General features: G+C 46.4%; 1 pseudogene; it reads right to left on the reverse strand.

Annotated features, from left to right (window-relative positions):
* Window positions 1-115217: 115217 nt before the first annotated feature.
* On the reverse strand, window positions 115218-116224 carry LOC122901970 (annotated as a pseudogene).
* Window positions 116225-288358: the final 172134 nt, after the last annotated feature.

Here is a 288358-nt window from a genome sequence, read left to right on the forward strand (position 1 = left end):
AAGTCACAGGTCTAAGGCCAGATCTCAGAGACATTCCCTGCCCAGATGTTGAGATGACTCTCTTCACAGATGGGAGTAGCTACATGGTCAATGGAAAGAGGTATGTGGGGCTGTGGTGGTTTCTCCTGAGCAGGAACTCTGGACAGCAGCCCTGTCACAAGGAACTTCGGCACAAAAAGCAGAACTAATTGCACTCACTCTGGTACTCAGATGGCCAAAGGTAAAACCACCAACATTTATATAGACAGCAGGTATGCCTTTGCTACTTTCCATATACATGGGACTATTTATAAAGAAAGGGGCCTATTAGCAGCAGAAGGAAAATGAATTAAAAACAGAGGAGAAATATTGGCTCTCCTTCAGGTTATTTGGGACCCAAAAGAGCTGGCTATTATGCATTGCCTGGGACACCAAAAGAGGACTGATCTGATTTCAAAAGGAAATCACATAGCAGAGCAAGCCACAAAGCAATCAGCCCAAGAAACAGTACAAGAGCTGGTTACACTCCTGGCTCTACCCCTACCAGAAAAACTGGACTATTCAGAGGAAGATTTAAAGTATTTACAAAAATGGGCTAAATTAGATGACGAAGGGAACTGGGCTAAGATTAAAAGAGGAAATTTAATTCTTCAAAGACTAGGTAAGAAGTTAGTAGACCAGATACGTCAGGGTACTTATTTGGAGATACGCAAACTCAAGGACCTTAAAGGCAAGCAAATTCAGGTTTCTAAATTAGGGCATATGGTTCAGGATGTAGTTGATAGATGTGCTCAATGCCAGGAAGTTGAGGTGGGAGGAACTAGAATTGGAAAAGGAAACAGAGAAAGAGATAAGGAACCAGGAATTTATTGGGAAATTGATTTTACAGAAATGAAATCTCTAAAATATGGGCACATGTATATGTTAGTTTTCATAGTTACCTTTTCAGGCTGGGTAAAGGCTTTTTTCCACCAATCGTGAGATGGCAGGAGTGGTAGGCAAAAAAAAAAAAAAAAAAAAAAAAAAAAAAATCTACTAGAAGAAAAAATTCCAAAGTTTGGACTGCCTCTCGCGATTGGGTCAGACAATGGCCCTGCATTTGTGAGCTCAGTCTTACAGACATTGGCCAAGGCCTTGGGCACCAATTGGAAACTACATTGTGCCTATCGGCCCCAGAGTTCCAGGCAAGTAGAGAGAATAAACCGGACTCTTAAAGAGACCTTGACAAAACTGGCGGTGGATGGATGGATCTCCTTCCTTCGCCCTCCTCACCACATTATGTACACCCTATTTAAACAAGGTGACCCCATTTGAAATAATGTTTGGGAGACCCACACACCCCCACTCTGTCCTCGGCTACAAGAGGTTGCCCCAGCAGAAATTACTGATCAGTCTGTACTCCAGTCACTGCAGGCCCTACAGTCTGTCTTAAAAAAAGCCCATGCAGGGATCCGGACTGTCCACACTGGGATGGAGACGGATGTAGAACCACATCCTTACCAACCCAAGGACTAGGATTGCATACGTCACTATCAAGTGGGGAACTTGGAGCCCCGCTGGAAGGGACCATATAATGTCATCCTGACCATCCCCACAGCAATTAAAGTAGAAGGCACCAGGGCCTGGATTCACGAGGGTCACATCAAATGAGCCAATGATGAAGACACCCCCCCCGAGGTGGAAGCCTCAGCCAATGGACCCCACTGAGCATGGACTAAAGCTAAGAATCAAAAGACTATGAGTTTATTGTTGCTCTTATTGTTACCTGTTTATGTAAAGTATATGTAGGAAATTAGATGAAGCAGTAAATGGCTAACTCATCAGCCGACTGTGAACTAGTGTCCTATGTAAAAGAGAAATCTAGAGAGATAAAAATGTTAGACTTGCATGCTCAATATAACCCCTTACAACCAGAGTACAGAGAACTGGCAGAAAAGTCAAGGATTTGACTAATCTCCAAAGAAAAGGGGGGAATGTAAGGGCCTGGTTGGCCAAAGGGAGTCATTTTGTGTTTATGTAGTGAACTTAGATCGAGGCCCAATCTACGTAAACTTAGATTTACCCCACCCCTCCCAGAGGAGCTTACTTGTAAAGCCTTGATACAAGGGCGGTTCAGGCCAGGTGAGGACATCCAATCATTGGGGCACACATATATCTACTAGGGTAAATTGAAATTCAATCGGGCACCCTTGTGTTAACTAGCATTTTTTTTCCTGTGTGTGGCAGATTTAGCATGACTGTGCAGTGTTCTCTGAGTACTGCAATCTCATTGGCTACCTGTGTGTAGCCCAGCTAAACTACTTCTATAAAAGTTAGTCTGTGAGGCTGGAGGGGTCACCTCTTTGCAAGAGATGGCCCTGATCCGTCACTTTCATTCTCGATGCTTGGTGCAAAATAAACCTTTGATTGACCTTCACTTTGTATCAGTCCCACTTTTTGATTATGGATCCTAAAACCCTGATTGGCAGAGATTCCAGGAAAGGACTTGGGACAGATGCCTGAATAACAAAGATGGGAAGAGATGATGGACTTGAGCCATGACCAGTCTCACATGCTGGATATGGGCTCCACTCTCTTGTTGGAGGCTCAGGCTCTGTCAGACATAGCACTAGTGGCCACAGCAGCCTATAATTTGGGGTTCCCTCCAGGGAGGAGCAGATTGATCCTCATGATGGGCTGCTGGGCAGACTAACCAGGCAATTCTTCTTTCTTTGGGGAAGGAAGAATGCTGTGTTGTGGCTCCAGAATTCCCAGTCAAGAGGTTTGGGGAACAGTAGGTGAGAATGCAATTGTAAACACAAGCTATGGTTAAATTCAGTGCCAGGCGGAAGGCAGTTCCAATGTGCTGCTTATTATTTGAGATATCCAGCACGTGAGTAGGGGCGGATGTCAGGTGTTTGCTCACATTGGAATTTGTGTCTATGTTGACCGACAAATGGAGTGATGGTGTCTAGAGGCTATGGAGGATTTCCCACGCTGAGGCTTGTGAAATGTTCCAAACAGCAAGGTTTCCTTATACTGGACAGGTGAAGTTTGGTGTGTTTGCTCCAGGATTCCCCAAGTGTAAAGTTTGGGTAGCAAAACTCTTCCTCGTGGATTCCTGGAAAGTATATCTCCATTGACCATTGCCACTGAAGAACATGGCAGGCTCATTCTGGTGGCTCTGGGGCGAAGTACCAAGGCCTTGAATTGACATGGAATGACTTGCACATGGGTCACAATGCTGGTTTGTTAACAGGGATATCTTAGAATGTGCTGGTGGCAAAGGGGCCTTGCAGGATTCTCCTATCCTAAGCTTTTGACACAGGTCCAAGAACACGGTTTCCTTCTGGGGACAGGAGTTGTTCTGTTGTGTGGCACAGGGGCCACATGTTGTATCATAAGTTGGTATTCCAGAGCAGGCCTCTGAGGACAGATGCCTGAAAAAACTAATGGAGGGTTCCAAAGAGGTCCTAGGGGTGTGTCAGGTTCAATATTCTAACCCAGGACCATTGACTTGGGTGTCTGCATGGATGTACGGATCAGGGTGTTTAAGACTACAAATTTCCATTTAAAGTGGCCTACAATATTGGGGTGGGCTCAGGGGCCTTGCATGTTTCTCCTAATCTGGAAGGTTTGGGCAAATGTGATGGGCAAAGTTTCCTGGAGGATGGCAGGCACAGCCCTTTGGTATGGCTCCAAAGACCAGATCCTGGGGGCATGTGAGCCATGGTTTGGGTGAGAAGTCTGCAAAGACAAACTTGTGTTAGGGTTAGTGGCGAGGCGATCATAGGTCCAATGAGTAGACCTAGAGGGCAGCTAGTCATAAACTGTATACAGGGTGACTCAAAGGCGGTAGCACAGGTTTTTATGTCTGGATTTTGTGTCCCCAATGGCCTCGGAATGCAGATGTTGTCTCATGGGTACATGGGGGATATTTCCTCTCTATGCACCCAATAGTTTGGTGGCATTTTCGGTGAAGGGAAGAGTGCTGTTTTCTATCTTAGGGGTGACCCAAAACAGGGATTACCAAGACGTGCTCTGGGTCTGGGTGCCTGGAATATACCACCAAGGGTTAAGATATGGGACAAGGGGCGTTTCATACCTACAATGCGGTATCCAGGTGGTGCAACTGAGAGGGCTTGCTTGAAAGCATGCTCAGGCAAGGGTCACAATGACTGTTTGTGCCCAGGTCGGCTCCCATGAGTGACCGTGGTCTCATGGCCCATGCAGCTGGTTCCATTCTGAGGGTCGGACACACATCCCAACAGCCAGGTTTCCTGCCACCGGGAAGGAGGAGTACTCCTGTGCTTCATGTTCCCCCATAGGCAGCGATTTGAGCTACGGTCTCTGGAGAGATGCCTGAATATTCAAGTTGAGTAGATGTGATGGCTTCAGGCCACGGCAGGTCCCACCTTCAGGATATGGGCCCACTGTCTGCATGGCTGCCTGCAGGTCATGGCTCAGGCAGTATCAGACAGAGCCTCAGTGCCCATGGCGGCCTATGATATTAGGGTGCCATCAAGGGCCATCCAGGTGGACCTCATGTGGGTTTTCTGGGCAGACTCAGAATGCTGTGACAGGCAGAATGCTGTGTTGTGGCTCTAGAATTCCCTATCCAGAGGGCTTGGGGACCAGGAGGGTGAGGAAGGAATTGTAAACATAAGCTATGGTTAAATTCAGTGCCAAGAGGAAGGCAGTTCCAGTGTGCAGCAGCTGATTCGAGCTATCCTGCACCTGAGTAAGGGCGGATGTCAGGTGTTTACTCATACTGTAGTTTGTGTCTCTGATGACCGTCAAATGGAGAGGTGGCACAAGAGGCCATGGAGGATTTCCCAGGCTGTGACTTGTGAGTGGCTCCAAACAGCAAGGTTTCCTTCTACTAACAGGGTGAGTCTGGTTTGTTTGCTGCAATGGCCCCCATATGTAAAGATTGAATAGAAGATCTCTCCCTTATGGATGCCTGGAAAGCACAACTCCATGGTCCATTTCAGCTGAGTAACATGACAGGTTTGATCTGGTGGCTCTGGGGATAATTTCCAAGCAGCCTGAGTTGACATGGAGTTTCATGCTGTTGGATCACAATGCTGGCTGGTATCCATGGAGAAGTTAGAATGTTGGTTGGTCAGAGGGCTATGCCAGATTCTCCTACACTGAGTCTTGGACACAGCTACCAAGAGCAAGGAATGCTTCTGGGGACAGGAGGGCTTCTGTAGTGTGGCACAGGGACCACATGCTGGAATATATGTTGGTATTGGAGAAAAGTTCCCGGTGGAACTTTTTTGCGCCTAAGAATCTCAACTTGGGTATCGATGAAGTCATAGAGGCATGTTGGGTTCAATCTTCTGACTCAGGGCCTTTGAGTTGGATGCCTGCCTGGAGGCAGGTGCTCATTGTGTGTCAGAATGCGCATTAGGGCCAGGGCATTCTTCAAAATTGAGCTTGGCTCAGAGGCTTTGTACTTTGCTCCTAAGCTTCAGGGTTTGCGCAACTGTGAAGGGCAGAGTTTCCTTGGGGAAGGTAGGCTCATTCGTCACTTGTGGCAACAGAGGCCCCATCCTGGAGGGCATGTGAGCCAGGGCTTTGGGGACAGAAATCTGCAAACGCAAACGAGGGTGAGGGTGAGGGCCGAGGTGATCACACTCCCGATCTGCAGGTCCTGTGGGCAGCTCACAGAGTACTGAAATTAAGGTGTCATGCAGGCCATAGGGCAGGCTTTTCTGTCTGTGTTGTGTGTCTAGGACGGTTGCAAAATATAGGGGAGGCTTCATGGGGCCATGGGAGATTCTTCGTCTCTGGGGTTTCTGCCCAGATCCCAAGAGTTTGGTGTCTCGGGGTGGGGGGAGGGAAAACTGCTGTTTACCATCTCAGGGGACCTCCAAAAGACGGATTCCAGAGAAAAGTTCTGGGTCTTCGTGACTGGAAAACATGAACCCGTATGAGGATTTGGCCCTAGGGACCTGGCAGGCCCAATCTGAGGGCTTCTTGTCCAGCTACCGAGGGGGATTTTTTGAAAGCAGGCTCATGCTGAGGGTCACAATGCCTGTTTGTGCCCAGGGTGGCTCAAATGAGTGACCGTAGTCTCATGGGCCATGCAGCTTGTTCCCCCACTGATGGTTGGACACCCATCCCAACAGCCAGACTTCCTACCATCGGGAAAGAGGAGTACTCCTGTTCTTCAAGTTCCCCCATAGGCGGGGATTTGAGCTACAGTCTGGGGACAGATGCCTGAATATCCAGGATGAGTAGATGTGACGGCTTTGGACCATGGCAAGTCCCACCTGCAGGATGTGGGGGCCACAGCCCATGTGGCTGACTGGAGGTCGTGGCTCAGGCAGTGTCAGACAGAGCCTCAGTGCCCATGGCAGTCTAGGCTATTAGGGTGCTGTCAAGGGACATGGAGGTGGATCCTCATGTGGGGTTTCTGGGAAGTCTCACCAGGCACTTCTTTCTGTGGAGCAGGCATAATGCTGCATTGTGGCTCAAGAATTCCTTATCAAATGGGCGTGGGCAAAAGGAAGGCAAGGATGGAATTGTAACCACAAGCTACGGTTAAGTGCACTGACAGGCGGAAGGCAGTTCCAGTGTGCAGGGGCTGATTCAAGATATCCAGCACCTGAGTAAGGGCGGATGTCAGATGTTTGCTCACACTGGAGTTTGTGTCTCTGGTGACCGCCAAATGGAGTGGGGGGGGGCGTCACGAGGCCATGAGGATTTCCCACACTGGGGCTTGTGAGATGCTCCAAACAGCAAGGTTTCCTTCTACTGGACAGGGGAGTCTGGTTTTTTTGTTTGCTCCAGCTCCCCCATATGGAAAGTTTGGGTAGCAGAGCTCTCCTGGATGCCTAGAAAGCACAACTCCATTCATCATTGCAGCTAAGGAACATGGCAGGATTGATCTCGTGGCTCTGGGGAGAAGTTCCAAGAGGCCTGAATTTACATGGAGTTTCATGCTGTTGATTCACAATGCTGGTTTTTATCCAGGGAGATGTTAGAATGTTGGGTCATTTCTACCCATTCTTGATGTTCAGGCATCTGTTCCCAGACCTTTGTTGGAATCCCTGCCAGTGGGGGAACCTGAAGCCCTCTCAGTTGCACCACCAGGATCCTGCATTACATGACTGTTAAGCCCCTAAGCCCAAAATCTAACCACTGATGGGATTTTCAAGGCGCCCATACCCGGTGCCCATCTCTGGAATTTCTCTTTTGGGACACCCCTTATATGGAAAACAGCACTCTTCTCTTCCCTGAAAAAAGCCACCTTGGTATTGGGAGCTGCCAGTATCCTTAGGACAAATCTCCCATGGACCCATGAGACCACACCTGCATTCCGAGGCCATCATGGACACACAATGCAGATAGAAAAGCCTGTGCTTCGGCCTTCGAGTCACCCTAATTACACGTCCTGACCAGCTGCTCTCCAGGTCTGTGCATTGGGCCTGCGATCACCTCGCCACTAACCCTAACCCGAGTTTATGTTTGCAGATTTCTCTTCCAAAACCATGGCTCAAATGCCCTGCAGGATGGGGTCTATAGAGGCACACAACCGGACTGTGCCTGCACTCGCCAAGGAAAATTTGCCCGTCACAGTTTCCCAAACCCTCCATTTTAGGAGAAATATGCAAGGCCCCTGAGCCCACCACAATATTGGTGGCCACTCTGGACGTAAATGTGTCTTCTGAAACACCCTAATCACCTACATCTGATAGACAATCAAGTCAATGGTCCTGAGTCAGAAGATTGGACCTGACATGCCCCTAGGACTTCATTGGAATGCTAGATTAGGTTTTCAGTCACCAATCCTCAGAGACCTGCTCTGGAATACCAACTTATGATACAACATGTGGTCCCTGAGCCACAGAACAAAACATCACCTGTCCCCAGAAGGAAACCGTGCTCTTCAAACGGTGTCAAACCCTCCGGGTGGGAGAATCCTGCATGGCCCCTTAGCCAGCAGTTCATTCTAAGATTTCCTTGGTAACAAATCAGCATTGGGACCCATCTGAAAGAGATTCCATGTTAATTCATCACCTTGGTGCTTCGCACCAGAGCCACCAGAATGAAACTTCCATATTCCTCAGCTGCAATGGACAATGGAGGTGGCTTTCAAGGCAGCCATGCGGGAGAGCTCTGCTGCCCAAACTTTCCACATGGAGGACACTGGAGCAAACAAACCAGATTCCCCAATTCCAGTAGAAGGAAACCTTGCTGTTTGTAGCATCTCCGAAGCCCCAGCATTCGACATCCTCCATGGCCTTAAGAAACCACCCCTCCATTAGTCGGTCATCACAGATACAAACTCCAATGTGAGCAAACATCTGACATCCGCCTTTCTCATGTGCTAGATATCTCAAATCAGTCACTGCACACTGAAACTGCCTTCTGCTTGGCACTAAATTTAACCATAGCTTGTGTTTACAATTCCATCCTCACCATCCTGGTTCCCATGGCCTCATGATGGGTAATTCTCGAGCCACGTCAAAACATTCTGCCTCCTCATAGAAAGGTGAAGTGCCTGGTGAGTCTGCCCAGAAAGCCCACATGAGGATCAATCTGGTCGGACCTCGAGGGAACCCCGATTAATAGAACGTCCTGTCCACTTATGCTGTGTGTGACAGAGTCTGAGCCCCGACCTCGGGTCGCCACTCAGATACTGGGGCCCATATTCAGCATGTGAGACCCCCATGGCTCATGTCCGTCATCTCTACACATCTCTGTTATTCAGGCATCTGTCCCCAGACATTGCTGGAATCCTTGCCAATGGTGGAACCTGAAGCAAAATAGAGAACTCCTATTTCCTCATGGAAGGAAACCTGTCTATTGGTTTGGGTGTCCAACCTTCAGAGTGGGAGCCAGGTGCATAACTGATGATTCCACGACCTCTTCTGAGGGATGCTTTGGGCACAAACAGGCATTGTGTCCCTCAGCCTGTGCATGCTCTCAAACAGCCCTTTCATTTTCACCACCAGGACCCCGCATTGCAGTCCCGATATGCCCCTAAGCCCAAATCCTAACAGTTGGTGGGATTCTCCATAAGCCCAGATACAGAGCCCATCTCTGGAATCCCTGTTTTGGGGCACCCCTAATATGGAAAACAGCACGTCCCTTCCCGAAAAAAGCCATCAAACTATTGGGAGCCACCAGGATCCTTAGACGGGAAAAATCTCCCATGGATCCATGAGACCACACCTGCATTCCGAGCCCATTTTGGAAACATAATCCAGATAGAAAAGCATGTACTACTGCCTTCCCGTCACCCTAATTATAGTTCCTGATGAGCTTCCCTCCTGGTCTATGCATTGGGCCTGCGATCACCTCACCACTAAACTTAACCCCAGTTTGTGTTTCAGACTTCTCTCCCAAAACCATGGTTCAAATATGCTCCAGGATGTGGTCTATGGATCTGCACAACAGGACTGTGCCTGCCAGGCCCAAGGAAACTGTGCCCGTCAAAGTTGCCCAAACCCTCTCAGATTAGGAGAAAACTGCAAGGCCCCTGAGACCACCACAATTTTGGATGCCCTTCGGGATGCAAATGCACGGTCTGAAACACCCTGACCACTGACATCCAGGCAGAAACCCAAGTCAATGATCTGAGTCAGAAGATTGAACCATACATGCCCCTAGGGCCACAATGGAATCCTAGATTAGGTTTTAAGGCATCTGTCCTCAGAGTCCTGTTCTGGAATACCAACTTAGGATACAACATGTGGTCTCTGAACCTCACAACAGAACATCTCCTGTCCCCAGAAGGAAATCGTGCTCTTCAACCTCTGTCAAACCCTCAACGTGGGAGAATCCTGGATGGCCCTTTAGCCACCAGCATATTCTAAGATCTCCCCAGTAACAAACCAGCATTATAGACTATCTGTAAGAGATTCCATGTCAAATCAAGCCTTGGTACTTCTCGGCAGAGCCACCATAAGGGACCTGCCATGTTCCTCAGCTGCAATGGTCAATGGAGGTGTGCTTTCCAGGCATCCATGAGGAGAACTCTACTACCCAAATTTTCCACATGGGTGACACTGGAGCAAACAAACCAGACTCCCCGTGTCCAGTAGAAGGAAACCTTGCTGTTTGGAGCATCTCACAAGCCTTAGCGTGGGAAAACCTCCAAGGCCTCTTGATGCCACCCCTCCTGTTGTCAGTCATCTTAGACACAAACTTCAGTGTGAACACACATCTGAAACCTGCCCATACTCAGGTGCTGGACATCTCCAATAAGCCAGTGCACATTTGAACTGCCTTCCGCTTGGCACTGAATTTAACCGTAGCTTTGTTTTATAATCCCATCCTCATCCTACTGGTCCCCAAGCCCACTTGATGGGGAATTATCGAGCCACAGTGCAGCATTCTGCCTTACCGATAGAAAGAAGAATGCCTGGTGAGACTGCCCAGAAAGCGCACATGAGGATCATTCTGCTCAGCCCTCAAGGGAACCCCGATTTATAGGCTGCCCTGGCCACTAGTGCTGTGTCTGACAGAACCCAAGCCCCAAACTCATGTTATCCACCCAGAGAGCGGGACCCATATACAGCATATGAGACTGGCTATGGTGCCAGTCTGTCATCTTTACCCACCCTTGTTATTTAGGTATCTGTCCCCAGAACTTTGCTGGAATCCCTGCCAATGGGGGAATGTGAAACACAATAGAGAACCCCTATTTCCCCATGGCAGGAAACCTGGCTGTTGGGATGGGTGTCCAACCCGCAGAGTGGGAACCAACTACATGGCCAGTGAGATGATGCCCATTGCTGATTGCTGCCCTGGGTACAAAGAGGCATCTGACCCTAAGCCTGAGCCTGCTTTCAAACAAGCCCTCTCTGTTGCACCAACAGGAACCCACACTGCAGGCCTGGTACTCCCATATGTCCAAATCATAACTCTTGGTGGGAGTTTCCAGGTGCCCAGATCCAGAGCCCGTCTCTGGAATCCCTGTTTTGGGGCACCCCTATGATGGAAAACAGCAACTTTCCCTTCCCCCAAAAAAGCCACTAAACTATTGGGAGTCGCCAGGATCCTTACAGAGGAGAAATCTCCCATGAACCCATGAGACCACAACTGCATTCCGAAGTCATCTAGGACACACATTCCAGATATAAAAGCCTGTGCTACGGCCTTGGAGTCAACCTAATTATAGTTCCTGATGAGGTGCCCTCCATGTCTACGCCTTAGGCCTGCGATCACCTCGCCACTAACCCTAACCCGAATTTGTGTTTGCAGACTTCTCTTCCAAAACCATAGCTCACATGTCCTCCAGGATGGTGTCTCTGGAATCACACCACAGATTGTGCCTGCAATCCGCAAGGAAACTCTGTCCGTCACAGTTGCCCAAAACCTCTAGATCTAGAGAAACCTGCCAGGTCCCTGCGCCTACCTCAATAGTGGAGGCCGCTCTGGATACAAATGTGCAGTCTCACTCATCCTGATCACCTTCATCAGGCAGACACCCACGTCAGTGGTCCTGAGTCAGACGATTGAGACTGACAGACTCCTAGGACCTCATTGGAACCCTAGATTAGGTTTTCAGACATCTGTACTCAGAGGCCAGTTCTGGAATACCAAATTATGACAACATGTGGTCCCTGAGCCACACAACAGAACATCTCCTGCCCCCGGAAGGAAACTGTTCTCTTCTTCCTGTGTCAAACCCTCAGCATAGTTAAATCCTTCATGGCCCCTTAGTCACCAGCACATTGTAAGATCTCTCTTGTAACAAATTAGAATTGAGACCCCTCAGCAAGAGATTCTCTGTGAAGTAAAGGCCTTGGTACTTCGCCCCATAGCCACCAGAATTAACCTGCCATGTTCCTCAGCTGCAAATGTCATTGGATATGTGCTTTCCACGCATCTTTGCGGGAGTGCTCTGCTACTGAAACTTTTCACATGGGGGACACTGGAGCACACAAACTAGACTCCACCTGTCCCATAGAAGGAAACCTTTCTGTTTGGAGCATCTCACAAGCCCCAGTGAGGGAAAACCTCCATGGTCTATTGACTCCACACCTCCATTTGTTAGTCATCATAGACACAAACTCCAGTGTGAGCAAAAGTCTGACATTGCCCTTTCTCGGGTGCTGCATATCTCGAATCACCCACTGCACATTGGAACTGCCTTCTGCTTAGCACGAATTGAACCATATCTTGTGTTTACAATTCCATCCTCACCCTCCTGGTACCCAAGCCCTCTTGATAGGGAATTCTCCAGTCACATTGCAGCATTCTGCCATCCGCATAGAAAGAAGAAGTGCCTGGTGAGTCTGCCCTGAAACCGTACTTGAGGATGAATCTGCTTGGCCTCGAGGGAACCCTGATTTATTGGCTGCTTTGGCCACTAGTACTTTGTCTGACAGAGCCTGTGCCCATACTTAGTGCCCTCAACTCAGAGAGTAGGACCATATCCAGCATGTGAGACCTGTCATGCCTCAAGTCCATCATCTCTACCCATCCTTGATATTCAGGCATCTCTCCCCAGCCCTTGCCTAAAATCCCTGCCAATGGGGGTGTTAGGATCCGTAATCAAAGAAGCAGGACTTGTACAAGGCGAAGGTCAAGCAAAGGTTTATTTTTGTGCCAAGCATCGAGAATCAAACTGACTGATCAGGACTGTCTCTTGCAAAGAGGCGACCCCTCCCAGCCTCACAGACTAACTTTTATAGAGGTAGTTTAGCCAGCTATACACAGGTGGCCAATGTGATTGCAATACACAAAGAACACTGAACAGTCATGCTAATCTGCCACACATAGGAAAAAAAAGTTAGGTAACACATGGGTGCCCAGTTGAATTTCAATTTACCCTAGTAGATATATGCATGCCCACTAATTGGATGTCTTCCCGTGGCCTGACCTGCCCTTGTATCTAGGCTTTGCAAGTAAGTTCCTCTGGGAAGGGCAGGGTCAATCTAAGATTACTGCATAGGGTCAATCTAAGTTCACTACATAAACACAACATGACTCCCTCTGGCCAACCAGACCCTTACAGGGGAACCTTAAGCACAATAGATAACTCCTTCTTCCAGATGGCAGGAACCTGTCTGTTAAGATTGGTGTCCAACACTCATAGTGAGAGCCAGCTGCATGGCCAATGAGACTACACCCCCTCCTGAGGGCAGCCCTGGGAACAAACTGGCATTGTGACCCTCAGCCTGAGCATTCTTACAAACAAACCCCCTCATTGGCACCACCAGGATCCCGCATTGCAAGCCTGGTACGCCCCTAGGCACGAATCCTAACCCTTAGTGGGATTTTCCAGACACCCAGACCCAGAGTCCATATCTGGATTCCCTGTTTTGGGGCACTCCTAAGATGGAAAACAGCACTCTTCCCTTCCCTGAAAAAGTTACCAAACTATAGGGAACTGCCAGATCCTTAGAGAGGAAAAAATCTCCCATGGACGCATGAGAACACACCTGCATTCCGAGGCAATCCTAGACACCCAATCCAGATATAAAAGTCTGAGTTACCACCTTCCAGTCACCATAATTACAGTTCCTGACGAGCTGCCCTCCATGTTAAAAAATTGGGTCTGTGATCCCCTCGCCACTAACCCTAACATGATTTGGGTTTGAAGAATTCTTTCCCAAAACCATGGCTCACATGTCCTTCAGGATGGGGTCTCTGGAGCCACACCACAGGACTGTGCCTGCCATCCCCAAGGAAAGTGTACCTGTCACAGTTGCCCAAACCCTCTAGGTTAGGATAAATCTGTAGGATCCCTGAGTCCACCGCAATATTGGATGCAACGCTGGACACAAATGTGGAGCCTGAAACATCCTGATCACCTACATCCAGGGAGAAACCCACATCAATGGTCCTGAGTCAGAAGATTGAACCTGACATGCCCCTAGGACCTCATTGGAATCCTAGATCAGGTTTTCAGGTATCTGATCTCAGAGGCCTGTTCTGGAAAACCAACTTATGAGATGAACCACACAACAGAACATCTCCTGTCCCTAGAGGGAAGCCGTGCACTTCGACCTGTGTCAAACACTCAGGATAGAAGAATTGTGCATGGCACGTTAGCCACCAGCACATTCTAAGATCTCCCTGGTAATGAATTAGCATGGAGACCCATCTGCAAGAAATTCCATATCAACTCAAGGCCTTGATACTTCTCCCCATAACCCCCAGAGCGAACCTGCCATGTTCCACAGCTGCAATGGTCATTGGAGGTGTGCTTTCCATGCATCCTTGTGGAAGTGCTCTTGTACCCACACTTTCCGCATGGGGGACACTGGAGAAAACAAACCAGACTCCACCTGTCTGGTAGAATGAAACCTTGCTGTTTGGAGCATCTCCCAAGCTCTAACGAGGGAATTCCTCCATGGCCTCTTGACGCCACCTCTCCATTTATTGGTCATTTTAGAAACAAACTCCATTGTGAGTAAAATTCTGAATCACCCTTATTCAGGTGATGGATATCTCGAATAAGCCACTGCAAATTGGAACTTCCTTCTGCATGGCACTGAATTTAACCATAGCTTGGGTTTACAATTCCATCCTCACACTCCGGGACCCAAAACTCTCTTGGTAGGGAATTCTCAAGCTACATCACAGCAATATGCCTTCCCTATGAAAGAAGAAGAGCTTGGTGATTCTACCCAGAAACCCCAAATGATGATCAATCTGCTAGGCCCTCAAGCGATTTATAGGCGGCCTCGATTTATAGGCTGCCCTAGCCACTAGTCTGTGTCTGACGGACCCTGTGCCCCAACCCCGTGTCAGTCACCCAGAGAGTGGGCCCCATTTCGAGCATGTGAGACCGGCCATGGTCCAAGTCCATCATCTTTACCCATCCATGGTATTCAGGCACCTGTCCCCAGACCTTTACTGGAATCCCTGCCAATGGGGGAACCTGAAGCACAAAAGAGTACTCCTCCTTCCCCACGGCAGGAAATCTGACTGTTGGGATGGGTGTCCAAACGTCAAAGTGGGAGCCAGCTGCATAGCCAATGAGACCACACTCACTCCTAAGGGTTGCCCTGGGTACAAACAGGCATTGTCACCCTGAGCCTGAGCATGCTTTCAACAAGCCCTCTCAGTTGCACCACCAGGAGCTCTCATTACAGGCCTGCTATGGCTCAGGTCCCAAATCATAACACTTGGTGGGATTTTCCAAACACCAGACCCGTTGCCAGTCTATGGAATCCCTGTTTTGGGACACCTTTTAGATGAAAAATATCACTCTTCCCTTCCTCGAAAAAGTTACCAAACCATTGGGAGCCACCAGTTCCCTCTTGTGGAAAAATCTCCCAAGGACCCATGAGACCAGACTTACATTCCGAGGCCATCCTGGACACACAATGCAGAAAGAAGAGACTGTGCTACTGCCTTCGAGGAACCTGGATTACAGTTCCTGACCAGCTGCCCACCAGGTCTACGCATTGGGCCTACAATCTCCTTGCCACTAACCGTAACCTGAGTTTGTGTTTGCAGACTTCTCTCCCATGACCATGGATCATATGATCTCCAGGATGGGGTCTCTGGACCCCATCACAGGTCTATGCCTGCCATCCCCATGGAAACTGTGCCTATCACAGTTGCTCAAACCCTCTGGAATAGGTTGAAACATGCAAGGCCCCTGAGTCCACCCCAATATCGGAGATTGCTGTGGACAAATACGCACATTCTAAAACACCCTGGTCAACTACATCCAGGCAGATACCCATGTCAATGGTACTGAGTTAGAAGATTAAACCTGACATGCCCCTAGGACCTCATTGGAACCCTAGATTAAGTTTTCAGGCTTCTTTCCTCAGAGGTCTATTCTGGAATACAAACTTATGATACAACATGAGGTCCCTGAGCCACACAACAGAACATCTCCTGTCCCTAGAAGGAAACCGTGTTCTGCGACGTGTCAAACCCTCTTGGTAAGAGAATCCTGCATGACACATTAGGCACCAGCATATTCTAAGATCTCCCTGGTAAAAAACCAGCATTGTGAGCCATCTGCAAGAGATCCCATGTCAAATCCAGGCCTTGGTACTTCGCCCCAGAGCCACCAGAACGAACCTGCCTTGTTTCTCCACAGCAATGGTCAATGGAGGTGTGCTTTCCAGGCATCCATCTGGGAGTGTTCTGCTACACAAATTTTACAAATGGGGGACCCTTGAGAATACAAACCAGACTCCCCCTGTCCGGTAGAAAGAAACCTTGCTGTTTGGAGCATCTCACAAGCCCCAGCATGGGAAATCCTCCATGGCCTCTTGACATCACCCCTGCATTTGTCAGTCATCATAGACGCAAAGTCCAGTGTGAGCAAACATCTGACATCCGCCCTTACTCAGGTGCTGGATATCTCAAATCACCCACTGCACCCTTGAACTGCCTTCTGCTTGGCAGGGTATTTAACCATTGCTTGTGTTTAAAATTCCATCCTCATCCTACAGGTCTCCAAGTCCTCTTGATATGGATTTCTGGAGCCTCAAAGCAGCATTCTGCCTTCCCTGTAGAAAGAACAAGTGCCTGGTGAGACTACCCAGAAACCGCATGTGAGGATCAGTCTGCTCGGCCCTTGATGGATGCCCGATTTATAGGCCGCACTGGCCAGTACTGATGTATCTGACAGGGCCTGAGCCCAGACCTAGTGTCAGCCACCCAGAGAGTGGGGCCCATATCCAGGATGTGAGACCATCCACAGTCCATGTTCATCATCTCTACCCATCCTTGGTATTCAGGGATCTGTCCCCAGACCTTTGCTGGAATCCCTGCCAATTGGGGTACAAGAAGCACAATAGAGAACTCCTCCTTCCAGATGTCAGGAAACCTGGTTGTTAGAATTGCTGTCCAACCCTCAGTGTGGGAGCCAGCTTCGTGACCATTGAGACCACCGAGAGTCATGAGGGCTGCCCTGGGCACAAACAGGCATTGTGACCTCTCAGCGTGAGCATGCTTTAAAACTAACCCTCTCAGTTGCATCACCACAATTCCACATTACAGGCCTGCTATTCCCCTAGGCCCAAACACTAACCCTTGGTGGGATTTTCCAGGCTCCCAGACCCAGAGCTCATCTCTGGAATCCCTGCTTTGTGGCAACCCTAAGATGGAAAACAGCACCCTTCCTTTCCCCGAAAAAGCCACCACACTATTGGGAGCCGCCATGATCCCTCAAGAGGAAAAATCTCCCATGGACGCATAAGACTGCACCTGCATTCTGAGGCCACCCGGGACACACAATCCAGAGAAAAAAGCCTGTACATCCACCTTTGTGTCACCCGGATAACAGTTCCCGATGAGCTGCCTCCAGGTCTACGCATTGGGACTGTGATCTCCTTGCCACTAACCCTAACCCGAGTTTGTGTTTGCAGACTTCTCTCCCAAAACCATGGCTCACATGCCTTCCAGGATGGGCTCTCTGGAGCCACATCACAGGTCTGTGCCTGCCATCCCCAAGGAAACTGTGGCTGTCACAGTTGCCCAAACCCTCCAGATTAGGTTGAAACCTGCAAGGCCCCTGAGCCCACCCCAATATTGGGTGCTGCTCTGCACACAAATGTGCAGTCTGAAACACCCTGATCACTTACATCCAGGCAGACACCCACGCCAATAGTCCTGAGTCAGAAGATTGAAACTGATACGCCCCTAGGACCTAATTGGAACCCTAGATTAGGTTTTCAGGCATATGTTCTCAGAGGCCTATTCTGGAATACCAACTTATGATACAACATGAGGTCCCTGAGCTACACAACAGAACATCTCCTGTCCCCAGAAGGAAACCGTGCTCTTCAACCTGTGTCAAACCCTATTTGAAGGAGAATCCTGCATGGCACATTAGAAACCAGGATATTCTAAGATCTCCCTGGTAACAATCCAGCATTGTGAGCCATCTGCAAGAGATTCCATGTCAAGTCAAGACCTTGGTTCTCATGCCAGAGCCACCAGAACGAACCTGACTTGTTCCTCAGGTGCAATGGTCAATGAAGGTGTGCGTTCCAGGCATCCATCCGGGAGTGCTCTGCTACACAAATTTTACAAATAGGGAACCCTGAAGTAAACAAATTAGACTCCCCCTATCCGGTAGCAGGAAACCTTGCTGTTTGGAGCATCTCACAAGCCCCAGTGTGGAAAATGCTCCATGGTTTCTTGACGACACCCCTCCATTTGGAGGTCATCAGAGACATAAACTCCAGCGTGAGCAAACATCCGACATCCGTCCTTACTCAAGTGATGGATATCTCAAATAAGCTGCTGTACATTGGACCTGATTTCCACTTGGCACTAAATTGAACCGTAGCTTCTGTTTACAATTGCAACCTCACCCTACTGGTCCCCAAGACCACTTGATGAGTAATTCTGGAGCCACAATGGAGCATTCTGAATTACACTTAGAAGAATGAAGTTCCTGGTGAGTCTGCCCGGAAATCCCACATGAGGATAAATCTGCTTGGCCCTTGAGGGATACACGATTTATAGGCTGCCATGGCTACTAGTGCTGTGTCAGTCAGAGCCTGAGTCCCGAACTAGTGTCAGTCACCTAGAGAGCGGGCCCCGTATTGAGCATATGAGACCAGCCATGGCCCATGTCCGTCCTCTCTACCCATCCTTGTTATTCAGCCACCTGTCCCAAGACCTTTGCTGGAATCGCTGTGAATGGGGGAACCTAAAGCCCAATAGAGAACTCCTCCATCCCCATTGCTGGAAACATGGCTGTTGGAATGTGTGTACAACCCTCAAAGTGGGAGCCAGCTGAATGGCCAATGAGACCACGCCCACTTTTGATGGCAGTCATTGACCCAAACAAGCAATGTGACCCTTAGACTGAGCAGGTTTTCAAACAAGCCCTCTCAGTTGAACCACCAGGATCACGCATTGCAGGTCTGATATGCCCCTAGGCCCAAATCCTAACCCTTGGTGGGATTTTCCAGGTGCCCAAACCCAGAGCCCATATCTGGAATCCCTGTTTTGGGGCACCCCTAAGATGGAAAAACAGCATGCTTCCCTTCCCTGAAACAGCCACCAAACTATGGGGATCCGCCAGGATCCTTAGAGAAGAAAAATCCCCAAGGACACAGGAGACCACACCTGCATTCCGAGGCAATCCAGGACACACAATCCAGATAGAAAAGCCTGTGCTACCACCTTCCAGTCACCCTAATTACAGTTCCTGAGGAGCTTCCCTCTAAGTCTACACATTGGGCCGGCAATCACCATGCCACTAACCCTAACCGGATTTTGTGTTTGCAGACATCTCTCCCAAAACCATGGCTCATATGCCCTCAAGGATGGGGTATCTGGATCCACATCACAGAACTGTGCCTTCCATCCTCAAGAAAACTGTGGCTGTCACAGAATTGCCCAAACCTTCCAGATTAGGAGAAACCTGTAAGACCCCTGAGCCCACCCCAATATTGGCATCTTCTCTGTATGCAAATGCACAGTCTGAAACTCCTTGATCATCTACTTCCAGGCATACAGCCAATTCAATGATCCTAAGACAGAAGATTGAACCTGACATGCCCTTGGAACTCATTGGAACACTTGATTAGGTTTTCAGGCATCTGTCCTCAGGGCCCTGTTCTGGAATACCAACTTATAATACAACATATGGTCCCTGAGCCATACAACAGAACATCTCCTGTCACCAGAAGGAAACCATAATCTTCGACCTGTGTCAAACCCTTAGGGTAGGAGAGTCTTGCACAGTACCTTAGCCACCAGCACATTCTTAGATCTCCCTCGTAACAAACCAGCATTGTGGCCCATCTGCAGGAGATTCCATGTCAACTCCAGGCCTTGGTCCTTCGCCCCTGCCATGTTCCTCAGCTGCAATGGTCAATGGAAGTGTGCTTTCCTGGCATCCATGTGGGAGAGCTCTGCTACCCATACTTTTCACAAGGGGGACCCTGGAGCAAACAAACCAGACTCCACCTGTCCAGTAGAGGGAAACCTTGCTGTTTGTAGCATCTCACAAGCCTCAGCTAGGGAAATCCTCCATGGTCTCTTTACTCCACCCCTCCATTTGTGGGTCATCAAAATAGAAACTCTACTTTGAGCAAACATCTGACATCTGCCCTTACTCAGGTGCTGGATATCTCGGAAAAGATACTTCACATTTGAACTGCATTCCACTTGGCACTGAATTGAACCATAGCTTGTGTTTACAATTCCATCCTCACCCTCCTGTTCCCCAAGGTCTCTTGATATTGAATTCTGGAGCTGCAACGCAACATTCTACCTTCCCTATACAAAGAAGAAGTGCCAGCTGAGTCTGCCAAGAGTACCTACATGAGGATCAATCTTCTCGGCCCTGGAGGGAACCCCGATTTATAGGTTGCTCTGGCCACTAGTGTTGTGTCTGACAGAGCCAGAGCCCCGAACTAGTGTCAGCCACCCAGAGAGCGGGCCCCTTATCCAGCATGTGAGATCAGCCATGGCCCATATCTGTCCTCTCTGCCCATCCATGGTATTTTGGCACTTTTCCCCAGACTTTGCTGGAATCCTTCCAGTGGGGGAACCTGAAGCACAATAGAGTACTACTCGTCCCCATGGAAGAAAACCTGACTGTTGGGATGGGTGTCTCACCCTCAAAGTGGGAGCCAGGTGCATGGCAAATGTGAGAACACCCTCTATTGAGGGCTGCCCTGGGCACAAACAGGCATTGTGACCCTCAGCCCGAGCTTGCTTTCAAACAAGCCCTCTCAGTTGCACCACCAGGGTCCTGCATTGCAGGCCTGGTATTCCCCTAGGCCGAAATCCTCACCCTTGCTGGGATTTTTCAGGCACCGAGACCTAGAGACCATCTCTGGAATCCCTGTTTTGGGGCAGCCCTAAGATGGAAAACAGCACTCTTCCCTTCCCTGTAAAAGCCACCAAACTATAGGGAGGTGCTAGGATCCTTAGAGAGGAAAAAATCACCCATGGACCCATGAGACAACATCTGTATTCCGAGGCCATCCAGGACACAGAATCCAGATATAAAAGCCTGGGCTACTGCCTCGAATCACCCTAAATACAGTTCCTGACGAGCTGCACTCCAAGTCTATGCACTGGACCTGTGATCACATCGCCACTAACTCTAACCAAAGTTTGTGTTTGTAGACTTCTCTCTCAAACCATGGATAACATACCATCCAGGATGGTGTCTCTTGGAGCCACACCAAAGGACTCTGCCTGCCCTACCCAAGGATGCTTTGCCCAACACAGTTGCCCAAACCCTCCAGATTAGGAAAAACCTGTAAGGCCCTGAGCCCACCCAAAATTGGAGGCCGCTCTGGACACAAATGCACAGTCTGAAACACCCTGAGTCCCTACATCCAGGCAGACACCCAAGTCAATGGTCCTGAGTCTGAAGATTGAAACACACACGCCCCTAGTACTCATTGGAACCCCAATTAGTTTTTCAGGCATCTGCTCTCAGAGGCCTGTTCTGGAATACCAACTTATGATACAACATTAGGTCCCTAAGCTACACAGCAGAAAAACTCCTGTCCCCAGAAGGAAAACGTACTCTTGGACCTGTGTCAAACCCTCAGGTTAGGAGACTCCTGAATGGCACTTTAGGCACCATCACATTCTAAGATCTCCCTGGTAACAAACCAGCATTATGACCCTTGTGAAAGACATTCCATGTCAACTCAAGGCCTTGGTACTTCGCCACAGAGACACTAGACTGAAACTGCCATGTTCCCCAGCTGCAATGGTCACTGGAGTTGTGCTATCCACACATCCTTGCAGAAGTACTCTACTATCCAAACTTTCCACAAGGGGGACCGTGGAGCAATCAAATCAGACTCCACCTGTCCAGTAGAGGTAAACCTTGCTGTTTGGAGCATCTCACAAGCCTCAGCGTGGGAAATTCTCCAGGGCCTCTTGATGCCACCTCTCCATTTGTTGGCCATCATAGACACAAACTCCAGTGTGAGCAAACATCTGTCATCTGCCCTTACTCACGTGCTTTATATCTCAAATAAGATGCTGCACACTGGAACTGTCTTCCGCCTGGCAATGAATTTAACCGTGGCTTGGGATTACAAGTCCATTCTCACCCTACTCTTCCCCATGCCCTATTGATAGGGAATTCTGGAGCCACAACACAGCATTCTGCCTTCCCCAAAGAAAGAAGTGCCTGAGAGACTACCAGGAAATCCCACATGAGAATCTGTCTTCTCAGCCCTCAAGGGAACCCCGATTTATAGCTTCACTGGCCACTAGTGATGTGTCTGACAGAGCCTAAGCCCCAACCTCGTGTCAGGCACCCAGAGAGCCTGTCCCATATCCAGCATGTGAGAACGGTCATGGACAACATCCGTCCTCTCTACCCATCCTTGGTATTCATGCATCTGTACCCAGACCTTTGCTGGAATCACTGTCAATGGGGGGAACTTTAAGCACAATAGAGAACTCCTCCTTCCCCATGGCAGGAAAGGTGGCTGTTGGGATGGGTGTCCAACCCTCAAAGTGGGAGCCAGCTACATGGGCAATGAAACCACACCCACACCTGAGGGCCGACCTTGGCAAAAACAGGCATTGTGACCCTCAGCCTGAGCATGCTTTCAAAGAAGCCCTCTCAGTTGCTCCAACAGGGTACCACATTGCAGGTCTGGGATGCCCGTAGCCCAAATCCTAACCCTTGTTGGTATTTTCAGGCACCCAGACCCAGAGCCCGTCTCTGAAATTCCTGTTTTGGGGCACTCCTAAAATGGAAAAGAGCACTCTTCCCTTCCCGAAAAAGCCACCAAACGATGGAGAGACACCAGGATCATTAGGAGGAAAAGTTTCCATGGACCCATGAGATGAAACCTGCATTCTGAGGCCATCCTGGACACACAGTCCAGATTGAAAAGTCTGTGCTACAGCCTTCCAGACACCTTAAATACAGTTTCTGATGAGCTGTCCTCCAGGTCTATGAATTACACCTGCAATTACCTTGCCACTAACTCTAACTTGAGTTTGTGTTTGCAGACTTCTCTCCCAAAACCATGGCTCACATGCCTTCCAGGAGGGGCTCTCTGGAGCCACACCACAGGTCTGTGCCTGTCATCCACAAAGAAACTGTGCCCGTCACAGTTGCCCAAAACTTCCAGATTAGGACAAACCTAAAAGGCCCCTGAGTCCACCCTCATATTGGGGGATGCTCTGGACACAAATGCACTGTCTGAAACAACTTGATCACCTCCATCCAGGCAGTCAGCCATATCAATGCTCCTGAAGCAGAAGTTTGAACCTGACATGCTCCTAGGACTTCACTGGAACCCTATATAACGTTTTCAGGCATCTGTCCTCAGGGGTCTGTTCTGGAATACCAACTTATGACACAATATGTGGTCCGTGAGCCACACAACAGAACATCTCTTGTCCCCAGAAGGAAACCGTGCTCTTCGACTTGTGCCAACCCCTCAAGGTAGGAGAATCCTGCCAGGCACCTTAGTCACCAGCATATTCTATGGCCTCCCTGATAACAAACCAACATTGTGGCCCATCTGCAGGAGATTCCATGTGAACTAAAGCCTTGGCACTTCGCCCCAGAGCCACCAGAACAAACCTGCCATGTTCCTCAGCTGCAATGGTCAATGGAGGTGTGCTTTCCAGGCATCCAGGCAGGAATGCTTTGTTACCCAAACTTTCCACAAGGGAATCCTGAAGCAAACAAACCTGACTTCACCTGCCCTGTAGAAGGAAACCTTGCTATTACAAACATCTCACAAGCTTCGGTGTGGGAAATCCTCCATGGCCTCTTGATGCCACCACTCCATTTCTCAGTCATCATAGATGCAATGTCCGTGTGAGCAAACATCTGACATCCGCCCTTACTCACATTCTGGATATCTTGAATACGATGCTGCCATCAGGCCTGCCTTCTGCATGGCACTGAATTGAACCCTAGCTTGTGCTTAAAATTTCATCCCCGCCCTACTGGTCCTCAAACCCTCTTGAAAGGGAATTCTGGATCCACAATGCAGCATTCTGCTTTCCCCATAGAAAGAAGAGGTGCCTGGTGAGTCTGCCCGGAAAACCCCTTTGAGGATATCAGCCTGTGGGGCCCTCAAGGGAACCCCGATTTATAAGCTGTCCTGGCCACTAATACTGTATCTGACTGAGCCTGAGCCCCGACCTAGTGTCAGCCACCCAGAAAGCGGGCACCATATCTAGCATGTGGGACCAGCCATGGCCCAAGTCTGTCATCTCTACCCATCCTTGGTGTTCAGGCACTTCTCCCCGGTCCTTTGCTGGAATACCGGCCAATGTGGGAACCTAAAGCAGAATAGAAAACTCCTCCTTCCCCATGGCAGGAAACCTGGCTGTTGGGATGGGTGTCCAACCCTCAGAGTGGGAGCCATCTTCATGGCCAGTGAGACCACACACACTCATGATGGCCGCCCTGGGTAAAAACAGGTATTGTGACCCTCAGCATGAGCATGCTTTCAAACAAGCCCGCTCAGTGACAGCATCAGGACCCCGCATGGCAGGCCTGGGATGCCCCTAGGCCCAAATTCTAACCCTTGTTGGGATTTTCCAGGTGCCCAGACCCAGAGCCTGTCTCTGAAATCCCTGTTTTGGGGCAATGCTAAGATGGAAAACAGCACACTTCCCTTCCCTGAAAAACAAAAAACACCAAACTATGGGAAGCCTCCAGGATTCTTAGAGAGGAAAAGTCTCCCATGGACCCATGAGACAACACCTGCATTCCGAGGACATCCTGGACACACATCCAGAGAGAAAAGTCTGTGCAACCGCCTTCCAGTCACTCTAAATGCAGTTCCTGATAAGCTGCCCTCCAAGTCTACTCATTGGGCCTGCAAACACCTCGCCATTAATCCTATCCCGAGTTAGTTTTTTCAGACTTCTCTCCCAAAACCATGGCTCACATGCCCTCCAGGATGGTGTCTCTGGAGCAACACCACAGGACTGGGCCAGCCATCCCCAAGGAAACTGTTCCCATCATAGTTGCACAATCGCTCCAGATTAGGAGAAATCTGTAAGGTCCCTGAGCCCATTCCAATATTGCAGGCCATTCTGGAGACAAATGTGCAGTCTGAACTACCCTGTTAACCTACATGCAGGCATAAACCCAAGTCAATGGTGATGAGTCAGATGATTAAACCTGACAGGGCTCAGACATCTTTGGAACCCTAGATTAGGTTAACAGGCATCTGTCCCTAGGAGCCTATTCTGGAATACCAACTTATGACACAACATATGGTCCCTAAGCCCCACAACATAACATCTCCTGTCCCCAGATGGAAGCCATGCTCTTGGACCTGTGTCAAACCCTCAGGGTTATGAATCCTCACAGCCCCTTAGCCACCGGGACATTCTAGATCTCCCTGGTAACATACCAGCATTGTGACCCATCTTCATGAGACTCCATGTCAACTCATGGACTTGGTACTTTGCCCCAGAGCCAGCAGAACGAACCTGCCATGTTCCTCAGCTGCAATGGTCAATGGAGGTGTGCTTTCCAGACATCCATGAGGTAGTTCTCTCCTACCCAAAGATTCCACATGGGGGACACAGGAGCAAACAAACTGGCTGCTATGTCCGGTAGAAGAAAACCTTGCTGTTTGGAGCATCTCACAACCTCAGCGTGGGAAATCCTCCATGGCATCTTGACGCCACCCCTCCTTTTGTGGGTCATCATAGACTCAAACTCCAGGATGAGCAAACATCTGACGTCTGCCCTTACGCAGGTGCTGGATATTCAAATCAGACGCTACACACTGGAAATGCCTTTCACTTGACACTAAATTTATCCGTAGCTTGGATTTACAATTCCATCGTAACCTATGGGGCCACAAGCCCTCTTTATTGGGAATTCTGGAAACACAATACAGCATTCTGACTTCCCCATAGAAAGAAGAAGTGCCTGGTGAGTCTGCCCAGAAACTCCCCATGAAGATCAATCTACTCAGCCGTCGAGGGAACACCAATTTATACTTTGCCCTAGCCACTAGTGCTGAGTCTGACAAAGCCTGAGCCCCGACCTCGTGTCAGCCACCCAGAGGGCGGGGCCCATATCCAGCATGTGAGACTGGCCATGGACCAGGGCCGTCATCTCTACCAATTCTTGGTATTCAGGCATCTGTCCCCAGACCTTTCCTGGGATCCCTACCAATGGGGGAACCTGAAGCACAATAGATAACTCCTCCTTCCCCATGGCAGAATTCCTCGAAGTGGGATGGGTGTACAACCCTCAGAGTGGGAGCCAGCTGCATGGGCTATGAGAACACGCCCCCTCTAGAGGGTCACCCGGGGCACAAGAAGGCATTGTGACCCTCAAATTGAGCATGCTTTCAAACAAACGCTCTCAGTTTCACCTCCAGGACCCACATTACAGGCCTGGTATGCCCCTAGGCCCAAATCTTAATGCTTGTTGGGATTTTCCAGGTGCCCAGTCGCAGAGCCCGTCTCTGGAATCCCTGTTTTGAGACATGCATAAGATGGAAAACAGCACTCTTCCCTTTCCTTCCCTGAGAAAGGCACCAAACTATTGGCAGCCACCAGGATAATTAGAGGAAAAATATCCCATGGACCCATGAGACCACAGCTGCATTCCAAAGCCATCCTTAACACACAATCCAGAGAGAAAAGCCTGTGCTATAGCCTTCCAGTCATCTGATTTACATTTCCAGACAAGCTGCCCTCCAGTTCTATGCATTGGGCCTGCGATCACCTCACCACTAACCCTAACCCGAGTTTGTGTTTGAAGACTTCTCTCCCAAAACCATGTCACACATGCCCTCCAGGTTGTGATATCTAGAGCACATCAGAGGAAAGTGTCTGCCATCCCCAAGGAAACTGTGTCCATCACAGTTGACCAAACCCTCCAGATAGGAGAAATCTGCAAGTTCCCTGTGCCCAGCCCAATATTGGAGGCCGCTCTGAACACAAATGCGCAGTCTGAAATACCCTGATCACCTTCATCCAGGCAGACAACGAGTCAATGGTCCTGCGTCAGAAGATTGAAACTGACATGCCCCTAGAAACTCATTGGAATCCTAGATTAGGTTTTCAGGCATCTGGCCTCAGAGGCCTGTTCTGGAATACCAATATGATACAACATATGGTCCCTGAGCCCCACAATAGATCATCTCCTGTCCCCAGATGAAATCCATGCTCATGGACCTGTGTCAAACCCTCAGGGTAGATGAATCCTGCATGGTCCCTTAGCCACCAGCACATTCTAAGATCTCCCTGGTAACAAACCAGCATTGTTACCTATGTTCATGAGATTCCATGTCAAATTAAGTCCTTGGCACTTCGCCCCAGAGCCACCAGAATGAATCTGTCATGTTCCTAAGCTGTAATGGTCAGTGGAGGTGTGTTTTCCAGGCATCCATGTGGGAGTGCTCTTCTACCCAAGCTTTCCACATGCTGGACCCTGGAGCAAACAAACTAGACTGCCCTGTCCAGTAGAAGGAATCCTTCTGTTTAGAGCATCTCACAAGCCCCAGCGTGGGATATCCTTTATGGCCTCTTGACACCACCCCTCCATTTGTCGGTCATCATAGATACAAACTCCAGCATGATCAAACATCTGACACATGAGGATCAATCTGTTTCACCCTCGAGGGTACCCCGATTTGTAGGATGCCCTGGCTACTACTGCTGTGTCAGACAGAGCCTGTGCCCCATCCTCGTTTCAGCCACCCATGTGGGAGAGCAGGACCCATATGCAGCATGTGAGACAGGCCATGGCCCAAGTCCATCCTCTATATCCATCCTTGGTATTCTGGCATCCTGCCCCCAGACCTTTGCTGGAAACCCTGCCAATGGGGGAACCTGAAACAAAATAGAGAACTGCTCCTTCCTCATCGCAGGAAACCTGGCTGTTGGGATGGGTGTCCAACCCTCAGAGTGGGAGACAGCTGCATCACCAATGAAACCACACCCACTCCTGAGGGCCACCCTGGGCACAAACAGGCATTGTGACTCTCAGCCTGAGCATGCTTTCAAACATCCCCTCTAAGTTGCACCACCAGGATCCCGCATTGCAGAAATGGGATGCCTCTAGGCCCAAATCCTAATCCTTGGTGGGATTTTCCAAGTGCTCAGAACCAGAGCCTGTCTCGAATCCCTGTCTTGGGGCATGCTTAAGATAGAAAACAGTACTCTTCCCTTCCCCGACAAAGGCACCCAACTATTGGTAGCCGCCAAGATCCTTAGAGAGGAAAAGTCTTCCATGGACCCATGAGACCACACCTGCATTCCAAGCCCATCCTGAACACACAATCCAAATATAAAAGCCTGTGCTTCCACCTTTGTGTCCCCCTAATTACAGTTCCTGAGGAGCTGCCATCCAGGTCTAGGCATTCAGCCTGTGATCCCCTCGCCACTAACCCTAACCCAAGTTTGTGTTTACAGATTTCTCTCCCAAAACCATGGCTCACATGCCCTACAGGATGAGGTCTCTGGTGCTCAACACAGGACTGGGCCTGCCATTCCCAAGAAAATGTTGCCCGTCACCGTTGCCCAAACCCTCCAGATTAGGAGAAACCTGCAAATCCCCTGATTACACCCCAATATTGGAGGCCACATTGAACACAAATGCTCAGTCTGACACACCCTGATCACCTCCATCCAGTTAGACAACCAAGTCAATGGTCCTGAGTTAGAAGATTGAATCTGACATGCCCATAGGACCTCATTGGAACCCTAGATTTGGTTTTCAGACATCTGTCCTCAGAGGGCTGTTCTGGAATACTAACATGATACAACATGTGTTCCATGAGCCACACAACAGAACATCTCCTGGCCCTATAAGGAAACCGTGATCTTCGACTTGTGCCAAACTCTCAGGGTAGGATAATTCTGCATGGCACCTTAGCCACCAGCACATTCTAATATCTCCCTGGTAACACCAGCACTGCGACCCATGTGCAAGAGATTCCAAGTCAATTAAAGACCTTGTTACAACGCCCAAGAGCCACCAGAATGAATCTGCCATGGTCCTCAGCTGTAATGGTCAAAGGAGGTGTTCTTTCCAGGCATCCATGCCGGAGAGCACTGCTACCCAAACTTTCCACATGGGGGACCCAGGACCAAACCAATCAGAATCCACCTGTCCAGAGATAGGAATCCTTGCTATTTGGAGCATATCATAAGTCTCATAGTTGGAAATCCTCCATGGCCTCTCGATGTCACCTCTCCATTCGTCAGTCATCATAGACACACATTTCTGTGTAAGTAAACGTCTGACATATTTTCTTACTCAGGACTGCATATCTCAAATAAGACGCTCCACATTGGAATGGCTTCTGCTTGGCACTGAATTTAACCGTAGCCTGTGATTACAATTCCATCCTCACCTGACTGGTTCCCATGTCCTCTTGATAGGGAATTCTGTAGCCACAACGCAGCATTCTGCCTTCCTCATAGAAAGAAGAAGTGCCTGTTGAGCCTGCCTGAAACCCGCACGAGGATCAATCTGTTCGGCCTTTGAGGGAACCCTGATTTATAGGCTGCCCGGGCCACTAGTGCTGTGTCTGACAGAGCTTAATCCCGACCTAGTGCCAGCCACACAAGAGGGGGTCCCATATCCAGCATGTGAGACTGACCATGGCCCAAGTCCATCATCTCTATGCAACCTTGGCATTCTGGCACCTATCCCCAGACCTTTGCTGGAATCCTTGCCAATGGGGAACCTGAAGAACAATAGAGAATTCCTTCTTCCTCATGGCAGGAAACTGTCCTGTTGGGATGGTTGTCCAACCCTCAAAGGTGGAGCCAGTTACAAGACCAATGAGACCACGCCCACTCCTGAGGTCCACCCTGCACACAGGCGTTGTGACCCTCGGCCTGAGCATGCTTTCAAACAAACCCTCTCAGATGAACCACCATGATCCCGCATTGCAGGCCTCGTACGCCCCTAGGCCCAAATCGTAATCCTTGGTGGGATGTCCCAGATGCCCAGAACCAGAGCCTGTCTCTGGAATCCCTGTTTTGGGGTACCCCTAAGATGGAAAAGAGTACTCTTCCCTTCCCCGAGAAAGCCACCAAACTAGGGAAAGATGCCAGGATCCATAGAGAGGAAAAGTCTCCATGGACCCATGAGACCACACGTGCATTCCAAGGCCATCCTGGACACAAAAATCCAGAAGGAAATGCCTGTGCTACGGCCTTCCAGTCACCCTAATTAAAGTTCCTGAAAAGCTGTCCTCCAGGTCTATGCTTTGGGCCTGCGATCAGATCGCCATGAATTTGCTAACCCGAATTTGTGTTTCCAGACTTCTCTCCAAAAACCATGGCTCACATGCCCACCAGAATGGGATCTCTGGAGCCACACCACGGAACTCTGGCTGCCATCCCCAAGGACACTATGCATATCAGATTTGCCCAAACTTTCCAGATTAGGAGAAACCTGTAAGGCACCTGAGCCCACCCCAATATTGCCAGCCACTCTGGATGCAAATGCGTAGTCTGAAACACCCTGATCACCTACATCCAGGGAGACAGCCAAGTCAATGTTCGTGAGTTAGAAGATTGAACCTGAAATGCCCCTAGGCCCTCAATGAAACCCCATTAGGTTTTCAGGCATCTGTCCTCAGGGGCCTGTTCTGGAATACCAATTTATGACATATCATGTGGTCTCTGAGCCACACAACAGAATATCTCCCGTCCCCAGAAGGATACCGTGCTCTTCGACCTGTTCCAAACCCTCAGGATAGGAGAATCCTGCATGGAACCTTAACAGCCAGCACATTCTCAGATCGCCTTGGTAATAAAGCAACATTGTGGCCCATCTGCAAGAGATTTCATGTCAACTCAAGGCCTTGGTTCTTCACCCCAGAGACACCAGAATGAACCTGTCATGTTCCTCAGCTGCAATGGTCAATGGAGGTGTGTTTTCAAGGAATCCATGCTGGGGAGCTTTGCTTCACAAACTTTCCACATGGGGGAAAGTAGAGCAAACAAATCAGACTTCACCTGCCCAGTAGAAGGAAACCTTACTGTTTGGAGCAGCTCAAGGGCCTCAGCATGTGAACTCCATGGCCTCTTGACGCCACACCTCCATTGGTTGGTCATCATAGACACAAACTCTAGTGTGAGCAAACATCTGACATCCACCCTTATTTCGGTGCTGGATATCTCAAAAAAAAAAAAAAAAAAAAAAAAAAAAAAAAAAACGCTGCACATTAGAACTGCCTTCTGCTTGGCACTGAATTGAACCATAGCTTGTGATTACAATTCCATACTCACCCGAGTGGTCCCCAAGCCCTCTTGATAGGAAAGTCTGGAGCCACAACACAGCATTCTGCCTTCCTCATCGAATGAAGTAGTGCCTACTGAGTCTTCCCAGAAGCCCCACACGAGGATTAATCTGCTCGGACCTTGAGTTAACCACGATTTATAGGCTGCCATGGCCATTAGTGCTGTGTCTGACAGAGCCTGAGCCCTGACCGCATTTCAGACACCAGAGAGCGGAACCCATATCTAGCATTTGGGATGGTCATGGCTCAAGTACGTCATCTATACCCATCCTTGGTATTCAGGCAACTGTCTCCAGGGACAAGATGGTGGGGAAGTAGGAAGAGGTGCCTTTTCAAATTGTACCCCAATGTGAGCTGATTACCTTCCGAAGAACTCCAATCACCCATGAAATCAGCCTGAGATCAGAATATGCATGTATGGATCTCTACAGGGGTAGAAGACGCCAGTGGGCAGGTAAAGCAGAGTGGGAATGGCGACTGATATTGGAAGATAAACAAAAGGAGGCGAACAGTTGGAAAGTAATACCCCAATATGAGTGAGAGTGCCCTGCTTCTGGGGACCAACATTAACTTGGAGACTGGTTGAAAGCACTCCAAAAAAGCAAAGGATCTCGGGGGGAAATTGAGGGAATCGGATGGCTAGGGACAATGGCTTAAATCCCCGGTCCCAAGACAGCCTCCCTTGGTGCTGAGGGAGAGAGAGTGTGGCAGAAAAACCAGCTCTTGGTCCCTAAGCTTCCAGCACGCCCGAGAACGCGTGGGGTCCATTTCCTGTGAGGGGATGGGAGCCATGCCTGGCGGCAGAACACAAGAACCCTGCTATAGAGCCTGAGATACTCCCCTGAGAGTAAAGGCCCAGCCTGTGCCCTTTGATACGTGTCATTGTTTCAGGGCCTGCACCAAACTCTCCCCCCAGAGAGGTGCGCAAGGCCCAGCCTGGTGCTCTTGCACCTGCGCCCCATTCTCAGAGCTTGAGACTCAGCGCGAACCTCATCCTCTCCTGAAATTGGTGCGTGCAAACCGGGTGCTTTTAGTCCCAGAAAGACCAGGCACTCCCAACCTGGTCCAGCAGGAAAATCTCAGTGTGCAATCGCTGCTTAGAACCTCTATGGCGGTCTGGAGCTGCCCAGACAGCTGCCACTGCCTTGGATTTAGGTACAAGCAAAGATCCTGCATCCCCAGGGACTGCGACATGGAACCTGCTCTGCCAGTGGCCAAGGGAGAACTTATTTAGGCTGTGCAGCCAGACTGAGGCTTCTCTCTGAGAGGGAGATTAGGGTGCAGTTTGTTTTCCTCTAAAACTACAAAAACCATCAAAAGCGGTCAAAGTGAGAAGAAAAAATAGTGAACAAACATAAAAACCGCCAGAGAACAAAAGCCTGAAAAAAAAAAAAAAACAGTTTCCTCAGAGCCCACCCACTTGAGGGGGGCAGGAGGACTTAAGTCAGGGAACATCATTGACTGAAAACCCACGTGGCAGGCCCCTCCCCCAGAAAAAAAACCAAGAAAGAAAAAAAAAAAGAGGAAAAAAAAGGACTACAAGAGAACAACCACTACTTCATAGGAAAACTTTTATTTTTCATTCATTCCCAATATTCTGGTTCATTTTTTTAGATATAGGTAATTTTTTTAAACTAATAACCATCACAGCGAGCTGTCCAGTACATAAATTCCATAATAACCATCTAACCTGAACTTTTTGATACATACACCTATGTTTTTCTTTTCCATTTCTATTTTTTTAATTCCTTCCTTTTTTAAATTTTAGTTTAGTTTAGTCTAGTTTATTCCTTTTTTATTTTTATCTTCTAATATTCATATAGAGTTAAAGTTCAAAGTAATCCCCTTTCCCCAATCAATACTACCCCTATAGATAAACTAATTTTAATCCCCCTATATCTTAGGAAATTTGAGTCCTTTAACAAAGATATCAAGATACATCCAGGAAGAATCAAAACAACCTTCCTCGCACACACTGAGAATTTATAACCACTCTCCCATTCTCTTCTTCCACAAGTGTTTCTGTGTTTTTGTGTTTGTCCTGATAGTATATAAATCTTACACTTGGGGTCGAAGCCTGGAATTATCTCAGCATGTCTAGAGTCAGGTGTGATTAAAAAAATGTTGTTTTTGATGAAGTCCCAAAAGTTTATTTTCGCTTTTGTTTCCTTTGCCTTTGGAGACATATCTTGCTATGGTTGATATCGAAGAGATCATTGCCTATGTTCTCCTCTAGGATTCTGATGGATTACTGTCTCATGTTGACATCTATTATCCATTCTGAGTTTATCTTTGTGTATGGTGTAAGAGAATAGTCGAGTTTCATTCTTCTACATATAGCTGTCCAGTTTTCCCAGCACCATTTATTGAAGAGACTGTCTTTTTTCCACTGTATATTTTTTCCTGTTTTGTAGAAGAGATGGGGGAAATTTGAAGGGGAGGTGAACCATGAGAGACTATAGAATCTGAAAAACAATCTGAGGGGTTTGAAGTGGCGTGGGTGTGGGAGGTTGGGGTACCAGGTGGTGGGTATTATAGAGGGCATGAAGCACTGGGTGTGGTGAAAAATAATGAATACTGTTATGCTGAAAATAAATAATAATAAAAATATTTTTTAAAATGTTGTGACTGTGGTTCTTAGGCTTCTGGATCGATGACTTGGGAATATGCAGGAAGATGAGCTATTTCACCACTTCTGCAAGGTGAGAGATATTTCTATCCCCAAAGAACTCTTTTCTCTTATAAAATACAGCCATACCAACTGAAACTTCTCTTCCAGCCTCATTTGGAATAGTAGATCATATTTAAATTGCAGATATCTTGGAAGCACTAAAGGGTTAATAATACTTTAGAGGAAATATCCTTCACATTACATTTTTCAGTATCATTAAATAAAAGCCATCCACTTCAAGGACAGTTAAAGACCAGATTCTGTGGATCCTAAAAGTTAAGAATCCTTTGTATTGGTGGTGTTAGGCAATGCTGAACTTTCCTGAACTTCTGCAAGAATGAAAAAAAAATAGTGTTTAAGAAAAACTAGTCAACAAGGTGTTTGGGTATGGTTTAATCCTTAAAAAAGAATAGAGAAGCACAGTCTCAAACCCAGGATTTGGGGGGTATTATGTATTATCTGTTTTTTCACAGACCTACCATGTGATCATGCATAATTCGTCTTGTGTTTCTGTTTTATCACTTCTAAACGAGGGTGTTAAAAAAAGGGCAGGAACAGACCCATATACACAGACAACAAATTGCTGATTGTCAAAAGGAAGAGAAAATGATGGGGAGTGGGAGGTCCAATCTTCCACGTATAGAATGAATAAGTCAGGGGATGAAAGGTCTAGCATAAAGAAAATAGTCAACAGTATTGTAATACATTATATGGTGACAGGTCATGACTCCACTCGTGGTGAACGGAGAACAATGGAGAGCTGTTAAATCAATATTTTGTACACCTGAAACTAATGTAACATTGTGTGCCAACTACGTTGATTAAAAAAATAATCTTGTCATTTCTGTGAAAATACTGTGAAAATTGAAAGTTACTGTGAAATTTAAATTCTGTTAAATTAAATAAAGAGAGAAAATTCTGTGAAAACTAAAACACTTTTCACAAGAAAAAATAGACATTTAAAAATAAAATAAGGTTGTTATGCTAGTTTTTTTCAGGCTTGTATATACACATTTATTATTTTATTGAGATAGAAATGACTGACATAACATTTGACTAGTGTCATATGTACAACATACTGTGAAGTGATCATCATAATAAAACAAGTTAACATACATTACCACATATAGTTACACATTTTTCTTGTGATAAGAACTCTTAAAGTCTATCCTCTTAGCAACTTTCAAATATGCAATAAATTCTTAACTATAGTTACAATAATTATTAACTATAGTCACTGTGTTCTCCACAACAAGATATTACCTCACATTTAATAGAATATCTGTTATTTTTTAAAGACCACAAATAACAAGTGTTGGCAAGGATATGGAGATATGTTAGACTAATTTGAGATTCCTTCTAGTCCAGATTAAAAATGAAAGCAATCAAGCATCCCAATCATAAAACCATGAGCACTTAAAGTTAGAAGATACATCAGCAATGACTTCTTTCCTGTCCAGTTCAGGAATTCTTCTTTAGCATCATTAGTTCAGTAATCTATAGATGAAAACTAGCTCTGAGAAGAAGGTCTTCATCTTATAAAGCAGATTTTTCTAAGATATAGGTGGAAGAACTCCATGGTTGACTGTTGGAGCTCTAGGGTTCTTGCATTCTGTGTTTGAATCCCAGCTCACTAGGTGAATGACCTTGGGAAGTTTAACCTCCAGAAGCCTCAATGTCATCAATTGTTTAAAAGATAATGTTATTACTATGATTGGTGTAACCATTATTGACAAAGACTCTCTGACCAGACTTGAGTTAAGCTCCTTTGAGCCCTCTTCTCAACTATGTCTCTGTGACCATCTCTGATAAGCTCCAATTTAGCAAGAATTCTGCTAAGTCAATTTATCAAGAATCACCACCCTTGATGGATGTCTACTTGACAGAGAGCACTTGGTAGCTTATCAGATTCCACATACCCACCCTTTATATCTAATCCCTCTTTCTGACTTCTATAAGAATCCTATTACATAAGTTTAGTAAGAATACCCTGTTCTTGTTGTGCCCTTTTGGTAATTCACCATCCACTGGCCCCCTCACTCTGCTTTTTGTCTATAAATATCCCCAACAGTCTTTGTTATATTTGGAGTTGAACCTAATCTCTCTCCCTTCCTTTATACCCCCTTTGTACTTTTGACAGAAGACTTCCTTAACATATTTGACAAATATCAGTATAATTTTTCTTTAACATTTATTATTAGAAAGTTCTCTTGGGGCATCTGGGAAGCTCAGTGGGTTAAAGCCTTTGCCTTTGGCCTACGTCATGATCCCAGGGACATGGGATTGATCCCCGCATCAGGCTCTCTGCTCAGTGGGGAGCCTGCTTCCTCCTCTCTCTCTGCCTGCCTCCCTGCCTACTTGGTATCTCTGTCTGTCAAGTAAATAAATAAAAATCTTTAAAAAAATTAAAAGCCTCTGCTTTTGGCTCAGTTTATGATCGTAGGGTCCTGTGATCAAGCCCTGCATCAGGATCTCTGCTAAGAAGGGAGCCTGCTTCCTCCTCTCTCTCTGCCTGCCTCTCTCCCTACTTGTGATCTCTATCTGTCAAATAAATAAACAAAATCTTAATCAAAAAAGAAAGAAAAAAAACTTCTCTTTCATGTTGAGCTGAGAACCTATTATCGCCTCCTCCACAGTCATCCAAGCACATTCCTTTTGGAAACATAAATAACATTTCTATTCCTTCTTTCATGGGAAACCTTCAGATACACGAATAAAGAGACCACATATATCTAATCTTCTCTATTTCAGGTGAAATATGTCCATTCTCTTAAGAGTTACAATGATTACCATTTTGTCCCTTTTTATGAACTTATTTGAATATGACATTACAGCAGTCATTATACTTCAAATGTGTGCATGCAATCTGAGGACACATGACATCATTATCTTTCTTGGTCTAAGCCCTACAATTCTATAAAGTTGATATGAGATGTAGTTTATAGATGCACTAAATGTTGGCAGCTACATCACACCTTGGCACACAAATATTGGTATGAATCTGGATTTTCTCTAACCTTGAATCTTAGCAGTTGATATAAAAAAAAGAAAAGTACATGATTTAAAATTAGGATGGAATTATTCAGGATAGATTACCCAAAAAAGATATTTCTAGTTATGTAATGAAACAGTGATGGACGAGTGTATTGAGCCTTGAAAAAGATAATGGACTCTGATGATGAATCATGAATGTTTTCTAATGATAGGGCGGAATACAGAAAGGCATGGAGAAGGGAATTAAAGTAATATGTCAGCTCAAAGCTGAATTTTCATTACTTGATGCTTTTTTTCTTTTTCCCCACACGCCATTTGCTAATTCCTATCTCCAAGCCTTGAACATCTTTCTTCAATACTGGCAGATTTGTCTTAAAAGCACCTTATACCCTGATTATGCCAGGTTTGATACTGTATTTTTTAGGCATGTATTATTATTTTTTTGAAACAGAAAAGCAATTTAATAGAGAAAGTTTTGAAAGTATAGAAATTTGATCTCCATTATATATATATAGTGATTCATATATATATATATATATATATATATATCACTGAATTAAATACATAGACGTATATTTATGTCACTGAGTATATTTATGTGATATATATATATATATATATATATATATATATATAATTTATCCTTCTTCCCTATAGATTCCACTTAAAAACAATAAACACTGAAATTTATTTGTCTTGGTCCCCCCTTAAGCTACAGATTCTTTGAAACTGTAAACTGAATTTATTCGAGGTTGTTAAGCCCATGATCAAAGATAAAGTAATTTGAAGATGAGATCATAAAGTCTTTTGAAGATTAGATCCATTAAGTATCAACTCTTACCAGGCAAAATTTCATTATCCAGCCAGTATTGTATAAGACATATTGTATAGAAATAATACATATGGGTGAAAAGGGGAGTTCTCTACCCCATAGCACAATTACCAGATACATGGGAAAATATTTTTGCCTGAAAACACTAGTCACAAACTAAGCATACTTGATGCCATTTAGACTTCTAAAAAGCACTCGGAAATAAACTTAGGCTGTACCCTTATAGAGAAATTTTGCCAAAAGAGACAGTCTCATTAGCCTTTGTACATCTCAGCAGCATGGAGCAGCACCAAAAATGAAAACGGGATTTAACTATAGCAAAAAACATTGCCACATAGGGTAGACAGAACAAAAGTAACCAGGAGAACAGGTGATAGAGATGATAAAGCTCAGTATCTTGGCAACATTTTCTGTTGTGTTATGTTTACAAAGTAGGTAATAAAGTGCTCTATTTCTAATTTCTTTTTTTAATTTTTAATTTTTATTAACATATAAAGTATTATTGGCCCCAGGGGTGCAGGTCTGTGAATCACCAGGTTTACGCACTTCACAGCAATCACCATAGCACACATATTCCCCAATGTCCATAACCACCCTCTCCATACACCCCTACCCCTGATCCCCTCAGTTTGTTTTGTGATATTGATTTTCTTATGGTTTGGCTCCCTCAACATTCCATCTTGTTTCATTTTTTCCTTCCCTACCCCCCATGACCCTCACTTTGCTTGTCAACTTCCTGTTATCTTATGATAAGATCATATGATAATTATCTTTCTCTGATGGACTTATTTCACTCAGAATAATACCCTCTAGTTCCATTCACATCATTGCAAATGGCAAGATATCATTTCCTTTTTTTAATTTATTTATTTGACAGACAGATCACAAGTGGGCAGAGAGGCAGGCAGAGACAGAGAGAGGGGGAAGCAGGCTCCCCGCTGAGCAGAGAGGCCAATGCAGGGCTCAATCCCAGAACCCTGGGATCATGACCTGAGCTGAAGGCAGAGGCTTTAACCCACTGAGCCACCCAGATGCCCTAAAATATCATTTCTTTTGATGACTGCATAATATTCATATATATATATATGAATGTGGTGTATATATATATGATACATATATATGATATATATGATACATATATATGATATATATATCATTTCTTTTGATGACTGCAGAATAGTCCTATATATAGGAATATTATATAAATATATATAAGACATATATAATAAATGTTACATACATATGATACATATATATCTTTTGATGACTGCATAATGGTCCTATATATATAGAATATATTCTATATATATGATACATATATATGATTATATATATGATATATATATCATTTATTTTGATGACTGCATAATAGTCCTATATATAGGACTTATATATTATATATTATATAAATTATATAATATAATATAAAATATTATATATTATAAAATATATAATATATTATATATTTATGTATTATATATAATATATATAATCATATATATCATATATATCATATATCATATATGATATATATTATATATCATATATGTATATATCATATAGCTATATATGATATATATACCGTATCATAACATATCATATATATGTATATCATATATATCACATCTCCTTTATCCATTCATCTGTTGATGGACATCTAGGTTCTCTCCATAGTTTGGCTACTGTGGACATTGCTGCTATAAACATTCAGGTGCACATGCCCCTTTGGATCACTATATTTGTGTTTTTAGAGTGAATACCCAGTAGTGTGATTGCTGGGTCATAGGGTAGTTTTATTTTCAACATTTTGAGGAACCTCCATGCTGTTTTCCAGAGTGGTTGCACCAGCTTGCATTCCCACCAACCGTTTAGGAGGGCTCCCCTTTCTCCACATCCTCACCAGCACCTGTCGTTTCCTGACTTGTTAACTTCAGCCATTATGACTGGCGTGAGGTGGTATCTCATTGTGGTTTTGATTTGTATTTCCCTGATGCCAAGGGATGTGGAGTGCTTTTTCATGTGTCTGTTGGCCATCTGGATGTCTTTTTTGCAGAAATGTCTCTTCATGTCCTCTGCCTATTTCTTGATTGGATTATTTGTTCTTTGGGACTTGAAATTGATATGTTCTTTATAGATTTTAGATACTAGTCTTTCATATGATATGTCATTTGCAAATATCTTCTCCCATTCTGTCAGTTGTCTTTTGGTTTTGTTGACTGTTTCCTTTGCCGTGCAAAAGCTTTTGATCTCGATGAAGTCCCAATAGTTAATTTTTGCCCTTGCTTCCCTTGCTTTTGGTGATGTTTCCAGTAAGATGTTGCTGCACCTGAGGTCAAAGATCTTGCTTCCTTTGTTCTTCTCAAGGATTTTGATGGCTTACTTTCTCATACTATTTCTAATTTTTTCAGCCACTTACTGAATAATAGCAACATTGTAACTTTAGAAACTGTATGTCATTTTGACCTTGTCAGTATATCCTAACTGAAGTAATACATGTTTTATTTTTTTCTTCTTTAGTTATGCTGCTTTGTGAAGAAATCCTTAAAGAGATAATTACTGGATTAGCTCAGCTATGCTGCCAGGCCAACAAATCACTATATTGTTTATTTTTTTGGGGGAAATATTTCTTAAAATTTCTATTTGAGAAAGACTGGAGACAATATTATGTCAGCCTCCTCTTGTCACTTGTTCATATGTTTGAAAAAACACTCTGGGATATAATTTTATTAGTCTAGGCATATCCGTGAAATTATTTTTACAAACTGATTGGTAAAGGCTTAAGTAAAGGCTTAAGTAAACAGGGTTAACTAAAGGATAAACAGATCCTTTATGAAGTCCCACAGATACAAAATGCCATTTCCGTGCAGTGTACTATACTGGATGCTAGCTCTGTATGTAGGGATATATATGAAAAAGTCCTAGCCCTTATGTAGTTCATAGTTCAATAGTAATTAATAGTTACCATTGTTATGGTGTAACAGTTATAGTAGTTATAAGTCCCTTATACCTTTCATGATTTATATCTTTCAAAGATCTTTTAAGCTTAAAATGAAGTGAACAGATTGTTTAGTTATGCATTATTCATAACAAGCTGGTCCCTTAGACATTGTTCAGAAGGAGTGCTAACAATTGTTAAATTCATACATCTCTGCTCCTCCTATTCCTTCAAGGTTAAGAACTGTGGATGCTCAAAGCATCTCAAAGGCAATACAAAAAACCTCTGAGAAGCATGCCTCCCTCCTTATTCCCCAAGTGCAACTGGCAGGTTGAGTCAGACCAACTAAATCCTTTCTGAAATTTATGGAAATCAGACCAAGAGTTTCACATGAGGCTATGTACAGTATGTAGCGCCCCAAACTTCACCCCTTTCTCCTCTTCCTCCCCCTTCTGCTCTTTCTTCTCCTTCTCTTCTTCCTCCTCCTCCTCCTCCTACTACTACTATTCCTCCTTCTCCTTCTTTTTATTTTTGGTATAAAAGCATAAGCACCCTTTCTTTTTTAAACATAAACTTTGCAACCAGTGCCGGGTTGAACTGAAAGACCCTGAGATCAAGAATCACATGTTCTACTGACTGAACCAGCATGGGTAGCCCTAAATTTCTGGATATAGATTCTTACTCCCCTATGATCACCATCCAGCATATCATAATCAAATGATTATGATTTTTACCTCTTTTTCTATGTAATTTCTTTTCTCATCAGTTCTCTTCACTATTTCACTATGACTAGCAGACTAAATACTTTTGAAATCTGTGAGGGAATGACTGAGTGAATGAATTAATGAATTAATGAGTGAATGAATAATGCTTTACCCTTCTGCCATCCCCTGCAGAGCATTTCCCAACTGTGTTTGCTGTCAGTGCTATTCACTTCCAATCGTGTCCCAACCTGTGACTGTAGTTAACTCATCCCCTCAACCCCCAACCTGTAGAGGAGTGTCTCTAGAAGCTGTCTTTTGTCTGTTGTCTCCTCATATTTCTCATGCTTGGTGCTTTCTGTGATGTTGTGTTCTGTGGAACACTCCGTATCACAGTGACTTCTAGAATCTGCCTAGAAATGTGTCTAAACCTTTCGTTTAAATTCTTCAATTTTGTTTTACTATTTCAGTGTTGTCTTCCCATCCCTCCTTCTGAGTCTTTAGATTTTGAAATTCTACCCCCACTAAAGTCTACAGAAGTCTTTGAGAACTTTGTGTCTATCACCCTGTCTAATTCTAACTGTCACTTTAGAATGCACACATAAGAAAATAGATTCCAGTGGGATGGTCAATGGCTCGGCCCTGCAGCTGAGATGGTTGAACCTGATTTCAGAGGGGTCTGTTTCTGCCAAAGCGGATGCTTTTCCACACTGCTGTGCATCACTACCTGGCCCAGTTTTGGCCACCTTCTGCCTTCGCGTGTTTGAAAGACAAAAACACTGACTGATGAAGTGCCTTGACATAGAACACTCTCTCGTAAGAAGTACGAACAACCCGTTAAGTTTCCTTGCCCTTGTTGTGCCATGAGGACTTTCAAATGACTCTTTAATGAAGGAGCTGCATGCAATAGTGGGAACTGTCTTGTGTACACATGTATTGGCACTTGGCAATGCTTAAGTATACATGTCTTGCTTCCCAATATTGTTCAAATTCCCTCTGGTTATTTCCATCTTCTGTTCTCTTTTTGTCACTGCACTAATGCCATTTTGTGTCTTCTTCCTCTCCAAAGCAAGTCAAGCATTGCCAGTAGCTTGGCCTGCACTTTGACGTTTTCAATATCATCTCCTTCTGTCTCATTTGATGGCACTGTTACTCTTGCCAAAGCTTTCCTAGAGAAGCCTTTATAGATTGTAAATATTCTCATGTTTGTTTTGTCCACTACTGTAAAAATGAGTTATTGGCGGAAGGCACCCAGGCTTATTAACTAACCTCCGATAGCATCTCTTTTTCACATCATTTCCATTTGTCTTCTCTCTGATTTGTTATTTATTTTCTGTTGAGGGGGTCTACAGAGCACACACGAAAATAAAGGACTGTGTGGGTAAGCTTGCCTCCTGCTCCTTGTCACATTAATTTATTTCTTCCCCCAACCATTGAGCATTAGATTGTGGGTCAGTTTGATAGATATCATCATCACTTATTTTTGCAGCTTATCTGCCAAACATTATTTTGGGTCCAGATTTACAGAAAAAAAATCATTGTAGTTCAACAGCAAAGCCATATTTTTGAATAAATTAATAATTTTCCCACCTCTCTATTTTGTCCTGTTTCAGATATCCTCTGTAATTCACAATCAGCCATTTTTGGATGGCTGACACATCATTTGCCCAGTGCATCATGCCTTCTGCTAAGCTTTCCAACCATTGCAGCAACATATCTATGTAAATCTTCTGAGCAGTACTCAGTTATGCTCCTGGTTTCTGGGTTCTAATTCCTTTCTTCTCTCCTTTGTAATTATTATTGGTAGTTTTCCTTGTGCTGACCTTTTGCCCTTTTGGTCATATACCTTTAATCCAAAAGCTTTTCAGAATCCCTTTTGTTTAAAGAACTGAAAGACTCAGTGGAAAACCATCAAATGTCAAGCCCAAGAGAAATATCACATTCTACCTTAATCACTCTGTGTGAATTTTTAGTTGATATGTTTGCCATAAAATAATTTTTAGCTTCTCTTGGGGAAGGGATGTGTTATGGTGAGTGCTGTGAAGTGGCTAAACTAGGCGATTCACACACTCGTACACCTGGGGCTAATAATACATTATATGTTAATAAAAATAAAAGATTAAAACATAAATTTTAACTTCTTGATTAACTTATTGGCATTGGCACCCATAATTTCTGTTTTTTGTAACGTATCATTTTCTTTTTTAAAGAATTTTTTTTGTACTCTTACTGTTTATTTTTAATATGTGAAAAATCAATCCAAATTTCCTTTTCTTTGTACATTCCATGTTTCCTATGTGACATTTTGTTTTTGTCTGAACTCTTCTTTATACTTTCTACCTTGATGGTATAGAAAGATTTTCTCACCTGTACTCATATTTTGGCTATGTTATCCTTAATTTTTTTCTCTCCTTTGCTGTTCTGTTCTTACATTCTCCATCAAAATTTTCTGCAGTCTTATAGAATATTGACTTGCTTCTTGAAAGACTTGCCTCTACTCATCCCCTTTTAAAACCATTCTTCATATCACTTTAACTTTTTCACTCACTCTCTGACATTTTAAAAGGGCCATCCACCATTCACTCTCTTAATCCAACCTCCTAGGAAGTTCTTCCTGTTCCCACAACCCATCCTCTGCTTACCATTATATGTTAATTTTTTTTTTTTTGCTCTAAAACTATTCTACAAAAACCTTTATAGACATTATTCAAAGGAAATATAGTATGCTATGGATTATCAAAGAATAAAAAAGGATGGAAGTAGAGAGGCAGGTTTCCCATGAATTCTCCCTGGATTTGTTCTGCCTGCAAGGTTGTTGCCCTTTCAGGTACTCAGGCACTGTTTACTGTAAGTGGGTCATTGGAAGGTTGGTCGGACGCTACCTTTCTGGACAGACCTGTAAGAGAAGAGGGGGTCTGCTGCTCTAGCGTCTGGACTTGGTTATCTTAAATCTCTGTGCTCATCGTCATTATCCTCCCCTTCAGTTTCAGTGAACTTTATGTCATTCCTCAATCCTTATTCTCCATCACCTCAGGACCTTTACACTGTTTCCTCTCCCTGAAACATTTTGACCTCTCATCACAGCATCCATCATCACACTTGATGCATCAGGCTTCAGTTTAGATGGGTCTTTCCTGTTCTCATTCCTTGGGTTAGAGAGTTCTCATATGTGTTCTCATTAAGACCTTAAATACAACACACTGTAGCTTTTGTCATGTTTTATTATAACTATTCGGTTCCTTGTGCCAGTCTTTAAGTTTTCTGAGAACACATGCTCATCTCAGAGGCGTCTTCCACATGATGCCTAGAGGTACAATATTGTTACCTATGACTTTCACTGGTTTAGTCTTAAGAGAGTGACCACCTCAGACCCTCATTTACTCACCTATACATCAGTGGTGTTATTATACAGGTCTCATTTTTTTGTATATTTTATTTATTTTTTGATTAGTTTAATTTTTTCAGCATAACAGTGTTCATTGTTTTTTGCACCACACCCAGTGCTCCATGCAAACTGTGCCCTCTATAATACCCACCACCTGGTTCCCCCAACCTCCCATGCCCCACATATTCAAAACCCTCAGATTGTTTTTTAGAGTACATAGTCACTCGTGGTTCACCTCCCCTTCCAATTTTCCTTAACTCCCTTCTCCTCTCCATCTCCCCCTGTCCTCCATGCTATTTTTATGCTCCACAAATAAGTGAAACCATGTGATAATTGACTATCTCTGCTTGACTTATTTCACTCAGCATAATCTCTTTCAGTCCCATCCATGTTGCTTTAAAAGTTGGGTATTCGTCCTTTCTGATGGAGGCATAATACCCCATAGTGATATGGACCACATCTTCTTTATTTTGTGTTTCTGATAATCATATGCTTAGAAAAATTCCCAGCCTTATAGTGAGTAATCTCTAAAGTTGGCTATAAAACTTACTATAAAAGAAATTCCTCATATATATATATATATATATATAATCATATTATAGTTTATTGTATATGCTATGTATTATTGTATAATTGTATATTATTATTATTAGTCACAAACATATTCCCAGGATATGTAGGACAATATTAGCCATAGAATAGTGCTAAATCAATGCTTGTTGAATAAAAGAACTAATGAATGTATCCAAATTTGAATTTTCCACAGTCCACTTTTAAAAATAAGACTTATTTATTTATTTATTTATTTTATAAAGAAAGAGAGAGAGTGGGAAGTGCACATGAACATGGGAAGGGCAGAGGGAGAAGGAGATAAACTCAAGCAAATTCCATGCTTAGTGTGGAGATGGCATTTGGCTCATCTCACAATCCTGAGATTATGACCTAAGACAAAATCTAAAGCCAGGTGCTTGTCCAGTTGAGCCTCCAAGGTGTCCCTTCCACAATTCACTTGTGCAATGCAATGAATATTGCATTGAATGCAATGAATATTGCATTCTTCGGCTTGATCTCCAATCAAATGTTACAGGGTGGTATAAGGAAGGTCTAAGCCATAGGTCGTTTAATGAAGTGTATTTTTTTAAAGATTTTATTTACTTATTTGATAGAAAGATCACAAGTAGACAGAGAGGCAGGCAAAAGAAGAGGGAGAAGCAGACTCCCCACTGAGCAGAGAGCCCAATGTGGGGCTCGATCCCAGGACCCTAAGATCATGATCTGAGCTGAAGGCAGGGACTTAAACCACTGAGCCACCCAGGTGCCGAGAAAGTGTACTTTCTTTTTTTTTTTAAAGATTTTATTTATTTATTTGACAGAGACAGATCACAAGTAGGCAGAGAGGCAGGCAGAGAGAGAGGAGGAAGCAGGCTCCCTGCTGAGCAGAGAGCCCGATGCGGGACTCGATCCCAGGACCCTGAGATCATGACCTGAGCTGAAGGCAGCGGCTTAACCCACTGAGCCACCCAGGCGCCCGTACTTTCTTTTGTAATGTTAACATTTTGATGTTTTCCATATACTACTAATAAATGATAATAGGTATAAAAATTGTAGTAAGAAATAACATTTATTTAGTACTACCTGTCTGCCAAGTTTTGTTCTAAGAATTTTACGTACATAAACCTACTTAGTTTTCACAAAAGCCCATAAGTACTATATGTATTTCCACTTCATAAATGAAGAATCTGAGTAACAGATCCTAACAATTGCTTGTTATTAAACATTTATTGAATAAAAATATAAAAAATAAGCAACATATTATAGTCAATATAATCAGATAAAGGTTATTAATTTTAAATATAGTAGGTAATACAAGCTCCAAGGATGGAAAGAGAGTCATGATATGTGATATTCTGAACTGTGGCCTCTGACGCTGTCTAAATACTTTACACTTATTGTATAATGTAGGTCTCAAATTATTTGCATAGTTCTTATTATTGGCTTGGTATTATAGAAAAGGAAGACAAGGTTCAGATGGAACAAATATGTGACTCAAGTTCACGGACCTACAAACTGAAAACTGAAATTCAAGAGATCAGTAACAAACATGAAAAAAATCAACCTTACTAGTTAAGAAATGCACACTAGGTTCTTTCCATAGTTTGGCTATTGTGGACATTGCTGCTATAAACATTCGGGTGCACGTGCCCCTTTGGATCACTACGTTTGTATCTTTAGGGTAAATACCCAGTAGTGCAATTGCTGGGTCATAGGGCAGTTCTATTTTCAACATTTTGAGGAATCTCCATGCTGTTTTCCAGAGTGGTTGCACCAGCTTGCATTCCCACCAACAGTGTAGGAGGGTTCCCCTTTCTCCGCATCCTCGCCAGCATCTGTCATTTCCTGACTTGTTGCTTTTGGGTAAATTGGAAGGGGAGATGAACCATGAGAGACTATGGACTCTGAAAAACAGTCTGAGGGGTTTGAAGTGGCGGGGGGGTGGGAGGTTGGGGTACCAGGTGGTGGGTATTATAGAGGGCACAGCTTGCATGGAGCACTGGGTGTGGTGAAAAAATAATGAATACTGTTTTTCTGAAAATAAATAAATTGGAAAAAAAAGAAAAAAAAAGAAATGCACACTAGGAAAAAAGAAATACCATTTTTGTTATCAAATGAAGCAAAGTTTTAAAAATAATGTTGAGTGAAATCAGTCAAGCAGAGAGAGTCAATTATCATATGGTTTCACTTATTTGTGGAGCATAACAAATAGCATGGAGGACATGGGGAGTTAGAGAGGAGAAGGGAGTTGGGGTAAATTGGAAAGGGAGGTGAATCATGAGAGACTATTTACCCTGAAAACAATCTGAGTGATTTGAAGGGGCGGGGGTGGGAGGTTGGGGTAACAGGTTTGGGTATTATAGAGGGCATGGATTGCATGAAGCACTGGGTGTGGTGAAAAAATAATGAATACTGTTATGCCAAAAATAAATAAAAAATAAATTAAGAAAAATAAAATAAATAAATAAAAACAATGTTGACAAATGATAATAAAATGGCTATAGAACACACATAGCCAATAATTGTTTTAAGTGTCACCAACTGTATGATGAATATTTTGGGAATATATATATATATATACACACACACACACACACACATATATATACATTTTTTAAACCTTTTTACCCCATTTCTTCTCCCACTGACTTTGGGTCCCTTCTGACTTGGTTAGCATGCTTTTTATGGGGTGTTTGTCAACCTTTTAGTATTTTATTCTCTCATTCATATATTCTTATCTAGATAAAATGATAAGGCTGAAAAACTCACCAAAAAAAAAAAAAAACAAGAAAAATTAAGAACAAGAAGTACTGGAGGGACAAGATGGCGGGGTACTAGGAAGAGGCGTCTTTTCAGCTGGTACCCCAAAGTGAGCTGATTACCTACCAAAGAACTCCAATCACCCATGAAATCAGCCTGAGAACAGAATTATACACGTCTGGATCTCTACAGGGGCAGAAGACGCCAGTGAGCAGGTAAAGCGGAATGGGAATGGCGGACTGATATCAGAAGATAAACAAAAGGGGGAGGGAGCCACCAGAGGCGACCGGTGGGAAAGTAATACTCCAATACGAGCGAGAGTGCCCTGCGTCTGGGGACCAGCATTAACTTGGAGACTGGTTGAAAGCACTCCAAAAGAGCAAAGGATTGTGGGGGGAAATTGTGGGAATCAGGGCGGCTAGGGACAGGGGCTTAAGTCCCCGGTCCCAGACGGCCTCCCCAGCGCGGAGGCAGAGAGAGTGTGGCGGTGAAACCAGCTCCTGGTCCCTAAGCCGCCAGCGCGCCCCAGAGCGCGTGGGTTCCGGATCCTGTGAGGGGATGGGAGCTGCGCCGGTCTGCAGAACGCGCGCTAGCCCTACCACAAAGCTTGAGATGCGCGCGCACATCCATCGAGCTCTCCTGGGTTACTAAGGCCTGGGGGCGCTTCTTGACCTGCGCCATTGTTTCAAAGTCTAAGCCGCGTGCGCGCGAAACTCTTCCCCGGACAGAGGCGCGCAAAAGTCTTCCCTGGACAGAGGCGCGCAAAAGCCCAGCCTGCGGCTTACGGACCAGCGCCCCATTCTCAGTGCCCCAGACGCGCGCCCGACCCACATCCGCCTCTGAAAAGAGGTGTGCGCAAGCCGGGCACTCCCAGCCCGGGCCGGGGGCAAAATCTCAGTGTGCGATCACTGCTTGGAACCTCTCTGGCGGTCAGGAGCTCCCAGACAGCCGCCACTGCCTTGGCTTTGGGGACGAGCAAAAGATCCTGCGCCCCCAGGGTCTGCAACTTGGAACCTGCACTGCCAGAGTCCAAGGGGGAATTTATTCAGCTTCTGCACCCAGACTGAGGCTTCTCTCTGAGACGGAGATCAGGAAGTGTTCCAGGGTACACCTTGACTGCACCAGAGTTGATAAATCCAGCTACATCTGTTCAGTCTTCTCCCACCAAAATGACTAGGAGGAGGAATGCCCAACAGAAGAAATATACAGAGGATGGACCTTCTGAAACAGAGCTAACGGCTATCAACATAGACAATATGTCGGAAAGAGAATTCAGGCTAACAATTATCCAGGCAATAGCTAGATTGGAGAAAGCCATGGATGACCAAACAGAATTGATTAGGGCCGAACTGAAAGCGACCAGACAGGATGTTCACAATGTTAGGGCGGAGCTTAAAGCTACCAGGGAGGAGGTCCAACATGTTCTCAATGAGTTCCAATATAATCTAAACTCTCTCAAAGCTAGGGTAACTGAGACAGAAGATAGAATTAGTGATCTGGAAGACAAACAGATAGAGAGAAAGGATCAGGAGGAAGCCTGGAACAAACAGCTTAGATCCCAAGAAAGCAGAATCAGGGAAATAAATGATGCCATGAAGCGTTCCAATGTCAGAATTATTGGAATTCCTGAAGGGGAGGAGAAACAAAGAAATCTAGAAGATATAGTGGAACAAGTCCTTCATGAAAATTTTCCGAATCTCGCGAATGAAACCAGCACTCATGTACTAGAGGCTGAACGGTCTCCACCCAAGATTATAAACTCCAAAAAAACATCACGACATCTGATAGTCAAATTGAGGAATTATAATTGTAGGTAAAATCTCTTGAAAGCCGCCAGGGCAAAGAGGCTCCTTACTTAGAGAGGGAAGCCCATCAGAATAACGTCAGACCTGTCCACAGAGACCTGGCAAGCCAGAAGAGGCTGGCAAGATATATTCAGGGCACTAAATGAGAAGAACATGCAGCCAAGAATACTTTATCCAGAAAGACCGACATTCAAAATGGATGGAGAGATAAAGAGTATCCAAGACCGGCAAGGCTTAAAAGACTGCAACCACCAAGCCGATACTGCAGGAAATATTAAGGGGGGTTCTATAAAAGAGGAAAAATCCCAAGAATAGCATTGAACAGAAATATAGAGACAGTCTACAGAAAGAAAGACTGCAAAGGTAACTCGATGTCAATAAAAACGTATCTATCAATAATCACTCTCAATGTGAATGGCCTAAATGCACCCATAAAATGTCACAGGGTTGCAGATTGGATAAAACGACAGGACCCATCCATATGCTGTCTACAAGAGACCCATTTTGAACCTAAAGATACACGCAGACTGAAAGTGAAGGGGTGGAGAAGCATCTTTCATGCCAATGGGACTCAAAAGAAGGCTGGGGTAGCGATTCTCATATCAGATAATTTAGAATTCAAACTAAAGACTGTAGTCAGAGATACAGAAGGACACTACATAATCCTTAAAGGGACTATCCACCAAGATGATCTAACAATTGTAAATATCTATGCTCCCAATATGGGAGCAGCCAATTACTTAAGAAAACTGTTAATCAAGATAAAGAGTCATATTGATATGAATACACTAATCGTAGGAGATCTTAACACGCCTCTTTCAGAATTAGACAGATCATCGAAGCAGACAATCAATAAAGAAACAAGAGCATTGAATGACACATTGGACCAGATGGACCTCATAGATATATTCAGAACATTCCACCCTAAAACAGCAGAATACTCATTCTTCTCAAGTGCATATGGAACCTTCTCCAGAATAGACCACATATTGGGTCACAATTCAGGACTCAACCGATACCAAAAGACTGAGATTATTCCCTGCATATTCTCAGATCACAATGCTTTGAAACTGGAGCTCAATCACAAGGAAAAGTTCCGAAGGAACTCAAACACCTGGAAGCTAAAACCACCTTGCTTAAGAATGCTTGGATCAACCAGGAGATCAAAGAAGAACTGAAACAATTCATGGACACCAATGAGAATGAAGACACTTTGGTCCAAAACCTATGGGATACAGCAAAGGCGGTCCTAAGGGGAAAATATATAGCCATCCAAGCCTTGCTCAAAAAAATTGAAAAATCCAGAACACACCAGCTGTCTCTACACCTTAAAGAACTGGAGGATCAAAAACAAATCAAACCAACTCCACACATAAGAAGGGAAATCATCAAGATTAGAGCTGAGATCAATGAAGGAGAAACCAGAGATACAGTAGAACGTATCAATGAAACTAGAAGCTGTTTTTTTGAAAGAATCAATAAGATCAATAAGCCACTGGCTACACTAATCCGAAAGAAAAGAGAGAAATCCCAAATTCATAAAATTATGAATGAAAAGGGAGAGATCACAACTAACGCCAAGGAAGTAGAAACAATCATCAGAAGTTATTATGAACAGTTATATGCCAATAAGCTTAGCAACCTAGATGAAATGGATGCATTCCTGGAGAAATATAAACTACCAAAATTGAACCAGGAAGAAATCGACAACCTGAATAGACCGATATCTAATAACGAGATTGAATCAGTGATCAAAAACCTCCCAAAAAACAAGAGCCCAGGACCTGATGGATTCCCTGGGGAATTATACCAAACCTTCAAAGAAGAAATAACACCTATTATCCTGAAGCTGTTTCAAAAAATTGAAGCAGAAGGAAAACTTCCAGACTCTTTCTACGAAGCCAGCATTACCCTGATCCCCAAACCACGCAAGGACCCTACCAAAAAGGAGAATTTCAGACCAATATCACTGATGAATATGGATGCTAAGATTCTCAACAAGATCCTAGCCAACAGGATCCAACAGCACATTAAAAAGAGAGAGGAGTAGGGAATTTGGGTAAATTGGAAGGGGAGGTGAGCCATGAGAGACTATGGACTCTGAAAAACAGTCTGAGGGGTTTGAAGTGGCGGGGGGTGGGAGGTTGGGGGTACCAGGTGGTGGGAATTATAGAGGGCACGGCTTGCATGGAGCACTGGGTGTGGTGAAAAAAATAATGAATACTGTTTTTCTGAAAATAAATAAATTGAAAAAAAAAAAAAGATTATCCACCATGATCAGGTGGGATTCATCCCTGGGCTACAAGGATGGTTCAACATTCGCAAATCAATCAATGTGATACAACAAATTCATATGAGAAGAGAGAAGAACCACATGGTCCTCTCAATTGATGTAGAAAAAGCATTTGACAAAATCCAACATCCGTTCCTGATTAAAACGCTTCAAAGTATAGGGATAGAGGGAACATTCCTGAACCTCATCAAATCTATCTATGAAAGACCCACAGCAAATATCATCCTCAATGGGAAAAAGCTTGCAGCCTTCCCACTGAGATCAGGAACAAGACAAGGATGCCCACTTTCATCACTCTTTTTCAACATAGTATTAGAAGTCCTAGCAACAGCAATCAGACAACAGACAGAAATAAAAGGTATCCAAATTGGTAATGAAGAAGTCAAACTCTCTCTCTTCGCAGTTGACATGATTCTTTATATGGAAAACCCAAAAGACTCCACCCCCAAACTACTAGAACTCATACAGCAATTCCGCAACGTGGCAGGATACAAAGTCAATTTGCAGAAATCAGTGGCTTTCTTATACAATAACAATGAAAATACAGAAAGGGAAATTAGAGAATCGATTCCATTTACTATAGCACCAAGAACCATAAGATACCTGGGAATAAACCTAACTAAAGAGGTAAAGGATCTGTACTTGAGGAACTATCGAACACTCATGAAAGAAATTGAAGAAGACACAAGAAGATGGAAGACCATTCCATGCTCTTGGATCGGAAGAATAAACATTGTTAAAATGTCTATACTGTCTAGAGCAATCTATAATTTTAATGCCATTCTGATCAAAATTCCACCGGCATTCTTCAAAGAGCTGGAGCAAATAATCCTAAAATTTGTGTGGAATCAGAAGAGAACCCGAATCGATAAGGAAATGTTGAAAAACAAAAATAAAGCTGGCAGCATCACCTTACCTGATTTCAAGCTTTATTACAAAGCTGTGATCACCAAGACAGCATGGTACTGGCATAAAAACAGACACATAGACCAGTGCAACAGAGTAGAGAGCCCTGATATGGACCCTCAACTCTATGGTCAATTAATCTTTGACAAAACAGGAAAAAATATACAGTGGAAAAAAGACAGTCTCTTCAATAAATGGTGCTGGGAAAACTGGACAGCTATATGTAGAAGAATGAAACTCGACCATTCTCCTACACCGTACACAAAGATCAACTCAAAATGGATAAAAGACCTCAACGTGAGACAAAAATCCATCAGAATCTTAGAGGAGAACATAGGCAGTAATCTCTTTGATATCAGCCACAGCAACTTCTTTCATGATACGTCTCCAAAGGCAAAGGAAACAAAAGCGAAAATAAACTTCTGGGACTTCATCAAAATCAAAAGCTTCTGCACAGCAAAGGAAACAGTCAAAAAAACAAAGAGGCAACCCACGGAATGGGAGAAGATATTTGCAAATGACAGTACAGACAAAAGGTTGATATCCAGGATCTATAATGTACTCCTCAAACTCAACCCACACGAAACAGACAAACACATCAAAAAATGGGCAGAAGATATGAACAGACACTTCTCCAATCAAGACATACAAATGGCTATCAGACACATGAAAAAATGCTCATCATCATTAGCCCTCAGGGATATTCAAATTAAAACCACATTGAGATATCACCTTACAGCAGTTAGAATGGCCAAAGTTAACAAAACAGGAAACAACATGTGTTGGAGAGGATGTGGAGAAAGGGGAACCCTCTTCCACTGTTGGTGGGAATGCAAGTTGGTACAGCCTCTTTGGAGAACAGTGTGGAGATTCCTCAAGAAATTAAATATAGAGCTTCCCTACGACCCTGTAATTGCACTCCTGGGTATTTACCCCAAAGATACAGATGTCGTGAAAAGAAGGGCCATCTGTACCCCACTGTTTATAGCAGCAATGGCCACAGTCGCCAAACTATGGAAAGAACCAAGATGCCCTTCAACGGAAGAATGGATAAGGAAGATATGGTCCATATACACTATGGAGTATTATGCCTCCATCAGAAAGATGAATACCCAACTTTTGTAGCAACATGGACGGGACTGGAAGAGATTATGCTGAGTGAAATAAGTCAAGCAGAGAGAGTCAATTATCATATGGTTTCACTTATTTGTGGAGCATAACCAATAGCATGGAGGACAAGGGGCGTTAGAGAGGAGTAGGGAATTTGGGTAAATTGGAAGGGGAGGTGAACCATGAGAGACTATGGACTCTGAAAAACAGTCTGAGGGGTTTGAAGTGGCGGGGGGGTGGGAGGTTGGGGTACCAGGTGGTGGTTATTATAGAGGGCACGGCTTGCATGGAGCACTGGGTGTGGTGAAAGAATAATGAATACTGTTTTTCTGAAAATAAATAAATTGGAAATAAGAAGAACAAGAAGTACTGAAGGCTATGGACCTAATCAATATAGACATTGGTAATATGTCAGATTACAGTTCACAATGACGATTCTCAAGGTGCTAGCTGGGCTCAAAAAAGGCATAAGAGATATTAGGGAAACCTTTTCTGGAGAAATAAGAGAACTAAAATCTAACGAAGCTGAAATTAAAAAAAAAAGCTATTAATTAGGTTCAAAAAATGGAGCCTCTTACTGCTATTATAAATGAGGCAGAAGAGACAATTAGTGGTATAGAAGAACAAATGATGGAGAATAAAGAAGCTGAGCAAAAGATAAACAAACAAGTGCTGTACTATGAGGGAGAATTAGAGAGATAAGTGATACCATAAGAGAAATAAAATTAGAATGATTTTGATTCCAGAAGAAGGAGAGACAGGGGGACAGAAAGTATATTGGAGAGAATTATAATAGAGTATTTTCTTAATATGGCAAAAGGAACAAGCATCAAATCCCAGAAGCACAGAGAACCCCTCTCAAAGTCAATAAAAATAGGACCACACCCTGTCATCTAGTAGTAGAAATTCAAGTCTTAGTGACAAAGAGAAAAATCCTGAAAGCAGCTTGGGACAAGAAGTATGTAGCATACAATGAAATAAATATTATTTTGGCAGCAGACGTACCCACAGAGCATGGCAGGCCAGAAAGAACTGGTATGGTTTATTCAGAGCACTAAATGAGCAAAACATGCAGCTAAGAATACTATATCCAGCCATGCTATCATTGAAAATAGAAGGAGAGACTAAAGCTTCCAGGACAAACAAAAACTAAAAGAATGTATAAACACTAAACGATCCTTACCAAAAATATTGAAATGGGTCCTGGAATCAAAGAGAGAGCCTAGAAGTAGTAGACCAGAAAAGAACAGAGACAATAACAGTAACAGTCACCTTACAGGCAATACGATGGCACTAAATACATATCTTTCAATATTATGCTGAATGTACCCTTTCAATAATTACCCTGAATGTAAAAGGTCTAAACGCCCAATCAAAAGACACAGGATATCAAAGGATGCAAAAACAAAACCCATCAATATGTGTTCTACAAGAAACTCATTTTAGCACCATAAACACCTCCATATTTAAAGTGAGGGAGTATAAAACAACTTACCATGCTAATAGACATCAGAAGAAAGCTGTGGAGGCAATCTGTATATCAGATCATTTAGCTTTTAAGACAAAGACTATAAGAAGAGATGAAGAAGGACACTATATCATACTCAACAGGTCTGTCCAACAAGAATATCTAACAATTTTAAATATCTATACCATGGGAGCTGCAAACTATATAAATCAATTAACAACACAACCAAAGTAACACATCAACAGTAATACTATAATAGTAGGGGACTTTAACACTACCCCCACAGAAATGGACAGGTCATCCAAGCAAAAGTTCAGTAAAGAAATAAAAGCCTTAAATGACACACTGGACTATATGGACATCAAAGATATATTTAGAAGATTCCATCCCAAAGTAACAGAATACACATTCTTCTCTATCTCACATGGAACATTCTCCAGAATAGATCACATCCTAGGTCACAAACCAAGTCTCAATCAATACCAAAGGTTTGGGGTCATTCCCCGTATATTTTAAGACGATAATGCTTGGAAGGTAGAACTCAATAACAAGAGGAAAGTTGGAAAGAACCCAAACACATGCAGGCGAAAGAGCATCCTATTTAAGGAAGAATGGCTCAACCAGGCAATTAAAGAATTGAAAGAAATCATGGAAACAAATGATAATGAAAACAAGATCTTAGCAAACAGGATCCAACAGCACATTTGAAAGATTATCCACAATGACCAGGTGGAATTCATCCCTGGGTTACAAAGAAGGTTCAACATTCGCAAATCAATCAATGTGATAGAACAAATTAATATGAAAAGAGAGAAGAACCAAATGGTCCGCACAATTGATGCAGAAAAAGCATTTGACAAAATCCAGCATCTGTTCCTGATTAAAATGCTTCAAAGCATAAGGATAGCGGGATCATTCCTGAAATTCATCAAATCTATCTATGAAAACCCACAGCAAATATCATCCTCAATGGGAAAAAGCTTGCAGCCTTCCCGTTGAGATCAGGAGCATGACAAGGATGCCCACTCTCACCACTCTTGTTCAACATAGTATTAGAAGTCCTAGCAACAGCAATCAGACATCAAAGAGAAATAAAAGGTATCGAAATTGGCAATGAAGAAGCCAACTCTCTCTCTTCAAAAATGACATGATTCTTTATATTGAAAACCCAAAATACTCCACCCCCAAACTACTAGAATTCATAAAGCAATTCAGCAACGTGGCAGGATACAAAGTCAATGTGCAGAAATCAGTGGCTTTCTTATACATGAACAATGAAAATACAGAAAGGGAAATTAGAGGATCAATTCCATTTACTATAGCACCAAGAACCATAAGATACCTGGGAATAAACCAAACCAAATAGGTAAAGGATCTGTACTTGAGGAACTACAGAACACTCATGAAAGAAATTGAAGAAGACACAAAGAGATGGAAGACCATTCCATGCTCTTGGATCAGAAGAATAAACATTGTTGAAATGTCTATACTGCCTAGAGTAATCTATACTTTTAATGCCATTCTGATCAAAATTCCATCCGTATTCTTCAAAGAGCTGGGACAACTAATCCAAAAATTTGTATGGAATCAGAAGAGAACCCGAATCACTAAGGAAATGTTGAAAAACAAAAATAAAGCTGGGGGCATCACGTTACCTGATTTCAAGCTTTATTACATAGGTATGATTACCAAGACAGCATGGTACTGGCATAAAAACAGACACATAGACCAGTGGAAAATAGTAGAGAGCCCAGATATGGACCCTCATCTCTATGGGCAAATAATCTTCAACAAAACAGGAAAAAATATACAGTGGAAAAAAGACAGTCTCTTCAATAAATGGTGCTGGGAAAACTGGGCAGCTATATGTAGAAGAATGAAACTCGACCATTCTCTTACACCATACATAAAGATATACTTAAAATGGATAAAAGACCTCAATGTGAGACAGGAATCCATCAGAATCCTAGAGGAGATTCAGCCTTCGATATCAGCCACAGCAAATTCTTTCAAGATATGTCTCCAAAGGCAAAGGAAACAAAAGCAAAAATAAACTTTTGGGACTTCATCAAAATCAAAAGCTTCTGCACAGCAAAGGAAACAGTCAACAAAACAAAGAGGCAACCCACGAAATGGGAGAAGATATTTGCAAATGACAGTACAGACAAAAGGTTGATATCCAGGATCTATAATAAACTCGTCAAACTCAGCACACACAAAACAGATAATCTTATCAAAAAATGGGCAGAAGATATGAACAGACACTTCTCCAATCAAGACATACAAATGGCTATCAGACACATGAAAAAATGTTCATCATCACTAGCCTTCAGGGAGCTTCAAATTAAAACCACATTGAGATATCACCTTACAGCAGTTAGAATGGCCAAAATTAACAATACAGTAAACAACATGTATTGGAGGGGATGTGGAGAAAGGGGAACCCTCTTACACACTCTTGGTGGGAATGCAAGTTGGTGGAGACTCTTTGGAGAACAGCGTGGAGATTCCTCAAGAAATTAAAAATAGAACTTCCCTATGACCATGCAATTGCACTTCTGGGTATTTACCACAAAGATACAGATGTTGTGAAAAGAAGGGCCATCTGTATCCCAATGTTTATACCAGCAAAGTCCACCATCGCCAAACTGTTGAAAGAACCAAGATGCCCTTCAACAGAAGAATGGATAAGGAACTATGGAGTGTTATGCATCCCTCCATCAGCAAGGATGAATACCCAACTTTTGTAGAAACATGGACGGGACTGGAAGAGATTATGCTGAGTGAAGTAAGTCAAGCAGAGAGAGTCAATTATCATATGGTTTCACTTATTTATGTAGCACAAGAAATAGCTTGGAGGACATGGGGAGTTAGGGAGAAGGTAGTGGGGGAAATTGGAAGGGGAGGTGAACCATGATATACTATGGACTCTGGAAAACAATCCGAGGGGTTTGAAGTGGCAGGGGGGTGGGAGGTTGGGGTACCAGGTGGTGGGTATTATGGAGGGCATGGATTGCATGGATCACTGGGTGTGGTGAAAAATAATGAATACTGTTATGTTGAAAATAAATATAGGTCCAAGATGGTGGGGGAGTAGGAGGAAGCGCCTTTTCAGCCGGTACCCCAAAGTGAGCTGATTACCTACCAAAGAACTCCATTCACCCATGAAATGAGCCTGAGATCAGAATTATAAACGTCTGGATATCTACAGGGGCAGAAGATGCCAGTGGGCAGGTTAAGCAGAGTGGGAATGGCGGACTGATATTGGAAGAAAAACAAAAGTGGGAGGGATCCACCAGAGGCAACCGGTTGGAAAGTAATACCCCAATACCAGCGAGAGTGCCCTGCATCTGGGGACCAGCATTAACTTGAAGACTGGTTGAAAGCACTCCAAAAGAGCAAAGGATTGCAGGGGGAAATTATGGGAATCAGGGTGGCTAGGGACAGGGGCTTAAGTCCCCGGTCCCAGGACAGCCTCCCCTGCGGTGAGGCAGAGACAGTGCAGCGGAGAATCCAGTTCTTGGTCCCTAAGCCACCAGCACACCCGAGAATGCGTGGGTTCTAGCTCCTGTGAGGGGATGGGAGCCACGCCAGTTGGCAGAACACGCGAGCCCTACCACAAAGCTTGAGATAGGTGCACATGTCCCTCATGCTCCCCTGAGTTACAAAGGCCCAACCAGCACTATTTGACCCACGCCATTGTTTCAAAGCCTAAACCACGCGCCCCAAACTCTCCCCTGACAGAGGTGTGCAAAAGCCCAGCCTGGTGCTTACGGACTTGCCCCTCATTCTCAGTGCCTGAGACGTATGCAGGACTCATAGCTGCCTATGAAAGAGGTGCCCTCATGCCGGGCACTCCCAGCCCTGACCAGTGGCAAAATCTCAGTGTGCGATCACTGCTTGGAACCTCTCTGGCGGTCGGGAGCTCCCAGATAGCTGCCACTGCCTTGGCTTTGGGTACAAGCAAAAGATCCTGTGCCCCCAGGGTCTGCAACTTGGAACCTGCTCTGCCAGCGGCCAAGGGGGAACTTATTTAGGCTCTGTACCCAGACTGAGGCTTCTCTCTGAGAGGGAGATCAGGATGCGGTTTGTTTTCCTCTAAAACTACAAAAACAATCAAAGGCAGGCAAGGTGAGAGAAAAAAGAAGTGAACAAGCATAAAAACCGCCAGAGAACAAAAGCTTGAAAAAAAACCAGTCCAGATTGGGACTTCTGGAAGCACAAGGAAGCACACTGCCTGCCCGCCAGATGAGAAAAGTGCCCTATGGGGCTGCCCAAAAACCCCAATGAGGATCAACATGCACGGTCCTCAACCAAACCCCAATTTCATAGACTTCCCTGTGCACTAATGCTCTGTCTGACACAACCTGAGTCTAGACCTCCCATCAGACCCCGAGACAGCTGGCTGCATATCCAGCACATCGGACCCGCCATGGCCTTAGGCCATCATCTCTTCCCAAATTGGGTTTTCAGGCCTCTGAAACTAGAACTTATCTCAAATGTCAGCACCTGGGGGAATCAAATGAGAACTCCCTTTTCTTGTTGGGATGGTTTCAAACCTTCAGAGTAGGATACATCTGCATGGCCTATGAGACCACGCCCATTCTTGAGGGCCACTTTTGGCACAAACGTGTGTTGTGACCCTCAGTGTGAGCCCCATTTTCAAACAAGCTCCCTCAGTGGCTATACCAAGAGACCTCATATCAGGCTTGCCATACCCTTAGGGCCCAATCTTAACCAAAGTTCAGGTTTACCAGTCGCCCATCCCCAGGGCTCTGCTCTGGTATCCCTCTTCTGGAGACACAACTGAGAGAAAACTGGACTCATCCCTTCCCACAATATGATCCCATGCTCCTGGGAGCCGGCCCAAACCCCCAGAGAGGGAGAATTGTCCATGGCTCATGAAGCCACCCCTACATTCCACAGCCATCCTTGACACAAAATCCAGAGACAGAAGCCGCAGCTACTATCTCACACTCACCATTATTTAATATCCAACGGAGCTCCTCTACCGTTCTGTAGATCAGGCCTACCATACCCTTGGCCCCACACTTAAGGCGAGCTTGTGTTTTCAGACTTTTGTGTCCACAGCCCTGGCTCACACACCTTCCAGGCAGAGGCCAATGGAGCCACACTGCAGGACTGTGCCTGCCCTCTTGTAGGAAACTGTCCACTCCATGGGCCACAACCCTACAGATGAGGAGAAACCTACATGGCCCCCGAGGCCATTCCAATAGTGTAGTCCACCCTGGACAAAAAGGCACATTCTGACACCACCTGAGCAGCTACCTCCTCTCATACATGCAGACAGATGTCCCCAGAGACAGAGGATTGAACCGGACATGTGCCGAGGCCCTATCTGAACCCAACTTTGGTTTCCAGGCATCACTCCTCAGAGGCCTGATTTTGAATACCAGCATATGGGGGTTTCCTGAGGCACAAAACATAACACCTCTTGTCTCCACATCGAAATCATGCTATTTGGAGCTCTCTCAAGCCCTCGGGGTAGGAGAATTTTGCAGGGAACCTGAGCCACCGCCTCATTACAAGGTCTCCATGGACACAATCCCACATTAAGACCCATACTCATGTGAGTCCTTTTCAACTCAGTCTCCTGGGTAGCTCATTCCAGAGCCAAAATTTTGAACCTGCTTTGTGCCTAGGAGCCAATGGGCATGTGAAGTGGGGTTTCCAGACATCCATCTTTAGAGACCTGCTCTTGAATCTTTCTGTCTGGGGCATCCTTGAGCCATCCAACAGGACTCGCCTGTCCCACAGAAGGAAACCATGCAGTTTGGAGCAGCTCCCAACCCCAGAGTGGGAAAGTCTCCATGACCTCATGAGACCCCCCTTCAGGAAGCAGCCATTTGGACACAAACTCCAGGCTGAGCTAACGTCTGATACTCACCTTACTTCAGATGAAGGAGATTATCTCAATTCATCCTCTGCAGAGTGGGCCTGCTGTGTCCTCGGTCCAAAATCTAACCCAGGTTTGTGTTTTCAGACTTCAGTCCTCACACTCCTGGCCCACAAGCACTACATATTGGGAACTCTGGAGCTACAACAGAGCACTCTGCCTGCCCACTCAAAGGAAAAAAGTGACCTATGGGCTGCCCAGAAACCCCGGATGAGGATCAAACTGCACAGCCCTCTACTGCACCCCCATTTCATAGACTGAGCTGTGCACTAATGCTCTGTCTGACAGAGACTGAGCTGAGAACTCTCATCAGACACCCAGACAGCTGGCACCACATCCATCACATCAGACCCGCCCTATCCTTAGGCCATCATCTCTTCCCAACATGAAGTTTTAATCCTCTGAACCTAGACATTTCTCAAATCCCTGTACTGAGGGGAATCTGATGCACAAAGCAGAACTTCTCCTTCCCCATGGCAGGAAACTTTGCAGTTGGGTTGTCAAACCTTCAAAGTAGGAGAAACATGCATGGCCCATGAGGCCACACCCATGCTTGAGGGCAGCCTTGGGCACATACATGCATCGTGACCCTCAGTTTGAGCCCCGTTTTCAAATAAGTCCTCTCAGAAGAGTCCACATATTGGGCTTGTCATGCCCATAGGCCTCAATGCTAACCAAAGTTCAAGTTTCCCAGTCGCCCTTACCCAGGTCTCTGCTCTGGAATCCCTCTTATGCAGGCACACCTGAGCCAGAAAACTGGACTCCTCCCTTCCCACAATATGATCCAATGCTCCTGGGAGCCAGGCCAAATCCCCAGAGAGGGAGAATCGTCCATGGCCCATGAGGTCACCCCTACATTCCACAGCAATCCTTGACACAAAATCCAGAGACAAAAGACTTAGTGGGGCATAATGGCCTATTTAATCAAAGGGAGCCATTTTGTGGTTGATGCAGTCAAGTTAGATTGACCCTATACAGTAAACTTAGATTGACCCTGCCCTTCCCAGAGGATCTTACTTACAAAGCCTAGATACAAGGGTGGGTCAGGCCACGTAATACATCCAATCAGAGGGGCGTGCATATATCTACTAGGGTAAATTGAAGTTTAATTGGCTGCCCATTTGTAACCTAGCGTATTTTTGTGTGTGTGGCAGACCTAGCATGACTGTGCAGTTTTCTCTGTGTATTGCAAACTCATTGGCCACCTGTGTATAGCCCGGCTTCACTACCTCTATAAAATTAAGTCTATGAGACTGGGAGGGGTTGCCTCTTTACAAGAGATGGCCCTGACGGGTCAGTTTGATTATGGATGCTTGGTGCACAATAAAGCTTTGCTTGACCTTCACTTTGTATCTGTCTCGCTCCTTTGATTATGGACCCTAACACTGGAGGCTCGCCCACGATCAAACGATGAGAATGGATCCAGCATCAGAATTTCTGAGAAAAGCCTCCAGAGGTAAGATCACGGGATCCTGTCTGTCTGGTTGCAGAGATCCAGGATATGCCCACTGGGGAGAAGGTGGACACAGCCATGATCCACAGGGCTGGAGTGGATGAGGGAATGCCCCACCCCTCTTTTGGGACCTGCCAGGGGGTTCGAGTCTCCCTATCAGGAAAGGGGACCTGCCAGGGGATTCAAGTCCCCCTGGGCGTTCAGGGGATTTCCAGGGGGTTCAAGTCCCCCTGGGTGGTCAGGAGGCTGAGAAAACTCACACTAGCAGATGGTTGCAGGAGACCGAGAAAATCTCCACCAGCCACTGGGTCTGGTTGTCTTTGTCTTGTCTTTTGTTGCCTGTTGTGATGTCAATCCCTAGGGGACCAAAAAAATTTCCACAGGCAATCATCTCTAGGGGGCTGAGAAAACCCCCCACCAGTGGCCGGCTCTGCGTGAGGGCTGCTGGGTCTGCTGTTCTTTTGTCCTGTTTATTTGTTGTTGTTTTTGTTCTTTTTTGTTTTGTTGTTGTTGTTGTTGTTGCTGTTATTGTCTGTTGTGTTGTTTGTTGTGTTTGAAGAAATGGGGCAAGCAGAGAGTAAGGGGACTCTGACTTTCGTCTCTCTGCTCCTCATAATAGATGTGGGGTTTCTCCCTCACTCATTTTGTTTGTTAAAGGCTATGACTGGGGGCGCCTGGGTGGCTCAGTTGGTTAAGCAACCGCCTTTGGCTCAGGTCACGGTCCCGGAGTCCCAGGATGAGTGCCGCATCAGGCTCCCAGCTTTATGGGGAGTCTGCTTCTCCCTCTGACCTTCCCACCTCCCATGATCTCTCTCACTGTCTCTCTCTCAAATAAAAAAAAAGGCTATGATTGGTGCCAACTGGGGTTAGTCTAACTTGAGACAGAGATTTTAAGGAATATTCCCAAGCAGCTGCCAAAACGCCCTTTGTCTCAGGGTATTCCTTGCTTTCTCTTCCTGACGTGGACTGCCTAGCCCATTCCTCTTGCTGGTAGGAGAGCATAGTGTCTGAAGTGGAGATGGTTATTTGTCTGTCTCAAGGTTTTAATGGGTAATTGTTAAAGTGGCTTTCAAAGTATTTGGTAACCTGAAACTGAAGGGTTGCTTGACTGACAAATGGAATGAAATTTCTTGGACATCTAGGTGTTAAGCAAATGGGATAAAATTCTAAACCATTGGTACCTGGAACTGGGTTTATGCTTTAATCTGCTGGTGAACATGTTTTGTGCTTAACTGATTCATAAAATTTCCTTTGAGGAATTCTCTTGTAAAATGAATTCGACTTAAAGGAAATTCATATTGAAAGACTTTCAGGACAAAAACACATCATTGATATGTTGAAATCCTGAAACTGAAATGGGCAAGAATTTCCAGAAGTAAAAGCTGCATTTGGACTAAACCAGAATTAGTAACATAGGACTAGGTGAACTGAAAGATTGTAATGTTATATCTCTTGATGTTTTGTCTTATTTTAAACATTAATTGTTCTGTAATGTTTGCTCTTCCAGACTAGAGAAACTTTTTCTTAAGTTATCTGTAACTGACAGAGATGGAAAAGTAGTCATTTGTAAACTAATCAAGGTGTTCAACTCTTTCTCTCTATCTGAACCCTCTAAAACCAAAAGGTCTCAGCAAGTATTCCTTCTTCCATGCAATCAGTCATTTGAGTAAGTGCAATAAGAATCTGTTCTCCTTGTAACAGGACACCATTGAAAACACTGGTTATTTTACCAAGTCTTTGACTGTAAAGTCATAACTGAAAAGACTCAGATATGACTAGACAACTTTAAGGAACTAAGTTTGACTTTATAAAACCTGGAACCATAAATTCCCTTAAAACTGTTGGCATGATACCTTCCTTACAGAGTTGTCAGCAGCCTCACCAGGTGAGTAAAGGATGTTATTTCCTGGCAGGTGCAGGAACCTCCAGATACTTTGGGGACCTTAAGAGGAATTTGCCCAAGTCGACAGATATTGCAGGCATGAATGATGGCAAGTACATAGCTTGGCTTTTGGCCTGGAGAGGCTACTCTAAGTAACCTAACCTAGAGCTTCCTTATGAGAAGTTCCAGCAAAGCTGATTCTAAAACATGTATATGATCACTCACTGTTCTTGCTGAGCTTATGTACATAATTAGGCCAAGTTTGTTAAAACTGGACTTGTTTTTAAAATAAATTAGTTCTGATTTGGCTATCTCTGGAAACAAGGGTTATTTTAGAGAGAAAAATTGTGTTTTAATAACACACCTTTATGGATATTAAATTTTAGATTTGATGGTCTTTATTTTTTTTAAAGATTTTATTTGTTTATTTGACAGAGAGAGATCACAAGTAGGCAGAGAGGCAGCCAGAGAGAGAGGAAGGGAAGCAGGCTCCATGCTGAGCAGAGAGCCTGATGTGGGACTTGATCCCAGGACCCTGAGATCATGACCTGAGCCGAAGGCAGCGGCTTAACCCACTGAGCCACCCAGGCGCCCCAGATTTGATGGTCTTTAAAAGTTTGTTTACCTAAGCTCGACAACTTGAGGTAAACTTCAGGGAAATTTTACAGTATCTTATTTAGATAATCTTGCTTTGCCAGTCAGTCAGCCCCAGATATAGGAAACTTCAATAAATTGAAGAATTTGAAGGGAAGAATCTGACTGAGTAAGTGGGAATAGCAGAAAAGGTGTTTAACAACAGGGATGCACAGGAAAAAAAAAGATTTTGCATTACATGAGGCATGTAGGGGGTAGTAAAAGGAAGGGAAAGCCTAAGCACAGAGAATTCAGGTGGGAAGACTTAGATTCCGATAAGGGCACTTACTGTAAAAAATAAAAAAGGACATTGGGCCAGGGAATGCCCCGACAGAGGATGGCCATGCTGGCCTCCAGAGACAGAAGGGCCCATGGTTCGGAGCCCCTCCCTAAAACTCGGGTAAAAATTGATGTGGAGGGATATCAATTGAAACCTATAGGAAAACTACCTGGAGAGGAAGTCTGGCTATGTGGGGCAAATGGCATAGAAAAACATAAATGGACAACTGTGCATATGTTTGTGGCAGAAATAGGTGACTACATTCTTTACGAGCCAGTCTCAGAACCAGAGGAAACAAGAGAAGGGAGCCCTATCCAAACCCTAAAGTTCGAGTTTCCCGAAGTCTTGGCAGAAGGGAAGGCCCCTGGCATGGCCAAGGGACAGCCTCCAGTGGTGGTACAACTAAAAGTGATGGCTATAGATGTTTGCGTCCGGCAGCACTCCCTCTCTCGGGAAGCAAAGGAAAGGATCAGAAAGCACGTTAACCACCTCTGAGGATACTCGTATTTCCTTGCAAATCTCCATGGGATGCACCTTTGCTGCCTGTGAAAAAGGCAGAGACTGGGGAGTACTGACCCATTCAGGACTTGCAGGAAGTTAATAAATGGGCTGGAGATACCCACCCAATGGGGCCTAAACCCTATACTCTCTTCTGCCTCCTGGGACACAGAACTGTGCATACCACCTTAGATACCATGGATGCATTTTTCTGCATATCTTTAGGAAGGGAGTCTCAGCCCCTTTTTGCTTTTGAGTGGTCCAACCCACAGGAAAGATTCCAAGGCTAGCTTACCTGGACAAGACATCCCCAAGGGTTTAAGAATTCACCCACTATCTTTAACAAGGCTATACACGATTATTTGCATGAGTACATAACCTCCAACCCAGGATTCACTCTGTCACAGTATGTTCATGACTTGCTAATAGCCGCTGACGACTATCAGTCATCTTTGTTGGGATGAGAGTTCTCTTACAGACTCTGCAGGGAAAAAAAGGGTATCAGGTGTCAGCAAAGAAGGCACAGCTCTGCCAGAGCCATGCTATCTAGGCTTTGATCTCCACTAGGGAGTTTCTTGGGACAGTGGGCTAATATAGGCTGTGGATACCACAGTTTACAGAGATTGCCCGACCTCTCTATGAAGTGGCAAAAGGGGGGCTCACTATAATAAAGTGGACAGTTGAGGCAGAAGGAGCATTTCGGGAATTACAAACTGCCTTACTGAGTGCCCCAGCATTGGTCATCCCAGATGTTACCAAGTCTTTCCACTTGTATGTGGAAGTAAAAGCTGGAGTGGTCAAAGGAGTTTTGCCTCAAACTCTGGGTCCTTGGCAAAGGCCAGTAGACTATCTTAGCAAGAACCTAGATCCAGTAGTGACTGGGTTCCCTCTGTGACTCTGCATAATTGCTGCCACATCTTTCCTAGTCAAGGATGCACGTAAATTGAATTTGGGTCAAAATGTCATCGTTACCATCACCCACACTATTGAGGGCCTTCTCCAGACTACACCAGACTGGTGGATGATGAACGCCTGAGTGACAGGGTATCAGGCCCTCTTCCTCAACAAACCAAGAGTGACCTTCTGGCCTGTGGTGGTACTAAATCCAACCATGCTGCTGCCAGAGGAGCAACTGCCCACTCACATGACTGTGGGAAGGTCCTAACCCAAGTCACAGGAGTAAGGCAGACCTCACAGACATTCCCCTTCCAGGTGTGGTGATGACTCTGTTCACAGATGGGAGTAGCTACATGGTCGGTGGAAGGGGGTATGCAGGGACTGCAGTAGTTTCCCCTGAGCAAGAACTCTGTATAGCAGCCCTGCCACAAGGAACATCGATGCAAAAAAAGGAGCTGATTGCACTCACCAAGGTACTCCAGATGGCCAAAGGTAAAACCCCCAACATCTATACAGACAGCAGGTACAATTTTGCTACTCTCCATATATATGGGCTATTTATAAAGAAAGGGATCTATCAACAGCAGAAGGAAAAGAAATTAAAAGCAGAGGAGAAATATTGACTCTCCTTCAGGCTATTTGGGACCCAGAAGAGGTGGCTGTTATGCATTGCCCTGGACACCAAAAGGGGACTGATCTGATTTCAAAAGGAAACAAATTGACAGATCAAGCCACAAAGCAAGCATCCTGAAAAACAGTGCAAGAGCTTGTTATATTCCTGCCTTCAGTCCTACCAGAAAAAACAAAACAAAACAAAACAAAAAAAAAAAAAAAAAACGGACTATTCAGAGGAAGATTTAAAGTGTTTACAAAAATGGACTAAATTAGACCATGAGGGGGATTGGGCTAAGACTAAAACAGGAACGTTAATTCTTCCTCAGAGATTAGGTAAGAAGTTAGTAGACCAGATACATCAGGGTATTCATTTGGGGACACAAAAACTCAAGGAACTTATAGGCAAGCAGTTCCAAGTTTTAAATTAGGGCACATAGTTCAGTATATAGTTAATAGATGTACTCTATGACAGGCAGTTAATGTGGGAGGAACTAGAATGGGAAGAGGGAAAAGAGAAAGAGGTAAGGAACCAGGAATTTATTGGGAAATAGAATTTACAGAAATGAAACCCGGAAAATATGGGCACAAGTATATGTTAGTTTTTGTAGATACCTTTTCAGGCTGGGTAGAGGCTTTTTCCACCATATATGATATGGTAGGAGTGGAAGCCAAAATGCTGTTAGAAGAGATAATTCCAAGGTTTGGGCTGCCTCTCCCGATTGGGTCAGAAAACGGCCCTGCATTTGTGAGTTCAGTTTCACAGGCATTGGCCAAGGCCATGGACACTAATTGGAAACTACCTTGTACCTAACAGCCCCAGAGTTCTGGACAAGTATAGAGAATGAACTGGACTCTTAAAGAGCCCTTGAAAAAGCTAATTCTGGAGACTGGTGGTGGATGGGTGGATCTCCTTCCTTTCTCTCTCCTCAGGGCATGATGTACACCCGACATAAACAAGGTGACCTCATTTGAAATAATGTTCAGGACACCACCTCCTCCTTGCTCTGCCCTTGCCTACAAGAGGTTGCCCTGGCAGAAATGACTGATCAGTCTGTAGTCCAGTTACTGCAGGCATTATAGACTGTCTTAAAAAGAACCCACACAGGGATCTGAACTCCCCACACTGAGACAGAGATGGAGGTAGAACCACATCCTTACCAACCCGGGGTCTTGGTTTGGATACATCACCACCAAGTGGGAAACATGCAGCCTCGCTGGAAGGGACCATTTACTGTCATCCTGACCACCCCCATGGCAATAAAAGTAGAAAGCATCAGGACCTGCATTCACGCGGGTCACATCAAATGAGCCGAGGATGAGGACAAGGAAGTCCCCCAGAGATGGAAGCCACAGCCAATGGACCCTGCTGACCGTGGACTAAAGCTAAGACTCAAAAGACTATGAGTTCGTTGTTGCTCCTATTGTTACCTGTTTATGTAAAGTATAAGTGGGAAATTAGATGAACGGAATTAGGAAAAATGGAATAGGTTATACAAAGTCGTAAATGGCTAACTCATCAGCCGACTGTGCATTAATTTCATTTGTATAAAAGAATATTAGAGCGATAAAACGTTAGTCTTACATGCTCAATATAACATAGAACTGGCTGAAAAGTCAAGGATTTGACTAATCTTCAAAGAAAAGGGGAGAATGTAAGGACCTACTTAATCAGAGGGAGCTGTTTTGTTGTTTATGCAGTAAACTTAGATTGACCCTGCCCCTCCCCGAGGAACTTACTTGCAAAGCCGAGATACAAAGACAGGTCAGGCCAGGTGAAGATATCCAATCAATGGGGTGTGCATATATCTACTAGGGTAAATTGAAATTCAGTTGGGTGACCATGTGTAACCTAGCAGATTTTGTGTGTGTGGCAGACCTAGCATGACTGTGCAATTTTAAGTATTGAAAGCTCATTGCCCACCTGTGTATAGCCCGGCTAAACTACTTCTATAAAAGTAAGTCTGTGAGGCTTGGAGGGGTCATCTCTTTGAAAGAGACAGCCCTGACCAGTCAGTTTGGTTCTCGATGCTCGGGGAGAAATAAAGCTTTGTTGACCTTTGCTTTGTATCAGTCTCGCTCCTTTGATTATGGACCCTAACAGTGACCACCTCACACTCACCCTTATTTGATATCTAAAGGAGCTTTCCTCCTGGTCTGTAGATCAGGCCTACCATACCCTTGGTCCCAAACATATGGCGATTTTTTGTTTTCAGACTTCTGTCCCAAAGACCTGGCCCACAAACCCTCTGGGCTGGGGCCTCTGTGGACACACCACTGGACTGTACCCGCACACTCAAAGGAAAATGTGTCCATTCCATTGGCCACAAACCTACAGATGAGGAGAAACCTACATGGCCCCCGAGGCCATCCCAATAGTGTAGTCTGCCCTGGACAAAAGACACATTCTGACACAACCTGAGCAACTACCTCCACTCAGACATGCAGACAGATATCCCCAGACACAGAAGATTGAACTGGACATGCTGTGAGGCCCTAATCTGAACCCATCTTTGGTTTCCAGGCTTCGTTCCTCAGAGGACTGATTTTGAGTACCAGCATATGGGGGTTTCCTGAGGCACAAAACAGAACAACTCTCATCTCCACATGGGAAGCTTGCTCTTTGGATCTGTGTTAAACCCTCCAAGTAGAGGAATCCTGCAGGGCCCCTGAGCCACTGACACATTCCAAGTTCTCCACGGACACAAACCCACATGATGACCCACCCTCAGGAGAGTCCATTTCAACTCAGCCCCCTGGGTAGCTTGCCCCAGAGCCAGCAGATCAAATCGGCCTTGTCCCTAGGAGCCAATGGGAATGTGAGGTAGGGTTTCCAGGCATCCGTCCTTAGAGTCCTGCTCTCAAATCTTTCCTTGTGAGGCATCCTTGAGCCATCCACCAGGACTCGCCTGACCAGGAGAAGGAAACCTTGCATTTTGGAGCAGCTCACAATCCCCAGAGTGGGAAAGTCTCCATGGTCTCATGAGGCTCCACTTTCATGAAGGGGCCATCATGGACACAAACTCCAGCCTGAGCCAATGTCTGATACTCGCCCTTACTTCAGATGCAGGAGATCTCGACTCAGACTCTGCAGAGTGGGTCTGCTGCACCCTAGGTCCAAATCCTAACCCTAGCTAGTGTTTTCAGACTTATGTCCTCACACTCCTGGCCAACGAGCCCTTCACATTGGGAATTCTGGAGCCACAATGCAGCACTCTGCCTGCCCACCAGAAGGAAAAATGTGCTCTATGGGGTTGCCCAGAAAACCCAAATAATGTTCAAAATTCACAGCCCTCAACTACTCCCCAATGTCATAGGCTGCCTTGTGCACTAATGTTCTGTCTGACAAAACCGGATCCCAGACCTCCCATGAGACTCCAATACAGCTCGACACACATCCAGAACAATAGATTGATCATGGCCTTAGGCCGTTATCTTCCCAACCACGGTTTACAAGTACGAAGTGAACTGAGTTGACATGGAGTCTTATGCTGATGGATCACAATGTGGTTTGTGTTCAGGGAGACCTTAGAATGTGGTGGTGCCCAGGTCCCCTGCAGGATTCTCCTACTTTGAGGGTTGGCACAGCTCCCAAGTGCAAGGCTTCCTTCTGGGGACAGGGTGTGTTCTGTCATGTGGCTCAGGGACCACGTGTTGGACCAAATGTTGGTATTCCATTACAGGCCTCAAGGGACATATGTCTGAAAACCTACACTAGGGCTCGATGAGGTCCTAGGGACATGTCAGGTTCAAACTTCTGTCTCTAGGGACATTGACCTGGGTGTCAGCCTGGAGGTTGGTGCTCAGGGTGTGTCTGGATTTTTGTCCAGAGTGGCCTACAAAATTGGGGTGGGCCCAGGGGCCTTGCAGGTTTCTCCTAATCATGAGGGCTTGGGCAGCTGTGATAAGCAGAGTTTCCTTTAGGAGGGCAGGCCCAGTTCTGTGGTGTGGCTGTGAAGGCCCCATTCTGGAAGGCATGTGAGCCAGGGCTTTGGGGACAGGAGTGTGCAAACACAAATTCAGTTTAGGGTTACGACAGGCCCTGAGGGGAGCTCCTCGGGAACTAAATTAGGGCGAGTGGGAAGTGGTAGCTCAGGCTTTTTTTTTCTGAAGGGTGTGCCTAGGACTACCGCAGATTGGAGGGGCGGCCTCATGGGGCCATGGAACATTCTCCCTTTATGGGGATTCTGCTCCACTCTCAATGGTTTGGTGTCATTCTGGGAGAAGGGAAGAGTCCTGTTTTCTGCCTCAGGGTTCCCTGGAAACAGGGATCCAGAGAAAGGCTCTAGGTCCGGGCACCTGGGACACCCCACTGAGGGTTAGAATGTGGGTTGAGGGGTATGGCACCATGGCCCAGTATGCGGGCTCCTGGTCCAGGTACCAGGAGGCTTGTTTGAAAACAGACTCAGACTGAGGGTCACAAGTCGTGTTTCTGCCAGGGAATCCCTCATGAGTAGGCGTGGTCTCATGGGCCATGCAGGTGGCTCTCACTCTGAGGGTTGGACAACCATCCCAACAGCAGGGTTTCCGGCCATGGGGAAGGAGTAGTACTCTTCTTTGTGCCTATGGGTTCCCCCATAGGCAAGGATTTGAGCTAAGGTCTGGGGACAGATGCCCAAATACCCAGGCTGGGTAGAGATGATGGCCTTGGGCCTGGCAGGTCCCATCTGCTGGATATGCGTCCAGGTATCTGAGTGGCTGAGAGGAGGTCGGGGCTCAGGCTGTGTCAGAGGGAACATTAGATCACAACACAGACTAGGATATTGGGGTGCCCTCCTGGGCCGTGAAGTTTGATCCTCACATTGGGCTTCTGAGCAGACCCAGGGAGCACATCTCTCTTGTGCGAAGGCAGAATGCTGCCTTGTGGTTCCCAAATTCCCGATATGGAGGGCTTTGGGGCCCAGAGTGTAAGGACTGAAATCTGAAAACACAAGCTAGGGTTAGATTCAGGGCCATGGGCACGACTGTTCCAAATCCCAGTGCTGATTCAAGATCTCCAGCACCTGAGTAAGGGCGAGTGTCAAACGTCCGCTCCTGCTGGAGTTTCTGTCCATGATGCCCGACTCATGGACGTGTGGCCTAGGAGGCCATAGAGGTTTTCTTACGCAGGTGCTTGAGAGCTGCTCCAAACAGCAAGGTTTCCATGTGCAGGACAGGGGGGTTCTCTTTGATGGCTCCATGTTAACCCATATGGAAATATTGGATAGCAGAGCTCTACGAATTGATGCTGGAAAGCTCACCTCAGGTTCCCTTTGCAGTTGAGGAACATGGCAGGTTTGATCTGGTGTGTCTGGGGAGAAGTTCCAAGGGGGCTGAGTTGATATGAATCTCATGCTGATGGGTCACAATGCTGGTATGTGTCCAGGGAGACCTTGGAATGTGGCCATGGCTCAGGGGCCATGCAGGGTTCTCCTACTCTGAGGGTTAGACACAGCTCCCAAGAGCAAGGTTTCCTCTTGGGTACTGGAGTTGTGTTATTTTGCGGCTCAGGGACCACACATTGGATCATCTGTTCTTATTCAAGAACAGGCCTCTGGGGAAAGATGCTTGAAAACCTACTCTAGGGTTCCGATTAGGTTCTAGGCCATGCCTGGTTCAATCTTCTGTCTCTACGGACATTGACCTGCATGTCTGTCTGGAGGTAGGTGCTCAGGGTGTGTCTGGGTTTTTCTCTGGAGTGGTCTTCGAAATTGAGGTGGACTCAGGGGCCTTGTAGGTTTCTCCTAATCAGGAGCATTTGGGCAGTTGTGATGTGCAGAATTTCCTTCCGGAGGACAGGCACCGTCCTGTGGTGTGGCTCTGGAGGCCCCATCTTAGAGCACATGTGGGCCAGGACTTTGGGGACAGAAGTCTGCCAACACAAAGTCGGGTTATGGTTAGGGCCGAGGTGATGGTAGGCCAGATATGCAGCCTCTAGTGGAGCTCCTCGGGATCTGAAATTAGGGCGGGTGGGAGGTGGTAGCTCAGGCTTTGTCTCGGGATGGTGTGTTTAGGATGGTCATGGAATGGAGGGGTGGCCCAGTGGGGCCATGGGAGATTCTCCCTCTCTGGGGATTTTCCCCGGCTTCCAATGTTTGCTGTCATCCTCGGGGGAGAGAAGAGTCCTGTTTTCTGTCTCAAGGGTCCCCCAAAACAGGGTTAGGATTTGGGACTAGGGGCATGGCACCAGGGCCCAGTTTGCATGCTCACGGTCCAGCTCAAGATGGGGCTTGTTTGAAAACGGGCTCAGGCTGAGGGTTAAAATATGTATTTGTGCCCTGGGCAGTCCTCATGAGTGGGCATGGTTTCATGGGCCTTGCAGCTGACTCCCACTCTGAGGTTTGGACACCCATACCAATAGCAAGGTTTCTGGCCATGGGGAAGGAGGAATACTCTTTTGTGCATTAGGTTCCCCCACAGGCAGGGATTTGAACTAAGGCCTGGGGACAGATGCCCGAATACCCAGGTTGGGTAGAGATGAGGGCCATGGGCCAGAGCAGGTCCCATCTGCTGGATATTCATCAAGCTATCTAAGAGGCTAACAGGGGGTCGTGGCTCAGGCTGTGTCATACAGAGCATTAGTGCACAGGGCGGCCTAGGATCTTTGGGTGCCCTAGCGGGCCGTGCAAGTTGATCCTCACATGGGGTTTCTGGACAGACCCATAGGGCACTTCTCTCTGGTGTTCAGGCAGAATGCTGCCTTGTGGATCTCTGCTTCCCGATCTGGAGGGCTTTGGGCCAGGAGTGTGAGGACGGAAGTCAGAAAACACAATCTATGGTTAGGTTTCAGGCCGAGGTTATGGCAGGCCCACTCTGCAGAGACGGAATGGAGAACTCTTGCATCTGAAGTAAGGGCTAGTATCAGACTTTGGCTCAGGCTGGAGTTTTTGTTTTTGTCCATGCTGGACCATTAATGAAGGGGGAGCCTCATGAGGCCATAGAGGTTTTCCAAAGCTTGGACTTATGAGCTGTTCCAAACTGCAGGATTTTCTTCTGCACAACAGGTGTGTCCTGTTCGTTGGCTCAAGGATGCCCCACACGGAAAGATCCGAGGGGAGAGCTCTAAGGACACATGCCTGGAAACCCCAGGTTGCATTCCCATGGGCACCTAGGGACAAGGCAGGTTCGATCTCTTTGCTATGGGGCAAGTTTCCCAGAGGCCTGATTTGAAATGGATTGTCATGAGGATGGGTCATAATGTGGGTTTGTGTCCATGGAGATCAGGAAATATGGCGGTTACTCAGGGACCCTGAAATATTCTCCAACCTAGATGGTTTTACACAGCTCCAAATAGCAAGGTTCCCATGTGAAGAGGAGAGGTGTTTTGTTTTGTGCCTCAGGAAACCCCCATATGCTAGTATTCAAAACAAGGCCTCTAAGGGTACATGCCTGGAAACCTAAGCTAGGGTTCATAATAAGGTTGGGGTATGTCTGGTTCAATCTTCTGTCTCTCAGGACAACTGTCTGCATGCCTGAGTGGAGTTAGTTGCCCAGGTAGTGTCAGAATGGGCCTTTTTGTCCAGGGCTAACTCTGCTAATGGGATTGCCTCAGAGGCCTTGGAGGTTCCTTTTAATCTGTAGGGTTGTGGCCAGTGAAATGGGAACAGTTTCTTTCCAGAAGGCAGGCACAGTCCAGCGGTGTGGCTCCAGAGGTCCCAGCCTGGATGGTGTGTGGCCCAGAGTTGTGGGGACAGATGTCTGAAAACACAAACTTCGCTTAGGTTTTGGCCAGAGGGTAGGGAAGGCCCCATCTACAGACTGTGAGGGGAGTTCCCCTGGATATGAAATAAGGGGGGAGTGTTAGGCGGAAGCTCAGGCTTTTGTCTCTGGATTTTGTATCAAGGATGGCCGTGGAATGTACGGGTGGCCTCATGGGCCATGGACGATTCTCCTTCTCAGGGGATTTGGACTGGTTCCCAAGAGATTGGGGACATTCTGTGGGAAGGGTGTATTCCTGTTTTTGGTCTCAGGTGTCCCTCAAAAAAGAGGGATTCCGGAGCAGAGTCCAGAGTATGGGTGACTGGAAAACCCAAGCTTTGGTTAAGATTGGGGCCTAGGGGCAGGGCAAGCACAATATTCCATAGGTCCAGCCACTGAGAGGCCTTATTTGAAAACAGGGCTCAAGCTGATGATTACAATGTGTGTTTATGCCCAAGGCGGCCCTCAACATGGGCATGGCCTCATGGGCCACGCAGGTTTATCCTACTCTGAGCTTTTGATTTTGATATCCATCAGCCTCCTAACAGCAAGGTTTCTTGCCATGGGGAACAAGGAGTTCTGTTTGGTGCATCATTTTCCCCCTGGAGCAGGTATTTGAGATAAGGTCTAGATTGAGATGTCTGAAAACCCACGTTGAGTAAAGATGATGGCCTTGGGCCATGGTGGGTCTAATCTTCTGGAAATGAGACCAGCTGCCTGAGTTTCTGACAAGAGGTCTGGGCTCAAGCTATGTCAGACAGAGCATTAGTGCCCAGGGAAGCCAATGAAATTGGGGTGCAATCAAGGCCGTGCAGGTTGATCTTCATATGGGGTTTCTGGGCAAACTTAAAGGCACATTTTTTCTTCTGGTCTGCAGACAGAGTGCTGCATTGTGGCTGCAGAATGCTCAGTCTGCAGGGCTTCTGTGCCAGGAGTGTGAGGACGGAAGTCTGAAATCACAACCTAGTGTTAGGTTTCGGACCGAGGGCTCAGAAGGCCCACTCTTCAGAGGCTGAATTGAGATCTCCAGTTTCTGAAGTAAGAGTAAGATTCATATGTTACCTCAGGCTGGAGTTTGGGTCCATGATGGCCCATTAATGAGACTCTCGTGAGGCCATGGAGGATTTCCCAAACTGGGGGGTGTGAGTTGCTCGAAAGCACAAGGTTTGATTCTGTAGGACAGGCAAGTCCCATTGGGTGGCTCATATGGAAATATTAGAGAGCAGGGCTCTATATATGGATGCCTGGAAAACTCACCTTGCATTACCATGGGCTCCTAGGGACAACACATGTTAGATCTGCTGGCTCTTGGGTGAGATACCCAGGGGGTTGCGTTGAAATGGACTGCTATGAGGATGGGTCATATTGTGGGGTTGTTTAAATGGAGACCTTGGTGTCATGGCTGGCACAACAAATCGACCAGTAAACGTGAGGGTAGGAGGATGGTGAAAAGAAATTAAAAGACAAAGAGATGGGGGCAGGAGGGACACTGAGGATGATGTCCAACAGTGTCAATTTTATTCCACATCTTACAAGCATTTATAAGGCAGACCACAATAGAAAGATTAATACATCAGTGTTTAGTCAGATGACCGCAAGTTTCTATAACAAGTTTACATTAACTACAAGCAAACCTCGTGATGCCAGGTAGTTTCGGCTAATGCCATTAGCAAGACAATCAACCAGGGAGTGGGTTATGGGAGGTACAGGAAAAACAAGGACAAACTAAGAATTCATGACCTTGACCACATTGTTCCCTTCTGTAGGGAGAGCGGATGGGAAGTCATGTAGGCGAACGCACGACACATAGCACAGACCCTTTATCAGTGCTACTCAACCTTTCCTGTCCATAACCCTTTATTAAGGTATTTGGACTTAAAGGGAGACACAAGTCAGGGCCTGGTTTGGCCCTCAGCTCCAACCATGCCATGGCCTCCAACACCTTGGAAGGTGGTGGTGGCTCAGGGTCGTGAAAGATTCTCCTACCTGGAGGATTGTATACAGCTCCAAATAGCAAGGTTCCAATGTGGAGACGAGAGGTGTTCTGTTTTGTTCCTCAGAAACCCCCATATGCTGGTATTTGAAACCAGCCCTCTGAGGTAAGATGCCTGGAAACCTAAGCGAGGATACAGATGAGGGCCTAGGGTTATGTTCGGATCAATCTTCTCTTTCTGAGGACATCTGTCTGCATGTCTGAGTGGAGGTAGTTGCTCAGGTTGTGTCAGAAAGCGTCCTTTGTTCCAGGGCGGACAACGCTATTAGGAGGGCCTGGGGGAACCTTGTTTCTCCTAATCTGCAGGGTTGTGTCAAATGGAATTGGGAGAGTTTCCTTCGAGAGGGCAGGCACAGTCCTGCGGTGTGGCTCCAGAGGCCCCAGTCTGGAGGGTGTGTGGGCTAAGGCTGTGGGGACAGAAGCCTGACAACACAAACTCAGCTTAGGTTTTGGGCTGAGGGTATGGCAGGCCTTATGGACAGACCATTTGGGAAGCTCCACTGGATAAAAAATCAGGGCGACTGTGAGGAAGTAGCTCAGGCTTTGTCTCTAGATTTTGTGTTAAGGAGGGTCGTGGAATGTAGGGGTGGCCTCATGGGCCATCGATAATTCCCCTTCTCTGGGGATTTGGCCTGGCTCCCAAAGTTTTGGGGTCATTCTGTGGTTAGGGAGGAGTGTTGTTTTCTGTCTCAGATGTCCCTCAAAAAGAGGGCTTCCAGAGAAGAGCCCCGGATACAGGCAATTCGAAAACCTGACCTTTGGTTAGGATTGAGGCCTACGGGCATGGCAAGGCCCTATTCCGTGGGTCCCACCACTGAGAGAACTTATATTAAAATGGGGCTCACACTGAGGGTCACAATGCCTGTTTGTGCCCAAGCAGCCCTCAAGCATGGGCGTAGCCTCATGGGCCACACAGGATTTTCCTACCTTGAGCTTTTGACTTTGACACCCATCAGCATCCCAACAGCAAAGTTTCTTGCCATGGGGAAGAAGGAGGTCTGTTTGTTGCATCAGGTTCCCCAAGGTGCAATTATTTGAGATAAGGTCTTGGTTCAGATGCCTGAAAACCCAGGCTTGGAAGAGATGACAGCTTTGAGTGATGGCGGGTCCGATCTGATGGATATGTGGCCAGCTGTCTGGGTGTCTGATGGGAGATCTGGGCTCAGGCTGTGTCAGGCAGAGCATTAGTGCATGGGGCAGCCTATAAATTTGGGGTGTGGTCGAGACCATGCAGGTTGATCTTCATTTGGGGATTCTGGGATGTCCCATAGGGCACTTTTTTCTTCTGGTACTCAGGCAGAGTGCTGTGTTGTGGCACCAGATTTCCTAATGTGGAGGTCTTGTGGGCCTGGAGTGTGAGGATGGAAGTATGAAAAGACAAGCTAGGGTTAGGTTTCTGGCTGAGGGCTCAGAAGGCCCACTATTCTGAGGCTGAATTGCGATCTCCAGAATCTGATGTAAGGGCAAGATTCAGATGATGGCTAAGCCTGGATTTTGTGCCCATGATGGGCCTTTAATAAATGGGTGGCCTCATAAAGCCATGGAGGTTTTCCAACTCTATGGGTTGTGAGCTGCTCCAAAGCACAAGGTTTGCTTCTGTGGGACAGTCGAGTCCTTTTGGATAGCTCAAGGATGCCCCATATGGAGAGATTCAAGAGCAGGGCTCTAAGGATGAATGTCTGGAAACCCCACCTCACATTCCCATGGGCTCCTAGGGACAAGGCAGGTTCAATCTGCTGGACCTGGGGCGAGCAACCCTGGGGTCTGCGTTGAAATGGACTGTCATGAGGTTGGGTCATAACATGGGTTTTTGTAAATGGAGACCTTGGAATGCGTTGGTGGCTCAGGGGCCTGAAAGATTCTCCTACCTAGAGGATTGTACAAAGCTCAAATAGCAAGGTTCCCATGTGAAGACAAGAGGTGTTCTGTTTGGTGCCTCAGAAACCCCCATATGCTGGTATTCAAAACCAGGCCTCTGAGGTGAAATGCCTGTAAACCAAAGCTAGGGTTCAGAAGAGGTCCTAGGGCATGTCTGGTTCAATCTTCTGTGTCTGGGGACATCTGTCTGCATGTCTGAGTGTAGGTAGTTGCTCAGGTTGTGTCAGAAAGCATGTTTTGGTCCAGGGCAGACTATGCTATTGGGAGTGCCTGGGGGCCTTGTAGGTTCCTCCTAATCTCTAACATTGTGTCAAATGGAATTGGGACAGTTTACTTTGAGAGCACAGGCACAGTCATGCGGTGTGGCTCCAGAGGTCCCAGACTGGAGGTTGTGTGGGCCAGGGATATGGGGACAGAAGTCTAACAGCACAAACTCGGCTTACGTTTCAGGCCAAGTGTATGGCAGCCCCGATCTACAGACCGTGAGGGGGGCTCCTCTGTATATGAAATAAGGGCGACTATGAGGTGAGAGCTCAGGCTTTTGTCTCTGGATTTTGTGTCAAGCATAGCCTTGGAATGTACGGGTTCTTTCATGGGCCATGGATGATTCTCCCTCTCTAGGGATTTGGCCTGTCTCCCTATAGCTTGGGGTCATTTTGTGGGAAGGGATGATTCCTGTTTTCTGTCTCAGGTGTCCCTCAAAATGAGGGATTCCAGAGTAGACCACGGCGTTTGGGTGACTGGAAAACCCAAGCTTAGTTTAGAATTGGGGTCTAGGGGCATGGGAAGCACAATATGCCATGGGTTCAGCCACTGAGAGGACTTATTCGAAAACGATTCTCACACTGAGGGTCACAATGCGTGTTTGTACCCAAGGCAGCCCTCAAGCATGGGCATGGCCTCATGGGCCACACAAGTTTATCCTACTCTGAGCTTTTGACTTTGACACCCATCAGCATCCCAACAGCAAGAATTCTTGCCATGGGGAAGGAGGAGTTCTGTTTGTTGCATCAGGTTCCTTCACGTGCAAGGATTTGAGATAAGGTCTTGGTTCAGAGGCCTGAAATCCCAGGTTGTGAAGAGATGACGACCTAAGGCCATGGGAGAGTCCGATCTGCTGGGCCAGCTGTCTGGGTGTCTGAAGGGAGGTCTGGGCTCAGGCTGTATCAGACAGAGCATTAGTGCACAGGGTGACCTATGAAATAGGGGTGCAGTCGAGGCCATGCAGGTTGATACTCACTTGGTGTTTCTGGGAAGCCCCATAGGGAACTTTTTTCTTCTGGTGCACAGACAGAGTGCTGCGTTGTGGCTGCAGAATGCCCAATCTGGAGGGCTTGTGGGCCAGGAGTGTAAGGACGGAGGTCTGAAAACACAACCTGGGCTGATGGCTCAGAAGGCCCACTCTGCATAGACTGAATTGAGATCTCCAGCATCTGAAAAAAGGGTAAGATTGAGATGTTGGCTCAGGCTGGAGTTTGTGTCCATGATGTCCCCTTTATGAATGGGTGGCTTCATGATGCCATGGAGGCTTTCCCACTCTGAGGATTGTGAGCTGCTCCAAAGCACAAGGTTTGCTTCTGTGGGACAGGCGAGTCCTGTTGATGGCTAAAGGATTCCCCATAAGGAAAGATTTGAGAGCAGGGCTCTAAGGATGGATGCCTGGCTACCCCACCTTGCATTCCCATGGACTTCTGTGGACAAGGCAGGTTCGATCTGCTGGTTCTGGGCTGAGCTACCCAGGGGGCTGCCTTGAAATGGACTGTCATGTGGCTGGGTCATAACGTGGGTTTGTGTAAATGGAGAACTTGGATTGTGGTGGTGGCTCAGGGGCCCTGAAAGATTCTCCTACACAGAGGTTTTCCCGTAGCTCCCAATAACAAGTGTCCCATGCAGAGATGAGAGGTGTTCTGTTTGCTGCTCAGGAAACTCCCATATTCTGGTATTCAAAAGCAGGCCTCTAAGTAGAGATGCCTGGAAACCTAAGCTAGGGTTCAGATGAGGGCCTAGGGGTATGTCCATTTCAAACTTCTGTCTCTGGGGACATCTGTCTGTGTGTCTGAGTGGAGGCAGTTTCTCAGTTTGTGTCAGAAATGCCTTTTTGTCCAGGGTGGACTACACAATTGTGATGGCCTCAGAGGCCTTGTATGTTTCTCCTAATCTGTAGGGCTGCGGCAAATGGAGTCGACATAGTATCCTTCTAGAGGGCAAGCACAGTCCTGCAGTGTGGCACCAGAGGCCCCATCCTGGAGGGTGTGTGGGTCAGGGATGTGGGGACAGGAATCTGAAAATACAAACTTGGCTTAGGTCTCGGGCCGAGGGCAATGCAGGCTTGATCTACAGACCGTTAGGGGAGCCTCTCGGGCGGTAGTTCAGGCTAATTTCTCTGGATATTGTGTCAAGGATGGCCATGGAATGTAGGGGTGGCCTCATGAGCCATGGATGATTCTCCATCTCTGGGGATTTGGCCCGGCTCCCAGTCATCTGAGGTCATTTTGTGGGAAGGGAGGAGTATTGTTCTCTGTCTCGAAGGTCCCTCCAAAAGAAGGATTCCAGAGGAGATCCCCAGTTATGGATGACCAGAAAACCCCACCTTTGTCTAGGATTGGGGAGAGCCTGATATGCAGGGTCTTGGTCCATCTACTGAAAGACCTCATCTGAAACCGGGGCTCAGGCTGAAGGCCCCAGTGCGTGTTTGTGCTCAATGTAGCCCTCAAAAATGGGTGTATCCTCATGGGCCATGCAGGTTTATCCTTCTCTGAGGGTTTGCCTTGGATCCCCATCCAAACAGCAAGGTTTCTTGCCATGGGGAAGGAGGAGTTCTGTTCTGTGAATCAGGTTCCCCCATATGCAGGGATTTGAGAGAAGGTATAGAGATAGAGGCCTGAAAACCCAGGTTGGGAAGAGATGATTGCAGAAGGCCATGGCGGGTCTGATCTGCTTCATATGCGGCCAGCTGCCTGGGTGTCTGATGCGATGTCTGGGGTCAGGATGTGTCCGATAGAGCATTAGTACACAGGGCCGCCTAGGAAATTGGGGTGCGGTCGGAGGCCATGCAGTTTGATCCTCATTTAGGATTTCTGGGCAGCCCCTTAGGGCATTTTTTCCTTCTGGTGCTCAGGCAGAGTGCTGCATTGTGGCTCCAGAATTCCCAATGTGAAGCACTTCTGGGCCAGTAGTGTGAAGATGGAAGTCTGAAAACACAATCTAGGTTCATGTCTGGGGCAAGGGCAGAACAGGCCCACTCTGCAGAGGCTGAATTGAGATCTCCAGCATCTGAAGTAAAGGTGAATATCAGACCTTGGATCAGGCTGGAGTTTGCAACCATGATGGCTCCTTAATGGAAGGGTGTCCTTATGAGACCATGGAGTTTTTCCCACTCTGGCACTTGTAAGCTGCTCCAAACTACAAGGTTTCCTTCTGTGGGACAGGCAAGTCTTGTTGGATGGCTCAAGGCTGCCCCATACAGAAAGATTTGAGAGCAGGGCTCTAAGGATGGGTGCCTGGAAACTCCACTCCACATTCCCTTTGGCTCCTTGGGACAAGGGAGATTTGATCTCCTTGCTCTGGGGTGAGCTACCCAGGAGGCTGAGTTGAAATGGACTCTCATGCTGATGGGTCATAATGCAGTTTTGTGTCCATGGAGACCCAGGAATATGGCGGTGACTCAGGGATCCTGCAGGATTCTCCTACCCGGAGGGTTTTCCACAGCTCCCAATAGTAAGTTTACCATGTGAAGATGATATGTGTTCTGGTTTTGGCCTCAGGAAATCCCCACAGGCTGATATTCAGAACCAAGCCTCTGAGGAGAGATGCCAGGAAACCTAAGCTAGGGTTCAGATTAGGCCCTGGGGTATGTCCAGTTCAATCTTCTATCCATGGGGCCATTTGTCTGCATGTCTGATTGGAAGTAACTGCTAAAGTTGTGTCAGAAATGCCTTTTTGTCCTGGGTTGACTACACAATTTGTATGGCCTCGTGTCCTTGTAGGTTTCTCCCAATTTGTAAGCTTGTGGCCAATGGAATGGGCCGAGTTTCCTTGGAGAGGGCGGGCACCATCCTGCACTGTGGCTCCAGGGGCCCCACCCTCTAGGGTGTGTGGGCCAGGGCTGTGGGGACAGAAATCTTAAAGTACAAACTTGGCTTAGGTCTTGGGCCGAGACCTACAGGCCCAATCTACAGACCTTGAGGTGACGTCTTCAGAATATGAAATGATGGCAAGTGTGAGACTGTAGCTCAGGCTTTTGTCTCTGAATTTTGTGTCAGGGATGGGTGAGGAATGTAGAGGTGGCCTCATGGGCCATGGATGATTCACCCTCTCTGGGAGTTTGGCCTGGCTCCCAATCATCCGGGGTCATTGTGTGAGAAGAGAGGAGTCCTGTTTTCTGTCTCAGAGGTCCCTCCAAAAGATGGATTCCAGAGCAGAGGACCAGGTAAGGGCAACAGGAAAACCCCATATGTGCTTAGGATTTGGGCTTAGGGGCATGGCAAGCCCTATATGTGGGATTTTTGTCCAGCTACTGAATGGCCTCATTTGAAACGGGGCTCAGGCTGAGGGTAGGAATGCATGTTTGTGCCCATATTGGCCCTAAAGAATGGGCATGGCTTCATGGGCCATATAGTTTTCTCTAACTCAGGGTTTGACTTTGACCCCCATTCCAACAGCAAGGTGTTTTTTGTTTTTTTTGTTTTTTTTTTTGTTTGTTTTGTTTTGTTTTGCCATGGCAAGGAGTTCTGTTTTGTGCATCAGTTTCCCCCATATGCCAGGATTTGAAAGAAGGTCTAAGGAAAGAGGCCTGAAAACCCAGGTTAGGAAGATATAATGGTGGAGGGCCATGGTGGGTCCAATCTGCTGCATATGTGGCCAGCTGTCCAGTGTCTGATGGGACATCTGGGCTTGGGTTGTGTCAGACAGAGCATTTGTGCACAGGGTGGCCTAGGAAATTGGGGTATGGTCGAGGGCCATGTGGGTGGATCCTCATTTGGGGTTTCTGGGCAGCCCCAAAGGACACTCTTCTCTTCTGGTGCACAGGCAGAGTGCTGTGTGGTGGCTCCAGAATCCAATGTGACAGTATCTCACAGTAAGGATAGACCTGTGAGGGGGTTGGTGGTGAGCCCAGGCCTGGTTTTTTGGGCATGACAGCAGGGCATGTGAAGTGGGCAGGACTGCGTAGCCAGCGGAACAGCAGTGTCTGGACCTGGGGCAGCAGCCCATCAGCAGTGAATTGGTGGTAAAGGACACAAGAACAGAGAAGTGGAGGGGGTAAGTGTTCTTGGGGACACTTCGAGGAGGGCATGCAACCCAGCCAGGTAGCAGCAGAGGGCAGCACAACAGGGCATCAGCAAGAGGGCAGGTAGCGGGAAGTAGTTTCATTGAGTCACAGTCACAGTGGAAGTGCAGTGAGGTGGCTTTAGCATTGGTGGGGCACAGTGGGTCAGCAGCAGAGTGGGGGGGTGAAGCAGGACGGTATTGGAGTGGGTGTTAATTGTGGGGGATTTACAGGACCAGCAGGGCGGTGGCCTCATGGTAGTGGGTCATGGCAGCGGTAGCAGGGCAACCAAGGAAGGGGTGTTGGCCTTGGAAACCTTGGCAGCAGCTCCAGGTCAGTGAGTGGTGAGGTGGGGATAGGGCGCAGGGGCAGGGTGGCAAGAAGGGGCAACGTGTGGAGTAGCTATAGGAAGGCTGCAGTGGCACTGGGCAGATGTGCAGCAGGATAGCAGGTCCCTGGGTTGTGGTAGATTTGGGAGGCAGGGTGTGGCAGCAGGAATCAAGGGCCACTCAGTGAGGCAATGGGGCAGTCATGGCATGGGGTGGTAGGTGGGGCCATGGTGCTGCCCAGGCAGGAGGAGGTGGCAACCAGGTGATGACCCTATGGTCGGGGGGCGGGACCTATGGAGGAGGGAGCAGGGGTTACCAGAGACAGGTGAGGGGACAACCAAGTGGTACTGGCACAGGGAGCAGTGGGGTAGCCATGAGACAGCCAAGTGGGGCAGCTGTGCAGCGACTGTGGGGGGTGGTGAGAGAAATCTAGACAGCAGCAACCCAGAGTGGGGGTGGGACCAGCAGGGAGGCAATGGCTCAGCAACAGCAGAGGCAGGGCAGGTGTGGTGGGCGGGCCCACAGTGCACGTCACGGGGGCATGGCAACAACAGTTAGGAGGAAATGGAGGGCGGGCCCACAGTGCACATCAAGGGGGCAGGGCAGTGAAGCACAGCAGACACTGAGGGCACAGGCCAGCCCCCAAATGGCGACAGCTGAGGTAAGGGGGACAGTGTGAGGGGCACAGCAGGGTAGCAGGTTGTAGCTATGTGGTGGAATACGATAGGATAATTAGGATAATAGGATAATTAGGGTGGAACTAGCACAGTAATATGCCTGGCAGCAGAGAGGCAATGGAGCAGGGAGAAGGGGAAGCCCTTAGGCCATTGTGGCCTGTGGGGGAAGGCGGGACCAGCAGGGTGTCAGCGGGGCATCAATGTTATGGTGTGGTAGGCAGGGCTACATGGACCCAAGGAGTTGGCTGCCAGGTAATCATACTCATATAGGGGGCCTGGACGGGGGGGCGGAGCGTGAAGGGAATAATGGTCACCAGAGGCGGGGGAGGAGGCAACCAGGCAGTAGTGGCACAGGGAGAGGTGGCAGGCCGTGGGGTTGGAACCGTGTGACATCCGAGTGGGACAGCCATGTGGCACCTGTGGGGGACGGGAGGAATCTAGGCAGCAGCAGAGGGGGTGAGGGAGTAGAGCAGCTGCAGGCAGCTGTGCAGCAGCAGTTAGGAGGGTGTGGTGGGCGGGCCCATTGTTCACGTCAAGGGGGCGGAGCAGCAACAATTATGTGTGTAACACAATAGATATCAGAGTGATATCTGCTAAGAAGAGGCCAAATATTTGTGGAGGAAGTAGGAGAAGAAAATGTAGATAGCTCTCTGATCAGGGTTGATACTGTACTTGTGGGAGAAAACAAATTGTCATAGGGATATTTAAGTTTTTTTTTTTTTTTAATTGTGGGATGTGTGATATAAACAATTGCATTCATCTCCTCAGTAAAATCCACAGTAAGTTTTGAATAGCTCACCATAAATAAGAGTGTATGTTTCCAGAGTATAAATGAGAGAATATGGTGAATTATGTATCAGCACAGAGACAACCACGGAATGCTGATGTGAGAGGAAAAAAGACCAGTGATGTGTTTTTACCTTGAGCAAAAGTCAAGAGGGACAAGTGCTGGAGCTCTCTGTACAAAGCACCAAAGTGCATACAATGCAACAAACTGCCATTTTTGCTTTCTGTTTCTCCATTTCAAATTACATATAGCCTAATCTTTCATAACAAACATGTGTTGATAGCTAGGAAACATTTTGGTTTCATTAAAAGAGCTATGCTCATATGGTGGCTTATTTAGAGTTTCATCCGTACTGATTGGTGTGTCTCATATGCCAGTTGTCATGTGTTTCTTGACTTTTAAAATTTTACTTGCTCCAAACACCCATCAGCCTGACCGGGGTTTCCTTGCAACTGCACAAGTTCAAGATGCTCCTTACAAAGCCCTCTGTCCTTCCTTTCTCTTGGCCCACACGTCACCCTGCATCACAGCATAAAGATGTCTCCTCCTCCCCCCACTCCCTAGTAATACATCCTTTAGAGAGAGTGGCCCCACCAATCTCGTCCTGTCTGTCATCTGCACCCAGAGGCCCTAAGTGATACTGTTATTAACAAATAGCTTCCAAGTCTGAGCATTTGACACACATCTTGCCCACATTATGAAACGTCAATCAGTAATTCAATCCCGCCTGATATTCAGCCAGAAAATACTGCTTAGTAGGAAGCAAGTGAGTAGCATCTTGATGGTGAACAAAAATAGCCAAGATCTCAGAGCATTTATTTGCCATGGTAGTTCTTGCTTTTGTTTCTCTTTGCTCCCCTGCTCCCAGCATGGCATCTCAAATAGAATCTCACTGAATCTCCAGAAACCTTAGTATTGGGTGCCTTGAAGAACAATAGCCTGTACCTATGGGTGGCCTTCTTGGGTTTTCCTTTAAAAATTTGAGTAAAGCTCATAAGCAAATATATTAATATATATCCTATATATACCACTCTAATTTGGTCAATATCTGCCAAATATGTTATGATATAACAGAAAAAAAATGTAGTCTTATTTTTGATGTCCTAGCACCAAATGTCAGTCTCAAATAATATTTATTTAAGATAATTTAATTAATAGAAATTATTAATTTAATTAATAGAAAATGCTGGAGGAAAGAGGTAAAAATGTTAATAAGAGCTGTTCTTGGGTGGTACATTGAGCTATAGGTTTTTTTAAAAATAAATTGCACAAATGTTATGTATTTGGCATAGATATTAGTCAGAGACCCATCCAGAGAAAAAGAGAACGCACCAATTATTTAAACAGATACATTTGCTGGATGGAATTGTTAACCACATATTTGAGTATTGGGGTATCAAAAAGAAAGCACAAAGACATTATGGTATAGGAACACTTCAAAGCATTTGATACCCTCAGAGGTTAAGGAACAAAAGAAAGAGATTATAATTTTTAAACCATGGATGCTTGCAGAGAAGCTGATGACTGGCCTATGTGGCTAGAGCTGAGCGTGGCATAGAAAGAGCTGTGCACTTAGTGTAAGACCTTCTGCGGCTCAGAAGGATCACAGTGCTTCCATCTTGACCTCAGATCATGCAGTCCTTGCTGGTGTAACTGAAGGGAGTTCAGAAATGGGCAGAAGCCACCCGGTACCACTCCTCTCACCAAGATATATCCCTCTGGGGCTCACTTTGTGCTACCGCAAGGATGGAGTTGGAAACTCATGGGGAATGTGGTTGTCTGTTGTCTGAGATGACCCACAAACCCCAAAAAGAGAAGTATGGGTTGAAGCTTAGGACAACAACATAATACTTGGCAGAGAATATATCACTTCAAAGGAAAAAAAAAAAAAAAGCACCCACCATGTTTAATAAAGTAAACAGACCATTTAGTGCCTAGATGGGAGTCTATAGACAGTAGAAGATCATTGATGGAAGTCCAGGTTTACTTGGCCATTAACAGTCTAATAGGAACTAGCAAAATGTGATATAAAATCTCCTCACACTATGACAAATTCATAAAAATATAAACAACAACAACAGCTCAATAGAATTTCACAAGAGTAGGAACTCTTGGGAAATTATTGTGAGATATAAAGATTGAGGACTTGGCTTCCAGAAGTTGAGAAAGAGAGTTGATTCAGAAACTGATTTTACATTTTCAGAACTCAGATATTTTCTGTTTAAAGCAGAAGCAGTTTGGTCTTTTGGTGACTGTATTCCTGATTTGACCCATTTTTCAGTAAATGAGTACACACACGGAGAAAGTGATGATCCCTCGATTTTCACAGTGGTATCCATCAGGTTCCAGTAAACAACTGGATTCCCTGGAATCATTCTAATGACTAGAATTTACTTAACTGGAGAAAGCATGGGTCTGACAACCCAGAGATGAGCTACTGCTGGAAGCCACTGCATCCCCTGGGGACAAAAAAGGAGATAATCTGAAGACGAAGCTGTGCCTCTTGGAATTCTACAGTGTGGAGGAACATTGCAATTTCTCTCACTCCAGAGCTACAACCAGGAGTAAGAAGGAGAAATCCTGAAGCTTCCTGTAGGCTAGGCATATTCTGCCAGTGTGCAGGTCGGCTAACCTTCACCTCTGGATAGCTATAACAGTACTCTTGGTTATGCAGAACAAGGCTATAGCCTTTGTGTGTGAAGGTCAAGGCAAGCATGAATAGAGATCAATTTATAACAAGGATGATCAGCAAAAGAACTCCAAATGGTTTTCCAGTCCACCATTATAATTCAACTTGTGAATGCTTAGCTCTCTTTTTTTAAATAATTAATTAATTTTTAATGACTAGATTCCTGTATACAGGTTATGACTAGTTTACAGGATCAGAACTAGTTTGGATGATTGGGAGGTTTTATGTTCTGCCAACTGCCAGGATCCATCCAGATTTTACATATTTTTTAAAAAATGAAATATCTTATAATATTTCCTATAATAATAATTATCTATTCATTTTTATTGAACTCCCTGTGCCTATCAAAAACTTTACACATTTCCTGTGAAGAAAAACCACCACCTACCATAATGGGGACACCTAATACAGGATCTTTGGTGAATCTTCCTATGGAAAGTGGTTTAAATGTCAAACAGTGAACAAGACAAATTATGGCAAATAAAAGCAAAAGTAATAGAAACAAAATGCTAATACAAATCTTTTCCTTGTATTTTCCACAGAATATTATTTAGAAATGTGTTTGAGAGACGGTTAATACAGCTAGACTGTATCAGAATGAAGTCTTTATTTTTTTAATTTATTTATTTTCAGGAAAACAGTATTCATTATTTTTCACCACACCCAGTGCTCCATGCAATCCGTGCCCTCGATAATACCCACCACCTGGTACCCCGACCTCCCACCACCCGCACCTTCAAAACCCTCAGATTGTTTTTCAGAGTCCATAGTCTCTCATGGTTCACCTACCTTTCCAATTTCCCCCAACTCCCTTCTCCTCTCTAACTCCCCATGTCCTCCATGCTATTTGTTATGCTCCACAAATACGTGAAACCATATGATAATTGACTCTCTCTGCTTGACTGCTTTCACTCAGCACAATCTCTTCCACTCCCATACATGTTGCTACAAAAGTTGGGTATTCATCCTTTCCGATGGAGGCATAATACTCCATAGTGTATATGGACCACATCTTCCTTATCCATTCCTCCGTTGAAGGGCATTTTGATTCTTTCCATAGCTTGGCAACCGTGGACATTGCTACTATAAACACTGGGGTACAGATGGCCCTTCTTTTCACAACATCTGTATCTTTGGGTTAAATACCCAGGAGTGCAATGGCAGGGTCATAGGGAAGTTCTATTTTTAATTTCTTGAGAAATCTCCACACTGATTGCCAAAGAGGCTGCACCAACTTGCATTCCCACCAACAGTGTAAGACAATTCCCCTTTCTCCACATCCTCTCCAACACATGTTGTTTCCTGTTTTGTTAATTTTGGCCATTCTAACTGGTGTACCTGAACTTTTTGATACATAAACCTATGTTTTTCTTTTGCATTTTCATTTTTTAAATTCCTCTTTTTTAATTTTAGTTTAGTTTAGTCTAGTTTATTCATTTTTATTTTTATCCTCTAATATTTATATAAAGTTAAACTTCAAAGTAATCCCCTTTCCCCAATCAATACTACCCCTACAGGTAAACCAATTTTAATTCCCTTTATCTTAGGAAAGTTGAGTCCTATAACAAGGATATCAAGATTCATCCAGGAAGAATCTAAACAACCTTCCTCGCACACACTGAGAATTTATAACCACTCTCCATTTTCTTTATCCACCAGTGTTTTTGTTTGTCCTGATAGCATATAAATCTTGCACTTGGGGTTCTTTTTGACGAGGTTCTTCCTTTATTTGCATATATATATATATATATTTTCTCTTGTCCTATACTTGTATCAGTCTTTTTTGTCTGTTTTTGTTTGTCTACTCCATAAATCTTAACTTGGGGCCCATTTGGGCTGAACCTTCTCTTTCATCTTACCTTTCTTTCCTGTCTCTCTCTCTCTTTTTCTTATCTTTTTTTTTCTTTTCTTTTGTCTCTAGTTTGGGTGGAGAATCCTGATTGCTCAGAAGTGTTGCAGGGTGCACCTTGACTGCAACACATTTGATATATCCAGCTACATCTGTTCAGTCATCTCCCACCAAAATGACTAGGAGGAGGATTGCCCAACAGATGAAAAATAGAGAGGATGGACCTTCTGCAACAGAGCTAACGGCTATCAACATAGACAATATATCGGAAAGAGAATTCAGGCTAACAACTATCCAGGCAATAGCTTGGTTGGAGAAAGCCATGGATGACCAAATGGAATTGATAAGGGCTGAACTGAAAGTGACCAGACAAGATGTTCACAATGTTACGGTGGAGCTGAAAGCTACCAGGGAGGAGGTTCACAATGCTCTCAGTGAGTTCCAATCTAATCTAAACTCTCTCAAAGCTAGGGTAACTGAGACAGAAGATAGAATTCGTGATCTGGAGGACAAACAGATAGAGAGAAAGGATCAGGAGGAAGGTTGGAACAAACATCTTAGAAACCACGAAAACAGAATCAGGGAAATAGATGATACCACGAGTTATTCCAACGTCAGAATTATTTGAATCCCTGAAGGGCAGGAGAAAAAAAAAAGCCTAAAAGATATAGTGGAACAAGTCCTTCATGAAAATTTTCCGAATCTCGCGAATGAAACCAGCGTTCATGTACTAGAGGCTAAAGGGTCTCCACCCAAGATTATACATTCCAAAAGAAACATCATGACACCTGATAGTCAAATTGAGGAATTATAATTGTAAGTATAATCTCTTGAAAGCTGCCAGGGCAAAGAGGTTCCTTACTTACACAGGGAAGCCCATCAGAATAACGTCAGACCTGTCCACAGAGACCTGGCAAGCCAGAAGAGGCTGGCAAGATATATTCAGGGCACTAAATGAGAAGAATATGCAGCCAAGAATACTTTATCCAGCAAGACTGACATTCAAAATGGATGGAGAGATAGAGTTTCCAAGACCGGCAAGATTTAAAAGACTATGCAACCACCAAGCCGACACTATGGGAAATATTAAGGGGGCGTTCTATAAAAGAGGAAAAATCCTAAGAATAGCTTTGAACAGAAATATAGAGACAGTCTACAGAAAGAAAGACTTCAAAGTTAGCTCAATGTCAATAAAAACGTATCTATCAATAATCACTCTCAATTGAATGGCCTAAATGCGCCCCTAAAAGGGCACAGGGTTGCAGATTGAATAAAACGACAGGATCCATCCATATGTTGTCTACAAGAGAACCATTTTGAACCTAAAGATACACCAAGACTGAAAGTGAAGGCATGGAGAAGCATCTTTCATGTCAGTGGACCTCAAAAGAAGGCTGTGGTAGTTATTCTCATATCAGATAAATTAGATTTTAAACTAAAGACTGTAGTCAGAGATACAGAAAAACATGACATAATCCTTAAAGGGACTATCCACCAAGATGATCTAACAATTGTAAATATCTTTGCCCCCAATTTTGGAGAAGCCAATTACATAAGAAAACTGTTAATCAAGATAAAGAGTCATATTGATATGAATACACTAATCGTAGGAGATCTTAACACACCTCTCTCAGAATTAGACAGATCTTCGAAGCAGAAAATCAATAAAGTAACAAGAGCATTGAATGACACATTGGACCAGATTGACCTCATAGACATATACAGAACATTCCACCTTAAAACAACAGAATACACATTCTTCTCAAGTGCACATGGAATCTTCTCCAGAATAGACCACATACTAGGTCAAAATCAGGACTCAAGCGATACCAAAAGACTGAGATTATTCCCTGCATATTCTCAGATCCCAATGCTTTGAAACTGGAGCTCAATCACAAGGAAAAGTTCTGAAGGGTCTCAAAAACCTGGAAACTAAAGGCTACCTTGCTTAAGAAAGCTTCGATCAACCAGGAAACCAAAGAAGAACTGAAACAATTCATGGAAACCAATGAGAATGAAGATACTTCTGTCCAAAACCTATGGGATACAGCAAAGGCAGTCCTAATGGGAAAATACATAGCCATCCAAGCCTCCCTCAAAAAAATTGAAAAATCCAGAACATAGTAGCTGTCTCTACACCTTAAGGAACTGGAGAATCAACAACAAATCAAACCAAATCCAAACACAATAAGGGAAATCATCAAGATTAGAGCTGATATCAATGAGGTAGAAACCAGAGATACAGTAGAACATATCAATGAAACTAGAAGCTGGTTTTTTGAAAGAATCAATAAGATCGATAAACCATTGGCCACACTAATCCAAAAGAAAAGAGAGAAAGCCCAAATTCATAAAATTATGAATGAAAAGGGAGAGATCACAACTAACACCAAGGAAGTAGAAACAATCATCAGAAGTTATTACTAACAGTTATATGCCAATAAGCAAAGCAACCTAGATGAAATGAATGCATTCCTGGAAAACTATAAACTCCCAAAATTGAACCAGGAAGAAATTGACAACCTGAATAGACCGGTATCTAATAACGAGATTGAAGCAATGATCAAAAACCTCCCATAAAACAAGAGCCCAAGACCTTATGGATTCCCTGGAGAATTCTACCAAACTTTCACAGAAGAAATAACACCTATTATCCTGAAGCTGTTTCAAAAAATTGAAGCAGAATGAGAACTTCCAGACTCTTTCTATGAAGCCAGCATTACCCTGATGCCCAAACCAGGCAAAGACCCTACCAAAAAGAAGTTCAGACCAATATCACTGATGAATATGGATGCTAAGATTCTCAACAAGATCCTAGCTAACAGTATCTAACAGCACATTAAAAGATTATCCACCATGATCAGGTGCGATTCATCCCTGGACTACAAGGATGGTTTGGAATGAAGTCTTTTTAAGATAATTTTTTATTTATCAGCTGCAATTGTGACATACCTTAGTGCTGTTTATTTAAATATTCCCAAATTTTTGTATTCTAGGAACAAGTGAAAATGGCAATCCCCTTGTTCTTTACTTTGGCCAATAAAATGTGTATGGCAGTTTCATGTTCATTTCTAGGGGCACTTGAAGACTCTCCACCCACTGCCAGAGGTAGGAGCAATTCTGCAAAGACTGGCCACTGTACAGGCTCAGGTCCTTAATGAGAAGAAAGCAGGAAATCATAGCGTATATAATGTGAGTTTATTTTACTGCAGGGTGATTTTGCTTGTTTTGTTTGGTAGAGCAAGTATTCAAAACAAAATCAGCTCATGCTTGCAAAGCCTGGCATCAGTGAAGGATGTGGTAGTGATGATATGATCAATTTCTTCATGATGGTGGCTTCATGGCTTGAGAAAATGGCTCCCAACTGTGAACCTTCCCTTTGTTACATATTTTACATTAAAAACAAAAACAAAAACAAAACAAAACACCTGAGGCCTGAGAGACTCTTGGTAATGGAGGTTATTTGTGCATTGTCTGTATGTTGGTGAGGTGATTGGGGGAACACTAACCTCTGCACTGACGCCATCATGCAACACATTGGTTGGTGGGAAACAGTCGATTCCCAGATTTATACAATGACTAAGCTTCACACAGCTCACACATCTGAGCTGTGGGGCCGATTAAAAATAATTAAAAGCAGACATATGCAAAACACTGATTACTGAGCTATTCATAGCCTCAGGAACATTCTCTATGGCTAACCAAGGCTTGGTTAAAAAAAAAAAAAAAGGCAATGGCCACAGTCGCCAAACTATGGAAAGAACCAAGATGCCCTTCAACGGATGAATGGATAAGGAAGATGTGGTCCATATACACTATGGAGTATTATGCCTCCATCAGAAAGGACGAATATCCAACTTTTGTAGCAACATGGACGGGACTGGAAGAGATTATGCTGAGTGAAATCAGTCAAGCAGAGAGAGTCAATTATCATATGGTTTCACTCATTTGTGGAGCATAACCAATAGCATGGAGGACAAGGGGCGTTAGAGAGTAGTAGGGAATTTGGGTAAATTGGAAGGGGAGGTGAACCATGAGAGACTATGGACTCTGAAAAACAGTCTGAGGGGTTTGAAGTGGCGGGGGGGTGGGAGGTCGGGGTACCAGGTGGTGGGTATTATAGAGGGCACAGCTTGCATGGAGCACTGGATGTGGTGAAAAAATAATGAATACTGTTTTTCTGAAAATAAATAATTTGGGAAAAAAAAAAGAGTATTTTCCATTTTGTTTTAAAAGAAGCTGGCTTCTTTTAAGCAGTGAAACTGCTTTTTATGAAGCCAGAATTACCAGAATTACTAGTTTGGATCCCCAAACCAGTAAACCATGCATACAAAACACAAATATTATAATGGGGAGAACTCATTCCAAAATTTTTCTTAGAGATTTCAGAAGCAGAATTATTTCTCCAGAAAATAGACTTTGGCAAGATCACAGAAGGCATTGCACAGTAGGCCCACAAAGTTTTATGCCAGCATTCATCCTGCAAACGTTGCAGAGAACGTTGCATTATTATGGACGGCTCTGCCAATTTCTGAAACTACAAATGTGAGTGAGACATTTTATCCAGTCTAGTGGGATTTAGAAACAACACATCAGTGGAAACAGAGTAGTACTCTAGTGGAAGCATTTAAATTGTTGGTCCAAAGCCAATTTATAAGGTTTAGGGTTAATTTTTGATGCTTGGCTTTTAATAAATGACCAAGAATTACTGAAAATATCCTAAATTCCTGCTCATTTAAAAACTCCAATCTTTAATGTCTGGGTAAAATGTGTGATAATTGGTTTACAGTAACTTCAAAGCCATCTGAGACCTAGATCTCCATCCCGCTTCCCTCCCTGAATGGTGGTAGTGCTGCTGATGGACCAAATGGGATATGAAAAAATAGAATACAGCCTGATCTTACTGTGGAGAATAAACAACTTCCAGTAGTTTTAACTGGATGCTAAATACACAAAGCTAATTATTTTCCTGAACTGGTGTCCTTCAGAGATTAAATTGTAGTCTATTTCCTGCCCACTCACTGTTGTGTCAAGAATTCTCCAAGCAATGCAATCTAAGAACAGCAACCTGGTAGAGAGTACTCCTGCCATACTGGTCCTTGAATATCTTTTGGGGGGGACTTGAATTATGTTGCTAATTATTTCAAGTGTCCACTTCCCTTTGCTGGCGTCAGCCTGCAGAATGTATGGTTCTTTCCTCTAACATCTCAGTGGGTGTTTTTGAGAGAAGGAAACACTCATTTGTGGAAGACAGAGATGAAATGTATATACTATGAGAAGGGACAGTTATCCAGCCTTTATCATAACCAGGAGCTGCCTGAGCTGGGCTTCCCTCTGTTCCGGTTTATTTCCTGGAGGTGCTGACAGAGATGAGACCCCAACTAGACTCATTAAAGTTAGTCTTTTGGTCTCTGTATTAGATTGCTTCTCCAAATATAATGGCTAGCAAGAGATCAGACAGTTCTTTGAAAGTTTAGAAGAAAGCAAACTACCCAGACTTCCACCTCAGAGAGAGGCCTCAGTCTATTCCCCTCTGGGTGGCGCAGAGCACACAGACTCCCCCTCTGCCAACTTCCACTGGCATATTACAGTCCCAGCCACAGTCTTAGGGGTCATAGGAGCTCCAACTTGTCTCTGCACCACAGTGCTACTGAAACTGTAAGCAATATTCGTCTAGGGAAACTGCTTTTTATGAAGCCAGAATTACCAGAATTACTAGTTTGGATCCCCAAACCAGTAAAAGACCCCAACAAAGAGAATTTCTGGCCAATACCCCGATGGGTATAGATGCTGAGATTCTCAACAGGATCACAATAGGATCCGACAGTACATTGAGAGGAGTAAGCACCACGAACAGGTGGGATTTATCCCTGGGATACAGGGGTGGTTCGACATTTGGAAATCAATCATTATGATAGAACAAATCAATAAGAGAAGAGAGGAAAACAAGCTGGACCTCTCAATTGATGCAGAAATAGCATTTGACAAAATCCAGGATCCGTTTCTAATTAAAACCATTCAGAGTATAGGGATAGAGGGAACATTCCTAAACTTCATCAAATCTATGTATGAAAAACCCAAAACAAATCTCATTTTCAGTGGGGAAAAGTTGACAGCCTTCCCTTTGAGATCAGGAACATGAAAGGACGCCCACTCTCACAACTACTGTTCAACATAGTGTTAAATGTCCTAGCAACAGCAATCAGAAAACAAAAAGAAATAAAATGTATTCAAATTGGCAAAGAATAAGTCAAACTCTCTCTTTTGGCAAATGACATGATACTTTATATGGAAAACTGAGACTATTAGAACTCATACAGCAAATCAGCAATGTGCAGGATACAAAACCAATGTACAGGGGTGCCTGGGTGGCTCAGTGGGTTAAAACCTCTGCCTTCAGCTCAGGTCATCATCCCAGGGGCCTGGGATCGAGCCCCACAATTGTGATGAGGATCCCATGAAATTATGTCAGTGAAAATGCTTGAAAACATAATGAGGATGAAAACATAGTGGAAAACATAATGAGAGTGAATTTATTCACATACTTAAATTAATGTACATCTTATCCTAAAAGTAACACAGAGCCAGCCCCAAGGTTTCAGTTCTACCACTAACAGAGAGCAAAGCATAAATTTAATATAGCCACTGGGCTATGTATGCTGTTAAGTTTTGATTTTTCTGGTAACGAGAGAAAAATAAAATCGAGTGTTAAGTTCCCAGTGAACATTATGGTAAGGGGTAAGGAAGAGTTTCTTGTTTATGATGTATTTCACTTGACATTTATTTCTCTAAGAGTATATCCCAAGGTAATCTCATACTACAAAGCTAGTGAGGGCATTTCTGTTCATGCAATTCTACAGTGAACATCTAGTGCTGGTTGTTGGAAGCTTTTTTTTTTTTTCTTCTTTTAGTTTTTGAGAAAAGCTTGTTAATATGTATGCACACTATACATGAAAGCCCAGAACAGAGAGTGATTCTGAAGATAAATAAAACTCACCTTTTCCATGATTTTGACCAGTCTTTGTTGAGAAAGAGCACCTAGACACATAGACACATTTTATTATGCAAACTGTTTCCTTAATGTCTGTATGTCATTTGATGCATGATGTTAAAAGATTTTTATTTATCTTTTTTACAGTTTTGATTTTCATTCCAGTTAGCTAACTTGAGATTATATTATTTTCAGGTGCAAAATATGATGACTAAAGTCACTGTATTGAAAAGAAGGAGACATTAAAAGCACTTTAAATTTAGCTCTTTAGGCTATATTAACAGGTAAAATAATTATGCTATTTTCCTTCTTGGGATTTAACCCCTTGCCTAGACCACCAACCCACTTCCAGAACATCCCTGGTGCCAGTCCCTATGTAGAAATTCTCTTAGGGTCGGTCTCCCACTGATGATTTCCAGGGCACGCCAGTAATGTCGGAACAGCCTGGCAGCCCCTGGGAGCAGTAGGATGGTACTGAGGGCCTGCCTGGGAGACTTGACAGTGGCGGGGTGGGAAGCAGCAGCGGGGAGGGGAGGAAGAAACCAGAGGGGTGAAGTGAAGCAGCAAGGGCAATGGGGGGAGCAGCAGGGAAACAACGTCACTGGGTCACAGTCACGGTGGCATTGGGGAGTTGCAGTGGGGTGGCAGTGGCGTTGGCAGGGCACAGTGGGTCAGCAGCAGAGTGGGCGGTGTAAAGTAGGACAGTACTGGTGTGGGAGTTAATGGTGGGGGGCGGGCAGGACCAGCAGGGAGGCGATCTCATGGTACTGGGGCAAGGCAGCAGCAGCAGGGCAACCAAGGAAGGGGCAGTTGCCTTGTAATCACTGGCAGTAGCACCAGGCCAGCGGGTGGTGGGGTGGGGAGGAGGGCGGAGTCAGGGTGGCAAGAAGGGGCGATGTGGAGAGTAGTTGGGGAGGGCTGCAGTGGCGATGGGGGGATGTGCAGCTAGACAGCAAGACCCTGAGGTGTGGTAGCTGTGGGGGTGGGGTGTGGCAACGGGAATCAAGGGCAACTCAGTGGGGCAATGGGGCCATCATGGCATGGGGTAGTAAGTGGGGCCATGGGGCGGCCCAAGCAGGAGGAGGTGGAAGCCAGATGATGACCCTATGGTAGGGGAGAGGGACCCATGGGGGAGGGACCAGAGGTCACCAGAGGCAGGTGAAGGGACAGCCGGGCAGAGTGGCACAGGAAGCGGTGGAGGGTCCGTGATGTGGGAGCTGTGTGACAGACAAGTGGGGAAGCCCTGCAGTGACTGTCAGGGGTGGGTGGAATCTAGGCAGCAACAACCAGGAGTGGGGTGGGACCAGCCCGGAGGTAGCAGCTCAGCAGCAGTAGCAGCGGGGCAGGCGTGGTGGGTGGGCCCAGAGTGCACGTCATGGGAGCGGGGCAGCAGCAGTTAGGCAAGCATGGTGGGCGCGCTCAAAATGCATATCACAGGGGCAGGGCGGCAACAGTTAGGAGGGCATGGTGGCCAGGCCCACAGTGTACGTCATGGGGGCGAGGCAGCAGCAGTTAGGAGGGCGTGGTGGGCGGGCCCAGAATTCACGTCATGGGGGCGGGGCAGCAACAGTTAAGTGAGCGTGGTGGGCGGGCCCATTGTGCACGTCATGGGGGCGGCCACCGAAGCACGGCAGAGACCGGGGGCACAGGGCAGCAGAAGAGCAGCGGCAGCTGAGGTAAAGCGGGCAGTGTGAGGGGCACAGCAGGGTGGCAGGGGTGTATGTGGCGGTAGCAATGTGAGCTGTGTGGGGAGGGGGGCAGATATTCAGGGTGGAAGTAATGTGGTAATGAACCTGGCAGCGGGGAGGCAACGGAGCAGGGGGAGGGGGAAGCCGTTAGGCAGTCGTGGTGTGTGTGGGGAGGTGGGACCAGCCGGGCGTCAGCGGAATGTCAAGGTCATGGCACGGTGGGTGGGGCTGCATGGGCCTGAGTTGTTGGCAGCCAGGAGACAACACTGAGGAAGGGGGATGGGATCACAGGGAAGGGAGCAGGGATCACCAGAAGCAGGGATGGGGGCAGGCAGTAGTGGCCCTGGGAGGAGTGGGAGCTGTGTGGCACCTGTGGAGGATGGGTGGAATCTAGGCAGCCGCAGAAGTGGTGAGAAGGTGGGAGCAGGCCCAGGCAGCAGTGCAGCAGCATTAGGATGGCATGGTGGGTGGGCCCATGGTTCACGTCAAGGGGGCAGGGCAACAGCAGCAGGGACGGCGTGGCTGGGTGGGCCCATCTTGCATGTCAAGGGGGCGTGGCGGCTAAAGTTAGGCAGGTGTGGTGAGCGTGTGTATTGTGCACATCAAGGGGGTGGGGCAGCAGCCGTGGGGTGGGTGTGGTGGGCGGGGCCATCGTTCAGGTCAAGGGGGAGGGGCAGCATCAGTTAGGAGGTTGTTGGTGGGTGGGTCCGTCGTGCACGTCAAGGGGGCAGGGCATCAAACTTAGGAGGATGTGGTGGGCGGGCCCATCCTGCAGGTCAAGGAGGTGGGGCAGCAACAGTTAGGAGGGCGTGGTTGCCGGGCCCATCGTGCACATCAATGATTTGGGGTAGCAGTAGTTAGGAGGGTGGGGTGTGCGGGTCCATAATACATATCAAGGGGACGGGCAACATCGGTGGGGCAGGCATGGGTGGCGGGCCCTTTGTGCACGTCATGGGGACGGGGTAGCAGCAGTTAGGCAGGCGTGGAGGGCGGGCCCTTTTTGCACATCAAGGGGGCGGGGCACCGAAGCACAGTAGAGGCTGGGACACAGGGCAACAGTGGAGAGACAGCAGCAGTGGTGAAGAGGGTTGTGTGTGGGGTATAGCAGGTGGTAAGGGTACCTGTGGGGGTCAGCAAGATGGTTGCAGCATGAGGGGGCAGGGGAACGGGCGTGCGATGCAGTAATATGGGTGGCAGCAGCGAGACAATGGAGTACAGGGAGGGGGAAGAAGATACTCGTTCGTGGTGCGTGGAGGGGAGGGACCATCCTGGCATCAGCGGGGCGTCAGTGTCATGGTGTGGTGGGCAAGGCTGCCAAGCTCCATGCAGGAGAGGAGGTGGCAGAGAGGGTAGAACACTCAGGGGGTGGGGTCAGCGGGAGAGGGAGTGGGGATGTCACCAGGCAGCACTGGTACAGGGAGGGGAAGCTTCTCGTGGTAAGGGGAAGCTGCGTGGCACCTGAGTGGGGCAGCCCTGTGGCACCTGTGGGGGGATGGAATATAGGCGTCAGGGCAACGTAGGGAGTGTGGGACCAGACCTGAGGCAGCAGCACAACAACAGCATGACTGGCTTACTGGGCCTGCTCATAGTACCTGCCAACAAGGTGGGGCAGCGAAGCACAGCAGAGGTCATGGGCACAGGACAGAGGTGGCGCAGCAGTAAGGGGGCCTAGGGGGGCACAGCAGGGTGGCAAGGGTGCATTTTTGGGCGCAGAAAGTTGGTAGCAGTGCGGGGGTTGGTGGACGTGCTGGGCAGCCACTCGCTTGGCAGACAGGAGGCATTGGAATGGGGGAGGGGAGTAGCTAAGCGGTAGTACCGCTTGGGCCTGGGCAGAACTAGCTGGTTATAAGCGGGACACCAATATTATGGTGTGGTGGGTCAGGCAGCGAGCAAGGGCCTGGCTTTGCTGGGCCTGGTGCATGTCTACAGGGAGGGACCACTGATAGCAGAAGCAGCGGGGACCCAGGACAGAGCGGACAGGCAATGGTGGTTGTAAGTGGGGGCACTTTGAACGGCGGTGCAGCATGGTGGGAGCGGCTCATGTTGTGGGGGCAGCCTGATGGTTCCTGTGCGGGGAAGGTGGAGTAGGATTTGTGGGACGGCAGCAGCATGGGAACTGTTAGCTGTTGTGGGACAAAGGGGTAATGCTGTGGAGTAGCAGGGTGGAGGGTGGCAGTGCTGGTGGCAGCGGCCTGTCAGCAATGGGAGTGGAAGGGACAGAGGCAGGTGTGTGGGGCGCAGCAGGGTGCCAGTGGGGGGATGGCACAGTGGGGTGGCCGTGGTACTGGGTGTGGGGAACAGCCAGGCAGCAGAAGCACAGATGGGGGGGCAGTGATTTGGTAGCAGCGCTATCAAATGCTTTTTCTGCATATATTGAGATGGTTCTATGATGCTGATCCTTCGTTTTGTAAATGCGGCACATTAGTTTGATTTGTGGGACGATTTTTATGTCTATGTCCATGAAAGATACTAGTCTGACATTTTCTTGGGGCACATTGGGAGGTTTCCATAAGGGCCATTTTGCCCTGATAAAATGAGGCGGGGAGCTTTCCTTCCTCTTGTTCTTCTGGAATTTTGAGAAGGATTGGTATTCATTTTTTTTCCTGTGGATGATTCATAGAATTCACCAGTGAAACCATGGGGTCCTGGACTTTTGCTTGTTGGAAGTTTTTGGTTTCTTATTTAATCTCCCTTCTAGTCATTGGTTTGTTCAGAATTTCTGTTTTTTCAAGATTCAGTCTTGGCAGGTTTTATGTTTCTGGGAATGTATCCTTTTCTTTTGGATTATCCATCTTGTTGGGGTGTAATTGTTCATAGGACTTTCTTATGAGCCTTTGCATATCCGTGGTATCAGGGAACAACTCTTTCATTTCTGATGATGAGTCCTCTTTCTTTTTGTTAGCTTGAATCTGGCTGAGACTCTGTCAGCTTTGTTCTTTTCAAAGACCGAGCTCTTTGCTGATCTGTTGTTCTTTTTTTTAATCTTTCTGTTGTCTTTTTAGTCTATATTTCACTTATTTCAGTTCTGATGTGTTCCTTCCTTTGTTCTACTAACTTTGGACTTCATTTGTTCTTTTTCTGTTTCCTCGAGGTATCACGTTAGGTTGTTTATTTGAGATGTTTCTTGTTTCTTGAGTTAGGCCTGTATCATTATAAACTTCCTTCTTAGGACCACTTTTTTATAAGTTAGCTCTAAGGGGTGCCTGTGTGGCTCATTCTGTTAGGCATTGGACTTTGGCTCAGGTCATGAATTTAGGGTCCTGGAATTGAGTACTGCGTCAGCTCTCTGGTCAGCATGGGGAACCACTTCTTCCCTCTTCTACTGCCTGCCGCTCCTTCCACTTAGCTCATTCTCTCTCTCTCTCTCTCTGGGTCAAATAAATAAATGACATCTTAAAAAAATTAAAGTGATCTCTATGCCCAGCGTGGGGTTGAAACTCAAAACTGCAAGATCAAGAGTCACAGCCCTCCATTGACTAATTGGTTACTCCATTTTAGAATCAGTTTTACTGCATTCCATAACTTTTCTTTGATTGTATTATTTTTTCATTTGCATCAAAGTATTTCTGTGATCCTATTTCAGTTTGCCCATGAATTCATTTGGTTGTTCAGTAGCATGTTGTTTAGTCTTTGTTTCTATGAATTTCCAGTTTTCTTCTTGTAATTGATTTCTAGTTCTATACCACTGTGTTTGGAAAAGATGGTCGATTTGGTTTCACTCATCATTTGGGAAAATCTTAAGCTGGAGTTTATTGACTTGTCTTGTGGCCTCACATATGACCTATGGTGGAGAACGTTCTAGGTTCACTTGAGAGGGGTGCATTCCATGTGCTGCTTTTGGATGGAGGGTTGTGTGTGTGTCTGTCAAGTCCATCTAAGTAACGGGTTTTCTGAGGCTGATGTTTCCTTTGTGATCTTCTGTCTGGATGGTGTATCATTGAGAGAAGAGTTAGGTATTAAAGTTTCTGTGGTATTTGGGCTGATTGCTTCTCTTAGGTCTGTTCATATATGCTCTACATATTTAGTTGCTCCACTGCCGGGTGGGTAAATATTTATAATTATTGCATCATCTTACTGCATTGATTCCATTATCAGTTTCTAGTGCCCTTCACTGTCTCTTGTTACAGTGTTTGGATTTCTTCTTTTCTTCCTCCATTGGACTGAAAATCAGAAGATCATCTGTTAGCTCTGAATTCATGAGCAAAGCACAGCCCTGCTCTAAGTCTGGTTTTCTTTATTTTCCTATATAAATAAACACAATAAATTCTTCTCCCAAGATGATATCCTGACTCCAATAAGAAAGTATGTATAGCAGAGAGAGTCAATTATCATATGGTTTCACTTATTTGTGAAGCATAACAAACAGCATGGAGGACAAGGGGCATTAGAGAGGAGTAAGGAATTTGGGTAAATTGGAAGGGGAGGTGAACCATGAGAGACTATGGACTCTGAAAAACAATCTGAGGGGTTTGAAGTGGCGGGGGGGGTGGGAGGTTGGGGTACCAGGTGGTGGGTATTATACAGGGCACGGCTTGCATGGAGCACTGAGGGTGGTGAAAAAATAATGAATAATGTTTTTCTGAAAATAAATAAATTGCAAAAAAATAAAAAACAAAAAAAACCAAACAAACAAAAAAAGAAATTATGTATAGGAGCGCTTTGTAAACTAGGAGATACTGCCCAATAATGAAAATGATTATGCAGCCACCAAATGTTCAAGATTAGATTTTTTAAGACATATTTTTTTAATTTTTTAAGAGATTGCATGCACAGGCATATGCTAGAGAGGAGAGGGTCAGAGGGAGAAAGGGAATCCTCCATCAGGTTTCCCGCTGATTGTGGAGCCTGGTGTGGTGCTTTCTCTCAGTAGTTGGGATCTTGATTTGAGCCTGACTGTGCCACCCAGGTACCCCCAGAATAAGATATTTAAAAACATTTTTGAGGGCTTACTTTCATAGGTATTATTCTAAGTGACCTCTATTTCATTCAAATCTAAAAACTATTATTAAATTAAAAATAGAATCTGTTCTAAAAGCAAATATTCATAATATCCTCAGAGGTGGGGCAACAGGCAGAAAAGAGGTTAAGTAGGGATACCAGGCTGCTTCAGTTGTTGAAGCTTGTCTTTGGGTCAGGACATAATCACAGGTTCCTGGGATCAAACCCCAGTTCAGACTCTCTGCTCAGTGGGGAGTCTTCTTCTCCATCTCCCTCTGTCCCTCCCCCTGCTTATGCCCCCCCTTCTCTGTCTCTCAAATAAATAATTAAATTAAAAAGGCAAGTTACTTTCTCAGTTTTTTCTCAGTTTCATGATAAATATTAGAACTAGATACATTCCTGAGTGTCTGACCCTGAAGAATGTTCTTTCATTTGTACATTTACCAAAAAATACCTAGCCCTCAAAATACCGTAGATTAAATTAGTTTACCCTTTCTCCATATACTGAGTTTCAGAAGATATGACAATTCCAGAATCCTGGATGGTAGGGTCGGTGGAGTGTGTGATGAGGTTTGAGTCATGTTGGGGGTACAGATTACTTAATTCAAAAAAAACAAGATGCTATATTTGGGTTTGTTTTCTTTTTTCCTTTTGACACCTTCACCCATTTATCTCACCTCCAATGCCAAACATCTTCCAGCCCCCATCTGTTCTGTCTGTGTGCTCACATTTTTGTTTTTGTTTTGTATGTTTTAAGGTTCTACATGTATGTGATTTCTAGTATTTGTCTTATTGTTTGGACTGTTTTACTTAGCATAATGCCTTCAAGAGTGACCATGTTGTAAATCAAAAGATTTCATCCTTTATTATGGTTGAGTACGATTCCACTGTGTTTATCGACTACAATTTCTTTATTCATTCATCCACTGATGGCATTTAGGTTGTTTCTTTATTTTCACTGTTGTAAATAATCCTGCACTGTACACAGGGGTGAATATACTTTGTGAATTAGTGTTTTCATTCCCTCGGATACTCAGAAAGCGAATTGCTGGCTCCTTTGACTGCTCTCTTTCTCATTTTTTTGAGAAACTTCTGTACTGTTTTCCATAGTGGCCGCACCCATATATACTCCCTGTAATGGTGCACTAGAATTTTCCTCTACTCCACATATTCACCAAAACTTTCTATCCCTTCTGTTTTTTATAATGGCCCTTCTGGCAGGTGTAAAGTGGTGCCTAATTCTGGTTTGATTTGCATTTCCCTGATGATTAATGATGAGCATCTTTTCATGTTCATGTAGACCATCTGTATGTCTTCTTTAGGAAAATGTCTATTTGGAACATATCCTGATACACTCAATAACTTGTGGGGTTTTTGGTGCTTTTGTGTGTTTTGTTTTGTTTTGTTCTTGAGTTGCATGAGTTCTTTCTATTTTAAATATTAACCCCTTATCGAATATATAATTTACAAATGTTTTACCTTAGGTAACCATTTTATTTTGTTGATGGTTTCCTTTGTTTTTGGATGTTTAATGGTTAGATGTAGGCCCACACTTTGCTTCTTTGTTTGTTTTTACTTTGGTATCCGCTTAAAAGCACCACTACAGAGAACTTTTGTCAAGGACCTTTCCAAATCCTGTGTTTTCTACTACAGGTTTTAGAGTTCCAGGACTTATATTCAATTGTTTGACCCATTTTGAGTTAATTTTTGTGTACGGTGTAAGAGAATGGTGCTGTTTCATTCTTTTGCATGTGGCTCTCCAGTATTCCCAGCACCATTGATGAAAGAGACTGTTTTTCCCCCTTGTTTATTCTTAGCTCCTTTGTCATAAGGTCCAGGACCATAGATGTCTGTGTTTACTTCTGGGCTGTTTCCTGTCTTCTAGTGATGTGTGTGTCTGTTATGACAATGTTAGATTGTTTTGATTACTCTAGCTTTGTCATTAGTCTGAAATGAGCAATCACGATGCCTTTAGTATGGTGGTTCTTTCTCAAGATTGCTCTGGTATTACAGAGTATTTTGTGGCATCATATAAATTTTTAGAACCTTTCTTCTCTTTCTGTGAAAAATGTCCTTAGAATTTTGACAGGAATTGCAATGAAACTAGTGATGTTTTAGGGAAGTATGGACATTTTACCATTTTGCTTACCCATGAATATGCGGTGTCTCTTGGATTATGTGTGTTGTCTTCAATTTCTTTCTTGTCGTTTTCATCATAGAAGATTTTACCTCGTAGTGAAGTATATTCCTGGGTATTTTATTCTTTTTCATGCAACTTCAGGTGGGATGATCTTCCTAATTTATTTTCTGATGATTCGTTATTAGCATATAGAAACACAGCAGATTTTGGGGTAGTGATATCGTATCCTGCCCCTTTACTGAATTTAGTCATAGTTTGAACAATTTTTCACTGGCTTCTTTGAGGTTTTCCTTATATTCTATATCATCTGCAAGTGGTGACTATTTTACTTCTTTCTTTCCAGTTTTGATGCCTTCTGATTATCTTCTTGCATAATTGTTCTGCCTTGGATTTTCAATATTGTGTTCAGCAAAAGTGGCAAGGAAAGATCAGCAATGTTCCTAACTTAGGCGATCTTAGAGGAAATAGAAACAGCTAAAACTTTTCACTATCAGATGTGACGTAATCTGTGTGGTTGTCATATATGGCCTTTTAATAAAAGATTTTATTTATTTATCTGATAGAGAGAGAGTGATCACAAGTAGTCAGAGAGGCAGAGAGAGGATGAAGCAGGCTCCCTGCTGAGTAGAGAGCCAGATGTGGGGCTCAACCCCAGGACCATGGGGTAATGACCTGAGCTTAAGGCAGAGGCTTTAACCCACTGAGCCACCCAGGCACCCCATATATGGCCTCTTCGGTGTTGAGGTATGTTCCTGGTCTACACACATTGTTGAGAATTTTGATTGCAAACGGATATTAAAGTATGTCAAATGCTTCCCTGCATCTCAAAATAACATCATTTTTATTCTTTATTTTCTTAATGTGCTGTATCACTTTGATCAATGTGCACCTGTAAAGCATGATTGCATTCCTGCAAGATCCCACTTGATCATAGTATATGATTTTCTCAGCATATTGGTGAACTTGAGTTGTTAGTATTTTGTTGAACATTTTTGCCTTCATGGTCATCAGGGATATTGGACTGTAAGACTTTTTTCTTGGGGTGTTCTTGTTTATTTTTGCTTTAGGGTTATGTTGGCCTCAGCAAATGAGTTTAGAAGCTTTCTCTTCTAGTTTTTGGAAAAGTGGGCAAACGACTGCTATGAATCCTTCCCTGAATGGGAGAATTTGCACGAAAGGCTTATGGTACTGGAACTTGGTATTTTGGGAGTTTTTAAATTGCTGATATGATGAGTATTGGTGCTTTATGTAAGTATTGAATCACTAAATGTGAAACCGTTTTCACATTTTTTTGGTGGGATGGATGAAGGGGAACGAGAGTCATGGGGTCGCAGCACTCAGAGGCTCCATCTGCCACTGTGGCTGTGCCATTCCTCTCAGATGCTGGCAGAGGAGGAAGGAAGTGGCGGAAACACGGCAGAGTGGTGGTGGTGGGGTGGCGGGAATGTGGGGTCCGAGGGGGTAATGAGACTGATATGTGGTCCTCCCGTCCCACCCACAGTGTATCAGATCATCTACTGCCTGGCCAACAGCAACACCAGCACGTTCACCACAGTGGAGATGGGTGCCATGTTGAGGCAATTCACAGTCACTTAGCTGGCCCCAGATTCAGCGTACATATTCAGACTGATAACCAAGATGAGGCAGGGCTGAGGAACTCCTCGAGGCCACTCTCATCACCACTGACAGCTGAGGTAAGGCCAGAGGCGCAGGTCCACTGTCCTGGTGACACGGGGAGGAAAGATGGGCCCAACTGGGAGCCACAAACTTGCTGGGTCCACAGCTTCCTGGGGCAGAGTTTGCAGGGTAGTGTGTCTACACAGCCCAATATTTACCAGACACGCAGGAATGTCCCTGGAGAGGAGGTTGTGTAACTGGATCAGTGAGGCTCTGAGTCACCATGTTGGAGGGAGGCTCCCTGAAGCCAGGTGCTTTTTCTCTGATGTTCAAAACTACATGACCAGCTGAGCCAGGGGTTCCAAAACACTATTTCTACCAAGCAATCGTAGGGAGATATGTCTTCATGGATGCTGCTTCTGTTCCAAGCACTGGTGAGGTGCTTTTATTGTTCATTGTCTTGGTTTCTCCTCTCCAAATCCTTGGGTACAAAGTGTTGTGAGGCCCACTTCTATGGAAGATGTGGGGCACAGACAGATTCAGTCATTCGACAGGGACACAGCTGGTGAGGCAGTGATGTGAACACCCTCCACAGACCCTGGGCTCCCTGTTCCCACAGCAATCTGCTGTGGGTTCCTATATCAGTGAGCCTCTGATATGTCCCTCATTTTGGGATTTGCCTCAGTGGTTTCCCTTCCCAGGGCCACCCCAACTACTCTAGGCCCTTTTTATGCCAATCTTGGAGGTACCACAGGGGTTCCAGGTTAGGTCGATGTTAGGACAGAGAAGGGGCGATCTGGAATGCAGAGCAGCCACTGAAACCCCACTCTGAGGCCTCCAGGATCCTGGGTGGCTTTCAGGGCAGCATGATGCCTGCAAGTTTCTGTGCTACAAACAGCACACATGCATAGTTACCTTAGAGTTCTGGCTTTCAAATGTGAGGCAAAGGGACTGCATCCCTGTTCTCTCCACATAGAGGGAGCAGGCTGTGCTTTGGCCCTGCTGAGGTCACACAGTAGCCCATGGGTAGTAGTTCGACCTGGCCTATCTCAGGACTTGTGTTGAGGGGAACATATGGCTCATTAACAACCTGTGCTCTTGAATGGAGATCCCCATCCATGCCCCAGAGATATCTCCCTGGACATAGGAGCAAAATCAAAACAACAAAATGAAAGGATCCAGGATATATTTGGGCCCATTTACCTGCAGAGACATTCTTGGTCTGTGGCTTGCTCATCAATGTCAGAGCAGGGCTCTTACTGGATCACAGGTAGGCTGACAACCAGGCCAATTGCAGGGTATCTTGAAATGTTTCTGCCCTGGGAGTAACACATTTGCTCACTACTCATGTTGTTTGTGCTGTTGTGCTGAATCTTCCTCTGACCCACCTGCGTACCATGAGATGCTGAGTGATATGCAATGCCTGGAGTGTAGAATATGTTGGCTTCCCTATACATTAGTCCCTAGGGGTTATTCGGCTGGTGGGGAGAGGGCTAGGAGCACATATTTGTGTCTGACGTGCCTTCCTTCAGAAGTGCCCCCTGAGGTTGAGCAGGAAGGCAGGGGCTGCAGTCCTATCTGGCACTTGGGTCCACATCGGTCACCATGGTAGTTGGGTTGAGGGGAGCAGAGCAAGCCAGAGTCTGTGGCTCCTCAACTGCCTGTTGATGGCCTGCAACCAGGACCTGGGGCACTGGAGCAGAGCCAGAGTCGCAAGGCCTAGGCAGATGCTCATAGGAAAGGAGAGGAGTCAGGGAGGGAGGTGGGCAGGCCCAGGCAGCTGCATCAGACAGCCAGATTACAGGGGGGCTGAAGCCCGGCTCTATACTCTGTGACAAATTGGAGAGTTGGCATGTCTTAGGGCAAAAAGCACACAGCGGGAATTCTGCCATCACCACAACCCTGAAGTAGAAGGTGTGATGTGACATGCAGTCAAGAACCTGGTTACAGTGTGTGTCTCCTAATCCAGTCTCCTTTTGAATGCCTAGGTCAGCACTTGGGCGTTGGATGGAGGGAAGCTAGCTAGGGTGCAGGAGTTCTTTCTAAGGAGGCTGACATGTGGAATGCTGCCTCATGGCTTGGGTGGGTGGTGGGGTTAGAGACCAAAATATCCTGCTAAGTGCTAAGGCTCAGGCTCTGTGCAAGGGGACTCTTGGAAGCTCCAAAGAAGAAGAATCCTATCTGCATGTCCCTTCAGCTCTGCTCTCCCTGCACAAACCTTGGATGGGTGCAAAGTGGAATAAAGGTTGGGAAGGAGTATATTTGCTCCCTCCACCCCTATGCAGGTTACCTCCTTCCAAGGAGATCCATCAAGGACATGGAACACAGAGGCTGAGTGGCCTGGTGGGCACCAGGAGAGGGTGTGCTGTGCAACTGGGGGAGAAAGGGCTAGACCTGCCTGACCATGGTGGATGCAAAGTGGGCACTGAACAGTTTTGTGGGCCTCGGGTAAGAAGGTGGGCTGCAGGGTTTCACCATCATCCAGGAAGCCTCCATTAACACTGTTTCAAATCATTTACAACCCCTCTGGTTCTCCCCTTGGGAGAAAATTCTAAAAGCAGAACCCTTAGCTCAGAAGACATGAGTGTGTTTGGCTTGGAGATATGGAAACTCATGGACACGACATGCCCTAGGGAGCAGGATGCTGGTCTTGTGGCCTCTCTGCCTCCATGCTGATGTCTTGACTTCAATGTTTGGTGAAAATATATCTCATTAATCGTGTGTCCACAGGACTTTCATTCCTACTCTACCACTAAATGCCTGTGACTTTACATGGTGATGTGTCTCATGGGGGTCTTAGTGTCTGATCGTGAAAATCCTCAAACTCAAATGGGTACAGATTTGCAGAACTCATGGAAAAGCTGCATTCAAGCCAAACAATAATTAATAAGGGGGGCCTGGGTGAGTTGAGGGAGATGAGTCTACCTTTGTGACTCTTGTTTGAAACATTGCTGGTTCTTTAATGTTTCTTCTTCCAGATTGAGGGAAATTATCCATATATCTGTATCTGTATCCATGTACCTGTATTTCTAGATCTGAAAGTATCCATGATCTACAGAAATGTGATGAAATATTTCTGTGTGAGCAAATGGGAGCATTTAACTTATCTCCCTCCCTGAATCCTCCATTATTCAGAAGCTATCAGGGAGAATTCTTTCTTCCAAGGTACTTAGGATTATTGGCGTAGGTTCAGCACAAGTGCCTTTTTCTTGTAACAGGACACTGTCCGAAACATTGGTTATTTTACCAAGGGACTGAGTGAAATGTCCAATTTGAGAGTAACGTGTATAGAGTCAGATAATGACCAGACAATTTTCAGGAATTACGGGTGGCTTTGTGGAGCCCCTTGGCAATAGAAGCTTCACGCTTTGAGGACACAGTGCCCAGGAGCCTTGCCAGTTGAGTAGGGAAAGTTATTTCTTGGAAGTTATAGGAACCTCAGGATATTTGGGGGACCTCGAGAAGAGGAATCAACCAAAATCGACAGGTATTGCAGTCAAGTCTGATGGGAGTATCGTGCTTGGCTTTGGCTTGGACACTACTGAAATTTAACTCTAGAGATTCCTCATGAAAAGTTCCAGCACAGCAGGGTTTCAAAATCTGGATGAAATGGTCCATCACTATGCCTTCCAGGCTTAGTTAGAATAGATGCTAATAAACCAAGTGTGTTTGCGGCTGCCTTCTTGCATCTAAGAAACCATCCCAAATCCGTTGAAGTGAAATCCATCAGCTGTGTGGACTGGCACCCGTCGCCACCACCACCAGGCATTTCTCTGCCTCACAGTGGGTCCCATGAAGCTCTGAATCTATTTACTTTGCAATCAGGTTTGGAGGCTGGCAGTGTTTCCTTATTGGGAAAATCCTATCAGAACTATACCCCAAATTGTCCCAGAATCCTCTAGAAACTAGTTGCTGGAGGGCTGGCCCTTTGGGTCAGTAGCATATTCGCTGGTTAGGAGTAAAACAACTTCAATCTCCAAGGTATAGTTTACATTCATATTGGGTGGTGATTAGTTGTTGTTTTTTTTAAATTTTTTCTGAGTTCCAGGGTCCATGAGAGGCATGTTGAAGAAAAGAAAGACCAGAGGCTCATTTCAGCCAAAAAGATTTGTGAAAAGAGAAAGAAAGACTAACAGAATCACTCATGTAGAGTAGAAAACACATTGAGAAGGTAGAGTATGTGCATATCTCCTATGGGAGTTCTGTGTCATTGAAGATACGGGGTAGATTAATGAGAACGTATGTGAAAGGTTAAAAAAGATTTGAGAAGTAAGCAACCCTAGGATGGTCATGCAAAATGAAGTCGAAATAGGGTTTCTGCAGATCTTCTGTTCGGGTTCTCAGATCAGCAGGAACTTTACTTAGACTCTCGTCACTAATTGCAAATGATGATTGACCTCCAGGCCATCTCCTGGCCCACATCCTCCTGCTGGGGACTGGCATAGATATCATGGAACTCCTGATAGCCAACTTACCATGTATGTATTATTTGAGGGTCTGCCAGCAGCAATGCTAAGTCTTTCACAAATTTCAGGATCCTGTGGTTTTGGCCTCCTTGAGCTTGTGCTCGCTGCTGGAAGGGAGGAGCATGCTTTCAGTTTTGTATGACATTGTGTCTTCCTGAGTATGGGTCCTAAAACCTCAGCTAAATGCTCTCTGTGTTTTTACAGGTGGTGCTTCGAGGCTCAGGTGACTTGGCCTCCTTGGCAGCATCCAATGCATCTGGCCTCTGTCTCTTCAGTGCAGATTCAAGTGCAACATGTACAGTAGTATGACCCCTGTCATCTCCATGGTGGATGTGCATCACAGCAGTAAGTTGTCCTGGTTCTGAACTTTCTGCCTGGGTTGAGGTTCATGGTGTGACTTGGGTGCCTCTTTTGCTGGCTTCTGTCTTTCTTCCAGAGGGAAAGATACCTTCTTCTTTTCCTTTAAATTGGAAATGTACCTTTAGCCAGAATAACTAGAATTTGTTGCTTGGGGAAAATTCCTTAGTGGCACATATGGAGAAGGTTCTGCAAGCCCCTCCTCCAAAAAAAAAAAAAAAAAAAAAAACATCTGACTACAGTTTGCTTCTGTTAGCAGAATCCTGAATTATTGCAAGGTTATTTTATAAATAGACATTCTCTCCAAAATAGTGTTTTCTGTCAACACATTCTTTTTTGGGCCAGTAAACTAGAGTAAAAAATATCGGGAATCTTTACAAATGGATCTCTGAGTGGACATGCTGTTTTTTTGTTTGTTTGTTTGTCTTTTTTTTTAAGAGGGGGAGGTTCGAGAGAGAGAGAAAGGGAGACACTGGGCAGGCGCCACACACTTTGCAGGGCTTGATCTCACAACCCTGGAATCATCATCTCAGCCAGAATCAAGAGCGTCAGTAAGGTCACTTACATAAAGTAGAGAAGACATGAGGAGGTGGAGTGTTTTCACATCTCTTGTAGGATTTCCATATCACTGAAGATTCAGGGTAGATGAATGAGAACATATTTCTAATATGAAGATTCTAGGAGAAGTAAGCATTGCTAAGAGGTCATGTGAAATGCAGTTGTAATAGGATTTCTGGAAGTCTTCTGTTTGGTTCTGGGAGCAGCAGGAAGTTTATTTAGTCTCCTGTCACTAGTTGCCAATGGTGATTGGTGTCTGGATCACCTCTTGTCCTACACACTCCTCCTTTAGTCTGACATAGACATTGTGGAACTTCTGGTAGCCAAGATTGGAAGGGGAGGTATGAAGGGATATAGAGACCTTTACGCAGACTCTATCTGTGGTGCAGAGCATGACACATATCACGGGCTCAATCTGACAACCCTGATATTAGGACCTGAGCCTAAATCAAGAGTTTCTCCCTTAAATAAAAGAAACATACAGGCATTCCTGGATGTGCTTTGTGTTTATGGAAGGGAGCATACATATCCCCTCCTGTTCTAAATCTTCTAAATCGGGGAATGTTTCCATATCGGCAATAGTCTTACATTCTCAGGACAAGAAATAAGGAGCAATTCTTGGTGGTGGAGAAAAGCAGCTGGTTACCAAATTCTCATAGAGGGGAAGGAAGATGTCACTGCCTGAATCTGAAAAATACAGTTTAATTCCTGTCCTGATACACACAATTCTTCAAAATCAGCATGACTATAAAATATTAAATTAATTGGCAAGTCCCGGGGTGGCACAGTTGGTTAAGCATCTGAGTTTGGCTGAGGTCAGGATCCCTGGATCCTGGAGGATCAGGCCCTGCATTGGACACCTTTCTCAGTGTGAAGCCTGCTTCATCTCCCTCTTCTCTGCTGCCCAACCTAGACTATTCTTTTTTTTTTTTTTTTTTTTAGACAATATATGATTTTGTCTACGGCCATACCGCCCTGAACGCGCCCGATCTCGTCTGATCTCGGAAGCTAAGCAGGGTTGGGCCTGGTTAGTACTTGGATGGGAGACAATATATGATTTTATTAATAAATAGTGTGAAAACATCAGTGATAACTGCCTGAGCATTAAATTCTTTTAAACATCCATGTCTTGGCTTTAATATTGTGCATACTGGCCTCTATGGCACTACAAGTAAACATGAAAATAGTTCCCATATCCATGCACAGGTATTCAGCTATAATACCATTTACAAATTATTATAGACAAGGTAATCTTTGCAATAATTAATATTCATTTGGACAACCACAATTAAATGAATATTAAATCAAGCAAGAAATGGGCTATGTTCAACATGTTCTAGATGTCAGGGTGTAATAGTCAAGGTCATTTAAAACTCAATTTTATTTTTTTTCGTTAGAGGGACATCTTTTCTTTATGTGAGTGCTCAAATGAAAACTGAGGAATGCATTCTTAGACCACAGTAACAAAAGTCAGACACAAGAGAGTGCTTGTCTCTTCTTTTGAAAGAAGCAATACATTTGTTCATTCTCTCTCTCCAAGCATCATTTCCCATATTACTAATGAAAATGCTTACAAGTACCAACTCCAAAATTCTGTCTTCAAGGGGAAGTTATAAATTTTAAAAAGAGTGGTTCATTATATAAAAGTCAAATTCCAGCAACACTAATGCTTAAAATGACATTAAATGTCTTAGCATCCACATAATATATTTCCATGAGTTTTCTATTAGGCACAAGTTTATTTTCCTTAAGAAGTAAAATGAAGTTTGAATAGTACAGTCTGTGGTGTGGTGACACCAGCATCTGCCAGTTCTTGCCCATCAACGAGTCCCAATTCTTTCAACATTTTGGAGAGATTTGGCCTTGTTCATTCTTCAATAGAGGTTACTGACTGTAAGTAAAGTGTTCTATTTTTTCCCTCTAATGTAGCTGTGATGGCTGGAGATTTCATCTGCAGAGAAGCACTATTGGTTAAATAATCCAAAACCTCCTGTAGTTTAGCAGATGGAGAAAACTGAATACTTTGAGGAAGCTGACTACAAGCTGGGCAGTTTTCCTTTCTCCGTGCTTCAAATGTGTATTTGTATAGTCCTTCTACATCACTGAATACCAAGTAATTATTAAGAGGAATATATGCACTTGTGGCTATTTTAAAAACCTCAGTGGCACACACAGCTTCTATGACCGCATTTGTAGAAGCTACTGCAGGAATTATTCGTTTTACTACTCCTTGAGTGAGTCTATAGGTCACACCCCTAATATTATATTGTGATGCACTCTCGAGGGACTTTTGGAAAATCCACTGAATATGATCAGGATCATCTCCATCTAATGCAACTCCTTCTCCAAAAGGCTGCTCCTTAGGCCATTGCAGTATCCTTACATACTCAATACAGTGTTCTGGTAGCCTGGGCATAGACGCAATGGTGCACATGGGAAAATTAACCTGTGGAGGATACAGTTCTAGTGTGCATTCATTCCAGGCAGAATCACCTGGGCATTTCCTTTAAAACCTGCTGTCCCCCCATCTATTAAAGGGACAATGGAGCTTGGATCTAATACACCATCTTCATAATTCAGAAGGGATATCAGCATGTCATTTATCCCTCTTCTGGCTATGATACAGTCCAACCCACATACCTGTTTTGGTGCTCTCAAAACAGAGAAACTGCTAGAATGGATATGGAACCACAAAGAACACAAGGAGTCAAAACGTAGGTGAAGAAGTAGGTGGTGGGTCCCTAGAAGCTGAACTTCCAATACATTGGATCACTCCCCTGAGCTAACAGGATGGTGCTGGCCACAAATAGGCAGGAACACGTGGGAGTGAAATAGAAATGCCCAAAGAAATGCACTCTTGTTGGCATCCCTATGCTTGTCAAGAGGACCACCTAGAAAAAAGCATCCTCTTCTAAAACAGCAAACAGAATGAAAAGGCACCCCACATATTTGAGACACTTATGAAAAGATGCTAAATATAAGGCATCGTTAGGGCAATGCCAATCCAAAGGATGTTGAGCTGTGGCATTGTCTGTTAGGATAGTGAGGACCCAAACCAGGAATTCAAGCCCAAAACCCATGTTGGAAGGATGCAGAAAATTTGAGACTTTGTATGTAACTAGTGGAATGCAGAATGGTGCAGCAACCTGGGAAGAGCCTGTAGAGTGTCCTCAGAGAGCCGCAAAAGGTACTCCCATGGATCCTGCACATGCGAGTGAGGAAAAGAGATGTCAGAAAATCAGATTCTTTTCAAACACGTGTTTCTCACTAAGAGAAAGTCTTGTTTGCTCCCAAAAAACCATGAAACGCTGACTTGGCTGTTTCTATTCCCAGGCATGGAACTCCCGTGACTTTTCTATTGGTCCAGATCTTCTGAATAAAACAAGCCCCTCTTGCATGGACAGATGGCTAGTGAAATGTGTGGTGATTGTCCTGTCACACCTGTTGAGGTTTGAGGTTCTCTTTCACCACTTTGCAATGCACAGAGCACCCCCCATTCCTGCATGGAGGGTGCCCAAGTCCCCACAGTGATGCTCAGTCCCTGAAGAAGACCTCATTTCTCCTTTGATAGGACACCTTTTGGGCCTACCCCAGAAAGCCCCACCTAGGACCAGTGGTGGGTGTGTGATTTCCCATGGGAAAAGGCCAGTTTAATTCTTAGACACAGTAGCTGCAAGGAAATGGTAGATCTCCACGGGGAAACACGGAGTGAATTGCCCCCATCTATTCCTGGCCACTGATCCTTTGTCAGGGTCTTCCCTGAATGGGCTGTTCCATGAGGCTGCCCCAGAAGCCGTCTGCAGAAGGAAGCAGTCTGTCCCAGCACTCAGTGCTTCCAGTGAGGTTGGGAAGATGCATCATGAGGCCTCTGATGCAGAGACGTGTGTGTGAGTGACGTGGCAAGAGAGAGGTACTGTGACAATTCATGCCCATGACGTACCATGACATCAGAGACCCATGGACACTGACACAGTAAAAGGGATTGGAAAAGATACACTTGTGTCTTTGGGCACAGTTTCCCCCTTCTTATCTTTTCCTAGTTAGCGATGGGATCTGTTTTCTAGGGGAATTGATGTGTATTTGCAAGGAAAAAATGCCTATTTAAGGGGCGCCTGGGTGGCTCAGTAGGGTTGAGCCTCCGCTTTCAGCTCAGGTCATGGTCCCAATATCCTGGGATTGAGCCTCACATCGGGCTCTCTGCTCAGCAGGGAGCATGCTTCCCTTCCTCTCTCTCTGCCTTCCTCTCTGCCAATTTGTGATCTCTGTCTAACAAATAAATAGATAAAATATTGAAAGAAAAAGAACACCTATTTAAATTGTGGTTGTTGAAGAGTTTTCATGTGCTTGGACGTTCATGACATGATGGTGATGGGAAACTTCCCTCAGAAAGTAGACACCATTAATCGCCATGTTGAAGGGAACAGACACATATGAGAACATACCATTCACCCAACTGACACAAACACCAACCCTGAGAATCAAAGGACATGGGTTCCCTTTTAAACACACCTCCTACCCACAACTCAATCCTATAGCACTTAAGACCAGCATGGTAGCTTCTGGGGCAGGGTCATGAGGCCTCGGGTCACGGTCCGGAACATGACATTTAGATTCCTTGTTGCAGGATCTGGATTCTGTGTGGCTCTCAAGATGGAGCCTGCAATGAAGCCCCACCTTGCCCTTTGTCCAGGTTGCTCCAAACCAATGAGTAACTCTAGAATACAGCATACTTACCACTCTCCCTTTCCAGCAGGACTACCTGTGATTTCAGAAAAGAAAATATTATGGACATCAAATCATTCCTTGTCCTGTGTGCCCAGCTCTTTTTTTCTCTTGGTGATGGGCAGGGCCATGGGCAGTGATATGGAATGTACTTAGAGGTTGCATGTCCTGGGTCCATTGGACAAAACAGGTGCCAAGGCAGTGTAAGTAGTACCCATGAAAAAGCTCACTACCCTGTGGACCGTAACAGAACATGCTGTTTCCTGCAGGGTCTTTGGAATCGGGTATCCATGGGTAACAGACTCTCCCTCTATAATCTCCCCACCGAGGACATTGTATGTGCTTAGGTGTTTGGATCTGATTTCGAGTATAAGAGAATCAAAGGTTGCTGTACCTCACATGAAGAAAGGCTAATTTACCACCTTGGTGAAAAATGGGGCTTCTCACAACCCATGGAATAGGAGAAGATATTTGCAAATGACAGTACAGACAAAAGGCTGATATCCAGGATCTATAAAGAACTCCTCAAACTCAACACACACAAAACAATCATACCAAAAAAATGGGCAGAAGATATGAACAGACACTTCTCTAATGAAGACATACAAATGACTATCAGACATATGAAAAAATGTTCATCATCACTAGCTATCAGGGAGATTCAAATTAAAACCGCATTGAGATATCACCTTACAACAGCTAGAATGGCCAAAATTAGCAAGACAGTTAGGAACATGTGTTGGAGGGGATGCGGAGAATGGGAACCCTCTTCCACTGTGTGGGAATGCAAGTTGGTGCAGACTATTTGGAGATCAGTGTGGAGATTGCTCAAGAAATTAAAAAATATAACTTCCCTGTGACCCAGCAATTGACTCCTGGGTAACCCCAAAGATACAGATGTAGTGAAAGAAGGGCCATATGTACCCCAATGTTTATAGCAGCAATGGCCACGGTCGCCAAACTGTGGAAAGAACCAATATGCCCTTCAACAGATGAATGGATAAGGAAGATGTAATCCATATACACTATGAAGTATTATGCCTCCATCAGAAAGGACGAATACCCAACTTTTGTAGCAACATGGATGGGACTGGAAGAGATTATGCTGAGTGAAATAAGTCAAGCAGGGAGAGTCAATTATCATATGGTTTCACTTATTTGTGGAGCATAACAAATAGCATTGAGGACATGGGGAGATAGGAGAAGTGAGTTGAGGGAAATTGGAAGGGGAGGTGAACGATGAGAGACTATGGACTCTGAAAAACAATCTGAGGGTTTTGAAGGGGCGGGAGGTGGGAGATCGGGGTATCAGTTATTGAGTATTATAGAGGGCACGGATTGCATAGATCACTGGGTTTGGTGCAAAAATAATGAATACTGTTATGCTGAAAATAAATTTTTAAAAAATGGAGCCTCTCCTTCTGTGCTGTGCACATCAAGGTCATTGCACAGGCTAGCCAGGGGATCTAAGTAGATACACACAGAAAGTGTCTGGACATCCATGGGGCTCAGGGAGCTTTGCTTGGTGTGCATGTATGGAAAAGTGTGTGGATGTGGGGAGTTAATCAGTATGGACTAAGCTGCAGTTGGCCCTTCCTGGATGGAGGAAGAAAGGTCCTGGAGAGGAGCAGGGTTGTGAATAGTAATTCTGCCTCCTATTGGAGCTACAGGGCATGGAGTAGCTGTGGAATAAGTCCATCTCAAAAGCACACCTCCCTGCACCCAAACCTGCACCACCTAAAGGCAGCAGCGTAGTTTCTGGGGGACAGGGCCATGAGGCCACGATTCGTTCCCCAGAAAATACTCTTCTGTTATAATGCCCCTTATTCTGAATCCTGCAGGACCTGGAATCAGGGTGGTTTCATCATGGAGCCTGTGAGGAAGCCCGACCTTTCCCCTTTTCTAGGTTGTTGCAAACAAGTGAATGACTCTAGAGTACAGAATACTTACCACCCTCCCCTTCCAGCTTGGACACCTGTGATTTCCGGAAAGAAAACAGTATGATCATCAAATCATGCTTTGTCCTGTTTGCATGACTCTTTTGTTCCCTGGGGGATGGGAGATTTGAGGTTTGAGGTTCTCATTCACCACTTTGCAATGCACAGAGGATCCCTCATTCCTGGAGAAGATGGAGAAGTGTGCTAGAGGCCTGTGAGCCCCAAAGTATGAAGAGAGCAAAATGAGTCATGCACAAATGGGCCCAGCCTTCCTACAGGTTCCACGGTCTGGGTCCCACTGGACAAAATAAGTGGCAAGGGGGAATAGCTGCTACCCGTACCAAAGCTCACTGCCCTACAGATGGTAGATGATCCTACTGTAATTGTCTCGACGTGCTGAAATGTCTTTGGGATTAGGTAACATTTGTTAACAGATTCTTATTCAGAGTTCTCCCTATCCTGTAAATTGTGCATGCTGAGATTATTGTATGTGACCTTGATTTAAAAAGCCAGAAGAATTTTGTGTCTCCCACAAAGAAAGGCCGATGTACCACTCTGATAAAAAATGGAGTAGCTTCCTCTATCATTCCTGTGGAATGTTCACACGCCTGTCCATCCAAAGAAGCTAGGGAAAGATACACAGAATGTTCAGTCCACTGGTGGGGCTTGGCAGGAAGAGCTCCTGGAGTTTAGCTTGGGGCCAGCATACATGGGAGTGTATGGAGACGTTGGGTTACATGGGTATGGACTGAACAAGTTGCTGCTGCATCAAGAACGGTCAGTGCAAGGAGCCGGGATGGAGAGAGAAACATTGACTCTGAACTTCAGCTACAGGGAATTGAATCAGGTGATCTCCTTAATCGAAAGATGGTAAACACTAATGTGCATGCTCTGTTGTACTGACAGGCGAGTTCCTCCAACCAGCGACTGTTGCGTGGTCATTGTCAAGACCGTTTCTTTACCAGGATCAACCTGTGAGGCTCCTCCCTATCTCTCACCTCTTCTAGGAGATTGTATTTCTTCAGAAGAACACTGTGTGGCAGGGTTGAATTCAATGGAAGCGCAATTACCCTAGAGGTTTCTATTTGTTCCTGAGATGTGCATGGTCAGGAAAACCAAAGACACAAGATTTTTATGTCCTGACATCTGTGCATTCCAAAAGAGTCCCCATCCTCAAAGTGCTTATTCTTCCCAGTCTTCCTTTCCTGTGGTATGTGGGTGTGTCCTTTGAGTTAGCAGGACTCAGTTTCCCAGGAGCTCTCCCCACCCCATCCTCAATCAGGAATCAGCAATTTCATGAGATAGCAGAGTCCAGGCAAGAGAAGGGTGCTCGCTAACCTGTCCATGTAGCAGATTGTCAGGAAATTTGATCGGGTGTCAAGCTAATGATGAGGCTTTCCTGGCAGTTGCCATTTGCCAGTGAGCCTTCCCTCTGTGCATTCAATATGTGAGCATTTTTGTAAGGCTGGTGATGATGTTTTGGTAGACTACAGTAGGTTCTGATTCTTTTGTCTTTTGACCCTGTCTGAGAAATGTCCCCAGCTAGTACAGATGTAGGCCCCTTCCTTTCTCCCCATCCCTGTTTGAGGAAAGGGAATCCTAAGCAGCCCTCCAGGTGTATCTGTGGTCAGCGAGGAATGTGGTGTCCTAGGTGGGTGTGTGCAGTAGGGATGAAGAAGGTTTGGCTTTGAAATCTTGACCCATGTCCTGAACTCCATTAAGTGGGAGATGTCTTCTAATGAAATATAGGCACTCATCACACCCACATGCCCAGTCCCGTTGCATTGACCCACACAAAAACAAGCCCCAACCCTCAGATGCGCCAAGCACACCACCTGAATGACCTACTTGTTTGCAGGGAATGTAGCACAAGGTCCTGGTTTTCGACAGGACACTCCATTTCGACAGGACACAAGGTCCTGGTTTTCGACAGATGAATGTTTGGATCATTCATCTCCTAGCCATGGCCCCAGCCTCCATTTTGGGCAGGAACTCAGAATGGAGGAAGCCCTCCAGATCAAATGAGGAGACAAAGCCCTACCTTTTTCTTCAGCTAGATCTGTCCCCCAAAAGGGACTGATGGGAGAATATGTACATGGTCCATTTCCAGTTGCTGCCTCCTGCAGTTGGAGAAAGGGAAACCCAGTGAGGATCCAAGCATCCTGTGCACACCATGTGCACTCATCAATGTGCTCTTGATGTCATAAGCAAACCATATGGGATGCAATCATTGAGTTTATGATCCAGAGAAGGAAAAAATGACCTCCAGAAAAGGCTCTGGCTTAGAATGTCAAATCTCCCAAGGCCATTTTCTTCAGCAACTCAAATCAAAGCTATTTTCCATAGACAGAATGACCTGGTGGAAAATGCTCATGACCATCCATTGCTTAAGGAATGTTGGTGGTGTTTTCTCAGTGCCCTCTAAATATGGTGTCCCGTAATTATATAAACTCACTGCAGGCTCTCAGCACCAAGGAAATTGTCTCTCCCCTCTGGCATGTACGTGCTCAGATATTCATGGAAACAGAAATCAAACACTGGTTGTCCCTCAGAAGCACAAAATGACTTTACTGAGGGGATCGAGCAGCACAGACATTGAAGCTTCTGCTTTCAGATCAGGACCTGAACCTAGGGTCCTGGGATGGAGCCCCACATTGGGCACCCTGCTCAAAAAAGGAGCCTGCTTCTTTCTCTCCCTCTTCTACTCCTCCTGCTTACACTATCATGCACTGACTGGCTCTCTGTCTGTTTGTCTCTCTCTGACTCTGTATTTTTCTCTTTCAAATAAATAAAATCTTGAAGAAAAATGGGTTTATCTGAGGGAGAGTTGGTGTTAATTCCTCTGCCCTCAAAATGGGTAGCTCTTCCATCAGGTCCTCCGGGGGAGCTAAGAGGATACAGAGGCACTGTGAGAACACTGGTGTGGCTGCTCAGGAAGTAGGCAGGGAGTTTGGATGGATGAAGACAGGATGCGAGTGTGTGTGTGTGCGTGCATAGGAGGTACAGACCACACTGGACCTTCTCCTCAGTGCAGAGAGGAAGGGATGCGAGAGGAGCAGGAAGGATATTAGAAGAAGTTTTTTGTCTTTTAGCTAAAACGAGCCTGATCAAAGTCAAATAGTCAGTCCAATACATGTGAACCCTATCCTGGCTTTTGTGTGAGGACCAAGTCCCATAACCTCTCCTGACTGACGTGCCACTGAGGTGTCACACACCGCTTCTTTGGACATCAGCTCCGGGCCCAAGGTCCCCATATGCTGTGACTATATTTATCATGCCTCTAAGATTTTGCATGACATAAAAAGCAGCTTTGCTTGCCGGGCTGAATTCAACTCTCAGAAAAGAAGCCTAGTGGTTTGCTTCACTCATCATTTATCTTCAGAAAATCCCATGTACAATGCTGGATAAAACTGACATCATAACTTACATAAACACTGGCACCGTCAATGACTTTGATATATTCCTTCCACTATTCTTGAGCTGTTCCGTGTGTGTGTGTTTCCGACAAAGACAGTGGCTGTCCAAACCCTCCCCGGTGTTCTGACCAGTGGGAAGTTCCTTACACACAGGACTTTTGGAGTGTGTGATGACACTCTGTAGGCTGGCTTTGCAGGAGATTTGCCCCGGGAGTGTTGGGTCCAAAGTTAACAAACAAGCTTGACCTTGATTTCCTATTTGCCAGTGGTGTGTGAGTGTGTGCTTAGAGAATTTGATCCATCCTGAGGCTTACAGAAATCTTATCAAGTACACTAAATTCCCTCTGTTATGCTTTTCTGCTGTTGGTCGTGTGTACACATTGAGACTGGCTATGACTAATGCTTCCCTATTCTGTCCTCCATGGATCCACACACTTTCCAGCATTATGGGCTTGAGCACGAGGATGTGGCTTTTCTCTGTGCCCTTGAGTCCAGGGACCAGGCTGTAATCTTTAACATGGGCTTCTATCCTTGCTCCAGCTTCTGTGATCTTGGAGGCCACTGTGTCATTTTGGGTCTTTCCGGCGACCTTCATACAATCTAGGTTTTTGGCTGTCTGCACAGATGCTGGTGCCCCTTTGCTAAATAGCACCTATGGTGCATCATGAACCCCTGGCTGAGGGACTAACACAGGTGTGTAGGTGATAACAATTTTAATTTTGAAACCTGAGCTCAAATCTTGGCTTTCTAAGTAGGAGGTCAAGGGTTTGGATCATTCATCTCCTAGCCATGGCCATCTCAGTAAAGCAAACGGAAACATCCTCCAGGTACATCTATGGTGAGCAGTGGAAGGAGTATGTAAAGTGTGCCAAGGTGATGAGAGTGTTTTGGCAGGGTAATACTTTGATTGTGATGAAAGTGTGAGAAAAATCTCCTGAGAAAGGCATACATTCATATTCACAAGCATAATGCATAGACACAGACAGACACGCAACCATGCAGCCATGCACACAGGGCCTTCATCCAACATGAACACAAGTCACCCTTCCATAGGTACTAGTTCTTCCAGGCCCTGTACAACGTGGTGACCATGCCTCACTGGACAGTCTGTCAGTATCCCCCAATCCCCATTCCTTGTTGGAACCCAGAATCAGGGGCAGGCTTCTTTGTATTCTAGATTTCCTCCCAGAGCCCGATGCTCTTAAATACATACAGCTGTCATTCCTCCCAGCGTCTACCTGTGATCGGGAAAAGGAAAACTCAGTGAGGATCCCAGCATCTTGTATGCTGTTGGGCCAGCTTTTTGGTTTGGGGAGGACTTCAGGCAGTTAATTGGATGAGGTCCCATGGTAGAGTCCATATCCCCCAACCCGAGTTAAAGAGGACACTTGGAATGATTCTGGAGCTTTTCCTGGCAGATCTGCGAAGTCCATTCTGATCAACAGAACATTCTTTTTTTTTAAAGATTTTATTTATTATTTGAAGATAGAGATCACAAGTAGGCAAGAGGGAGGCAGAGACAGGAAGGGAAGCAGGCTCCCCGCTGAACAGAGAGGCCGACGCGGGGCTCGATCCCAGGACCCTGAGACCATGACCTGAGCTGAAGGCAGAGGCTTTAACTCCCTGAGCCACCCAGGTGCCCCAACAGAACATTATTTTTCAAGTAGAAACATTTTCTGCTGAAGAAGTTGTTTGATCCCATCGAGATTATAACTGAGGCTGTCCTGTGTCATCATCCTTTATGGGTCCACTGTCTGTAAGAGGTTGGACCCAGCATTCCTTCACAAGGGAAGACAGCTGCCCCCTTTCTCGCGGAGGTAAAGTGCCAGATTTTCATCCCCCATTGATGGAAGAAATCAAGGAAGTAACATTTCAGTCTCTGAGAAAGAGAGGCGAGCTTACCTCAGAGAGAGTTGGGGCACCTTCTTCTGTCCAGTCCCTAAGAAGGTCATTGGATTGGCCCTCTACAGGATCTAAGAGAACACAGAAGAGCTGTCAGGACATTGGCTTCACTACTCAGGAATGACTCGGGAGTTAACTCTGTTTGACGTGTATGGGGGGCCATACACGTGAGAGTGACCAAGCAAGGCCTGACCTGCTGCTGGGCCAATGTCCTTGGTGTACATAGAAACACAGAGGAGGGTAGAAGATGGAAAAGGGAAACGGGTCCTTGGCTTTCAAATGGGGGGGTGATCAGTGGGTTTTGACCTGAGCATCAGGGTCAATCTGGGAAACACTCAAGGCACACTGGGTTTCAGGGCTCAGTCCCCTGAAACCTCCTGCCCACTGTGAAGCCAAGCCAGTTTGCCACTTCTTCACCTGGTCATGGGTCAGTTCATCTGTCTTCCCTGCATCTCTGCTGTGACCCTATCAGTTCTCTATTGCCTTGGAGCAGTGGTTTTTTTGGTGATGGAATCTAAGTAATATTGACGGTTGTATTTGTTAGTACGTGTATGTTCAGTGACACTGCTCATATGCCTGATGCTTTGTAGACAGCACTGCCATCTACGTGGAAAACTTTGCCATCCTATCCCATGGAACCTCTGTACCCATGACAACATGACCGGCCCTCCCCCTCTCCTCCCTGCACCATACTATCCACTTTCTGGGTCTACGAATGTCCCTACCCTAGTGTCCTCAAAGCCTGGGAACGTGTAATGTACCTCTTTCCTTGTGTGCATGCTCTCAAAATGTGTGTTAGGTTTCCAAGGCCCATCTATTTCCTAAAATATTGGAAAACTTTGTTTCTTCTTATGCCTGAATATCACTTCATGATGCCTATGTATGCCATTTAATGTGTCCTTTCCTCCCATGATGGATTTGGGGGCTGTGCTTGTCTATGGCTATTGGGAACTCAGCTGTCTTAGACATTCGTGCACAGATTTCTGTTTCCAGAATGAGAATACATCACAGAATGCATTTGCCCAATTTGTAGAATGGTAAATGCATGGAATGCACTGGCTACTTTAGTTCCCCAAATGTGAGGTCATTTTGTTCCTTTTAAGGTACCTGGCACACTCATGTAAGATGTGGCTAATGGATGGAAGTGGAGGAGGCTGATCGTGAAACGTTGTTCATATTCTGTTCCATTGTTATGTTCAGTGTTACTGGTGTAAAACATAGTCTCTTCCTTCCTACACATCTAAGAACAATGTTTCCTGGAGAAAGCTATATGGACCTGTGTTCCAAAAAGACCTAAGATCCATCCCTTCAGCTAGTAGACACTTTTTTACTGTGTCCCTTGGATCCAGTTTGAATCAGAATTCCATCTTGACTTCTGGATTTAATGGTGACGGACAGCATAGAGGGAAACTGCTACCAGTGAAATCAAAGGAAATTGTGTCTCAGCAGTTTTGAAAGCTTTGGTTATGTCTGTGTTACTGAGTAGAAAAATGTGCCTCCAATCAACGTAATGAGTCAATATCCAAGGTACACTCCTGGGTGTCCCTGATGGGGTAGACCTGATCCTGGAGGAAGAACCGAACTTTCCTCTAGGGTGGTTGTGGAGGGCCTGGTATGTTTGTGGGTGGCTCCACATTCTCAGGAGGATGCTCCACAAGGATTGCTGGGTGACACATAGAAATACAGAGCAGTGTCAGTATCTTGTCAGAAGACCATAGGGGGATTCGACATTATTTTTGTTTGTTTGTTTGTTTGTTTGTTTTAAAGATTTTTATTTATTTATTGGAAAGACAGAGATCACAAGTAGGTGAAGAGGCACGCAGATAGAGGAGAAGCAGGCTCCCTGCTGAGCAGAGAGCCTGATGTGGGCCTCAATTCCAGGACCCTGAGATCATGACCTGTGCCAAAGGCAGAGGCTTTAACCCACTGAGCCACCCAGGCGCCCGGGATTCGACATTCTTTACTTATAGTCCAACCATCTCCTCCCCCTACTCACCAGCTGCCCAGCAGACATTTCTCCCTCCAGGTGGGACTTAGGAAGATGTCACCATGTGCTGTGTTCTGAATTCTGCCCCCTCCCACAACACAGGTTCTGTGGGCAACTGCTTGAATTTTGCATAGACATTACAGAAATGCAGCAGAGTGCAGTCAGCATGCCTGATGGCCTGGGTTCACATTACATTGAGCAGCCACACCTACCCAAGAGCATCCCCGAGAGCCCTCTGTGCCTGGTTTCCCTGTCCTCCGGCCCAGACATTAGTGTGCCATCAGGGTGTCCCAAGAGATTTACCCCAAGGAGTCCCTGGAACATAGGAAAGAACGGGATGCTTCCCAGTTGCTGTGTAGGTGTTGAGGAACATACTACCTAGGGAATCAGCTAGACAGCTGGCTGTGGGTGAATCCAGACATGGGATGGCTCCACTGCTCTGGAGAATATAAGCCCCCTCTTTATCATTCACATGAGAATGATGCTTTACAGCCAACAGAGAATCCGTGTCCCTTTCTCCTGTCCTCCCCACAGCAGCACCGATGGGAGTGGAAACAGGCTGGAAGCCCCATTTCACAGTGGAAGGCACTGAAATGTAGTGTGGTAAAGGGCCAGTCTAGAGTTGCCACCCTGATGAGGGATGGATCTGTGACAGGAATGCCATTGTTTCCCTGGGCCCCTGATACCCACCCAGTGCCCCTGAAACCCCTGAAAGAAGAGCTGCCTTCACAATCTCAAATTCCCCTTTGCCAGTGTTTCTTTAGGGGAGACCGAGTGCCATGAGACTAGATTCAGTCCTCAGTCACCTGTGTGTTTGGGGCCCTGACATAAAAAAATGAGACAGTTTCTTCCAAAGAGAGCCCTAGTGAAGAACCAGGAATGTGTAGCATTGGCCATGTTCCCCCACCTGTTTGCAAGGTCAGCACTGTCGCCCATGGCCTTCCTGAAGGCCAGTGGATCCCCACTGCTACTGGTGTTCTGGTTGGCTCCCAATCTGATTCAAACTCTAGATCTTTCTACTCCCAACTATCACACTATGACCCTGCCGAGAATTCACTAGACTCCAGCTGGCCAATCCTGAGGAGCAGTTCATGGTAAGAGTTAACATGGAGGTGACCATCTGGGCTGGGAATGGTTGGTTTAAGGAAAGAGATGTATGATGCTGAATGGACTACTCTTGATGTAAGGACTGTTCTGAGGATCCTGGTTGGAAGTGAGGCTACCCTGGCTTGAGTGATTTCCTCCCTACTCTCTCATTCCTCCCCAACATCCTGTGTCTACTCGCAGGTTTCTTGATCTCCTCTGGAGACTGTAGGTTTAGGAAACAGTGTCCTGTCTCCCTCCATAGGCTGGACCTTGAGAACCCAGCCCAGCAGTGTCTTTGAGACCACCAGACAGTTCACTGTTCAGCTGCCAAGTGTTCTTTCCATCCACCCGGTGTCACAATCCATTTTCATCCACTCCCAAGCATCATGCAGATGGCCTGGGAAACCCTCCACATCAACCCATGAAAACACCCCGATATCTTCCAGTGTCTCTCCTTCTAAAAACAGCTGCATTTTGACTGCTGACTGTTCCTCTCTGATTTTGTCATCTCCATTGAGAAGAAATGACCTGCAATTCCTCTCCATCAAATGTGTGGCCTGGGTCACACCAAGTTTCTCTTGATCCAGGGACAACAGAGTGGCGTGTGACCTCTGTGTGTTCACTATATGACTGTGTCTGAAATTGGCATTCAGAAATAGTACGGTTTTCTGAACATAGAAGTTATTTAAGGAAGAAAGCTTCACCAAGAAATCACACTGAAATAACTCAGAAAAACTAACAAATACAGGCATCGAACCAGGAAGAGATATCAGAGGGTGGAAAGGAAAACCCGAAGAAAAGAACCCAGTCTCTGTAAAAGTGAGACAGCCAATCTGAGAGAATAAAATTCAGAAAATTGATAGGCACATACCTGTAAAACAGAAGTTGAGATTTCCCATCATGGGGACCTTCACATCTGTTCACCAAACTGCAAGGGGCTCAGCTAACAGAGTGGCAGTTGAAACGGAAGGATGGGTGCATGTCATCAGGTCACCATGGCGATGGGTCAAGACAGAACTCTCACAGTGAAGGCATTCCTGCACACATGGGGTCCTGGAGGGAAGTGGGTTGGGGAGGGGTCAATGGATGATGGGCATTGAAGAAGGCACTTGTTGTAATCAGCTCTGAGTGGTGGATATAAGTGATGAGTCCCTGAATTCTACTGCAGAAAGCAAAAATGCACTGTATGTTAAGTAACTAATTTTTTTAATTAAAAAAAATATACTCCTGAGGGCACATAGGAGACTTAAATGTTCATTTTACATCTGCTACTCTGTAAAACTCCTATTTATACGACATTGTTTCACAAAGTCTCTCCAGGAGTTCTTGGATGGCTCAGTGGGTTAAGTATTGGCCATTGGCTCAGGTACTGCTCTTGGAGTCCAGGGATTAAAACTAGCATCAGGCTCCCTGCTCAGGGGGGAGTGTTTCTCCCTCTGCCCCTCAACCAAGTCATGCCTGCTGTGTCGAATAAGTAAAATATGTAAAAAAATAATAATAATTGCTGCGGGGCTCTCCTCCCCAGGAAGGGCTTGTTTTCCTTCCAGGAGCCCCTTGGAACCAAGGGGGACAGTTACTAATATTGTCTGTGGGGCGGACTGCCTGAGCCTCAAGATAAAGATGCAAACATATGTCTGTCATTTTCCAGTGAGTTGCATTAATTTGGATCCCAAGGTGCCCTTTCTGCAGGAGACAGAGAGATACTCTTTGAAAACACTGGATTCCCGTGCGTGTCTGATTTGAAAGGCCCTTAGTGCACTGACCTCCATCTTGCCTTTCACCCATCCTCAATTTCTGGTCTGCAGTAGGGTCGCCCATTGTGGACAGTAGGTCGTCTTGACCACTGGATGGCGCTTCCGGGACCTGCATTCATGGCATGCATGCATGGTGTCCTTACATGGACACAGACGATGAGGCAGGTGATATCTGGGCAGGCCCGTCTGGGCTGCCGAGGTCTCTGCACCCTGGAGTGTTTGTACCCAAAACCTCTCTGCTGGTTTCACCCCTTATCCTTGTACTCCCTGGAGATTGGCATGCACGGGGGCACACCCATTGTAAGTCCCTGTAGGACTGGCCACTACTGTGTGGTCTCTTGGAAAGTTACAATTCAGAACTCCTTGGCAAAATCACAGGGGAAATAGGCATCTGCAGGCAGCAAATATAATGTGATCTCTTTAAAATAGTTTCTACCTGGGGTACCTGGGTTTCTCTGTTGCTTAAGCAGTTGCTTTCGTTTCAGGTCCAGGCCCTGGGATCGAGCCCAAGTCGAGCTCCCTGCTCAGGGGAAGAGAGCCTGCTTCTCCCACTGCCTCTGCCTGCCGCACTGCCTACTTGTGAGCTCTATGTCTCTGACAAAGAAGTGAGTACAATTCTTACATGATAAATAAACACATTAATAAAAATGAACGTAAATAAAAATATTTTATGATTTATGCAACAAAATCCTATGGGAGGAAAACAAAACCCCGAGTAACAGCACATATTCATACATGACAATACAATTGTCAAGCCACTTCAGGTAACACAATTATACCATTTTATCCAATTGATATCTAAATAGATCATTTTTATGGACAGTTTTGGAAACATTTCTTAATGATCTTATGAGCATATGTACTTTTAAGGAATTAAGTTTTGAACAATATCAAGTAATCTCTGTCACTTTGACAAATGTCAGATAACAGTTAAATGGAGTTTATGACTTGGTGAGGGTTTTCTTGATGGTAGTGTTGTGAAAAAAAAGTATAGCTATTTAGAGTACCTTATAGACTATGATGGAGGAAATTGCATGGATTTCTGACATTCTGTCAAAATAGACTTTTCAATTCCAACACCCAGGGCTGGTGCTTTGGATATAAATTTTCCAAAAAGACCAAACTGGGAACACATCAATTTCAGGAATCTGGATTTAAGGTGAGATGGACTTCAGCCTTTTAATGTTTTCTCTGATGTTTTCCATGACCTGACGATGTAAAAATAGCCTTATATGGCCCTTTGCATTGGTACATCATCGTGCCAGTCAAGAAGCGGGTGCTGGGAAAGAAAGAAGCAAAAAAGGACACTTCTCTTTGGGGATTTACGGACCATCATCTGGGAGACACAGCATGGAGAGAAATCAGTTGTACTACTGATTTTGGCAGAGAGTACAGGTTCACGAGGGAAAAGCACAGGCACTTGTTTTGAAAGAATGATGATGAGTGCTGGAAACTAACAGGTGTTACTTTGTCTCTCAGTCCAGAGTAGAAGGATGTGTACAAGGTTGTGGTGGATTCCCAATGAGCAGGTCCTTGTGCCAGAAGTCAAAAGTTCACAGTGCTCAAATACTTGAAACAGGAGATGGGCCTACGATTTCCTTCCTGGTTGTCCTTCACACTCTAGTTTCAGAGTGGCTCTCTTAGCAAAGCTTCCTTTGTTATAAATCTTAATTGAGAATTCTCCTCCATCTCTTTTCTGCCATCATTCTAACAGGAAAACACCAATGATCCGAGTGTGTTTTCCTACCATCCCTGCTTTGGGTCCCTTCTTCCCCTAGAAGGTGGCAGTTTCCTGGTTCCTGGGTCATCCAAGCTAGTTGAGCCTTTGGACTGCATCCCACTAAGAAGATTTGAGGACATCCCATCTAGATGGTACTTAGGGTCTCATTTCTGGGTAGATCTGATGGCTGACTTGTATTCTTGGAGGAAGAATTATTTTGACATTTTCAGTAGTACTGCAAGGGGAAATGCAAGGTAGAAACCACTGGAAAATGACAAAATCAAAATACTCAAGAGTCCAGCGGTGCATATCTTCCTCAGGTGCTGGGGACTTTCCCCATCTGTTCTCACAGAGAAATTCTGGAGGAATGGCAAGACACATGACGTTGTGTTTCGGCACCTCTGCACTTCATCTGGAAGAGAGCCTGCTGTCCCATTGACCCTGAGGGTAGAGTGGATGGGAGGGTCTGTGGTTATGATGGATGGAAGATAGTCCCCGGTGAGGGGAGGAGGAGGACGCCACAACACAGACTTTCTGTGGATTCCCAGGATTTCCCCAAAGGACCTCAGTGTTGTTCCGAGGCAGGGAGCTGGTATAAGTCCCCCTGATCCCTTTATCTTGCCACCTGTAGGTGTGAAGATATACCTGATGGCCTACATGAGCATTGGCCTGAGCCTATCTAGTGAGCCATGGAGGTGTTTGTGGGTGAGACCAGTATGCTCCGGGTGCCCCTCCCCTCTGGGATTTATGGCGTACCTTTCTCATGGACCAAGCAGCATGCCCTTGTTGCCACACAAAGACATGGAAAGAATCAAGATTAAAGCAGAGATCAATGAGTTAGGAACTAGAGATACAGAACACATAACAAAACTAGCAGCTGGTTCTTTAAAAGACTCAAGAAGATTGATAAATCACTGGCCAAACTATTCCAAAAGAAGAGAGAGTGTTCGCAAATTAATAAAATTATGAATGAAAGGGGAGAGATCATGACTAACACCAAGGAAATAAGAACAACCATCAGAAATTATGACGAATAACTATATGCCAATAAGGTAAGCAACCTAGAGGAAATGGAAAATTACTCAACCTTAGAATAGGATGGGATTTATGTCCTTTGGATCATTGATGGACCCAGAGGGCACACACTAAAGTGAAATAGGTAAGACAGGAAGGACAAACACTATAGGATTTCACTTCTGTCTAGATTCTGAAAAGCAAAACAAATGAATACACAAATAAAAAGCACAATCAGAATGTCACTATAGATAAGAAAGAGATGGTTCTCAGAAGGGAGTTGAGGAGGGCATGGAAGAAATAGGTGAAGGGGTGTAGAAGACACAGTCTTCCCATTGTGGGTTGAGTAAGTCATGGGGATGAAAGGTACAGCATAGGGAATATGACAATTGTATTGGAATTGTGTCTCTGTTGACTGATGGTAGCTACACTTTTCATCATTATAATATAAAGTAAAACATTGTCCAATCATAATGTTCACCTGACATTAACAAATTATTGTGTGTCAACTATGCTACAGACAATAGTGAGTCATAAAGTATACAAATATAACAGGAATGGGTTTGTCTGAAAGTGACAGAAACCCAAGGGCAATCCAGCTGGAATTGAGTTCTTGAGTGTCTTATGGTTTGCCTCCCTCCCTATATTCATCTTGTTTTATTTTTTCTCCCCTTCCCCTATGTTCATTGGTCTTGTTTCTCATATTACGCTTATGATAGAAATTATATGGCATTTGGATTTCTGCGACCGACTTATTCCCTTAGCATTATACCCTCCACTTCCATCCTCATCCTTACAAAAAGCAGTATTTCAGTTTTTGGGAGGCTGAGTAATATTCCATCCTATCTATGAACCACATCTTCTTTATCCAGACTTTAAAATGATCTGCTTTTGCACCGAGCTGTTTATAATACTTTGTGTCACCTTTCTGAATAAGACTTCCTCCCTTCTACTGTATCCTCAGCTATACCATGCCAAATTCAAGTCTCCATCCTCCTGCCTTGGAAATAGTGGTCACTTTTCTACTTGTAGCCTTGTAACATTTATATGATCACACATTGACTGATTTCTTGAGTGTTCAGAATGATTTATTAAGTATGTAATTATATTTGAGGGTGGAGAAAAATGTAATTCGTCCCGCAGAATTCTCTCATTGAATGCTGGATATGAAAACTGAGAACCTGATGACAGGAAGGATTTTGTTGTTCCCGGTCTATGAGAGCTGAATGCCACTATGATATTGGCAAGCAGATCCTTACTGGTGACACATATTCATCCCTTCCAGTATTAAGTTTACTGTAGTAAGATGTCCTGAACATAATGTCTACCATATTCTCCACTTATATTTAAGCTTTGTTGGATGAGCTGAGAGTAGCGATTTCTCTATTGCCATGTTGTCTGACTTACGTACACCTGTGGCCTTTCATGGGTTCTAATGACCCATGTCTTCATTAATATGCATGACAATGTTTTAATTAATGGTGCCTCAGTGTGGCACATGTACTTTGCAGTATTTATGACCATCACTGCAAATACAACCCAAAAATAAAATTTTCCACTTGAAACACAGTTTAATTCTTTTCCTTTAAAACATGGTTTCCAGGTGATGATATCAGTCAGGGGTGTCACTGAGAAATCCATCAGTAATTGGTCAGTTGACATGTCTTGGCGCTGGTCATCAGAATGATGCCAATTTGAGAAATCCCTGGTGATTGGCCAGGACATAGTGGTGACATTCCATGGTGGTGACATCACATGAAGGCATTCTGGTGTCCCAGGGCGCTTATAAAAACTTGTCAACAGCCCAGACTCCAGTAAAGATAGAGATGGCAGTTCAGTCACAGCTCTTCTTTCTCTTCCTTGACTTGTCTGCCCTGTTCCCTGCCCCTGACCATGACAAGCCCCCTACCCAAACTTCCGGCTGTGGCCATCTCCAATACTCTACACAACACCATCATGTTAGCACCCATGTTTTTGCCCCTCTGTGGTCCAGAGAATCCTCATACCCATACACGGCAAAACCTAGACCCATTCCACAGTATGAGGCTGGCTCAGGTCCTCAGGGAGACATTCTCATTTGGCATGTGGGAGTGGGACACTGTCTATCAGGATACCATGGATTATCTGACATCTGGGTCCCACACCCCTGAGGCCATATGTAACCAGTAGAGAAAAGCTGAGTCCATGTCCTGAAGGTACATTTGGCGCACTACTACTCTGAAGCCCTCCAACCTGGCTCAGCACAGGGCACATGGGTTCTCTGTACATCCAGCCAACCCAGATGTGCACAATATGTGGAATATTTGGAGACATCAGGAAGAGCGGGGATTTTACACAAGTAGGTACTGGGAAAAAGAATCACCACGTCTGTATATGCAATGTTAGTCCTTGAAGCACTGGCACACAGTCCATGGACTGTCTGAAACAACTCAGCAGTGCACAAAATAATTTCCAGAAACCTTGCTAACTCAGAGGCCTCGGACCATCAATCCTCAAACACAGCCTAACAAAGATACTTTCAGAACTCAGGACACAGCACCTCCCAGGAACCCAAAGACTGGGAGACTTCTGATTCCACAGACACTGGGTGGACAGGGAGCCTCCATACCTCACCCTGGTCAGCCCAGTGCAGCACAAGGCAAAGAATCCCAGAGAACGGGTTTGCCAAGTGCCAAGAAACTATGGGTTCTGCATCCCAGCTAGTATCAGTATAATGATTCAATTCAACAGAAACATTACCATGGTCTTTGTACCCAGAGGACAAATACTCAGCTCTCCACTAGGCCAAGAAGGCACCTGGACACCAAACTCCCCATGTGCCCATGGACTAGGAGACCAACAATTCAGATGTCTGCTAGGTCAAGCAGGAACCTTGAAGAGCCATCTCACCATGTTCCCATGGACATGGAGACTAACAAATCTGTTTTCAATTACACGAAGCAGGCACCTGGACAGCAGGTCCACTGTGTGTTCTTGGAACTGGAGACTGACAAGTAAGCTGTCTGGTAAGCTAAGCAGGCACCTTGGCAGTGGGATCACCATGGTCCCTTGGATATTAAGCCCAAAAAAGGAGCCCTGAGCTAGGTCAAGCAGATAACTGGACTTGGGCCTCACCATGTGCCCTTAGACCTGGAAACCATCAAATCAGATCTTTGCTTGGCCAAGCAGGCACCATGACAGTGGGATTACCATGTGCCCTTGGACCTGGAGACCAACAACTGAGCTGTCTCGTGGGATAAGAAGGCATGTTGACAGTGGGATAACCATGTGCCCTTGGATGTGGAGACCAAAAATGCAGCTCTGAGATAAGCCAAGCAGGTGACTTCACAACTGTCTCAATAAGGGCCCATGGAACTGGAAACCACAAAAACAGGTCCCTACCAGGCGAAGCAGGCACCTGTGCAGATGGTTCACCATGTGCCTTTGGACCTGGAGACCAAAAAGAAAGCTCTGGGCTAAGCCAAGCAGCCATGTAGACACATGGCTAACCATGTGCCCAAGTCCTTGAAACCTAAAACTCAGCTCTTTGTCTGGCCAAAGGGGAACCTTGACAAAGGACTCACCAAGTGCCCTTGGACCTGGAGACCAATAACTGAGCAGTGACTGGGTTAAGCAGGCACCTGGATAGTGGGTTGAACCTGTGCTATTGGACATTAAGGCCAAGAAGAGAGACCTAGGACAGGACAAGCAGACACCTAGACAGGAGGCTTACTGTGTGCACATGGACCTGGAGATCTGGAACTCAGCTCGTTGCTTGGCCAAGTGGCCAATTTAGCAACAGGCTTTCCATGTGTCATTGGACCTGGTGAATGACAACTGAGTTGTGTAATGGGCTACACTGGCATGCTGACAGTCAGTTTACTGGGTGTCCTTGGACCTGGAGACCAACGATATCCCTCTGTGACAAGCCAAGGAGACAGCTTCACAGCTGGCTCATCATGAGCCCAAGGGCATGGAAGCCACAATACCAGGTCTGTACTAGGCCAAGCAAACACCCAGACAGGAGGCTCAACATAGGCCCTTATACCTCAAGACAAATAACTCTCTTTGTAGCTTGGCCAAGGACAAACATTGACAGCAGGTTCACAGTGTGCCCTTGGACCTGGAGATCAGAGACTGAGCTGTCTGCTAGGTTAAGCTGTCTCCTTGTCAGTTGGATAAAGATGTCACCCTTGGATCTGTAGATCAACAATACACCTCTGTGACAAGCCAAGCAGGAAACTTCACAGTTGGCTCAACATGTACCCACGGATCTGGAAAACAAACAGTGAGGTATCTACTAGGCCAAGCAGGGCCCTGGAGAGCTGGCTTACCATGTTCCCTTGGGCCTCAAGAGCAAGAACACAGCTCTCTATTAGGTCAAGCAGCCACTTGGATAGCAGGCTTGCCATGAGACTTTGGACATGGTGACCAGTAAAAGAACCCTCAACTAGACCAAGCACATACCTTGAGAGTGGGATCACCATGTACCCTTGGACCTGAAACTAACACACAGCACTTTGATAGGCCAAGAGGGCCCCTGGATATCAGGCTCACCATGTGTTCTTTAAAGGCAATAAGAAACACACAGTTCTGCCCTAGGCCAAGCAGACAAATACTGGGCTAACCATGTGCCCTTTGGCCAGGAGACCAGAAAATGAGCTGTCTGATAGGCCAAGCAGACACCCGGGCAGCAGGATCTCCATGTGCTCTTGTACCTGGAGACAAACTCAGCTGTCTGATATGCCACATAGGCACCTGGTAAGCAGGTGCACTATGGGATCTTGGATCTCAACACCAACAACTCAGCTTTGTGCTCAAGTAATTAGGAATGCTGATAGCAGACTTACCATGGACACTTGACCCAGTAGACCAAAAAATCAGCTGTGTGCTAGGCCAAGCAGGCATGATGAATGTGGGTTCACCATATGCCCTTGGAACTGGAGACCAATAATTGAGCTAATAGGCCTATCAGGCACCCGACAGGAATTTCACTGTGTTCCCAAGGACCTGGAGACTAATAATAAAGCTCTGCACTAGGCCAAGAAAGCCACTAGACAGCAAGTTCAGCATGTTTCCTTGGAAACAGATTGTTTCTTCTTCCCAAATTGCAGATCACTCTATCACTCAGCTTTCCAGCTGCCGTGAGATTATGCGACCTCCAAACCTGCTCAGCATTGAACTGATTTGTCCAATGCAGCCATGGAGATCTGGGAACCTCCAAACAATGAGCCCTCCATCCCAGGACAGCATGGGACTAAGATGCCAACTTACCTCAAAAATCTATGATAGTATGTTTTTCACCTTTGCAGAAAAGTGAGTATTCATGTTTCTTCTTACTTTTGATCTCCTTCAGCCTGAGGTCCTTTTGGCCTGCTATCTGTACAATATTAATTTTGGGGGGAGTTCTCCCTATGAGAAGAGAACTACACCATGCCCTAGAAGATGAAACAGTCCAGTGGTTTGAATACTTTTATTCAAATTTATGGAATGAAATGAAGAGTGACAATTGGAGGAAATTGTGGAAGAGACACAGGCCATGAAAACTGTGGAGTCATTGGCTGAGATCCTCCAGCTGAAGGAGAGTTGTTACATCTTCAAAGGAGAGGTGGAGGCCTTAAAGCAAGAAGCCAAGCAGGGCACTGAAAGGCAGGCACAGCTCCTTGAGTTGGAGAGTTACTTCATTCAAATGAAGGTCTTTGGGGACATTTCTGCCTTACATGCAGTGCCCAAGTGTTAATGTTTGTGCACCCACCCACTATGGCATAGAAGGGGAGGTGGGAGATATGTGTTCTTCTCCCCAATTAATGGTATGGTATGGATTTGAAAAATAGGCAAATAAAGCATTTAAAATTAGAAAAAAATAACAATAAACAAAACTTATTATTTCTAAGTAACTGATTTGCAAAAGACAACTCATGGGTGATTGTAAAGGGCAGCCTGTCTTAGAGCTACTACTATCCCTTACTATCTATCACATTCTCCTGAGGTTGGGGTCTTCATGGCTCGAAGAATATGTTGGTTAAACACGCAAAGTTGACATTGAGCATAACCTGCCCATCCTCATCAACTTGCTCATACATACTAAATTTTAGGAGCATTTTGATTGGAAGTAATAGACTATCCGTGTGTCTGCTCACAGGTATTTCTTCTTAAAGCTTTGGCAGAGACCAATTTCTCAGATTTTTGCTAAATTTGAAGTTGGCCCCTGATGTTATGGCTTCATACTGTGGCCAGAAATAAGGCTGTTGATCCAGGACAGATTTTTCTGTGATGCAGTCTTTGGAAGAACAATGTAACAAGACCATGAAAGAGGAGTAGAGCGATTCTAGAGGCAGGGTATGATTACCTGTGTCTGGCTGAGTAGGTTTGGGGTCAGAGCAGGAGGCAGAATGGTATGAGTGACCAGGCTGTGGGCTGCATTCTTACCAAAGAAGGAATGCAGGAATTGGAGATAAATGTGGGATTAACAATGGGTGCTTTTGGTGCATGGGTGTCTGCACAGTGTAAGGCTCAGTGGGAGAGAGGTGGGAAGAGGTGCACCTTGGAGACTGTATTGTCTGCTTGGTTATGAAGAATGGGGCCACTTCGAGGACTCAATACTGACCTTCTGATAAATTGGACACTGGGGTCAGAATGCAGTTGGAAGGTGAGATTCCTGGATGCCCCTCCTAGGCTATGGTCCATCTTAGCTGCAGGGATGTGGAGTGGGAGTGTAGGTGTGTTGCAAATGACAGTGATCTGGTGTCCACATTTGACACCAACTGAGATTGTAGGGGAATTGCCTAGAGCTGTGGCTCCTGGGCTGAGCTCAGTAATGACAGTGTGCTCATAGCACCTGGGCATACACAGATGGGAACCATGAGGAAGTTACTTCTGGGGATTGAAATGAACTTCAAGGGACCTGAAAAGTGGGAGACATGCAACCATGAGATGGATGATGTCTGAGTTTATTTGAGGTTGATGCTTCCCAGAGCAAATGTGAAGGCTGGTAGAGTCCAGGTCACTTAAGTGTGAGGGGGACATGGGTTGCTTATGTATTCCTAGCACTTGGGAACTCCTGTGATTAGCTGCTCAGACCATGCTCACTGTACCAATGGTTCCACAAACATTAAGGCCCTGCATTGACTGGCACCCCAGAGTTTCTCACCCCATTCCTTCATACCGAAAATGGGGGAAAATTCTGTAGGAGGTGATTGTGTGAGCAGGAGACAGGAGAAGGAAGGTTTGTGGAGGGTATCTACAAGGGAGGGACATATGCAGTCTAGAGGCAGAAGGGAAGAAGTGACAGTAGACAAAGGTCCTTGTTGCAGCCTTTTCTCCCCAAAGCAAAATATCAGAATTGGGAAGGTAGTGTGTGAGATGACTCCCCCATATCCAGCATTTGCTGCCCCTTTGGGCTATAGGTCTTCACAGGACAGCACCGGCCAATTCACAGACCAGCTAAAGACCCATCCTGCCTCCTTCACTGTTGCTTGATACCCACAACATAGGTTTCTTTAGGAGATATTTGGAACTCCCATGACCTGGGTTGGGATTGCTTTACTTAGGGGTGTGCTGACAGGTAGAACGCTACTACAGACAGGAATGGAGGAGGAGACTTAGATCTATAGATTCGCAGAAGCCACAGGTATTTCAGAAGAGTTCTCAAAAAGTTAAAAATAGAGATACCCTACGACACAGCAATTGCAGTACTGGGTATTTACCCTAAAGACACAGATGTATTGAAAAGAAGGGTCATATGTACCCCTGTGTTCATAGAATTCGTGGCCACAATAGACAAACTGTGGAAAGGGTCAAGGTCCTCTTCAACAGATGAATGGACAAAGAAGATATGGTCCATATATATGATGGAATATTACTGAGTCATCTGAAAGTGGGAATACCCCACTCCCCCCTCCTTGATATATTTATTTATTTTTTCTTTTCAGCGTAACAGTATTCATTGTTTTTGTTCCACACCCAGTGCTACATGCAAACCGTGCCCTCTATAATACCTACCACCTGGTTTCACCAGCTTCCCACCCCCCGCCTCTTCAAAACCCTCAGATTGTTTTTCAGAGTCCATAGTCTTTCATGGTTCAATTCTCCTTCCAATTTCCCTCAACTCCCTTCTCCTCTCTAACTCCCCATGTCCTCCATGCTGTTTGTTAAGCTTCACAAATAAGTGAAACCATATGATAATTGACTCTCTCTGCTTGACTTATTTCACTCAGCATAATCTCTTCCAGTCCCGTCCATGTTGCTACAAATGTTCGTATTCATCCTTTCTGATGGAGACATAATAATCCATTGTGTATATGGACCACATCTTCCATATCTATTTGTCCGTTTAAGGGCATCTTGGTTCTTTCCACAGTTTGGCGACTGTGGCCAAACTGTGCAAAGAACCAAGATGCCCTTAAACGGGGAGTTGGGTACAGATGGTCCTTCTGTTCACTACATCTCTATCTTTGGGGTACATACCGAATAGTCCTATTGAAGACTCACTGGGAAGCTCTGTTTTTAATTTCTTGAGGAATCTCCACACTGTTTTCCAAAGTGGCTGCACCAACTTGCATTCCCACCAACAGTATAAGAGGGTTCCCCTTTCTCCACATACTCTCCGACACACGTTGTTTCTTGTCTTGCTAATCTTGGCCATTCTAAGTGGTATAAGTTGGTATCTCAATGTGGTTTTAATTTGAATCTCCCTGAAGGTTAGTGATGATGAACATTTTTTTATGTGTCTGATAGCCATTTGTATGTCTTCTTTGGAGAAGTGTCTGTTCATATCTTCTGTCCATTTTTTTATATGATTTCCTGTATTGTGTGTGCTGAGTTTGAGGAGTTCTTTATAGATTCTGGATATTAACCTTTTGTATGTACTGTCATTTGCAAATATCTTCTCCCATTCTGTGGCTTGCCTCTTTGTTTGGTTAACTGTTTCCTTTGTTGTACAGAAGCTTTGGATCTTGAGAAAGTCCCAAATGTTCATTTTCACTTTTGTTTCCTTTGCCTTTAGAGACATATCTTGAAAGAAGTTGCTATGGCTGATATTGAAGAGGTTACTGCCTATGTTCTCCTCTAGGATCCTGATGGATTCCTATTTCATGTGGATGTCTTTTATTCATTTTGAGTTTATCTTTGTGTATGGTGTAAGAAAATATTCGAGTTTCATTCTTCTACATATAGCTGTCCAGTTTTCCCAGCACCACTTATTGAAGAGAATGTCTTTTTTCCACTGTATATTTTTTCCTGTTTTGTCGAAGATTATTTGCCCATAGTGTTGAGGGTCCATAACTGGACTCTCTATTCTGTTCCACTGGTCTATGTTTCTGTTTTTATGCCAGTACCAAGCTGTCTTGGTGATCACAGCTTTGTAGTAAAGTTAGAAATCCGGTAACATGATGCCCCCAGTTTTATTTTTGTTTTTCATTTCCTTACCGATTCGGGGACTCTTCTGATTCCATACAAATGTTAAGATTATTTTCTCTAGCTCTTGGAAAAATACCAGTGGAATTTTCTTCAGAATGACAGTAAAATTATAGATTGCTCTAGACAGTATAGACATTTTAACGATGTATATTCTGCCAAGATGGAATGGTATTCCATCTTTTAGTGTCTTCTTCAATTTCTCTCATGAGTGTTCTGTAGTTCTTTGAATATAGATCCTTTCCCTCTTTGGTTAGGCTTATTCCCAGGTATCTTATGTTTCTTGGTGCTATAGGAAATGGAATCGATTCTCCAATTTCCCTTTCTGTATTTTCATTGTTAGTGTATAAGAAAGCCACTGATTTCTGTACATTGACTTGGTATCCAGCCACTTTGCTGAATTACTGTTTGAGTTCTAGTAGTTTGGGGGTGGAGTCTTGGGTTTTCCATATAAAGAATCATGTCATCTGGGAAGAGAGAGAGTTTGAATTCTCCATTGCCAATTTGGATACCTTTAATTTCTCTTTCTTTTCTGATTGCTGTTTTTAGGACTTCTAATACTATGTTGAACAAGAGTTTTGAGAGTGGGCATCCTTGTCATGTCCCTGATCTCAACGGGATGGCTAAAAGTATTATCCCATTGAGGATGATATTGGCTGTGTGTCTTTCATAGATAGATTTGATGAAGTTCAGGAATGTTCCTGCTATCCCTATACTTTGAAGCATTTTAATCAGGAACGGATGCTGGATTTTGTCAAATGCTTTTTCTGCATCAATTGAGAGGAGCATGTGGTTCTTCTCTCTTCTCTTATTAATTTGTTCTATCACATTGATTGATTTGTGAATGTTGAACCATCCTTGTAGACCAGGGATGAATCCCACCTGGCCATGGTGGATAATCTTTTTAATGTGTTGTTGGATCCTGTTTGCTAGGATCTTGTTGAGAATCTTAGCATCCATATTCATCAGTGATATTGGTCTGAAATTATCCTTTTTGGTAGGGTCTTCGCCTGGTTTGGGGATTAGGATAATGCTGGCACCATAGAAAGAGTCTGGAAGTTTTCCTTCTGCTTCAATTTTGTGAAACAGCTTCAAGAAAATAGGTCTTATTTCTTCTCTAAAAAGTTTGGTAGAATTCCCTAGGGAATCCTTCAGGTCCTGGGCTTTGTTTTTTGGGAGGTTTTTGATCACTGTTTCAATCCTGTTACTAGAAATTGGTCTATTCAAGTTGTAAATTTCTTCCTGGTTCAATTTTGGGAGTTTATAATTTTCCAGGAATTCATCTATTTTTTCAAGTGTGCTTAACTTATTGGCATATAACTGTTGGTAATAACTTCTGATGATTGTTTTTTCTTCCTTTGTCTTCATTGTGATCTGTCCCTTTTCATTCATGATTTTATTAATTTGCGCTTTCTCTCTTTTATTTTGGATTAGTTTGGCCAATGGTTTATCAATCTTATTGATTCTTGCAAAAAACTAGCTTCTGGTTTCACTTATATGTTCTACTGTATCTTTAGATTCTACGTCATTGATCTTTGCTTTAATCTTGATTATTTCCCTTCTGATGTGTGGAGTTGGTTTGATTTTGTTGATTCTCCAGTTCTTTAAGGTTTAGAGGCAGCTGGTATATTCTGGATTTTTTTCATTTATTTGAGGGAGGAGTGGATGGAAATGTATTTCCCCCTTAAGGACCGCCTTTGCTGTATCCCAAAGCTTTTGGACCAAAGTGACTTCATTCTCATTGGTTTCCATGAATTGTTTCAGTTCTTTGATTTCCTGGTTGATCTCAGCATTCTTAAACAAGGTCATCTTAGCTTTCACGTTTCTGAGTTCCTTCTGAACTTTTCCTTGTGATGGAGCTCCAGTTTCAAAGCATTGTGATATGACAATATGCAGGGAATAATCTCAGTCTTTTGATATCTGTTGAGTACTGATTTGTGTGACCCAGTATGTGGTCTATTCTTGAGACAATTATATATGCACTTGAAAAGAATGAGTATTCTGTTGTTTTAGGGTGGAATGTTCTGTATATATCTATGAGTTCCATCTGGTCCAATGTGTCAATCAATGCTCTTGTTTCTTGATTGATTTTCTGCTTTGATGATCTGTCTAATTCTGAAAGAGGCATGTTAAGATCTCCTACGATTAGTGTATTTATATAAATATGACTGTTTATCTTGATTAAAAGTTTTCTTAAGTAATTGGCTGCTCCCATATTGGGAGCATAGATATTTACAATAGTTAGATCATCTTGGTGGATAGTCCCTTTAAGGATTATGTAGTGTCCTTCTGTATCTCTGACTACAGTCTTTAGTTCGAAGTCCAATATATCTGATATGAGAATCGCTACCCCAGCCTTCTTTTGAGGCCCATTGGCATGAAAGATGCTTCTCCATCCCTTCACTTTCAGTCTGCATGTATCTTTAGATTCGAAATGGGTCTCTTGTAGACAACATATGGATGGGTCCTGTCGTTTTATCCAATTTGCAACCCTGTGCCGTTTTATGGGTGCATTTAGACCATTCACATTGAGAGTGATTATTGATAGATACGTTTTTATTGACATCGAGTTACCTTTGAAGACTTTCTTTCTGTAGACTGTCTCTATATTTCTGTTCAATGCTATTCTTGGGATTTTTCCTCTTTTATAGAACCCCCCCTTAATATTTCCTGCAGTGTCGGCTTGGTGGTTGCATAGTCTTTTAAGCCTTGCCAGTCTTAAAATCTCTTTATCTCTCCAACCATTTTGAATGTAAGTCTTGTTGGATAAAGTATTCTTGGATGCACGTTCTTCTCATTTAGTGCCCTGAATACATCTTAACAGCCTCTTCTGGCTTGCCATGTTTCTGTGGACAGTTCTGACGTTATTCTGATGGGCTTCCCTCTGTAAGTAAGGAGCCTCTTTGCCCTGGTGGCTTTCAAGAGATTATACCTACAGTTATAATTCCTCAATTTGACTATCAGGTGTCGTGGTGTTTTTTTGGAATGTATAATCTTGGGTGGATACCATTCAGCCTCTAGTACAAGAATTCTGGTTCCATTCGCAAGATTGGGAAAATTTTCATGAAGGACTTGTTCCACTATATTTTCTAGACTTTCTTTCTCCTCCCCCTCAGGGATTCCAATAATTCTGACGTTGGAATTCTTCATGGCATCATTTATTTCCCTGATTTTGTTTTCGTAGTTTCTAAGCTGTTTGTTCCAGGCTTCCTCCTGATCCTTTCTCTCTATCTGTTTGTCTTCCAGATCACTAATTCTATCTTCTGTTTCAGTTACCCTAGCTTTGAGAGAGTTTAGATTAGATTGGAACTCATTGAAAGCCTTGTGAACCTCCTCCCTGGTAGCTTTAAGCTCCGCCCTAACATTGTGAACATCCTGTCTGGTCGCTTTCAGTTCGGCCTTAATCAATTCTGTTTGGTAATCCATGGCTTTCTCCAACCTAGCTATTGCCTGGATAATTGTTAGCTTGAATTCTCTCTCCGACATATTGTCTATGTTGATAGCCGTTAGCTCTGTTGCAGAAGGTCCATCCTCTCCATTTTTCTTCTGTTGAGCATTCCTCCTCCTAGTCATTTTGGTGGGAGATGACTGAACAGATGTAGCTGGATGTATCAACTCTGGTGCAGTCAAGGTGCACCTTGGAACACTTCTGAGCAATCAGGAATCCCCACCGAAATGAGAGACAAAAGAAAAGAAAAAGAAAAAAAATGAAAAGAAGAAAAAGAAAAAGAAAAAGAAAAAATAAGTGCGCGTGAGAGAGAGTGACAGGAAAGAAAGGGAAGATGAAAAAGAAGGTTCAGCCCAGATGGGCCCCAAGGTAAGATTTATAAAGTAGACAAACAAAAAGAGATAAAAAGACTGGTACAAGTATATGGCAAGAGAAAAAAAAAATATATATATATATGCAAATAAAGAAAGAACCTCGTCAAAATGAACCACAAGTGTAAAATTTATATGCTATCAGAACAAACACAAAAAACACAGAAACACTGGTGGAAGAAGATGGGAGAGTTCTTATAAATTCTCAGTGTGTGTGAGGAAGGTTGTTTTGATTCTTCCTGGATGTATCTTGATATCTATGTTAAAGGACTCAACTTTCCTAAGATAAAGGGGATTAAAAATTGGTTTACCTATAGGGGTATATTGATTGGGGAAAGGGGATTACTTTGAAGTTTAACTCTCTATGAATATTAGAGGATAAAAATAAAAAGGAATAAACTAGACTAAACTAAACTAAAATTAAAAAAAAAGGAATTCAAAAAATAAAAATGCAAAAGAAAAACATAGGTGTATGTATCAAAAAGTTCAGGTTAGAAAGGTATTATGGATTTTGATGTACTGTACAGCTCGCTGTGATGGTAAATAGATTAAAAAAATTACCTATGTGTAAAAAAAAAATAATATTATGAACCGGAATAGTGGGAACGAGTGAACAGTACAAGTTTTCCTATGAAGTAGTGGTTGTTCTCTTTTAGTCCTTTTTTTTATCTTTCTTGGTTTGTTTTCTGGGGGAGGGACCTGCCACGTGGGTTGTCAGTCAATGATGTTTCCTGAGTTAAGTTCTCCCACCCCTCGAGGGGGTGGGCTATGAGGAAACTGGTTTTTTTCAGGCTTTTGTTCTCTGGCGGTTTTTATGCTTATTCACTTTTTTTTTTTTCTCTCACCTTGACCGCCTTTGATGGTTTTTGTAGTATTAAAAAAAATCAAACCGCACCCTGATCTCCCTCTCAGAGAGAAGCCTCAGTCTGGGTGCAGAACCTGAATAAGTTCCCCCTTGGCCGCTGGCAGAGCAGGTTCCAAGTTACAGACCCTGGTGTCGCAGGATCTTTTGATCGTACCCAAACCCAAGGCAGTGGCGGCTCTCTGGGAGCTCCCGCAACCAGAGAGGTTCCAAGCAGCAATCGCACACTGAGATTTTGTCGCCGACCCAGACTGGGAATGCCCGGCTTGCGCGCACCTCTTTTCAGAGGCGGCTATGGGTCTGGCACGCGTCTGAGGCACTGAGAAGGGGGCACTGCTCCGTAAGCCCCATGCTTTGCTTTTGTGCGCCTCTGTCAGGGGAAGAGTTTCGGGCAGTGGCTTAGGCTTTGAAACAATGGCGCAGGTCAAAGAGCGCAGGCCGGGCCTTTGTAACTCAGGGGAGCAAGAGGGACAGGCTGGGCTTTTGCGCACCTCTGTCAGGGGAAGTTTCAGGTGCGCAGCTTAGGCTTTGAAACAATGGCACGGGTCAAAGAGCGCCGGCCGGGCCTTTGTAACTCAGGGGATCATGAGGGTCGTGCACGCATATCTCAAGCTTTGTGGTAGGGCTAGCGTGTGTTCTGCTGACCAGTGCGGCTCCCATCCCCTCACAGGAACTAGAACCCACGCATTCTCGGGTGCGCTGGCAGCTTAGGGACCAAGAGCTGGTTTCTCTGCCTCAGCGCCAGACTTAAGCACCTGTCCCTAGCTGCCCTGATTCCCAAAATTTCCTCCCCGTGATCCTTTGCTCTTTTGGAGTGCTTTCAACCAGTCTCCAAGTTAATGCTTGGATGCAGGGCACTCTCGCTCGTATTGGGGTATTACTTTCCAACCGATCGACTCTGGTGGCTCCCTCCCCCTTTTGTTTATCTTCCGATATCAGTCTGCTGTTCCCATTCCACTTTACCTTCCCACTGGTGTCTTCTGCCCCTGTAGAGATCCAGACGTGTATTATTCTGATCTCAGGCTGATTTCATGGGTGATCAGAGTTCTTTGATAGGTAATCAGCTCACTTTTGAGTACCGGCTGAAAAGGCACCTCTTCCTACTCCCCCGCCACCTTGTCCCCCTCTGAGCGGTTTTTAATAGGGACTTCATCTATAACGTATTATAAACTAAGGAGAAATGTATGCCTATATCCTATGTGTAAGACAAATTATGTAAATTTAAATATCAAGGGATTCATGCATTTAAGAAGAGACATATTAAAGTTTTAGCCTTTATTACTTTGGACTGATGGGTATATAAAAGAGTAATGTGTTTTTGTAACTTTCCATATGTTCATATTTCTTCTAAAAATGAAGAGAGGACACCATTCTGCATAATTAACAAGGTTTATTGTGAGATCAGTTTATACTTTTTCACTTTATTTGAATCCCATAAATCATATTTTATCAAGACGGTACTTTGCAGGCAGCTTTCTGAGTGCAATTGCCACCCTTAGTGACCTAAGTGTACTGTTTTGCAGGACTTATAATTTTCATTTTAATTAATACTTTAACATTTTGTTACATAATTGAACAACGTGGTGACTAAGGGTGCTGACTCCCCATGCAGCTGAAGTCTGCATATAACTTTTAACTCCCCAGAAACTTAACTGAAGATGGCCTACTATTGACGAGAAACCTTACCAATAACATATTCAATAAGTACATATTTTATATATGTATAATATACTACATTCTTTCAATAAAGTATGAGAGAGAAAACAGTATGTTGTTAAGAAATTCATAAGGAAGAAAACATACATTTACAGTACTGAACTGCATTGAAAAAAAACCTGCATATGAGTGGACCTGCACCATTCAAACTCCATTTTTCTATGATATGCTGCTTTCTGTGCACATGAGTCTGCTCCAGACATATGCATCCATACTTAATGGACTTAAAAATTGTCCAGCTTCCTGAGTCTGTAAGTATGAGAGTCAAACTCTAAAGCAGTGTTTATCAAAGTCTGGTCAAAGGACAACCTACAAAAGAATCATCTGAAGAAAAGGTGCTGCTTTTAGGCCTGGGGAATGGGAGTCTTCATGTGTGAATCCCGGGCACCTGTGTGCATATTCTCACACATGTGAGAAAGAACATTTTCCCTAGTCCTTTGAGTCAAGGCCTCTTGCTAGTTTTCTTATTACAGGCATTGGGCTTCTCTTGGTAACATTCCAATCTTAGCAAATTATTTTTTATTGCAACTACATCAAAAATTACTACTCCCTAGACACACTGGCACAAAATTTCCTCTACAAATTACTGTCAATTTTAAAAATAGAAAAATATTCTTAAGAACATTATTCTGGGGGTGCCTGGGTGGCCCAGTGGGTTAAAGCCTCTGCCTTTGGCTAAGGTCATGATCTCAAAGTCCTGGGATTGAGGTTCCCGTTAGGCTCTCTGCTCAGCAGGGAGCCTACTCCCCACCCCCCACCTGCCTCTCTGTCTACTTGTGATCTCTGTCTGTCAAATAGTATAAAAAGAACAGTATTCTGTAATTATAAATCATAATTTTATAGTGAAAGTATGACCTCTTATTATGACACTTTTGGTACAATAATTATATATATTTGTTGCTGTTGTTGTTGTTGTTGTTGTTGTTGTTGTTGTTATTGTTGTTGTTTAAGGGGTGCCTGGGTGGCTCCAACAGTAAGCTTCTGCCTTCAGATCAGGTCATGATCCAAGCGCCCTGGGATCAAGCACCGCATCCCACACCCTGCTCCCCAGGAAGCTTGTTCTCCCTCTCCCACTCTCCCTGCTTGTATTCCCTCTCTGTCAAGTAAATAAATAAAATCTTTATTTTTTTAAAAACTATGCTTAAGAAAAGACCTACATTCACTGCATAAAATCTATCATCTGTATTAGTGTGCCATCCCACTAGAATTACACAGTCATGGTTAATATTTTTTTAAGAAAGAAGATAATACAAGTACAACAAAGACCCAAGGATTGAAACATCTATAATTTAGCCTCAATGCCTCGGACTTTATGTATTTATCCAGAAATTGTTTTAAATTTGACTCATCCCCGAAAAATTTCTGGAACAGTGTCAACTAGCAATATATCTATATATCAATATAGATATAGCAATATATCAATATATCTATAGATATCTATAGATATATCTATCTATATATAGATATAGATCTATAGATATAGATATAGATATAGATCTATAATATAGATCTATATAATAGATCTATCAATATATCTATAGATATCTATAGATATATATAGAGAGAGATAACCAGAGAGGGAATAAAAACAGGAGCAGAAGAGAGAGAAGGAGGCTTCCCACTGTGCAGGGAGCCCGATATGGGACTTGATCCTAGGACCCTGGGACCATGACCTGAGCCAAAGGCAGACACATAATGACTGAGCCACTCAGGTGTCCCTAAAAAATATTTTAAAGTGATATTATTCAAGGTATGTTCTATGAAGTGAGTGACCTCCCTAGGCTCTGAAAGAGGATATTTAATATTTCATTTGATTAACATCTGATAACAGATTAGCATCACTCTGGATCCTCGGTGTCTTGTCTCCTAGATTCTCTGTGTTAAAGGGGAGGCATAGAAAAAAAGCTACAGTGGAAAGTCTTCTAGTAAATATTCTACTACTTTCCTTGTAAATACAGTCCTTTTCTGCTGAATGGAAATCTGTAGTAATTTTTTTTTTTACAATATGTTACATATTCTTTATTTGGTTTAGGCTTAACTAACATAGAACAGTATGCTGCATAAAAACTTTTTTTTAAATCATTTTTTAATTTATTTTCAGCATAACAGTATTCTTTGTTTTTGCACCACATCCAGTGCTCCATGCAATCCGTGCCCTCTCGAATACCCACCACCTGCTTCCCCCAACCTCCCACCCCCCACCACTTTAAACCCCTCAGATAGAGTAGAAATCTAGGAAGTTTGTTTTTATAAAGATGATAAACGAGGTAATTTTTATCAATAGGAGAATGTAGGTCATGGATGTTTTGCATTAAAAATCTCATAAAGACATAAAATAGCATCATTATTAAATTTTAAAGTGTATTTCTTCACTCTTCATATTTTATTGATTCCTATAAGTGAATAAATTATTTTTGAAATTTAATTTAATTTTTTTGAGTTCTAAGATCAATTACTTATGCACCACACCCAGTGCTCCATGCAATATATGCCTCCTTAATACCCACCATCAAGCTCACCTATCCCCCAATCCCTGCCCCTCCAAAACCCTCAGTATGTGTGTCAGAGTCACAGTTTCTCTGCTTCGCCTCTTTTTACAATTTACCCCAAGTCAATTTCCCTTTCCTTCTACTAATGTCCTAAATGTAATTTCTTATGCACCACAAGTATGTGAAACCATATGATGACTGACTTTTTCTGCTTGACTTATTTCACTCAGCATAATCTCCTCCAGTCCTCCATGTTGGTACAAAATTAAGGTATTCATCTCTTTTGATGGCTGAATAATATTTCATTGTATATATGGACCATATCTTATTTATCGAATGTCTGTTGAAGGGCTTCTTGGCTTATTCCACAGTTTGGTGATTTTGGCCATTGCTCCTATGAACAATAGGGTACATATAACCCTTTTGTTCACTACATCTGTATTTTTGGGGTAAACACACAGTAGTGAAATTGAAGGGTCATAGGCTAGGCCTATTTTTAATTTTTAAAGGATTCTCCACACTGTTTTTGAAAGCAGCTGCAATGACTTGCATTCCCACCAACAGTGTAAGAGGGTTTCCCTTTCTCCATATCCTCTCCAACACACGTTATTTAATGTTCTGTTAATTTGGGCCATTCTAACTGGTGTAAGGTGGCATCTCAATGTGATTTTGATTTGAATTTCTCTAATGGTAATGATGATGAACATTTTTTCATGTGTCTGTTAGCCATTTGTATGTCTTCCTTGGAGAAGTGTCTGCTGATGCCTTCTGCCAATTTTTGATAAGAGTATCTGTTTTTTATTGGTGTTGAGTTAGAGGAGTTATTTATAGATCTTGGATAACAGCCCTTTGTCTGTAGTTTCCTTTGTGAATGTCTTCTCCCATTCGTGTGTTGTCTTTTTGTTCTGTTGACTCTTTCCTTTGCTGTGCAGAAACTTTTGGTCTTGATAAAGTCCCAAAAGTTCATTTTCGCTTTTGTTTCCTTTGCCCTTGGAGACATGTCTTGAAAGAATTTGCTCTGGATGTTGTTGAAGAAGTTATTGCCTTACTTTTCCTCTAGGATTTTGATAGCCTCCTGCCTCATGTTGATGTCTTTTATCCATTTCGAGTTTAGCTTTTTGTAAGGAGTAAGAGGATGGCCAAACTTCATTCTTCTATATATAGCTGTCTAATTATCCCAACACTGTTTATTGAAGAGAATATCTGTTTTTCACTGGATATTTTTTCCTGTTTTGTCAAAGATTATTTGACCATAGAATTTGGGTCCATATCTGAACACTCTCATCTGTTCCACTGGTCAATGTGTCTGTTTTTGGGCCATTACCATGCTGTCTTGGTAATCACAGCTTTATAATAAAGCTTGAAATCAGGCAAGGTGATGACCCTGGTTTATTTATTTATTTAGTTAGTTAGTTAGTTATTTAGTTATGTGACAGACAGAGATCACAAGTGGGCAGAGAGGAGACATAGAGAGAGGAGGAAGCAGTTCACCCGCTGAGAAGAGAGCCAGATGTGGGGCTTGATCTCAGGACCCCGGGATCATGACCTGAGCTGAAGGCAGAGGCTTTAACCGACTGAGCCCACCCAGGTGCCCCATGGCCCCGGGTTCTATTTGCAACATTTCCTTAGCAATTTCTGTCATTTCCAATTGCATACAAATTTTATTATTAAAATGCTGGTGGAATTTTGACTGGGATGGAATTAAAAATATAGATTGCTCTTTGCAGTACATACATTTTAACAACGTTTATTCTTCTGATCCATGAGCATGGGATGCTTTTCCATCTTTTTGTGTCTTTTACAATTACTTTTATGAGTGTTCTTTAGTTCCTCAAGTACAGATCCTTTACCTCTTTGGTTAGGTTTATTCCAACGTACTGTGGGCTTCTTGTTGCTATAGTAAATCAAATCAATTCTCTAATTTCCCTTCCTATATTTTCATGGATAGTGTATAAGAAAGCAACTGATTTCTGTCCATTGATTTTGTATCCTGCCACATTACTGAATTACTGTATGAGTTCTAGTAGTTAGGGGGTAGATTCTTTTGGGCTTTCCATATAAAGTATCATGACTTCTGCAAAAAGAGTTTGACTTCTCCTTTCCCGATTTGAGTACGTTTTATTTTGTTTTGTTGTCTGATTGCTGTTTCTAGGACTTCTAGTACTATGTTGAACAACAGGGGTGAGACTGGGCATCCTTCTCATGTTCCTGATTTCGAAGGGAAGGCTGTCAACTTTTCCCCATTGAGAATCATATTCACTGTGGGCTTTTAATTAATAGAATGGTGAAGTTGAAGTATGTTCCCTCTATCCCTATACTTTGAAGCATTTTAATCAGGAATGGATGCTGTATTTTTTCAAATTATTTTTCTCCATCATTTGAGAGGACCAAGTGGTTCTCTCTTCTCTTATTGATTTGTTCTATCCCATTGATTGCTTTGTGAATATAGAACCATCCTTGTAACCCAGAAATGAATCCCACCTGGTCATGGGGATAATCGTTTTAATGTACTGTTGGATCCTATTAGTTATGATCTTGTTGATAATCTTGGTGTCCATATTCAGCAGAGATATTGGTCTGAAATTATTCCTTTCAATGGAATTTTTGCCTGGTTTGAGTACCAGGGTAATGCTGGCTTCATAGGATGAGATGGAAAGTTTTCATTCTCTTTCTATTTATCTATTTTTCTATTTATTGCCCTTCTGTTTTCTGTTAATCTAAAGAACCCTTTAAGCATTGACCTGGGGTTATCACTGTGAAAGCTCCTACAAATGCTATTATGGCAAATTTTTAACTCATGTTCACTGTACCTCTCCAAAGGTCAGTCATACTGGTAATGCCCAGAGGTCAATACAAGGATTGTGAGTAATAATCATCCACGTGGACACCGAGCCTTATCTTGAGAGAAGCCTGGTGCTGCTTGGGCTTCCAGAGTTTCTTTTACACAAAGTGGTACTTCAATAAATCTGGGGAAATATGTCATCACCACTGAAAAACCGGTTAACAGGGCTGTAAATGAACAAAAATTATAATTCATAATCTCTGTTACTGAGTCAGTAATAACTTAATCTAACAATAAACCTCTCCTCTGAGCAGGGTATAGATTTCCCTCCTGGCATTTGATCAAGCATGAGAAAAGAAAAGGTACCATCATGGTCTTTGTGTGCTATGTGAGGGAACAGAGACTTGAGCACTACTTAGGCACAATCAGCATATGAGAAACTAGGCACTGAAGATTTGGTGCCTTGATTCCAAACCCCATACACTTTCTCTCACGTCTCCACTGCCTGGAAGGGGCTGTAAATTTCTACTCTGAGTTTGGCATCAACCATGACTTTTGTCCTTGCTCTGGAGCCTCCTGTGGGGGACACATGTCAGATGAAAGACATCAGGCCCAGTCCTTGCTCAGCATTCAAGTATTTTAGCATCCAGTGGGTATTTCCGACACTGATGATTCATTGTTCCTCCTTCCCTCACTCCAAGACTATTTTGATTACAGGCAGTTTCAGAGATAATCTTCCCACAGTCTTCAAAGTCTGGAGTTCTGTAGCAGTGCTCTTTGCTGTGGTAGTCAGGCCTCATGGCAGTCATATCCCACACTGTCCTCTGGAAAAGTTGAACAAAATTGACTCCAAATTACCCCAGTTGGGATCTAACATTTCACCTCAGATAATGTTGACGAAAGTGGAAATGCAGTTCTCTTGTGCATAATCTGTATTCTTCACCTGGGGCAGCTATGGTTTGTGTGTGATTAAGAGAAGACACTATACTACCCAAAATAAAAAAAAAGAAACAAACAAACAAATGATGTTCTTTAGGGATTGAGCATTAAGGTGGGCACCTGGCTTCCTTCTGAAGAGGAAGAAAGAATAGGCTATGTGTTGCAAGTTGGAGGAAGAAAAACTCAGCAATGGGAAAGGAAAAGCACCACTTAGGTTTCTCTCAAAGTGACCACTTAAAATAGCCTCTTGTTTAATTATGTGGACCTTTTGAAGGAAACAAACTTAAGTTATCATTTTGGATAAATATAAATACAAAATGAGACAAATTATAGATTGAAGTTTCCTTTTTGATCATATATATATGTATTTATCTATATGTATATATATATGATATATATGATCAGAAAGGAAACTTCAAATATATATATATGTATATACATACATATATATGTAAATATACATCATTTACATATAACGATATATGTAAAAAAAAAATATATATATATATATATACACTGCTCACTTGGGAAGGAAATATCTGTATGAGTAGCAGAAGATTTAAAGACAGCAAGATTTTGGTGATCATGTGTATCTGCTTGAGGGACAAGTGTGGAAGGAATTTGCACAGAACACCTGTATAGCTCATTGGATGCAGTGGGACTGCAATGGCTGGGAGATACTCCCTGATCAGGAAGTATATGGTTGGGGGCCTATGCTTGTGAGACCATTCTGCTAAGTAGTTACTAAGTCCTCTGGCCCAGCCATGTTTGTAGGGAGTCAGCTCAGGACATAGAATTGGGCCCAGTGATGACTCAGCAAGTCCTGAGTCAACTATACCGCAAGCTATGTCAAGTTCCTCATGGGTGGTGGGCTGGGTCTTGACAGATTGGGGAACACAGAGCTGTGGGTACAAGGAAAATAGACTGAGAGCTAACTTCTCAGGATTTGAGCAGAGCTTTGGAGGGCAGTTTACCTGAGACTTTAAACCTTAGCTTGGTGTCCTTGACCCTTCACAGTCTACTTCAAAGGAGCAGAGACTCTCAGTGCTGGAATGAAATAGCAGGGCACATCAAGCTATACACCTTAATTTTATTTATTTATTTACTTATTTACTTACTTACTTACTTATATTGTATTTATTTATTTGACAGAGAGGACACACACAGAAAGAGCACAAGCACGAGAGTGGGAGAGGGAAAAGCAGACTCTCCACTGAGCAGGGATGTAGGTTGTCAGGATGTTTCAGGCTGTGCATTTGCGTTCAGAGAGGCCACCAATATTGGGGTAGCCTCAGTGGCCTTGCAGGTTTCTCCTAATCTAGAAGGTTTGGACAACTGTGACTGGCACACTTTCCTTGGGGATGGCAAGGACAGTCCTGTGGTGTGGATCCTGAGACCCCATCCTGGAGGACATGTGTGCCATGGTTTTGGTAGAGAAGTCTGCAAACACAAGTTCAGATTAGTGTTAGTGGCGAGGTGATCGCAGGCCCAATGCATAGTCTGGAGGGCAGCTTTTCTGGAACTGTAATTAGGGTTACTGGAAGGTGGTAGCACAGACTTTTCTCTCTGGATTGTGTGTCCAGGATTGCTTCGGAATGCAGGTGTGTTCTCCTGTGTCCATGGGAGACTTTTCCTCTCTATGGATCCTGGGAGCCCCCATTAGTTCGGTGGCTTTTTTGTGGAAGGGATGAGTTCTGTTTTCCATCTTAGGGGTGCCCCAAAACAGGGATTTCAGAGACAGGCTCTGAGTCTGGGCCCATGGAAAAGCCCACCAAGTTTTAGGATTTCTGTCTAGAAGTGTATGAGGCCTGCAATACTGGATCATTGTGGTGCAACTGAGAGTGATTGTTTGAAAGAATGATAGGCTAATGGTCACAATGTCTGTTTCTGCCCTTGGCAGCCCTCAGGAGCGGGTGTGGTCTCATTGAGTTTGTAACTGCCCCCCCTTTGAAAGTTGGACACTCACCCCAACATCCAGGTTTATTGCCATTTGGATAGAGAAATTCTCTATTGTGCTTCAGGTTCCCCCATTGGCAGGCATTCAAGCAAACGTCTTGGGACAGTTGACTGAAGACTGAAAATGGGTAGAGATAACGTACTTGGGCCATGACCATCCCAAATGCTAGATATGGGGCCCTCTCTCTGGTGGCTGAAACTCGATCGGGGCTCAGGCTCTGTCAAACACAGCACTATTGGCCATGGTAGCCTATAAATCGGGGTTGACTCTAGGGCTGAGCTGATTGATCCTCATGTTGGGTTTCTGGCCAGACTCACCAGGCCCTTCTTCATTCAATGGGGAAGGCAGAATTCTGTGTTTTGGCTCCAGATTTCCCTATCAAGAGGGCTTGGGAACCAGTCGGGTGAGGATGGAATTGTAAACACAAGCTATGTTTCAATTCAGTGCCAAGCAGAAGGCAGTTCCAATGTGCAGCGGATTTTTTGAGACATTCAGCAGCAGAATAAGGGTGGATGTCAGATGTTTGCTCACAGTACAGTTTGTGTCTATGATGACCAACAAATGGAGGGGTGGCCTCAAGAGGCCATGGAGGAGTTCACATGCTGAGGCCTGTGAGATGCTCCAAACAGTAAGGTTTCCTTCTACTGTGCAGGTGAATTCTCATTTGTTTGCTCTAGGTTCCCCCATGTGGAACGTTTGTGAAGCAGAGCCCTCTGGCATGGATGCCTGGAAAGCACACCTCCATTGACCATTGCAGCTGAGGGACATGGCATGTTCGTTCTGGTGGCTCTGGGGCTAAGTACCAAGGCCTTGACTTGACATGGAATCTCTTGCAGATGAGCCACAATGCTGGTTTGTTACCAGGGAGATCTTAGCATGTGCCGATGGCTAAGGTGCCATTCAGGATTCTCCTAACCTGAGGGTTTGGCACAGGTCGAAGAGGATGGTATCTTTCTGGGGACAGGAGATCTTCTGTCATGTAGTTCAGGGACCACATGATGTGTCATAAATTGGTATTCCAGAACAGGCCCTTGAGGACAGATGCCTGAAAGCCTAATGGGGTTCCATTGAGGATCTAGGGGCATTTCAGGTTGAATCTTCAAACTCACAATCATTTACGTGGCTGTCTCCCTGGATGTAGGCAACCAGGGTGTTTCAGACTGCACATTTGTTTCCAGAGTGGCCGGCAATAGTGTGGTGGGCTCAGGGGCCTTACAGGTTTCTCCTAATCTGGAAGGTTTGGGCAACTCTGATATGCACAGTGTCCTTGGGGATGGCAGCCAGAGTTCTGTGGTGTGGCTCCAGAGATCCCATTCTTGTGAGCATGGGAGCCATGGTTTTGGGAGAGAATTCTGGAAACACAAATTCGGGTTAGGGTTAGTGGTGATGTGATCACAGGCCCAATGTGTAGTCCTGGAGGGCAGCCCGTCAGGAACTTCAATTAGGGTGACTGGAAGGCAGTAGCAAAGGCTTTTCTCTCTGTATTGTGTGTCCAGGATGGCCTCAGAATGGAGGTGTCGTCTCATGGTTCCATGGGAGACTTTTCCTCTCTAAGGAACTTGACGGTGTTACATAGTTTGGTGGCTTTCTCAGGGAAGGGAAGAGTGCTGTTTTCCATCTTAGGGGTGCCCCAAAACAGGGATTCCAGAGACAGCTTTGGGTCTGGGCGCCTTGAAAATCCCACCAAGTGTTACCATTTTGGCCTAGGATTGTACCAGGCCTGTAATGTGGGTTCCTGGATGTGCAACTAAAAACATTTTTTGAAGGCATATTTAGGCTGAGGGCCACAATGCCTTCTTGTTCCCAGGGCATACCTCATGAGTGGGCATGGTCTCATTGGCCATATATTTGGCTCCCACTCTGAGGGTTGGACACCCATACCAACAGCCAGGATTCCTGCCATGGGGAAGGAGAAGTTCTCTAGAGTGCTGCAGCTTCCCCCATTGGTAGGGATTCACGCAAATGTCTAGGCAGAAATGCCTTAATACCAAGGATGGGTAGAGATGACGGTCCTGGTCCCTGCAGGGTCTCACATACTGGTTATGGGCCCCACTCTTTGGGTGGCTGACACATGGTTGGGGCTCATGCTCTGTCATACACAGCACTTGTGGCCAGGGCAGCCTATAAATCAGGGCTCCCTCAAGGGCCGAGCAGATTGATCCTCAGGTGGAGTTTCTGTGCAGACTCATCAGGATCTTCTTCTTTCTATGGGGAAGGCAGAATGTTGCATTGTGGCTCCAGAATTCCCTATCAATAGTGCTTGGGGACCAGCAGGATGAGGATGGAATTGTAAACCCAAGATACGATTCAATTCAGTGCCAAGGGAAAGGCTGTTACAGTGTGCAGCTGCTGACTGGAATATCCATCATCTGAATAAGGGTGGATGTCAAACGTTGCTCAATATGGAGTTTGTGTGTATGATGACCGACAAATGGAGGGGTGGCATCAAGAAGCCATGGAGGATTTCACACGCTGGTGCCTGAGAGATGTTCCAAACAGCAAAGTTTCCTTCTGCCAGAGAGGGGGAGTCTGGTGTGTTTACTCCAGGGTCCCCTATGTGGAAAGTTGGGGTAGCAGAGCACTCCCACACTGATGTCTGGAAAGCACACTTCCATTGACCATTGCAGGTGAGGAACATGGCAGGTTCAATCCGGTGGTTCTGGGGCAAAGTACCAAGGCCTGGAGTTGACATGGAGTCTCATGAAGATGGATCACAATGCTGGTTTGTTACCAGGAAGATCTTACAATGTGCTGGTGGCTAAGGGGTCATGTAGTATTCATCTACCCTGAGGGTTTGACACTGGTCGAAAAGCACGGTTTCCTTCTGGGGACAGGAGATGTTCTGTTGTGGGACTCACAGACCACATGTTGTATCATAAGTTGGTATTTCAGAACAGGCCTCTGAGGACAGATATCAGAAAATTTAATCTAGAATTCCAATGATGTCCTAGGGGAATGTCAGGTTCAATCCTCAGTCTCAGGACCATTGCCTTTGGTTACTGCCTAGATGTATGTGATCAGGGTTTCCAGACTGTACGTTTGTTTACAGAGCGGCCTCCAGTATTGGGGTGGGCTCTAGGGTCTTGCAGGTATCTCCTAATCTGGAAGGATTGGGCAACTTTGACAGGCACAGTTTCCTTGGGGATGGCAGGCACAGTCCTGTGGTGTGGCTCCAGAGACCCCATCCTGGAGGGCATGTGAGTCATGGTTTTGGGAGAGAAGTCTGCAAACACAAAATGAGGTTAGGTTTAGTGGCGAGGTGATCATAGGCCCACTGCACACACCTGGAGGGCAGCTCATCATGAACTTTAATTAGGGTAATTGGAAGGCAGTAGCACAGGCTTTTCTCTCTGGATTGTGTGTCCAGGATGGCCTCGAAATGCAGGTGTGGTGTCATGGGTCCATGGGAGATTTTTCCTCTCTAAGGATCCTGGTGGCTCCAAATAGTTGGTGGCTTTCTCGGGGAAGGGAAGAGTGCTGTTTTCCATCTTAGGGGTTCCCCAACATAGGGATTCCAGAGACGGGCTCTGGGTCTTGGCTCCTAGAAAATCCCACCAAGCGTTAGGATTTGAGCCTAGTGGCTTACCAGGCCTGCATGCGGGATCCTGGAGGTGCAACTGAGAGGGCTTGTTTGAAATCATGCTCAGGCTGAGGGTCACAATGCCTGCTTATTCCCAGGGTGGCACTCATAAGTGGGCGGGATGTCCTTGGCAATGCAGCTGGCTCCCACTTTGAGGGTTGGACACCTATCCCAACAGCCAGGATTCCTGCCATGGGGAAAGAGGAGTTCTCTACTGTGCTTCAGGTTCCCCCATTAGCAGGTTTTCAAACATTGGCCTTGGGGACTGATGTCTGATTACCAAGGATGGGTAGAGATGATGGACATGGGCCATGGCCGGTCTCAAATTGTGGATATGAGCCCCGATCTCTGGGTGGCTTACACTAGGTCTTGACTTAGGATCTGTCAGACACAGCACTAGTGCCCAGGGAAGCCTATAAATCTGGGTTACCTCAAGTGACGAGCAGATTGATCCTCATGTATGGTTTCTGGGCAGACTCACCAGGCACTTCTTGTTTCTATGGGGAAGGCAGAATGCTGCACTGTGGCTCCAGAATTTCCTATCAAGATGACTTGCGGACCAGGAGGCTGAGGATGGAATTGTAAACCCAAGCTATGGTTACATTCAGTGTCAAGCGAAAGGCACTTCCAGTGTGCAGCGGTTGAATCAAATATCCAGCACCTGAGTAAGGGTGGATGTCATATATTTGCTCATGCTGGAGTTTGTTTCTATGATGACCCACAAATGGAGGGGTAGCATCAAGAGGCCTTGGAGGATTTCCCAGGCTGGGGCTTGTGAGATATTCCAAACAGAAGGTTTCCTTCCACCGGACAGGGGAAGTCTGGTTTGTTTGCTCCAGTGTCCCACATGTGGAAAGATTTGATAGCACAGCTCCCCGCATGGATGTCAGGAAAGCACACCTCCATTGACCATTGCAGCTGAGGAACATGGCAGGTTCACTCTGGTGGCTCTGGGACGAAGTACCAAGGACTTGATTGGACATGAAATCTCATGAATATGGGTAACAATGTTGGTTTGTTACCAGGGATATCTTAGAATGTGCTGGTAGCTATGGGGCCCTGTAGGATTCATTTACCCTGAGGATTTGACACAGGTCCAAGAGCCCAGATTCTCTCTGGGTACAGGAAATATTCTTTTGTGGGGCTCAGTGACCATATGTTGTATCATAAGTTGGTATTGCAGAACAGGCCTCTGAGGCCAGATGCCTGAAAACCTAATCCTGTTTTCCAATGAGGTCCTAGGGGCATGTCAGGTTCAATCTTCTGACTCAGGAACATTGACTCTGGTGTCTGACTGGATAGATGTGATCAGGGTGTTTCAGACTGTGCATTTGCATCCAGAGCGGCGTCCAATGGAGTGGGCTCAGGGTCCTTGCAGATTTCTCCTTATCTGGAGGGTTTGGACATCTGTGACGGGCACAGTTTCCTTGGGAATGGCAGGCCCAGTCCTGTGGTGTGACTCCAGAGACCCCATCCTGGAGGGCACTTGCAGCATGGTTTTGGGAGAGAAGTCTGCAAACACAAACTCGGGTTAGGGTTATCAGCGAGGTGATCGCAGTCCCAATCCATAGACCTGGAGGGCAGCAAGTCTGGAAGTGTAAATCAGGTGACTCAAAGGTGGTAGCACAGGCTATTGTATCTGGATTGAATTTCCAGGATGGCCTTTAATGCAGGTGTGGTCTCATGGTTCCATGGGAGATTTTTCCTCTTAAGGATCCTGATGAATCCCAATAGTTTGGTGGATTTATTGGGGAAGGAATGAGTGCTGTTTTCCAGCTTAGGTGTACATCAAAGAAGGGATTCCAGAGATGGGCTCTGGGTCTGAATGCTTGGAAAATCCCACCAAGGGTTAGGTTTTGGGCCTAGGGCCATACCAGGCCTGCAATGCGGGATCTGAGAGGTGCAACTGCAAGCGTTTGTTTGAAAGCATGCTTAAGCTGAGGGTCACAATGCCTGCTTGTGCCCAGGTGGCCATCAGGAGTGGGCGTTGTCTCCTTGGCCATGCAGCTGGTTCCCATTCTGAGGGTTGGACACACATCCCAAATCCAGGATTCCTGCCATGGGGAAGGATGAGTTCTCTATTGTGCTTCAGGTTTCCCCCATTGGTAGGGATTCCAGCAAAGGTCTAGGGGGCAGATGCCTGAATACCAAGGATTGGTAGTGATGACGTCCCTGGGCCTTGGCTGCTCTCACATGCTCAATATGGGCCCCGTCCTCTGGGTGGCTGACACGAGGTCGGGGCTCAGGCTCTGTCAGTCACAGCACTAGTGGCCAGGGAAAACTATAAATAGAAGCTCCCTCCTGAGCTGATTATATTGATCCTCATATACAGTTTCTGGCCAGACTCACCAGGTCCTACTTCTTTCTATGGGGAAGGCAGAATGTTGCGTTGTGGCTCCAGAAGTCCTTATCAAGAGATATTGTGGACCAGTAGGATGAGGATGGAATTGTAATCTGAAGCTAGGGTTAAACTCAGTGCCATGCGAAAGGCAGTTCCAGTGGGTAGTGGTTGAATCGAATATCCAGCACCTGAGTATGGGCAGTTGTCAGATGTTTGCTCAGGCTGAAGTTTGTGTCTATGATGACCCACAAATGGAGGGGTGGCATCAAGAGGACATGGAGGATTTCCCACGCTGGGGCTAGTGAGATGCTCTAAACATCAAAGATTCTTTCTACCAGACAGGGTGAGTCTGGTTTTTTGCTCCAGTTTCTCAAGTGGAAAATTTGAGTAGCAGAGCACTCCCATATGGAGGCCTGGAAAGCACACCTCCATTGACCACTGCAGCTGAGGAACATGGCAGGTTCGTTCTGGTGGTTATGGGGAGAAGTATCAAGGCCTTGAGTTGACATGGAGTCTCATGAAGATGGGTCACAATGCTAGTTTGTAACCAGGGAGATTATAGAATGTGCTGGTTGCTAAGGGGCCATGCAGGATTCATGTACCCTGAGGGTTTGACACAGGTCCACGAGCATGGCTTCCTTCTGGCTCCAGGAGATGTTCTGTTCTTTGGCTCAGGGACCACATGTTGTATCATCAATAGGTATTCCAGAACAGGTCTCTGAGGACAGATACATGAAAACCTAAGCTAGTGTTACAATGAAGTCCTTGGAGCATGTCAGGTTCAATCTTCTGACTCAGGATCATTGACTTGGGTGTCTGCCTGGATGGAGGAGATCAGGGTTTTTAATACTGTGCATTTGAGTCCACAGCAGCCTCCAATATTGGGCGGGGCTCAGGGACCTTGTAGGTTTCTCCTATTCTAGAGATTTTGGGCAACAGTTTCCTTGAGTATGGCAGGCATAGTGTTTTGGTGTGCCTGCAGATACCACAACCTGAAGGGCATGTGAAGCATGCTTTTGGGAGGGAAGTCTGCAAACACAAGCCCGGGTTAGGGTTAGTGGCGAAGTGATTGCAGGCCCAATGCATAGACCTGGAAGGCAGGTCGTCAGGAACTGTAAATCGGACGATGCAGAGGTAGTAGCACAGGCTTTTGTATCTGGATTGTGTGTCTAGGATGGCCTCGGAATGCAGGTGTGATCTCATGGGTCCATGGCAGATTTTCCCTCTCTAAGTTTCCTGGGGGCTCCCAAAGGTGTGGTGGGTTTCTCGGGGGAAGAGAAGAGTGCTGTTTTCCAAATTACGGGTGCCCCAAAATAGGGATTCCAGGGAAGCACTCTGGGTCTCGGCCACTGGAAAATCCCATCAAGTGTTAGGATGTGGGCCTAGGGACGTACCAGGCCTGCAATGCGAGATTCTGAAGGTGCAACTGAGAGCGTTTGCTTGAAAGCATGCTCAGGCTGAGGGTCACCATGCCTGCTTGTGCCCAGGGTGGCGCTCATTAGTGGGCGAGGTCTCCTTGGACATGGAGCTGGCTCCCACTTTGAGGGTTGGAAACCTATCCCAACAGCTAGGATTCCTGCCATGGGGAAGGAGGAGTTCTCTATTGTGCTTCAGGTTCTCCCATTGGCAGGCATTCCAGCAAAGGTCTGGGGACAGATGTCTGAATACCAAGGATGGGTAGAGATGATGGACTTGGGCCATGGCCAGTCTCACATACTGGATATGGCCCCCGATCCCTTGATGGCTGACACTAGGTCTGGGCTAGGCTCTGTCACACACAGCACTAGTGCCCAGGGCAGTCTCTAAATCGGGGTTCCCTCGAGTGCCAAGCAGATTCATCGTAATGTGGAGTTTCTGGGCAGACTCACCAGGCCCTTTTTCTTTCTATGGGGAAGGCAGAATGTTGCATTGTGGCTCTAGAATTTCCTCTTAAGAGGGCTTGTGGACCAGGAGGGTGAGGATGGAATTGTAAACACAAGCTATGGTTAAATTCAGGGTCAAACAGAAGGCAGAGCCAATGTGTAGAACCTTATTCGAGATATCCAACACCTGAGTAAGGGCGGATATCAGAGGTTTGCTTATTCTAGGGTTTGTGTCTATGTTGACCGACAAATGGAGGGGTGGCGTCAAGAGGACATAGAGTATTTCCCTAGCTGGGACTTGTGAGATGCTCCAAACAGCAAGGTTTCCTTCTTCCGGAAAGGTGCTGTTTGGTTTGTTTGTTCCAGGGTCCCCCATGTGGGAAGTTTGGGTAGCAGAGCACTACCTCATGGATGCCTGGAAAGCACACTTCCATTGCCCATTGCAGCTGAGGAACATGACAGGTGCATTCTGGTGGCTCTGAGGCGAAGAATTAAGGCCTTGAGTTGACATGGAGTTTCATGAAGATGGGTCACAATGCTGGTTTGTTACCAGGGAGATCTTAGAAAGTTCTGTTGGCTAAGGGACCATGCAGGATTCATATACCATGAGGATTGGACCCAGGTCCAAGAGCATGGGTTCCGTCTGGGGACAGGAGATTTTCTGTTGTAGGGCTCAGGGACCATATGTTGTAAAATAAGTTGGTATTCCAGAAGAGGCCTCTGAGGACAGATGCCTGAAAAGCTAATCTAGGCTTCTAGTGAGGTCCTAGGGCCATATCAGGTTCAATCATCTGACTCAGGACCATTGACTTGGGTGTCTGCCAGGATGGAGGTTATCAGGGTGTTTCAGACTGAGCATTTGCATCCAGAGTGGCCTCCATAATTGGGGTTGGCTCAGGAGCCTCGCAGGTGTCTCCTAATCAGGAGGGTTTGGGCAACTGTGATGGGCCCAGTTTCCTTGGCGATGGCAGGCACAGTCCTGTGGTGTGACTCTAGGGGCCCCATCCTGGAGGGCATGTGAGCCATGGTTTTGGGAGAGAAATCTGCAAACACAAACTCAATATAGGGTTAGTGTGGAGGTGTTCACAGGCCCAATGTATAGACCTGGAAGGCAGCATGTCAGGAACTGTAAATCACGTGACTCGAAGGCAGTAGCACAGTCTCTTGTATCTGGATTGTGATCCACGATGAACTCGGAATGCAGGTGTGGACTCATGGGTCCATGGGAGATTTTTCTTCTCAAGGGTTCTGGGGGCTCACAATATCTTGGTGGCTTTCTCATAGAAACGAAGAGTGCTCTTTTCCATCTTAGGGGTGCCCCAAAACAGGGATTCCAGTGACAGGCTCTGGATATGGGCACATGGAAAATCTCACCAAGTGTTAGGATTTGGTCCTAGGGGCGTACCAGTCCTGCAATACGGGATCATGGAGGTACACCTGAGAGCGTTTGATTGAAAGCATGCTCAAGCTGAGGGTCACAATGCCTGCTTGTGCCTAGTGCAGACCTCATGAGTGGGCGTGGTCTCCTTGGCCATGCAGCTTGCTCCTACTTTGTGGTTTGGACACACATCTCAACAGCCAGGATTCCTGCCATGGGGAAGGAAGAGTTCTCTATCGTCCTTCAGGTTCCCCCATTGGCAGGGATTCTAGCAAAAGTCTGGGGACAGATGCCTGAATAAAAAGATGGTTAGTGTTGACGGACTTGGGTCATGACCGGTCTCACATGCTGGATATGGGCTCATATCTCTAGGTGACTGAAACTAGGTCTTGGCTCAGGCTGTCAGACACAGCACTAGTGCCCAGGGAAGCCTATAAATCAAAGTTCTCTCTAGCGCCGATCAGATTGATCCTCATGTGGAGTTTCTGGGCCGATTCACCAGGCCCTATTTCTTTCTATGGGGAAGGCAGAATCTTGCTTTGTGGCTCCAGAATTCCCTCTCAAGAGGGTTTGCGGACCAGGAGGCTGAGGATGGAATTGTAAACCCAAGCTTTGGTTAAATTCCTTGTCAATCCAAAGGCAGTTCCAGTGTGCAGTGGTGGAAACGAAAATTCAGCACCTGAGTAAGTGCGGATGTCATATGTTTGCTCATGCTGGAGTTTTTGTCTATGATGACTGAAAAATGGAGGGGTTGTGTCAAGAGGCCATGGAGGATTTCCCATGCTGGTGCTTCTGAGATGCTCCAAACAGAAGGTTCCCTTCTATCGGTCAGGTGCAGTATGGTTTGTTTGCTCCAGGTTCCCACATGTGAAAAGACTGGGTAGCAGAGAACTCCCACATGGATGCCTGGAAAACACACCTCCACTGACCATTGCAGCTTAGGAAAATGGCAGGTTCACTCTGGTGGCTCTGGGGTGAATTACCAAGGACTTGATGTGACATGGAATCTCATAAAGATGTGTCACAATGCTGGTTTGTTACCAGGGAGATCTTAGTATGTGCTGGTGGCTATGCGGCTGTGCAGGATTCATATACCCTGAGGGTTGACACAAGTCGAAGAGCTCGGATTCCACCTGGGAACAGGAGATTTTCTATTGTGGGGCTCAAGGACCATATGTAGTATCATACTGGTATTACAGAATAGGCCTCTGAGTCGAAATGCCTGAAAAGCTAATCTATTCTTCCAAAGGGGTCCTAGGGGCATGTCAGGTTCAATCATCTGACTCAGGACCATTGACATGGATGTCTGCCTGGATGGAGGTGATCAGGGTGTTTCAGTCTACACATTTGCATCCAGATCAGCGTCCAATACTGGGGTGGGCTCAGGGGCCTTGCAGGTTTCTCCGAATCCGGAGGGTTTGGGTAACTGTGACGGACACAGTTTCCTTGGGGACGTCAGGAACTTTCCTGCGGTGTGGCTCCAGAGACCCCATCCTGGAGGGCATGTGAGCCATGATTTTGGGAGTGAAGTCTTCAAACACAAACTCGGGTTAATGTTAATGGCGAGGTGATCATAGGCCCAATGAAGAGGTCTGTAGGGAAGCTCATCTGGAACTGTAAATCAGGTGCCTCGAAGGCGGTAGCACAGGCTTTTGTATCTGGATTGTGTGTCCACGATGGCCTCAGAATGCAAGTATGGTCTCACCAGTCCAATGGAGATTATTCCTCTCTAAGGATCGTAGTGGCTTCTAATAGTTTGGAACCTTTCTCGGGGAAGGGAAGAGTGCTGTTTTCCATCATAGTGGTGCCCCAAAACAGAGATTCCAGAGATGTGCTCTGGGTATGGTGACATGGAAAATCCCAACAAGTGTTAGGATTTGGTTCTAGGGATGTACCAGGCCTGCAATGCGGGATCCTGGAGGTGCAACTGAGAGCGTTTGTTTGAAATCATGCTAAAGTTGAGGGACACAATACCTGCTTGTGCCCAGGGCGGCCCTCAGGAGTGTGCATTATCTCATTGGCCATGCAGCTAGTTGCCATTCTGAGAGTTGTGCACCCATTGCAACAGCCAGGCTTCCAGCCATGGGGAAGGAGGAGTTCTTTATTGTGCTTCAGGTTCCCCCATTGGTAGGGATTACAGAAAAGGTCTGGGATAGTTGCCTGAATAGCAATGATGGGTAGAGATGAGGCCCTGGACCATGGCCGGTCTCACATGCTGTATTTGGCCCCACACTCTGGGTGGCTGACACGAGGTCAGCCCTCAGGCTCTGTCAGACACAGCGCTATTGGCCTGGGCAAAGTATAAATCGGGGTTCCCTCAAGGGCCGAGTAGATTGATCTTTATGGGGACTTTCTGGGCAGACTCACCAGGCCCTTCTTCTTTCTATGGAGAAGGCAGGATGTTGCATTTTGGCTCCAGAATTCCCCATGAAGAGTGCTTGTGGATCAGTAGGGTGAGGATGGAATTAAAAACCCAAGCACGCATGAATAAATTGTCAAGTGAAAGGCATTTCCAGGGTGCAGCGACTGATTCAAATATCCAGCACTGGAGTAAGGGCAGACATCAGATGTGTGCTCATGCTGGAGTTTGTGTCTATGATGATCGACAAATGGAGGAGTGGTGTCAAGAGAATATAGAGGACTTCCTATGCTGGGGCTTGTGAGATTCTCCAAACAGCAAGGTTTCCTTCTACCTGACAGGGACAGTCTGGTTTGTTTGCTCTAGGGTGCCCCATGTGGAATGTTTGGGTTGCAGAAAACTACCTCAAGGATGCCTAGAAAGCACACCTCCATTGACTATTGCAGCTGAGGAACATGGCAGGTTCTGGGGAGAACTACCAAGGCCATGAGTTGACTTGGAGTCTCATGTAGATGGGTCACAATGCTGGTTTGTTACCAGGGAAATCTTAGAATGTTCTGTTGGCTAAGGGGCTGTGCAGAATTCATATACCCTGAGGGTTGGACACAGTTCCAAGATCACGGCTTCCTTCTGTGGACAGGACATGTTCTATTGTGGGGCCCAGGGACCATAGGTTGTATCATAAGTTGGTATTCCAGAAGAGGCCTCTGAGGACAGATGCCTGAAAAGCTAATCTAGTCTTCCAATCAGGTCCTAGGGCCATGTCAGGTTCAATCATCTGACTGAGGAACATTGACTTGGGTGTCTGCCTAGATAGAGGTTATCAGGGTGTTTCAGACTGCACATTTGCATCCAGAGCGGCCTCCAATATTGGGGTGGGCTCAGAAGCCTTGCAGGTTTCTCCTAATCTGGAAGGTTTTGTGCAACTGTGATGGCCACAGTTTCCTTGGCAATGGCAGGCACAGTCCTGTGGTGTGACTCCAGAGTACCCATTCTGGAGGTCATGTGAGCCATGGTTGTGGGAGAGAAATCTGCAAACACAAACTCGGGATAGGGTTAGTGGTAGGTAATTGCAGGCCCAATGCATAGACCTGGAGGGCAGCACATCAGGAACTGCAAATCAGGTGACTCGAAGGCAGTAGCACAGTCTATTGTATCTGGATTGAATTTCCAGGATGGCCTCGGAATGCAGGTGTTTTGTCCTGTGTCCATGGGGGATTTTTCCTGTCCAGCATCCTGGCAGGTCCCAATAGTTTGGTGGATTTCTTGGGAAAGCGAACAGTGCTGTTTTCCATGTTAGGCATGCACCGAAACAGGTATTCCAGAGATAGGCTCTGGGTCTAGGCGCATGGAAAATCCCACCAAGGGTTAATATTTGGGCCTAGCCATATACCAGGCATGCAATGCGGAATCCTGGAGGTGCAACTGAGAGCATTTGTTTGAAAGCATGCTCTACCTGAGGGACAAAATGCCTGCTTGTGCCAAGGGCGGCCCTCAGGAGTGTGCGTGGTCTCATTGTTCATGCAGCGGAATCCCATTCTGAGGGTTGGGCAACCATCCCATCAGCCAGGATTCATGCCATGGGGAAGGAGGTGTTCTATATTGTGCTTCAGGTTTCCCCATTGGTAGGGATTCCAGCAAAGTTCTGGGACAGATGCCTGTATACCAAGGATAGGTAGAGATGACGGCCCTTGGCCATGGCTGGTCTCACATACTCGATGTGGGCCCTGCACTCTGTGTGGCTTACACGAGTTCAGGGATCAGGCTCTGTCAGCCACAGCACTAGTGGCCAGGGAAATCTATAAATCAGGGTTCCCTCGATGGCTGAGGGACTTTCTGGGCAAACTACCAGGCCCTACTTCTTTCTATGGGTCAGGCAGAATGCTGCATTGTGGCTCCAGATTTCCCTATCAAGAGGGCAAATGACCAGTAGGGTGTAGATGAAATTGTAAACCCAAGCTACGGTTGAAATCAGTGCCAAGCGGGAGGCAGTTCCAGTGTTCAGTGGCTGATTCGAATATCCAGCACCTGAGTAAGGGCTGATATGAGATGTTTACTCACGCTGGAGTTTGTCTATGGGGACCGACAAATCGAGGGGTGTCATCAAGAGGCCATGGAGGATTTCCCACGCTCGGTCTTGTGAGATGCTCTAAACAGCAACATTTCCTTCTACCAGACAGGGAGAGTGTGGTCTGTTTGCTCCAGGGTTCCCATGTGAAAAGTTTGGGTATCAGGGCACTCACTCATGGATACCTGGAAAGCACACATCCATTGACCATTGTAGCTGAGGAACATGGCAGGTTCATTTGGTGGCTCTGGAGCAAAGTACCAAGGCCTTGAGTTGACATGGAGTTTCATGAAGATGGGTCACAATGCTGGTTTGTTAGCAGGGAGATATAGAATGTGCTGGGGCTAATAGGCAGTGCAGGATTCATCTACCCTGAAAGTTGGACACAGGTCCAAGAGCACCGTTTCCTTCTGGGGACAGGAGATGTTCTGTTGTGGGCATCAGGGACCACATGTTGTATCATAACTTGATATTCCAGAACAGGACTCTGAGAACAGATGTCTGAAAACCCAATCGAGGGTTCCGGTGAAGTCCTAGGGGCATGTCAGTTTCAAACATCTGACTCAGAACCACTGACTTGGCTGTCTGCCTGGATGGAGGTGATCAGGGTGTTTCACACTGCACTTTTGCATCCAGAGTAGCATCTAATAGTGGACTGGGCTCAGGGGCCTTGCAGGATTCTCCTAATCTGAAGGGTTTGGTAACTGTGACAGGCACGGTTTTTTTGGGGATGGCAGGCAGTTTCTTGTAATGTGGCTCCAGAGACCACATCCTGGTGGGCATGTGAGCCATGGTTTTGGGAGAAAAGTCGGCAAACACAAACTGGGGTTATGGTTAGTGGTGAGGTGATAGCAGGACCAATGCATAGACATGGAGGGCAGCTTGTCAGGAACTGTAAATAGGGTGACTCGAAGGTGGTAGCACAGGCTTTTTTATCTGGATTGTGTGTCCAGGATGGCCTCCGAATGCAGGTTTGGTCTCATGGGTCCATGGTAGATTTTTCCTCTCAAGGATCCTGGTGGCTACCAATAGTTAGGTGGCTTTCCCGAGGAAGGGAAGAGTGCTGTTTTCCATCTTATGTGTGCCCCAAAATAGGGATCCAGAAACGGGCTTTATTTCTGGGCCCCTGGGAAATACAACCAAGGGTTAAGATTTGGGCCTAAGGGCGTACCAGGCCTCCAATGCGGGATCCTGGTGGTGCAACTGAGAGCCTTTGTTTGAAAGAATGCTCAGGCTGAGGGTCACAATGCCTACCTGTGCCCAGGGCAGCCCTCATGAGTGGGCGTGGTCTCCTTGGACATGCAGATGGCTCCCACGTTGAGGTTGGACACCTATCCCAACAGCCAGGATTTTTGCCATGGGGAAGGAGGAGTTCTCTATTGTGCTTCAGGCTCCCCCATTGGCAGGGATTCCAGCAAAGGTCTGGGACAGATGCCTGAATACCAAGGATGGGAAGAGATGATGGACTTGGACCATAGCCAGTCTCACATGCTGAATATGGGCCCCCATCTCTGGGTGGCTGACACTAGGTCTTGGCTCAGGCTCTGTCAGACACAGCACTAGGCCCTTGTTCTTTTTATGGGGAAGGCAGAATGTTGTGTTGTGGCTCCAGAATCCCCTCTCAAGAGGGTTTGCTGACCAGGAGGTTGAGGATGGAATTGTAAACCTAAGCTATGGTTAAATTCAGTCAAGTGAAAGGCAGTTCCAGTGTGCAGTGAAAGAATCAAAAATCCAGCACCTGAGTAAGGGCAGATGTCAGATGATTGCTCATGCTGGAGTTATTGTCTATGATGACCGACAAATGGAGGGGTGGCATCAAGAGACCATGGAGGATTTCCCACTCTGGGGCTTGTGATATGCTCCAAACAGAAGGTTTCTTTCTACTGTACAGGGGCAATCTGGTTTGCTAGCTCCAGGTTCCCCCATGTGGAAAGATTGTGTAGCATAGCACTCCCACATGGATGCCTGGAAACCACACCTCCACTGACCATTGCAGCTTAGGAACATGGCAGGTTCATTCTGGTGTCTCTGGGGCAAAGTACCAAAGACTTATTTTGACATGGAATCTCATGAACATGGGTAATAATGCTGGTTTGTTACAAGGGTTATCTTAGAAACACCGGTGGCTAAGGGGTCGTGCAGGATTCATCTACCTTGAGGGTTTAAAACAGGTCCAAAATCATGTATTCTGTGAGGCGGTCAGGAGATCTTTTATTGTGGGGCTCATTGACCATATGTTGTATCATATTGGTATTCCAGAACAGGCCTCTGAGGCCAGATGCCTGAAACCTAATCTAGGGTTCCAATGAGGTCCTAGGGGCATGCCAGGTTCAATCTTCTGACTCAGGACCATTGACTCGGCGTCTGCCTGGATGGAGTTGATCAGGGAGTTTCAGACTGTGCATGTGCGTCCATAGCGGCCTCCAATATGGGGCTGGGCTCAGGGGCCTTGGAGGTTTCCTCTGATTACAGAGAATCAATAATCTCTGATTACAGAGATTATTGGGCAACTATGGCGAACACTCTTTCCTTGGGGATGGCAGGCACTCTCCTGTGGTGTGGCTCCAGAGACCCTATCCTGGAAGGCATGTGAGACATGTATTTGGGAGAGAAGTCTTCAAATAGAAATTCAGGTTAGGGTTAATGACGAGGTGATTGCAGGCCCATTGCTTAGACCTGGAGGGCAGTTCATCTGGAACTGTAAATTGGATGATTCGAAGGTGGAAACACAGGTTTTTGTGTCTTTATAATGTGTCCAGGATGGCCTCGGAATGCAGGTGTTGTCTCATGGGTCCATGGGAGATTTTTCCTCTCGAGGCATCCTGGTGGATACCAATAGTTTTTTGGATTTCTCGTGGAAGGAAGAAAGCTCTTTTTCTATCTTAGGGGTGCCCCAGAATAGGGATTCCAGAGACAGGATATGGGTCTGGGCACCTGGAACATCCCACCATGGGTTAGGAATTGGGCCTAGGGGCGTACCAGGCATGCAATGCGGGACCCTGGTAGTGCACCTGAGAGGGCTTGTTTGAGAGCATGCTCAGGCTGAGGGTCACCATGCAGTTTTGTGCCCAGGGCGGCCTTCAAGAGTGAGTGTGGTATCATTGGCCATGTAGCTGGCTCCTACTGTGAGGGATGGACCACCCTCCCAAAAGCCAGGTTCCCTGCAAGGGGGAAGGTGCAGTTCACTATTGTGCTCAAGGTCTTCCATTGGCAGTGATTCCAGCAAAGGTCTGGAGACAGATGCAAGTCAATGGTCCTCAGTCAGATGGTTGAACCTGACATGCCCTAGGACTGTATTGGAACCCTAGATTAGGATTTTAGGCATCTGTTTTTAGGGGCCTGTTCTGGAATATCAAGTTAGGATACATCACGTTGTCCCTGGGCCACACAACAGAACATCTCCTGTCCCAGGAAGGAAACCAGGTTCTTTGACCTGTGCCAAACCCTCTGTGTAGGAGAATCCTACACAACACATTAGCCACCAGCACATTCTAAGATCTCCTTAAGAACAAAACCAGAATTGTGACCAAACTGCAAGAGATTCCTGTCAACTCAAGGCCTGGGTACTTCATCCCAGAGTCACCAGAAAGAACCTGTCATGTTCCTAAGCTGCAAAGGTCAATGGAGTTGTGCTTTCTAGGCATCCAAGTGGGAGGGCTCTGCTACCCATACTTTCCACATGGGGAACATGGAGCAGCCAGACCAGACTCCAACTATCCTGTATAAGGAAACCTTGCTGTGTGGAGCATCTCCCAAGCTTTGGCGTGGGAAATCCTACATGGCCCCTTGCTGCCACCCCTCCATTTTTCAGTCATCATAGACACAAACTACAGTGTGAGCAAATATCTGACATCCAACCTTACTCGGCTGCTGGATATCTCGAATAAGCTGCTGCACATTGGAACTGCTTTCCACTTAGGACTGAATTGAACCATAGCTTGTGTTTACAAATCCATCATCACTCTATTAGTCACCAAGCCCTCATGATATGGAATTCTGGAGCCACAACACAGCATTCTGACTTACCCATAGAAAGTAGAGGTGCCTGGTGAGTCTTCCCAGAAACCCCACATGAGGATAAATATGCTTGGCCCTCAAAGGAACCCTGATTTATAGACTGCCCTGGCCAATAGTGCTGTGTCTGACAGAGCATGAGCCCCGATATAGTGTCAGCCACCAAGAGAGCAGGCCCCATTACCAGCATGTGAGACTGGCCATGGCCCAAGTCCGTCATCTCTTCACATCCTTGTTATTCAGTCACTTTTCCCCAGACCTTTGCTGGAAACCCAGCCAATGTACCTGAAGCACAATAGAGAACTCCTCTTTCCATAGCAGGTATCCTGGCTGTTGTGATGGGTGTCCAAACCTCAAAGCGGGAGCCAGCTGTATGGCCAGTGAGACCACACCCATTCCTATGGGTCCCCCTGTGCACAAACAGGCATGGTGACCCTAAGCATGAGCATGCTTTCAAACAAGGCTTCTCAGTTATATCACTAGGACTTTGCATTGCAGGCCTGGAAGGTCCTTAGACCCAAATCCTAAACAATGCTGGGATTTTCCAGGCGCCCAGACACAGAACCCATCTCTGGAATCCCTGTTTTGGGGTACCCCTAATTGGAAAACAGCACTCTTCCCTGTTTGGGTACACCCCTAAGATGGAAAAGAGCAGTATTTCTTCTCCGAAAAAGCCACCAATCTATGGAGATCCACCAGGATCCTTAGAGAGGAAAAGTCTCCCATTGAACCATGAGACCACATCTACATTCTGAACCCATCCTGGACACAAAATCCAGATAGAAAAGCCTGTGCTACCAGCTTTCATTCACCCTAATTACAGTTCCTGACGTACTGCCGTCTTGGTCTATGCATTGGACCTCGATCACATCGTCACCATCCCTAACCCAAATTTTTGTTTGCAGACTTCACTCCCAAAATCATGGCTCTCATGTCCTCCATGATAGGGTCTCTGAAACCTCACCACAGGACTGGGCCTGCCATCCCCAAGGAAAGTGAGCCCATCTCAGTTGCCCAAAGCCTCCAGATTAGGAGAAACCTGTAAGGTCCCTGAGCCCACACCAATATTGCAAGTGGCTCTGGATGCAAATGCACAGTCTGAAACACCCTGATCACCTACATCCAGACAGACACCCAAGTCAATGGTCATTAGTCAGAAAATTTAACCTGACTTGCACCTAGGACATCATTGGAACCCTAGATTAGGTTTCAAGAATCTGTCCTCAGAGGGCTGTTCTTGAATACCAAGTTAGGATACAACACTATACCCTGAGCAACAGCACAGAACATCTCCTCTCCCAAGAAGGAAACTGCACATCAACCTGTGCCAAACCCTCAGGTTAGGAGAATCCTTCATGGCCCCTTAGCCACCAGCACATTCTAAGACCTCCCTTGTAACAAACCAGTATTGGGACACCTCTGCAAGAGAATCCAAGTCAACTCAAGGTCTTGGTATTTGGCCCCAGGACCACCAAAATGTACCTGTCATGTTCTCAGCTGCAACGGTCATAGGATGTGTGCTTTTCAGTCATCCATGCAGGAGGGCTCTGCTACCCAAACTTTCTACCCGGGGGACCCTGGAGGAAACAAACCAGACTCCACCTGTCCATTAGAAGGAAACCTTGTTGTTTGGAGCATCTCACAATCCTAATCATGGGTAATCCTCCATGGCCTCTTGAAGCCATCTCTCCATTTGTCCATCATCATTGACACAAACTCCAGTGTGAGCAAATATCTGACATCTGCCCTTACTCAGGTGCTGGATATCTCGTATAAGTTGCTGCACATTGGAACTGACTCCTGCTTGGCACTCAATTTAAGTGTAGCTGGTTTTTACAATTGCATTATCACCCTACTTGTCCTGAAGCCCTCTTTATAGGGAATTCTGGAGCCATAATGCAGCATTCTGCCGGCCCCATAGAAAGAAGAAGTGCTTGGTGAGTCTGCTCAGAAACCCCACATGAGGATGAATCTGCTCGGCCTTCGAGGGAACCCAGATTTATAGGCTGTTCTGTCCACTAGTGCTGTGTCTGACAGAGGCTGAGCATTTGAGAATGGCCATGGCCCAAATCTGTCATCTCTACCCATCCTTGGTATTCAGACATCTGTCCTCAAACCTTTGCTGAAATCCCTGCCAATGCGGGAACCTGAAGCCCCATGGAGAACACCTCCTTCCCCATGGCTGGAATCCTGGTCATTGAAATGGGTGTCCATCCCTCAGGGTGGGAGCCAGCACATGGTAAATGGAGCCACACCCACTCCCAAGGGCCGCCTGGTCACAAACAGGCATTGTGACTCTCAGCCTGAGCATGCTTTCAAACAGGCCCTCACAGTTGGACCACCAGGATCCCGCATTGCAGGCCTGGTATGCCCGTAGGCCTAATCCTAACACTTTGTGGGATTTTACAGGCACCCAGAACCAGAGCCCGTCTCTGCAATCCCTGTTTTGGGGCATCCCTAAAATGGAAAACAGCACCCTTCCCATCCCGAAAAGCCATCAAACTATTGGGAGCTGCCAGTATCCTTACAGATGAAAAATCTCCCATGGACCCAGGAGAAGAAACCTGCATTCCAAGGCCATCCTGGACACACAATCCAGATCGAAAAGCCTGTGCTTCCGCCTTCGTGTCACTCGAATTACTGTTCCTGATGAGTAGCACTCCAGGTCTACGCATTGCCCTGTGACAACCTCGGCACTAACGCTAACCTGAGTTTGTGTTTGCAGACTTCTCTCCCAAAACCATGGCTCACATGCCCTCCAAGATGGGGTCTCTGGATCTGCACCACAAGACTGTCCCTGCCATTCTCAAGGAAACTGCGCCTGTCACAGTTGCCCAAACCTTCTAGATTAGGAGAAACCTGCAAGGACCCTGAGCCTATCCCAATACTGGCAGCTGTTCTGAACGCAAATGCATGCTCTGAAACACCCTGATCACCTACATCCCGGCAGACGGCCAAATCAATAGTCCTGAGTCAGAATAATGAACCTAACATGCCCCTAGGACGTCATTGGAGCCCTAGATTCGGTTTTCAGACATCTATCTTCAGAGGCCTGTTCTGGAATGTGAACTTGTGATAAAACATGTGGTCCCTGGTACACAACAGAACATCTCCTGTTCCCAGAATGAAACCGTGCCCTTCCATCTGTGCCAAAGCCCAGGGTAGTAGAACCCTGCACAGCACCTTAGCCACCAGCACATTCTAAGATCTCCCTGGTAGCAAACCAGCATTGTGACCCGTCAGCAAGAGATTCCATGTCAACTCAAGGACTTGGAACTTCGCTCCAGAGACACCAGAACAAACCTGCCATGTTCCTCAGCTGCAATGGTCAATGGATTTGAGCTCTCCAGGCATTTATGCAGCAGAGCTCTGCTACCCAAACTTTCCACATGGGGGACCCTGGCGGAAATAAACCAGACTCCATCTGTCCAGTAGAACGAAACCTTGCTGTTTGGAGCAGCTCATAAGCTTGAACGTGAAAAGTCCTCCATGGCCTATGGACGAAACCCCTCCATTTGTTATTCGTCATAGGCACAAACTCCAGTGTGAGCAAATATCTGACATCTGCCCTTACTCAGGTGCTGAATATCTCGCATAAGCGGCTGCACATAGGAACTGCCTTTCGCTTGGCCCTGAATGGAACCATAGCTTGTGTTTACAATTCCATCATCACCTGACTGGTCCCCAAGCCCTCATGATAGGGAAATCAGGAGCCACAACACAGCATTCTGCCTTCCCTATACAAAGAAGTGCCTGGTGAGTCTGGTCAGAAACCACAGATGAGGATCAATCTCATGTCTGAGAGCTCTGATTCACAAACTTTCCACATGGGGTAACCTAGAACAAACAAACCAGACTTCACCTGTCCAGTAGAAGGAAACCTTACTGTTTGGAACAACTCAGAGGCCTCAGCGTGTTAACTCCTTGATGGCCTCTTGACGCCACCCTCCATTTGTCAGTAATCATAGACACAAACCCAGTGTGAGCAAACATCTGACATCCACACTTATTCCCATGCTGAATGTCTCGAATAAACTGCTGCATATTGGAACTGCCTTCCGCTTGGCATTGAATTGAACTATAGCTTGTGTTTACAACTCCATCCTCACCTGACTGGTCCCCAAGCCCTCTAGATAGGGAAATCTGGAGCCACAATGCAGCGTTCGGCCTTCCCCATCGAATGAAGAAGGGCCTGGTGAGTCTGGCCAGAAACTCCACATGAGGATCAATCTGCTCGGCCCTGGAGTCAACCCGGATTTATAGGCTGCCATGTCCACTAGTGCTGTGTCTGACAGAGCCTCAGCCCTGAACTAGTTTCATCCAACAGAGAGCAGGCCCAATATCTAGCATTTGGAATGGTCATGGCCCAAGAACGTCATCTCTACCCATCCTTGGTATTCAGGCACCTGTCCCCAGACCTTTGCTGGAATCCCTGGCAATGGGGGAACCTGAAGCACAATAGAGAACTCTTTCCCCTTGGCAATAACCCTGGCTGTAGGGCAGGGTATCCAAAACTCAAAGGGGGAGCCAGTTATAAGATCAATGAGACCACGCCCACTCCTGAGGGCCATGCTGGCCACAAGCAGGCATTGTGACCCTCAGCCTAAGCAAAATTTAAAACAACCCCTCTCAGTTTGAACCACGATGATACTGCATTGCAGACCTGGAATGCCTCTAGGCACAAATCCTAAAACTTGGTGGGATTTTCCAGGTGCCAAGACCCAGAGCCGGTCTCTGGAATCCCTGTTTTGGGGCACCCCTAAAATGGAAAACAGCACTCTTCCCTTCCCCAAAAAAGCTAAGAAACAATGGGGAGCAACCAGGATCATAGAGAGGAAAAGTCTCCCATTGACCCATGAGAACACACCTGCATTCCGAGGCCATCCTGGACACACAATCCAGAAAGGAAGTCTATGCTACCGCCTCCAGTCCACCTAATTACAGTTCCAGATGAGCTGTCCTCCGGGATATGCACTGGGCCTGTGATCACCTCGCCACTAACCATAATCCGAATTTGTGTTTGAACACTTCTCTACCAAAACCATGCCACACATGCCTTCCAGGATGGGGTCTCTGGATCCACATTGCAGGACTGTCATTGCCATACCCAAGGAAACTGTGCCCATCACAGTTGCCCGATCCTTCTAGATAAGGAGAAACCTCCTATGCCGCTGAGCCTACCCCAATACTGGCAGACGCTCTGAATGCAAATGCACAGTCTGAAACACCATGATCACTTACATCCAGGCAGAGAGCCAAATCAATGGTCCTGAGTCAGAATAGTGAACCTAACATGCCCCTAGGACGTTTTTGGAAACCTAGATTCGGTTGTCAGACATCTGTCCTCAGAGGACTGTTGTGGAATGTGAACGTGTGATACAACATGTGGTCCCTGGGCCACACAACAGAGCATCTCCTGTCCCCAGAATGAAACCGTGCCCTTCCATCTGTGCCAAAGCCCAGGGTAGTAGAATCCTGCACAGCACCTTAGCTACCAGCACATTCTAAGATCACCCTGGTAACAAACCAGCATTGTGGCCCATCTGCAAGAGATTTCACGTCAACTCAAGGACTTGGTACATCGCTCCAGAGACACCAGAATGAACCTGCCATGTTCCTCAGCACAATGGTCAATGGAGTTGAGCTTTCCAGGCATCCATGCGGTAGAATTCTGCTACCCAATTTTTCCACATGGGGGACCCTGTAGCAAATAAACCACACTCCATGTGTCCAGTAGAACGAAACCTGGCTGTTTAAATCAGCTTATAAACCTCAACATAAAAACCCCTCCATGGCCTCTTGACACCACTCCTCCCTTTTTCAGTCATCATAAAAACAAACTCTAGTGTGAGCAAATATCTGACATTCGCCCTTACTCAGATGCTGGATATCATGAATAAGCCAATGCACGTAGAAACTACCTTCCCCTTGGCACTGTATGGAACCTTTGCTTGTTTGACAATTTCATCCTCAACCTACTGGTCCCCAAGCCCTCTACATAGGGAATTCTGAAGCCACAATGCAGCATTCTGCCTTCCGTATAGATAGAAGTGCCTGGTGAGTCTGGCCAGAAACCCCACATGAGGATCAATCTGCTCAGCCTATGAGGGAACACCGATTTATTGGTTGCCCAGGCAACTAGTGCTGTGTCTGACAGAGCCTGAGCCCTGACCTAGTGTCAGTCACCAGACAGTGGGCCCCGCATGTTGCATTTGGGATTTCCATGGCCCAAGTACGTCATCTCTACCGATCCTTGGTATTAAGGCACCTGTCCCCAGACCTTTGCAAGAATCCCTGTTAATGGGGGAACCTGAAGCACAATAGAGAACTCCTCCTTCTCCATGGCAGGAATCTTGCCTGTTATATGGGTGTCCAAACCTCAAAGGGGGGGCAAGTTACAAGACCAATGAGACACGCCCACTCCGGAGGGCCACCCTGGGTACAAACAGGCATTGTGACCCTAAGCACAGCTTCAAACAATCCCTCTCAGTTGCACCACCATGATCTCGCATTGCAGGCCTCCTACACCCCTAGGCCCAAATCCTAACCCTTGATGGGATGTCCCAGATGCCCAGAACCAGAGCCTGTCTCTGGAATCACTGTTTGGTGCAACAGTGATAACAGCACTCTTCTTTTCCCCGAAAAAGACAACAGACTATGGAGAGCTGTCAGGATCCATAGAGTGGAAAAGTCTCCCATGGAGCCATGACCACACCTGTATTTGGAGGCCGTCCTGGACACACTTCCAGATACAAAAGCCTGTGCTACTGCTTTCCAGTCACCCTAGAGAACTCCTCTTTCCCCATGACAATACGCCTGGCTGTTGGGATGGGTGTCCAACCTTCAAAAGAGGAGCCAGTTACAAGACCAATGAGACCACGCCCACTCCTGATGGCCGACCTGGCCACAAAGAGGCATTTTGACCCTCAGCCTGAGCATGCTTTCAGACAATCCCTCTCAGTTTGCACCACGATGATCCCGCATTGCAAGCCTGGTACGCCCCTTGCCCAAAGCTAACCCTTGGTGAGATGTCCAAGATGTCCAGAACCAGAGCCCGTCTCTGGAATACCTGTTTTGGGGCACCCCTAAGATGGAAAACAGCACTCTTCCCTTCCCCCAAAAGCCACCAAACTATGGAGAGTTGCCAGGATCCATGGAAAGGAAACGTTTCCCATGGACACATGAGACAACACCTGCATTCTGAGGCCATTCTGGACACACAATCCAGAGAGAAAAGCCTGTGCTACCGCATTCCTGTCACCCTAATTAACGTTTCAGATGAGCTGCCCTCCAGGTCTATACATTGGGCCTGCGATCACCTCGCCACTAACCCTAATCTGAATTTATGTTTGCAGACTTCTCTACAAAAACCATGGCACACATGCCTTACAGGATGGTGTCTTTGGATCCACACCATAGGACTGTCCATGCCATCCCCAAGGAAACTGTGCCTGTCACAGTTTCCCAAACATTCGGGTTAGGAGAAACCTGCAAGTCCCCTTAACCTACCCCAATACTGGTGGCCGCTCTGAACGCAAGTATACATTCTTTTTTTTTCCAATTTATTTATTTTCAGAAAAACAGTATTCATTAGCAAGTAAACATTCTAAAACACCCTGATCACCTACATCCTGTCAGACAGCCAAATCAATGGTCCTGAGTCAGAATAGTGAACCTAACATCCCCCTAGGACATCATTGGAACCCTAGATTTGGTTTTCAGACATCACATTGTTCTCAGAGTGGACGTGGTGTAAACTGAGAGGGATTGTTCTGGAATGCGAACCTATGATACAACATGTGGTCCCTGGGCCACAAAACAGAACATCACCTGTCCCCAGAAGGAAAGAGTACCCTTCAATCAGTGCCAAAGCCCAGGGTAGTGGAAACCTGCACAGCACCTTAGCCACCAGCACATTCTAAGATCTCCCTGGTAACAAACCAGCATCGTGGCCCATCTGCAAGAGATTCCATGTCAACTCAAGGACTTGGTACTTCACTCCAGAGAAAACAGAACGAACCTGCCATGTTCCTCAGCTGCAATGGTCAATGGAGTTGAGCTTTCCAGGCATCCATGGGGTAGAGCTCTGCTACCCAAACTTTCCACATGGGGGACCCTGGATCAAATTAACCAGACTCCACCTGTCCAGTAGAATGAAACCTTGCTCTTTGGAGCAGCACATAAGCCTCAACGTGAGAACATCTCCATGGCCTCTTGACGCCACCCCTCCATTTGTCAGTCATCATAGACACAAATTCCAGTGTGAGCAAATATCTGACATCGCCCTTACTCAGGTGCTGGATATCTCGAATAAGCCACTGCACATAGGAACTGCCCTCCGCTTGGCACTGTATAGAACCTTAGCTTGTGTTTACAATTCCATCCTCATCCAACTGGTACCCAAGTCCTCTTCATTGGGAATTCAGAGCCACAACGCAGCATTCTGCCTTCCCTATAGATAGAAGTGCCTGGTGAGTCTGGCCGGAAACCCCACATGAGGATCAATCTGCTCGGCCTATGAGGGAACCCCGATTTATTGGTTGCCCTGGCCACTAGTGCTGTGTCTGACAGAGTCTGAGCCCCAACCTAGCGTTACTCACCAGAGAGTGGGCCCCACATCTAGAATTTGGGTTGCCATGGCCCAAGTACATCATCTCTACCCATCCTTGGTATTAAGGCACCAGTCCCCAGACCTTTGATGAATACCTGTCAATGGGGGAACCTGAAGCACAGTAGAAAACTCTTCTTTCCTCATGGCTAGAAACATGGCTGTTGGGATGGGAGTCCAACCCTCAAAGGGGGAGCCAGTTACAAGACCAATGAGACCACGCCCACTCCGGAGGGTCACCCTGGGCGCCAACAGGCATTGTGACCCTCAACCTGAGCATGCTTTCAAACAATCCCTCTCAGTTGCACCAACATGATCCCGCATTGCATGCCTCATATGCCCCTAGGCTGAAACGTAACCCTTTGTGGGATGTCCCAGATGCCCAGTACCAGAGCCCACTAGTGTTGTGTCTGACAGAGTCTGACAGTGTCAGTCACCAGAGACTGGGCCCCACATCTAGTATTTGGGATTTCCATGGCCCATGAATATCATCTCTACCCATCCTTGGTTTTCAGGGACCTGTCCCCAGAACTTTGCTGGAATCCCTGCTAATGGGGGAACCTGAAGCACCATAGATAACTCCTCCTTCCTCATGGCAGGAATCTTAGCTGTTGGTTGGGTGTCTGACCATCAAAATGGGAGCCAGTTACAAGACCAATGAGGCCACGCCCACTCCTGAGGGCCGACCTGGGTGCCAACAGGCATTATGACGCTCAGCCTGAGCACAGTTTCAAACAATCCCTCTCAGTTGCACCACCATGATCCCGCATTGCAGGCCGCATACACCCCTAGGCCCAAATCCTAACCCTTGATGGGATGTTCCAGATGCCCAGAACCAGAGCCCATCTCTAGAATCCGTGTTTTGGGGCACTCCTAAGATGGAAGACAGCACTCTTCTCTTCCCCAAAAAAGCCACCAAATATGGAGAGCCGCCAGGATCCATAGAGAGGAAAAGACTCCCATGGACCCATGAGACCACACCTGCATTCTGAGGCCATCCTGGACACACTTCCAGATACAAAAGCCTGTGCTAATGCCGTCCAGTCACCCTAATTAAATTTCCTGACGAGCTGCCCTCGGGTCGATGCACTGGGCCTGTGATCCCATCGCCACTTACCCTAACCTGACTTTGTGTTTCCAGAATTCTCTCCCAAAACCAAGGCTCACATGCCCACCAGAATGGGATCTCTGGAACCATACCACAGAACTCTGGGTGCCATTCCTAATGACACTGTGCATATCAGAGTTGCCAAGCCTTCCAGAATAGGAGCCTGTAAGTCTCCTGAGCTCACCCCAATATTGCTGGCCATTCTGGATGCAAATGCACATTCTGAAACACCCTGATCACCTCTATCCAGGGGGACAGCCAAGTCAATGATCGTGAGTTAGAAGATTAAACGTGAAAAGACCCTAGGTCCTCAATGGAACCCCATTAGTCTCAGGCATCTTTCCTCAGGGGTCTGTTCTGGAATACCAAATGATAACACATCATGTGGTCCCTGAGCCACAAGACAGAACATCTCCTGTCCCCAGAAGGATACCGTGCACTTCAACCTGTGCCAAAGCCTCAGGGTAGGAGAATCCTGCACGACACCTTAGGAACCAGCACATTCTAAGATCTCCTTTGTAACAAACCAGCATTGTGGCCCTTCTGCAAGAGATTCCATGTCAACTCAAGGCCTTGGTATTTCGCCCCAAAGCCACCAGAATGAACCTGCCATGTTCCTCAGCTGCAATGGTCAATGAAGGTATGCTTTCCAAGCATCCATGCCAGAGAGCTCTGCTTCACAAACTTTCCACATGGGGGAACCTAGAGCAAACAAAGGAGACTTCACCTTCCCAGTAGAAGGAAAAATTACTGTTTGGAACAGTTCGTGTGAACTCCTCCATGGCCTCTTGACGCCACCCCTCCATTTGTCAGTCATCAAAAACACAAACCCTAGTGTGAGCAAACATCAGATATCAACCTTTATTCCAGTGCTGGATGTCTCGAATAAACCACTGCACATTGGAACTGCATTCTGCTTGGCACTGAATTGAACCATAGCTTGTGATTACAACTCCATCCTCACCTAACTGGTCCACAAGCCCTCTTGATAGGGAAATCTGGAGCCACAATGCAGCATTATGCCTTCCCCATCAAATGAAGATGGGCCTGGTGAGTCTGGCCAGAAACCCCACATGAGGATGAATCTGCTTGGCCCTTGAGTCAACCCCGATTTATACACTGCCATGGCCACAAGTGCTGTGTCTGACAGAGCCTGAGCCCCGACCAAATTTCAGCGATCAGAGTGCAGACCCCATATCTAGCATTTTGGATTGTCATGGCCCAAGTACGTCATCTCTACCCATCCTTGGTATTCAAGGACCTGTCCCGAGACCTTTGCTGGAATCCCTGCCAATGGTGGAACCTGAAGCACAATAGAGAACACCTCTTTCCCCATGGCAATAAACCTGGCTGTTGGGATGGGTGTCCAACCCTCAAAGGGGAAGCCAGTTACAAGTTACTGCGACCCATGTGCAAGAGATTCCAAGTCAACTCAAGGCCTTGTTACTTCGCCAAGAGCCACCAGAATGAACCTGCCATGTTCTTCAACTGCAATGGTCAATGGAACTATGGTTTCCCTGACTAAACGGTAAAGCTTTGCTGCCCAAACTTTCCATATCGGGGACCCAAGAGTAAACATATCAGACTCCACCTATCCAGAGGAAAGAAACCTTGCTATTTGGAACATCTCACAAGCCTCACTTTGGGAAATATTCCATGGCCTCTTGATGTCACCTATGCATTTGTCAGTCATCTTAGACAGAAACTTCATTGCGAGTAAATGTCTGACATCTGCTCTTACTCAGGTGTTGGATGTCTCGAATAAGCCGCTGCACATTCGGATGGCTTCTGCTTGGCACTGAATAAAACATAGCTTGTGATTACAATTCCATCCTCACCCGACTGGTCCATGCCCTTTTGATGGGAATTCTGGAGGTACAACGCTGCATTCTGCCTTCCCCATAGAAAGAAGAAGGGCCTGGTGAGTCTGGCCAGAAACCCCACATGAGGATCATTCTGCTTGGCCCTCGAGGGTACCCGGATTTAAAGGCTTCCCTGGCCACTAGTGCTGTGTCAGACAGAGCCTGAACCCCGGCCTTCTGTCAGCCACCCAAAGAGGGGGTCCCATATCCAGCATGCGAGACTGGCCATGTCCCAAGTACCTCATCTCTACGCATTCTTGGTATTCAGGAACCTGTGCCAGACCTTTGCTGGAATCCCTGCCAATGGGGGAATTTGAAGCACAATAGAGAAATCTTCCTTCCATATGGCAGTAAACCTGGCTGTTGGAATGGGTGTCCAACCCTCATAGTGGGAGACAGCTGCATGACCAATGAGACCACGCCCACTTTTGAGGGCCACTCTGGGCACAAACATGAACTGTGATCCTCAGCCTGAGCATGCTTTCAAACAAATGCTCTCAGTTGCACCACCAGGATCCCGCATTGTATTCCTGGTACACCCTAGGCCCAAATCACAACCCTTGTTGGAATCTTCCAGGTGCCCAGACCCAGACCCTATATCTGGAATCCCTGTTCTGGGGAACCCCTAAGATGGAAAACAGCACTCTTCCATTCTCCGAAAACGCCACCAAATGAAGGGGAGCCGCCAGGATCCTTAGAGACGAAAAGTCTCCCATGGACCCATGAGATCACACCTGCATTCCGAGGCCATCCTGGACACACAACCCAGATAGAAAAAATCTGTAAAACCGCCTTCAGTCACCCTAATTACAGTTCCTGATGAGCTGCCCTCACGGTCTTTGCATTGGGCTTGTGAACACATTGCCACTAACCCTAACCCGAATTTGTGTTTCCAGACTTCTCTCCCAAAAAATGGCTCATATGCCCTCCAGGATCATTTCTCTGGAGCCACACCACAGGACTGTGCCTGCCATCACCATGGAAACTGTGCTTGTCATAGTTGCCCATACTCTCCAGATTAGGTGAACCCTGCAAGGACCGTGAGCCCACCACAATATTGGCGGCTGCTCTGGATGCAAATACATAGGTGAAACACCCTGATGACCTACATCAAGGCACAGCCAAGTCAATGTCCTGAGTCAGAAGATTGAAACTGTCAATCCCCTAAGACCTTATTGGAACCTTATATTAGGTTCTCAGGCATCTGTCCTCAGAGGCCTGTTCTGGAATACCAACTAATGATACAACATGTGCGACCTGGGCCACACAACAGTACATCTCCTGTCCCAGAAGGAAACCGTGCACTTCAACCTGTTGCCTAACCCTCAGGGTAGGAGAATCCTGCACGGCACCTTAGCCACCACCACATTCTAGGATCTCCCTGGTAACAACCCAGCATTGTGGCCCATCTGCAAGAAATTCCATTTCAACTCTAGGCCTTTGTACTTCTCCCCAGAGCCACCAGAATGAACCTGCCATGTTCCTCAGCTGCAATGGTCAGTGGAGGTGTGCTTTCCAGGCATCCATGTGGGAGAGCTCTGCTACCCATTCTTTTCACATGGGGGACCCTGGAGCAAACAATCCAGACTCCACCTGTCCAGTAGAAGGAAACCTTGGCTGTTTGGAGCATCTCCAAAACCTCAGCGTGTGAAATCCTCCATGGCTTCCTGATGCCCCCCTCCATTTGTCAGTCTACATAGACACAAACTCGAGTGTGAGCAAAATCTGACTTCCGCCCTTACTCAGATGCTGGATATCTCGAAAAAGCTGCTGCACATTGGAACTGCCTTCTGTTTGAAACTGAATTGAACCGTAGCTTTTGTTTACAATTCCATCCTCACCCTACTCGTCCCCAAGGCCTCTTACTAGGGAATACTACAGTCACAACACTGCATTTTGCCTTGCCGACAGAAAGAAGGGCCTAGTGTGACTGCCCAGAAACCCCACATGAGGATCAATCTCCTTGGCCCTCAAGGGAACACTGATTTATTCTCTGCCCTGGACACAAGAGCTGTGTCTGCCAGAGCCTGTGATCTGACCTAGTGTCAGCCATCCAGAGAGCGGGTCCCATATCTAGCATGTGGAATGGGCCATGGCCCAAGTCCGTCAACTCTACCCATCCTTTGTATTCAGGCACCTGTCCCCAGACCTTTGCTGCAATCCCTGCTAATGGGGGAACCTGAAACACAATAGAGAACTCCTCCTTCCCAATGGCGAGAAACATGGCTGTTGGGATGGGTGTCCAACCCCCAAAGTGGGAGCCAGCTACATAGCCAATGAGACCACGGCCATTCCTGAGGGCCACCCTGTGCAAAAACAGGCATTGTGACCCTCATTCTGAGCAGCTTTCAAACAAGCCCTCTCTGTTGCACCACCATGATCCCTCACTGCACGCCTGGTGTGCCCTTAGGCCCAAATCCTAAAACTTGGTGGGATTTTCCAGGCAACCAGAACCAGAGCTCTTTTCAGGAATCCCTGTTTTGGAACACCCCTAAGATGGAAAAGAGCACTCTTCCCTTCCCCGAAAAAGCCACCAAACTATAGAGAGCCACCAGGATCCTAAGTGAGGTAATGTCTCCCTTGGACCCGAGACCAAACCTGATTTCAGAGTCCATCCTGGAGACACAATCCAGATAGAAAAGCCTGTGTTACCGCCTTCCAGTCACCCTAATTACAATTCCTGATGAGCTGCTCTCCAGGTCTACACATTGGGCCTTGCAGTCACCTTGCCAATAACCCTAACCCACATTTGTGTTTGCAGACTTCTCTCACAAAACCATGGATCACATGCCCTCCAGGATAGGGTCTCTGGATCCAAACCACAGGACTGTGCCTGCCATCCCCAAGGAAACTGTGCCCGTCAAAGTTGCCCAAACCTTCTAGATTAGGAGAAACATGCAAGGCCCCTGATCCCACCCCAATATTGTCGGCAGCGCTGGACGCAAATGCCAGTCTGAAACACCCTGATCACCTACATCCAGGCAGACACCCAAGTCAATGGTCCTGAGTCAGAAGATTGAATCTGACATGCCCCTAGGACCTCATTGGAACCCTTGATTAGATTTTCAGAAATCTGTACTCAGGGTCCTGTTCTGGAATACCATCTTAGGATACAACATGTGGTCCCTGAGCCACACAACAGAACATCTCCTGTCCCCAGAAGAAAACCTTGCCCTTCGACCTGTGCCAGACCATCAGGATTGGAGATCCTACAGCACCTTAGACCCCAGCACATACACTGAGTTTGTGAGTTGCTCCCAACAACAAGGTTTCCCTCTGCGGGACAGTCAAGTCCTGTTGGTTGGCTCCAGGACGTCCAGTACGGAAGGACTGGGGAGCAAGGTTCGAAGGATGGATGCCTGTACACCATAACTCACATTCCCATTGGCTATTAGCGACAAGACATGTTTGAACTGCTGGCTCTGGGGTGAGCTACCCAGGGGCTGAGTTGAAGTGGACTCTCCTGAGGATGGGTCGTAATGTGGGTTTGTGTCCATGGAGACCTTGTAATGTGCTTGTGGCCCAGGGGCCTTGCAGTACTCGCCTAACCCAAGGGTTTGATAGAGCCCCAATAAGAAAGCTCCCCATGTGGAGATGAGAGAGGTTCTCTTTGATACCTCAGAAAAGCCCCAGATGATGGTCTCCAAACCAGTCCTCTGAGGAGAGACACCTGGAAACCAAATCTAGGGTTCAGATTAGGGCCTAGTGGCCTGCCCATTTCAATCTTCTGTCTCTGGGGACGCTGTCTGAGTGTCTAAGTGGAGATAGTTGCTCAGCTGGTGTCAGAGTGACCCTCATAGTCCAGAGTGGCCTACACTATTGGCATGGCCTCGGAGGCCTTGGAGGTTTCTCCTAACCTGTAGGGTTGTGGCCAATGGATTTGACACAGTTTTCTTGGAGAGGATAGGCACAGTCCTTTGGTGTGTCTCCATAGGCCCTAGCCTGGAGGGTGTGTGGGTCTGGGCTGTGGGCAAAGAAGTCTGAAAACACAAACTCGGCTTAGGTTTGGCGCCTAGGTTATGGAAGGACAGATCCACAGACTGAGGGGAACTCCTCAGCATATGAAAGAAAGGCAAGTGGGAGTCAGTCACTCAAGCTTTTATCTCTGGATGTTGTGTCCCCCATATCCGTGGAATGTAGGGATGGACTCAGGTGCTATGGAAGAGTCTCCCTGTCTGAGGATTTGGGCCAGATCCCAAGATTTTGGGGTCATTTTGTGGGAAGGGTGGAGTCCTGTTGTCTGGCTCAGGTGTTTCTCCAAGAGAGGAACTCCAGATCACTGCCCTGGATACAGGCGACTGGAAAACTCGAATTTTGGTGAGGATTGGGAGCATAGGGGCTTGGCAAGCCCCATATGCAGGCTCCCGGCCCAGGCCATGAGAGGCCTTACTTCGATATGGGGCTCATATTGAGGGTCACAATGCGAGTTTGTGGCCAAAGTGGCACTCAAGTTTGGGCTTGGCCTCAGGGGACATGAAGGGTTCTCCCACCCTGAAGGTGTGACTCCATGCCAAGAGTAAGCTTTACAGCCATGGGGAAGGAGGAGTTCTGATTTGTGCTTCAGGTACCCACCTATGTGGGGATTTGATATAATGTCTAAGTTCAGATGACTGAAAACCCAGGTTCAGAAGAGATGACGGCCTAACGCCATGGCGTCTCCGATGTGCTGGGTGTGCGGCCCACTGTCTCCTTGTCTGTCGGGACATCTGGCCTCATGCTTTGTCAGACAGAGCATTAGGACCCAGGGCATCCTATCCAATTGGGGTGCGGTCGAGGCCCGAGCAAGTTGATCCTCATTTGGGGTTTCTGGAGAGCCCCATAGGCAACATTTTTCTTCTGGTGGGCAGGCAGAGGGCTGTGTTGTGGTTCTGGAATTCCCAGTCTGCAGGGCTTGTTGGCCAGGAGTGTGAGGAATGAAATCTGAAAACACAAGCTTGGGTTGGGTTTGGGGTCGCGGGCATGGCAGGCCCAGTCTGTAGGGGCTGAATTGAAATCTCCTGCATCTGAGGTCAGGGCTAGTATCAGAGGTTGCCTCAGGCTGGAGTTTGTATCCATTATGGTCCCTTCCTGAGGGGGGTAGGGTCATCATGAGGTCAGGAAGGTTTTCCTACGCTGGGAGTTGTGAGCTGTTCCAAACCTCAAGGTTTCCTTCTGCAGGACAGTCGAGTCCTATTGGATGGTTCCAGGATGCCCCATAAGGAAAGACTCGAGAGCAGGGGTCTAAGCATGGATGCCTGGAAATGCCATCTCACATTCCAATTGGCTGGTCAGGACAAGGCCAGCTCAATCTGAGGGCTCTTGGGCAAGCTACCCAAGGGTGAGTTGACGTGGACTTTCTTTTGGATGGGTCATAATGTGGGTTGGTGGCCATGGAGACCTTGGAATGTGGTGGAGGCTCAGGGACTCTGCAGGATTCTCCAACCTGAAGGGTTTTACACAGCTCCAACAAGGAAGATTCCCATGTGGAGATGAGAGGTGTTCTTTTTGGTGCCTCAGGAAAGCCCCATATGCTGGTCTTCGACCCCAGGCCTTTGAGGAGTGACACCTGGAAACCAAAGCAAGAGTTCAGATTAGGGCCTAGGGGCCTGTCCGGTTCAATCTTCTGTCTCTGAGGCCATCTGCCTGCGTGTCTGTGTTGAGGTAGTTGCTCAGCTTGTGTCAGATAACCCTGTTTGTCCAGGGCTGCTTACAGTAGTGGTATATTCTCAGGGCCCTTGAGGTTTCTCCTATTCTGTAGGGTTTTGGGCAATGGAATGGGCAAAGTTTCCTAGGAGAGAGCTGGAAAGTCCTGTGTTGTGGCTCCAGAGATCCCAGCCTGGAGGCTGTGTGGGCCACGGCTGTGGGGAAAGGCATCCAAAAACACAAATTTGGCTCAGGTTTGGACCCGAGGTTATGGCAGGAGTGATCTACAGTCCGTGAGGGGAGCTCCTCGCCATATGAAAGGAGGGCGAGTGGGAGGCGGTTGTTCAGGCTTATGTCTCTGGATGTTGTATTCACGATAGTCATTTAATGCAGGGGTGGCCTCATGGGCCGTGGAAGAGTCTCCCTCTCTGGTGATTTGCCCAGCTCCCAAGAGTTAGGGGTCATTCTGTGGGATGGGAGGAATCCCATTTTCTGCTTCATATGTCCCCCCAATAGTGGGATTCTAGAGCAGCACACTGGGTACAGACAAGTGGAATACCTGCCCTCTGGTTAGGCCTGGGGGCCTATGGGCATGGCAAGCCCAATATGCGGGGTCTTGGTCCAGCCTTTAAGAGACATTACTTGAATAGGGCACTCACGCTGAGGGTCACAATGCATGTTTGTGCCCAAGGCAGCCCTCAATCTTGGGTGGGGACTCATTGACCATGCAGGTTTCTCTGACACCGAACCTTGGACATGCCAAACTCAAGGTTTCTTGCCATGGGGAAGGGGAAGTTCTGATTTCTGAATCACATTCACCTTTGGGCAGTGATTGGAGATAAGGTCTAGGTTCTGAAGCCTAAAAACCAAGGTTGGGAAGAGATGATGACCTAAGGCCGTGGCAGGTCCTATATGCTCAGTTTGGGGCCACTTTTCTACATGTCGTTCAGAGGGTCTGTGCTCAGGCTGTGCCAGACAGGGCATGAGTGCCCTGATATTCTGTATAATTGGGGTACAGTCGAGTGGCATGCAGAAGATAATCATTTGGGGTTTCTCGGTAGCCCCATAGGGCAAAGTTTTTCTTCTGGAGGGCAGGCAGAGTGCTGCATTCTGGCTTCGGAAAAGTCAAACTGGAAGTCTTTTGGGCCAGAAGTGTGAGGACAGAAGTCTGAGAACACAAGCTACGCTTAGGTTTTTGGGCGAGGGCATGGCAGGCACACTCTGCAGACTGAATCGAAATTTCATGCATCTGAAGTCAGGGTGAGGTTCAGACAATGGCTCAGGTTGCAATTTCTTTCCATTGTGGCCCCTTCATGGAAGGGGGTCATCACGAGGCCATGGGGGTCTTCCCATGATGGGAGTTGTGAGATGCTCCAAACCACAAGGATTTTCTGCAGGTCAATTAAAACCTGTTGGATGGCTCCAGGACGTCCCATATGGAATGACTCTAGAGCAGGGTTCTAAGGATGGATGCCTGGGCATCACACATTGCATTCTAATTTTCTCCTAATGACAAGACCCGTTTGATATGTTGGCTCTGGCGTAGCAAGTGATGGGGCTGAGTTGAAATGGATTCTCCTGAGGATGGGTCCTAATGTGGCTTTGTGTACATGGAGACCTTGGAATGAGGTGGTGGCACCAGGACCTGAAGGATTCTCCTAAACGGAGGTTTTGACACAGCTCCAACGAGCAAGTTTCCCAAGGAGAGACGAGATTTGTTCTCATTGGTGCTTCAATAGCCCCCCATATGCTGGTACTGGAAACCTGAACTGTGAGGAGAGATGCCTGGAAACCAAAGCAATGGATCCGATTAGGGCCCAGGGGCCTGTCCGGTTTAATCTTCTTCTCTGGGGTCATCTGTCTATGGGTCTGAGTGGAGGTAGTTGCACAGCTGGTCTCAGATCGCCCCTGTTCCTCCTGGGCTGACTACACTACTGATGGCCTCAGTGACTTTGGAGGTTTCTCCTAATTTGCAAGTTTGTGGCCAATAAAATGGGCAGAATTCCTTTGGGGAGGGAAGGCACAGTCCTGAAGTGTGGCTCCAGGGGTCCAAGCGTGGAGGGTGTGTGGGCCAGAGCTGTGGGGACAGAAGTCTGAAAACAGAAACTTAGCTTATGTTTGGGGACGTAGGTATGGGAGGCCCGATCTATAGACCTTGAGGACAACTCTTCAGGTTACAAACAAAGGGCGAGTGTGAGGCACTTGCTCAGGCTTTTGTCTCTGGATTTTGAGTCACCAATGGCCGTGGAATATAGGGGTGGCATCATGGGCCATGGATGAGTCTTCCTCTCTGCGGATTTGGTCCGATGCCAATATTTTGTGGTCATTCTGTGGGATGGGAAGAGTCCGGTCTGTTTTTTTTTTTTTTTTTTACCACGGGTGTGCCACTAAAAGAGGGATTCCAGAGCAGAGCCCTGGGGAGGTTCGACTGGAAAACATGAACTCTGGTTAAGATTGGGGTCCTAGGGGCATGGCAAGCCCTATATGTGGGATCTTGGTCCAGCCACTGAGAGGCCTTACTTGAGGACAGGGCTCACAATGAGGGTCACAATGCATGTTTGTGTCCAACGCAGCCCTCAAGCATGGGCAGGACCTCATGGGCCACACTGGTTTCTAATACACTGAACTTTGGTTGACAAGCCATCCACAAGATTTCTTGCCTAGGGAAGAAGGGCTTCTGATTTCTGATTCACGTTAAGCCCTGGGCACTGATTGGAGATAAGGTCTAGGTTCTGAAGCCTGAAAAGCTATGTTAGGAAGAGATGACGGCCTAAGGCCATGGCGGGTCTGATGTGCTCAGTATGCGGTCAGCTGTCTAGGTGTTGGTCAGGAGGTCCGAGCTCAGGCTGTGTCAGACAGTGCATTAGTGTCCAGGTTAGACTATATAATTTGTGTACAGTTGAGTGCCGTGTAGGTTTATCCTCATTTGGGATGTCTGGGAAGCTCCATAGGGCTTATTCTTCTGGAGGGCAGGCAGAGTGCTGCATTGTGGGTCTGGAATTGCCAACTTGAGGACTTGGGGGCCAGGAGTGTGAGGACGGAAGTCTGAGAACACAAGGTATACTTGGGTTTCACGGCGAGAGCATGGCAGGCACACCTGCAGAGCTGAATGGAGATCTTCTGCATCTGGAGTCAAAGCGAGGAGCAGACGTAGGCTAAGGTTGGAGTATCCCTCCATAATGGCTCCTTCATGAAGGGAGATGGGCATCAAAAAGCCATCGAGATTTTCCCACGTTGGGAGTTGTGAAATGCTCCAAAATGCAGGCATTCCTTCTGCAGGACATTTGAGACCTGTTGGATGGCTCCAGGTAGTCCCTTGTGGAACGACACCAGAGCAGCGTTTTAATGAGGGATGCCCGGACAGCCCACCTTGCATTCCAATTGTCTCCTAATGACAAGAGAGGTTGGATCTGCTGGTTCTGGGGGAGCAACCGAGGGGGATGAGTTGAAATCTCCTGCGGCTGGGTCCTAATATAGGTTTGTGTCCATGGAGACCTTGGAATGGAGCGGTGGCACGGGGGCCCTGAAGGGTTCTCCTATCCGGGTTTTGAGACAGCTCCAAAGAGCACGTTTCCCAAGTGGAGATGAGATTTGTTCTGATTGGTGCTTCAGGAAATCCCCATATGCTGGTATTGGAAACCAGGCCTCTGAGGAGAGATACCTGGAAACCAAAGCAATGGATCTGATCAGGGCCTAGGGGCCTGTCCGGTTCAATCTTCTTCTCTGGCGACATCTGTCTATTGTATGAGTGGAGGTACTTGCTCAGCTTGGGTCAGATTGCCCCTGTTTGTCTGGGCGGCCTACACTATTGGGACGGCCTCTGGGACTTTGGAGGTTTCTCCTAATTTATACAATTGTGGACAATGGAATGGGCAGAATTCCCGTGGAGTGGGCAGGCACAGTCCTGATGTGTGGCTCCAGGGGCCCCAGGCTTGAGTTTGTGTGGGCCCGGACTGTGGGGACAAAAGACTGAAAACACAAACTCAGCTTATGTTTGGGGACGTAGGTATGGCAGGCCAGTTCTACAGACTGCGGAGAACTCTTCAACATAAGAAGTAAGGGCAGTGCGAGGCACTTGCTCAGGCTTTTGTCTCTGGATTTTGTGTGAACGATGGCCATGGAATGTCGAGGAGGCCTCACGGGCCATGGAGGAGACTTCCTCTCTGTGGATTTGCTCCGATCCCAAGAGTTTTTGGTCAATCTGTGGGATGGGAGGAGTCCTTTCTGTTTTGTTACTTCAGGTGTCCCACCAAAAGAGGGATTCCGTAGAAGAACCCTGGGGAGGGGCGACTGGACAACGAGAAATTTGTTTCAAAATTGGGGCCTATGGGCATGGCAAGCCCATTATGACGTCTAATGGTCCAGCCACTGACAGGACTTACTAGAGGACAGGACTCACGTTGAGGGTCACAATGCGTGTTTATGCCCTCGCAGCACTCAAGCATGAGCGGGGCCTCATGGTTAACGCTGGTTTCTTGTACACTGAACATTAGACAACATGCCAACCACAAGTTTTCTTGCCATGGGTAAGGAGGAGTTCTGATTTCTGCATCACGTTCACCCCTTGGCAGGGTTTGGAGTTAAGGTTTAAGTTCTGAAGCCTGAAAAGCTAGGTTGGAAAGAGATGACGAGCTAAGGCCATGGCAGGTCCAATGTACTCAGTGTGTGGTCAGCTGTCTGGATGTTGGTCAGGAGTTCCAGGCTCAGGCTGTGTCAGACAGTGCATTAGTGCCCAGGTTAGACTATATAATTTGGGTACAGCCGAGTGCCATGCAGGTTTATCCTCTGGGGTGTCTGGGAAGCTGCTTAGGGAAGCTGCTTAGGGTTTCTGTGTAGCTCCATAGGGCAACATTCTTCTTCTGGAGGGCAGGCAGAGTGCTGCATTGTGGGTCCAGAATTGCCAACTTGAGGGATTGGGGGACAGGAGTGTGAGGACAGAAGTCTGAGAACACAAACTAGACTTAGTTTTCAGGGCTAGAGCAAGGCAGGCACACCCTGCTGAGCTGAGTCCAGATCTCGTGCATCTGCAGTCAGGGTGAGGATCAGATGCAGGCTCAGGTTGGAGTTTCTGTCCATGATAGCCCCTTCATGAAGGGGGGGGGTGGCATCAAAAATCCATTGAGATTTTCCCACGTTGGGAGTTGTGAGATGCTGCAAAACACAGGGATTGCTTCTTCAGGACATTTGAGACTTGTTGTATGGCTCCAGGACGTCCCATACGAAATGACGGCAGAGCAGGGTTCTAAGAATGGATGCCTGGACAGCCCGCCTAGCATTCCAATTTCTCCTAACAACAAGACAGGTTCTATCTGCTGGCTCTGGAGGAGCAACCAAGGACGCTGAGTTGAAATGGAATCTCCTGTGGATGGGTCCTAATGTGCGTTTGTGTCCATGGAGACCTTGGAATAGGGTGGTGACACTGAGGCCCTGAAAGATTCTCCTAACCAGAGGTTTTGAGACAGCTCCAAAGAGCAAGTTTTCCATGTGGAGATGAGATTTGTTCTGATGGGTGTCTCAGGAAACTCCATATGCTGGTATTGGAAACCAGGCCTCTGAGGAGAGATGTCTGGAAACCAAAGCAATGGTTCCGATTAGGGTTTAGGGGCCTGTCCAGTTCAACCTGATTATCTGGGGACATCAGTTTATGGGTCTGATTGGATGTAGTTTCTCACCTTGTGTCACATTGCCCCTGTTTGTCCCGGAAGCCCTACACTATTTGGATGTTCTCAGGGTCCAGATTATGAGAAACCTGCAAGTCCCCTGAGCCCACCCCAAAATTGTCAGCCACTCTGGAAGCAAATGCACAGTCTGAAACAACCTGATCACTTACATCCAGACAGACACCTATGTCAATGGTACTGAGTCAGAGGATTGAACCTGACATGCCCCTAGGAATGCACTGGAACCCTAGATTAAGATTTAAGGCATCTGTTTTCAGTGGCCTTTTCTGGAATTAGGATAAAACCAAATTAGGATTATATATAATTATATCCTAATTACCATATTAGGATAAAACATGTTGTCCCTGGGCCACACAACAGAACATCATCTTTCCCCAGAAGGACACCATGCTCTTTGACCTGTGCCAAACCTTAAAGGTAGGAGAATCCTGCAAGGCACATTAGCCACCAGCACATTCTCAGAACTCCCTGGTAACAGACCAGCATTGTGACCCATCTGCAGGAGATTCCTTATCGACTCAAGTCCTTGGTCCATCGCCCCAGAGCCATAAAAACATACCTGTCATGTTCCTCAGCTCTAGAGGTCAATGGAGGTGTGCTTTCCAGGCATCCATCTGGGAGAGCTCTCCTACCCATAGTTTCCACATGGGGGACCCTGGAGCAAACAAACCAGACTCCACCTGTCCAGGAGAAGGACCTTGCTGTTTGGAGCATCTCACAATCCTTGGCATGGGAAATCCTCCATGACCTCTTGATGCCACCCCTCCATTTATTAGTCATCATAGACATAAACTCCAGTGTGAGCAAATATCTGACAGCGGCCCTTACTCAGGCGCTGGATATCTCGAATAAGCTGCTCCACATTGTAACTGCCTTTGGCTTCACACTGAGTTGAACCGTAGCATGTGTTTACAATTCCATCCTCACCATACTGGTACCCAAACCCCCTTTATAGGGAATTCTAGAGCCACAACACAGCATTCTGCCTTCCCCATGAAAGACGAAGTGCCTGGTGAGTCTGCCCAGAAATCCCACATAAGGATCAATCTGCTCAGACCTCGAGGGAACCCCAGTTTATAGGCTTCCCTGGCCACTAATGTTGTGTCTGACAGAGCCTGAGCCCCCACCTAGTGTTAGCCACCCAGAGAGCGGGACCCATATCTAGCATGTGGGACTGGCCATGGCCCTACTCCATTACCTCTACCCATCCTTGGTTTTCAGGCATCTCTCTCCAGACCTTTGCTGGGATCCCTTCCAATGGGGGAACCTGAAGCTCAATAGAGAACTCCTCTTTCCCCATGGCATGAATCCTAGCTGTTGGGAAGGGTGTCCAACCCTCCGAGTGGGAGCCAGCTGCATGTCCAATGAGGCCATGCTCACAGATGAGGGCTGCCCTGGGCACAAACAGGCATAGTGACCCTATGAAAAGTAGCCTGAGCATGCTTTCAAACAAACCCTCTCTGTTGCACCTTCAGGATCCCACATTGCATGCCTGGTATGCCCCTTGGCCCAAATCCTAACACGTGGTGGGATTTTCCAGGGGCCCAGACCCAGAGCCCTTCTCTTCAATCCCTGTTTTGGGGCACCCCTAAGATGGAAAACGACAGTCTTCCCTTCCCAGCGAAAGCCACCAATCTGTTGGGAGCCGCCAGGAAACTCAGAGAGGAAAAATCTGCCATGGACCCAAGAGACCACACCTGCATTCTGAGGCCATCCTTGACACACAATGAAGATACAAAAGCCTGTGCTACCACCTTTGAGACATCCGAATGACAGTTCTTGATGAGCTGCCTTCCATGTATATGCATTGGGCCTGCGATCACCTCACCACTAACCCTAAACCGAATTTTTGTTTACAGACTTCGCTCTCAGAACCATGACTCACATGACCTCCAGGATATGGTCTCTGGAGCCACACCACAGGACTGTGCCTGCAATCCTCAAGGAAACTGTACCGGTCACAGTTGCCCAAACATTCCAAATTAGGAGAAACCTGCAAGGCACCTGAGCCCTACCCAATAATGTTGGACACTCTGGACGCAAATGGGCAGTCTGAATCACCCTGCTTGCCTATATCCAGGCAGACAACCAAATCAATGGTCCTGAGTCAGAAGATTGAAACTGACATACCCATAGGACCTCACTGGAATGCTAGATTAGGTGTTCAAGCATCTGTCCTCAGAGGCCTGATCTGGAATACCAACATATGATACAATGGGTTTTCCCTGAGCCACACCCCAGAACATCTCCAGTCCCCAGAAGGAAACCGTGATCTTTGACCTTTGCAAACCCTCAGGGTAGGAGAATCCTGCATGGCACCTTAGCCAACAGCACATTGTATGATTTCCCGGGTAATAATCCAGCATTGTGACCTATCTGTAAGAGATTCCATGTCAACTCAAGGCCTTGGAACTTCGCCCCAGAGCCTGCAGAACGAACCTGTCATGTTCCTCAGCTTCAAAGGTCAATGGAGGTGTGCTTTCCAGGCATCCATGTGGGAGAGCTCTGCTACTCATACTTTCCACATGGCGGACCCTGGAGCAAACAAACGAGACTCCACCTGTCAAGGAGAAGGACCTTGCAGTTTGAAGCATATCACAGGCCCTGGCGTGGGAAATCCTCCATGGGCTGTTGATGCCAGCCCTCCTTTTGATGGTCATCATAGACACAAAATCAGTGTGAGCAAACATCTGACATCCACACTTACTCAGCTGCTGGATATCTTGAATAAGCCGCTGCACATTGGAAGTGCTTATGCATGGCACTGAATTGAACCGTAGCTTGTGTTTACAATTCCATCCTCACCCTACTGGTCCCCTAGCCCTCTTGATAGGGAATTCTTTTTTTTTTACAATTTATTTATTTTCAGAAAAACAGTATTCATTATTTTTTCACCACACCCAGTGCTCCATGCAAGCTGCGCCCTCCACAATACCCACCACTTGGTACCCCAACCTCCCACCCCTCCGCCACCTCAAACCCCTCAGATTGTCTTTCAGAGTCCATAGTCTCTCATGGTTCACCACCCCTTCCAATTTACCCAAAAGCACATACCCTCCCCAATGTCCATAACCCTACCGCCCTTCTCCCAAACCCCTCCCCTGAGCAACCCACAGTTTGTTTCGTGAGATTAAGAGTCACTTATGGTTTGTCTCCCTCCCTATCCCATCTTGTTTCATGGATTCTTATCCTACCCACTTAAGTCCCCATGTTGCATCACTACTTCCTCATATCAGGGAGATCATATGATAGTTGTCTTTCTCCGCTTGACTTATTTCGCTAAGCATGATACGCTCTAGTTCCATCCATGTTATCGCATATGGCAAGATTTCGTTTCTTTTGATGGCTGCATAGTATTCCATTGTGTATATATACCACATCTTCTTGATCCATTCATCTGTTGATGGTCATCTAGGTTCTTTCCATAGTTTGGCTATTGTGGACATTGCTGCTATAAACATGTGGGTGCACGTGCCCCTTTGGAGCACTACGTTTTTATCTTTAGGGTAAATTCCCAGTAGTGCAATTGCTGGGTCATAGGACAGTTCTATTTTCAACATTTTGAGGAACCTCCATGCTGTTTTCCAGAGTGGTTGCACCAGCTTGCATTCCCACCAACAGTGTAGGAGGGCTCCCCTTTCTCCGCATCCTCGCCAGCATCTGTCATTTCCTGAATTGTTGATTTTAGCCATTCTGAGTGGTGTGAGGTGATATCTCATTGTGGTTTTGATTTGTATTTCCCTGATGCCGAGTGATATGGAGCACTTTTTCATGTGTCTGTTGGCCATCTGGATGTCTTCTTTGCAGAAACGTCTGTTCATGTCCTCTGCCCATTTATTGATTGGATTATTTGTTCTTTGGGTGTTGAGTTTGTTAAGTTATTCATAGATTTTGGACACTAGTCCTTTATCTGATATGTTGTTTGCAAATATCTTCTCCCATTCTGTCAGTTGTCTTTTGATTTTGTTAACTGTTGCCTTTGCTGTGCAAAAGCTTTTTTTTTAAGATTTTATTTATTTATTTGTCAGAGAGAGAGGGAGAGAGAGTGAGCACAGGCAGGCAGAGAGGCAGGCAGAGAGAGAAGCAGGCTCACTGCCGAGCAAGGAGCCCGATGTGGGACTCGATCCCAGGACGCTGGGATCGTGACCCGAGCCGAAGGCAGCTGCTTAACCAACTGAGCCACCCAGGAGTCTTGAAGAAATCCCAACAGTTCATTTTTGCCTTTGCTTCCCTTACTTTTGGCAATGTTCCTAGGAAGATGTTGCTGCGGCTGAGGTTGAAGAGGTTGCTGACTGTGTTCTCCTCAAGGATTTTGATGGATTCCTTTCTCACATTGCAGTCCTTAATCCATTTTGAGTTTATTTTTGTGTGTGGTGTAAGGAAATGTTCCAATTTCATTTTTCTGCACGTGGCTGTCCAATTTTCCCAACACCATTTATTAAAGAGGCTGTCTTTTTTTCCATTGGACATTCTTTCCTGCTTTGTCGAAGATTAGTTGACATAGAGTTGAGGGTCTATTTCTGGGCTCTCTATTCTGTTCCATTGGTCTATGTGTCTGTTTTTGTGCCAGTACCATGCTGTCTTGATAATGACAGCTTTGTAATAGAGCTTGAAGTCCGGAATTGAGATGCCACCAACTTTGGCTTTGTTTTTTAATATCCCTTTGGCTATTCGAGGTCTTTTCTGGTTCCATATAAATTTTAAAATTATTTGTTCCATTTCTTTGAAAAAGATGGATGGTACTTTGATAGGAATTGCATTAAATGTGTAGATTGCTTTAGGTAGCATAGACATTTTCACAATATTTATTCTTCCAATCCAGGAGCATGGAACATTTTTCCATTTCTTTGTGTCTTCCTCAATTTCTTTCATGAGTACTTTATAGTTTTCTGAGTATAGATTCTTAGCCTTTTTGGTTAGGTTTATTCCTAGGTATCTTATGGTTTGGGGTGCAATTGTAAATGGGATTGAGTCCTTAATTTCTCTTTCTTCTGTCTTGTTGTTGGTGTAGAGAAATGCAACTGATTTCTGTGCATTGATCTTATATCCTGACACTTTACTGAATTCCTGTACAAGTTCTAGCAGTTTTAGAGTGGAGTCTTTTGAGTTTTCCACATAGAGTATCATATCATCTGCGAAGAGTGATAATTTGACTTCTTCTTTGCCGATTTGGATGCCTTTAATTTCCTTTTGTTGTCTGATTGCTGAAGCTAGGACTTCTAGTACTATGATGAATAGCAGTGGTGATAATGAACATCCCTGCCGTGTTCCTGACCTTAGTGGAAAAGCTTTCAGTATTTCTCCATTGAGAATGAAATTTGCAGCGGGTTTTTCATAGATGGCTTTGATGATATTGAGGTATGTGCCCTCTATCCCTACACTTTGAAGAGTTTTGATCAGGAAGGGATGCTGTACTTTGTCAAATGCTTTTTCAGCATGTATTGAGAGTATCATATGGTTCTTGTTCTTTCTTATATTGATGTGTTGTATCACATTGATTGATTTGCGGACGTTGAACCAACCTTGCAGCCCTGGAATAAATCCCGCTTGGTCGTGGTGAATAATCCTTTTAATGTACTGCTGAATCCTATTGGCTAGTATTTTGGTGAGAATTTTCGCATCTGTGTTCATCAAGGATATTGGTCTATAGCTCTCTTTTTTGATGGGATCCTTGTCTGGTTTTGGGATCAACGTGATGTTGGCCTCATAGAATGAGTTTGGAAGTTTTCCTTCCATTTCTATTTTTTGGAACAGTTTCAGGAGAATAGGAATTATTTCTTCTTTAAATGTTTGGTAGGATTAACCGGGGAAGCCGTCTGGCCCTGGTCTTTTGTTTGTTTGGAGATTCTTAATGACTGTTTCAATCTCCTTACTGGTTATGGGTCTGTTCAGGATTTCTATTTCTTCCTGGTTCAATTTTTGTAGTTTATATGTTTCAAGGAATGCATCCATTTCTTCTAGATTGTCAAATTTGTTGGTGTAGAGTTACTCATAGTATGTTCTTATAATAGCTTGTATTTCTTTGGTGTTAGTTGTGATCTCTCCTCTTTCATTCATGATTTTATTTATTTGGGTCCTTTCTCTTTTCTTTTTGATAAGTCTGGCCAGGGGTTTATCAATTTTATTAATTCTTTCAAAGAACCAGCTCCTAGTTTCGTTGATTTGTTCTATTATGTTTTGTTTTGATTTCTCTTTCTTTGATTTCTGCTCTGATCTTTATGATTTCTCTTCTCCTGCTGGGCTTAGGGTTTCTTTCTTGTTCTTTCTCCAGCTCCTTTAGGTGTAGGGTTAGGTTGTGTACCTGAGACCTCTCTTGTTTCTTGAGAAAAGTTTGTACCGCTATATATTTTCCTCTCAGGACTGCCTTTGTTGTGTCCCACAGATTTTGAACTGTTGTATTTTCATTATCATTTGTTTCCATGATTTTTTTCAATTCTTCTTTAATTTCCCGGTTGATCCATTCATTCTTTAGAAGGATGCTGTTTAGTCTCCATGTATTTGTGTTCTTTCCAAACTTCCTCTTGTGGTTGAGCTCTAGCTTCAGAGCATTGTGGTCTGAAAATATGCAGGGAATGATCCCAATCTTTTGATACCGGTTGAGTCCTGATTTAGGACCGAGGATGTGATCTATTCTGGAGAATGTTCCATGTGCACTAGAGAAGAATGTGTATTCTGTTGCTTTGGGATGAAATGTTCTGAATATATCTGTGATGTCCATCTCATCCAGTGTATCATTTAAGGCCTTTATTTCCCTGTTGATCTTTTGCTTGGATGATCTGTCCATTTCAGTGAGGGGAGTGTTAAAGTCCCCTACTACTATTGTATTATTGTGGCTGTGTTTCTCTGATTTTGTTATTAATTGGTTTATATAGTTGGCTGCTCCCATGTTGAGGGCATAGATATTTAAAATTTTTAGATCGTCTTGTTGGACAGACACTTTGAGTATGATATAGTGTCCTTCCTCATCTCTTATTATAGTCTTTGGCTTAAAATCTAGTTGATCTGATATAAGAATTGCCACTCCTGCTTTATTCTGATGTCCATTAGCATGGTAAATTCTTTTCCACCCCCTCACTTTAAATCTGGAGGTGTCTTCAGGCTTAAAATGAGTTTCTTGGAGGCAACATATAGATGGGTTTTGTTTTTTTATCCATTCTGATACCCTGTGTCTTTTGATTGGGGCATTTAGCCCATTAACATTCAGGGTAACTATTGAGAGATATGATTTTAGTGCCATTGTATTGCCTGTAAGGTGACTGTTACTGTATATTTTCTCTGTTCCTTTCTGATCTACCACTTGTAGGCTCTCTCTTTGCGTAGAGGACCCCTTTCAGTATTTCCTGTAGAGCTGGTTTGGTGTTTGCAAATTCTTTCAGTTTTTGTTTGTCCTGGAAGCTTTTAATCTCTCCTTCTATTTTCAATGATAGCCTAGCTGGATATAGTATTCTTGGCTGCATGTTTTTCTCATTTAGTGCTCTGAAAATGTCATGCCAGCTCTTTCTGGCCTGCCAGGTCTCTGTGGATAAGTCAGCTGCCAATCTAATACTTTTACCATTGTATGTTACAGACTTCTTTTCCCGGGCTGCTTTCAGGATTTTCTCTTTGTCACTAAGGCTTGTAAATTTTACTATTAAGTGACGGGGTGTGGGCCTATTCTTATTGATTTTGAGGGGCGTTCCCTGAACCTCCTTAATTTTGATGCTCGTTCCCTTTGCCACATTGGGGAAATTCTCCCCAATAATTCTCTCCAGTATACCTTCTGCTCTCCTCTCTCTTTCTTCTTCTTCTGGAATCCCAATTATTCTAATGTTGTTTCGTCTTATGGTGTCACTTATCTCTCGAATTCTCTTGATAGGGAATTCTTGAGCCACAACGTAACATTCTGCCTTCCCTATAGAAAAAAAAAGTGCCTGGTGAATCTGCCCAGAAACCTCACATGAGGATCATCTGCTTGGCCCTCGATGAAACCCCAATTTAAACGGTTTCCTGATCACTAGTGCTGTATCTGACATAGCATGAGCCCAGAAATAGTGTCAGCCACACAGAGAGTGGGTCCCATTACCAGCATGTGAGAAAGGCCATGGCCCAAGTCCCTCATCTCTACACATCTTTGTTATTAAGACACCTGTCCCCAGACCTTTGCTGGAAACACTGCCAGTGGCGTACCTGAAGAACAATAGAGAACTCTTCTTTCCCATGGCAGGAACCCTGGCTGTTGGGATGGGTGTCCAACCCTCAAAGTAGGAGAAAGCTGCATGGACAATAAGACCATGCACACTCTTGAGGGCCGGCCTGGGCACAAACAGGCATTGTGACCCTCAGCCTGAGCATGCTTTCTAACAAGCCCTCACAGTTATACTACCAGCATCCTGCATTGCTTGCCTGGTACGCCCTAGTCCCAAATCCTAACATATGGTCGGATTTTGCAGGAACCCAGACCCAGATCCCGTCTTGGGAATCCCTGTTTTGCGGCACCCCTGAGATGGAAAACAGCACTCTTCCCTTCTCCAAAAAAGACATCCATCTGTGGAGAACCACCAGGATCCTTAGAGAGGAATAGTTTCCCATGGACCATTGAGACCACATTTGCATTCCCAACCCATACTGGACACACAATGCAGATAGAAAAGCCTAGGCTAGTGCCTTCGAGTCACCTCTAATTACAATTCCTGACGAGCTGCTCCCCAGGTCAACGCATTCGGCTGCGATCACTGTGCCACTAAGCCTAAACCTAGTTTGTGTTTGCAGACTTATCTCCCGGAACTATGGCTCACATGCCCTCCAGGACGGGGTCTCTGGAGCCACACCACCGGACTGTGCCTGCCATCCCCAAGAAAACTTTGTTCATCACAGTTGCCCAAAACCTCCAGTTTATAAGAAACCTCCAAGGCCTCTGAGCCCACGAAAATATTGGAAGCCGCTCAGGATGCAAAATGCAGTCTGAAACACCCTAATCACTATCTTCCAGGCAGATACCGAAGTCAATGGTCCTGAGTCAGAAAATTCAACCTGACATGCTCCTAGGACATCATTGGAACCTTGGATTAGGTTTTCAGGCATCTGTCCTCAGAGGCCTGTTCTAGAATATCAAGTTAGAACGGTATGGTTAGGATGGTCCAACATGTAGACCCTGAGCCACACCACAGAGCATCTCCTTTCCCTAGAAGCAAACCGTGTCCTTGCTTCAAGGTGGGGGAATCCTGCATGGCCCCTTAGCCCCCAGCACATTCTAAAATCTCTCTTTCACCAGCAGAGTGAAACATCTGCAAGAGATTCCATGTCAACTCCAGGCCTTGGTACTTTACCCCAGAGGCAACAGAAGGAACATGCCATGATCCTCAGGTGCAGTGATTAATGGACGTGTGCTTTTCAGGCATCCATGCGGGAGAGCTCTGCTACCCAAACTTTCCACATGGAGGACTGTGGAGCAAACATAGCAGACTCCACCTGTCCAGTAAAAGGAAACCTTCCTGCTTGGAGCATCTCACAAGCCTCAGCGTGGGGAATTCTCCGTAGCCTCTTGACACCACCCCTCCATTTGTTGGACATCATAGACACAAACTCTAGTGTGAGCAAATATCTGACATGACTCTTTACTCAGGTGCTGGCTATCTCGAATAAGCCGCTGCCCTTAGGAAGTGCCTTCTGCTTGGCACTGAATTTAACGGTAGCTGGTGTTTACAATTCCATCCTCACCCTACTGGTCCCCAAGCCCACTTGATAGCGAATTCTGGAACAACAACACAGCATTCCGCCTTCCCCATAGAAAGAAGAATTGCCTGGTGAGACTGTCCAGAAACCCCACATGAGGATCACTGGCTCAGCCCTCCAGGATCCCCGATTTATCAGCTGCCCTGGCCAGTAGTGCTATGTATGACAGAGCCTGAGCATGATTTCGTTCCAGCCACCCAGAGAGTAGTTGCCATATCCAGCATGTGAGACCAGCCATGGCTCAATCCGTCCTCTCTACCCATCCTTGGTATTCGGGCATCTTCCCCAAACCTTTGCTGGAATCCCTGCCAATGTGGGAACCTGAAGCCCAATAGCGAACTGCTCCTTTCCCATGGCATGAAACCTAGCTTTTGGGATGGGTATCCAACCCTCAGAGAGGGAGCCAGCTTTATGGGCAATGAGACCATGCCCACTCCTGTGGGTCGCCCTGGGAACAATCAGGTATTGTGACCCTCAGCCTGAGCATGCTTTCAAATAAGCCCTCTCTATTGCACCACCAGGATCCCACATGGCAGGGCTGGTATGCTCCCTGGTCCTAATCCTAACCCTTAGTGGGAATTTCTTGGTGCCCAGACCCAGAGCTCGTCTCCGGAATCCCTGTTTTGGGGCACTCCTAAGATGGAAAACAACACTCTTCCCTTCCCCGAGAAAGCCACCAAATAATTGGGAGCTGCAAGGATCCTTAAGGAAGAAAAATCTCCCATGGACCCATCAGAACACATATGCATTCTCAGGCCATCCAAACACACAATCCAGATAGGAAAGCCTGTGATACTGACTTCCAATCACTCTAATTACAGTTCCTGATGAGCTCTTCTCCAGGTCTACTCATTGAGCCTGTGATCACCTCACCACTAACCCTATCCCGAGTTAGAGTTTGCAGTCTACTCTCCCAAAACCATGGCTTATATGTCCTCCAGGATGGGGTTTTTGGAGCCACACCACAGGACTGTGTCTGGCATCCCCAAGGAAAATTTGCCCATCCCAGTTTCGCAAAATGTCTAGATTAGGAGAAACCTCAAAGGTGCCTGGGCCCACCGCCATAATGGAGGCTGCTCTGGATGCAAATGCACAGTCTCAAACACCCTGATCACCTACATCCTGCAGACACCAAATTCAATGGTCCTGAGTCAGAAGATTGAACTTGACATGCCCCTAGGAACTCACTGGAATCCTAGATTTGGTTTACAGATATTGTCCTCAGAGGCTTGCTCTGGAATACCAACTTATGATATAACATGTGGTCCCTGAGCCACTTACAAGAACATCTCCTGTACCCAGAAAGAAACTGTGCCCTTCGACCTCTGTCAAACCCTCCAGGTAGTAGAATCCTCCTTGGCCCCTTAGCACCAGGACATTCTAAAGTTGGTAAAAAACCAACTTTTTAACCCATCTGAAAGAGATTCCATGTTAACTCATTGCCCTTGGTACTTCGAACCAGAGCCACCAGAACAAACCTGCCATGTTCCTCAGCTGCAATAGAGAATGGAGGTTAGCTTTCCAGGTATCTATGCTGTAGTGCTCTGCTACATAAACTTTCCACATGGGGGAACCTAGAACAAACAAACCAGACTCCACATGTCCAGTAGAAGGAAACCTTGCTGTTTGGAGCATCTCACAAGCCTCAACATGGAAAATCCTCCATGGCGCTTGATGTCACCCCTCCATTTGTTTGTTATCAGAGACACAAACTCCAGTGTGAGCAAACATCTGACATCCACCCTTACTCAGGTGCTGGATATCTCGAATAAACCCATGCACATTGAAACTGCCTTCCGCTTGGCACTGAATTGAACCATAGCTTGGTTTTACCATTCCATCCTCACCCTACTGGTCTCCAAGCCTTGTTAAGAGGGAATTCTGGAGCCACAACGTAACATTCTGCCTTCTCCATAGAAAGAAGAAGTGCCTGTTGAGTCTTCCCAGAAACCCCACATGAGGGTCAATCTGCTCAGTCCTCAAGGGGACCCCAACTTATAGGCTGCCCTGGCCACTAGTGCTGTGTCTTACAGAGCCGGAACTCCGACCTCATGTTATCCATCCATAGGGTGGAGTGCATATCCAGCATTCAGACCGGCCATGGCTCAAGTCCGTCATATCTGCCCTCCTTGATATTCAGGCATCTGTCCCCAGACCTTTGCTGGAATCCCTGTTAATGAGGAAACCTGAAGCCCAATAGATAACTCCTCCTTCCTCATGGCAGGAAACCTGGCTGTTGCGATGGGTGTCCAACCATCAATGCGGGAGCCAGCTGCATTGCCAATGAGACCACACCCTCTCCTGAGGGCCACCCTGGGATCAAACAGGCATTGTGACCCTCAGCCTGAACATGCTTTCAGACAAGCGTTCTCAGTTTCACCACCAGGATCCTGCTTTGCCAGCCTGGTACACCCCTAGGCCCAAGTCCTACCCTTGGTGAGATTTTTCAGTTGCTCATACCCAGTTCCCATCTCTGGAATTTCTCTTTTGGGGCACCCCTTAGATGGAAAACAGCACTCTTCTTTTCCCGAAAAAGCCACCAAAGTATTGGGAGCTGCCAGGATCCTTAGAGAGGAAAAATATCCCATGGACCCATGAGACCACACCTGCAATCTGAGGACATCCTGGACACACAATGCAGATAGAAAAGCCTGTGCTACCTCTTTCAAGTCACCCTAAGTACAGTTCCTGACGAGCTGCCATTTAGGTCTATGCATTGGGCCTGTGATCACCCCGTCACTAACCCTAATCCGAGTTTATGTTGCAGATTTCTCTCCCAAAACCATGGCTCAAATGCCCTCCAGGATGGGGTCTCTGGAGCCAAACCACAGGACTCTGCCTTTCATCCCAAGGAAAATTTGCCCATCAAAGTTTACCAAACCCTCCAGATTAGGAGAAACCTGCAAGGCCCCTGAGCCCACCACAATATTGAAGGCTGCTCTGGAAGTAAATGCATATTCTGAAACACCCTTATCGCCTACATCCAGGCAGACACTCAAGTCAAGGGTTCTGAGTCAGAAGATTGAAACTGACATGCCCCTAGGACCTCACTGGAACCCTAGATTAGGTGTTCAGGCGTCTAACCTCAGAGACCTGTTCTGGAATACCAAGTTATGATACAAGATGTGGATCCTGAGCCACAGAACAGAACATCTCCCATCCTCAGAAGGAAACCATGGCCTTCGACCTGTGTCAAACACTCTGGGTGGGAGAATCTTGCATGGCCCCTTAACCACCAGGACATTCTAAGATTTCCTTGGTAACAAACCAGCATTGTGACCCATCTGAAAGAGATTCCATGTTAATTCATCGCCCTTGGTATTTCAGACCAGAGCTACCAGAACGAACCTTCCATATTCCTCAGCTGCAATGGACAATGTTGGTGGGCTTTAAAGGCAGCAATGCGGGAGATCTGTGCTACCTAAACTATCCACATGGAAGACGCTGGAGAAAAAAAACCAGACTCACCAACTCCAGTAGAAGAAAGCCTTGCTGTTTGGGAAAATCTCACAAGCCCCAGCGTGGGACATCTCCATGGCTTCTTGACGCCACCCTTCCTTTAGTCGGTCATAATAGATAAAAACTCCCGTGTGAGCAGACATCAGACATCCGCCTTTACTCAGGTGCTGGATATCTCGAATCAGCCACTGCACACTGGAGCTGCCTTCCACTTGGCCCTGAATTTAACCGTAGCTTGTTTTTACAATTCCATCCTCACCCTCAAGGTCTCCATGGCCTCTTGATAGGTAATTCTCGAGTCACGTCAGAGCATTCTGCCTTCCTCATAGAAGGAAGAAGTGCCGGTCACTCTTCCCAGAAAACCCACAAGAGGATCAATCTGCTCGACCCTCGAGGGAACCCTGATTTATAGGCTTCCCTGGCAACTAGTGCTGTGTCTTACAGAGCCTGAGCCCTGACTTCATGTCAGCCACCAAGAGACTGGGGACCATATCCAGCATGTGATACTGGCCATGGCTCAAGTCCGTCATCTCTACCCATCCTTGGTGTTCAGGCATCTGTACCCAGACCTTTGCTGGAATCCCGGTCAATGGGGGAACCTGAAGCACAATAGAGAATTCTTCTGTCCCAATGGCAGGAAACCTGTCTGTTGGGATGCATGTGCAACCCTCAGAGTGGGAGCCAGCAGTATCGCCTATGAGACCACGCCCACATCTGAGGGCCTCCCTGGGATCAAACAGGCATTGTGATCCTCCGCCTGAGCATGTTTTCAAACAAGCCCTCTCAGTTTCACCACCAGGATCCTGCATTGTAGGCCTGGTACACCACTATGCCCAAATCCTAACCCTTGGTGGGATTTTCCAGGCGCCCTGACCCAGTGTCTGTCTATATAATTTCTGTTGGGCACCCCTAAGATGGAAAGCAGCACTCTTCCCTTCCCCAAAAAGCCACTAAACTATTGGGAGCTGCCAGGATCCTTAGGTAAAGTCTCCCATGGACCCATGAGACTATACTTACATTCCGAGGCCTACCTGGACACATAATCCAGATAGAAAATCCTTTGCTACTGCCTTCGAGTCACCCTAATTAATGTTCCTGATGAACTGCCCTCCAGGTCTATGCATTGAGCCTGCGATCACCTCACCACTAACCCTAACCTGAGTTTGTGTTTTCAGAATTCGCTCCCAAAACCATGGCTCAAATGCCCAGCTGGAAGGGCTCTCTAGAGCCACATCACAGTACTGTGCCTGCCATCGCCAAGGAAAATTTGCCCATCACATTTGCCCAAACCCTCCAGAATAGGAGAAACCTGCAAGGCCCCTGATCCCACCCCCTTACTGGAGGCTGCTCTGGTCACAAATGCGCAGTCTGTAACACCCTGATAACCTACATCTAGGAAGACACCTAAATCAATGTTCCTGAGTCAGACGATTGAACCTGACATGCCCCTCGGACCTCACTGGAACCCTAGATTAGGTTTCCAGGAACCTGTCCTCAGGAATGGGTCACAGTGCTGGATTGTTACCAGGGAGATCTTAGAGTGTGCTGGTGGCTAATGTGCCCAGCAGGATTCTCCTACCCTGAGGGTTTGGCACAGGTCAAAGAGCACGGTTTCCCTCAAATACCAACTTATGATATAACGTGTTATCCCTGTGCCACACAACAGTACATCTCCTGTCCCCAAAAGGAAACTGTGCTCTTGGACCTGTATCAAACCCTCAGGATAGGAGAATTTTGCATGGCCCCTTAGCCACCAGCACATTCTAAGATCTCCGTGGTAACAAATCAGCATTGTGACCCATCTGCAAGAGATTCAATGTCAACTCAAGGCCTTGGTACTTCGCCCCAGAGCCACCAGAAGAACCTGCCAAGTTCCTCAGCTGCAATGGTCATTGGGGGTGTGCTTTCCAGGCATCCATGTGGAAGAGCTCTGCTCCCAATCATTCCACATGGGGGACTCTGGAGCTAACAAACCAGACTCCATCTGTAAATTAGAGGGAAACCTTGCTTTTTTGGAGCATCTCACAAGCCCCAGCATAGGAAATCCTCCATGGCCTATTGATGCCACCTTCCATTTGTTGGTCATCATAGACACAAACACTTGTGTGAGCAAACAGGTGACATCTGGCCTTACTCAGGTGTTGGATATCTACAATCAGCCGCTGCACACTGGAACTGCCTTGGTAATGACTTTAACAGTTGCATGTGTTTACCATTCCATCTTCATCCTCATTGTCCACAAGCCCTCTTTATAGGGAATTCTGGAGTAACAATGCAGCATTCTGCCTGCCCCCAAAAAGAAGAATTGCCTGGTGAGTCTGTCCAGAAACCCCACATGAGGATCCACCTGCAGGGCCCTCGACGAAACCCTAATGTCTTAGGCCACCATGGGATCTAAGTATCTCTCTGACACAGCCTGAGCCATGACCTCCAGTCAGCCACCCAGACAGTGGACCCCATTTCCTGCAGATGGGACTTGTCGTGGCCCAAATCCATCATCTCTACTCAACCTGGATATTCAAGCCTCTGTGCCCAGTCTGTAGCTCTAATCCCTGCCTATGGGGTACCTGATAAAGGGTACCTCCTCCTTCCTGATGGCAGGAAATCTGGCTGTTGGGATGGGTGTCCAACCCTCAGAGTGGGAACCAGCTGCATGGACATGAGACCATAGCTACACATAGGAGCTGCCCTGGGTACAAACAGGCATTGTGACCATCAGCGTGAACCTGCTTCCAAACAAACCCTCATGGTAGCTGGACCAGGAGCCCGCAGAGTGGTACATCCAGGTCCCTAGGGGCAAATCCTCACCCTCATTGGTGCTTTTCACTCACTTAGACACAGAAACTGTCCCTGGAATCCCTCTGGTAGGTGTCCTTTGAGACGGAAAACAGCAGTCATCCCTTCCCCCAGAGACAGCAAATTCTTGGGAGATGGGCAGAATCCCCAGAGATGAAGAATATTCTATGGCCCCATGAAGCCCCCCCCCCATTTTGCAACCATTCTGGACACACAATCCCGACAGAAAAGCCTGCGCAACTGCCTTGATGAGACCTTAATTTCAATACACAACGAGCTGCCCTCAGAGCCTGCAGATCGGGGCTGTGATCACCTCGGGCCTCACCCTAACTCTAGTTCACGTTTGAAGATTTCTGTCTCCACAACCCTGTTGCACATGCCCTCCAGGATGGGGCCTCTGGAGCCACACTGTACGACTGTGCCTACCCTCCTGAAAGTAACTCTGCCCTTCACTGTTGCCGAAACACTGAAGCTTAGGAGCAATGTATAAAGCCTCTGAGCCCACCTCCATTTCCAAGAATGGTCTGGACCCAAGTGTACATTGTGTCACACAGTGAGCATCTGCCTCTAAGCAAACATTCAAACCAAAGACCCTGAGTCAGAAGATTGAACCTGACATGCCGCTGGGACTTCATTGATGCCCTAGCTTGGGTTTTCAGGCACCTGTTTCAAGAGGACTGTTCCACCATACCGTCTTATATTCCAACACGTTTTCCCTGAGCCACACAACATACTCCTCCTGTCCCAGAAGGATACCTTCCTCTTGGTAGCTGTGTCCAATACTTAGTGTATTACAATCCTGCATTGCCCCTGACCATTCCAACATTCCAGTGCCTCCCTGAATAAAAACCAGCATTGTGATCAAACAGCATCAAACTCCATGTCAACTCAGCCCCCTTGGAACTTCGCCCCAGAGCCACCAGAATGAACCTGCCATGTTCCTGAGATGCAATGGTCAATGGAGTAGTGCTTTCCAGGCATTCATGAGGGAGAGTTCTGCTACCAACCTTTCCATATGGGGGACCCTGGAGCAAACAAACCAGACTCCCCCTGTCCAGTAGAAGGAAATTTTACTGTTTGGAGCATCTCACAAGCCACAGCGTGGGAAATCCTCCAATGCCTCTTGACACAAACCCACCATTTGTCCGTCATCATAGACACAAACACCAGTGTGAGCAAATATCTGACATCCGCCCTTATTCAGGTGCTGGATGTCTTGAATCAGCCATTGCACCCTGTAAGTTCCTTCCGCTTGTCACTGAATTGACCCGTAGCTTGTGTTTATAATTCTATCCTCACCCTCCTGGTAAACAAGCCCTCTTGATAGGGCATTCTGTAGCCACGGTGCAGCATTCTGCCTTCCCCATAGAAAGAAGAAATGCCTGTTGAGTCTGCCCAGAAACCCCACATTAGGATCCACCTACATGGCCCTCGATGGCACCCTAATATCATAGGCCACCATGGGCTCTCAGACTCTGTGTGACACAGCTGGAGCCACGACCTCCAAGCAGCCACACAGACATTTGGCCCCATATCCTGCAGGTGGGACCTGCCATGGCCGGAAGCCATCATCTCTATTCAACCTGGGTATTCAGATATCTTTCTCAAACCGTAGCTCAAATCCCTGCCTATGGGGGATCCTGAAGCACAAGAGTATTCCTTATTCCTGATGGCAGGTAACCTGGCTGTAGAGATTAGCACTAAGACTCTGTCTGACACAGCATGAGCCACTACCTAGAGTCAGCCATACAGATAGTGGGGCCCAAATCCTCCAGGTTGGACTTGTCATGGCCCAAAGCCATCATCTCTACTCAAGCTGGATATTCAAGCATCTTTACCAGATTGTAGCTCAAGTCCCTGACTACAGAGGAACCTGAAGCTCAAGAGTATTACTCCTTCCTGAAGTCAGGAAGCCTGGCTGTTGAGATAGGTGTCCAACCCTCAGAGTGGGAACCAGCTGCATGGCCCATGAGACCACGGCCACTCATGGGTGCTAGTCTTAGAACAAACTTGCATTTTTACCTTCAGCATGAGGCTGCTTTCAAACAAAACCCCTCGGTAGCTGGACCAGGAGCCCGCAGAGTGTGCCTGCCACCCTAGGGCCAAACACTCCCCCTCCTTTCCAGGCACCCACACCCAGAACCTGTCTCTGGAATCACTCTTTTGGGGGTTCCCTGAGACAGAAAATAGCAGTGTTCCCTTCTCCCAGAGACAACAAACTCTTGGGAACTGAGCAGAACCCCCAGAGCCGAATATCTCCCATGGCCCCATGAAGCCATCCCTATATTTTGTGAAAGTCTGGGACAAACAATGCAGACAGAAAAGCCTGCACTACCGCCTCCATGATACCTTAACTTCAGTACACTATGAGCTTCCAACAGGGTCTGCATATCGGGCCTGTGATCACTTCAGCCCTCACCCTAACTCTAGTTCGCATTTGTAGATTTCTGTCCCAAAGCCATGGCTGACATGCCCATCAGGAGGGGGCCTCTGGAGCCACACCAGACGACTGTGCCTATACACCCAAAGGAAACTCTGCCCTTCACTGTTGACCAAACCCTGAAGATTAGGAGCAATGTACAAAGCCTGTGATCCCACCTCAATTCCGAGGAAAACTCTGGACCCAAGGGCACATTCTGACACACAATGAGACCCTGCCTCCAAGTCAAAGGCCCTGATCCAGAAAATCGAACCTGACATGCCTCTAGGACTTTAACAATACCCTAGATTAGATCTTCAGGTGCTGTCCCCAGCGGCCTGTTCTTCAATACTAAATTATATTCCAACATGTGGTCCCTGAGCCACGCAACAGACCCCTCCTAACCCTTTAGGATATCTTGCTTTTGGTAGCTGTGTCCGAGACTCAGTGTAAGAGAATCCTGCAGGCCCAGCACCGCCCCAAAATTCTAACGTCTCCCAGGATACAAACCAGCATTGTGATCCAACAGCTTTAAACTCTGTGTGAACACCAGCAACGTGGAACTTCGCCCCAGCATCACCAGTACAAAACTGCCATTTCCTCATCAGCAATGGACACTGGAGGTGTGCTTTCCAGGCATCCATGCAGGAGTGCTCTGCTCCCCAAACTTCCCACATGGGGGACCCTGGAGCATACAAATGAGGCTCCACCAGTCCTTTAGAAGGAAACCTTGCTGTTTGGAGCATCTCACAAACCCCAGGGTGGGAAATCCTCCATGGCTTCATGATGCCTCCCCTCCATTTGTCAGTCATCATAGACACAAACTCCAGTGTGAACAAACATCTGACATCCGCCCTTACTCAGGTGCGGGATAACTTGAATCAGCCGCTGTACACTGTAAGTGCCTTCCGCTTGTCACTGAATTTAACCATAGCTTGTGTTTACAATTCCAACCTCACCCTCCTGGCCCCAAGTCCTCCTGATAGGGAATTCTGGAGCCACAGTGCAACATTCTGCCTGCCCCACAGAAAGAAGTGCCTGGTGAGACTTCCCAGATTGCACACATGAGGATCCACCTGCATGGCCCTCGACAACACACTAATATCATAGGCTGCCCTGGTCACGAAGGCTCTGTTTGACATAGCCTGAGCCACGACCTCCATTTATCCATGCAGACAGTGGGTCCCATATCCTGCAGATGGGACCTGCCATGGCCTGAAACAAATATCTCTGTTCTACCTGGTTATCCTGGCATCCGTCTCCACACTGTATCTCAAATCAATGACTATGGAGGTACTTAAAGCACAAGAGTTCTCCTCCTTCCCGGTGGCAGGGAATCTGGCCTGTGAGATGGGTGTCCAACCCTCAGAGTGGGAACCAGCTGCATGGGCCTTGAGATCACGGTCAAACATGGGAATCGCCCTGGGCACAAAGAGGCATTGCAATCCTCAGCATGAGCCTGCTTTCAAACAAATGCCCTCAGTAGCTGGACCAGGAGTTTGCAGAGCAGGCCTGCCGGTTGCTACTGCCAAATCGTCCCCTCGTTGGTGTTTTCCAGGTGCCCAGACCCAGAAACTGTCTCCGGAATCTTTCTTTTGTGGCTCCCCTAAAACTGAAAACAGCAGACTTCCCTTCCCCCAGAAACACCAAACTCTTGGGATCTGGGCAGAATACCCAGAGAGGAAGAATGTCCCATGGCCCCATGAAGCCACCCCTATATTTTGTGACCATCCTGGACACAGAATCGAGACAAAATAGCCTGAGCTACTGCCTCCATGATACCTTAATTTCAGTACATTATGAGCTGCCCTCATGGCCTGCAGATCAGGCCAGTGATCACCTCGGCCCTCACCCTAACCCTAGTTCGTGTATGCAGATTCTGTCTCCAAAACCCTAGCCCTCATGCCCTACAGGACGGGGCCTCTGGAGCCACAATGGGATACTGTGCCTACCTACTGAAGGAAAATCTGTCTTTCACTGTTGCCCAAACCCTAAAGATTAAGAGCACAGTACAAACGCCTTAGCCCACCTCAATTTCCCAGTATGCTCTGGATCCAAGTGTACATTCTGACACATAATGAGCCCCTGCCTACAAGTAGACACCCAAGTCAAAGGCCCTGAGTCAGAAGTTTGAACCTGCCATGGCTATAGGACTTCATCAATACCCTAGTTTAGATGTTTAGGCGCTGTCCCCAGAGGCCTGTTCTCCAATACCAACTTATATTCCAACATGTGGTCCTTGAGCCACACAACAGAACCCCTGCTGTCCTCAGAAGGATACCTTGCTCTTGGTAGCTCTATGACTCAGTGTAGGAGAATCCTGCATGGCCCCTGACCACCCCAACATTCTAACCAGCATTGTGATCTAACAGCATGAAACACCATGTCAACTCAAGCTGCTTGGAACTTTGCCCCAGAGCCACCAGATCGAACCTGCTATGTTCCTTGGCTGCAGTGGCCAATGGAGTTGTGCTTTTCAGGGATCCATGAGGGAGAGCTCTTCTCCCAAACTTTCCATATGGGGACACTGGAGCAAACAATCCGGACTCCCCCTGTCCAGTTGAAGGAAACCTTGGTATTCGGAGCATCTCACAGCCCCAGGGTGGGAAATCCTCCATGATCTCGTGACGCCACCCCACAATTTGGTGGTCATCGTAGACACAAACTGTAGTGTGAGCAAACATCTGACATCCGCCCTTACTCAGGTGCTGGATACATTGCATCAGCTCCTGCACACTGGAACTGCCTTCCGCTTGGTACTGAATTGAACCGTAGATTGTGTTTACAGTTCCATCTTCACCCTCCTCATCCCCAAACCCTCTTGATAGGGAACTTTGGAGCCACAACGCAGCATTCTGCCTAAACCAAAGAAAGAAGATGTGCCTGTTGAGTTTGCCCGAAACCCCACATGAGGATCCACCTGCCTGGCCCTCGACAGCACTTTAATATCATAGGCCGCTATGGGAACTCAGGCTCTGTCTGACACAGCCTGAGCCATAACCTCCAGACAGCCACGCAGCCAGTGGGCCCCATATCCTGCAGGTGGGACCTGCCATGTCCCAAAACCATCATCTCTACCCAACATGGTTATTCAGGCATCTTTCCCAGACAATATCTCAAATACCTGCCTATTTGGGAACCTGAAGCACAAGAGTAATTCTCATTCCCAATGGCAGAAAACCTGGCAGTTCAGATGGGTGTCCAACCCTCAGAGTGGGAACCAGCTGCATGGCCCATGAGAACACGGTCACTCATGGGAGCCGCCCTGGTCACAAACTGGCATTATGATCCTCAGTGTGAGCCTGCTTTCAAACAAGCCCCCTCAGCAGCTGGAACAATAGCCCGCAGAGCGGGCCTGCAGGTCCCTAGGGCCAAATGTTCACCATCCTGCTTGTTTTCCTGGCATCCAGACCAAGAACCTGTCTCTGGAATCCCTGTTTTGAGGCACCCCTAATATGGAAAACAACCCTCTTCCCTTCCCCAAGAAGGACACCAAACACTTGAGAGCCACTAGAATCCTTAGAGAGGAAAAATCTCCCATGTATCCATGAGAAAACATCTGCATTCCGAGGCCATCCGGGACACACAATCCAGATATAATAGCCTGTGCTACCGCATTCGTGTCACTCTCTTTACAGTTCCTGATGAGCTGCTCTCCAGGTCTACGCATTGGGCCTGTGATCGCCTCGACACTAACACTAACCCAAGTTTTCCTTTGTAGATGTCTCTCCCAAACCATGGCTCACATGCCCTCCAGAGTCTCGTCTTTGGAGCCACACCACAGGAATGTGCCTGCCATTCCCAAGGAAACTTTTCCCATCACAGTAGCCCAAAACCTCTAGATTAGGAGAAACCTGCAATGTCCCTGAGCCCACCCCATATATTGGAGGACACTTGGCACGCAAATGGACACTCTGAAACACCCTCATTCCCTACGTCCAGGCAGACACCTCAAAGTCAATGGTCCTGGGTCAGAATATTGAACCAGAAACGCCCCTAGGACTCACTGGTACCCTCCATTAATTTTCAGGCATCGGTCCTCAGAGGCCTATTCTAAAATAAAAACTTATGATACAACATGCAGTCCCTGTGCCATACAACAGAACAACTCCTGTCTGCGGAAGGAAACCGTGTTCTTGGACCTGTGTCAAACGCTCAGGGTAGGAGAATCTTGCAAGGCCCTTTGTCAACAGCACATTCTCAGATCTCCCTGGTAACAAACCAGCATTGTGACCCATGTGCAAGACATTGCATGTCAACTCAAGGGCTTGGTACTTCACCCAGAGTCACCAGAATGAACCTGCCATGTTCCTCAGCTGCAACGGTCAATGGAGGTGTGGTTCCAGGCATCCATGCCAAAGAGCTCTGCTACCCAAACTTTCCACATGGGGTACTGTGGATCAAACCAGACTCCACCTGTCCAGTAGAAGGAATCCTTGCTGTTTGGAGCATCTCACAAGCCGCAGTGTGGGAAATCCTCCATGACCTCGGGATGCCAACCTGCCATTTGGTGGTCATCATAAACACAAACTCCAGTATGAGCAAACATCTGACATCTGCCTTACTCAGTTGCTAGATATCTCGAGTCAGCCACTACACACTGGAACTGCCTTCTGCTTGGCACTGAATTTAACTATAGCTTGTGTTAACAATTCCATCCTCAGCCTCAGTGTTCACAAGCCCACTTGATATGGAATTCTGGAGCCACAATGCAGCATTCTTCATGCCCCACAGAAAGAAGAAGTGGTGAGACTGCCCAGAAACCCCAATTGAGGAACCACCTGCATGGCCCTTGATAGCACCCTAATATCATAGGCCATCAAGAGCACTCAGGCTCTGTCTGACACAGCCTGAGCCACGACCTCTAGTCTGGAATATGGACAGTGGGCCCCAAAACCTGCTGGTGGACCTGCCTTGGCCCGAAGCCATCACATCTGCTCAACCTGGATATTCGGGCATCTCTCCCCAGACCGTAGCTCAGATCCCTGACTATGGGGGAACCTGATGCACAAGAGTACTCCTTATTCCATATGGCAGGAAACCTGGCTGTTGAGATCGGTGTCCAACCCTCAAAGTGGGAAATAGCTTCAAGGCCCATGAGATGATGGCCACTCTTGGTAGCCGTGCTGGGCACAAACAGGCACTGTGACCCTCAGAGTGAGCCTGCTTTGAAACAAATGCCCTTGGTAGCTAGACCAGGAGCCCGCCAAGCCCGCCTAGGTACTAGGTTCCTAGTACCAAATGCTTACCCCAGTTTGTGTTTCATTGTGCCCAGACACAGAAACTGTCTCTGGAATCCCACATTTGTGTGTTCTCTGAGACGGAAAACAGCAGTCTTCCCTTCCCCCAGAGACACCAAACTCTTGTGCGCTGGGCAGAATCCCCAGAGATGAAGAATCTCCCATGGCCTCTTGAGGCTTCCCTTACCATTTGCGACCATCCTAACACACAATCCCTACAGAAAAGCCAGCGCTACCGCCTCCAAGACACCTTAATTTCAGTAAACTATAAACTGCCCTCAGGGTCTGCATATCAGGCCTGTGATCACCTCGGCCATCACCCTAACCCGAGTTCACATTTCCAGATTTCTGTCTCCAAAGCCCTGGCCCACATGCCCTCCAGAATGGGTCCTCTGAAGCCACACTTGACAACTGTGTTTACCCTTCCAAAGGAAACTCTGCCCTTCATTGTTGCCCAAACCCTGAAGATTAGGAGCAATGTACAAAGTAACTGAGCACACGTAAATTTCGAGGAAAACTCTGGACCTAAATGTGCATTCTGGCACACCATGAGCACCTGCCTCCCGGCAGACATCCATGTCAAAGACCCTAAGTCAGAATATTGATCCCAAAATACCCCTAAGACTTCATCGATACCATAGATTAGATTTTCAGGAGCCTGTCCCCAGAGGCCTTTTCTCCAATAACAACTTAAATTCCAACATTTGGTCCGTGAGACACAACAGAATCCCTCCTGTCTCCAGTAGAATAGCTTGTTCTTGGTATCTATGTCCAAGACTCAGTTTAGGAGAATCCTGCATGGCCCCTGAACACCCCAACATTCTAACATATCCCTGGATACAAACCATCATTATGATCCAACAGCATGAAACTCCATGTCAACTCAAGCCACTTGGAACTTTTCCCCAGAGTCAGCAGAACAAACCTGCCATGTTCCTCAGCTGCCGTGGTCAATGGAGGTGTGCTTTCCAGGAATCCATTTTGGAGAGCTCTGCTACCCAAACTTTCCAAATGGGGTATGGTGGAGCAAACAAACCGGACTCGCCCTGTCCAGTACAAGGAATCTTTTCTGTTTGGAGCATCTCACAAGCCCCAGCATGGGAAATCCTCCATGGCCTTGTGACGCCACCCCTCCATTTGGTGGTCATCATAGACACAAAGTCCAACGTAAGCAAGCATCTTACATCAGCCCTTACTCAGGTGCTGGTATCTCGAATCAGCCGCTGCACATTGGAACTGCCTTCCACTTGGCACTGAATTTAACCATAGTTTGTGTTTACAATTTTATCCTCACCCTCCTGGTCACCAAGCTTTCTTGACAGGGAATTCTGGAGCCAAGACGCAGCATTCTGCCTACCCCATAGACAGAAGAAGTGCCTGGTGAGTCTGCCCGGAAACTCCACATGTGGATTTACCTACATGGCCCTCGATGGCACCCTAATATCATAGGCTGCCGTGGGCACTCAGGCTCAGTCTGACACAGCCTGAGCCATGACCTCTAGTCAGCCACACAGACAGTTTGCTCCATATCCTGCAGGTGGTACCTGTCGCGGCCCGAAGCCTTCTCATGTGCTCAACCTGAATATTCAGGCATCTCTTCCCAGACCATAGCTAAAATCCCTGCCTCTGGGGGAACCTGAAGCACAGGAGTACTCCTCCTACCCGAAGGCAGGAGTGCTGGCTGTTTATATGGGTGTCCAACCCTCAGCGTGGGAAGCAGCTACATGGGCCATGAGACCACAGAAACTCATGGGAGCCACCCTGGGCACAAACAGGCATTGTGACCCTTAGTGTGAGCCTGCTGTCAAACAAACCGCCTCAATAGCTGGACCAGGAGCACACAGGGCAGCCCTGCCATTCCCTAGGGCCAAATGCTCACACTCGTTCATGTTTTCCAGATGCCCAGACCCAGAAACGGTCTCTGGAATCCCTCTTTTGGAGGTCTCCTGAGACGGAAAAGAGCAGTCTTCCCTTCCTCCAGACATACCAAACTCTAGGGAGCTGGGCAGAATCCCCAGAGACTAAGAATCTCCCATGGCCCCATGCAGAATCCCCTACATTTTGCAACTGTCCTAGACACACAGTCCGGACAGAAATGCCAGCGCCACAGCCTCCATGATACCTTAATTTCAGTACACTATAAGGTGCACACACGCCCTCCAGATTAGGACTGTCATCACACCGGCCCTCACCCTAACCATAGTTTGCGTTTTCAGATTTATTTCCCCAAACCCATGTCCCACATGCTCCAGGATGGGGCCTCTGGTGCCACACCAGAGTGTGCCTACACTCCCGAAGAAAACTCTGTCTTTCACATTTGCCAAAAACATGAATCTTAGGAGCAAGGTACAAAGCCACTGAGCCCACCTCAATTCAAAGGAAAACTCTGGACCCAAATGCACATTCTGACACACAATGAGGACCTGCATCCAGGTAGACATCCAAGTCAAAGGCCCTGAGTCGAAGATTGACCCTGACATGCCTCTAGGACTTCATCTATCCCCGAGCTTAGGTTTTCAGGTGCCTATACCCAGGGTCCCCTTACCCAACACCAACTTATATTACAACATGTGGTCTCTGAGCCACACAACAGAACCCCTCCTGTTCCCGAAGGATACATTGCTTTTGGTAGCTGTGTCCAAGACTCAATGTAGGAGAATCCTGCATGGGCCCCTGACCACCCCAACATTCTAACATCTCCCTGGATACAAACCAGCACTGTGATCCAACAGCATGAAACTCCATGTCAACTCAGGCCTCTTGGAACTTCGCCCCAGAGGCACCAGATCGAACCTGCCATGTTTCTCAGCTACAAAGGTCAATGGATTTGTGCTTTCCCGGCATCCATGTGGGATTGCTCTGCTACCCAAACTTTGCATATGGAGGACCCTGGAGCAAACAAACCAGACGCCCCCTGTCCAGTAGAAGGAAACCTTGTGGTTTGGAGTATCTCACAAGCCCCAGCTTGGGAAATCCTTCATGGCCTCAGACGCCATCCCACCATTTGTCGGTCATCACAGACAAAAACTCAAGTGTGAGCAAACATCTGGCATCCGCCCTTAGTCAGGTGCTGAATATCTCAAGTCTGCCACTGCAAACTGGAGCTGCCTACCGCTTGGCACTGAATTTAACCATAGCTTGTATTTACAATTCCATCCTCAACCTCCTGGTCCAAAAACACACTTGATAGGGAATTCTGGAGCCACAACACAGTATTCTGCCTACCACACAGAAAGAAGTCCTGCCTGGTGATTCTGCCCAGAAACCCCAAATGAGGATCCACCTTCATTGCCCTCGATGGCACACTAGTATCATAGGTTGCAATGGGCACTCAGACTCTGTCTGACACAACCTGAGCCACAACCTCCAGACAGCCTTGCAGACGGTGGGCCCTGTATTCTGAAGGTAGGTAATGCCATGGCCCGAAGCTGTCATCTCTACGCAACATTGGGTATTCAGTTATCTCTCCCCATGCCATAGCTCAAATCCTTGCCTATAGGGGAACTTTAAGCACAAGGGTACTCCTTATTCCCTGTAGCACGAATCCTGGCTGTTGAGATGGGTGTCCAACCCTCAGAGAGGGAACATGCTACATGGCCTATGAGACCACGGCCACTCATGGGAGCCGCCTTGGGCACAAAGAGGCATTGTGACTCTCAGTGTGAGCCTGCTTCAAACAAACCCCCTTGGTAGCTGGACCAGGAGCCCGCAGAGTGGGCCTGCCAGTTTCCTAGGTCCAAATCCTCACCCTCGTTCGTGTTTTCCCAGTGCCCTGAACATGGATCTGTCTCTGGAATCCCTCTTGTGGGGGTCCCCTGAGACGGAGAAGAGTAGTCTTCCCTACCCCCAGAGACACCAAACTCTAGGGAGCAGGGCAGAATCCACAGAGACGAGGAATCTCCCATGGCACCATGAAACACTCCTACATATTGCGACCATCCTGGACACACAATTCAGCCTGCCCTACCACCTCTATGACACCTTAATTTCAGTACAATATGAGCTGCACTCAGGAACTGCAGATCGGGCCTGTGATCACCTCGGCCCTCACCCTAACTCTAGATCGCGGTTACAGATTTCTGTCCCAAAATCCCTGTTCCACATGCCCTCAGGATGGGGCCTCCAGAGCCACACCAGATGACTTTGCCTACTCTACTGAAAGAAACTCTACCCTCACTGTTGCCAAAACCCTGAAGATTAGTAACTAAGTACAAAGCCCCTGTGCACACCTCCATTTTGGGGAACGCTCTGGACCCAAATGAGCATTCTGACATACAATGAGACACTGCCTCCAGACAGACATCCAAGTCAAAGGCCCTGAGTCAGCAGATTGAACCTGACATGCCTCTAGGACTTCATCGATACCCGGGCTTAGATTTTCAGGTGCCTATCCCCAGGGGCCTGTTACCCAATATGAACTTATATTCCAACATGTGGTCCCTGAACCACACTACAGAACCCCTCCTGTCCCTAGAAGTATACCTTGCTCTTTGTAGCAGTGGCAACGACACAGTGTAGGAGAATTTTGCATGGCCCTCTGGCCACACCAACATTCTAACCTCTCCATGAATCCCAAACAGCATTGTGATTCAAAGCATGAAACTCCATTTCAGCTCAGGCCACTTAGAATGTAGCCCCAAAGCCACCAGATCGAACCTGCCATTTCCGCAGCAGCAATTGACCGTGGAGGTGTGATTTCTAGGCATCTATGTGGGAGAGTTCTGCTACCCAAAATTTCCATATGGGGGACCCTGGAGCAAACAAACCAAAATCCCCCTGTCCAGTAAAAAGAAACCTTGCTGTTTGGAGCATCTCATAGGTCACAACATGGGAAATCCTCCATGGCCTCTTGTGCCACGCCTCCATTTGTTGGTCATCATAGACACAAACTACAGTGTGAGCAAACATCTGACATCAGCACTTACTCAGGTGCTGGATAGCTTGAATCAACCTTCTGCTTGGCACTGGATTGAACCATAGTTTGTGTTTACCATTCCATCCTCACCCTCCTGGTCCCCAAGGCCTCTTGATAGGGAATTCTGGAGCCACGATGCAGCATTCTGCCTTTCCCACAGAAACGACTGCCTGGTGAGTCTGCCCAGAAAACCCACGTGAGGATCCACCTGCATGGCCCTTGATGGAACCCTAATATAATAGGCCTCCGTGGACACTCAGGCTCTGTCTGACACAGCCTGAGCCACGTTCTCCATTCAGCCACCCAGACAGTGAGCCCCATATTGTGCAGGTGGGAACTCTTGTGGCCCGAAGCCGTCAAATCTACTCAACCTTTATATTCAGTCATCTCTCCCCAGACTGTAGCTCAAATCCCTGCCCATGGGGGAAACTGAAGCCCAGGAGTACTCCTTCTTCCGGATGGCAGGAAATCTGACAGTTGGGATGGGTGTTCAACCCTAAGAGTGGGAACCAGGTTCATGGCCCATGAGGCCATGGTCACTCATGGGAGCCGCCCTGGGCACAAAGAGGCATTGTGACCCTCAGCCTGAGCATGCTTTCAAACAAGCCCTCTCAGTTGCACCACCAGGATCCCGCATTGAAGGTATGGTATGCCCCTAGTCCCAAATAATAACCCTTTTTGGGATATTCCAGGAATCCCTCTTTTGGTGGGACACCTGAGGTAAAAAACAAACAAACAAACAAACAAAACAAAACAAAAAAAACAGAAAGGACTTCACCATCCCACAAAATGAACCCAAAACTCTTGGTATCAGGCCAAATCCACAGAGAGGAAGACTCGTCCATGGGCCATGAGGCCACCCCGATATTCCACGGCCATTGTTGGACAAAATTCAGAGACAAAAGCCAGAGCAACCACCTCGCACTTGCCCTTTATTGATATCCCGAAGAGTTCTCCTCATGATCTGTTTTTCAGGCCTGCCATACCTACGTCCCCAAACCTAAGCCAAGTTTCTATTTTCAGACTTCTGTCCCTACAGTCCTGGCCAACACACCCTCTAGGCTGGGGCCCCTGGAGCCACACCTCAGGACTGTGCCTGCTCTCTCCAAGGGAATTCTGCCCATTCCATTGGCCACAACAAGACAGATTAGGAGAGACCTCCAAAGACCCTGAGGCCATCCCAATAGTGTAGGCTGCCCGGGACAAACTGGTTGATCTGACAAACATGGACAATGTTACACAAGCTGAGCAACTACCTGCAATAAGACCTGTAGACTGATGTCCCCAGAGATTCAGATCGAACTGGACAGGCCCCTAGGCCCTATTGGATCCATTGCTTTGGTTTCCAGACATCTCTCCTCAGAGGCCTGGTTCCCAATATCAGCATATGGGGGATTCCTAAGGCACTCATCAGAACAAATCTCGTCTCCACATTGGAAACATACTCTTTGGAGCTCTGTCACAACCTCCGGTTAGGAGAATCCTTCAACGCCCTGGATCCACTGCCTCATTCCAAGGTCTCCATGGACAGAAATGCACAGTACAACCCTTTCTCAGGAGAGTCCATTTCAACTCAGCCCCCTCGGTTGCTCCCCTCTGGAGCCAGGAGATCGAACCTCCCTTGTCACTAGGAAAGAATTGGAATGTGAGGCGGGCACACCACGCATCCATCCTTAGACTCCTGCTCTGGAGTCGTTCTGAATGGGAACTCTGGAAACCATCCAAAGTTCTCGAGGGTCCTACAGAAGAAATCCTTGCGGTTTGGAGCATCTCACAACTCCCATCATGGGAATACCTACATGGCCTCTTTAGACCCTCCCCCTTCATGAAGGGGCCATCATGGACAGAAACTCCAACCTGTGCCAAAAACTGATCCTCGCCCTGAGTTCAGATGCACAAAATCTCAATTCAGCTCTGCAGAGTGTGCCTGCCATGCCTTTGCCCCGAAACCTACGCCTAGCTTGTGTTATCAGACTTCCATCCTCACACTCCTATCCCACAAGCCCTCCAGTTTGGGAATTCTGGAGCCACAATGCTGCATGCCCTCCAGAAGAAAAACATTGCCCTATTGGGCTGGCCAGAAACCCCAAATGAGGATCATCCTACACACCACTCGACTGTACCCCAATTATACAGTCTATGATGGGCACTCATGCCCTGTCTGACACAACCTTTGTCCAGACCTCCCGACCGACACCCAGACAGCTGGCCGCACACTGAGCATATCTGACCTGCCATGGCCTTAGGTCTTCATCTTTTCCCAACCTCAGTTTTCAGGTTTCAGAACCTAGATCTTATCTCCAATCACTGCCCAGGACTGAAAGTGATGCAGAATAAAGAACTCCTCCTTCCACATGGCAAGAGACCATGTGGTTGGCATGTTGTAGAATGTTCAGAGAAGGTGAAGCCAGCATGACCCATGAGGCCCCACCCAAGCTTGAGGGCTAGGTTGGGCACGAACTCGCATTGTGACACTCAGCGTGAGCCCTGTGCTCAACTAAGACCACTCAGTGGCTGGACCACGAGCCAGCATATGGGGCTTGCCAGGACGCTAGGCTCCCATTCTTAACCAGAGGTCGGGTTGTCCAGTTGCCACTCCCCAGGGCTCTATTCTGGAATCCGTCTTTTGTTGAGAAACTCGAGATTAAAACAAAACAAAACAAAACAAACAATAAAACAAACAAACAAACAAAAAAAAACAGAAAGGACTCCTCCCAACCCAAAGAATGACCCCAAACTCTTGGGATTGGTTTAAATCCCCAGAGAGGGATACTCATCCATGGCCAATGAAGGCACCTCGAGATTCATCTGCAATCGGTGACACAAAATCCAAAGATAAAAGCCTGAGCCCATGCCTCATACTCTCTTTTTCTTCATATCCCAAAGAGTTCTCATCACGGTCTGTAGATTGGGCCTGCCTAACATAGCTCCCCAAACCTAAGCTGAGTTTGTGTTTTCAGACTTCTGTCCCCACAACTCTGGCCCACACACCTTCCAGGCTGGGGCCCCTGGATCCACAACTCAGGATTGTGTCTGCCCTCTCCAAGGGAATGCTGCCCATTCCATTGGCCACAACCATACAAATTATAGGAACCTCCAAAATCCCCAAAGTTTTCCCAGTGGTGTAGGTCGCCCTGGACAAACAAGGGTGATCTTCCACCAGCTGAACAACTACCTCCACTCAGACCCGTAGGCAGATATCATGAGAGAAAAAAACTTGAACCCGACAGACCCCTAGGCCTTAATCGGATCCATTGCTTTGGTTTCCAGTTATCTCTCCTCAGAGGCCTGGTTTCCAATACCAGCATATAGGGTTTACTGAGGCACAGATCAAAATAAATGTTGACTCCATATGTTCAACGTGCTCTTTGGAGCTGTGTCAAAACCTCCAGTTAGGAGAATCCTTCAGGGCCCTGGTGCCCCATTCCATGGTCTCCATGGACACAAACCCACAATATTACTCATCTGCAGGAAAGTCCATTTCAATGCAGTACCCTCGGTTGCCCCTCCCAGAGCCAGCAGATCGAACCTGTCTTTTGCTGGGAGAGAATTGGAATGTGAGGCGGTCTGCCCAGGCATCCATCTTTAGAACCCTGCTCTGGAGTTATTACCTATGGGACGTCCTGGAGCCATCCAACAGGTCTCATGGACTGCAGATGGTCTCATGTACCACAGATGGAATCCTTGCAGATTGGAGCATATCACAATTCCCATCATGGAAAAACCTCAACGGACTCCTGATGCCCCCCCTCAATGAAGGGGGGAAATCATGGAAAGAAACTCCAACATGAGCGAATGCCGGATCCTTGCCCTGACTTGAGATGCACGAGATCTTGCTTCACCTCTGCATAGTGTGCCTGCTCTGCCCTCTCCCGAAACCTACTAGATTGTGCTCTCAGATTTTTGTCCTCACACATGCTTGGGCCCCTGGGGCCACACCTCAGGACTCTGCCTCCAAGGGGATTCTGCCCATTGAAGTGGCCACAACCCTACAGGTTAGGAGAAACCTCCAAAGTCCCTGTGGCTATCCCAATAGGGTAGGCCCCCCTAGGACAAACGGGGGCGATCTACCACCAGCTGAGCAACTACCTCCACTCGGACCAAAGGCAGATGTCCCCAGAGAAGAACATTAACCGGACAGGCCCCTAGGCCCTAATTGGATCCATTGACTTTGTTTCCATGAATCTCTCTCCAAAGGCCTGGTTTCCAATACCACCATATGGGGATTTCCTGAGGCACCAATCAGAACAAATCTCGTCCCCACATGGGAAACTTGCTCTTTGGAGCTGTATCAAAATTAGGACAATCCTTCACGGCCCCGGTGCCAACACCCCATTCCAAAGTCTCCATGGACAAAAATCCACATTATTACCCATCCACAAGAGAGTCCATTTCAACTCAACCCCCTTGGTTGCTCCACTAGAGCCAGCAGGTGGGACCTGCCTTGTCGTTGGAGATAATTGGAATTTGAGACAGGCTGCCCAGGAATCCATCCTTAGAACCCTGCTCTGGAGTCGTTTTATATGGGACTTCCTGGAGCCATCCAACAGGTCTCAACTGTCCCAAAGAAGGAATCCTTGCCATTTGGAGCATCTCACAACTCTCATAATGGGAAAACTCCCATGGGCCCATGATGCCTGACCCCCTTAATGAAGGGGCCATCATGGACAGAAACTCCAACCTGAGTCAACATCTGATCCTCGCCCTGATTTGAGATGCAGATGATCTCGATTCAGCTCTGCAGAGTGTGCCTAGTGCCTCTGCCCTGAGACCTAAGCCTAGATTGTGTTCTCAGACTTCTGTCCTCACACTCCTGGCCCACAGCCCTCCAGTTTGGGAATTCCAGTGCCAGAAGTCAGCACTCTACCTGCCTTCCAGAAGAAAAACGTTGCTTTATGGGGCTACCCAGAAACCCCAAGTGAGGATCAACCTGCAGGCCACTTGACAGTGCCCCCATTATAGAGCCTACACTGAGCACTAATGCCCTGTCTGACACAGCCTGAGCCCGGACCTCCCAATCCACACCCAGGCTGCTGGCCGCACACTGAGAATATCTGACCCGCCATGGCCTTAGGTCGTCATCCCTCCCAGACCTCGGTTTTTAGGCTTCAGAACCTAGGCCTTACCTCCATCCACTGCCCAGGGTTGAACGTGATGCACAAATCAGAACTCCTTCTTCCACATGGCCAGAAAACTTGTGGTTGAATGATGTCCAACAGTCAGCGTAGGAGAAACTAGAGTTGCCCATGAGGCCCCACCCATGTTTGCAGGCCGCATTGGACACAAACACGCATTGTGACCCTCAACGTGTGCCCCGTCCTCAAGTAAGGCCTCTCTGTGGCTGGACCAAGAGCCCACATATGGGGTGTTCATTCTCCTAGGCTCCCACTCTTAACCAGATTTCGGGTTTTCCAATTGCCCCTCCCTGGTGATCTGCTCTGGAATCCCTCTTTTGGTGGGACACCTGAGGTATAAAAACAGAAAGAACTCCTCCCATCCCACAGAATGACTTCAAACTCTTGAGATCGGGCCAAGTCCCCATAGAGAAAGACTCGTCCATGTCCCATGAGGCCACCCTGACATTCCACGCTCAACGTTGACACAAAATCCTGAGACAAAAGCCTGAGCGAGCGCCTCACATTGCCCTTTGTTAATAGCCCCCAAAATTCTCCTTACGGTCTGTAGATCGGGCCTGCCATACCTCCATCCCCAAACCTAAGCCAAGTTTGTGTTTTCAGACTTCTGTCCCCACAGACCAGGCCCACACATACTCCAGGCTGGGGCCCCTGGAGCCACATCTCAGGACTGTGCCTGCTCTCTCCAAGGGAATTCTGCCCATTCCATAGGCCACAACCATACAGATTAGGAGAGACCTCCAAAGACCTTGAGGCCATCCCAATAGTGTAGACTGTCCAGGACAAACAGGGGCGATGTGACACAAGCTGAGCAACTGCCTCCAATAAGACCCATAGACTGATGTCCCCAGAGATTCAGATTGAACTGGATAGGCCCCTAGGCCCTATTGGATCCATTGCTTTGCTTTCCAGACATCTCTCCTCAGAGGCCTGGTTCCCAATATCAGCATATGGGGGATTCCTAAGGCACTCATCAGAACAAATCTCGTCTCCACATTGGAAACATACTCTTTGGAGCTCTGTCACAACCTCTGGTTAGGAGAATCCTTCAGCGACCCGGATCCACTGCCTCATTCCAAGGTCTCCATGAACAGAAACGCACAATATGACCCTTCCTCAGGAGAGTCCATTTCAACTCAGCCCCCTCGGTTGCTCCCCTCTGGAGCCAGGAGATCGAACCTCCCTTGTCACTAGGAAAGAATTGGAATGTGAGGCGGGCAAACCACGCATCCATCCTTGGAATCTTGCTCTGGAGTCATTCCGTATGGGACCTCTGGAAACCATACAACAGTTCTCGAGGGTACGACAGAAAGAATCCTTGGGGTTTGGAGCATCTCACAACTCCCATTGTGGGAATACCTACATGGCCTCTTGAAAGGCTCCCCCTTTATGAAGGGGCCATCATGGCCAGAAACTCCAATCTGAGTCAGAGTCTGATCCTCACCCTGAGTTCAGATGCACAAGATCTCGATTCAGCCTAGAGAGTGTGCCTGCCGTGCCCTCGCCCTGAAACCTAAGCCTAGCTTGTGTTCTCAGACTTCCATCCTCACAGTCCTGGCCCACAGCCCTCCAGTTTGGGAATTCTGGAGACACAATGCAGTACTCTGTCTGCCCTCCAGAAGAAAACGTTTCCCTATGGGGCTACCCAAAAATCCGAAATGATTATCAATCTGCATGCCACTCGACTGTACCCCAATTATACAGTCTACGCTGGGAACTAATGCCTTGTCTGACACAGCTTGAGCCAAGACCTACCGACCGACACCCAGACAGCTGGATGCACAGTGAGCACATGGCACCCGCCATGGCCTTAGGTCGTCATCTCTTCCCAGCCTCGGTTTTCAGGTTTCTGAACCTAGACCTTATCTCCAATCACTGACCACGGGTGATCGTGATGCAGAAATCAGAACTCTTCCTTCCCAATGGCGAGAAACCTTGCAGTTGGCATGTTTTCCAAAGTACAGTGTAGGGGAAAACAGAGTGGACCATGAGGATCCGCCAATGCTTCAGTGCCGCCTTGGGCACAAAAACGCATTGTGACCCTCAGAGTGAGCACTGTCCTCAAGTAAGGCCTCTCAGTGGCTGGAACAAGAGCCCGCTCTTCCAGTTAGGACAATCCTTCAGGGCCCCGGTGCCAACACCAAATTCCAAGGTCTCCATGGACACAAATCCACATTATTACCTATCCGCAAGAGTCCATTTCAACTCAGCTCCCAGAGTTGCTCCCCTAGAGCCAGCAGACAGAACCTGCCTTGCCACTAGGAAACAATTGGCATGCGAGGTGGGGTTCCCAAGAATCCACCCTCAGAACCCTTCTCCAGAGTCCTTTTATATGGGACTTCCTGGAGCCATCCAACAGGTCTCGACTGTCCCGCAGAAGGAATCCTTACTGTTTGGTGCATCTTTAGCTCTCATCTTGGGAAAACCCACATGGCCCCATGATGCCCGCCCCCTCAATGAAGGGGCCATCATGGACAGAAACTCGAACCTGAGCCAATATCTGATCCTCGCCCTGATTAGAGATGCACGAGATCTCAGTTCAGCTCTGCAGAGTGTGCCTATCGTGCCATTGCCCCAAAACCTAAGCCTAGCTTGTGTTCTCAGACTTCTGTCCTCACACTCCTGGTCCACAGTCCTCCAGTTTGGGAATTCCAGAGCCAGAATGCAGTATTTTGACTGCCCTCCAGAAGAAAAGCATTGCTTTACAGGGCTACCCAGAAACCTCACGTGAGGATCCTCCTGTAGGCCACTTGACTGTACCCCATTATACAGCCTACACTGAGCACTAATGTCCTGTCTGACACAGCCTGAGCCCAGACCTCACGATCAACACCCAGACAGCTGGCCACACATTGAGGACACCGGACCTGCCATGGCCTTATCGCCATCTCTTGCCAACCTCGGGTTTCAGGCTTCAGAACCTAGGCCTTATCTCCATCCACTGCCCAGGGTTGAACGTGATGCACAAATCAAAACTCCTCCTTCCTCATGGCCAGAAACCTTGTGGTTGGCATATTGTCAAACGTTCAGTGTAGGAGAAACCAGCGGTACCCCTGAGGACCCGCCCAAGCTTGCCGGCCAAGTTGGGCACAAACATGCATTGTGGCCTTCAGCGTGTGCCCTGTCCTCAAGTAAGACCTCTCAGTGGCTGGACCAAGTGCTTGCATATTGGGCAGTCATGCCCCTAGGCTCCCATTCTTAACCAGATTTCGGGTTTTTCAATCTCTCCTGCCTGGTGCTCTGCTCCGAAATCCCTCTTTTGGTGGAACACCTGAAGTATAAAAACAGAAAGTATACTCCTCCCATCCCACAGAATAAACTCAAACTCTTAGGATTGGGCCAACTCCCCAGAGAGAAAGACTCGTACATGGCCCATGAGGCCACCCCATTCCACGCTCACCATTGTCACAAAATCCTAAGACAAAAGCCTGCGCAAGCACCTCACACTCGCCCTTTGTTCATAGCCTGAAAAACTCTCACGGTCTGTATATCGGGCCTGCCATACCTACGTCCCCAAACCTAACCCGAGTTTGTGTTTCCAGACCACTGTCGCCACAGCCCTGGCCCACACACCCTCCCCTCTTCTGTAGTCACACCACAGGACTGTGCCTGCTGTCTCCTTGGAAACTGTGCACATTCCATTGGCCACAACCCTACAGAATAGGAGAAACCACAAGGCCCCCCAAAACATCCCACTACTGCAAGCCGCCCTGGAAAAACAGGGGCATTCTGACACAAGCTGAGCAACTACCTCCACGCAGACATGCAGACATGCAGACAGATGTCCGCAGAGACAGAAGATTGCACTGGACAGGCCCCTGGGCCCTAATCTGAACTCTTGCTTTGGTTTCCAGGTATCACTCCTCAGAGGCCTGGGTTCGAAGACCAGCATATGGGGCTTTCCTGAGGCACCAAACAAAACACCTCTCGTCTCCACATGTGAAGCTTCCTTGTAGGAGCTGTGTCAAACCCTTCAGGTTGGAAATCCTGCAGATTCCCTGAGCCTCCGCCACATTCCAAGACCTCCATGGCCACCAACCCACATTATGATGCATCCAAAGGAGAGTCAATTTCAAATAAGCCCTCTGGGTAGCTCGCCCAAGAGCTCGCAGATTGAGCCTTCCTCAGCCCAAACATCCAATTTGAATGTGAGGTGGTGTGTCGAGACATCCATGCTTAGAGCCTTGCTCTCGAGTCTGTATGGGGCATCTTGGAACCATCCAATAGGACTCGACTGTCCTACAGAAGGAAAGCTTGATGTTTAGAGAATCTCACAACCTCCAGTGTAGGGAAACCTCCTTGGCCTCATGACGCCCCCACCCGCTCCAGGAAGGGGCCATCATGGACACGAACTCCAGTCTGAGGCAACGTCTGATACTCGCTCTGACCTCAGATGCAGGAGACCTCTATTCAGCCTAGGCAGAGTGGGCCTGCCATGCCCTTGGCCCCAAACCTAACCCTAGCTTGTGTTTTCAGACTTCCGTCCTCACACTCCTGGCCCACAAGCCCTCCCGATTGGGGATTCTGGGGCAACAACGAAGCACTCAGCCTGCCCACCAGAAGAAAAACATTGTCCATGTCATTGCCCAGAAACCCCAAATGAGGATCAACCTGCTCGGACCTCGGCAACACCCCAATTTCATAGGCCACCTTAAGCACTAATGATCTGTCTTACATAGACTGAGCCCAGACCTTCCGATAGACACCGAGACAACTGGCTACACACCCAGCACATCGGACCCGTCATGGTCTTAGGCTATTCATCCCTTAACATTAACTTCTGTGTCTTCCTAGAGTTATGTTCTGAGGCTTTGTCAGACTGTGCATTTTTCTCCGGAGTGGCATATGAAATTGGGGTGGGCTTAGGGGCCTTGCTGGTTTCTCCTAATATGGACGTTTTGGGAAACTGAGACGGGCTGAGATTCCTCGGGATAGTAGGCCCAGTGATGTGGTGTGGTCCTGGAGGCCCCATCCTGGAGGGCATATGGGTCAGGACTTTCGGTCCAAAGTATTCAGACACAAACTCGGGTAAGAGTTATGGGCGAGGTGATGGCAGACCCTATCTGCAGACCCTGAGGGCAGCTCCTCAGGATTTGAAATTTGGACGGCTGGGAGGCAGGAGCACAGGCTTTATTGTCTGGATTGTTTGTCTAAGATGGCCACAAAATGGAGGGTGGCCTCATGGTTCCATGTGAGATTCTACCTCTCTGGGAATTCTGCCCAGCACCCAAGAGTTTGGTGTCTTTCTGGGGGATGGGGGGAGGGCGGTTTTCCGTGTCAGGGGTCCCGTCCAAACAGGCATTCCAGAGATGGGTTCTGGGTCCGCGAGCATGGATCAACCCAACAAGGCTTAGGATTTGGGCCTAGGGGCATGGCAGGCCTGCTCTATGTCCTGCTGTTACAGCTCCCGATGGGGCTTGTTGGAAATGGGTCTCAGGCTGAGGGTCACAATGCCTGTTTGTGCCAAGATGCCCATCCTGTGTGGGCGCATGGGCCATGCTCTTGGCTCCCAATCTGAGGGTTGGACAGTCATCTCAACATTCAGTTTTCTTGCCATGGGGAAGGAGGTGTAAGTTTTTGTGCTTCAGGGTCCCTCATGGGAAGGAACTTGAGTTAAGTTCTGGGACAGGTACCTGAATACCCAGGCTGCTTCAAGATGAGGTCTTCGGGCCAAGGCAGGACCCACCTGCAGGAAATGGGGCCCACTGTCTGGGTGGCTGACAGGAGGTCGGGCTCGAGCTGTGTCAGACAGAGCATTCGTGCAGAAGGCGGCCTATGATATTGGGGTGCCGTTGAGAGCTGTGCAACTGGATCCTCATGTGGCGTTTCTGCGCAGACCCTGAGGGCACTTCTTCTTTCTAGTGAGCAGGCAGATGGCTGCATTATGGCTGCAGAATACCCAAGATGGAGGGCTTTCAGGTGAGGAGTGTGAGGACAGAAGTCTGAAAACACAAGCTACCGTTAAGCTCAGTGCTGAGCACATGTCCGTTCCAATGTACAGCAATTGTTTTGAGATCTCCAGCACCTGGGCGAGGGTCAAATGTCTTCTCATGCTGGAGTTTGTATCCATGATACCAATGAATGGTGGGGTGGCCTCAAGAATTCTTGGAGGTTTTTCCAAGCTGGAGCTTGTGAGTTGCTCCAAACATCAAGGTGTCCTACTGCGGGTCAAGAGATGTCCACTTACAGGGCTCCAGGGTCCCCCATATGGAAGATTCGATAACAGAGCTCTCTTTTTTTTCCAATTTATTTATTTTCAGAAACACAGTATTCATTATTTTTTCACCACACCCAGTGCTCCATGCAAGCCGTGCCCTCTATAATACCCACCACCTGGTACCCCAACCTCCCACCCCCCCGCCACTTCAAACCCCTCAGACTGTTTTTTAGAGTCCATAGTCTCTCATGGTTCACCTCCCCTTCCAATTTACCCAAATTCCCTACACCTCTCTAATGACCCTTGTCCTCCATGCTATTTGTTATGCTCCACAAATAAGTGAAACCATATGATAATTGACTCTCTCTGCTTGACTTATTTCTTTTTTTTTAAAGATTTTGTTTATTTATTTGACAGACAGAGATCGCAAGTAGGCAGAGAGGCAGGCAGAGAGAGAGGAGGAAGCAAGCTCCCTGAAGAGCAGAGAGCCCCATGCGGGACTCGATCCCAGGACCCTGAGATCATGACCTGAGCCGAAGGCAGAGGCTTTAACCCACTGAGCCACCCAGGCGCCCAACTGCTTGACTTATTTCACTCAGCATAATCTCTTCCAGTCCCGTCCATGTTGCTACAAAAGTTGGGTATTCATTCTTTCTGATGGAGGCATAATACTCCATAGTGTATAAGGACCACATCTTCCTTATAAATTCATCCGTTGAAGGGCATCTTGGTTCTTTCCATAGTTTGGCGACTGTGGCCATTGCTGCTATAAACATTGGGGTACAGATGGCCCTTCTTTTCACGACACCTGTATCTTTGGGGTAAATACCCAGGAGTGCAATTTCAGGGTCGTAGGGAAGCTCTATTTTTTTTTTTTATTTTCCAATTTATTTATTTTCAGAAAAACAGTATTCATTATTTTTTCACCACACCCAGTGCTCCATGCAAGCTGTGCCCTCTATAATACCCACCACCTGGCACCCCAACCTCCCACCCCCCACCACTTCAAACCCCTCAGATTGTTTTTTGGAGTCCATAGTCTCTCATGGTTCATCTCCCCTTCCAATTTACCCAAAAGCACATACACTCCCCAATGTCCATAACCCTACCCCCCTTCTCCCAACCCCCCTCCCCCCAGCAACCCACAGTTTGTTTTGTGAGATTAAGAGTCACTTATGGTTTGTCTCCCTCCCTATCCCATCTTGTTTCATGGATTCTTATCCTACCCACTTAAGCCCCCATGTTGCATCACCACTTCCTCATATCAGGGAGATCATATGATATTTGTCTTTCTCCGCTTGACTTATTTCGCTAAGCATGATACGCTCTAGTTCCATCCATGTTGTTGAAAATGGCAAGATTTCGTTTCTTTTGATGGCTGCATAGTATTCCATTGTGTATATATACCACATGTTCTGGATCCATTCATCTGTTGATGGACATCTAGGTTCTTTCCATAGTTTGGCTATTGTGGACATTGCTGCTATAAACATTCGGGTGCACGTGCCCCTTTGGATCACTACGTTTGTATCTTTAGGGTAAATTCCCAGTAGTGCAATTGCTGGGTCATAGGGCAGTTCTATTTTCAACATTTTGAGGAACCTCCATGCTGTTTTCCAGAGTGGTTGCACCAGCTTGCATTCCCACCAACAGTGTAGGAGGGTTCCCCTTTCTCTGCATCCTCGCCAGCATCTGTCATTTACTGACTTGTTGATTTTAGCCATTCTGACTGGTGTGAGGTGATATCTCATTGTGGTTTTGATTTGTATTTCCCTGATGCCGAGTGATATGGAGCACTTTTTCATGTGTCTGTTGGCCATCTGGATGTCTTCTTTGCAGAAACGTCTGTTCATGTTCTCTGCCCATTTCTTGATTGGATTATTTGTTCTTTGGGTGTTGAGTTTGTTAAGTTCTTTATAGATTTTGGACACTAGTCCTTTATCTGATATGTCATTAGCAAATATCTTCTCCCATTCTGTCAGTTGTCTTTTGGTTTTGTTAACTGTTTCCTTTGCTGTGCAAAAGCTTTTGATTTTGATGAAATCCCAAAAGTTCATTTTTGCCCTTGCTTCCCTTGCCTTTGGCGATGTTCCTAGGAAGATGTTGCTGCGGCTGAGGTCGAAGAGGTTGTTGCCTGTATTCTCCTCAAGGATTTTGATGGATTCCTTTCTCACATTGAGGTCCTTAATCCATTTTGAATCTATTTCTGTGTGTGGTGTATGGAAATGGTCCAATTTCATTTTTCTGCACGTGGCTGTCCAATTTTCCCAACACCATTTATTAAAGAGGCTGTCTATTTTCCATTGGACATTCTTTTCTGCTTTGTCGAAGATTAGTTGACCATAGAGTTGAGGGTCTATTTATGGGCTCTCTATTCTGTTCCATTGGTCTATGTGTCTGTTTTTGTGCCAGTACCATGCTATCTTGATGATGACAGCTTTGTAATAAAGCTTGAAGTCCGGAATTGTGATGCTACCAACTTTGGCTTTGTTTTTTAATATCCCTTTGGCTATTCGAGGTCTTTTCTGGTTCCATATAAATTTTAAAATTATTCGTTCCATTTCTTTGAAAAAATGGATGGCACTTTGATAGGAATTGCAATAAATGTGTAGATTGCTTTAGGTAGCATAGACATTTTCACAATATTTATTCTTCCAATCCAGGAGCATGGAACATTTTTCCATTTCTTTGTGTCTTCCTCAATTTCTTTCATGAGTACTTTATAGTTTTCTGAGTATAGATTCTTAGCCTCTTTGGTTAGGTTTATTCCTAGATTTCATTTGGTTTGGGGTGCAATTGTAAATAGGATTGACTCCTTAATTTCTCTTTCTTCTGTCTTGTTGTTGGTGTAGAGAAATGCAACTGATTTCTGTGCATTGATCTTATATCCTGACACTTTACTGAATTCCTGTATAAGTTCTAGCAGTTTTGGAGTGGAGTCTTTTGGATTTTCCACATAGAGTATCATATCATCTGCGAAGAGTGATAATTTGACTTCTTCTTTGCCGTTTTGGATTCCTTTAATTTCCTTTTGTTGTCTGATTGCTGAAGCTAGGACTTCTAGTACTATGTTGAATAGCAGTGGTGATAATGAACATCCCTGCCGTGTTCCTGACCTTAGTGGAATAGCTTTCAGTATTTCTCCATTGAGAATGAAATTTGCAGCGGGTTTTTCATAGATGGCTTTGATGATATTGAGGTATGTGCCCTCTATCCCTACACTTTGAAGGGTTTTGATCAGGAAGGGATGCTCTACTTTGTCAAATGCTTTTTCAGCATCTATTGAGAGTATCATATGGTTCTTGTTGTTTCTTTTATTGATGTGTTGTATCACATTGACTGATTTGCGGATGTTGAACCAACCTTGCAGCCCTGGGATAAATCCCACTTGGTCGTGGTGAATAATCCTTTTAATGCACTGTTGAATCCTATTGGCTAGTATTTTGGTGAGAATTTTTGCATCTGTGTTCATCAAGGATATTGGTCTATAGCTCTCTTTTTTGATGGGATCCTTGTCTGGTTTTGGGATCAAGGTGATGCTGGCCTCATAAAATGAGTTTGGGAGTTTTCCTTCCATTTCTATTTTTTGGAACAGTTTCAGGAGAATAGGAATTAGTTCTTCTTTAAATGTTTGGTAGAATTCCCCCGGGAAGCCATCTGGCCCTGGGCTTTTGTTTGTTTGGAGATTTTTAATGACTGTTTCAATATCCTTACTGGTTATGGGCCTGTTCAGGCTTTCTATTTCTTCCTGGTTCAATTTTGGTAGGTTATATGTTTCTAGGAATGCATCCCTTCCTTCCAGATTGTCAAATTTGTTGGCGTAGAGTTGCTCATAGTATGTTCTTATAATAGTTTGTATTTCTTTGGTGTTAGTTGTGATCTCTCCTCTTTCATTCATGATTTTATTTATTTGGGTCCTTTCTCTTTTCTTTTTGATAAGTCTGGCCAAGGGTTTATCAATTTTATTAATTCTTTCAAAGAACCAGCTCCTAGTTTGGTTGATTTGTTCTATTGTTTTTTTTGGTTTCTATTTCATTGATTTCTGCTCTGATCTTTATGATTTCTCTTCTCCTGCTGGGCTTAGGGTTTCTTTCTTGTTCTTTCTCCAGCTCCTTTAGGTGTAGGGTTAGGTTGTGGACCCGAGACCTTTCTTGTTTCTTGAGAAAAGCTTGTACCGCTATATATTTTCCTCTCAGGACTGCCTTTGTTGGGTCCCACAGATTGTGAACCGTTGTATTTTCATTATCATTTGTTTCAATGATTTTTTTCAATTCTTCTTTAATTTCCCGGTTGACCCATTCATTTTTTAGAAGGATGCTGTTTTTTCTCCATGTATTTGTGTTTTTTTCCAAACTTCCTCTTGTGGTTGAGTTCTAGCTTCAGAGCATTGTGGTCTGAAAATATGCAGGGAATGATCCCAATCTTTTGATACCGGTTGAGTCCTGATTTAGGACCGAGTATGTTATCTATTCTGGAGAATGTTCCATATGCACTAGAGAAGAATGTGTATTCCGTTGCTTTGGGATGAAATGTTCTGAATATATCTGTGATGCCCATCTCATCCAGTGTATCATTTAAGGCCTTTATTTCCCTGTTGATCTTTTGCTTGGATGATCTGTCCATTTCAGTGAGGGGAGTGTTAAAGTCCCCTACTATTATTGTATTATTGTTGATGTGTTTCTTTGATTTTGTTATTAATTGGTTTATATAGTTGGCTGCTCCCACGTTGCGGGCATAGATATTTAAAATTGTTAGATCTTCTTGTTGGACAGACCCTTTGAGTATGATATAGTGTCCTTCCTCATCTCTTATTATAGTCTTTGGCTTAAAATCTAATTGGTCTGATACAAGGATTGCCATTCCTGCTTTTTTCTGATGTCCTTTAGCATGGTAAATTCTTTTCCACCCCCTCACTTTAAGTCTGGAGGTGTCTTCGGGTTTAAAATGAGTTTCTTGGAGGCAATATATAGATGGGTTTTGTTTTTTTATCCATTCTGATACCCTGTGTCTTTTGATTGGGGCATTTAGCCCATTAACATTCAGGGTAACTATTGAGAGATATGATTTTAGTGCCATTGTATTGCCTGTAAAGTGACTGTTACTGTATATTGTCTCTGTTCCTTTCTGATCTACCACTTGTAGGCTCTCTCTTTGCTTAGAGGACCCCTTTCAGTATTTCCTGTAGAGCTGGTTTGTTGTTTGCAAATTCTTTCAGTTTTTGTTTGTCCTGGAAGCTTTTAATCTCTCCTTCTATTTTCAATGATAGCCTAGCTGGATATAGTATTCTTGGCTGCATGTTTTTCTCGTTTAGTGCTCTGAAAATGTCATGCCAGCTCTCTCTGGCCTGCCAGTTCTCTGTGGATAAATCAGCTGCCAATCTAATACTTTTACCATTGTATGTTATAGACTTCTTTTCCCGGGCTGCTTTCAGGATTTTCTCTTTGTCACTAAGGCTTGTAAATTTTACTATTAGGTGACGGGGTGTGGGCCTATTCTTATTGATTTTGAGGGGCGTTCTCTGAACCTCCTTAATTTTGCTGCTCGTTCCCTTTGCCATATTGGGGAAATGCTCCCCAATAATTCTCTCCAGTATACCTTCTGCTCCCCTCTCTCTTTCTTCTTCTTCTGGAATCCCAATTATTCTAATGTTGTTTTGTCTTATGGTGTCACTTATCTCTCGAATTCTCCCCTCATGGTCCAGTAGCTGTTTGTCCCTCTTTTGCTCAGCTTCCTTATTCTCTGTCATTTGGTTTTCTATATCGCTAATTCTTTCTTCTGCCTCATTTATCCTAGCAGTGAGAGCCTCCACTTTTGATTGAACTTCATTAATAGCTTTTTTTTATTTCAACTTGGTTAGATTTTAGTTCTTTTATTTCTCCAGAAAGGGCTTTTATATCTCTGGAGAGGGTTTCTCTAATATCTTCCATGCCTTTTTCAAGCCCGGCTAGAACCTTGAGAATTGTCATTTTGAACTCTAGATCTGACATATTACCAATGTCTGTATTGATTAGGTCCCTAGCCTTCGGTACTGCCTCTTGTTCTTTTCTTTGTTGTGAATTTTTCCGCCTTGTCATTTTGTGCAGCTAAGAGTATATGAAGGAGCAAGTAAAATACTAAAAGGGTGGCAACAATCCCGGGAAAATATGCTTTAACTAAATCAGAAGAGATCCCAAATCATGAGGGGGGATTTCTCCCCCCTCACGATTGGGTGAGGGATCTCCTCTGATTGGGATCTCCTTTGATTGGGATCTCCCAATCTCTCCTGATTGGGATCTCCCTATCTCTTCTGATTGGGATCTCTTCTGATTTGGGGATAAAAAGAGGTTCAAAAAGAAAGAAAGAAAAATAAAGAAGAATTAAAAAAAAGAGATTGAATTAAAAATTCAATCAATAATTTAAAAAAGAATTAAGAAAAGAAAAGATTGAAGAGATTAGGATCTCTTCTGATTTGGGGATAAAAAGAGGTTCAAAAATAAAGAAAGAAAAAAAAGAAAAAAAAAGAATTAAAAAAAAGAAAATGAATAAAGAAAAGTATAAAAAAGAAAAAAATATATTTAGATAGTCTAGTTAAAAAACGTTAAAAAAGAAAAGGGTAAAAGTTATTAAAAAATTTAGCAGAAGAAGAGAAAAAAATGAAAAAGAAAAAAATTAAATTAACTGCAAGACTAAAAAATCACTGGCAGAAAGCCATGAGTTCCGTGATTTGTTTTCTCCTCCTCTGGAATTCTGCAGCTCTCTCCTTGGTATTGAAACTGCACTCCTTGGTAGGTGAACTTGGTCTTGCCTGGATTTCTTGTTGATCTTCTGGGGGAGGGGCCTGTTGTAGTGATTCTCAAGTGTCTTTGCCCCAGGCGGAATTACACCGCCCTTACCAGAGGCCCGTCTGAGTGATATGCTCGGCTTTGCTTTCAGGAGCTTTTGTTCCCTGAGCACTTTCCGTGGAGTTCCGGAGGACGGGAATACAAATGGCGGCCTCCTGGTCTCCAGCCCGGAGGAGCCGAGAGCCCGGGGTCCGCTCCCCAGTGCGCCCTCAGCAAACCGCTCCTAGTAACTCGCGTCTGCCTAATCTCCGGCTGCGCTCCGAGCTCACCGAGCTTGCGACCGGTTCAAGGCAACTCCGAGCTGCCAGCTTACTGTCGGCTCTGTCTCTGCAGCCGGCTTTCCCGTTCCAATATCCGCAAGCTCTTCGACACTCAGACACCCCCGATCCTTCTGTGACCCCACGGGACCTGAGGTCACGCCGACTCCACGTGGGCTTCCCCCCGGTTTAGCCTCCGGAGTGATGTCCCTCAGCAGAACAGACTTTTAAAAGTCCTGATTTTGTGCTCCGTTGCTCCGCCGCCTGCCGGGAGCCGGCCCCTCCCCCCGGGGTCTATCTTACCGTCACTTTGGATACACTTCTCCACCAGTCCTACTTCAGAAAGTGGTTGCTTTTCTGTTTCTAGAATTGCTGTTCTTCTTCTCTTCGATCTGCCGATGGATTTGCAGGTGTTTGCAATCTTTAGATAAGCTCTCTAGCTGATCTCCTGCTAGCTGAGGTAGTCTCAGCCTGCAACTTCTCCGCCATCTTGACTCCTCCTCCGGGAAGCTCTATTTTTAATTTCTTGAGGAATCTCCACACTGTTCTCCAAAGAGGCTGCACCAACTTGCATTCCTACCAAGAGTGGAAGAGGGTTCCCCTTACTCCACATCCTCTCCAACACATGTTGTTTCCTGTTTTGTTAATTTTGGCCATTCTAACAGGTGTAAGGTGATATCTCAATGTGGTTTTAATTTGAATCTCCCTGAGGGCTAATGATGATAAGCATTTTTTCATGTGTCTGATAGCCATTTGTATGTCTTGATTGGAGAAGTGTCTGTTCATATCTTCTGCCCATTTTTTGACGTGTTTGCCTGTTTCGTGTGGGTTGAGTTTGAGGAGTTCATTATAGATCCTGGATATCAACCTTTTGTCTGTACTGTCATTTGCAAATATCTTCTCCCATTCCGTGGGTTGCCTCTTTGTTTTTTTGACTGTTTCCTTTGCTGTGCAGAAGCTTTTGATTTTGATGAAGTCCCAGAAGTTTATTTTCGCTTTTGTTTCCTTTGCCTTTGGAGACGTATCTTGAAAGAAGTTGCTGTGGCTGATATCAAAGAGATTTCTGCCTATGTTCTCCTCTAAGATTCTGATGGATTCCTGTCTCACGTTGAGGTCTTTTATCCATTTTGAGTTGATCTTTGTGTACGGTGTAAGAGATCGGTCGAGTTTCATTCTTCTACATATAGCTGTCCAGTTTTCCCAGCACCATTTATTGAAGAGACTGTCTTTTTTCCACTGTATATTTTTCCTGTTTTGTCAAAGATTAATTGACCATAGAGTTGAGGGTCCATATCAGGGCTCTCTACTCTGTTTCACTGGTCTATGTGTCTGTTTTTATGCCAGTACCATGCTGTCTTGGTGATCACAGCTTTGTAATAAAGCTTGAAATCAGGTAAGGTGATGCCGCCAGCTTTATTTTTGTTTTTCAACATTTACTTAGCGATTCAGGGTCTCTTCTGATTCCATACAAATTTTAGGATTATTTGCTCCAGCTCTTTGAAGAATGCCGGTGGAATTTTGATCGGAATGGCATTAAAAATATAGATTGCTCTAGGCAGTATAGACATTTTAACAATGTTTATTCTTCCGATCCAAGAGCATGGAATGGTCTTCCATCTTTTTGTGTCTTCTTCAATTTCTTTCATGAGTGTTCTATAGTTCCTCAAGTACAGATCCTTTACCTCTTTAGTTAGGTTTATTCCCAGGTATCTTATGGTTCTTGGTGATATAGTAAATGGAATCGATTCTCTAATTTCCCTTTCTGTATTTCCATTGTTAGTGTATAAGAAAGCCACCGATTTCTGCACATTGACTTTGTACCCTGCCACGTTTCTGAATTGCTGTATGAGTTCTAGTAGGTAGGGGGTGGAGTCTTTTGGGTTTTTTTTTTATAAAGAAGCATGTCATCTGCAAAGAGAGAGAGTTTGACTTCTTCATTACCAATTTGGATACCTTTTATTTCTCTCTGTTGTGTGATTGCTGTTGTTAGGACTTCTAATACTATGTTGAACAAGAGTGGTGAAAGTGGGCATCCTTGTATTGTTCCTGATCTCAATGGGAAGGCTGCAAGCTTTTTCCCATTGAGGATGATATTTGCTGTGGGTCTTTCATAGATAGATTTGATGAGGTTCAGTAATGTTCCCTCTATCCCTATACTTTGATGCATTTTAATCAGGAACGGATGTTGGATTTTGTCAAATGCTTTTTCTGCATCCATTGAGAGGACCATGTGGTTCTTCTCTCTTCTCATATGAATTTGTTGTATCACATTGATTGATTTGCAAATGTCGAACCATCCTTGTAGCCCAGGGATGAATCCCACCTGATCATGGAGGATAATCTTTTTAATGTGCTGTTGGATCCTGTTTGCTAGGATCTTGTTGAGAATCTTAGCATCCATATTCATCAGTGATATTGGTCTGAAATTCTCCTTTTTGGTAGGGTCCTTGCCTGGTTTGGGGATCAGGGTAATGCTGGCTTCATAGAAAGAGTCTGGAAGTTTTCCTTCTGCTTCAATTTTTTGAAACAGCTTCAGGAGAATAGGTGATATTTCTTCTTGGAAGGTTTGGTAGAATTCCCCAGGGAATACGTCAGGTCCTGGTCTCTGGTTTTTTGGGAGGTTTTTGATCACTGATTCAATCTCGTTATAAGATATCAGTCTATTCAGGTTGTCGATTTCTTCCTGGTTCAATTTTGGTAGTTTATTTTTTTCCAGGAATGCATCCATTTCATCTAGGTTGCTAAGCTTATTGGCATATAACTGTTCGTAATAACTTCTGATGATTGTTTCTACTTCCTTGGCGTTAGTTGTGATCTCTCCCTTTTCATTCATAATTTTATGAATTAGGGATTTCTCTCTTTTCTTTCGGATTAGTGTAGCCAGTGGCTTATCGATCTTATTGATTCTTTCAAAAAACCAGCTTCTAGTTTCATTGATACGTTCTACTGTATCTCTGGTTTCTTCCTCATTGATCTCAGCTCTAATCTTGATGATTTCCCTTCTTATGTGTGGAGTTGGTTTGATTTGCTGTTGATCCTCCAGTTCTTTAATGTGTAGGGACAGCTGGTGTGTTCTGGATTTTTCAATTTTTTTGAGCAAGGCTTTGATGGCTATATATTTTCCCCTTAGGACCGCCTTTGCTGTATCCCATAGGTTTTGGACCAAAGTGTCTTCATTCTCATTGGTTTCCATGAATTGTTTCAGTTCTTCTTTGATCTCCTGGTTGATCCAAGCATTCTTAAGCAAGGTGGTTTTAGCTTCCAGGTGTTTGAGTTCCTTCGGAACTTTTCCTTGTGATTGAGCTCCAGTTTCAAAGCATTGTGATCTGAGAATATGCAGGGAATAATCTCAGTCTTTTGGTATCGGTTGAGTCCTGATTTGTGACCCAGTATGTGGTCTATTCTGGAGAAGGTTCCATATGCACTTGAGAAGAATGTGTATTCTGCTGTTTTAGGGTGGAATGTTCTGAATATATCTATGAGGTCCATCTGATCCAATGTGTCCTTCAATGCTCTTGTTTCTTTATTGATTTTCTGCTTCAATGATCTGTCTAATTCTGAAAGAGGCGTGTTAAGATCTCCTACGATTAGTGTATTCATATCAATATGACTCTTTATCTTGATTAACAGTTTTCTTAAGTAATTGGCTGCTCCCATATTGGGAGCATAGATATTTACAATTGTTAGATCATCTTGGTGGATAGTCCCTTTAAGGATTATGTAGTGTCCTTCTGTATCTCTGAGTACAGTCTTTAGTTTGAAGTCTAATTTATCTGATATGAGAATCGCTACCCCAGCCTTCTTTTGAGTTCCATTGGTATGAAAGATGTCTCTCCACCCCTTCACTTTCAGTCTGCGTGTATCTTTAGGTTCAAAATGGGTCTCTTGTAGACAGCATATGGATGGGTCCTGTCGTTTTATCCAATCTGCAACCCTGTGCCATTTTATGGGTGCATTTAGGCCATTCACATTGAGAGTGATTATTGATAGATACGTTTTTATTGACATCGAGTTACCTTTGCAGTCTTTCTTTCTGTAGACTGTCTCTATATTTCTGTTCAATGCTATTCTTGGGATTTTTCCTCTTTTATAGCACCCCCCTTAATATTTCCTGCAGTTTCGGCTTGGTGGTTGCATAGATTTTAAGCCTTGCCTGTCTTGGAGACTCTTTATCTCTCCATCCATTTTGAATATCAGTCTTTCTGGATAAAGTATTCTTGGCTGCATGTTCTTCTCATTTAGTGCCCTGAATATATCTTGCCAGCCTCTTCTGGCTTGCCAGGTCTCTGTGGACAGGTCTGACGTTATTCTGATGGGCTTCCCTCTGTAAGTAAGGAGCCTCTTTGCCCTGGAGGCTTTCAAGAGATTATACCTACAATTATAATTTCTCAATTTGACTATCAGGTGTCGTGATGTTTTTTTGGAGTGTATAATCTTGGGTAGAGACCATTCAGCCTCTAGTAACTGAACGCTGGTTTCATTCCCGAGATTCGGAAAATTTTCATGAAGGACTTGTTCAATGATATCTTCTAGATTTCTTTCTTTCTCCTCCCCTTCAGGAATTCCAATAATTCTGACGTTGGAACGCTTCATGGCATCATTTATTTCCCTGATTCTGCTTTCTGGGATCTAAGCTGTTTGTTCCAGGCTTCCTCCTGATCCTTTCTCTCTTTCTGTTTGTCTTCCAGATCACTAATTCTATCTTCTGTCTCAGTTACCCTAGCTTTGAGAGAGTTTAGATTAGATTGGAACTCATTGAGAGCATTGTGGACTTCCTCCCTGGTAGCTTTAAGCTCCGCCCTAACATTGTGAACATCCTGTCTGGTCGCTTTCAGTTCGGCCCTAATCAATTCTGTTTGGTCATCCGTGGTTTTCTCCAACATAGCTATTGCCTGAATAATTGTTAGACTGAATTCTCTTTCCGACATATTGTCTATGTTGATAGCCGTTAGCTCTAACAGAGCTCTCTTAATGGAGGCCTGGGACTTCCATCTTGTGTTACCATTGCAGCTGAGGAACAGGGTAGGCTTGATCCAATGGCACTGATTCCACGATCCAAGTGATCTGCATTGACAGAAGTTCTCAGTCTAACGGATACCAATGCTTCTTGGTGTCCAGGGAGACCTTAGAATGTGGTGGCAGCTCTCTAGCCATGCAGGATTCTCTATCCTGAGTATTAGACCCAGTATGCAGGAGCCAGGTTTCCTTCTCAGGACAGGAGGGGTAATCTTGTATGGCTCACGGACCACAGGTTGGACCATAAGTTGAATTTCCAAAACAGGCCTCTGGGGAGAGAGGCCTCAAAACCTAAGCTAGGGTTCTGATGAAGAAGGAGATGGCATGTAGGAGCAAGACAGGTTCAATCTTCTGACTCAGTGCCATTGACCTGGGTGTCATCCTGGAGGTAGGTGATGAGGCTGTGTCAGACTAAGCATTTTTTCCAGAGCGGCCTATGAAATTGGGGTGGGCTCAGGGGCCTTGCATTTTCTCCTAATCTGGAGGGTTTGGGCAACTGAGACGGCAGAGTTTCCTCTGGAGAGCAGGCCCAGTAATGTAGTGTGGTTCTGGCGGCCCAATTCTGGAGGTATTGTGGTTAAGGGCTCTGGGACCAAAGTCTTCAGACACAAAATTGGGTAAGAGTTAGGGGCGAGGTAATGGCAGGCCCGATCTGGAGACCCTGAGTGCAGCTACTCAGGATTTGAAATTCTTGTGGCTGGGAAGCAGGAGCAAAGACTTTTCTGTCTTTATTGTGTCTAAGATGGCCTTGGAATGATGGGGTCTCATCATGTGTCCATGAGATATTCTACCTCTCTGGGGATTCTGTCCGGCAACAAAGAGTTTGGTGTCTTACTGGGGGAAGGAGAGAGCATGGTTTACCGTGTCAGGGTTCCTGTCAAAACCGGGATTCCAGAGATGGGTTCTGGGTCCTTGTGCCTGGATAACCCCACAAGGGCTCTTGATTTGGGCCTAGGGGCATGACAGGCTATTCTGTGGGGCCCTGGTCCAGCTCCCATGGGGACTTGTTGGAAATGGGTCTCAGGGTGAGGGTCACAATGCCTGTTTGTGCCCAGCTGCCCATCCTGAGTGGGTGTTGTCTCTTGTTCCATGCACCTGGATCCCAATCTGAAAGTTGGACAACCATCTCAACATTTAGTTTTCCTGCCATGGGGAAGGAGAAGTACTCTTTTGTGCTTCATGATCTCCCATGGGCAGGAATTTGAGCTATGTTCTGGGGTAGATACATGAATACCCATGTTGGTTCAAGATGAAGGACTCAGGTCAAGGCAGGTCACACCTGCCGGATTTGGGGCCCTCTATCTGGGTGGCTGCCAGGAGGTCGGGGCTCAGGCTGTGTCAGACAGAGCATTAGGGGGGCCTATGATATTGGGGTGCCATAGAGGGCCATGCAGGTGGATCCTCATGTGGGGTTTCATGCAGACACACATAGGGCACTTCTTCTTTCTAGTGGGCAGGCAGAAGGCTGCATTGTAGCTCCCAAATTCCCAATATGGAGGGCTTGAAGGCGAAGAGTGTGAGAACAGAAGGCTGAAAACCCAAGCTACGGTTAAGCTCAGTGCCGAGCACATGGCCATTCCAATGTGCAGCGGTTGTTTCGAGATCTCCAGCACCTATGTATGGGCGAAGGTCAGATGTCTGCTCATGATGGAGTTTGTATCTATGATGGCCAACAAACGAAATATCCAGCACCTGAGAAAGGGTGGATGTCAGATGATTGCCCACACTGGAGTTTGTGTCTATGATGATCGAGAAATGGAGGAGTGGCATAAAGAGGCCATGGAGGATTCCCCATGCTGATGCATGTGAGATGCTCCAAAGAGCAAGGTTGCTTTTTCTACTGGACAGGTGGAGTATGGTTTGTTTGCTCCAAGGTCCCCCATGCGAAAAGTATGGGTAGCAGAGTGCTTCCGCATGAATGCCTGGAAAGCACACCTCCATTGACCAATGCAGCTGAGGAACATGGCAGGTTATTTAGAGTGGCTCTGGAGTGAAGTACCAAGGCCTTGAGTTAACATAGAATCTCTTACAAATGGGTCACAGTGCTGGTTCATTACCAGGTAGATCTTAGAATGTGTTGGTGGCTAAGGTGCCCTGCAGGATTCTCCTACCCTGAGGGTTTAACACAGGTCGAAGAGCACGTTTTCCTTCTGGGCAAGGAGATGTAGTGTTGTGTGGCTCAGGGACCACATGTTGTATTATACATTCGTATTCAAGAACAGGCCTCGTAACCCATGCCTGACAACCTAATTTAGGGTTCCAATGAGGTCCCAGGGGCATGAGAGGTTCAATCTTCAGACTCAGGACAGTTGACTTGGGTGTTTGCCTGGATGTAGGTGGTCAGGATGTTTCAGACTGCACACTTGTGTCCAGAGCAACCTCCAATATTGGAGTGGCATCAGGGACCTTGCATGTTTCAACCCACTCTGGAGGGTTTGGGTAACTGTGACAGGCACAATTTCCATGGGGATGGAAGGCACAGTCCTGTGGTGTGACTCCAGAGACCACATCCTGGAGGACAGGTGAGCCATGGTTTTGGGAAAGAAGTCAGCAAACACAAACTCCGGTTAGGTTAGTGGTGAGGTTTGGCAGGGCAATGTGTAGACATGGAGGGCTACTCATCAGGATCAGTAATTCGAGTGACGGGAAGGCGGAAGCACAGGCTTTTGTATCTGGACTGTGTGTCCAGGATGGTCTCGGAATGCAGCTGTGGTCTCATGGGTCCATGGGAGATTTTTCTTCTCTAAGGATCCCGGCGGCTCCCAATAGTTTGATGGTTTTTTGGGATAGGAAAAGCTATTTTCGATCTCAGGGGTGCCCCAAAACAGGGATTTCAGAGACGGGCTCTGAGTCTGGGAGCCTGGAAAATCCCACCAAGGGTTAGGATTTGGGCCTACGGGCATACCAGGCCTGCAATGCGGGATCCTGGTGGTGCAACTGAGAGGGCTTGTTTGAAAGCATGCTCAGGCTGAGCGTCACAATGCCTGCTGTTTGTGCCCAGGGCAGCCCTCAGGAGTGGGCGTGATACCATTTCCCATGTGCTGGCTCCCACCCTGAGGGATGGACACCCATTCTAATGGTCAGGTTTTCAGCCATGGGGAAGGAGGAATTCTGTATAGTGCTTCAGGTTCCCCCATTGGCAGTGATCCCAGCAAAGGTCTGGGGACAGATGCCTGAATACCAAGGATGCGTAGAGATGACAGATTTGGGTCATGGCCATTCTCACATGCTGGGTATGTGCCCCGCTCTCTGGGTGGCTGACACGGGGTCTGGGTTTAGGCTCTGTCAGACACAGCACTAGTGCCAGAGAAGCCTATAAATCAGGTTTCTTTCAAGGGCCGAGCAGATTGATCCTCATGTGGAGTTTCTGTGCAGACTCACGAAGCACTTCTTTCTATGGGGAAGGCAGAATGCTGTGTTGTGGCTCCAGAATTCCCTATCAAGGGAGCTTGGGGACAAGTAGGGAGATAATGCAATTGTAAACACCAGCTATGCTTAAACTGAGTGCCAAGCAGAAGTCAGTTCCAATGTGCAGCAGCTTATATGAGATATCCAGCACCTGAGTAAGGGCAGATGTCAGATGTTTGCTCACACTGGAGTTTGTGTCTATGATGACCAACAAATGGAGGGGAGGCTTCAAGCGGCCATGGAGGATAACCCACGCTTAGGATTGTGAGATGCTCCAAACAATAAGGTTTCCTTTTAATGGACAGGAGGAGTCTGGTTTGTTTCCTCCAGTGTCTTCCATGTGGAAAGTTTGGGTAGCAGATCCCTCCCGCATGGATGAATGGAAAGCATACGTCAATGACCATTGCAGCTGAGGAACATGACAGGTTCATTTTGGTGGTTCTGGGGCCAAGTACTAAGGCCTTTAGTTGACTTGGAATCTCATTCAGAAGTGTCCCAATACTGGTTTGTTAAAAGGGAGGTCTTAGAATGTCCTGGTGGCTAAAGGGCCATAAAGGATTCTCCTACCCTGAGCGTTTGGCACCGGTCGATGTGCACAGTTCCCTTCTTGGGAGAGGAGATGTTCTGTTTTGTGGCTCAGGGTACAAATGTTGTATCCTAACTTGGTATTCAAGAACAGGCCTCTGAGGACAGATGCTTGAAACCTAATTTAGGATTCCAATGATGTCCTATGTGCTCGTCAGGTTCAATTTTCTGACTAAGGACCATTGACATGGGTGTCTGTCTGGATGTAGGTGATCAGGGTGTTTCAGACTGTGCATTTTCATCCAGAGCCACCTCCAATATTGGGGTGGGCTCAGGGTCCTTGCAGGTTTCTCCTAATTTGGAGGCTTTGGGCAACTGTGATGGGCACAGTTTCCTTGGGGATGGCAGGCCCAGTCCTATGGTAAGGCTCCAGAGACCCCATCCTGGAGGGCATGAGAGCCATGGTTTTGGGAGGGAAGTCTGAAAACTCAAATTTGGGTTAGGGATAGTGGCGAGGTGATCACAGGTACAATGCATAGACCTAGAGGGCAGCATGTCAGGAAATGTAATTAGGGTGACTGGAAGCTGGTAGCACAGGCTTTTCTATCTGGATTCTGTGTCCAGGATGGGCATGGAATGTATGTGCGGTCTCATGGTTCAATGGGAAACTTTTCCTCTCTAAGGATCCTGGTGGCTCTCCATAGATTGGTGGCTTTTTCGGAGAAGAAAAGAGTGTTCTCTTCCATCTTAGGGGTGCCCAAAACAGGGAAGAGTGCTGTTCTCCAACTTAGGGGTACCCCAAAACAGGGATTCCAGAGATGGCCTCTGGGACTGGGCAACTGGAAAATCCCGCCAAGTGTTAGGATTTGGGTCTAGGGGCGTTCCAGGCCTGCAATGCAGGATCCTAGTGGTGTAACTGAGAGGGCTTGTTTGAAAGCATGCACAGGCTGAGGGTCACCATGCCTGTTTGTGCCCAGGGGGGCCCTCAGGAGAGGGCGTGGTCTCATTGGCCATACAGCTGGCTCTCACTTTGAGGGTTGAACACCCATCGCAACAGCCAGGCTTTCTGCCATGGAAAGAGGAGTTCTCTATTGTGCTTCAAGTACTCCCATTGGCCGTGTTTCCAGCAATGGTCTGGGGAAAGGTGCCTGAATACCAAAGATGTGTAGAGATGACAGACTTGGGCCATGGCCGGTCTCACATGCTGGTAATGGGGCACGCTCTCTTGGTGGCTGACACTATGTCTGGGCTCATGCTCTATCAGACACAGCACTAGTGGCCAGGACAGTCTATAAATTGGGGTTCCCTTGAGGGCCGAGCATATTTATCCTCATGTGGCGTTTCTGGGCAGACTCACCAGGCACCACTTCTTTCTATGGGTAAGTCAGAATGCTGCATTGTGGTTCCAGAATTCTCTATCATGAGGGATTGGGGACTAGTAGGTTGACAATGGATTTGTAAACAAAAGCTATAGTTCAATTCAGTCCCACGTAGAAAGCAGTTCCAATGTGCATCAGCTTATTTGAGATATCCAGCAGCCGAGTAAGGGCAGATGTCAGATCTTTGCTCACACTGAATTTGTGTCTATGATGACCAACAAATGGAGGGCGGCACCAAGAGGCCATGGAGGATTTCCCATACCAAAGGTTGTGAGATGCTCCTAACAGCAAGGTTTCCTTCTACACAACAGTTGGAGTCTGGTTTGTTTGCTCCAGGGTCCCCCATGTGGAAAGTATGAGTAGCAGAGCCCTCCCACTTGGATGCCTGCAAAGCACAATTCCATTGACATTTGTAGCTTAGGAAAATGACAGGTTCGTTCTGGAGGCTCTGCAACAAAGTACCCAGGCCTTGAGTTGACAGGAATCTCTTGCAGTTTGGTCACAATGCTGGTTTATTATGAGGGAGATATTAGAATGTGCTGGTGGCTAATGTGTCGTGCAGGATTCTTGTACACGGATGGTTTGGCACAGGTCAAAGAGCACGGTTTCCTTCCTTAGGCAGATGTTCTGTTGTGTGGCCCAGGGACAACGTGATGTATCCTAACTTGGTATTCCAGAACAGGCCCCTGAGCACAGGCCCTAAAATCCTAATCTAGGGTTCCAATACAGTCCTAGGGGCATATCAAGTTCAATATTCTGACTCAGGACCATTGACTGGAATGTCTGCCTGGATGTAGGTGATCAGGTTGTTTCAGACTGTGCATTTGCATCCAGAGTGGGCGCCAATATTGGGGTTAGCTCAGGGGCCTTCCAGGTTTCTCCTAATCTGGAAGATTTGGGCAACTGTGATGGGCACAGTTTCCTTGGTGTTAGCAGCACAGTCTTGTAGTGTGGCTCCAGAAACCCCATCCTGTTGGGCATGTGATCCATGGTTTTTGGAGAGAAATCCGCAAACACAAATTCAGGTTAGGGTTAGTGGCATGGTGGTCACAGGCCTAATGTGTAGACCTGGAGGGCAGCTCGTCAGGAACTGTAATTGGGGTGACGGGAATGCGGTAGCACGGACTTCTCTATCAGGATTGTGTGTCCAGGATGGCCTTGGAATGCAGGTGTGTTCTCATGGGTCCATGGGACACTTTTCCTCTCTAAGGATCCTGGCGGCTTCTCATAGTTTGATGGCATTTTCGGGAAGGGAAGAATGCACTTTTCCATCATAGGGGTGCCCCAAAACAGGGATTCCAGAGATGGGCTCTGGGTCTGGGCGCCTGGAAAAGCCCATCAAGTGTTAGGATTTGGGCCTAGGGTCGTAACGGTACTGCAATGCAGGATCCTGGTGGTGTAACTGAGAGGGCTTGTTTGAAAGCATGAAGAAGGGCCTGGTGACTCTGCCCAGAAACTCCACATGAAGATCAATCTACTCGACCCTCGAGGGAACCCGTATTTATACTTTGCCCTGGTTACTAGTGCTGTGTCTGACAGTGCCTGAGCCCTGAATTCATGTCAGCGACCCACAGTGCGGGGTCCATATCCAGCATGTGAGACCAGCCATGACCCTTGGCCGTCATCTCGATCCATCATTGATATTCATGCAAATTCCCCAGACTTTTGCTGAGATCCCTACCAATGGGGGAACCTGAAGCACAATAGAGAGCTCCTCGTTCCATACGGCAGGAATCCTGACTGCTGGGATAGGTGTCAAACCCTCAAGAATGAGAACCAGCTGCATGGCCAAGGAGGCCATGCCCACTCCCGAGGGCTGCCCTGAACACAAGCAGGCATTGTTACCCTCAGTCTGAGCATGCTTTCCATCTAACGCTCTCAGTTGCACCTCCAGGATCCAGCATTGCATGACTGGTACACACCTAGGCCCAAATCCTAACTCTTGGTGGATTTTCCATGCGCCCATTCCCAGAGTCTGTCACTGGAATCCCTGTTTTGGGGCACCCCTAAGGTGGAAAACAGCACTCTTCCCTTCCCTTAGAAAGCAACCAAACTATTGGGAGCCACCGGATCCTTCAGAGTAAAAATCTCCCATGGACCCATGAGACAAGACCTGCATTCCAAGGCCATCGTGGATCCAAAATCCAGGTACAATAGCCTGTGCTACTACTGTCAAGTCACCTGATTTACAGTTCCTGACGTGCTGCCCTCCAGATCTATGCATTGGGCCTGCAATCACCTCCCCACAAACCCTAACCCAAGTTTTTGTTTCCAGACTTCTCTCCCAAAACCATGGCTCAAATGCCCTTCAGGGTGGGGTCTCTGGAGTCACACCACAGGACTGTGCCTGCCATCGCCAAGGAAACTGTGCCCGTCACAGTTTCCCAAACCCTCCAGATTAGGATAAACCTGCAAGACCCCTGAGTCCCCCCCAATATTAGAGACCGCTCTGGATGCAAATGCACAGTCTGAAACATCCTGATTACCTCCATCCAGGCAATCTTTCCCTGGAGTCCACTAAGAAGACTTCCCCTGTCGCTCAGTAGGACACCTTGCTGTTTGGAGCAGCTCAAGACACCCAAGGTAATGGTCCTTAGTCAGATGATTGTACCTGACATGCACCTAGGACCTCACTGGAAGCCTAGATTAGCTTTTCAGGCATCTGTCCTCAGAGGCCTCTTCTGGAATACCAACTTATGATACAACATATGGTCCCTGAGCCCCACAACAGAACATCTCCTGTCCCCAGATGAAAGCCGCGCTCAGGACCTTTGTCAAACCCTCAGGGTATATGAATCCTGCACACCCCCTTAGCCACCAGAACATTCTAAGATCCCCCTGGTAACAAAACAGCATTGTGACACATTTTCATGAGACTCCATGTCAACTCATGGCCTTGGTACTTCGGCCTAGAGCCACAAGAATGAACCTGCCATATTCCTCAGATGCAATGGTCAGTGCAGGTGTGCTTTCCAGGCACCCATGCTGAAGAGTTCTGCTATCTAGACTTTCCACATAGGGGAACCTCGAACAAATAACCAGAATCCTGCTGTCCAGTAGAAGGACACCTTACTGTTTGGAGCATCTCACAAGACTCATCAGGGGAAATCATCCATGGCCTCTTGACACCACCCCTCCATTTTTCGGTCATCATAGACAAAAACCCAGCATGAGCAAACATCTGACATCTGCCCTTAATCAGGTGCTGGATATCTCGAATAAGGCACTGTGCATTGGAACTGCCTTGTGCTTGGCCCGGAATTGAACTGTAGCTTGTATTTAAAATGCCATACTCACCCTACTGGTCCACAAGCCCTCTTGATAGGGAATTCTGGAGCCACAATGCATCATTCTGCCATACGCATAGAAAGAAGTAGGGCCTGGTGCATCTGCCCAGAAACTCTACATGAGAATAGATCTGCTCAGCCCTCGAGGGAACCCCGATTTATACACTGCCTTGATCACAAGTGTTGTGTGACAGAGTCTGAGTCCTGGCCTCGTGTCAGCCACTCAGGGGTCGGGACCCATATCCAGCATGTGAAAAAGGCCATGGACCAGGGCCATCATCTCTACCAATTCTTGGTATTCAGACATCTGTCCCCAGATCTTTCATGGAATCCCTACCAATGGGGGAACCTAAAGCACAATTGAGAACTCCTCCTTCCCCATGGAAGGATTCCTGGAAGTTCGATGGGTGTCCAAACCTCAGAGTGGGAGTCAGCTGCATGTCCAATGAGACCACACACACTCCGGAGGGCTGCCCTGGGCACAAGAAGACATTGTGACTTTCCGCCTGAGCATGCTTTCAAACAAACACTTTCATTTGCACCTCCAGGATCCGCATTGCAGGCCTGGTAGGCCCCTAGGCACAAATATTAAATCTTGGTATTTTCCAGGTGCCCAGACCAAGAACCCGTCTCTAGAATCCCCGTTTTGGGGCACCCTTATGATGAAAAACAACACTCTTCCCTTTCTAGGTTAAGACACCAAACTATTGGGATCCTCCAGGATCATTATAGAGGAATAACCTCCCATGGAACCATGAGACCACACTTACATTCCTGTACACATTATACAGGCACAAAAGCCTGTGCTTCTGCCTTCGAATCTTCCGATTTACACATCCAGACGAACTGCCCTCCAGGCCTACACAATGGGCCTGCGAACACCTTGCCATTAACCCTAACCCGAATTTGTGTTTGAAAACTTCTTTCCCAAAACCATGGCTCACATGCCTCCAGGATGGGGTCTCTGGAGCCACACCACAGGAGAGTGCCTGCCATTCCCAAGGAAAAAGTGTCCATCACAGTTGCCCAATAATCTCCAGATTAGGAGAAACCTGCAAGGCCCCTGAGCCCAGCCCAATATTGGAGGCCACTCTGGATGCAAATGCAGAGTCTGAAACACCCTGATCACCTCCTTCCAGGCAGAGGCCGAGTCAATGGTCCTGAGTCAGAAGATTGAACATGACATGCCCCTAGGACGTCATTGGAACCCTAGATTAGGTTTTCAGGCATCTGGCCTGAGAGGCCTGTTCTGGAATACCAATATGATACAACATATGGTCCCTGAGTCCCACAGTAGAACATCTCCTGACCCCAGATGGAATGCGTGCTCTTGGACCTGTGTCAAACACTCAGGGTAGATGAATCCTGCATGGCCCCTTAGCCACCGGTGTTTCTAAGATCTCCCTGGTAACAAACCAGCATTGATACCCATATTCATGAAATTCCATGTTAAAATAAGTCCTTGGTACTTCGCCCCAGGGCCACCAGAATGAACCTAACATGTTCCTAAGCTGCAATGGTCAGTGGAGGTGTGGTTTCCAGGAATCCATACGGGAGTGCTCTGCTACACAAACTTTTCACATGGGGGACCCTGGAGACAACAAACCAGAATGCCCCTGTCTGATAGAAGGAAACCTTCTGTTTGGAGCATCTCACAAGCCCCATCGTGGGAAATCCTCCATGGCCTCTTGACGCCACCCCTCCATTTGTCGGCCATGATAGATACAAACCCCCGCTTGACAAACATCTGACATCCGTCCTTACTCAGGTGCTGGATATTCAAAACAGCAGCTGCACACTGGAAATGTCTTTCACTTTGCCCTGAATTTAACCATAGTTTTTTTATTGCTATTCCATCCTCACCCTACTGATCCGCAATATCTCTTGATAGGGAATTCTGGAGCCACAATGAAGTATTCTGCCTTCCACATAGAAAGAAGAAGGACCTGTTGAGTCTGTCCAGAAACTGCACATGAGGATCAATATACTCGGCCCATGAGGCAACCCCGATTAATAGTTTTCCTTGGCCATTAGTGCTGTGTCTGACAGAGTCTGAGCCATGACCTCTGGGTATCTGACACGAGGTGTCACACACCCAGAGGTCAGGGCCCATAGTTAGCATGAGAGATCAGCCATGGCCCTGGGCCATCATCTCTACCCATCCTTGGTATCCAGGCAACTGTCTCCCGAACTTTGCTGGAATTCCTGCCAATGGGGGAACCTGAAGCACAATAGAGAACTCCCCCTTCCCCATGGCAGGAATCCTGGCTGTTGGGATGGGAGTTCAACCCTCATCGTGGGAGCCAGCTTCATGGCCACAGAGACCACGCCCACTCCTGAGGGCCACCCTGGGCACAAGCAGGCATTGTGACCCTCAGCCTGAGCATGCTTTCAAACAAACGTTCTCAGTTGCACCACCAGGATCCTGCATTGCAGACCAGGTACACACCTAGTCCCAAATCCTAACACTGGTTGTGATTTTCCAGGGACCCAGACATAGAGCTCGTCTCTGGAATCCCTATTTTGGGGCACCCTTAAGATGGAAAACCTTCCCCAAGAAGGGGAAACTCTTCCCTTCCCCGAGAAAGCCACCAAACTATTGGGAGCCACCAGGATCCTTGAGAGGAAAAATCTGTCATGGACCTATAAGACCACACCTGCATTCCGAGGCCATCCTGGATATACATCCAGATACAAATCATGTGTTACCACCTTCGAGTCATCCGATTTACAGTTCCTGATGAGCTGCCTTCCAGGTCTATGCATTGGGCCTGCAATAACCTCTCCACTAACCCTCTCCCGAGTTTGTGTTTACAGACTTCTGTCCAAAACCATGACTCCCATGACCTCCAGGTTCTGGTATCTGAAGCCACACCACAGGACTGTGCCTGTGATCCTCAAGGAAACTGTGTCCATCACTTTTCCCCAGTAATCTCCAGATTATGGGAAACCTGCAAGGCCCCTGAACCCAGCCCAAAAATGGAGGCCACTCTGGACGCAAATGCACATTCTGAAACACCCTGATCACCTCCATCCAGGCAGACATTCAAGTCAGTGGCCCTGAGTCAGAAGAATGAACCTGACATGCCCCGAGGACTTCATTGGCACACTAGATTAATTTTCAGGTATCTGTCCTCAGAGGCCTGTTCTGGAATACCAAATTATGATACAACATATGGTCCCTGAGCCACAGAACAGAACTTCTCCTCCCAGAGAAGGGAGCCATGCTCATGGACCTGTGTCAAACTCTCAGGGTAGTTGAATCCTGCATGGCCCCTTAGCAACCAGCACATTCAATAATCTCCCTGGTAACTAACCAGCATTGTGACCTATCTTCATGAGACTCCATGTCAATTCAAGGCTTCGATACATCACACCAGAGCCACCAGAATGAAACTGCCATGTTCCTCAGCTGCATTGGTCAATGGAGGGGTGCTTTCCAGGCATCCATGCGGGGTGCTCTGCTGCACAAACTTTCCACATGGAGAAACCAGAGAAAACAAACCAGAGTCCCGCTCTCCGTTAGAAAGAAACTTTGCTCTTTGGAGAATCTCACAAGCCCCAGCGTGGGAAATCCTCCATGGTCTCTTGATGCCACCCCTCCATTTGTGGGCCATCATAGACACAAATTGCAGTGTGAGCAAACATCTGACATCCGCCCTTACTCAGGTGCTAGATATTTGAAACAGCAGCTGCACACTGGAACTGCCTTTTGCTTCACACTGAATTTAACCATAGTTTTGTATTACTATTCCATCCTCACACTTCTGGTCCACAATATCTCTTGATAGGGAATTCCGGAACCACATCTCAGTATTCTGCCTTCCACATAGAAAGAAGAAGGACCTGTTGAGTCTGTCCGGAAACTGCACATGAGGATCAATATGCTCGGCCCATGAGGCAACCCCGATTAATAGTTTTCCCTGGCCACTGGTGCTGAGTTTGATAGAGCCTGAGCCTCGAACTCATGTCAGCCACCGAGAGTTTAGGACCAATATTTAGCATGAGAGATCGGCCATGGCCCTGGGCTGTCATCTCTACCCATCCTTGGTATCCAGGCAACTGTCTCCCGACCTTTGCTGGAATTCCTGCCAATGTGGGAACCTGAAGCACAATAGAGAACTCCTCCTTCCCCATGGTAGGAATCCTGGCTGTTGGGATGGTTGTCCAACCCTCATCATGGGAGCCTTCTGCATGGCCAAGGAGACCATGCCCACTCCTGAGGGCCGATCTGGGCCCAAGCAGGCATGGTGTTCCTCAGTCTGAGCCTTATTTCAAACAAACACTCTCAGTTGCTCCTCCAGTACCCGCATTGCAGGCCTGGTATGCCCCTAGGCCCAAAGCCTAACACTTGGTGGGATTTTCCAGGTGCCCAGACCCAGAGCCTGTCTTGGAATCTCTTTTTGGGGCACCCGTAAGATGGAAAACAGCACTCTTCCCTTCCCTGAGAAAGCCACCAAACTATTGGGAGCCTCCAGGATCCTTAGAGAGGAAAAATCTCCCATGGACATATGAAAAGAAACCTGCATTCCGAGGCCATCCTGTACACACAATCCAGTGAGAAAAGCCTGTGCTACCGCCTCCGAGTCACCCTATTTACATTTCCTGATGAGCTCCCCTCCATGTTGGGAATGCGATCATCTCACCACTAACCCTAACCCCAGTTTGTGTTTGCAGACTTCTGTCCCAAAACCATGGTTCACATGCCCACCAGGATGTGGTCTCTGGAGCCACACAACAGGAAACTGCCTGCCATCCCCAAGAAAACTGTGTCCATCACAGTTGCCCAAACCCTCCAGATTAGGAGAAACCTGCCAGGCACCTGAACGCACCCCAATATTGGAGGCGCTCTGGATGCAAACGTGCAGCCTGAAACACCCTGAGTACCTCCATCCAGGCAGACTCCCAAGTCAATGGTTCTGAGTCACATGATTGAACCAGACATGCACCTAGGACTTCACTGCAAAGCTAGATTGGGTCTTCAGACATCTGTTCTCAGCGTCCTGTTTTGGAATACCAAGTTATGATACAAGATGTGGTCCCTGATCCCCACAACAGAATATCTCCTGTCTCCAGAAGGAAATGGTGCTCTTGGACCTATGTCCAACTTTCAGGGTAGATGAATCCTGCATGGCCCATTAGCCCAGCACATTCTATGATCTCCCTGGTAACAAACCAGCATTGTGACCCATCTTCATGAGACTCCATGTCAACTCAAGGTGTTGGTACTTTGCCCAAAAGCCACGAAATGATCCTGCCATGTTCCTCAGCTACAATGGTCAATGGAGGTGTGCTTTCCAGGCATCCATGAGGTAGTTCTCTGCTGCACAAAAATTCCACATGGGGCACCCTAGAGCAAACTAACCAGACTGCCCCTGTCAGGTAGAAAGAAACCTTGCTATGTGGATCATCTCACAAGCCCCAGCATGGGAAGTCCTCCATATTCTCTTGATGCCACCCCTCCATTTTTCAGTCATCATAGACACAAATTCCAGCATGAGCAAATATCTGACATCTGCCCTTACTCAGGTGCTGGATATTTGAATCAGTCTCTGCACACCAGAAATTCCTTTCACTTGACACTGTATTCATGTGTAGTTTGGGTTTACAATTCCATCCTCACCCTACTGGTCTGCAAGCCCTCTTGAGTGGAAATTCGGGAGCCAAAACACAACATTCTGCCCTCCCCATAGAAACAAGAAGGGCCTGGTGAGTCTGCCCAGAAACTCCCCATGAAGATCAATCTACTCGGCCCTCAAGGGAACCTCGATGTATACTTTGCCCTGGCTACTAGCGTTGTGTCTGACAGAGCCTGAGCCCCGACCTCATGTCAGCCACCAAGAGTGTAGGGCCCTTATCCAGCATGTGAGACTGGCCATGGCCCAGGGCTGTCATCTCAACCCATACTTGATATTCAGGCTCCTGTCCCCAGGCCTTTGCTGGAATCCCTACCAGTGGGGGAACCTGAAGCACAATTGAGAACTCCTTCCCCATGGGTGCCCAACCCTTAGAATGGGAACCAGCTGCATGGCCAATGAGACAACACCCACTCCTGAGGGCCACCCTGGGCAAAAGCAGACATTGTGTCCCTCAACTTTAGCATGCTTTCAAACATACCCTCTCAGTTGCATCTCTAGGCCCGCACTGCAGGCCTGGTATGCCCCTAGGACCAAATCCTAACACTTGGTGGGGTTTTTCAGGTGCCCAGACCCAGATCCTGTCTTGGAATGACATTTTGGGCATCCGTAAGCACTCTTCCCTTCCCCGAGAAAGACACCAAACTATTGGGAGCCTCCAGGATGCTGAGAGATGAAAAATCTCCCATGGACCCATAAGACCACGACTGCATTTTGAGGCCATCCTGGACACACAATCCAGATACAAGAGGCTGTGTTACCGCCTTCGAGTCACCTGATTTACATTTCCGGATGAGTTGCTCTACAGATCTACACATTGGGCCTGTGATCACCTTGAACATTGACCTTAACCCAAGTTTGTGTTTGAAGACTTCTATCCCAAAACCATGGCTCACATGCCCTCCAGGATGGGGTCTCTGGATCCACACCACAGGAAAGTTCCTGCCAACCCCAAGGAAACTGTCTGTCACAGTTGCCCAAACCCTACAGATTAGGAGAAACCTGAAAGTCCCCTGAGCCCAGTCCAATATTGGAGGCCGCTCAGGATGCAAATGCGCAGTCTGAAACACCCTGATCACCTCCATCCAGGAAGACACCCATGTCAATGATCTTGAGTCAGATGATTAAACCTGACATGCCTCTAGGACCTCATTGGAAGGCTAGATTAGCTTTTCAGGCATTTCGCCTCAGAGGCCTATTTTTTCTTACCAATATGATACAACATATGGTCCCTGAGCCCCATAATAGAATATCTCCTGTCCCCAGATGGAATCCGTGCTCTTCAACTTGTGTCAACCCTCAAGGTGTATGAATTCTGTGCAGCCCCTTAGCCACCAGCACATTCTAAGATCTCCCTGGTAACAAACCAGCATTATGACACATCTTCATGAGATTCCATGTCACATCAAGTCCTTGGTAATTCGCCCCAGAGCCACCAGAAAGAACCTGCCATGTTCCTAAGCTGCAATGGTCAGTGGAAGTATGCTTTCCAGCCATCCATGTGGGAGTGCTCTGATACCCAGTCTTTCCACATGTGGGACCCTGGAGCAAACAAACCAGACTGCCACTGACCGGTAGAAGGGAACCTTCTGCTTGGAGCATCTCAGAAGCACCAGCATGAGAAATCCTCCATGGCCTCTTGACACAACCCCTCCATTTGTCAGTCATCATAGACACAAACTCCAGCATGAGCAACCATCTGACATCCACCCTTATTTAGGTTCTGGATTTTCGTTTCCACTGCTGCACACTGGAACTGCATTTCACTTGACCTGAATTTAACCAAAGCTTGGGTTTAGAATTCCATCCTCAGCCTCCTGGTCTGCATGCCCTCTTGAGAGGGAATTCGGGAGACAAAAACAACATTCTGCATTCCCAATAGAAAGAAATAGGGCCTGGTGAATCTGCCCAGAAACTCCACATGAGGATCAATCTACTTGGTGCTCGAGGGAACCTTGATTTATAGGCTGTCCTGCCCACTAGTTCTGTGTCTGACAGAGCCTGAGCCAAGACCTAGTTTCAGCCAACCAGAGATCTGAGCCCATATCCAGCATGTGAGATCTGCCACAGTCCTTCACCTCTACCCATCCTTGGTATTCAGGCATCTATCCCCAAACCTTTGCTAGAATCCCTGCCAATGGGGGAACCTAAAGCACAATAGAGAACTCCTCCTTCCCAATGGCAGGAATCCTCGCTGTTGATATGGGTGTCCAAACCACAAAGTAGGAGCCAGCTGCATGGCCAAGGTTACAACGCCCACTCATGAGGTGTGCCCTGGGCACAAGCAGCCATTGTGATCCTCAGTTTGAGTATACATTCAAACAAACACTCTCAGTTGCACCTCCAGTATCCCGCATTGCAGGCCTGGTATGCCCCTAGGACCAAATTCTAACACTTGGTGAGATTTTCCATGTGCCCATACCCAGAGCCCATCACTGGAATCCCTGTTTTGGGGCAACCCTAAGATGGAAAACAGCACTCTTCGCTTCCCTGAGAAAGCCACCAAATAATTGGGAGCCCCCAGGATCCTTGAGAAGAAAAATGGCCATGGTCCCATGAGTCCACACCTGCATTCCCAGGCCATCATGGATACACAATCCAGATACAAGAGACTGTGCTACTGCCTTCAAGTCACCTGATTTACAGCTCCTGACATGCTTCCCTCCAGGTCTATGGATTGGGACTGTGAACACCTCACCACTAACCCTATTCCGAGTTTGTGTTTGCAGATCTCTCTCCAAAAACCATGGCTTACATGCCTTCCAGGATGGGGCCCCTAGAGTCACACCACAAGACTGTGCCTCCCATCCCCAAGGAAACTGGGCCCATCACAGTTGCCCAAACCCTCCTGATTAGAAGAAACCTTGAAGGCTCCTGAGCCCACCCCAAAAGTGGAGGCCGCATCCAGAGTGTACAAAGTGCGCACACTCTGATCACCTCCATCCAGACAGACACCCAAGTAGATGGTCCTAAGTCAGATAATTGAACCTGACATGGCCTTAGGACCTCATTAGAAGAGGGATTAGCTTTTCAGGCATCAGTCCTCAGAGGCCTCTTCTGGAATACCAACTTATGATACAACATATGTTCCCTGAGCCTCACAACAGAAAATCTCCTGTCCCCAGATGGAAGCCGTGCTCTTGGACCTGTGTCCAACCATAAGGGTATATGAATCCTGCACATCCACTTAGCCACCAGAACATTCTAAGATCTCCCTTGTAACAAACATGCATTGTGACCCATATTCATGAGGCCCATTTCAACTCAAGGCCCTGGGAGTTCACCCCAGAGCCACCAGAATGAACATGCCATGTTCCTCAGCTGCAATGGTCAATGGAGGTGTGCTTTCCAGACATCCATGTGGGAGTGCTATGCTACCCAAACTTTGCACATGAGAAAATGGAGCAAACAAACCAAACTCCCCCTGTCAGGTAGAAAGAAACTTTTTTTTTCCAATTTATTTATTTTCAGAAAAACAGTATTCATTATTTTTTCACCACACCCAGTGCTCCATGCAAGCTGTGACCTCTATAATACCCACCACCTGGTACCCCAACCTCCCACCCCCCCGCCACTTCAAACCCTTCAGATTGTTTTTCAGAGTCCATAGTCTCTCATGGTTCATCTCCCCTTCCACTTTACCCAAAAGCACATACCCTCCCCAATGTCCATAACTCTACACCCCTTCTCCCAACCCCCCTCCCCCCAGCAACCCACAGTTTGTTTCATGAGATTAAGAGTCACTTATGGTTTGTCTCCCTCCCTATTCCATCTTGTTTCATGGATTCTTATCCTACCCACATAAGCCCCCATGTTGCATCACCACTCCCTCATATCAGGGAGATCATATGATAGTTGTCTTTCTCCGCTTGACTTATTTCGCTAAGCATGATACGCTCTAGTTCCATCCATGTTGTCGCAAATGGCAAGATTTCGTTTCTTTTGATGGCTGTATAGTATTCCATTGTGTATATATACCACATCTTCTTGATCCATTCATCTGTTGATGGACATCTAGGTTCTTTCCATAGTTTGGCTATTGTGGACATTGCTGCTATAAACATTCGGGTGCACGTGCCCCTTTGGATCACTACGTTTGTATCTTTAGGGTAAATTCCCAGTAGTGCAATTGCTGGGTCATAGGGCAGTTCTATTTTCAACATTTTGAGGAACCTCCATGCTGTTTTCCAGAGTGGTTGCACCAGCTTGCATTCCCACCAACAGTGTAGGAGGGTTCCCCTTTCTCCGCATCCTCGCCAGCATCTGTCATTTACTGACTTGTTGATTTTAGCCATTCTGACTGGTGTGAGGTGATATCTCATTGTGGTTTTGATTTGTATTTCCCTGATGCCGAGTGATATGGAGCACTTTTTCATGTGTCTGTTGGCCATCTGGATGTCTTCTTTGCAGAAACGTCTGTTCATGTTCTCTGCCCATTTCTTGATTGGATTATTTGTTCTTTGGGTGTTGGCTTTGTTAAGTTCTTTATAGATTTTGGACACTAGTCCTTTATCTGATATGTCGTTTGCAAATATCTTCTCCCATTCTGTCAGTTGTCTTTTGGTTTTGTTAACTGTTTCCTTTGCTGTGCAAAAGCTTTTGATTTTGATGAAATCCCAAAAGTTCATTTTTGCCCTTGCTTCCCTTGCCTTTGGCGATGTTCCTAGGAAGATGTTGCTGCGGCTGAGGTCGAAGAGGTTGCTGCCTGTGTTCTCCTCAAGGATTTTGATGGATTCCTTTCTCACATTGAGGTCCTTAATCCATTTTGAGTTTATTTTTGTGTGTGGTGTAAGGAAATGGTCCAATTTCATTTTTCTGCACGTGGCTGTCCAATTTTCCCAACACCATTTATTGAAGAGGCTGTCTTTTTTCCATTGGACATTCTTTCCTGCTTTGTCGAAGATTAGTTGACCATAGAGTTGAGGGTCTATTTCTGGGCTCTCTATTCTGTTCCATTGGTCTATGTGTCTGTTTTTGTGCCAGTACCATGCTGTCTTGATGATGACAGCGTTGTAATAAAGCTTGAAGTCCGGAATTGTGATGCCACCAACTTTGGCTTTGTTTTTCAATATCCCTTTGGATATTCGAGGTCTTTTCTGGTTCCATATAAATTTTAAAATTATTTTTTCCATTTCTTTGAAAAAAATGGATGGTACTTTGATAGGAATTGCATTAAATGTGTAGATTGCTCTAGGTAGCATAGACATTTTCACAATATTTATTCTTCCAATCCAGGAGCATGGAACATTTTTCCATTTCTTTGTGTCTTCCTCAATTTCTTTCATGAGTACTTTATAGTTTTCTGAGTATAGATTCTTAGCCTCTTTGGTTAGGTTTATTCCTAGGTATCTTATGGTCTGGGGTGCAATTGTAAATGGGATTGACTCCTTAATTTCTCTTTCTTCTGTCTTGTTGTTGGTGTAGAGAAATGCAACTGATTTCTGTGCATTGATCTTATATCCTGACACTTTACTGAATTCTTGTACAAGTTCTAACAGTTTTGGAGTGGAGTCTTTTGGGTTTTCCACATAGAGTATCATATCATCTGTGAAGAGTGTTAATTTGACTTCTTCTTTGCCGATTTGGATGCCTTTAATTTTCTTTTGTTGTCTGATTGCTGAGGCTAGGACTTCTAGTACTATGTTGAATAGCAGTGGTGATAATGGACATCCCTGCCGTGTTCCTGACCTTAGTGGAAAAGTTTTCAGTTTTTCTCCATTGAGAATGATATTTGCAGTGGGTTTTTCATAGATGGCTTTGATGATATTGAGGTATGTGCCCTCTATCCCTACACTTTGAAGGGTTTTGATCAGGAAGGGATGCTCTACTTTGTCAAATGCTTTTTCAGCATCTATTGAGAGTATCATATGGTTCTTGTTCTTTCTTTTATTGATGTGTTGTATCACATTGACTGATTTGCGGACGTTGAACCAACCTTGCAGCCCTGGAATAAATCCCACTTGGTCGTGGTGAATAATCCTTTTAATGTACTGTTGAATCCTATTGGCTAGTATTTTGGTGAGAATTTTTGCATCTGTGCTCATCAAGGCTATTGGTCTATAGCTCTCTTTTTTGATGGGATCCTTGTTTTGTTTTGGGATCAAGGTGATGTTGGCCTCATAAAATGAGTTTGGGAGTTTTCCTTCTATTTCTATTTTTTTGGAACAGTTTCAGGAGAATAGGAATTAGTTCTTCTTTAAATGTTTGGTAGAATTCCCCCGGGAAGCCATCTGGCCCTGGGCTTTTGTTTGTTTGGAGATTTTTAATGACTGTTTCAATCTCCTTACTGGTTATGGGTCTGTTCAGGCTTTCTATTTCTTCCTGGTTCAATTTTGGTAGTTTATATGTTTCTAGGAATGCATCCATTTCTTCCAGATTGTCAAATTTGTTGGCGTAGAGTTGCTCATAGTATGTTCTTATAATAGTTTGTATTTCTTTGGTGTTAGTTGTGATCTCTCCTCTTTCATTCATAATTTTATTTATTTGGGTCCTTTCTCTTTTCTTTTTGATAAGTCTGGCCAAGGGTTTATCAATTTTATTAATTCTTTCAAAGAACCAGCTCCTAGTTTGGTTGATTTGTTCTATTGTTTTTTTGGTTTCTATTTCATTGATTTCTGCTCTGATCTTTATGATTTCTCTTCTCCTGCTGGGCTTAGGGTTTCTTTCTTGTTCTTTCTCCAGCTCCTTTAGGTGTAGGGTTAGGTTGTGTACCTGAGACCTCTCTTGTTTCTTGAGAAAAGTTTGTACCGCTATATATTTTCCTCTCAGGACTGCCTTTGTTGTGTCCCACAGATTGTGAACCGTTGTATTTTCATTATCATTTGTTTCCATGATTTTTTTCAATTCTTCTTTAATTTCCCGGTTGACCCATTCATTCTTTAGAAGGATGCTGTTTAGTCTCCATGTATTTGTGTTCTTTCCAAACTTCCTCTTGTGGTTGAGTTCTAGCTTCAGAGCATTGTGGTCTGAAAATATGCAGGGAATGATCCCAACCTTTTGATACCAGTTGAGTACTGATTTAGGACCGAGGATGTGATTTATTCTGGAGAATGTTCCATGTGCACTAGAGAAGAATGTGTATTCTGTTGCTTTGGGATGAAATGTTCTGAATATATCTGTGATGTCCATCTCATCCAGTGTATCATTTAAGGCCTTTATTTCCCTGTTGATCTTTTGCTTTAATGATCTATCCATTTCGGTGAGGGGAGTGTTAACGTCCCCTACTATTATTGTATTATTGTTGATGTGTTTCTTTGATTTTGTAATTAATTGGTTTATATAGTTTGCTGCGCCCACGTTGGGGGAGTAGATATTTAAAATTGTTAGATCTTCTTGTTGGACAGACCCTTTGAGTTTGATATAGTGTCCTTCCTCATCTCTTATTATAGTCTTTGGCTTTAAATCTAATGGATCTGATATAAGGATTGCCACTCCTGCTTTTTTCTGATGTCCTTTAGGATGGTAAATTCTTTTCCACCCCCTCACTTTAAGTCTGGAGGTGTCTTCGGATTTAAAATGAGTTTCTTGGAGGCAACATATAGATGGGTTTTGTTTTTTTATCCATTCTGATACCCTGCGTCTTTTGATTGGGGCATTTAGCCCATTAACATTCAGGGTAACTATTGAGAGATATGATTTTAGTGCCATTGTATTGCCTGTAAGGTGACTGTTACTGTATATTGTCTCTGTTCCTTTCTGATCTACCACTTGTAGGCTCTCTCTTTGCTTAGAGGACCCCTTTCAGTATTTCCTTTAGAGCTGGTTTGGTGTTTGAAAATTCTTTCAGTTTTTGTTTGTCCTGGAAGCTTTTAATCTCTCCTTCTATTTTCAATGATAGCCTAGCTGGATATAGTATTCTTGGCTGCATGTTTTTCTCGTTTAGTGCTCTGAAAATATCATGCCAGCTCTTTCTGGCCTGCCAGGTCTCTGTGGATAAGTCAGCTGCCAATCTAATACTTTTACCATTGTATGTTACAGGCTTCTTTTCCCGGGCTGCTTTCAGGATTTTCTCTTTGTCACTAAGGCTTGTAAATTTTACTATTAGGTGACGGGGTGTGGGCCTATTCTTATTGATTTTGAGGGGCATTCTCTGGAGCTCCTGAATTTTGATGCTCGTTCCCTTTGCCATAATGGGGAAATTCTCCCCAATAATTCTCTCCTGTATACCTTCTGCTCCCCTCTCTCTTTCTTCTTCTTCTGGAATCCCAATTATTCTAATGTTGTTTCGTCTTATGGCGTCACTTATCTCTCGAAATCTCCCCTCATGGTCCAGTAGCTGTTTGTCCCTCTTTTGCTCAGCTTCTTTATTCTCTGTCATTTGGTCTTCTAGATCACTAATTCTTTCTTCTGCCTCATTTATCCTAGCAGTGAAGGCCTCCATTTTTGATTGAACTTCATTAATAGCTTTTTTTTATTTCAACTTGGTTAGATTTTAGTTCTTTTATTTCTCCAGAAAGGGCTTTTATATCTCTGGAGAGGGTTTCTCTAATATCTTCCATGCCTTTTTCAGGCCCGGCTAGAACCTTGAGAATTGTCATTTTGAACTCTAGATCTGACATATTACCAATGTCTGTATTGATTAGGTCCCTAGCCTTCGGTACTGCCTCTTGTTCTTTTTTTTGTTGTGAATTTTTCCGCCTTGTCATTTTGTGCAGCTAAGAGTATATGAAGGAGCAAGTAAAATACTAAAAGGGTGGCAACAATCCTAGGAAAATATGCTTTAACCAAATCAGAAGAGATCCCAAATCATGAGGGGGGATTTCTCCCCCCTCACGATTGGGATCTCCTTTGATTGGGATCTCCCAATCTCTTCTGATTGGGATCTCCCAATCTGTTCTGATTGGGATCTCCCAATCTCTTCTGATTGGGATCTGTTCTGATTTGGGGATAAAAAGAGGTTCAAAAAGAAAGAAAGAAAAAAAGAAAAAAGACTTAAAAAAAGAGATTGAATTAAAAATTCAATCAAGAATTTAAAAAAGAATTAAGAAAAAAAAAAGATTGAAGAGATTAGGATCTCTTCTGATTTGGGGATAAACAGAGGTTCAAAAAGAAAGAAAGAAAAAAAGGAAAAAAAAAGAATTTAAAAAAGAAAATGAATAAAGAAAAGTATAAAAAAGAAATATATATATATATATATATATATATATATTAGATAATCTAGTTAAAAAACGTTAAAAAAGAAAAGGGTAAAAGTTATAAAAAACTTTAGCAGAAGAAGAGAAAAAAAATGAAAAAGAAAAAAATTAAATTAACTGCAAGAATAAAAAATCACAGGCAGAATGCCATGAGTTCCGTGGTTTGTTTTCTCCTCCTCTGGAATTCTGCTGCTCTCTCCTTGGTATTGAAACTGCACTCCTTGGTAGGTGAACTTGGTCTTGCCTGGATTTCTTGTTGATCTTCTGGGGGAGGGGCCTGGTGTAGTGATTCTCAAGTGTCTTTGCCCCAGGCGGAATTACACCGTCCTTACCAGGGGCCGGGCTGAGTGATCTGCTCGGCTTTGCTTTCAGGAGCTTTTGTTCCCTGAGCGCTTTCCGTGGAGTTCTGGAGGATGGGAATACAAATGGCGGCCTCCTAGTCTCCAGCCCGGAGGAGCCGAGAGCCCGGGGCCCCGCTCTCCTGTGCGCCCTCAGCGAACCGCTCCTAGTAACTCGCGTCTGCCTAACCTTTGGCCGCGCTCCGAGCTCACCGAGCTTGAGACCGGTTCAAGGCAACACCGAGCTGCGAGCTTACTGTCGGCTCTGTCTCTGCAGCCAGCTTTCCCGTTCCAATATCCGCAAGCTCTGCGACACTCAGACACCCCCGATCCTTCTGTGACCCCACAGGACCTGAGGTCACGCCGACCCCGTGTGGGCTTCGCCCCGGTTTAGCCTCCGGAGCGATGTCCCTCAGTGGAACAGACTTTTAAAAGTCCTGATTTTGTGCTCCATTGCTCCGCCGCCGGCCGGGAGCCGGCCCCTCCCCCAGGGGTCTATCTTCCCGTCGCTTTGGATTCACTTCTCCGCCAGTCCTACCTTTCAGAAAGTGGTTGTTTTTCTGTTTCTAGAATTGCTGTTCTTCTTCTCTTCGATCTGCCGATGGATTTGCAGGTGTTTGCAATCTTTAGATAAGCTCTCTAGCTGATCTCCTGCTAGCTGAGGTAGTCTCAGCCTGCTACTTCTCCGCCATCTTGACTCCTCCCAGGTAGAAAGAAACTTTGATGTTTGGAGCATCTCACAAGCCCCAGGGTAGGAAAACCTCCAGGGCCTCTTGACGCCTCCATTTGTCGGTCATCATAGACACAAACTCCAGCCTGAGAAAACATCTGACATCCGCCCATACTCAGGTGCTGAAATTGGAATCAGCTGCTGCAAACTGGAGCTGCCTTTCACTTGGCACTGAATTAAACCCTAGCGTCAGATTATAATTTCATCCTCACCCTACTGGTCCACCACATCTCTTGATAGGGAATTCTGGAGCCACAAAGCAAATTACTGCCTTCTGCATAGAAAGAAGGACTTGGTGAGTTTGCCCAGAAACTGTGCATGAGGATCAATATACTCAGCCCAGGAGGGAACCCCAATTTATAGTTTGCCCTGGCCACGAGTGCTGTGTCTGACAGAGCCTGAGCCCCGAGCTCGTGTCAGCCGCCCAGAGGGTGGGACCCATATCGAGCATGTGAGACCGGCTATGGCCCAGGGCCGCCATTACTACCCATCCTTGGTATTCAGGCAACTCTTCCCTAGACCTTAGCTGGAATCCCTACCATTGGGGGAACCTAAAGCACAATAGAGAACTCCTCCTTCACCATGGCAGGAATCCTGGCTTTTGGATGGGTGACCAACCCTCAGAATGGGAACCAGCTGCATGGCCAAGTAGACAACGCCCACTCCTGATGGCCTTCTGGGCACAAGCATGCCTTGTGACCCTCAGCTTGAGCATGCTTTCAAACAAATGCTCTCAGTTGCACCTCCAGGATCCCGCATTGCAGACCTTGTATGGCCCTAGGCCCAAATCCTCACCCTTGATGGGATTTTCCAAGCTCTTAGACCCAGAGCCCATCTCTCGAATCCCTGTTTTGTGGCACGCCTAAGCTGGAAAACAGCACTCATCCCTTCCCCAAGAAATCCATCAAACTATTTGGAACCACCAGGATCCTTGAGAGGAGAAATCTCCTGTGGACCCATGAGACCACACCTGCATTAAAGGCCATCCTGAAAGTTAAATAAGATACAATTGCCTGTGCTACCCCCTTCGAGTCACCTGATTTACAGTTCCAGACTTTCTGCCCTCCAGGTCTATGGATTGGGACTACGATCACCTCGCCGCTAACCCTAACCCGAGTTTGTGTTTGCAGACTTCTCTCTCAAATCCATGGCACACATGCCCTCCAGGATGGGGTCTCTGGAGTCACACCACAGGACAGTTCCTGCAATCCTCTAGGAAACTGCCTTTCACAGTTGTCCAAACCCTCCATATAAAGAGAAACCTGCAAGGACCCTGAGCCCACCTTAGTATTGTACGCCACTCTGGATGCAAATGCGCAGTCTGAAACACCCTGATCACCTTCATCCAGTCAGACACCAGAGTCAATGGTCCTGAGTCAGAAGATTTAACCTGACACTCCCCTAGGACCTCATTCAAATCCTAGATTAGGTTTTCAGGCTTCTTCTCTTGGAGGCCTGTTCTGGAATACCAACTTATGTTACAACATATGGTCCCTGAGCCCCACAACAGAACATCTCCTGTCCCCAGACGGAATCCGAACTCTTGGACCTGTGTCAAATCCTCTGGCTAAATGAATCCTGCACGGCCCCTTAACCACCAGCACATTCTAAGATCTCCCTGGTAACAAACCAGCATTTTGACCCATCTTCATGAGGTTCCATGTCCAATACTGTCCTTGCTTCTTCGCCTCAGAGCCGACAGAATGAACCTTCCATGTTGCTCTGCTGCAATGGTCAACGGAGGCGTGCTTTCCAGGCATCCATGCAGGAGAGATATGCTATCCAATCTTTCCACATGGGGAACCCTAGAGCAAACAAACCAGACTGCCCCTGTCCAGTAGAAGGAAAGCTTGCTGTTTGGAGAATCTTACAAACCCCAGCATGGGAAATCCTCCATGGCCTCTTGAGGCCACCGTTCCATTTGTCGGTCATCATAGACACAAACTCCAGCATGAGCAAATATCTGACATTCGCCCTTACTCAAGTGCTGGATATTTGATTCAACTGCTGCACACTGGAAGTGCCTTTTGCTTGACATTGAATTTAACCATAGCTTGGGTTTACAATACCATCCTCAGCCTCCTGGTCCACAAGCCCTATTGATAGGGAATTCTGGATCCACAGTGCAGCATTCTGCCTTCCCAATAGAAAGAAAAAGGGCCTGGTGAGTCTCCAGAAACTCCACATGATGATTAATCTGCTCAGTGCTCAAGGGAACCCTGATTTATAGGCTGCCCTGGACACTAGTGTTGTGTCTGACAGACCCTGAGCAAAGACCTTGTGTCAACCACCCAGAGATTGGTGCCCATATCCAGCATGTGAGACTGGCATGGCCCAATCCGTCACCTCTACCCATCCTTGGTATTCCGGCATCTTTCCCTAGACCTTTGCTGTAATCCCTTCCAATGGGGGAACCTGAAGCACAATAGAGAACTCCTCCTTCCCCATGGCAGGAATCCTGGCTGTTGGGATGGGTGTCCAAACTCAAAGTGGGCGCTGGCTGCATGGCCCAGGGGATTACGCCCAATCATGAGGGCCGCCATGGGCACAAGGAGGCAATGTGAACCTTAGCCTGAGCATGCTTTCAAACAAGCCCTTTCAGTTGACCCAAAAGTATCCTGTATTGCAGGCCAGCTATGCCCCTTGGCCCAAATCCTAACACTTAGTGGGATTATCCAGGGGCCCAGACGCAGAACCAGTCTCTGGAATTCCCTATTGTGAGGAACCTCCAAGATGGAAAACAGCACTCTTCCCTTCCCTGAGAAAGCCACCAAACTATTGGGAGCCACCAGGTAACTTAGAGAGGAAGAACCTCCATGGAACCATTAGACCACACCTGCATTCCATGGCCATCCTGGACACATAATGCAGATACAAAAGCCTGTGCTACCCCTTTCGAGTCATCTAATTTACAATTCCTGATGAGTTGCTTTCCAAGTCTATGCATTGGGCCTGTGATCACCTCGCCACTAACCCTAACCCAAGTTTGTGTTTGCAGACTTCCTTCTCAAAACCATGGCTCACATGCCCTCCAGGTTGTGGTATCTGGAGCCACACCTAAGGACTATGCCTGCGTTCTTCAAGGAAACTTTGCCCATCACTGTCGCCCAAAATCTCTAGATTAGGAGAATCCTGCAAGACCCCTGAGCCTACCCCTGTATTGGAGGACACTCTGGATGCAAATGTGCAGTCTGAAAAACCCTGATCACCTCCATCCAGGCAGACACCCAAGTCAATAATCCCGAGTCAGAAGATTGAACCTGACATGCCCCGAGGACTTCATTGGAATACTAGATTAGATTTTCAGGTATCTGTTTTCAGAGGCCTGTTCTGGAATACCAACTTATGATACAAAATGTGATCCCTGGGCCATGGAGCAGAATATCTCCTGGACACAGAAGGAAGCCATGCTTGTGGACTTGTGTCAAACCCTCAGGGTAGATGAATCCTACACAGCCCCTTAGCAACCAGCACATTCTATGATCTCCCTGGTAACAAAACTGCACTGTGACCCATCTTCATGAGACTCCATGTAAACTCAAGGCCTTGATACTTTGCGCCAGAGCCACCAGAACAAACCTGCCATGTTCCTCAGCTGCAATGGTCAATGGAGGTGTGGTTTCTAGGCATCCATGCGGGAGTGATCTGCTACACAAACTTTCCACATGGAGAAACCTGAGCAAACAAACCAGACTCCGCCAGTGCGGTAGAAAGAAACTTTGCTATTTGGAGCATCTCACAAGCCCCAGGGTAGGAAATCCTCCAGGACCTTTTGATGACACCCCTGCATTTGTCCATCATCATAGGCACAAACTCCAGTCTGAGAAAATATCTGACATCCGCCCAAACTCAGGTCTGATATTGGAATCAGCCGCTGCACACTGGAACTGCCTTTCGATTGGCACTGAATATAACCCTAGCTACGGATTAAAAATCCATACTCACCTTACTGGTGTGCAAGCCCTCTTGATAGGGAATTTGGGAGCCACAATGCAACATTCTGCCTTCCCCATAGAAAGAAGAAGGACCTGGTGAGTCTGCCCAGAACTCCACATAAGGATCAATCCATTCGGCCCACGAGGGAACCATGATTTATAGTTTGCTCTGGCCACTAGTGCTGTGGCTGACAGAGCCTGAGCCCCGACCTCGTGTCAGCCACACAGAGGGCAGCACCCATATTCAGCATGTGAGACAGGTGATGGCCCCTGTCCATCATCTCTACCCATCCATGTTATTCAGGCATTTGTTCCCTAGACCTTTGTTGGAATCCCTACCAATGGGGGAACCTGAAGCACAATAGAGAACTCCTTTTTCCCCATGACAAGAATCCTGGCTTGGAATGGGTGTCCAACCCTCAGAATGGGATCCAGCTGCATGGGCCATGAGACCACACCCACTTTTGACGGCTGCCTTGGCACAAGCAGGAATTGTGACCTTCTACTTGAGCATGATTTCAAACAAATGCTCTCAGTTGCACTTCCAGGACCCGCATTGCAGGCCTTGTACTCCCCTAGGCCCAAATCCTAACCCTTGGCTGGGTTTTCCATGAGCCCAGACCCAAAGTCTGTCTCTGGAATCCCTGTCCTGGGGCACCCCTAAGATGGAAAACAACACTCTTCCTTTCTCTGAGAAAGCCACCAAACTATTGGAACCCGCCAGGATCCTTGAGAAGAAAAATCTACCATGGACCTATGAGACCACACCTGCATTCCAGGGCCAATGTGGAAATTCAATCCAGATACAATAGCCAGTGCTACCGCCTTCGAGTCACCTGATTTACAGGTCCCGACTTGCTGCCCTCTAGGTCTATGTATTGGGCCTGCAATCATCATGCCGCTAACCCTAACCCAAGTTTGTGTTTACAGACTTCCCTCCCAAAAGCATGGCTCACATGCCCTCCAGGATGGGGTCTCTGGAGCCACACCACAGGACTGTGCCTGGCATCCCCTAGGAAACTGTGCTCGTCACAGTTGCCAAAACCCTCCAGAAAAGGAGAAAACTGCAAGGACTATGAGCCCTCCACAATACTGGATGCCACTCTGGACGCAAATGCACAGTGTGATATACCCTGATCACCTCCATCCAGGCAGACACCAGAGTCAGTGTTCCTGAATAAGAAGATCGAAGTCCTAGGGGACTTCATTGGAATCCTAGATTAGGTTTTCAGGCATCTGTCGTCAGAGGCCTGCTCTGGAATACCAACTAATGATACAACATATGGTCCCTAAGCCACACAACAGATCATCTCCTGTCCCCAGACGGAATCTGGGCTCTTTGACCTGTGTCAAATCCTCAGGGTAGATAAATCCTACATGTCCCCTTAGCCACCAGCACATTCTTAGATCTCCCTGGTAACAAACCAGCATTGTGAACCTATCTTCATGAGATTCCATGTCCATTCCAGTTTTTGGTACTTCGCCTCAGAGCCACCAGAATAAACCTGCTATTTTCCTAGCAGCAATGGTCAATGGAGGTGTGCTTTCCAGCCATCCATGCGGGAGAGCTATGCTACCCATTCTTTCCACATGTGGGACCCCGGAGCAAACAAACCAGACTGCCCCTGTCCGGTAGAAGGAAACCTTACTCTTAGGAGCATCTCACAAGCCCCAGCCTGGGAAATCCTCCATGGCCTCTTGTTGCCGCCCCTCCATTTGTGGGTCATCATACACAAACTCCAGCATGAGCAAATATCTGACATCCACCATTACTTAGGTGCTGAATATTCAATTCCACCGCTGCACACTGGAAGTGCCTTTTGCTTGATACAGAATGTAACCATAGCTTGGGTTTACAATTCCATCCTCAGCCTCCTCTTCTGCCAGGCCTCTGGATAGGGAATTCTGGAGCCACAGCGCAGCATTCTGCCTTCCCCATAGAAACAAGAAGGGCCTAGTGAGTCTGCCCAGAAACCATACATGAGGATCAATCTGCTTGGCACTCGAGGGAACCCCGATTTATAGGCTGCCCTGGGCACTAGTGCTGTGTCTGACAGATCCTGCGTCAAGACCTAGTGTCAGCCACACAGTGATCGGGGCCTATATCCACGATTTGAGACTGGCCATGGCCCATGTCCGTCATCTCTACCCATCCTTGTTATTCAGGCATCTGTCCACAGACCTTTGCTTGAATCCCTGCTCATGGGGGAGCCCGAAGAACTATAGAGAACTCCTCTTTCCCCATGGCAGGATTCTGGCTGTTAGGATGGGTGTCCAACCTCAAAGTTGGAACAAGCTCCATGGCCAAGGTGACCACGCCCACTCATGAGGGCCACCCTGGGAACAAGCAGGCATTGTGACTCTCAGCCTGAGAATGATTTCAAACAAGCCCTCTCAGTTGCACCTCCCGGATCCTGCATGCAGGCCTGGTAAGCCACTAGGCCCAAATCCTAACACTTGGTGGGATTTTCCAGGGGACCAGACCCAGAGCCTGTCTCCAGAATCCCTATTTTGGGGTACCCCTATCATGGAAAACAGCACTCTTCCCTTCCCAGAGAAAGTCACCATCTATTGGGAGACACCAGGATCCATAGAGAGGAAAAATTTCCCATGGACTCATGGGGCCACACCTGCATTCCGAGGCCATCCTGGACACACGATCCAGAGAGAAAAGCCTGTGCTACCACCTTTGAGTCACCTAATTAACAGTTCCTGACGAGCTGTCCTCCATGTCTATGCATTGGGCCTGCGATCACCTTGCCACTCACCCTAACCCAAGTTTGTGTTTGCAGACTTCCCTCCCAAAACCATGGCTCACATGCCCTCCAGGTTGTGGTATCTGAAGACACACCAAGGGATTGTACCTGTCTTCCCCAAGGAAACTGTGCCTGTCACTATTGCACAAACCCTCTAGATTAGGAGAAACCTGCAAGGCCCCTGAGACTACCCCAATATTGGAGGCCGCTCTGGACATAAATGTGCAGTCTGAAACACCCTATCACCTACATCCAGACTGATAGCCAAGTCAATGGTTCTGAGACAGAAGATTGAATCTGACATGCCTCTAGGATTCATTGGAACACTAGATTATGTTCTCAGGTATCTGTCCTCAGAGGGATGTTCTGAATATCAACTTATGATACAACATGGTCCCTGAGCCACACAACATAACATCTCCTGGCCCCAAAAGGAAGCCGAGCTCTTGGACCTGTGTCAAACACTCTGGGTAGATGAATCCTGCAAGGCTCCCTGGCAACCAGCACATTCTATGATCTCCCTGACATCAAACCAGCACTGTGACCCATCTTCATGAGACTCCATGACAACTCAAGTCCTTGGTACTTCACCCCAGAGCCACCAGAATTAAACCGCCATGTTCCTCAGCTGCCATGGTCAATGTAGGTGTACTTTCCAGGCATCCAGAGGGAGTGTCCCGATACCAACTTTCCACATGAGGAACCCTGGAGGAAACAAACCAGACTCCCATGTACGGTAAAAGCAAACCTTGGCGTATGGAGTATCTCACAAGCCCGAGCGTGGGTAATCCTACATGGCCTCTTGAGGCCACCTATCCATTTGTCATCATAGACACAAACTCCAGCATGAGCAATCAACTGACATCTGCACTTACTCAAGTGCTGGATATTTGAATCAGCCGCTACACACTGGAATTGCCTTTTGCTTGGCACTGAATTTAAAAGCAGCTTGGGTTCACAATTCCATCCTCACCCTAGTGTTCAGTAAGCCCTCTTGATAGGGAATTCTGGAGCCAAAATGCAGCATTCTGCCTTCCCCATAGTAAGAAAAAGGGTCTGGTGAGACGGCCCAGAAACCCTACATGAGGATAAATCTACTCAACCCTAGAGGGAACCCCAATGTATAGGTTGCCCTGGCCACTATTGCTGTGTCTGACAGAACCTCATCGCCGACCTCATGTCAGGATCTAGATTGTGGACCCCATCTCCAGAATTTGAAAACATCCATGGCCCAGGGCTGTCATCTCTACCCATTCTTGGTTCAGGCAACTGTCCCCAGACATTTGTTGGAATTCATGCCAATGGGGGATCAGGAAGCACAATAGAGAAATCCTCCTTCCACATGGAAGGAATCCTGGCTGATGGGAAGGATGTCTAAACCTCAGAGTGGTAGCCAGCTGAATGGCCAAGGAGACTCTGCCCACTCATGAGGGCCGCCCTGGACACAAGCAGACATTGTGACCCCCAACCTGAGCATGCTTTCAAACAAACGCTCTCAGTTGCATCTCCAGGATCCTGATTTGCAGGCCTGATATGCCCCTAAGCCCAAATCCTAACCCCTGGTGGGATTTTTCAGGGGCCCAGAAACACAGCCCATTTCTGGAATCCCTGTTTTGCGGCATCCCTAAGATGGAAAATGCACTCTTCCCTTTGCCAAGAAAGACACCATAGTATAGGGAGCCGCCTGATCCTTGAGAGGAAAAATCTCCCATGGATCCATGAGATCATGTCTGCATTCTGAGGCCATCCTGGACACACAAGCCAGATACAATAGCCTGTGCTACCACCTTTGAGGAACCTGATTTACAGTTCCTGATGAGCTGCCCTCCAGGTCTATGCATTGGGCCTGCGATCACCTCACCACTAACTTTAACCCGAGTTTGTGTTTGCAGACTTCACTCCCAAAATCATGGCTCATATGTCCTCCAGGATGGGGTCTTCGGAGCCACCCCACAGGACTGTGCCTGCTGTCCCCAAGGAAAATATGTCCAACATATTTGCCCAAACCCTCGAGATAAGGAGAAACCTGCAAGGCCCCTGAGCCCACCCCAATATTGGAGGTTGCTCTGGACACAAATGCACAGTCTGAAACACCCAGATCACCTGAATCCAGGCAGACACCCAAGTCAATGTCAGAAGATTGAACCTGACATGCCCCTAGGACCTCATTGTAACCCTCAATTAGGTTTTCAGGCATCTGTAATCAGAGACCTGTTCTGGAATACCAACTGACGATACAACATATGGTCCCTGAGCCCCACAACAGAACATCTCCTTTCTCCAGATGGAAGCTGTGCTCTTGGACCTGTGTTAAACCCTCAGGATAGAGGGTGGCCCGTGGCCACCAGCAGATTCTAAGATTTCAGTGGTAACAAACGAGCATTGTGATCCATCTTCATGAGACTCCATGACAACTCAAGGCCTTGGTACTTCGACCCAGAGCCTCCAGAACGAACCTGCCATGTTTCTCAGCTGCAATGTTCAGTGGAGGTGTACTTTCCAGGCATCCATGTGGGAGTGCTCTGCTAACCAAACATTCAACATGGGGGACTCTCGAGCAAACAAATCCAACTGCCCCTGTCCGGTAGAAGGAAAACTTGCTGTTTGGAGCATCTCACAAGCCCAAGTGTGGAAAATCATCTAAGGCTTCTTGTTACCTCCCCTCCATTTGTCGGTCATCATAGACACAAACTCCAGCATGAGCAAACATCTGAAGTCTGCCCTTACTCCGGTGTTGGATATTCGAATCAGCCGCTGCACACTAGAAATGCCATTCACTTGTCACTGAATTTATCTGTAGCTTGGGTTTACAATTCCATTTGCACCCTACTGGTCCACAATCCCTCATTATAGGGAATTCTGCAGCCACAATGCTGTATTCTGCCTTCCCCATAGAAAGAATAAGGGCCTGGTGAGTCTGCCCAGGAACTCCACATGAGGATCAATCTACTCGGCCCTTGAGGGAACCCTGAATTATAGACAGTCCTGGCCCCTAGTGCTGTGTCTGTCAGAGCCTGAGCCCTGACCTCGTGTCAGCCACTCAGAGGGCAGGGCCTATATTCAGCATGTGAGATAGGCCACAGACCAGGGTCGTCATCTTTACCCATCCTTGGTATTCAGGCATCTGTCCCCAAACCTTTCCTGGAATCCCTACCAATGGTGGAACATGAATCACAATAGATAAATCCTCCCTCCCCACTGCAGGATTCCTAGAAGTTGGGAAGGGTTCACAACACTCAGAGTGGTCTCCTACTGCATGGCCATTGAGACCACGCTCACTCCTGATGGCCGCCCTGGGCAAAAGCTGGCATAGTGACCCTCAGCCTGAGCATGCTTTCAAACAAACGCTCTCAGTTGTACCTCCAAGACTTGCATGGGAGAACTGGTAACCCCCCAGGCCCAAATCATAACCCTTGGTGTGTACTTCCAGGTGCCCAGAGGCAGAGCACATCTCTGCAATCCCTTTTATGAGACACCCTTAATATGGAAAACAGAACACTTCCCTCTCTGAGAAAGCCACCAAACTATAAGAAGCCGCCAGGATACTAGAGAGGAAAAATAACCCATGGACACCTGAGACCACACCTGCATTCCTAGTCCATCGTGGATACACAATCCAAATACAAAAGCCTGTGCTACCGCTTTTGAGGCACGCAATTTACAGTTCCCGATGAGCTGCCCTCCAGGTCTATGCATTGGGCCTGCGATCACCTCGCCACTCATCCTAATCTGAAATTGTGTTTGCAGACTTCTCTACCAAAACAATGGCACACATGCCTTCCAGGATGGGGTCTCTGGATCCACACCACAGGACTGTCCCTGCCATCCCCAAGGAAACTGTGCCTGTCACAGTAGCCAAAAAATTCTAGATTAGGAGAAACCTGCAAGGCCCCTAAGCCTATCCAAATATTAGTGGCCGCTCTGAACACAAATGCGTAGTCTGGAACACCCTGATCGTCTACATCTAGGCAGACATCAAAGTCAATGGACCTGAGTCAGAGGATTGAATCTGACATTCCCCTAGGATTTCATTGGAATCCTAGACTAAATTTTCAGTCATCTGTCCTCAGAGCCCTGTTCTAGAGTACCAACTTATGATACAACATGTGGTCCGTGAGCCCCACAACATAACATCTCTTGTCTGAGAAGGAAACCGTGCTCTTCGACCGGTGTCAAACCCTCAGGGTAGGTGAATCTTACATGATCCCTTAGCTACCAGCACATTGTAAGATCTCCATGGTAACAAACCTGCATTGTGACCCATCTTCATGAGACTCCATGTCAACTCCAGGCCTTGGTACTTCGCCCTAGAGCCACCAGAATGATACTGTCATGTTCCTCAGCTGCAATGGTCAATGGAGTTGAGCTTTCAAGGCAACCATGCAGTAGAGCTCTTCTACCCAACTTTCCACATAGGGGACCCTGGAGCAAATAAACCACAATCCACCTGTCCAGTAGAACCAAACATTGCTGTTTGGAGCAGCTCATAAGCCTCAAAGTGAAATTCCTCCATGGCCTCTGGACGCCACCGCTCCATTTGTCAGTCATCATAGACACAAACTCCAGTGTGAGCAAATATCTGACATCCGTCCTTACTCGGTGCTATATATCTCGAATAAGCCGCTGCACATGGGAATTGCCTTCTGCTTGGCACTGAATTAAACCGTAGCTTGTGTTTAAAATTCCATCCTCACCTGACTGGTCCCTAAGCCCTCTTGATAGAGAAATCTGGAGCCACAATGCAGCATTCTGTTTTCCCCATCGAATGAAGAAGTGCCTGGTGAGTCTGTCCAGAAACCCCACATGAAGATCAATCTGCTCGGCCCTCGAGGGAGCCCCAATTTAGAGGTTGCTCTGGCCACTACTACTGTGTCTGACAGAGACTGAGCCCAGACCTAGTGTCAGTCACCAGAGAGTGGGCCCCAAATTTAGCATTTGGGATTGCCAAGGCCCAAGTACATCATCACTACCCATCCTTGGTATTCAGGCACCTGCCCCAGACCTTTGCTGGAATCCCTGCCAATGGGGGAACATGAAGCACAATAAAGAACTCCTCCTTCCTCATGGCAGGAAACTTGGCTGTTGGGATGGGTGTCCGACCCTCAAAGAGGGAGCAAGTTACAATATCAATGAGACCACGCCCACTCCTGAGGGCCGCCCTGGGCACAAACAGGCATAGTGACACTCAGCCTGAGCACGCTTTCAAAAAATCCCTCTCAGTTGCACCACCATGATCCCGCATTGCAGGCCTCAAATGCCGCTAGGCCCAAATCCTAACTCTAGCTGGGATGTCCCAGACACCGAGAACCAGAGCCCGTCTCTGGAATCCTTGTTTTGGGGCACCCCTTAAATGAAAACGGCACTCTTCCCTTTCCTTTAAATGCCACCAAACTATGGAGAGCTGCCAAGATCCATAGAGAGGAAAACTCTCCCCTGGACCCATGAGGCCACACCTGCATTCCGAGGCCATCCTGGACACACAATCCACAGAGAAAAGCCTGTGCTACTGCATTCCTGTCACCCTAATTAAAGTTCCTGACGAGCAGTCCTCCAGGTGTACACACTGGGGCTGCGATCACATCACCACATATTCGCTAACCCAAATTTGAGTTTCCAGACTTCTCTCCCAAAACCATGGCTCACATGCCCACCAGAATGGGATCTCTGGAGCCACTCCACAGAACTCTGGCTGCCATTCCCAAGGACACTTTGCATATCAGATTTGCCCGAACCTTCCAGATTAGGAGAAACCTGTAAGGTCCCTGAGCCCACCCCAATACTGCTGGCCACTCTGGGTGCAACTGCGCAGTCTGAAACACCCTTATCACCTACATCCAGAGAGACAGCCAAGTCAATGATCGAGACTTATAAGATTGAACCTGAAATGTCCCTAGGCCTTCAGTGGAACCCTATTAAGTTTTCAGGTATCTGTCCTCATTGGCCTGATCTTGAGTACCATTTTATGACACATCATGTGGTCCCTGAACGACATGAAAGAACATGTCCTGTCACCAGAAGGATAACTTGCTTTTCGAACTGCCAAAACCTCAGGGTAGGAGAATCCTGCATGGCATCTTAGCAACCAGCACATTCTAAGATCTCCTTGATAACAAACCAGCATTGTGGCCCATCTGCAAGAGATTCCATGTCAACTCAAGGTCTTGGTACTTCGCCCCAGAACCACCAAAACGAACCTGCCATGTTCCTCAGCTGCAATGGTCAATGGAGGTGTGCTTTCCAGGCATCCATGCCAGAGAGTTCTGCTTCACAAACTTTCACATGGGGGAAGATAGAGCAAACAAACCAGTTTACCTGCCCAGCACAAGGAAACCTTACTGTTTGCACCAGCTCACAGGCCTCAGCGTGTAAACTCCTCCACGGCCTTTTGATGCCATCCCTCCTTTGGTCGGTCATCACAGACACAAGCTCTAGTGTGAGCAAACATCTGACATCCACCCTTATTCCGGTACTGGATGTCTCGAATAAACCGCTGCACATTGGAACTTCCTTTCCGCTTGGCACTGAATTGAACCGTAGCTTGTGCTTACAATTCCATCCTCAACGGACTAGTCCCCAAGACGCTTGATAGGGAAATCTGGAACCACAACGTAGCATTCTGCCTTCCCCATTGAAAGAAGAAATGCCTGCTGAGTCTGGCCAGAAACCCCACATGAGGATCAATCTTCTTGGCCCTCGATTCAACCCCGATTTATAGGCTGCCACGGCCACTAGTGCTATATCTGACAGAGCCTGAGCCCCGACCAAGTTTCAGCTACAAGAGAGTGGGCCTCATATCTAGCATTTGGGATTGCCATGACCCAGTACGTCATCTACCCATCCTTGGCATTCAGGCACTTGTCTCCAGACCTTGGCTGGAATCCCTGTCAATGGGGGAAGCTGAAGCACAATAGAGAGCTACTCTTTCCCCATGGCAATAAACCTGGCTGTTGGGATGGGTGTCCAACCCTCAAAGGGGGAGCCAGTTGCAAGACCAATGAGAGCACACCCACTCCTGAGGACCACACTGGGCACAAACAGGCATTGTGACCCTCAGCCTGAAGATGCTTTTAAACAGTCCCTCTCAGTTTCACCACCATGATCTCACATTGCAGGCCTGGTACGCCTCTAGGCACAAATCCAAAAACTTGGTGGGATTTTCGAGGTGCCCAAACCCAGAGCCTGTCTCTGGTATCCCTGTTTTGGGGCACCCCTCAGATGGAAAACAGCACACTTCCCTTCCCCGAAAAAGCCACCAAACTATGGGGAGCCACCAAGAGCCATACAGAGGAAAAGTTTCCCATGGACCCATGAGAACCCACCTGCATTCTGAGGCCATCCAGGACACACAATCCAGGGAGAAAAGCCTGTGCTACCACCGTCCAGTCACCCTAATTACAGTTCCACATAAGCTGCCCTCAAGGTCTAAGCATTGATCCTGCGATCATCTCTCCACTCACCCTAACTCAAATTTGTGTTTGCAGACTTCTCTACCAAACCATGGGACACATGTCCTCCAGGATGGGGTCTCTGTATCCACACCACAGGACTGTCCCTTTCATCCCCAAGGAAACTGTGCCCGTCCCTGTTGCCCAAACTTCCTAGATTAGGGGAAATATGCAAGGCCTCTGAGCCTACCCCAATATTGGCAGATGCTCTGAACAGAAATACACAGTCTGAAGCACCCTGATCACCTACATCTAGGCAGACAGCCAATTCAATGGTTCTGAGTCAGAATA

Source organism: Neovison vison, chromosome 3, assembly GCF_020171115.1.
Source record: "Neovison vison isolate M4711 chromosome 3, ASM_NN_V1, whole genome shotgun sequence".
NCBI classification, from domain to species: Eukaryota; Metazoa; Chordata; class Mammalia; order Carnivora; family Mustelidae; genus Neogale; species Neogale vison.